This window comes from Ornithorhynchus anatinus, chromosome 2 (assembly GCF_004115215.2).
Source record: "Ornithorhynchus anatinus isolate Pmale09 chromosome 2, mOrnAna1.pri.v4, whole genome shotgun sequence".
In the NCBI taxonomy this organism is placed as follows: domain Eukaryota; kingdom Metazoa; phylum Chordata; class Mammalia; order Monotremata; family Ornithorhynchidae; genus Ornithorhynchus; species Ornithorhynchus anatinus.
In genome coordinates, this window is record NC_041729.1 from 27,231,323 (window position 1) to 27,495,001 (window position 263,679).

Genomic DNA, 263,679 nt, shown 5'->3' on the forward strand with positions numbered 1-263,679 from the left:
CAGCGAGACTGCCACGTTGCTTCCTGGAGCTTTTAATCAGTAGTGTTAACTGAGTGTTTGCTGGGTGAAAGCACTATCCTATGTAAACCCCACATGAGGCCGGGACAAGGACTGATCTGTTATATTTGTATCTACTCCAGTGCTTACCCCAGTGTTCGGCACATAGATAGCACTAAATCAACACCATAAGCAATTAAGGAAGAGCACCTGAGAGGAGGAAAGGGCAGTGGCTACTGGAAATATATCCCTCCAGCCTGGGAAACAGCTTGGCCGGGGCCAGTTCGACTCGGGTTACGGTACTGGGGGCTTGTAGATAAACCCGCCGTGTTTTCTTTGACCCCACCGGATAATAATGATAATTGTGGTATTTGTTAAGTGCTTACTATGTGCCAAGCACTGTTCTAAGCACTGGGGTAGATACAAACTAATCAAGTTGTCCCATATGAGGCTCACAGTCTTAATCCCCATTTTACAGATGAGGTAACCGAGGCACAGAGAAGTTAAGTGACATGCCCAAGGTGGTGGCGGAGCTTGGATTAGAACCCATGACCTCTGACTCCCAAGCCCGTGCTCTTTCCACTGAGCCACTCTGCTTCCCTTCCGAGGGACAAGGAAAGAAAGAATTGAGATACCTAACAATGAGAGATTCTGAAGAGACCCTGTCTGTCGCCTCCTCCTCATTCCTCCCCCAACATAAAGGAATTTTGACCGCTGTGAAGCCACGGGCCAAATCCAGAAACAGCTCCCTTTATCCTGAGGAGAGGGGAGGACTTGAGCTGGACCCAGAAGTGAGCAGAGGCTGCGTGGCTTCCAAGAGGACAATCACTAAAGGGATCAGGCATCAGGATTAAGGTGGGACAGGGTCAAAATGATCTAGTCAGCCTCGTCTCCTGCTTCAGCTTCAACTGAACACGGTTGTGTCCTGTGGAACTTAAAGAAACAAAAATTGGCTGAGATGGGCCTGCACATCTCCTAATAGGATGAGTTATGTCTCTGCTGATAGGAGGGACCCGTGTGGGAGATGAGGACAGGAAGATGGGATGGGAACGAGGCCTACCCGGGTCCCCGTGGTTTGTGGAGATGGGGCTCCGGTAAATGACCAGAGCCCTGACTTGGGAACTCTCCCGGGAGCCGGGGCCCGGATCGGGACCAGAGGTCGGGGCCAGAGTGGCGGGAACCCCTCCTCTGCACTCCCGAAGGCGGAGAACTCGTTGCCATCACAGTCCAGACAATGGGGCACAGCTGTGGCTAATAATAATCATGGTATTTGTTAAGCGCTTACTCTGTGCCAGGCACCGTTCTAAGTGCTGGTGGTGGGCCAATACATCCCTCCCCACTACGTCTTCCCTGCTCACCTCCTTTCCTTCCCTGACTTTGTGTCCCTTTCCAATCAGCTCATCTGGCTTATTTCTGCTGACCAACTCTCTAGTCACTTTGACCCTGCCCCTCCGGCCCCTCTCTGTCTTTTGCTCTCTCTGTCACTTCCTTTGTCTGACATACTTCTCTCTCTCTCTCTCACACACACACACTCCAGTCTCTCAGCCTCTTTCTTTTTAATTCTCCTTCTCTGCTTCTTTCCACTTCAGCTCACTCTTTGCCTGCTTTTTCTGCCTTTGGTCTACTCTGGGTTCCTGGCAGAGAATCCTGGCCCTGCCTCCTAGTCCACTTTGAGCTCCCTCAAACCTGAATCTGTGCTTTCGCAATCCCTCCTCCCTCTACCCTCCCCATTCCCCTTGCACTCAGGCATTCTTCCGTTCTCCTTTCACCCCATTCTCGCCCTCTTTCCACAGACCCACTGTTTTCTGGCCAAACTTCAACTTCTTCCCTTTTTGACACCAGTCTCATTTCTCCCACCCTCCGCACAGTAAGGGGGAAAATAATCTCAAAAATTAGGAAATCCTCTCTAGCTTTTTAGTGAACCTGTTTCCTATCTCTAATTAGTCAGTCAATCTTTACTGAGCCCCTTTTGTGTGCACAGAGTACTATCATATCTGGTCGGGGCAGAGTACAAAAGAGATAAAAGGCCCAATCTTTGCTCTCCAGGAACTTAAAATCCAATGAGCTGACAATCTAGGTTTGGCCCCAAACTCTTTCGTGTGAGTGGGTAGGGACGTCCATGGCCCCATATAAACGACATCGTTCCATATTTTATTGTCTTTTCCTATTTTCTGTAAAGGTCTCTTGGAGCCATAATCGTCCCATGTTTGAGGACACACTCCTAATGTAATTAATCATCTGCTTTGCTTTCAGCTAGCGTTCTCGTCTCCTTGTCCCGGTGCCCATCAAAGAGTGGGCAGACTGGCCGCAGTGAGAGGGAGAAAACTAGGGGCCCAGTGCCAAGCAGGGCAGCCGTGGCAGGAGAAGAAAATTATTATGGTAATAGCGGAGCCCACGTGGTCAGCTCCTGGCACCGGCTGCCCTCTCCAGCTTCCTAGCATTCTCCTCTCCACCAGTCTAGGGTTCACTTACGGACTCCGTGTCCAACAGTTAAGGCGGAAACTTCAGGGAACCAGCGGCCGCTGCTGTTTTCCTCCTCCTCTTGCTTCTGTTTGGATCCCTGAAAGTGTGAGAGTGTGCCTGGATGTGTATGTATGTTTGTGTGTGTGTACGCCCTTGCACGTCAATGGGGCTGAGTTTGCTTTCTGCGTGTTTCTGGCCTGAGAAAGAATATGTGTGTTTATTGTTTTGTGTGTGGGAATTAACTGATAACAGTTCCTATTGAGTCCCTTTTATATGCAGAGCATTATATGGACACCTAGGAGGTATCAGAAGTACCATCGATCAATCAGTTTTATTTATTGCATCTGTTGTGTTCAGAGCACCGTACTAGCAATACCATCCCTGTTGGCAAGAAAGTTTATAGTTTAATGGGGAGGTCAGTCACAGATGATAGTTAAGAGTACCTAAGCAAGTATAGAAATAACATGAGTGGATAAATAACGAGTGCATTCACAAGTAAGGAGTAGGATAAATGAACGAATAACTAGAGGGAAAGTTTGAGTGTAGAGGGAAAAAGTTCAGGATGCTAAATGGCACATACCTAAATGTTAATATGGAAGATCGGGGAAGAAAATCAATCCCGCATTTCTTCTCCGAGAGCCGGAATGCTGAGATGGATGGGCCACTGGTCTGAGCCAGGAATGACAGTGCTTGTGTTCAGATGTAAGCTGATACTTGGTGGCATGGCCGAGACGGAGAGGGGATTAATCAGGGACAAGGTGTTTTTTGGAAAGGCTTCGAAAGCAGCGAGGGATGTGGTTTGGTGAAGCTGAGGGCGGGAAGGTTGGAGGCAGTGTGGCTTAGTGGAAAAATCCCAGGACTGGTAGCCAGAGGACTTGTATTCTAATCATTTATTTATTCATTCATCCAATCTTATTTATTGAGCGCTTACTGTCTGCAGAGCACTGTACTAAGCCCTTGGGAGAGTACAATATAACCATTCATTCAATAGTATTTACTGAGTGCTTACTATGTGCCGAGCACTGGACTAAGCGCTCGGAATGGACAATTCAGCAACAGATAGAGACAATCCCTGCCCATTGATGGGTTTACAGTCTAATCGGGAGAGTCAGAAGGACAAAAAACAAGACAACTTAATCACGATAAATAGAATCAAGGGGATGTACACCTCATTATCAGAATAAATAGGGTAATAAAAATATATACAAATGAGCACAGGGCTGAGGGGAGGGGAAGGGAGAGGGGGAGGAGCAGAGGGAAAGGGGGGAAAGGGGGCTTAGCTGAGGGGAGGTGAAGGGGGAGCAGAGAGGGAGCAGAGGGAAAAGGGGAAGCTCAGTCTGGGAAGGTCTCTCGGAGGAGGTGAGCTCTCAGTAGGGCTTTGAAGAGGGGAAGAGAGTTAGTTTGGCAGAGGTGAAGAGGGAGTGCGTTCCAGGACAGCGGTAGGATGCGGGCCAGAGGTCAACGGCGGGATAGGTATGAACGGGGGACAGTGAGGAGGTGAGCGGCAGAGGAGTGGAGCGTGCGGGGTGGGTAGTAGAAAAAGAGAAGGGAGGAGAGGTAGGAGGGGGCAAGGTGATGGAGAGCCTTGAAGCCCAGAGTGAGGAGTTTTTGTTTCATGCGGAGGTTGATAGGCAACCAAAGGAGGTTTTTGAGGAGGGGAGTGACAAGCCCAGAGCGTTTCTGCAGGAAGATGATCCGGGCAGCGGAATGAAGAATAGACTGGAGCAGGAAGAGACAGGAGGAAGGGAGATCAGAGAGAAGGCTGACACAGTAATCCAGCCGGGATATTATGAGAGCTTGTACCAGCAGGGTAGCAGTTTGGGTGGAGAGGAAAGGGCGGATCTTGGCGATATTGTAAAGGTGAGACCGGCAGACGTCGGTGACGGATTGGATGTGTGGGGTAAATGAGAGAGCCGAGTCATTCATTCATTCATTCATTCAATAGTATTTATTGAGCGCTTACTATGTGCAGAACATTGTACTAAGCGCTTGGGATGAACAAGTCGGCAACAGATAGAGACAGTCCCTGCCGTTTGACGGGCTTACAGTCTAATCGGGGGAGATGGACAGACAAGAACAATGGCAATAAATAGAGTCAAGGATGACACCAAGGTTGTGGGCTTGAGACGGGAAGGATGGTGATACCGTCCACGGTGACAGGGAAGTCAGGAAGAGGACAGGGCTTGGGAGGGAAGATAAGGAGCTCAGTTTTGGACATGTTGAGTTTTAGGTGGCGGGCATAGCAGACACTTTCCCTGCCCACAATGAGCTTATAGTCTGGGGAGGGGGGAGATGGATATTAATATAAATAAATAAATGTACATAAGTGCTGTGAGGCTGGGAGGGGGAAGAACAAAGGGAGCAAGTCAGGGCGACGCAGAAGGGAGTGGGAGAAGAGGAAGGGAAGGCCTCTTGGGGGAGATGTGCCTTCAATTAGTCCTTGAAGGAGGAGAGAGAAATTGTCTTTTGGATTTGAGGAGGGATGTGGGTGAGAGGTTGGCAGCGAGGTAGACAAAACTGAGGCAGTGAGAAGGTTAACATTAGAGGAGCGAAGTGTGCAGGCTGAGCATAGTAGGAGAATAGTGAGATGAGGTAAGAGGGGGTGAAGTGATTGAGTGCTTTAAATCCAATGGTGAGGAGTTTTTGTTTGATGCAGAGGTGGTTGGGCAACCACTGGAGTTTCTTGAGGAGTGGGAAAACATGGCCTGAAAGCTTCTGTAGAAAAATGATCCGGGCAGCAGAGTGAAGTATGGACTGGAGTTGGGAGAGGCAGGAGGCTGGGAGGTCAGCAAGGAGGCTGATGCAGTAATCCAGGCAGAAATAGAAATAGAAATTCATCCAGGATAGGATGAATGATTGGGTTAATGCAGCAGCACGTTGGATGGAGAGGAAAGGATGGATTTCAGTGATGGCGTAAAGGTGGGACCGACAGGATTTAATGATGGATCGAATATGGGGGTTGAATGAGAGAGGGGAGTCGAGGATAATGCCAACCTTCCCGTGTGTGAAACAGAAGGGGTGGTGGTGATGCCCTTGGGGCAGTACGATACAATAGAGTTGTTAGACTCAATCCCTGCCCTCAAGGAGCTTTCAATCTAGTGGGGGAGACAGACCTAAAACAAATTCCAAACAGGGAAGCATGAGAGTATAATGATAAGTGCATAAGTGAAGTATAGCTGGGGCTATTGGTCGGAGGGCTCCTAAGGGGCAAGAAACAGTGGATGGAGACTATTGAAGACAGTGGTCCCGGAGTTTTGGTTTCTGTGTGGGCAAGGCATATTATATCATGCTCTCCAAAGAGCTTAGTACACCACTCTGCACATAGTAAGCACTCAATAAATATGATTGATGATTGGTTGACTGATGTGCCAGCCCATGGGGAAATATTGGAGGTACTAAAGGAAGGGAATGGTCAGTGTTGCAGAAAGAAGATTCTTGCCGCTGTATGTTGGCTAGACTGATGACATTGCTAAAATCCATCCTTTCCTCTCCATCCAAACCACTACTATGTTAATACAGTCACTCATCCTATCCTCCTGGATTACTGCATCAGTCTCCTCGCTGACCTCCCAACCTCCCGTCTCTCCCCACTCCAGTCCATACTTCACTCTGCTGCCCGGCTCATTTTTCTATAAAAACGTCATGACGCGTCACCCTGTTCCTCAAAAAACTCCAGGGGTTGCCCATCCACCTCCATATCAAACAAAAGCTTCTCACCATTGGCTTTAAAACACTCCCCCACCTCGCCCCCTCCTACCTCACCTTGCTACTATCCTTCTACCATGCAGTCCTCACACTTCGTTCTAGTGCTAACCTTCTCACTGTGCCTCAGTCTCTCCTCTTTCGCTGCTGACCCCTGCCCATGACCTGCCTCTGGCCTGGAACGCCCTCCTTCCTCAAATCCGGCAGATAATTATTCTCCCTGCCTTGGAAACCTTATTGAAGGCACATCTCCTCCAAGGGGCCTTCCCATACTAGTCCCCCCACCCCTTCCTCTTCTCCCACTCGCTTCTGCGTGGCCCTGACTTGCTCCCTTTGTTCTCCCCTCATCCCAACCCTACAGCGCTTATGTATCTGTAATTTATTTGTATTGCTGTCTGTTTTCCCCCTCTAGACTGTAAGCTCGTTGTGGACAGAAAGCTCGTTGTGGGCAGAGAATGTATCTCTTTATTGTTGCATTGTACTTTCCCAAGCACTTGGTACAGTGCTCTGTAAGTGCTCAATAAATACGATTGAATGAATAAACAAATGAATGAAGGGAGAGCCTAAAAAGCCATTTACAGTAATTCACTTGCGAGGGGATGCAGCGATTGTAAAGATGGAGCGGAAACGGGTAGATCCGTGAAGCACTAGAGAAGAAGAACCGACGTAGGGAAGCAGAGTGGCTTACCGGAAAGAGCAAGGGCCGGGGGGCAGAGGACCTGAGTTCAAATCCTAGCTCCGCCACCTGCCTGCTGGGTGAGCTTGGGCAAGTCATTTAAGTTCTCTGTGCCTCGGTTTTCTCAGCTGTTAAATGGGAACTCAATCCCCGTTCCCTCCTACTTAGACTGTGAGCCCCACGTGGGACCGGAACTGTATCTGTCCCGATTGATTTGTATGTGCCCCAGCGCTTAATACAGTGCTTGGCACGTAGTGAGTGCTTAACGTAGACCATGAAAACAAAACAAAGCAGAAATAAAAAACCCGGCGGGTCTTTAGGCGGACTGAATATAGGAGGCAAAGGACGGAGAGCGACGGACAATGACACCGTGATTGCCAGTTTTTTGGTGTGTCGAAAGTGACAGGAAACTTAGGGAAAAGAGAGGATTTGGGGGAGAATATGCAAATTCATCTTAGAGACAATAAATGAAGATTAGGGTAGTATCCCAGAGGCAGGAGAAATAGAGATTGCACAGTTGGTGAGAGGTCCCGGCCGTACACGTTATCCATACTGAGGGGGTAGTCGAAACCAAGTGAACTAATGTGAATGTAAAGTGAGACGAGCGGAGAGCCAATGTGTCTAACTGCCTCACTGGTGTGGAACAGTCTGACTGTTTATAGATGCCTTACTGAGTGTGAATGCCTGAGAGGGTGGGAGGGTATGTTTGGAGGTGTGAATGTCTCCCGAGGATGGGCCAATTGTTTCAATGGCTTCGGTCCCGTATCTCAGACAGGTCCACCAGCCTAACGAGCAGGTTCTCCGGGCCGCTGCGGCCATGTGGGGCGGCGGAAGGGGAAACCCTGGCTGGGGTTGGCAGCGTCGAAGGGGCAGGGGTAAACCGGGGGGCGTCTGACTGCTTCTGCAGGAAGAGGGACCCCCCCAGGAAGCTCCAAGGACAAGATGGTGTCGGGGGAAGTGGAGGCCAGGCGGTGGTTTTCTGTGGGCTCTGCTACCCTCTCCAGTGGAGAGAGGGCAGAGGTTTTAGGGTGAAGCTTCTACTCCTTAAAACACCCCCAGTCTCTGCCACTTGTCTGCTGGGTGACCTTGGGCAAATCACTTAAATTCGCTGTGCCTCAGTTACTTCTTCTGTAAAATGAGGATGGAGATTGTGAGTCCCACGTGGGACCACCTGATTACCTTGTATCTACCCCAGTGCTTGGCACATAGTAAGTGCTTAACAAATACCATCATCATCACCCCCAGACCAGTCAATCAATCAATCTGTCCATCCATCGTTGGTTGTGTCGCCTCTTAGCGCTGACCCTGGCGTGAGGGTGCCTGAGTGTGTAATGACCCCTGTGGATGTCTGAGTTACGAGTGTGGGCAGAGTGTGTTTTTTAGGGTGTGGGGGCTTACGTCGTACTGCGTCTTCGTGTAGGTGCTCGTCTTATGGACGTAGGGATTTGCCCATTAGAATACGTGACCTATAATCAGAGAAGCAGCGTGGCTCAGTGGCAAGAGCCCGGGTTTGGGAGTCAGAGGTCTTGGGTTCTAATCCCGGCTCCGCCGCTTGCCAGCTGTGTGACATTGGGCAAGTCACTTAACTTCTCTGTGCCTCAGTGACCTCATCTGTAAAATGGGGATTAAAACTGTGAGTCCCACGTGGGACAACCTGATCACCTTGTATCCCCCAGCGCTTAGAACAGTGCTTTGCGCATAATAAGCGCTTAACAAATACCATTATTATTATTAATCCCGGTTTTGCCACTTGTCTGCTGTGTGACTTTGGGCAAGTCGCTTAACTTCTCTGTGCCTCAGTCATCTCCTCTGTAAAACGGGGGTTAAGACTGTGAGCCCCACGTGGGGCAACCTGATCACCCCAGGGCTTGGCACAGAGTAAGCGCTTGAGAAATACCATCATTATAATCACCTTGCATCTACCTCAGTGCTTGGCACAGAGTAAGCGCTTAAGAAATACCATCATGATAATCACCTTGTATAATAATGTGGGTATTTGTTAGGCGCTTACTCTGTGCAGAGCACTGTTCTAAGCGCTGGGGGAGATACAGGGTCATCAGGTTGGCCCACATGAGGCTCACAGTTAATCCCCATTTTACAGATGAGGTCACTGAGGCCCAGAGAAGTGAAGTCACACAGCTGACAAGTGGCAGAGGCGGGATTCGAACCCATGACCTCTGACTCCCAAGCTCTTTCCACCAAGCCACGCTACCTCAGTGCTTGGCACACAGTCAGGGCTGAAGAAATACCATCCTTAGAATTTAAATATTGCCCTCAAAAGTGACAGGTAGGCCGTTACGTCAGTCTGTAGCTGACCAATGGGAGGGCAAGTTACGGAGTTTCCTCGGAGTCCCTCTCCGTCTCCAGGCAACCAGGGAGAGGCCCCCCCACCCCTCGGAAACTACAATTCCCAGAGTGCCTCGCTCGGCCCCGCCGAGGGGGAGGGGCTCTCCGCCGCGGCCAACCAGAGAAGCGGCCTGGAGGAAGGGGCGGGCCCAAGGGTCTGACGGGCGGCGGAAGGAGCCAATCGGCGGGAAGAAGGGAGCGTTAACGGTCCGGCGGGGGACGGAGGGGGATCCGACCAATGGGAGGGAAGAACGGCCGGGAGGGGGCGGGGGGAAGGGTGACGGACGGGCCCGGCAGCCACTTAGAGGGGCGCGGCGGGCGGAGAGGGGGGGTGGTGTCATGGCGGAGCAGCGCGGCCCGGTGGTGGTGGTGGTGGACGACGACGACAACGATGGCGTCGGGAGCGACAGCGAGGCGAAGGAGCGGCTCCTGAAGCGGCCCCGGCGGCGGAGGCGGCGGCTGGTCCTGGGCGCCGGGGAGGCCCCCGCCATCCCCGTCTATTCGGGGAAGGTGGGGACAGGACGCCGGGGCCCCGCTCCCCCGCCGTGGCCGCCAAACTCTCTCTCTTCCCCCCTTCAAAGCCCTGCTGAGAGCTCACCTCCTCCAGGAGGCCTGCCCAGACTGCGCCCTCCTGCCCCTCAGCACTCTGCTCATTTGTATCTATTATTTATCACCCTATTTTGCTAACGAGGTGTCCAGCCCCTTTCATTTGCATCTATTATTTTGTCACCCTATTTATTTTGCTAACGAGGTGTCCCTCTCCTTTCATTTGCATCTATTATTTTGTCACCCTATTTATTTTGCTAACGAGGTGTCCCTCTCCTTTCATTTGCATCTATTATTTATCACCCTACTTATTTTGCTAACGAGGTGTCCATCCCCTTTCATTTGCATCTATTATTTTTCACCCTATTTATTCTGCTAACGAGGTGACCATCCCCTTTCATTTGCATCTATTATTTTTCACCCTATTTATTTTGCTAACGAGGTGTCCAGCCCCTTTCATTTGCATCTATTATTTTGCACCCTATTTGCTAACAAGGTGTCCAGCCCCTTTCATTTGCATCTATTATTTATCACCCTATTTTGCTAACAAGGTGTCCATCCCCTTTCATTTGCATCTATTATTTATCAACCTATTTATTTTGCTAACAAAGTGTCCATACCCTTTCATTTGTATCTATTATTTGTCACCCTATTTGCTAACAAGGTGTCCATCCCCTTTCATTTGCGTCTATTATTTGTCACCCTATTTATTTTGCTAACAAGGTGTCCATCCCCTTTCATTTGTATCTATTATTTGTCACCCTATTTATTTTGCTAACAAGGTGTCCATCCCCTTTCATTTGCATCTATTATTTTTCACCCTATTTTGCTAACAAGGTGTCCAGCCCCTTTCATTTGTATCTATTATTTATCACCCTATTTATTTTGCTAACAAGGTGTCCATCTCCTTTCAATTGCATCTATTATTTTTCACCCCATTTATTTTGCTAACGAGGTGTCCAGCCCCTTTCATTTGTATCTATTATTTATTCCCCTCTTTATTTTGTGAATGAGGGGTCCATCCCCTTCATTCTATTGATCGTGATGATGTTGTCTTGTTTCTGTCCTTCTCCCCCCATTAATAATGTTGGTATTGGTTAAGCGCTTACTATGTGCAAAGCACTGTTCTAAGCGCTGGGGGAGATACAGGGTCAGCAGATTGTCCCACGTGAGGCTCACAGTCTTCATCCCCATTTTACGGATGAGGTCACCGCGGCACAGAGAAGTTAAGTGACTTGCCCACAGTCAACACAGCTGGCAAGTGGCAGAGACTGTGAGCCCGCCATGGGCAGGGATGGTCCTCTCTCTGTTGCCCAATTGTAATAGTAACAATAATAAGTGGTGGTATTTGCTAAGCGCTTCCTATGTGCCAAGCACTGTTCCAAGCGCTGGGGTGGATACGACGTAATTGGGGGTCCCCCGTGGGTCTCACAGTCTCCATCCCCATTTTGCAGATGAGGAAACTGAGGACCAGAGAAGTGACTTGCCCACAGTCACACAGCTGATAAGCGGCAGAGTCGGGATTAGAACTCACCACCTGTGACTCCCAATGGGGTGGGGGGGGCTCTTCCCGCTAAGATGCTCTGATTATAGGTCAGGCATTCTAATGGGCAATTCTTTGTAATTGTAATAATAATAATGTTGGTATTTGAGCACTTACTATGTGCAGAGCACTGTTCTAAGCACTGGGGGAGAGACAGGGTCATCAGGTTGTCCCACGTGAGGCTCACAGTCTTAATCCCCATTTTATGGATGAGGTCAGCGAGGCACAGAGAGGTGAAGTGACTTGCCCACAGTCCCACAGCTGACAAGTGGCCGAGCCGGGAGTCGAACGCATGACCTCTGACTCCCAAGCCCAGGCTCTTTCCACAGAGCCACACTGCTTCCCATACATTCCAGTTGTACATTCCAAGTGCTTAGTACAGTGTTCTGCACAGAGGAACCGCTCAATAAGTACTATTGAATGAATGAATGAATGAATGCCCTTCCGTGCCCCCGCAGGTCCACCGCAGCCTCCACCTCTTCGTCGAAGACCCGCAGTCGCTGCCCCGCTCCCCCGAGGTCGAAGGTGAAGCCTTCAGGAGGACGAACGCTTACTATGATAATCATACTAATGTTGGTATTTGTTAAGCGCTTACTATGTGCAGAGCACTGTTCTAAGCCCTGGGGGAGATAAAGGGTCATCAGATTGTCCCACGTGAGGCTCCCAGGCTTCATTCCCCATTTTACAGATGGAACAGAGGCACCGAGAGGTGAAGTGACTTGCCCACGGTCACACAGCTGGCAAGTGGCGGAGCCAGGATTCGAACCTGTGACCTCTGACTCCCAAGCCCGGGCTCTTTCCACTGAGCCATGCTGCTTCTCTTCGTATTATGTGCAGGCCACTGTACTAAGCGCTTGGAGTGTACAATTCAGCAACAGATAGAGACAGTCCCTGCCCAACAACGGCCTTACAGTCTAAACGATGACCCTGTATTCCCCCCTGCCCCCCAGCGCTTAGAACAGTGCTTGGCACATAGCGTTTAACAAATACCAACATTATTATTACAAGTAAGTTGCGTTGGACACAGGCCCCGCCCCACCTGGGGCCTCACAGTCTCCATCCTCATTTTAAATAATAATAATGGCATTTGTTAAGCACTTACTTTGTGCAAAGCACTGTTCTAAGTGCTGGGGGGGGCGGGATACAAGGTGATCAGGTTGTCCCACGTGGGGCTCACCGTCGTCATTCCCATTTGACAGGTGAGGGAACTGAGGCCCGGAGAAGTGACTTGCCCACAGTCGCACAGCTGACAAGGGGCAGAGCCGGGATTCGAACCCATGACCTTGTGACTGTGTCATGCTGCCCCTCCCGCCGAAATAATAATAATGATGGCATTTGTTAAGTGCTTACTATGTGCAGAGTGCTGTTCTAAGCGCTGAGGGGGGATACAGGGTGATCAGGTTGTCCCACGTGGTGCTCACAGTCTTCATCCCCATTTTACAGATGAGGTAAGTGAGGCCCGGAGAAGTGAAGTGACTTGCCCGAAGTCACACGGCTGACAAGCGGCAGAGCCGGGATTAGAACCCACGACCTCTGACTCCCGAGCCCGGGCCCTTTCCACTGAGCCACGTGTGGCTTCCCGTACAATCGCCGCGCCGTGATGGCCGTTTCTGGGAGGGCCCTTGATATTGCCCAGCTTCCCTTGCCCCAATCCTCCTCCTCTTCCCGCTCCAGCACTGCACTAGGCGCTCGGGTGAGTACCAGATAACGGAGGTAGTTGGTTGACACATTCCCTGCTCACAGCGAGCGTCCAGTCTAGTGTAAATGTCGTCGTCCTCCTCTTCCTTGTGCCTGACGCCTCTCTGCAGCCTTCCCCTCTAGGCTGTAGGCTCACTGTGGGCAGGGAATGCGTGTACTTTCCCAAGTGCTTCGTCCAGTGCTCTGCTCACAGAAAGCGCTCAGTAAATACCGCGACGGACTGCTTACTTTTCTCTCTCTCCCCACAGATCTGGATCCCAGGAGTCCGCGCCCTGAGACCCCTCTCACCCCAGACCTGGACCGCCAGAAGAAGCAGCTGCAGCAGGATGACGACAGCGAGGAGGAGGTGTTGATGTAAGACCGGATGAGCTGGGTCCCGGGAGCAGGAGGGATTTTGATGGGACGCAGCCACCCCGGTTGAGGATGAAGGGCAAGATTCCTGCTTCGGGGCCCTTAAGGAGCATTTTGGGGGCGTGGTGGTGCTCAGTCGATTGTATTTATTGAGCGCTTATCGTGTGCAGAGCACTGTACTACGCGGTTGGTAGAGTACAATTTGCAGAGCTGGTAGATTCGATCCCTGCCCGCAGTGAGTTTACAGTCTAGAGGATGAGTTTCCGGTCTAGAGCTACAGTCCACAGCCAAGTCCTGTGTGGCTTTTGATATCTCAGACCCCAACCTCCTCCTGCTCTTACCCCCCGTTTAGCGTTCGGGATGCTTCCCCTTCTCCGCCGCCCCAGCCCCGGCGAAGGAAGCAGGCGAGGGCTCAACAGAAGATACGGTAAATTCTGAGACATTCAAGGGGAATGCTAACTGTGTGTGGTTTTTTTCCTGCCCCCTCCTTGGAGCTGCAGTGAGGAAAAAGAAGCGACTTTCGATCCGGGAGGAGGGGATGAGGGGTAAAGGGGTACGGTGGGTAGTTTCTGGAAAGATTTCCCCCGACCTCTCCTGTCCCCTCGCAGGGAAGTGGACCGACGCCTGCAGGATCTCCGTTCCTGCCTGAGCCCCTCGCCTCGACACGGTCGCCGCCCGCTGCCGAACCTCGACGATGAGGTGATCTTGGTGGAGGGATCCCTCTCCGAGCCGGCGCCGACTTCCCGGCCGATCCTCCTCAAAGTGCGGTGCCGGGCCGACCTGTTCAGAGTCTCCATCCTTATGGTGAGGATGGAGGGCCCCAGGCAGACGACCTTCCTGGGAGCCGGGTCGGCGGGTCGGGAAGGCGACTTGATAATGAGCCTAGGAACCGGAGACGGAGAGCGAGCGAGAGACAAGACGGAGGGAGAGAGAACGGGTGGTGGTGGTTCTTTGGAATAATTTGAGAACCGGAGAAGCAGTGTGGCCTAATGAGAGAGCACGGGACTTGAAGTCAGGTGACCCGGCTTCTAGTCCCGGCTCTGCAACTCGTCTGTGACCGTGTGCGGACGTGGGCAAGTCACTTAACTTCTCTGTGCCTCAGTTGCCTCCTCTGTAAAATGGGGGGGGTTACACGTCTGTTCTTCCCTTAGATTGTGAGCCCTCTGTGGGAATTAGACTGTCCGATCTGACCCTCCTGTAATCTACTCCAGCGCGGGACACAGAGTAAGCACTTATCAGAGACTTCAGTTCTTATCATTAGACTCGATTTGTGGTGTCTCCTAGTCTGACCCCCTGCAAGGTGTGGTGGACCACTTGGCTTCGCAGTTAGGGGTCTCCTCAGCCCGGATCCTGCTGCTTCTCAGGGAGGCCGAGCTGCCCTCCAGTGCCACCCCCGAGACCCTGAGGCTCAGCGTGGCTGACATAATTGGTAAGGGGAGGGGGGGAGCAGGCGTGCAGAGAGACGGGTAGAAATATTGAGGGGACGTGAGGGAAGACATCCCCTCCGTCTCCTTTTCGCTTGGGGTGGCCGGCATTAGTTCAGGCGAGGGGGACTGTGAAAACAGACCTTTAATGGACTCACTTCACTTCTCTTTGCCTCAGTTCCCTCCTCTGTAAAATGGGGATTAAGACTGGGAGCCCTATGTGGGACAGGGACAGTGTCCAATCTGATTATCTCCCCACAACACTTACGTACCTACCTTTAAACTGTATATCATAAATTCTATTAATTGCCGTCTCCCCCTCTAGACTGTGAGCGCTTATGGGCAGAGAATGTATCCACTAGGTCAGTTGTTCCCTCCCAAGTGTTTAGTGCAGTGCTCTGCATAGAGTAAGCTCTCAATATGTCATTGCTTGAACGACTGATTAACTTGTATCCGCCCCCGGGGGTGGTTATAGTGCCCGGCACATAGTAAGTGCTTACCAAATCCCATCAAACAAACGGAGAAACCAGACCTGTCCTCTCCTTTCTGACTCCGTGTCCTTTGGTTTTCTCCTCCTCTTCCCCTCTCCTCCTCCTCTCCCCTCTAACCCTTCCCTCCACAGATTGTGTGGTGTTGCCAAAGACCCCTGAGCCTGCAGAAGAGTCAGATGTGGATGGGAAACTGAGGCTTCGGGTTCAAGGAAAAGAGAAGCATCAGCTGTTGGAGGTCACCATGTCTCGAGTAAGTAGATCGACTCTTTTGGATTTCCAACTCTTTCTCCCCCGACCCTGCTCTCTCTCTTTTCCCTCCTCTCGGAAGTCCTGGGTAAATGTTACGCCCTTCGCCCGAGGGATTATTCTACCTCCTTGTCTCGGCAGTTGAGGCCACTGTGTGCAGGATCAGGAGGATCGATCCCCCACTCTACCCCGAATGCAGTTGGCCCACTATGATTTACTCCCCTGCTCCCTTTAGCTTCCTCTTGGCTGCTGCTGCTTCTTGTCCTCCCGCCCCTGCTCCCCTCTCTCATCTGCCTGTCTTCCCCGACTGCCCTTTCGGTCCTCCCTCAGGCAATCTGCATTCCGAGAGGTCTGCCAAACCCGTCTCTAGTAGCTATTGGCAGAGCGACAGAATCCAGTGGTTCTGTAGAGGGGCCAAATTAAACCTTTCGTTTTGACCATCAGTGGTAGGCAGTCGGATGCTTTCCGGGTGCAGAGCACTGGACTTGAGCGTTGGATAAGTGACAGACCCGCTCCTGGAATTCTGGGTGCCGTTTTGGAAGGACGTAACGGACATGGAGAAGGTACAAAGAAGGGCGACTAAAATGATCAGAAACTTTGAGGGTAAACCGCAAAGATTAGGATTCTTGGGTCTGGAAAGAAGGAGGCTGAGAGGGAACACGGTTTGAAGGTAACACGATCCGGAATGAGGTGGTTGGAAGGCCACAGCTGGTCTCCCGATCCCTTGATGCCAGGATTGAAATGGCAGGTTCAAAACAAGCCAGGAGAAACACTACCCCTTGGCAAAATGGCTGTTAAACAGACGACCTTCTTTATTACAGAACGGGTGTAGGCTGAAAGCCACAGTAAATTCAAGGTGGGGATTTGGGTCAGTATGCGGATGAAGAGTTTGTAACAGGTTACTCTAGGGGAAAGTTGGAGGGTGTAGGTTGGTGCATCCTCAAACATTAGAATGCATGTCCAGGAAGACATCAGTTCTAGCATGGGCCAGGGAGTCGCAAAGACATGGGTTCTAATCCTGGCTTCTCTCCTTGTCTGCTGTGTGACCTTAGGGCAAGTCACTTCATTTCTCTATGCCTCAGGTGCCTCATCTGTTAAGTGGGGATGAAGACTTTGAGCCCCCATGTGGGACATGGACTTGTCCCACCTTATTAGCTTGTCTCCTCCAGCACCGAGTACAGTGCCCGACACGTAGCGCTTACTAAATACCATAAGATAAATAGTAATCCTTCAAGCATCCTGGGCTCGTTGTGGGCGGGGAAAGTATCTGTCTAATGCTCTGCACACAGTAAGTGCTCAGTACGATTGAACGAATGAATCCCGTAATCCCTAGCAGAGTCAGGATCCTGGACTGGGTGGACTAATGGTCTGAGCCATTAGTCTAATGGCTAATGGTCTGAGCCTGGACTGGGTGGACTAATGGTCTGAGACATTCCCCTTAATGTCCTCTTTCCCAGCACTCAGTACAGCGCTTGGCACACAGCAAGCAATTAATACATAATTAAGGGGAATAATAATAATAATACATAAGGGGAATTAGGGCCATCAAGGGGAAGCAGCGTGGCTCAGTGGAAAGAGCCCGGGCTTGGGAGTCAGAGGTCATGGGTTCAAATCCCTGCTCAGCCACTTGTTAGCTGTGTGACTTTGGGCAGGTCCCTTCACTTCTCTGGGCCTCAGTTACCCCATCTGTAAAATGGGGATTAAGACTGTGAGCCCCACATGGGACAACCTGATCCCCTTGTATCCTTCCCAGCACTTAGAACAGTGCTTTGCACATAGTAAGTGCTTAACGAATGCCATCATCGTTATCAAAGGAGGGAGGGGGACTAGCAGCCGAAACCTCGAGAAGAGCTGACATAATAAGAATACTGAAAACAGCATAAGACAAGGACAGATGCACAGGTGGAAACAACCAAAAAGAGAGGTTAAGCGTCTTGCCTAAGGTCACGCAGCAGGCTCGTGGTGGGGCTGGACCTCGAATCCAGGTCTTCTGACTCCCAATCTGCTTCTCTTTCCACTAGGTTACCCTTCCTCCCCTCACCACCACCACAATCTTCTTTCTCCCGTCCCTTTGACCCTTACCCCGCTAATACTATCCTCGTCCCCGTGGCTTCCCCAACTCTTTTTAATTCCTCACTGAGTCTGTGTCTTTGTTTCTTCTTCCAGGCCGCTCCCCTTGGGACACTAATGTCCCACTATGCCGAAGCCATGGGCCTTACGGGACGGGAACTCTCCTTCTTCTTTGACGGTGAAAAGTTGACACATCAGGGGACCCCGGCAGAGTTGGGCATGGAGCAAGGGGATCTGATAGAGGTGTGGGGGTGACGCCCGGATCCCTAAACAGCTCCTTCTACTCCCCTCAAGTTGCCGGGGGGCCGAGATTGGACGCCCACATCTTCCTCCTCAGCCCTCGGAAAGAACCCTCCGGTGGAGCTGGACGTTTAGGTGAGGTGTCACGTGGCCGTGACACTATCTTCCTCACCTCCTTGAGCTCTCCCCCCCCCCCCGCCGCGATAGCCCTTTCTCACACTGGGCCCGAGAGGTCGGTCTCAGGTGCTGCCGCTTTCCAAAAGAGAGAAATATTTATATGTAAGCCCTCAACCCTAGTCCTTCCCCATTTTCCTTTGCTTTCCTGTAAATGTGGTGATATCCCTCGTCCTGATTTGCACTGAACTTCTAGATTTTGGGAGGAAGCAGAGGAATAGGATGTGTGACCTGTCTCAGCTATTGTATAAAATTTTGATTTTTTAACAAGGAAGATAATAAACTCGGTGCAAACTGTATCCTGACTCGTTCCCCGGGGACCCCCTCATCATCGCTATTTGAGTCCCCTCGGGGGATGCTGTAGTTAAGCCTTGGGGAACAGGTAGTAGGAAGGGGATGTGGTTTGCAGTGGGAGACCTATTTCCATCATCATCTTCATTGTCGTCGGTGTTGAGCGTTTCCCCTCCGGAGCATCGTATTAGTTCCCCACTGCTCAGTAATTCAGTAAGCTGTTGTTGAGGGGATTCGTTAACTTAGATGTGTCGGCCAGAGGCATTAGGGGTCCACCTTTCACTGACCCGCAGACTTCACGGACTCTAGCCTGCAAGTTTGTTGTGGGCAGGGACTGTGTCTGTTATATTGTACCCTCACAAGTGCTCAGAATGGTGCTTGGCACTAGTAAGCGCGTAACAAATGCCATTTCATTCATTCATTCTCTGCCGATAGTAAGCACTGAATAAATTCGATCGGCTGACGGTGAGGCTCCCAAGCGCCCAGCTGAAACTCACACCGCAATTTCGCTCCCGGCTGGCTGAAGCTCGCTCGGGGCAATTCAGGTTTCCAGCCAGGGAGGGTCCCTTTGCTCCCAAGAAAGTAACTCTTGGAGGCTGAGCACCACTCAGGCACGCGTATTCATCTAATACTATCTTCACCCCAAGCACCTGGGGCCGCCTTGCGGCATTTTCAGAAAATGGTTGGGAGATTAGCTTGCTTTTTTTTTTTAATGGTATTTGTTAAGCGCCGATTATGTGCCCGGCACTCTTCTAAGCATTGGGGTAGATACAAAGTAATCAGGTTGGACATAGTCCATGTCCCACACGGGGCTCACAGTCTTAATCTCCATTTTACAGATGAGGTAACAGGCCCAGAGCAGTGAAGTGACTTGGCCAAGGTCACCCAGCAAGGAAGTGGCAGAGCTGGGATTAGAACCCAGGTCCTTCTGACACCCAGGCCCGGGCTCTATCCGCTAGGCCGTGCTGCTTCAAAACTGAGTTTCCTGATGATGACCGCCCCCAGCTCCTCCTTGACCCTGCTTCTTGTAGCTCCGGGCCCCCAGGACTCCTGGCTGGCCTCCTCTGAGGGGTCTACAAAAGCTTGGGGAAATCATTTCCTGTTGAAGTGATTTTGGGGATTCGTCTGTCAGGTAAGAAAACCCTCCCTGCCCTGCCCTGCCCTGCCCGTGCGACTTTCCATGCCACCCATTGCCCCATTATGGCACCCTGAACTCGCCTTTCCCCAAACCCCCTATCATCGCAATCCTCCCTTCCCCTGTGCCACACCGGCCTCCTCCAACCCCATAATAGCTGGGGTATTTGCTATTATTTGGCATTTTCAGCATAATCCTTATGGGCTGCAGGAGGACATTTGGGTAGAAGGCGATGACTGAAGGAGAGTTTAGGCATTATTCGAATGGAAAAATTGTGTTGTTTCCATTATTGCTAGTAAAATGGGGTACGGCTCATGGTATCTTATGGCCCGTGTTCCAATTATTGCAAGAATAATGGGTAGATTTATCGTTGGTTGTAGTTTCCTTTGGTCCAAATGATCCCTAAGTGTTAAGATATTGAAATTTATAGGTGAATCTATTAAGGATTAAGCATGTGAAACTACAGCCCATTCCAAAATGGGGTAATGAATGATCACCGTTTTGGGAATTGACGGGAAAAACTGGATGCATAAGAAGCTCTGTGAGCCCTGCGGCGATTCTGCTTCTGCGCGGGATGGGACTTGGCGTGAGGGGCCAATAAGGCATAAATGTTTTACTGCTCAGTGTGCTGACTGGCAGCTGCCTCACTGTGGAGGGGCTGGTAATATTTTAGGCTGCTGAGCAAAGTGAGTGAAGATGTTTTAAAAGAAAAGGCGGGGCAGTCTAGTGTATGGATCCCTATCTTTGTTAAGCTGCGTTGGCAATTCACTCCTTGGCGGGGGACGGGGGTTGGGGTGCGTGTGCGTTTAAGCATTCTCAGGAAAGAACTGTTTCAATTTTACCAATGGTGTCTAGGGGCCTGATCCAGCTGAGGACTTAACCTAACAAATTACATCAATCAATGGATGGCATTTATCGAGCACTTACTATACGTAGAGCACGGTACTAAGCATTTAGAGTTAGCAGGCACGTTTCCCTGATTGTTAGGTTTTCTGCCATCTGAGAGTTGTGATATACGGACGCTAACACACCAGACAGACCCGGAGAAGTGAGCATCGCTTAGCTGCTGCCCACCGAGCCGGGCTTCGGGCCGAACCGTGACGCGGAAATCGCAGAAAAGAGGGAGGACCCCGGCAGACCACCTGGTCCGGGGGGAGTGGACATCGGCAGTGTTGTGCATGAAGAGGACGACTTCAGGAATACAAGGACGTTTTGTATTCGTTGAGGGGACGGGATTTACTGACCGCGGGGTGTGATGCGAAGGATCAGGGGCTCTCTGTGGAATTTGTTTGTGAAGTGGCTGAATTGGTGTTGCTGACTGGCTGTGGGTCTGAGACTGATGGAGAGGAGTAGAATGATACAGTTTTAACAATTTTAAACAATCAAGGGGATAATTGGTGTCAGTTTAAGCCCAACTGCCATCTGAGCACAACCTGCTGGGCACCACCCGTTGGGGTACAACTCCACTACCCCAAAATATGCAGACACACCTCAGGAACGTCCCAGATCACCCGGATTTGCCTCAGAGGCGAGGAGGCCCACCTTCATGGGGGAACCAGGGAGGGGCAAGGAGTGTTGCAAGAATATAAAAGGGGTCCAGGGGACGGTGGACTTTCTCTGGCCCGGTCCCTGCATCAATGTGAAGGCCGGTTTGGAAACTGGACTGTCGGGTACCTCTGCTCGGGTCATCTCTTTCTTGGATTGGTAATTATAGCGGGGCGATGGGTGGGATCTTTCCCTTTTCTCTTTTCTTGCAGGACTGCCCACCCTCTCCCTCTCCCGGTGCGTTGCTGATGTGAGGCTGTTGTTGACAATATCCCCGTTCTGGCCAAAATCAGAGGTCTAACTTAAAAAATGGAAAATGGAAAGAGCACATTCCCCCGCTAGACTGTAAGCTCGTTGTGGGCAGGGATTGAACCTACCAATTCCGTTATATCGTATTTTGCTACATGCCTAGTACAAGTGCTCTGCACATGGTAAGTCCTCAATAAATGTGATCGATGGAGCCCGGACCTGGGAGTCGGAGCACCTGGGTTCTTATCCTGTCTCTGGTGCTTGCTGTGTGACCTTAGGCAAGTCGATTTGCTTTTCTGCGCCTGTTTTCTCACCTGTAAAATGGGGACTCAATACCGGTTCTCCCTTGTATTTAGACTGTAACCCCCATGTGGGCCAAGGCGCCTGACCTGATTATTATGTACCCACCCCAGTGTTTACTACAACTCTTGGTAGAGAATAAGTATTTAATACCATGATAATTATCATTAATATTTTAATGGTATTTACTAGGTGCAAGCACTGGGGCTCATACAAAACCATTAGGTTGGACACAATCCTTGTCCCACGTGGGGCTCACGGTCTTAATCCTCATTTTACAGGTAAGGAAGCTGAGGCACAGAGAAATGAATGAAGTGACTTGCCCCAGGTCGCCCAGCGGGCAAGTGGCGGAGTTAGAATTAGAACCTGGGTCCTTCTGCCTTTCAGGCCCGCCGCTCTATCCACTAGGCCACGCCGCCTCTCCGTAATGTAATGATAATATATTAAAGTAGGAAGCCAAGGTCCTTGCCCTCAAGGAGCAGTTTGAAGGCAACGATCAGCAGTTTCTGTTTGAGGTGGAGAAGGATGGGCAAGCGTTGTCTGTCTCCCCCGTTAAGACCGTGAGCCCGTCATTGGGCCGGGATTGTTGCTGAATTGTTCATTCCAAGCGCTTAGTCCAGTGCTCTGCACATAGTAAGTGCTCAATAAATACTATTCACTCATCCATTCAATAGTATTTATTGACATACTATTGAATGAATACTATTGGATGATTGAACATAGCACTGAATAAATGCCATCATCATTATTAATCCCGACTCCGCTGCTTGGCAGCTGTGTGACCTTGGCCATGTCCCTTCCCGGAGTAAGCGCTCAATAAATAGTATTGAACGAGTGAACAGAGTAAGTGCTGAATAAATGCCATTCTCATTATTAATCCTGACTCTGCCGCTCGTCAGCTGTGTGGCCTTGGCCAATAATAATAATGTTGGTATTTGTTAAGCGCTCACTATGTTCTAAGCGCTGGGGGGATACAAGGTGATCAGGTTGTCCCTCGTGGGGCTGACGATCTTTGTCCCCATTTTACAGATGAGAGCACTGAGGCCCAGAGAGGTGAAGTGAGTTGCCCAAAGTCACCTAGCTGACAAGTGGCGGAGCGGGGATTCGTGGCTCAGTAGAAAGAGCCCGGGCTTGGGAGTCAGAGGTCATGGGTTCTAATCCCGGCTCTGCCGCTTGTCGGCTGTGTGACTGTGGGCGAGTCACTTCACTTCTCTGGGCCTCAGTTCCCTCAACTGTCAAATGGGGATGAAGCCTGTGAGCCTCCCGTGGGCCAACCTGATTCTCCTGCATCTCCCCCAGCGCTTAGAACAGCGCTCTGCACAGAGGAAGCGCTTAACAAATACCACCATTGTTATTATTAGAACCCATGATGTGAGACTTCCCAGCCCGGGCTCTTGCCACTGAGCCCCGCTGCTTCTCAGCCAAGCCCCTTCACAGAGTAGATGCTCAATAAATTAATAATAATAATGTTGGTATTAAGTGCTTACTATGTGCTGAGCACTGTAGCACTGTTCTCAGCGCTGGGGTAGACACAGGGGAATCAGGATGTCCCACGTGGGGCTCACGGTCTTAATCCCCATTTTACAGATGAGGTAACTGAGGCACAGAGAAGTGAAGTGATTTGCCCACAGTCACACAGCTGACAAGTGGCAGCAGAGTAGAGCTGGGATTCGAACTCATGACCTCGGACTCCAAAACCCGGGCTCTTTCCACTGAGCCACAGTGCTTCTCTGAGACTGTAAGCCAGTCAAAGGGCAGGGACTGTATCTGTTAGCGATTTGTCCATTCCAAGCGCCTAGTACAGTGCTTTGCACATAGTGTGGCTCAGTGGCAAGTGCCCGGGCTTGGGAGTCAGAGGTCATGGGTTTGAATCCCGCCTCTGCCCCTTGTCAGCTGGGTGACCTCGGGCAAGTCACTTCACTTCTACGGGCCTCAGTTCCCTCATCTGTAAAACGGGGGTGAAGACTGTGAGCCCCACGTGGGACAACCTGATTCCCCTGTATCCCCCCCCCAGCGCTTAGAACGGTGCTTGGCACATAGTAAGCGTTTAACAAATACCAACATTTTTTTAAGCACTGAACAAATACCAACATTGGAGAAGCAGCGTGGCTCAGTGGAAAAAGCACGGGCTTTGGAGTCAGAGGTCACGGGTTCGAATCCCTGCTCTGCCACTTGTCAGCTGTGTGACCGTGGGCAAGTCACTTCCCTTCTCTGTGCCTCAGTGACCTCATCTGTACAATGGGGATGAAGACTGTGAGCCCCACGTGGGACAACCTGATTCCCCTGTGTCTCCCCCAGCGCTTAGAACAGTGCTCTGCACATAGTAAGCGCTTAACAAATACCAACGTTATTATTATAGTAATCCCAGCTCGGCCACTTGTCAGCTGTGTGACTGTGGGCAAGTCACTTAACTTCTCTGTGCCTCAGTGACCTCATCTGTAAAATGGGGATGAAGACTGGGAGCCCCACGTGGGACAACCTGACTCCCCCTGTGACTACCCCAGCGCTTAGAACAGTGCTCGGCACAGAGTAAGCGCTTAACAAATACCAACATTATTATTATTATTATAAATACTATTGGATCAACGAATGAATTCCGTTGAGTGAACGAATGAGTGTGGGGGGCGGAGGGAGGGGCGGCGCCGTTGCCATGGAGAGCCGTCGGGCGCGCCTATTGGCGGGCGGGTGGCGGGCGGCGGCCCGCTGATTGGAGCGGCGCCGGCGTCCGTCTCTGGGGGCGCGCGCGGGCGGCCCGGCGGGTCCCGCGGCGGCCACCGTAGGCGCCGGGTCACGTGTGCCGGCCCTCCGCGGGCGGCCCGGCGGGTCCCGCGGCGGCCACCGTAGGCGCCGGGTCACGTGGGCGGGCGGGCGGGCGGGGGCAGCATGGCGGCCGCGTAGCCGCCCGGCCGGAGACCATGTCCGGCCCGCGGGAGCCGGCCGACGCCGCGCCCTTCCTCAGCCAGGCGGACGACCCCGGGGAGCCCCCCGCCCAGCAGGAACGGGGCGCGGGGGGCCCGCGGCGCCTCCCCGGCCTGTCCGCCCCGCGCTCCGTCCTCATCGTGGCCGTCCTCTGTTACGTCAACCTCCTCAACTACATGGACAGGTTCACCGTGGCCGGTGAGGCCCCGTAAGCGCTGGGGGGGGGTGGGGGGGTGGATGCAAGGTGATCAGGTGGGCCCTCGTGGGGCTCACCGTCTCCATCCCCATTTTAATAATGCTAATGTTGGTGTTTGTTAAGCGCTGACTCTGTGCAGAGCACTGTTCTAAGCGCCGGGCGAGATGCAGGGTCCTCAGGTTGTGGCCCTTGACGCTCGTCGTCTTCGTCCCCATTTGCCAGATGAGGGAACTGAGGCCCAGTGAAGTGACTGGCCCACGGTGGCCCAGCTGACAAGTGGCGGAGCCGGGATTCGAACCCGTGACCGCGGACTCCCAAGCCCGGGCTCTTGAATCATAATACTGTTGGGATTTGTTAAGCGCTTACGATGGGCAGAGCACTGTTCCAAGCGCAGGGGGAGATACAGGGTCATCGGGTTGGCCCAAGTAAGGCTCGCAGTCTTCATCCCCCTTTTCCAGAGGAGGTCACCGAGGCCCAGAGAAGTGAAGTGACTGGCCCACAGTCACACCGCTGACAAGGGGCAGAGCCGGGATTCACACCCATGACCTCTGACTCCCAAGCCCGGGCTCTTTCCACTGAGCCACGCTGCTTCTCTAGCCATGCTAGACAACCTAATTCCCCTGTGTCTACCCCAGCGCTTAGAACAGTGCTCGGCACATAGTAAGCGCTTAACAAATACCAACATTATTATTATTATTATTATTATTATGCTGCATACTACTTGCCAAGCACCGTTCTAAGCGCTGGGGAGAATACAAGGTCATCAGGTCTTCCCCCTTGGGGCGCACCGTCTTCATCCCCATTTACTAGTTGAGGGAACTGAGGCCCAGAGAAGTGACTGGTCCAAAGTCACACAGCTGACAAGCGGCGGGCAGGGATTTGAACCCACGACCTCGGAGTCCCCAGCCCGGGCTCTTTCCACTGAGCCCCGCCGGGAACGTGGGTGCTTACCCTGAGCCAAGCGCTGGGGCAGATAAGGGGTGGGCCCGTGTGGGGCTCACAGTCTTCACCCCCCCCCCCATTTGACACCTGGGGGAACTGAGGCTCAGAGAAGTCAAGCCACCTGCCCATAGTCACACAGCTGACACGTGGCAGAGGTGGGATTAGAACCCATGACCTCTGACTCCTAAGCCCAGGCGCTTGCTACGGAGCCACGCTGCTTCCCCGGGGAGCCCGAGGGAACCCGCTTCAGCTTGGCCGGACCACCGCCTCCATCCCCTCCCCTCAGCACTGTGCATATTTGTATGTATTATTTATTACCATATTAATTTTGTTAATGAGGTGCGTCTCTCCTTGATTCTATTTATCGTGATGATGTTTTGTTATCTTTTGCTTCGCTGTCTACCCCGTCTAGACCGGGAGCCCGTCACTGGGCCGGGATGATCTCTGTCTGGTGCCGAATTGTACATCCCAAGGGCTTAGTACAGTGCTCTGCACATAGTAAGCGCTCAATAAATACTATTTAATGAATGAATGAAAGTCCGGCCGTCCCTGGCGTCTCCTGAGCGCTTGCTGGGCGCCGGGGCCTGTAGAGAAGCAGCGTGGCTCGGGTGGAAAGAGCCCGGGCTTAGGAGTCAGAGGTCATGGGTTCTAATCCCGGCTCCGCCACCTGTCAGCTGGGTGACTTGGGGCCAGTCACTTCACTTCTCGGTGCCTCAGTGACCTGATCTGTAAAATGGGGATTCAGACTGTGAGCCTCACCTGATTACCCTGTATCTACCCCTGCGCTTAGAACAGTGCCCAGCACGTAGTAAGCGCTTAACAAATACCAACATTATCGTTATTACTGAGCGCTGGGGAGAGGACGAGGATTATCCGGGAAATCCGGATGTGGCGGGGTTTGGGGCGGGGGGGGGGGGGGGTTGCCGTCGGCCTTGACCTCCGCCCCACCCTGCAACCCTCACAGGTGTGCTCCCCGATATTGAGCAGTTTTTCGGCATAGGCGACAGCAGCTCTGGCCTCATCCAGACAGGTGAGTAGTAGCGACCCTTGCCGCGGGCGAAGCACTGTGCTGAATGCCAGGAAGGCAGGCACACACGGGAATTTGACGGGGTCCCTTTCTGAGTATAAAACGGGGCGGAAGGGGACTGGCGGTAGGCACATGTGGGAAGTCTCCCCCTTTTAGACCGGGATCCCGTTGTTGGGCAGGGATTGTCTCTGTCTGTTGCCGAATTGTCCACTCCAAGTGCTTAGTACAGTGCTCTGCACACAGTAAGCGCTCAATAGATACGATTGAATGAATGAATGCAGTGAAACATTAAAAGCTCTGAGAAGCAGCGGGGCTTAGTGGCAAGAGCCCGGGCTCGGGAGTCACAGGACCTGGGTTCTAATCCCGGCTCCGCCACTCGTCTTCTGTGTGCCCTTGGGTGAGCCCCTTCACTTCTCTGGGCCTCCGTGACCTCATCTGTCAAATGGGGATTGAGACTGTGAGCCCCACGTGGGACAACTGATCATCTTGTATCTACCCCGGCGCTTAGAACGGTGCTTGGCACATAGTAAGCACTTAACAAATAATATCGTCATTATTAGCAGTATGAGACAATACAAGACAAGGACAGATGCACAAATCAAAACAAAAGCAGTAGGGTGTTGTAGGCAGGTGAGTAGGATTGAGGATGAGAAAGAGCGGGGAGACGTGGGGTGCGGGGAGAAGGTTAGAAGGTTCATGGTGACAGTGGAGGAAAATGATTTTTTCGAACCAGCCACAAAGCTGAGGATTTTCCCTTCCTGCCGTTGAATCCCTATTTTTTTTTCCTCCTGCTCATCAGGACCTTTTCTGCAGTGGTCTTTTGTTGTTTGGGGTTTTTTTGTTGTTGTTGTTGTTGGGGGGAAGCATCCGAGTGAACTAAGGAGGAGTTCAGGATGAGACTTGACTGTTTTCTCCCCGCCTTCAGTTTTTATCAGCAGTTACATGATTTTGGCGCCTGTGTTTGGCTACCTGGGAGATAGATACAACCGGAAATACATCATGTGTGGAGGGATAGCGTTCTGGTCACTGGTAACACTGGGCTCCTCGTTCATCCCTAAGGAGGTGAGTGGGGTGGGGAAATAAGGCTGAGGCCCCTTGGAGGTTGGGAATGACTGGGGGCGGGTGGGGGAGGGTGGAGGGCATTGAAGGTCAGGGGATGGGACGCCGTGGGGAACTTGCCGATTCCGGCGGGGAAATCGCTCCTTCATTTCCCGTGTCTCTTCCCCTAGAGATTTTGGCTCCTCCTCCTGACCCGGGGGCTGGTGGGGGTCGGGGAGGCCAGTTATTCCACCATCGCCCCCACCCTTATTGCCGACCTCTTCGTGGCCGATCAGCGGAGCCGCATGCTTAGTATCTTCTATTTTGCCATCCCTGTGGGGAGGTAAGCCACGGGAGGAGGTGAAGGGAGAGAGGGCCTGACCAGGGGAGGCTTCTGAATGGGGAAAGGGGACTGGAGAAGGCAGTGCGTGGAAGGCGCGCCGCCACGGGGGAGGTTAACTCGGCACGGTAATCACCGGGGAGCTGGAGGTCTGGACCCCCCGGTCATTCCCGATCCCTCCGAACGCCCTCCCCGCAGCGGTCTGGGCTACATCGCTGGCTCGAAGGTGAAAGACGTGGCCGAAGACTGGCACTGGGCGCTCAGGGTGAGCTCAGGGATGAGCCTGAGAGGAGGTGGGGGTGAGGAGGGGGGTCGCTTAGGCCAGGGTCAGCCCCTTCAATCTCCCCGGGGCCCTCAGGATGGTGGGGATGGAGGAGAAGCAGGCGTGAGGAGGTCTGAGTTCCCGCTCTTCCTTCGGTCCCGGGGTTGGGAGGCGGGATGAGGGTCGCGGTGCCGGCATCCCCGCCGTGCCCTGTACTGCGATGCCCGTAGGTGACCCCGGGCCTAGGGGCGGTGGCCGTGTTGCTGCTGTTCCTGGTGGTGCGGGAGCCGCCTCGGGGAGCCGTGGAGCGCCGCTCGGACGACCCCCCGCTCAGCCCCACGTCGTGGTGGGCCGACTTGCGGGCCTTGGGCCGGAAGTGAGTAGTGGGACTCGGGGCGGGTATAAATCCCCGTCCTGACTTTTCCTTCTTTGATTCCCTTCCCTCTCTAGGTTGTAAGCTCGTTGTGGGGGCGGGGAAGATGTCTCTTATAATGTAGTCTCCCAAGGGCTTAGTACAGTGCTCTGCAAACAGACAGTTACTCTCCCCACCTTCAGAGCCTTTTCGAGGGCACTTCTCCTCCAAGAGGCCTTCTCTGGCTAAGCCCTCATTTCCTTTTCTCCCAATCCCTCCTGTCACCCTGACTTACTCCCATTATTCAGTGCCACCCCCCGCCCAGCCCAGTAGCACTTAGGTACGTATCCATGATTTAAAAAATTGTATTAGTCCGTCTCCGCTTCTCGACTATCAGGTCAGGAATGTATCTGTTATATTGTACTCTCGTATTTATTGCAAGTGTGCTCAGTAATTGTGATTGTAAATGCTATGAAGGGTTGATTTTCCCCTCCCTCCCCCCTGCCTATTCTTGGTGGTGGGGCTGGGGGGTGGTTCAGAGGGATATAGGGCAAGTGGAAGGTGTTATCACTGATAAATCTGACCTCTTTTTTATGTTTGTTTGTTTGTTTTCCTCCCTTCCTCCAGTCCCAGCTTCGTGCTGTCTTCGCTTGGATTCACCGCCGTGGCCTTTGTCACGGGCTCTCTGGCACTGTGGGCCCCGGCCTTTCTTCTCCGATCCCGGGTGGTCTTGGGGGAGACCCCGCCCTGTCTTCCCGGGGATTCCTGCTCTTCCTCAGACAGGTACCGGGAAGGAGAAGGCAGGAACGGCCTGGGGTGGGGGGTGGCAGAGAGTGGCCTGAAGAGGAGAGTGCCCTTGGTTGGCAGGGGCACGAAAGGGGTCCAGAGAACTAGAAAAGGAAGATGATCGGAGATTTGGGTGTAATCTCAGGGGAGGACATCACTGCCGAAGCCTGCCTGAGGATTTCCCCCCCTTCTTTGGGTCCAGGAGAGGAGGTGTTGAGCACAGCGAAGAGCACAGAGGAGGCCAGAAATGCAGACTTGTATAAGTGCGATGAAATGCGTAGCCTAGCGAAGAGAACCCGGGCCCGGAAGTCAGAGGACCTGGGTTCTAATCCGCCACTTGTCTGCTGTGTGACCTTGGGCAAGTCGCTTCACTTCTCCGTGCCTCAGTTTCCTCATTGGTCAAATGGGGATTAAGTCCTACTCCCTCCTGTTTAGGCTGTGAGCTCCAGATGGGACAGAGATTGTCCAACTTAGAGTGCCTGGCACGCAGTGTGCGGTTAACAAGTGCTGCTATTATGATCGTTATTGTTATTATTGTTGTTATCATTATTATCATCACCATCGTCTACCCAGGGGCTTAGCGTAGGGCTTGGCATATAGTAAGTGCTTAATAAATACAACTTTTATTATTATAATTTATAATAATGATAATCATAAGAGGGCATGAATTGTACAAATTTTACCCCCTGAATTGTACAAAACCTTTGAGTGAATACAATAAAAGATGACGCAGTCCCTGCCCCCGAGAATCTTACAGTCTAATGGGAGGAGACAGGCAGATGCCATTATTTATAAAAAGAGAGAACAGGAGGAACAAAATTTCAACTGTTAGCAGCAGGAGCGTGGCAGGATGTATAGGAAAATAAGTACGAGATACGCACAGTGCTCAGGGCAGTTATTGGGTGGAGGAAATAAAGTGGGGAAGGCCTCCTGGAAGAGGTGGCTTTCCGGAGGGTTGGGCTCTGGCAGGTGTCGATGGGGCAGAGAGTTCCAGGGAGGAAGGAGGGCGTGAGTCGGTGTCGGAGCGGAGAGGGTCGAGAGGGAGGCACCGGAAGAAGCTGATCCTTCGCTAAGAGGAGTGAAGGGCGTGGGCTGGGCTGCAGGGGCTGAAGACTAAGCTCGCTATGAGCAGGGAATGTGTCCGTTACATTATTGTATCGTGCTCTCCCAAACGCTTAGTACAGTGCTCTGCACACAGTAAGCGCTCAATAAATACGATTGACTGACTGAATAGAGCTGATAAGTAAGAGCTGTGAAGCTGAAGATCAGGAGTTTGGCCTCATGTGGAGAGGACTAGGTAACCCTTCCTTGGTGCCCTCCCGACATCGAGCGTGATCTCGGTCTGTAGCGGCCGGTGGGCCCCGCCTCTTCCCCAGCGGTTGATCTCTCCCCCTCTCTCCGTCTGTCTCTCTCTTTCTCTCGGCCGCAGCCTGATCTTTGGCGTGATCACCTGCTTGACCGGTGTCCTGGGCGTGGCCTCGGGGGTGGAGATCAGCCGCCGGCTCCGCCGCTCCAACCCCCGGGCCGATCCCCTGGTTTGTGCCGCCGGCCTGCTGGGCTCGGCCCCCTTCCTCTTCCTGGCTCTCGCCTGCGCCCCCAGCAGCATCGTGGCTACGTATGTGAGTGTCCTTGGCTCTGCCCTCCCGGCGGTGTCCCGCCCTTCGTCTCTCTGCCCCGGTCTCCAGCCTCCCCCCTGGGTTAGGGGGATCTCGGTCCGTTCTCACAAGTGGAGGAGTCCATCCTCTCCCCGAAGCTTCGGTCCCGCGGTCCTGCAGCGGCCGGGCTCAGACTCCGGGAGAAGGATAGGGTGGAGGAGGAGGAAGAGGAGCTGCAGCTCTGGGGAAGCCGTGCGCATCTCCATTGCCGCTCAAGCCCGTTCTTCTTCCTCCAGGTTTTCATTTTCATCGGGGAGACGCTACTGTCCATGAACTGGGCCATCGTTGCTGACATCTTGCTGGTGAGCAGAGGACAGGCCCTCTTGCCCCTTCCGCGGGGGAACCCCTGACCCTTTGCGCCCCCCTCCTCCCCCTCGGTTCTCTTCTCCTCTCAGCGTTTGTCCTCTGGCCTCTTTTCTCAGTACGTGGTAATTCCTACCCGCCGCTCCACGGCGGAGGCCTTCCAGATCGTCCTCTCCCACCTGCTTGGCGATGCTGGGAGTCCCTACCTCATTGGCTTGGTGAGTGTTGCCCCGGACCCCCTACCCTTATCCAGGATCCCTTGCCCCAGAGGGCTGAGGGTGGGCAGAGTGAGAGGATGGAGCAGGGAGGAGGACCTACCCTTCAGCCACTTGCCTGCTGTGTGACCGTGGGCAAGTCCCTTCTCTGTGCCTTTGTTCCTTCATCTGAAAATGGAGATCCAGTGCCTGTTCTCCCTCCCCCTTAGTCTGTGAGCCCCACGTGAGACAGGGACTTTGTCCCACCTGATTCAACAGGTTAGTACAGTGCTTGGCCTGTAGTAAGCGCTTCACAAATTCCTCAGTCTTTATCATCACCTTCCAGCGAGGTCTGGAAGGTCTTTGTCCTGTGGGGGCGATTCCCAACTTGTGAGGACCTCCCGCGCTTCCCGCCCGGCCTCTCTGACCCCCCGGGCTGGCTTGGTCCGCTCCGTTTTCGGTTCCACCTGCCGTTTTTCCTTGTTTCCCCTGTACATCTCCTCGTGTGCATCTTCCCAGATTTCAGACCGGCTGCGTCGAGGCCGGCCCCCATCCTTTCTGTCCCAGTTCCGGGCGCTCCAGTTTTCCCTCATGCTCTGTGCCTTCGTTGGGGCCCTTGGGGGAGCAGCCTTCCTGGGCACTGCCATCTTCATCGAAGGGGATCGGAAGAGAGCCCAGCTCCACGTGCAAGGTGAGACACGCTCCCTCCCGCCCCGGCCCCTCGCCTGGCCAGCGGGGCCTGACCTTCCCGACGGCACTGCCTTCCTCGAGGGACCCCCCCCGATTGCCGTGTAAGGAGGATCCCAAGGGTTCCTCGTGAAAACCGCTTCTGGTCTGAGCCCCTCGTCCACCGGCCGCTCGCTCCCCGCGGGCCTCCCAGGAGGTCGTCCCCGGCTCTCCGCCCTCCCGCCTCCTCCCTGACCAGTTCTCCCCGTCTTCTGAACTCCCCAGGTCTCTTGCGGGACGCTCCGTCTCCGGACGAACGGATCGTGGTTCCCCAGCGAGGCCGCTCCACCAAGGTCCCGGTGTCGAGCGTGCTCATCTGAGCCCGGGGCCGGGCCCGGCCCGGGAATACCGGACGGAGCCCCCCTCGCGTCGCAGAGCTGGGGGCAGTGGGGCTCGGACCGATCGGTTCCCCGGCCTCCCCCTGTACCTGAGACCACCCGCCTCTTCCTCCTACCTGAGACCACCCGCCTCTTCCTCCCCACCTGGCTTCCTTCTGAACCTGCGAAGAGAGAAGCCCAGACTTCGGGGCCTCTGACCCAGAATGTGAAAGGGAGAGACAGCATCTCAGCACGTGTGGCTCAAGTGCTCATGCGCGCAAATGCACGTTCACACACACACACACTAAACAAACACACGGCCTGTGCGCTCGCTCAGGCCGTGTATGCCCACATACCCCTGCCAGAGTTGGGCGGTCTCGGGGGAAGCTGAGCAGGGTCTCCCGAGCCCTGTACGGATTTGAGGCGGGGGAGGAGCGAGGGAGTGGGAGTCCGTCATTTCCCACGCCGGTCAGGGGTCCTCCTCCCTCCTCAGACCCAGGGTTGGAGAGGGCTGGCGGATTAGGCCCCCTCTCCTGCCCCCGGGGCCGTGACCTGTCCCTTCTCTCTGGCCCCGGGTCCCCGGGGCCGGGGAGCAGGGCCGGGAGGTAGCTGAGGTGGGACTGCTGCTTTTTCCTTTGTCTAGCAGGCGGCCCCGGTGCTATTTGTATCTGAATAAACTTTTAACCAGACCCCACGTGTCTAACTGTGTCCTCTTCCCACTTTCCCCGGATTCCTGGGGGAGAGATTCCCGTCCCCACGGCTCTGGGGCACCAAGGCTGGCCACGGCGGCTTGGGATGGCTTTTCCTGGGGCCGAGGGGAGATAGGTGTGTGTGTGTGCGGGGACTCCCCAGGATGTCTCTAGGGTCCGGGCACTAGAATTTCCATGCAGGGGAACGAGTATTTTGGGCACTTCAGGGTATCTTAGGGTACGGCGCCAGTGGCTCCTGCTGCTGCTCAGCTGCTGCTTGTTGGGATCGCTAGAAAAACAAGGACTCTGGAAGGACAGAAACGCCAGGGAGAAGAGGAACTTCCCCTGTTGGGCCCTGGCCACTCCTCTGGAGTCTCTGTCAGAGGGCAGCCCCGAGATCCCGGAGCCCCGCGATCCGCCATTTGGGGGCGGTGATGACAGTGGTTTGGCTCCTTGGTGGTGGGGTAGGAAGAGGGGTTGTGTCAGGTGAAACAACCTCAGCGCTCTGGTTGCTAAAACTTGAATAGCAATTGTGGTCTTCGTTAAGCACGTAGTATATACCAAGCACCGTACTCAATGCCGGGGTAGATAAGAGATAATCAGGTTGGGCACCGTCCCTGGCCCAACCAGAGGCTCTCAGTCTAAGGGGGGATGGAGAATAGGCATCGAATCCCCATTTTACAGATGAGGAAACTGACATACAGAGAGATTAAATGCCTCGCCCGCGGTCACACAGCAGGCAAGTGGCAGAGCCGGGATTAGATTCCCAGGTCCTCTGACTTCCAGGCTTGAGCTCTTTCCCTTGGGCCAATCACTCAGTGGTATTTATCGAGTACCTTCTAGGTGGAAAGTACTGTACAGCAGGGCATGGGAAGTGCTAAAGTGCCATTAAAAAAATGACACCTTCCCTTCCCGCGACGAGTCCAAGTTAGTAAAACCCCCAGTCCAGATCCGTGAGGCGTTGGTTCCGATCCATTATCCAGGAGTGGATCGGTTCCCCCGCCTGTCCCCCCAATTAACCAGCTCCTTCCAGGGGCTGATTTTAAAAAAAATCAAATCTCACGGACTCCGGGGCCAGAGCCAGGCCTGGAGTTCCAATACAGGGCCTGACGTGGGTGTAATTTTTCCCTCCACTCACCCCACAAAAACTTATCTGGAAATCCTATATGTATTCAGGTCAGTAAAATGTTGAGTCACCCAACTTGCTCTCTTGTGCCTAGTAGGGGAAATAGGGCTCCTCCTCCCGCTCCTTCCCTTGTGAATCGAGAGTTCCCGTCTCCCACCCGACCCCCTACTAAAATGGACTTTTCCCTCAGTGGTTCGCCAAGCTGTCTTCCGTGGGAGTCGCCGCTAATTCTCTCGCCCTACGCCGGGTTTGGAACAGTGCGGCTTTCCCTGCCGTGAAGCCACTGGACTGGATGTCCCCACGAGGATCTGTGGCACGGAGGGCCTTGGCCCCTGGGGGCAAGGGAGTGTCTCCACCCGCCCGATCAGCGGGGAAACCGAGGTCCAGAGGGCAGCGGCAGAGATTGGGCATCTGGGCCATCTCTGAGGCGTCTCTCCGTCCACTCCTCCCGCCCTGTGGGAACGGGCCTGGTAAGTGGGGGGCCCGCCAAGGTGGGGGGTGGGGAGTGGGCGTGCGCAGCCGTGCGAGGAGCCTGATGACTTCCTGCCCCCGCCCGGGGCTCACCACAGCTTCCTGCCGCGGGCGCGGAGAAGAGCGGAGGAGAGGAGGGGACGGAGCCAACAGAACCAGGTATGGGGTGGGGGGGAGGGGGCTGTCGACCCTAAAATCTCGATTCCCCCAGGGACCTACATCCCCTACCCCCTCGCCCCCCCATGCCCAGACACTTTAGCTCCCCTGCTGCTTTGGCATTCCCGCAGGCCCCAGGCCTCAGGGCTCCCCGATCCATCTTCCATTAACTAGCAATTTACAGACCTCAGGGTCGCCTCTCCCACCCCAGCCGCCCTGGACCTCCCAGAGTCCATGAGTTCCTCACCCAACCCAAGACCTTGGGAATGTAGACACCAAGTAGGGGAAGGGAATCCCAAATCTAAGGCCTCCGGTTCCCCCTTAGACGACGATCTTATCCCCACTCCGCTTCCAACCCCCTCGACCCGGTCCATCAACACACGAAATCTAGGATGTGGTCAGAGGGTCCCGGGGGTAGACCCACCTCAAGCCCGTCTCCCCACATCTGGTCCCTTGCCCTCCCTCCCCTGGACCTCCCGGGCCCTGACTCTTGACCTCTTCCGCCCTCCCCAGGTCCCAGGGTCAGCCTTATCCCCCTGCTCCGACCCCCCTGACCCCACCATTTCGTCCCTGAATCCTCCAGCCCCTTCTGGTCCTTTCATCACCGTGCCCCCGCCACTGAGAAAGCACTTCCTGGCTCCTTCAATGATCTCTTCCCCTGATTCCCAGGATCAGAGGGGAGAAGACCGTGGAGGAACGAGTTGTTGGGAGATTATAACCTCGACCCTGACCCCTCTCTGTCTCTGCTCTGTTGCCGTCTCCCTGCAGCTGGCTGGGGAGGGGGGAGGGGAGTGGAAGGGTGGGCTCCCAGCAGCTCCGTGACTTTGTTTGGCTCCAGGCAGCCATGACCTCTGAGCTCTGGTCCCCGAGTGCTCCGGCACAGCTCGGAGGAGGATCTCAGACCGGGACGGAGAGAAATTGAGAGTGGGGAACTGGGCCGGAGAATGTCACTTCTAATAGGTCCAGGCTCCTGACCTCTTCCGGCAGATGGAGTCCATCTCTCTGAACCCTGGACTTGTCTGGCTCTTTCTCCTCCTCTTCCTGCTCCCAACTGTGATGGTTACTGCCCTGTGCTTGTGCTGCCGTGACCTTCCAGGTAAGAGCCCGATCTGTCCCTACGGAGACATCCCCCCACCACCATCCATCTCCACCACCAACTCCTTTCCAGAATCCCCCACCCCCACGCCAAATAGCTCCCTCCTCTACCCACGTGATGACTCTGGCCCTGATTTACCTCTTTCTGCTTCGGGTTTGGCCCTGGCTCCTGCCTGGCTGTCCCCATCGCTCCGCACCAGACACCTTTTCCCTCAGAGAAACTGACAGACCCCAGCCCAAGTCTCCCCGATGTTATCTAGGAGTTTCCTGGATCCTTTGGATAAGAGAGACCCTCTCCCTTCTGTTTCAGAGACTCCTATCTCTTTCCTGGGCTCCCCGTGAATACTCTCAGTCAGGCAGATCTCCAAGCCCTGTGACTTCCTCTGGCTTCCTTTTTTCTCAAGTGTCATTTTGCGTACATCTCCAGTGGCGGCTCATCCATCTCCACGTCAAACGCAGATTTCTGATCATTGACCCTAAGGCACTCAATCAGCTCTGTCCCTCTTACGCATTCTCACGCTTCACTCCCCTCAAGCCAACCTTCTTGCCGTGACTTGTTCCCTTCTCCCCCACCGACTGTCTTTCGCTCACACCCTCCCTTCGGCCTGGAGCTCCCTCCCCCCTTCACATCCGGCAGACCACTGCGCTCCCCATCTTCAAGGCCCTCGTGATATCACACCTCCTCCAGGAGGCCTTCCCTGATGAACCTCTCATCTCCCCACACTATATTTCACCTACTGCCCCTCCAGCACTTTCTCACTTAAGCCCCTGAGTTCTCACACCCTACCATAGGTAGCACTTATGTACAGATCTTTACACTCTACTGCTTCCTCCTACATTTGTTTATTTTAGCGTCCATCTCTCCCACTAGCGCATAAGCTCCTCGAGGGCAGGAGTCAGGAGTCCGCTAATCCTATTGCGCTCTCCCAACTGTATTACTCGGCCCAGAGTATGTGCTCAATAAGTATTATGGATTGACTGCTTGATTGACTTCCCTCCTCCCTCCGCAGACTCGCCCTCGGAGTCGGTTTCGAGAGTCCACACCAAGTGAGTTTCCCTCTCGTGCCCCTCTCGCCCCTCGTCTGCATGTTTCCTTCCCTTCCCCCAGCTTGTTCGTCTGTTTCCCGCCCCCAGCCCTTCTGCCACAGGGTGGGTGGGCGGAGGGCCGAAGGGGGTGCTGAGGGGAGGGAGAGAGAGAGTGTTAACTTCTTGTGGGCCGGGAACCCGCCGACCGATTTTCTCGTATTGTATTTCCCCGGTGCTTTGCGTACGATAAGTGCTCGGTGATTACGATTGATGGATTGATTGTAGATGGGGTTGGGGGTTGGTGGGAAGTTGAGCGGGCCATGGGATGAAGGACTGTGGGAGGTAGCTTGGCAGGGGAGGGGGAAGGCAATTCACCTCCCCTCCTCCCCCCTCCCCTGTCTTTCCCCTTCAGCTCCCAGAACAGCGGTGGTTTGGTCATCCTCAAACGCAGCCCATGTGAGTATAGAAGAACAGCCTCTCCCTCTTCCCCAGGAAATCATAGGAATAATGGTATTTGTTAAGCGCTTACCGAGTGCAGAGAACTATACTGAGCACTGGGGAAAAAGACTCCCGTGATTATTAAGACAAGGTCCCCGCCCCTGAGGGGCTCACCATCTGAGAATAGAAAGGAGGAGAGGGGACGGGGGACAGTAAAAACACAAAAACACTCTCAAAGATAAGGCGATGAAAACTGGGGTTCCTCTAATCACCTCCCCCCATATTAGTGGACTCCATTTCCCTGACTTCCTTTCCCTCCCACAGAGGTTTCCCTGGTTCTCCCGGGAGCGGGGCTAGGATCCAGCTTTGGGGCTTACCAGCCACCGAGCCCCCCGGGCCGGAGCCTGACCCTCGCTCCCACTGGCCGGTGGCCCCGGCACGCTCCTGGACAGGCTGTCCCGCGAGAGCCGAGAAGCCACAGCATCTATCAGTGATCCACCAGCCCTTGATTCCGTCATGTGGGGAGCGCTGAACCGAGGGCTGGACGTCGATCAGGACCGGGTCTCTGAAGTAATAATAATAATAATGATGATGGTATTTGTTAAGCGCTTACTGGGTGCCGAGCACTGTTGGTAGCATTGGGGTAGATTCAAGGTAATCAGGTTGTCCCACGGGGGGCTCACAGTCTTAATCCCCGTTTTACAGATGAGGTCACTGAGGCACAGAGAAGTAAGTGACTTGCCCAAAGTGGCACAGCTGACAAGTGATGGAGCGGGATTAGAACCCGTGACCTTCGACTCCCAAGCCCGTGCTCCTGTAGTAGTAATAGAGCAGCAGCCTAGGCTAGTGGCTAGAGCATCGGCCTGGGAGTCAGAAGGATCTGCGTTCTAATCTCTGCCACTTGTCTCCTGTGCGACCTTGGGTGAGTCGCTTCACTTCTCTGTGCCTCAGTTTCTTCATCTGTATAATGAGGATTAAGATTGTGAGCCCCATGTGGAACATGGACTGTGTCCAACCCGATTAGCTCGTATCTTCCTCAGCGCTTAGAACGGTGCTTGACACATAGTAAGTGCTTAACAAATACCGTTATCGTAATAGTGTAGACTCATTTTGGGCAGGGGATGTGTCTGTTTATTGTTATATTGTACTCTCCCAACCACTTAGTACAGTGCTCTGCACACAGTAAGTGCTCAATAAATACGATCGAATTGAATTGAATAGGAGAAACGGTGGTCTTTATTAAGTGTTTACCGCATACAGGAAGAAGACACAGATGGGAATTAGACCTGGTCCCCGGCAGAGGTTTCGTGGTTCAGAAAGGGGAAGGGCAGACCGACAGGGAAAAACCGATTGATTTAATAGTTGCATTCAATATGAGCTGAATATGGCTTTGAATTGATGATTCTGTGACTATTCATGTCACAGTGACAATGTCAAACTGCCTCCTTCCACCCCAACTCCTGGGAGAGGGCAGGGTTGTGGGTTGGGGAGAGAGGTATGGGAGGAAGTTCACCCGGACCTCTGTAGCTGCTGCTCCTGCACCCACACGGACCGCCACTGCTGTGGCTCACACACGCACAGGCCACTGACCAGATTCAGAGTCCTTCAAACATAGTTCTCACCACCCTCCGTCTTCTCCTCCTGGCATCGGGGCGCTGGGGGCTGTCCGCCCTCCTTGGAGGTCCAGCCTTCGCACTCTACTCAGATCCGACCCTCGTGGCTGCCAGACCCCCGGGCCCCGGCGGGGAGGGGATCATCCAGAGCCTAGGCCCTCAGCTAGGAGGGAGGGAGGTCTTGACCAGCTCTGTGTCTTCCTTCCCTCCGCTAGACAACCATTCTCCCTGGTCTGTGGTTTCCCATCCGCCCGTGAGCCATCCGGATCTGCTCCCGGTCCCGTGAGTATAACCTCTGACCCTGGCCCAAACCCAGCCGCTCCCCACTCGGGGGGTCTCTGGCACTCCATATTCCCCAGCCGCTTCCCTTTCTGAACCTACCTTTCACCCCCATATTTCTCATCCAGTGGCTCCCCTTGTGCCTCTTTTTCCCTGGCTTTCCCTCCCCGACCAAGTCGTTCGTCTTCTCCCGCTCCTCCATCCGACCCCACGTGCTCCTCTAAACTCCGCTAGCCAAATCCCGTGAGAATGATCCTCGACCTTTAACCCTCCAGGAGATCCCCGCAGAATCTGGTGGGGTCACACCAAAATCTCTCTGTTCAGCCGGAGCCGGACAATGGTGAGGGGAGGAGTGAAGAGGAGGGTGGGGGCTGGGGTCGGGGGTTGGGGCAGTGGATGGGTCATCAAATGGTGGATTGCGGTGGGAGAGATGGAGCAGAAGCGTCGGGGTTTAGGGTCCATTTCCAGGGACGTGGTTGGGATGGTCCTGGGAGGAGGTGCCGAGGTGGGGGAAGAGACTTGGAAATGCCTGGGAATACCCGGAGTTGACGGTAACTTTCTTTCCTTTCCTCTCCAGACAGCGTGCCCAGCTACGAGAACGAGAGTGCGTGATCCGCTAAGGACTTGGGGGGTGGGGACTCGGGGGGCGAGAGGGGGGCACTGCAGCAGAGAAGCAGGGGGTGGAGGAGAGTGTCAGTGTCCCACCAGTGTGAGAAGGTGGGCTGGGGCCTCCCTCTCCACGGGCGCTGCCAACACCATCTTTTTCTTCCCATCTCTCCAGGCCCCCTCACTGAGGCAAAGGAAAATAAGGATGAAGATGGATATCTGTGAGTGAGAGGGAAGAGAGAGGAAGGCAGAGGGGTCCAGAGGGGTGGGGAGGACCGAGTGAGGAGCAGGACGGTCGGGGAGAAGGGGCAGGAGGAGGGGGAAGTCAAAGGGGGAAGAGACAGGAGGAGGGGAGGTTGAAGGGAAGAAGGGGCAGGAGGAGGAGGCTGCGGTCTACGGGAGGAAGGTTGGCCAAACCAGAGCTCATCCAGTCCGGTCTTTGTCTCCGCAGCGAGGTGCTCCCAGAAGGCTCCCCGATCCCCATGCCCTCGCCCCCGCCCTCCCCTGTTCTCCCGTCCAGCGGCATGGGCCCCCGGGACAGCGCATCATCCAGTGAGTGTTGGGGCCCGAGTAGCAGGCCGGTCAGGGCTTGGGCTCCCGGCCTTTCTGGATTTGGGGGAGATCTTCCTGAGGGTGCCTCCTCTGAGGCTCGGGGCCTGGTTGTGTTTGGCAAGGGAGTTTCTGTGAGGGTGAATCCATCTCTTCCCTCTTCAGGGAGGAGGGATGGTTTGGAAGGAAGGTCTCCTCTGTCTTGATATCCTCCATCCCCGGGTCATCTCTCTGACTAAGCCCTCATTTTCCCTCCCCACCCTCCCCTCTGCATCATTTATGTACTTGTCTGTGTACCTCGTAAATACTTGGATACTCACCGCAGCCCCACGGGCACTTATGTCCACCTCCTTACCTGCTCCTATTTCCCTCATCTGTAATCTGTTTTAATGTCTGTCTCCTCCCGTAGACTGTAAGCTTCTTGTGGACAGGGATCCCGTCTACCAACTCAATTGAACCGTACTTTCCCAAGTGCTTCCCAAGCGTATCCTCGGAGTCAGAAGGACCTGGGTTCTAATCCCGGCTCCGCCACTCGTCCTCTGGGTGACCTTGGGCCTTCTCTGTGCCTCAGCTACTTATCCGTAAAATGGGGATTGAGACTGTGAGCCCCATGGGGGGCAGGGATTGGGTTCAACCCTATTTGCTTGCAGCCACCCAAGTGCTTAGTACAGTGCCCGACACATAGTAAGCGCTTAACAAATACCACAGTTGTTATTATTATTCTCTGTGCCTCTGTGCCTCCTCTGTCAAATGGGGATTAAGACTGTGGGCCCCGTGTGGGACATGGACTTTGTGCAACCTACTGATTTTGTACTACTCCGGTACTTAATACAGTGTCTGGCACATAGTAAAGCGCTAAATAAATGCTATTGATTGATCTGATTGATTGCTCTCTCCTCCAGTGGTGTCAGAGGAGTACGAGAATGTTCCTGAGACGCCAGGGGAATCTCTGGGTGAGCAACTTTCCATTCTGCCTCGTACTGCGCTCCTGCCTCCTTCCCCTCCCCTCTGAGCCCACCTCCCTTAGCTCTGACCTCCCCACGGACCCTCCTGGCCTTCTGCCTGACCCTGGCCCTTCCACCATTTCCCACCAGGCGGGAGTTCCGAGTATGTGAACGTCCCGGATGCCCAGGGGAAAGAGATCCCTTTAGTCCACAGTGAGTCCACCGGGAAAGGGGGAGCGATGGGAGTGGAGGGTGGAGAACCACGGGGGCGGGGTGGGGACGACCACGGGGAGGAGGGAGAATGTGGAAGGGAGCGTCGCAGGCTGGGACCGAATCTTTTGGAGTTGGGGTTGGGGTAGAAGGAGGAGGAGAACCAGGGGTGGGAGGTGAAGGTGTTGGACAGTGTGGTGGGATGGGAGGAAGCGGAGGGGCTGTAGCCGTGGCTCTGATTCCCCGTCTTTGGTCCCTGATAGTGGGTTTGAGTGACTGCGAGAGCGAGGAGGAGAGACCAGATTATGAGAACCTGCAGGAGAGAAATGAACCCCCCCGGGGTGAGCCCCTCCCCTGCCCCTACCATGCCCCCCCTTCATGGTTCCCCCTGTTTGACTCTGCCTTCATCTGCCTTCATGACCCTTCATCCCCACTGATAACCCCGGAGCACCCTCCCTCTTGAGGGGGGCTTCCCCATGAACTGCCTTCCTTTGCCGGTTCCCCCAGGCTCCCCCAGGTTGGTTTCCCCCTAAGGCCTCCGATTAACCCTTTCCTCATTGGCTCCCAGAAGGACAAAGACCCCTCCCACTGCTGGCTTTTCTCCCCAGAGGTCAGAAGCTGCCCCCTCATTCCCAATATCCGTCCGAGGGTGAGTGGGTGAGTTCCTTCCTCCTTGCCTCCCTCCCTCCTTTATTGCCCCTTCCCCACCTCACCCCTGGATCTGTTTCTTCAGGTTGAAACCTGACAGGCTCCAGCGACCATCCTCCCCCAACCAAACCGGGGCTCCGTGCCGGAGGCCAGCCTGAGACCAGCCCCAAACCAGTCCAAGGCCGGCCTGAGATCAGCCCGAGGCCGGCCCGAGGAGGCCAGCCTGAGACTCCCCCACCAACCAGGGCTTCTGCCCTCCTTCCTGAAAGCAGCCTGAGAATCAGCTCCCGAGGCTCCAGCCTCTTAACTTATTGCAGATTTGGCCAAGACTCTTGCTCCCCCAGCCCCTTAACGCCCCCCCTCCACCCTCGTCTGTCTCTCTCCCGAACCTCCATGGACTGACATTCTGCACCTTCGCCTGACATATCCTGAGAACTCTTCTGGCAAGGGAGAAGATCTCCCCTTCCCTCTTTGTAGCTGAATAAAGTCGGACACTTGCGGAGTGTTTCTGGCCCTGACTGCTGCCTACTGGGGGAGGAGTGAGAGGGGGGTAAACAGGCAGCACCCCATACCCAAACTTCCATGTCCCTACCCTTTCCTTGGGACACACTTGCACACCCACATCTCCTTTGTCGCTCAGCTCGGCTAGGGATCGGGGGAGGGGTACCTAATTATACCCCAGACACTGCCTACATCAAATAATAATTGTACCATTTGTTAAGTCCTTACTCTGTGCCAAGCACTGTGCTAAGTGCTGGGGTAATAATAATGATCGTAATAATGATGACGGCATTTAAGTGCTTACTATGAGCCCAAATGCTGGAATGGATACAAGCAAATGGGATTGGACACAGTCCCGGTCCCACGTCGGGCTCATAGTCTCAATCTTCGTTTTACGGATGAGGTAACTGAGGCACGGAGAAGTAAAGTGACTTGCCTAAGGTCACACAGGAGACATGAGGCAGAGCTGGGATTAGGACTCATGACCTTCTGACTCCCAGCCTGGGGCTCTATCCACTACGCCATGCTGCTTCTCTAGTAGATAGAAGAAAAAAGGTCAGAAAACATCCCTCGAGGGGCTAGCAGTCTAAGGAGGAGGAAGAATAGATACTTAATTCCCATTTTATAGATGAGGAAACTGAGAGGCAGAAGTAAAGTGACTTGCCCAAGGTCACGCAACAGGCATATAGGCATGCAACCCCTCCCCTTTTTCCTGAAGGCTGAGAGCGGGTGACAGGAAGAGGGGGAAGAAGGGGTGCCGAGGATAGTTTGCCGGGGCCAATGGCGGGGCGATGGGGTCAAGACGTGTGAGGTCGACGTGCCGAACCCCTGACCCCCAGCTTGTTCCCGTGGCTAACGTCACAGCCTCCGAACCCTAGGCCCAGGGCTGAGGCTGTGGCCGGATTTCTCTGAAGTTGGTGACTTGGACTTACTCTACCCATTTCACAGATAGGAGATGGGAAATGAGGACACTGGGTCGCAAAGCCAGATCTCGACTTGCCTGACCCCGAGGAGGCGGTAGGGCACTTGGGAGTCAGGAGAGCCCAGTTGTCTGAGCCGGCTCAAGAAGCCCATTCCCAGAGTAACAGCGTCGACGGTGGGACCCGGCTCTCCTCGGTCGGTCGGAGAGATCCAGTTAGGACGGGTCCAGCTGAGCTTCTGGGATATCTAGGAAGTTCTTAAACCGGTCGTACGGGTCGTTGCCATCCTCCGTTCCTGAGGCGGATCCCGAGGTAAGCGAGGAGGAGGAAGCAGATGGAGTCCCGGAAGAACAGGGAGTTATGATGATATTAGGAAGAAAACCTATGGTTCAGTGTTCCTTGCTGGCCTACTGGATACCTTCCCCCTCCGCCCCCCACCCCTATGGGGTGTCCAGGCTGGGGCAGGGACCAGTGAGGTCAAGGACTTTCCAATCTCTGGTCTTTCTAGGTGGTCAGCTCTCCTTCCTGCTCCTCATCCCTCCATCCATCCGCTCCTTGTCATTGTCATCTACAGTGGCCCCGCAGCAAGCCTAAGGCCGGCCAGGCCTCTTGCTCACTGGACGGATCTCCCTCAGACTACGTCATGGGGAGTGGAAATGGATTCCATCTTCTCTTCTAGGGATCCCCAGCCCCGGCTCCTTGAGCAGGTTGGTCTGAGATGACCTGTTTTTGACTGCTGCCGATCATTTGCATTGCAAAAGCTGGTTTATAATAATAATGTTGGTATTTGTTAAGCGCTTACTGCGTGCAGAGCACTGTTCTAAGCGCTGGGGTAGATACAGGGGAATCAGGTGAGGCTCACAGTCTGAATCCCCATTTTACAGATGAGGGAACTGAGGCGCAGAGAAGTGAAGTGACTTGTCCGCAGTCACACAGCTTGACCAAGGTCACATGGCTGGTTAGTGGCAGAGCAGGGAATAGAACCCACGACCTCTGACTCCCAAGCCCGTGCTCTTTCCACTGTGCCACGCTGCTTCCCTCACTCACCTCCTCTCCCTAGTTCTTTCTGTACCTAGGCTGGGTGGTGGCTTTTTTTTTTTATCCCATCGGGAGTGTGGATTGATATGAAACCAGCCAGGCAAATCATCCTGGCTGAAGCAGAGTGGCTTAGTGGAAAGAGCCCGGGCTTGGGAGTCAGGGGTCATGGGTTCTAATCCCTTCTCCTCCGCTTGTCAGCTGTGTGACTTTGGGCAAGTCACTTAGCTTCTTTGTGCCTCAGTTACCTCATCTGTAAAATGTGGATTAAGACTGTGAGCCCACATGGAACAATCTGATTACCTTGTATCTACCCCACTGCTTAGAACAGTGCTTGGCACATTGCCCTCATTATTATTATTATTATTATTATCCTGGCCTTATGGATTCTGGGCTCAAGTGAAGTCCAGCTAGCCAGAAAGAAAGGAAGTACTCTCTGGTCCCCGCACCGGTGCTCACTGTCACTGAGAACCTGGAAGGGGTGAGCAGGCCCGAATAAAACACTCTGGGTTGACAAAAATGAATGTGGGCTGGTAGATTTATTGAGCTTACTTCTTGAACTTACAAGATTCCTTTAGCTTAACTGGTCTCATACTAATTCATATGTAACAAGTTAGGAAGCAAAGCATAGTTCTGGGAGTCAAGAAGCCTGGGTCCTAATCCCGGTTTCACCACTTGTCTGCTGTGTGACCACGGCCAAATCCTTGAACGGCTCGGTGCCTCAGTTTTCTCGTGTGCAAAATGAGGATAACCTCTCAGGGTGGCAGCTGGAGAGTTTCCAGTACTCTACCAGTCTCGACTACGGAAGGGACAGTCAAGCGGAGGCAAAGTCATTCCATTCCTAGCTTAGCCAGTGGCTAGCGAGTGGAAGGCCATCTGCTACAAGGCAAAACTCACCTGTGCTGGGCAGCAGCGGGTATAGGAGAGAGTTGAGGGCGGAGACTCAGGTTTCTGCACGGAAGGAGGCAGTGGTAAACTTCTTCCGGATTTTTACCAAGAAAACTCTATGGATACACTACCAGAACGATTGCAGATGGAGTTGGGGCCTTCCGGGAGAGATGTATCCATGACGTCGCGATGAGTTGGACACGACTCGACAGCATAAGTCAACAAAATGAGGATACTATACCTCCCTCTCTGACCCCCTTATACTGTAAGCCCCTTGTGGGACAGGAATGGTGTCTGATCTAATTACCTTGTGTCTACACCATTGCTTAGTACAGTGTTTGGCCCATAGTAAGCACCTAACACATATCAATGTTATAATAATTATTATTATCAAGTGACCCACTGGGATAGAGAGATGGAATGGGCACTACGCTTTACATAACAGAGAGGAGTCATGGTTCTTGACCTTCGATAAGAGTGATGAAAATAAATCATATATAAAACATGCATGTACCTTGGCTGCTCCTTTGGGAGTGAGAGTGACGGAGAGCTGGCGGAGAATCAGAATACTGCTGCCCAACCAGAGAAACCTTCCAGGAGACAATTACTCTCCCTGACTTCAGAGCCTTGATGAAGGCATATCTCCTCCAAGAGGCCTTCCCTGCTATGCCCTCCTTTCCTCTTCTCCCTCTCCCTTCTGCATCACCCTGACTTGCTCCCTTCATTCATTCCCCCTTCCAACCCAACAGCATTTATACATATCTGTAATTTGTTTATTTCCATTAATGTCTGTCTCCCCCTCCAGACTGCAAGTTTATTGTGGGCAGGGAATGTGTCAGTTTATTCTTATGTTGTACTCTCCCAAGAGTTTAGCCCAGTGCTCTGCACACAGTAAGCTCTCAATAAGTACAATTAATTGATTGAATGAATGAATGAATGAGGAGGTGGGCTTTGAAAGAAAGGAAAAAGAAAGAAAATCATTCACTTAGCTCTTTTCCCTCTCTCCTCTCCGCCCTCTCTGTTCCCCCTTTTTTCTCATCTCTCTTTCTGTGTCCCTCTCTTTTTTTTTTTAACTTTATGAATCTCCTCATCTCTCCTCCCTTCCTCCCTCCTCCCCGCTTCCCCCACATCCGGTTTAGTCTCTGCCTCTGGGGAGCGGAAACACCCCCGGTAGGGGGTGGGGGAGGGGGGAGATGAAGGATAGATATGGAGACAGTCACCCACTATTGCCCTGGCCTGCCCTGCCCTGAGTGCCGGGGTCTTGGGAAGGGTAAAGTTTGCTTGGTAGGGCAAGTAAGCCTGAAGCTGGGGGGAAGGGCGGGGGTAGGATGGGATATCTGGGTTCCAGGAGAGGAGTGGGGTCCTGGTGTGGAAGTGGCCCGGGTCAGTCTGATGAGTTCGGGGAGGGTGGCACTAAGGGGGTGGGGACTGGCGGGATACAGTTGTTCGGAGGCCACTCTACGCCCTCACTTTCCCACCCCCACCCCGACTCCATCAGTGCTACCGCCTCCAAGGTGGGCACATAAATTTACCCTGGGACTTCTTTCTGGCTTCTGGGGGGAGATGGGTGCACATCACATAAAACTTGGGGTCAAAGGGGAGAGGGCAGAGGAGAGAGGAAAGAAGGCAGGGGTGGAATTGGACAAGTCTTGGGACTCCTGGTTTCTGGTGCAGGACTCAGCAAACCCTGCCATTTCCATGGGTCCTTCAATCTGATGTCCCCTGGCCTTTTCCGAAGGCGTTGCTGCCCCGTAAAGCTCCCCGAAAGGTGGTGGGGGCTCTCCTGGACTTATATGGCTAGGAGGGAGTGGGCTACTGGGCCAGTCTATACATGCCAAGGACTAGGCTTAGGGTGTGACTCTATTATTATTATTATCATTGTATGTGTTAGGCAAGTTCTAGGTGCCAGATACTGTTCTTAGCTCTGGGGTAGACACAAGGCAATCAGGTTGGACACAGTCCATGTCCCTCATGAGCATCACAGTCTTAGTTCCCATTTTACACATGAGGTGACTGAGGCACAGAGAAGCGAAGTGACTTGTCCAAGGTTACGTAGCAGACACTCTAGGCTTCAAGGCTGTCCATCACCTTGCCCCTTCCTACCTCTCCTCCCTTCTCCGTTTCTACCGCCCACCCCGCACGCTCCGCTCCTCTGCCACCCACCTCCTCGCCGTCCCTCGGTCTCGCCTATCCCGCCGTCGACCCCTGGGCCACGTCCTCCCGCGGTCCCGGAACGCCCTCCCTCCTCACCTCCGCCAAACGGATTCTCTTCCCCTCTTCAAAACCCTACTTAAAGCTCACCTCCTCCAAGAGGCCTTCCCACACTGAGCTCTCCTTTTCCCTCTGCTCCCTCTGCCCCTCTTCACCCCTCCGCAGCTAAACCCTCTTCTCCCCCCTTTCCCTCTGCTCCTCCCCCTCTCCCGTCCCACCCCCTTAGCACGGTACTCGTCCGCTCGACTGTATATATCTTCATCACCCTATTTATTTTGTTTAATGAGATGTACATCACCCTGATTCTATTTATTTGCTATTGTTTTAATGAGACGTTCTTCCCCTCGACTCTATTTATTGCCATTGTTCTCGTCTGTCCGTCTCCCCCGATTAGACTGTGAGCCCGTCAAAGGGCAGGGACTGTCTCTGTTACCGATTTGTACATTCCAAGTACTAAGTACAGTGCTCTGCACATAGTAAGCGCTCAATAAATACTATTGAATGAATGAATGAAAGGACTAAAAACCAGGTTCTACTTACTCCCACGTCAGTGCTCTTTCCACTAGATTACTTGCTTCTACTGGGGGAAGTAGGTCTGATTGTAAGTTTGGAAGAGGGCCTCCCCTCCTAGCCTAGCTTCATCAGGTAGCTGCTAACGGTAGGGCGGGGCTTATGGCCTCCCCTCAGCCCTAAATTGTGATGAGCAGTTTTGCAGTCACAAAGATTTGGGAACTGAGAACCTGATTGTCATGCTAGTGTTTTTTTATTTGTCTGTTTTTTGTTTTTAATGATATTTGTTAAGCACTTACTATATGTCAGGCACCGTAAGCACTGGGGTAGATACAAGGTAGACAGATTGGACACAGTCCATGTCCCACTTGGGGGTCACAGTCTTAATCCCCATTTAATAGATGAGGTAACTGAGGCCCAGAGAAGCTAAGCGACTTGCCCAAGGTCACCCAGAAGACAGACCCTCGTGCACTCTCTCTCCCCTGACAGTCATCTGGGTTCCTGCTGGGGCAGCCAAGTCTAAAAAGCCAGAAGGAAGACATTGCTGGGAGTCAGAAGATCCGGTTTCTAATCCAGGCTCTGCCACATGTCTGCTGTGTGACCTTGGGCAAGTCACTTTACTTCTCCGGGGCCTCAATTCCCTCATCTGTAAAATGCGGGATTAAACACCCATTCTCCCGCCTACTTAGACTGCGTGGTACAAGGACTATATCCACCCCGATAAACTTGGATCTATCCCAGCGCTTAGAACTGTGCTTGACATACAGTACGTGCTTAACAAATATAAAAATAATAGCAATAGTTATTGTTATTACAAATTGTGCGTTGAGGTTACTTTTTAAGCATGAAACTATAAATCCATCATCCAGTGAGCGATTGCCAGGGTAGCCATCTTGGTAATAATAATAATTTTGTTGAGCTCTTACTAATTGTTAAGCACTGTTCTAAACGCTTGGGAGATACAAGCTAATCAGGTTGGATACAGTCTCTGACCCTCGTAAGTCCCTGACCTTGCAGTCTAGGTGGGAGGAAGTAGGATTTAATCCCCATTTTATAGATGAGTAAACTGAGCCTCCCCACCTCGATTGGACTGTGAGCCCGACAGTGGGCAGGGATTTTCTCTATCTGTTGCCGAATTGTACGTTCCAAGTGCTTAGTACAGCGCTCTGCACATAGTAAGCGCTCAATAAATATTATTGAATGAATGAGAGACCACCCTTTTAGGGTCGCACCAGGAGAGTTTCCAGTACTCTAACAGACACGACTATGGGAGGGAAAGTCAAGCAGAGGCATACCCATTCCATTCCTAGCTTGGCCGGTGGCTGGTGAGTGGAAGGCCATCTGCTACAAGTCAAGACTCCCCCGTGCTGGGCAGTAGCGGCACGGGAGAGAATCAAGAGCCGAGACTCAAGTTTACTGCGCGGAAGGAGGCAACGGTAAACCACTTCAGTATTTTCACCAAGAAAACTCTATGGATCCACAACCAGAACAATCGCGGACGGAGGTGGGGCGTTCTAGGAGAGATGTGTCCATGGTGTCGCTGTGGGGCGGAGACGACTCGACGGCATAAGACAAGACAAACTGTGAGACACGGACAAGTAGTGACTTGCCTAATTTTAGTGGCCATGTTAGTTTTTAGTTAGTTTTCAGGACTCCTGCTGAGCTTGCCTATCTGGCAGAATTCCCTAACTGGTTTTCCAGTCAGAGACTTTGATCTTGTCTAGCAGAATCTCAGCAAACTGTCCCTCCGGCGCCCCTACCCCCATCCTCACCCTTCCCACCCCACACAGTGAAAGCGTCATCTCCTTGTGAGCAGGGATCCCGTCTACCGACTCTTGTACTGTGCTCTCCCAACCACTTGATACGGTACACGGCACACAGAAACCACTCAATGAAACAGCGTGACTTAGTGGAAAGAGCGCGGGTTTGGGCTGTGGCTTCTAATCCCGGCTCCGCCACTTGTCAGCTGTGTGACTTTGGGTAAGTCGCTTAACTTCTCTGTGTCTCAGTCACCTCATCTGTAAAATGGGGATTAAGACTGGGAGCCCCACGTGGGACAACCTGATTACGTTGTATCTCCCCCAGCGCTTAGAGTGGTGCTCTGTACATAGTAAGCGCTTAACAAATACCAACATTATTATTATCATTGTTGTATCTCCCCCGGTGCTTAGAACGGTGCTTGGCACAGAGTAAGCGCTTAACAAATACCGTCATTATTATTATTATTATTAATAATGAATTCTACCGAATGGTTCTATCGATTGATGCCTGCACACAAGGTGGAGGCTCCAACTCCAAGAATGTAAGAGGAGAGTTGATGTGTTTATGCGGGCTGCTGTAATTTGGAACCAAGCATAAGGGATTTTTAGACGACTGTCTGCTCACCTAATCCTGGATGGGACAGATTCTCTGGGCCACCCGCTCGCTGCTGTCCGTTCAGTGATCCTCACACAGACACAGACCCAGAACCTCCCCACACCCCCACCCAGGTCTTTGATAAGCTTCGGGATAGACAGGGGTCCTCGTGTATCTGACTCCACCCCAACTCCCTCTCTCCACTACCGGGGCTCCCCTGAGGAGGGATGGGAGAGGGAGCACTGTGGGTGTTCGTTGGAGGTGGGCCAGTTGCTGCAGATGTGTTAATTCACTCATTTGTACTTATTGAGTTCTTACAGTGTGCAGATCACTGTACTAAGCACTTGGGAGAGTACAAAATATCAATAGACACGTTCCCTACCCACAACGAACTTACAGTCGAGAAACAACGTGGCTCAGTGGAAAAAGCACGGGTTTAGGAGTTAGAGGTCGTGGGGTCTAATTCCGGCTCCGCCACTTGTCAGCTGTGGGACTTTGGGCAAGTTGCTTAACTTCTCTTGCCTCATTTCCCTCATCTGTAAAATGGGGATTAAGACTGTGAGCCCCATGAGGGACAACCTCCTTACCTTATATCTACCCCAGCGCTTAGAACAGTGCTTGGCACATAGTAAGCACATAACAAATGCCAGCATTATTATTATTAGAGGGGGAGACATATTAACGTAAATAAATGAATTACAGGTACAAACTTAAGTGCTATCGGGCTGGGAGCAGGGATGAATGAAGGGAGCGAGTCAGGGCCACGCAGAAGAGAGCGAGAAGAGAAAAAGAGGGCTTAGTCAGGGAAGGCCTCTTGGAGGAGATGTGCCTTCAATAAGGCTTTGAAGGTGGGGAGAGTTATTGTCAGATTTGAGGAGGAAGGGGGTTCCAGGCCAGAGGTAGGATGTGGGCGAGAGGTCGGTGGTGAGATAGATGAGATCGGGGTACAGTGAATAGGTTGGCATTAGAGGAGCAAAGTATGCGGGCTGAGGTGTAGTAGGAGAGTAGTGAGGTGAGATAGGAGGGAACAGCGTGATTGAATGCTTTAAAGCCAACGGTGAGGAGTTTCTATTTGATGTGGAGGTGGACGGGTGGTGGATTGGAGTTTCTCAATGAGCTCAGGAAGCTCTGCTTCCTCTGGGCTGGGCCAGGGCCTTCCTGGGGCACTAGAGTCTGAAACGGGACCTGGTAAGATGATATCTGGATGCCAAGTTGGGGCTTGAGGATGGACAGAGCTTCCCCTGATTCTGCTCCATTCTGAAAGAAAGGGCTCTCCGAGTGGAGCGGGGCTAGAGTATGGGTCATTTATGAACGATCAAGGAAAACACCTGAGTAAATATGGGGCCTAGAACAGCTCTCTCTGCAGAGATTGGCAGGAGGTGGAGTGGGTAAGAAAGCCACTGTCCAGTGACTGGAGCGGGGGACCGAAGTAGCAGTGTGGGAGTGGTGGTGAGGCTGGAATTCTTTCTCTGAGAAGGAGCCGAATAATCTTGCCTGAAAGGAAGAACCTTCTGGCAAAGAGGAGTCGAACAGTCGCGTGTATGGGAGCTGCAGGCTTCTGTGAGCGTCCCTTGGTCTCAAAGTAGATAATAACTGTGGTATTTGTTAAGCACTTCCTATGTGCCAGGAACTGTACTAAGCACTGGGTAGATACAAGGTAATTGAGTTGGACCCAGTTCCTGTTCTACATAGGGTTCATAGTCTTAATCCCCATTTTACAGATGAGGTACAGAGAAGTTAAGTGACTTGCCCGGATTCACTCAGCAGACACGTGGTGGAGTTGGGATTAGAACCCGGGCCCTCCTGAGTCCCAGGCCGGCGCTCTGTCCACTAGTCCACAAAATTGCCCCTTTTCCCTGAGGAGTGGGGAGGGAGAGGACTCTGCCTTAACGAGCAGTAGCCTATTTGTTTCTCTCCAGTTTGACAGAAAGATCTCTCACCCTCTGCCTGGCGGCCACCATCCCAATTGGCTCCGGCCCCGCCGGCTACCCCTGGTGCCCTGAGCTTACACCTCAGGGACCAGAGTCAAACCCTCCTGGTCACGGTCTTTTCCCACCAGACTCCCCATGTCAACCCTCAGGACGTTTTCTTCTGGGAACCAGAGGAGGAGGGCCATCCCAGGCCAGATCCAGCTCTGGCCCCTTCTTTGTCCTCCATGCTCCTCATTGCCCCGCAGGGCCGGCTAGCCAGAAGGTGGGCACGGCGGCTGGGGGCGGACAGGTGGAGAGTGGAGATGGAGGACAGTGGTGGGGCGGTGAGTCCTCGCTGATAGCCGAGAAAGGGAAACGGGTGACGGGAGTCCCCGGAATGAAACCGTAACCTGCGCTCGTACTGTGTTGCAAGAGGGCCGGGGACCGTCCGGCCACACGTCGGCCTTCTTAGCCACAGAGCTGCAATCACTGGGACCACAGGTCGGTGGGCGTGTGCCGGGGGATGGGACTCGGTCACACAGTGGCCTCTGCAGTCACACCCGCATCTTCAGATAAGCCGTCACCAGCAGTAGCATCACTTCCGAATGCTGTCTAGAGATCCGGGCACTGCCAGGATCTCTCCTGCCTCGTCTCTCTCTCTCCTTCCGGGGCCAACGGCAGAGGCCGGCTCTGTACCACTTCCCCGGACTGGTGACCCCGGACTCAGGAGCCTTGGTGCTCGAGGCAAAACCTTAGCCTGAGCCCTGCCGCAGACGTTGGCTGGCGAAACAGCATATTCGGCTCATGAACCCCCGGACAGCCGGTGGCTACCACTGGGGACTGTGGGAAGGGCACCCTCCCAGGCGTCCAAGCTTCCAAGCCAGGCAGTGTGCGTCTGGGCGGGAAGGTGCCAGGCGGGAGTGGCCCGGCTGGCCCGATTTCCATGGATTTCAATCAATCAGTGGCATTTACTGCATCTGGATCTGTGACCTTTAGACATTTGATATGCCCCACCCCCAATCCTCAACACTTAAGCACATATCCTAAAATTATATATTATGAATTATTTATTTATAGTAACGTCTGTCTCCCCTTCTGGACTGTAAGCTCGCTATGGGTGGGAAACGTCCACTAATTCTGTTGCGTTGTGCTCTCCCAAGTGCTTAGTACAGCGCTCTGCACATAGTAAGCGTTCAACAAACACCATCGATCGACCGATTTCAACCTGGGGGTCCCTGAGTTGTGGAATTCCTTTCTCTGCCCCCCTAAACCCGCCCCACCATCTCAGCTGCGGCCTCGTGTTCTTCCAAGACCCGCCCCCTCCCGTGGGGCCTAAGAGATCCTGCGAGTTCCCCCTCCCACATCCGTGTTGGCAGGTGGGCGTCCACCAAAGGTCAACCAGACAGACCCCTGAGTCCAGGAAGGAAGATCTCTGAGAGGTCAAAGCTTTCGGTGCAGGGTGCCTGCAGACTTGGTAGAAGGAAGGGGGCTACCCGGAAGGTGGGCTTCAGGAGAGGGACTCTTTTTGCCCGGGGTGAAGTGGAGGAAGGCCCGAGGCGCTCTGGGGTTGGGGGGGACGACACTCGATGTCAGGGAGGGAGGAGGCAGGTATCTGAGCGTGCTGGGGTTCTGGGAAAGGACAGAGAGTGAGTAGGTCTAGCTGTGGGAGTAAACCCTCAGCCGGGTTCTGAGGAGAAGGTGGTTGTTTTCTTGGTGTGAGTCATCTTCGCAGATGATGCGGCCTGCCCGCCCCCTCTACGAAGCCCGTGAGCCTCGCGCCTCGAGATTCAGCCTATGCCCTTCCCCTGCTAGGTCCCCAGGTCCCTGTCAGAGGCATCACCATTAGCAGTGCCTGCTCCCTCTCCTCCATGCTCCTCCCAAGAATTCAATCGAAGGATCGATCAGCAGTATTTTCCAAGCCCTGACTCTGTGTAGAGCACTTTACTAAGTGGTAGGGGAAAGCACACTAGAGTTAGACAATTCCTGCCCTCAGTCAATCAGTGGTATTTACTGAGTTCTTACTGTGTGCAGTTAAAAAAAAAATAACCCCCAAATCTCCACTGTACTAAGCACTTGGGAGAGTACAGTGCAACAGGATTGACTGGCACATTCCCTACCCACAGGGAGCTTACAGTCTAGAGGGAGAATTTAAGGAACTTATCCTCTAGTCTTGAATGGTAAAACAGGGCACCTGTCTTCGGGGGGTCTGGACTGGGCCTGGAGGACCAGCATTTTTTGGGTTTTTTTTTTTAACTGGTATTTTGTTAAGCACCTACTCTGTGCCAGGCACTGTACTAAGCAAACTAATCAGGTCGGACACAGTCCCTGTCCCACATGGGGCTCACAGTCTTAATTCCCATTTTACAGATGAGATAACTGAGGCCCAGAGAAGTGAAGTGACTTGCCCAAGGCCACCCAGCAGATAAGTGGCAGAGCTGAGATCCTTCTGACTTCCAGGCCGGTGCTCTACCCACTAGGCGACGCTGCTTCTCTAATGCATTTGCAGGAGGGCCAAGGTTCTTATGGGGCAAACGAGGCACGGGGTAGCCTCTTTAGCAACCCAGGGGCCGGCTCGGGACTGGATGAAGGATTGTTCCAGTGGTCAGAGAACAGTTAGGAGGGGCAGTGCCAGAGGACTGGACCTAGGAATGAAGAAGATGCGAAAACCTCTTTCTTGGTTTCTGCCTCAGTTTCTCTTTCTGTAAAAGCAGACAAATGACTTTGAGTAGTTCCCAGGCCAGGGGGTGGCAGGTTTGGTCTGAGGCACTTTGCTAGGTATAAGAGGGGTTCCTGGGTTTTTGTGGGCTATTGTACTGGGGACAGGAGTCAGAGAGTTCTGTCTTGTGTGAATTCTTTCTCAGAGTCAGTGGCTCGGATGCTCCCGTGAAGAGCACCGTTCCCGAGGAGGCGTGGCTAGCTGGCCCCTGGATTGCTAAAGAGGCCTTTTCCTCAGGGTGAGTTGAAGACCCCCAGAGATCTAGAGGCGGTCCAAGTGGCCCAATCCTATGGGAATGCCTGACTTCTCAGGGACTTTAGGCCAAAGTCCACCCCAGCGATGCCTGGTTGCAAACGGGTCAGGCAGAACTCCCGGATTTGGGTACTGAATTTCACCCGCTACTTCCCTCTCATAACAATAATAATAATGATGATGATGGTATTTGTTAAGTGCTTACTCTGTGCCGAGCACTGCTTTAAGCGTTGAGGTAGTTACAAAGTAATCAGTTTATCTCACGAGGGGCTCACAGTCTTAATCCCCATTTTACAGATGAGGTTCTGAGGCACAGAGAAATTAAGTGACTCGCCCAAAGTCACAGAGCTGACAAGTGGCGGAGCCGGGATTAGAACCCACGACCTCTGACTCCCAAGTGCGTGCTCTTTCCATTAAGGCACGCTGTTTGGGCTTCTGAGGATGCAGAGAAGCAGCATGGCCTAGTGGATAGTGCACTGGCCTGGGAGTCAGCAGGACCTGGATTCTAATCCCAGCTCTGCCACTTGCCTGCTGTGTGACCTTGGGCAAGCCACTTAACTTCTCTGGGGTTCAGTTACCTCATCTGTGAAATGGGGATTGAGACCGTGAGACTGTTTCCATCCTGATTAGCTTGTATCTATCCCAGCATTCATTCATTCAGTAGTATTTATTGAGCGCTTACTATGTGCAGAACACTGTACTAAGCGCTTAGAATGAACAAGTCGGCAACAGATAGAGACAGTCCCTGCCGTTTGACGGGCTTACGGTCTAATCGGGGGAGACGGACAGACAAGAACAATGGCAATAGAGTCGAGGGGAAGAACATCTAGTAAAAACAATGGCGACTAAATAGAATCAAGGCGATGTACAATCTGGCACATAGTAAGAGCTTAACAAATACCATAAAAAAAAAACTCTGTGGGGCAGGAGGAGGGGAATGGAAATTAAAACTGTACCTGAGAAGTCTGGAGGCTGCTGGGGACCCGGCTGTGCTCCGTTCTCTCCATTCCTGACCTCTCTCCTGGGATGGGATCCCAGGTTGCTGCTGTGGAGCTGAAGGTTGATCCCTATTTCTTCAGAGCTCTGAGGAAGAACGCTCCCCTTAAGGGAAGCAGCCCCAGGTGTGGGGAAACCAGGAGACTCCATTGCCCCTCCCTAGCTTTGACTCCGAGATCATTTTGGGAAATTTCCCCTTTCCCCCTGACCTCATAACAAGCAAGGGATGAGATGTATGGCCTTTTACACAGCAGGCAGGTTGGACAGAGGTGGGTGGCTCTGGGCTGGATGGAGGTGGGGCCAGCGGAGGTATGAGCTCAGACCCTGGGTCGGCTGGGCTCGGTCATTAGGCCGACGCCAGTCCTGGCTGCCGAAGTTCAGCCTGTGCTCCCGTCAGGGCTCCCCGGTGTGCCCTCTGGTGCCTCACACATGACCGGAATAGTGGATTTTGGTCATGGGCTGTGTTGAACCCTCCTCCTCGCAACGGGGGGGGGGGGGTAACTAGGAGCGTTGCGGGGAGCACTGGGGGGAGAGAGGACAGGGTTGGAGGTGGGAAGGGTGGTTGGTTGGCAGAGCTAGGGGTCAGATGGGCTGGCCTAAGCCATCTCCCTCTCCCCTGGAGGAGGACAGCAGTGCTGAACACTGTGCCCACGGATTCTAATCCCGGCTCTGCCGATTGTCTGCTGTGTGACCTCGGGCAAGTCACTTACCTTCTCTGGGCCTCGGTTACCTCATCTGTAAAATTCCCCATTCGAGACTGTGAGCCCCACATGGAACAGGGACTATGTCCAACCACATCTGCTTGAATCCACCCGAGATTAGTACAGTGCCTGACACATAATAAGTGCTTAACAAATGGCGTGGCGCAGTGGAAAGAGCACGGGCTTTGGAGTCAGGGCTCATGAGTTCGAATCCCAGCTCTGCCACTTGTCAGCTGTGTGACTGTGGGCAAGTCACTTAACTTCTCTGTGCCTCAGTTCCCTCATCTGTAAAATGGGGATTAAGACTGTGAGCCCCACGTGGGACAACCTGATTCCCCTGTGTTTACCCCAGCGCTTAGAACAGTGCTCTGCACATAGTAAGCGCTTAACAAATACCAACATTAACATTACCATTATTCTCATTATTATGATTATTGGACTACTTAGCACTCTTGTGTGCATGTGTTATTACTATTTGACTGCCTAGTTTTATTCTAATCATGTGTATCTTTCTTCTCTTTATGGCAGGGAAGGTGTCTACCACCTTTGTTATAGTGTACTCTCCCAAGCGCTTAGTACAGTGTTCAGCACCAAGTAAGCACTCAGTAAATGCAATTGATTTTCCCTATTATATCATTGTGAATTTGTGTCTGTTAATCTCCCCCATTAATTCATAAGCTACTCCAAGGCATGGATCATGACTCCTATTTCTTTTGTATGTTCCCAAGAACTCCTGTACAGTTCTCAATTTACACTGAGACTGCTCCTCTGAGTTGCTTCTGTCCTTAGCCAAGCTGCACTTCTATCCTCATTCACCCATACCATGCCATTCCCATTTTCTCATTTTTTCCACTAATCTTCTCATTTCATTTCAGGCCATATCAAAAATTCAACCCTCCAGTTAATATCCCCCACCCCCATCTGCCTCAAAGCAAAGACCAGGCCTTCATCCTCTAGCACAATTGACCTGCTTCCTCCCTCTGTAGCTCCCGACTACTTTCCCCATATTCCACCCGGGGCCTGGCTGACCTTGGAAGAAACTCTAGCTGAGGAGCCCAGAGTGCCCAGACCACCGGGAGGAGATTTCACAACCGGCTTCAGCCACTCTTCGCCCTCTTTTTAAAAGGCTTGGGGAACAGCTGGGCCTTAAGTATCCTCTTGCAAATGTCTCTCAGGGACTGAAGAGCAATCACTTTAACCAGTCACAGGTTGTCTACCCTTGAAATTTCTACAAAACCACCCGCGCTCTGCTATGATCTTAGCCCCGGCCATCTCGTGCCCTCGGCCAAACCTCCCTGAAGCATTTTGCCTACTCTCTGCTCACCAAGCAAACACTCTGGAGTTTCTTTCTTCTTCTCCTATATAATCAGGAAAAGGACTGTTCTTTTCTCTTTCCAAGCCTCATCGGCCAGCCAATCGTATTTATTGAGCGCTTTCTGTGTGCAGAGCACTGTACTAAGCTCCTGGGAGAGCGCGACATCACAATATATCAGTAAGATTCCCTGCCCACAACCAGCTTTGTCTTCTTTCACCACGTGTTCCCCTTTTGGTTATTCACAACACGTTCTGACACTTCTCTGGAAACCATATGATTTTAAAAAGCTTCTCAAAACGAGTTACTCCCCTCTCTCTACATCTGATGGATTGTGGATGTGTGTGTGTGTGTGGGTATGCGTTTGCGACGGGCACTGACCGCAGCTTTGGGTGGAGTGGTGGTAGAAGCTGCTTTTTGAGGAGTCTTTGGCTTTCTGAGAGTCATAAAGGTCTAGGGGAGACGACAGCATGTGAAGGGGATAGAGGAAAGTCAGGGGGTGTCGGGAAAATCCTCCGTCTCTTGGATCAATCAGTCACATTTGTTGAGCGCTTACTTCCGTGCATGTCTCGGGCATGTGCCCGTGAGACTTTCATGAAGAACTGTTATGGAGGCAGGAGAAGATGTGAGACTGCAGAGGAGGAGAGAGGTCAGAGCTGGTGAGGAAGATTTGGAAGTCAACCCTATGGCTGTGGTACTTGAAGCCGTGAAAGCAGATGAACCCCCCAAGGGGACCCAATCCACGTCCCCCAAGGGCCTCACAGTCTCAATCCCCATTTTACAGACGAGGTAATTGAAGCACGGAGAAGTTAAGTGACTTGCTAAGGATGAGTGGGATTAGAACTCAGGTCCTCTGACTCTCAGGCCCATGCTCTTTCCACTAGGCAACACTGCTTTTTTAATTATATAGTGAAAGCTAGTGGAAAGAGCATGGGCTTGGGAGGCAGAGGTAGTGGGTTCTAATCTTGGCTCCGCTACATGTCAGTTTTGTGACTTGGGGCAAGTCACTTCACTTCTCTGTGCCTCAGTTACCCCAACTGTAAAATGGGGATTAAGATTGTGAGCCCCACGTGGAACAAGCTGGTTACCTTGTATCTATCCCAGCACTTAGAACCGTGCCTGGCACATAGTAAATGCTTAACAAATACTGCCATTATTGACTGATGGATACATGTCTTCATGATTTGGTTTTCTACTTTTTTTTGGTCTCTCTCAGCACCATGGAGGGGGTCATGCCTAGAACAGCAAAATCTGGTCAGAATAATAAGTTGTATGCTGCCAATTATCATCCTCATATCAATTATATTTTCGGAATGCCTACCATGTGCAGGGCACTGTATTAAACGCTTGGGACAGTACGCTACAGCTAGTAGACATGATGAAGACCTTGGCTTGTGTGTAGGCTGGTAACGGCCCGGTGCAGGCTGGTGAGTTGCTTCAAGCTTTTTGTCAACCGGTCCTGATTCTGAAGCAGTCCTTAGTCATCTACTTGGTACCTCGGGTATGTGCCACTGGAGTTCAGTTATTAACAATCAGCAACGTTAGGATCACTGACTCAAAGACTTTCGATGAGGCTTGTAGGCAGACAACGGAAGCAGATTCTGACACTAGTTTTCACATTCCTTGTCACCCTCTCGGGAGGGCTGCAGTCTTTGCGTCTCGGTGGTCTCCTCAGGTTCGCCACATTCGCTTAGCAGTCTCCGGGGCTGGGATCCGTTGAAGACATCCCAGGTTCTCAAGTAAGGTCTCTGGAAATGATGTAGAGATCTTAGTGTGGCTCCCTGCCCTTCTGAATCTGTTCTGCTGCGAAGTTCATGTCTGCAGGCTGCGTTTTGATCTGAAGCCACACGGCACTCCAGGAAGTACGTAGATAAGAACGTCTTTCGGTAGTCGGTACAGAAGGATTCTGCTAAGGATGTTGCCGGCAAAGGACAGGCCCCAGGAGTCAGTTCTCACTTGCTCCTTGAAGAAGGTGATTAGGGTGGCATCTGTGAAATCCTGTAGCGTTTCCTCAGTGTGGAGGAAATTCTGAGGAGCCTTTGATGCACGAACTCCTCTCTTTGCTTGTAGATGTTTTCAGGGAATGCCATCAGATCCGGGGGCTTGACCAGTCTCTCTTCCAGTCTTCACCATCCCAAGTGCTACTATGCTGATCCAGGCACTTATCCTAATCCGCCTTGACTGCTGCATCTGCCTCCTCACTGACCAGCCTTCCTCTTGTCTCCCCTAATCCAGTCCATAATCACTCCATTGACTGGATCATTTTTCTAAAAAAAATTCCCCAATTTCCTCAAGAACCTCCAGTGGCTGCCCATCCTCCTCTGCATCAAACAGAAGCTCCTTACCATAACTTTAAAGCACGCAGCAAGCATTTCCCCTCTCAGTGATCTCCTATTATAGCCCAGCCCTCACACTTCACTCCTCTAATCAATCAACCAATAACAACCATATTGATTAAGCGCTTATTTTGTGCAGAGTACCGTATTAAGCTCTTGGGAGAGTACGATACACCAGACACATTCTCTGCCCACAGTGAGCTTACAGTCTAGAGGGAGAGACATTAATATAAAAAATAAATTACAGCTGTATACATAAGTGCGGTGGGCCCAGCGTGGGGTGGTGAGTAATGGGAATAAGTCAGGGTGACGCAAAAAGGTGTGGGAAAAGAGGAAATGAGGGCTTAGTCAGGGAAGGCCTCTTGGAGGAGATGTGCCTTCAGTAAGGCTTTGAAGGTGAGGATGAGTAACTGTCTGTTGGATATGAAAAGGAAGGGCGTTCCAGGCCAGAGGCAGGACGTGGGCGAGAGGTTGGCGGCGAGATAAACGAGATCGAGGTACAGCGAGTAGGTTGGCATTAGAGAAGTGAGGTGTGTGGGCTGGGTTAGTAGTAGGAGAGAAGCGAGTTGAGGTAAGAGGAGACAACGAGATTGAGCGCTTCCTCTAGCGCCAGTTTGCTCACTGTGCCCCAGTCTCTTCTGTCTTCCTGCCGACCCCTTTCCCATGTCTTCCTTTCCCCTCCATATATGCCAAACCACCACTCTCCCCATCTTCAGTTAAACCCTCTTTTCCCTTACTCCCTCTCCTTTCTGCGTAATCTATGCAATCATTCATAGAGAAGCAGCGTGGCTCAGTGGAAAGAGCATGGGCTTTGGAGTCAGAGGTCATGAGTTTGAATCCTAGTTCTGCCACTTGTTAACTGTGTGACTGTGGGCAAGTCACTTAACTTCTCTGTGCCTCAGTTACCTCATCTGTAAAATGGGGATTAAGACTGTGAGCCCCATGTGGGACAACCTGATTCCCCTGTGTCTACCCCAGCGCTTAGAACAGTACTCTGCACATAGTAAGCGCTCAACAAATACCAACATTATTATTATATTTGTTGAGCACTTACTGTGTGCCGAGCACTGTAGTATGTGCTTGGGAGAATACACTATCGCAGAGTTGGTAGACGTATTCTCCTAGTGATAGTGGCAGACCACCTGCGGAACTCTGAACGATTTTAGCTTTGGCAGTTCCATTTCAGATTGCCAAGTCCTCTTTCTCTGCTCTTCTATTCTGTTCATTTCCTTATCTTGATTCCTTTCGTCCTTTTGAACCATGATACGTTCTTGCCCTCACTCAAATCTCGGGCCTCCTTGTTCCTTCTGCTTGCTGCTGCAGTTAAAAAACAATGTCTGGGTTCACCTCACCTGGAACGTGGGGCATCCGACTCACAACCTGGAAGTCTGGAGTAAGAAATTTCTTCCTTGGGCTGGTGTTGTCCCAACATACACTTGGGACAGCCTACCTCACACCATTTGAAGACCAGTGAGTCGAACCCAGCTATAAATGGTTCAAGTTTGGGAGTTTAGAGGCGATTATCCAAGCCTGCCCCAAGCTTGACTGATTTTGGCAGGGTGCTGCCGGTTTGGCCCTGGGTGCCCAGGGGGGTTATCTTCCACCCAGGCAGAGCTCAGCAGCTCTGCCCCCAGGTGTTTCTTCCCATCCCCTGTATCTTCTTCCTCTTCCCACTTTATCTGCTTTCATTTCCTGCCCACATTCTTTCCCTCTATGCTTCGCGGTCTTTCCTTGCACTTACTGACCTTCCCTCTGCACAGATAATTCCTTCCCCAGCTGTCCATTCGGCAGATCTTCATCCGTCCCAGTTGCCTTCTTTGCTGCTGTTTTCTTCCCTCCCTCCCTTCCTTTCTCCTTTCCTCCTTCCCCTTCCTCCCTGCATCTTCTTCATTCACCTCTCTAGCCAAGATCAGGGAAAAAGGGGAAGAAGGTGGCACCTTTCTTATCTCCCTCTCCTCCTCTGGCCCACCTTGGGGGGTACTCAGTTGGCAAGCTCTGTGGGTGCCCTAGGCACTGCCTGGGAGCTGGAAGCAGGAGGCACACGTGGAGCAGCTGGCTTGGATTCCCTGCTAGTGGATCCCAGAGTCAAGGTGGAGATGTGTGCCAAGCACCGAGGGGAGAAGGAAATGGGCAGAGGCAGACTCTCTGAGATCTGAAGACTTGCTGAAGTCTGGGGCCGGGCACTCTGGGAAGCCCTAGCCTTCTTCCACTCTTCTGGCCTGGGCAGGTGAGTGGGATGCCAGGCACCTGGATTTCTCTTGGTTTCCCTCTGGGCACTTTCTCAGAGCCAGGGACTTTGTCTTACTATTCTCTTGTACAGTTACAATTTTCTTCTTTTACCCTTCAGGGCAAAATAAATACTACTCCACACAAGTGCCACCTTTTCATTATGAGTGTGGGCTTTAAAGAAGGCAGGGTCTTCCGGTGGGGGTGGGAAGGTAGGCAGGATGGGGTTTAGGAGTGGCTGGCGGGGGGCTTGGAAGAGCCAACGGACCCGAAAGCTCCGATCTGGGGTTTTACTGGTTCTACCAGGAAACTCTAAGGCCTTGTTGGAAGCCTGGGGTGAATGAGACCGAAAGCCCAGACCAAAGAACCGAGGGAGTGAAAACCCCGCTAGAAACCCTGGGGTGTGGCCTCTCCTCTTGCTAGTATAGGACCCTGGGCTTGGCCCCTCGGGGAAACCCAGGGGAAGACCAGAATGGAGTCTTCTTTCGCTTCCCTCTGGTCTTGTAGGTCTGAGGCCTTTCCCTCCCTGTCCAGGAAGCGGAGTCGGGGGAGCGAGGAGCAGGCGGTCGAGGTCCTCTCCAAGCAGAAAGGCCCCTTGGAGAACGGACAGTGGCGTTCTTGCCGCACCCAGCGGGAGGTATAGCTCTCTGTCTCTAGACTGTAAGCTTGCTGTGGGCAGGGAATGTGTCTGAGGCTCAGTGGAAAGAGCCTGGGCTTCGGAGTCAGAGGTCATGGGTTCGACTCCCGGCCCCGCCGCTTGTCAGCTGTGTGACCGTGGGCAAGTCACTTCACTTCTCTGTGCCTCAGTTCCCTCATCTGTAAAAGGGGGATTAACGGTGAGCCTCACGTGGGACAACCTGATGACCCTGTATCTACCCCAGCGCTTAGAACGGTGCTCTGCACATAGTAAGCGCTTAACAAATACCAACATTATTATTATTATACTCTACTCTCTCAATTGCTTAGCACGGTGCGCTGCACACAGTAAGCACTCAATAAATACGATTGACTGACCGACTCTGTCTCTCTGTGGGTCTCCGTCTCAGCCTCTCTCCCTCCTGCCACCGGGCCCAACATTGCCCAACCCTGCCTTGCGCTGCTCTCCATCCTCTGGGCTCGGAGGGAATCCCATCCTGAGGCGGCTGGGGGGACTTCCCACCCACAAGACATCTCCCAGTCCCAGCAGCTCTGCCTGGGCCCTGCCCGCTCCTCGTTCCCCGGGATCCTGCGGGAATTCTTCGGGAATAATGGGGGAATCCTGTGGGAATCCTGCTGTCCCATCTAGGAGCGCCCGCCCATCCCGGGACCACGCTGCCCGAGCCTGGGGCGCCACCTACAGGCTTGCAGGGAGAGCCGAAGCCGGGGTAGGCCACACACACACACACATATAATAATAATAATGATAATAATGATAATAATAGTATTTGTTAAGCGCTTACTATGTGCAGAGCACTGTTCTAAGCTCTGGGGTAGATACAGGGTAATCAGGTTAGCGCTTAGTACAGTGCTCTGCACATAGTAAGCTCTCAATAAATACTATTGAATGAATGAATGAAAGGTCGAACCACATGAGGCTCACAGACTTAATCCCCATTTTACAGATGAAGTAACTGAGGCACAGAGAATAATAATAATGTTGGCATTTGTTAAGCGCTTACTATGTGCCGAGCGCTGTTCTAAGCGCTGGGGTAGACACAGGGGAATCAGGTTGTCCCACGTGGGGCTCACAGTCTTCATCCCCATTTTACAGATGAGGTCACTGAGGCACCGAGAAGTGAAGTGACTTGCCCAGAGTCACGCAGCTGCCAAGTGGCAGAGGCGGGATTCGAACCCATGACCTCTGACTCCCAAGCCCGGGCTCTTTTCACTGAGCTACGCTGCTTCTCTCTCTATATGTATATATGCACGTATGTATATATACACATAAACATAGATATAGTATAGTATAAATATAGTATAGTATTTGTTAAGCACTTATTATGTGGCAGGCTCAGTAGAGAAAGCACAACGTGGCTCAGTGGAAAGAGCCCGGGCTTGGGAGTCAGAGGTCATGGGTTTGATTCCCGACTTTGCCACTTGTCAGCTGTGTTACTGTGGGCAGGTCCCTTAACTTCTCTGTGCCTCAGTTACTTCAACTGTAAAATGGGGATTAAGACTGTGAGCCTCACGTGGGACAACCTGATTCCCCTGTACTTACCCCAGCGCTTAGAACAGTGCTCTGCACATAGTAAGCGCTTCACAAATACCAACATTATTATTCTCTGTGCCTCAGTGACCTCATCTGTAAAATGGGGATTAAAACTGTGAGCCCCACGTGGGACATCCTGATCGCCTGGTATCCCCCAGCGCTTAGAACAGTGCACATAGTAAGCGCTTAACAAATACCCCCATTTATTTTATTTTACTAAGCACTGGGGCATATACACGATGATCAGGTTGGACACAGATAGAAAGCATTACATTTTCAGAAGGGGACAGGGTATTTTGCAGTTTCAGAAACAGAAATGCCACTCGAACGGGCACACGTGATAAAGCTGAGTGGAAACAGAAATGCCATCTGTCTGGGCACAACACGCTAGAACTGAAGGGTAAGGCCAGGCCCCCTCCAGTGAGGGTTGAGGAGCTCCTGAGCAGCTGGACGATATCAATCGGTGAGTGGGAATTGGGGCCGTGAGTTCCAGCTGGCGAGGAGACCAGCACATCCTGGGGAGGCTGGCCGACCGAGGGTGGCCTCACCCCGGCATCCAGTGCAGGGCCGAACTGAAAAATCGACAGTGGAGAGACCGTCAAAAACCACGGGAGCTCTGGAAAGTTTTGCTCCTTACGGATGAGACTGAGGAAATGGTTTCTAGTCCCAGTGTTTTCGTACATCGACTCCATACTGTGAGCCCGTCATTGGACAGGGACTGTCTCTATCCGTTGCCGAATCGTCCATTCCAAGCTCTTAGTACAGTGCTCTGCACATAGTAAGCGCTCAATAAATACTACGGGCGGTGTCCGGGAAGCTTTGAGAAGCAGCGGCTCTAGTTGTAAGACCACGGGCCTGGGATTCAGAAGGACCTGGGTTCTAATCCCAGATCTGCCACTTTGCTGTGTGATCTCGGGCAAGTCAGTTAATTTCTCTGTGCCTCAGTTTCTTCATCTGAAAAATGGAGGCTAAAACCGTGAACCCCATGTGGGTCACGGACAGTGTTCAGCCTGATTCTCCGGTATCTACTTTGGCCCTTAATACAGTGCTTGGCATATAGTAAATATTTAACAGATACCATTAACAACAAAACAACTTAAAACCTTCATTGGAAAGAGCATGGGTTTGGGAGTTGGAGGTCATGGGCCCTAATCCCAGCTCTGCCATTTGCCTCCTGTGTGACCTTGTGAAAGTCACTTAACTTCTCTGTGCCTCAGTTTCCTCTTCTGTAAGATAGGGAGAAGCAGCGTGGCTCAGTGGAGAGAGTCCGGGCTTGGGAGTCAGAGGTCATGGGTTCTAATCCTGGTTCTTCTTCTTGTCAGCTGTGTGACCTTGGGCAAGTCACTTTACATCTCTGTGCCTCAGTTACTTCATCTGTAAAATGGGGATTAAAACTGTGAGCGCCATAGGGGACAACCTGATCACTTTATATCCCCCCCAAGCACTTAGAACAGTGCTTTGCACATAGTAAGTGCTTAACAAATGCCATCATTATTATTATTATTATTAAATACCTGTTCTCCTGCCTACTCAGACTGTGTGCCCCCTGCAGACAGGGACTATATCCAGCCTGATTTTCATATCTCAACCCCAGCCCTTAATACAGTGTTTGTAAGTATTTAACAAATCCCCAGTTACTATTACTGATATTATTATTTTAATGTGTAGAAGGTGGCGAAGAAACCCAAGGACCACCGTATAGCTACAACATCCGTGAAGCTCAAGACCGTTTCTCACTTCTGTCGTTTTGCCGTCAGCGATGCAGAAATTAAAACTCCGGTCTACACCTCCAAACTGAGGGGGAGAAGATGGCTGGAATTCAATGTGGCTCATGCAAAGGGCCTGAGAGAAGCAGCGTGGCTCAGTGGAAAGAGCCCGGGCTTGGGAGTCAGAGGTCATGGGTTCGAATCCCGGCTCCGCCACTTGTCAGCTGTGTGACCGTGGGCAAGTCACTTAACTCCTCTGGGGCTCAGTTTCCTCATCTGCAAAATGGGGATGAAGACTGTGAGCCTCACGTGGGACAACCTGATTACCCTGTATCTCCCCCAGAGCTTAGAACAGTGCTCTGCACATAGTAAGCGCTTAACAAATACCAACATCAACACATATTCTGTGTCAAGCACTATACTAAGCTCTGCTGGAGATACAACCTAAGCAGGCTCGAGGCCTTCTTGTCCACGAGGGGCTGCCACAGCGACCCCATCCTACTGGCTTACTCCCACCCATGAGGAAAGGGGCTAGTGGGGAACCAGAGAAGGGACGGAGTCAGGACTCTGGACCCTGGGTAAATGGGGTCATCCAGGTGGGACAGGGAGAAACGCCCCTTTCCTCCAGGGACTCTAGGTCGGTGCCCAGATTAAGGCCCACGACCAGGAGACAACCTGCAGGAGGGGGAATTTTGAGCACCTCCAGCCCCATCCAACAGCTTCGGAAACCTTGGACCCATCCAGTCTGCCCGCCCAGGGCCGCTAGGCTTCTCGCTTCCACAGATGCACGGCTGGGGGTACCTGGGAGAGGTTTGAGGTTGAGGTGGACACGGGGCCTCATTCATCGAGTCAATCAATCAATCGATGGCAATTATTGAGCACTAACTCCACGTGGGGCACTGTGCTGAGCTCTTGGAAGAGTGCAATGCAACAGAGTTGGTAGACTCGTTCCCTGCCCACAACAAGAGAAGCAGTATGATCTAGTAGATAGAGCACCGACCTGGGAGTCAGAAGGACCTGGGTTCTAATTCTGACTCCACCACTTGTCTGTTTTGTGATCTTGGAAATTCACTTCACTTTTCTGTACTTCGGTTACCTCATCTGAAAATTGGGGAATAGCACTGTGATCCTTTTGTGAGACATGGACCGTGTCCAATCTGATTAGCTCGTACCTACATGAGTGTTGGTATTTGTTAAGCGCTTACTATGTGCCGAGCACTGTTCTAAGCGCTGGGGTAGATACAGGGTAATCAGGTTGTCCCACGTGGGGCTCACAGTCTTCATCCCCATTTTCTAGATGAGGTAACTGAGGCACAGAGAAGTTAAGTGACTTGCCCAGAATCACAGAGCTGACAAGTGGCGGAGCCGGGATTAGAACCCGTGACCTCTGACTCCCAAACCCGGGCTCTTTCCACTGAGCCACGCTGCTTAGCACAGTACCTGGCACAAAGTAAGGGTTTAACAAATACCATTACGAGACCCCAAAAAATGTTCGTGGTCTAGAGGGGGAGACAGACATTAATATAAATAAATAATTTGTAATATATAATTTATGGATGTGCACATATCAACTCTAAACCAACGCTAAAACACAATCAATAGCATTTACTGTGAACCTAATGTAGGCAGAGCCTTGAATTCAACAAGGGACACAAACAAAATTTACCAATAGGAGGGAAAAGTTCTCAAGAGTACAGATTATGTAAAAGGGAATGTAAAAAATGTGCAACTGGAATTAGCAAGAGCAAAAGTATTGGAACCGTGGTGGGGAGGACCTGGGGAGAATGAATTGGAACGGTCCACTACAGCTAGTCAGTCAATCAATGGTATCTGTTGAGAGCTTGCTGTGCATGGGGTGCTGTACTGGGTGCTTGGGGGCGTTTAATACAACAGAGTTGGTAGACATGTTCCTTACCCTCATTGTGCTTACAGTCTGGAGGGAGAGTTTACAGCCCAGATCCCTGCCTACCAGGAGTTGACAGAGACGCAACGTGACCTTGTGGAGAAAGAATTCTGATCTGAATTCTAATCTTGGCTCCACCACTCATCTGCTGCGAGACCTTGAACCAGGTCACTTAACTTTTCTGTGCCTCAGTGCCCTCATCTGTAAAATGGGGATTAAATCCTCCTACCTCCGATCAAGACTGTGAGCCCTGTGAGGGACCGGGACTGTGTCCAACCTGATGATCTTGTTTCCACCTACCCCAGCGCTTAGAACAGTGCTTGACACATAGTAAGCGCTTAACAAATGCCATAACCCCCCCCCAAAAAAACTAAACTAAGAATTAGGAAGTAGAAAGTATCAGAGACTTGGTGTAAATTATATGCTAAGCAAAGATGGACAGGCCGTGGAGTGTGCAGGCAACGCGAAATAGACTCTGCTGCTTCCCCTGCCAATAATTTATCTTAATGCCCGCCTCCTCCACTAGATTATACACTCTCTGTGGACAGGGATCATGTCTACTAATTTGAGAGTACTTTCCCAAGTGCTTAGTTTAGTGCTCTGCACATAACAAGTACTCAATAAATAACACTGATTGATCGATCAACACTTGAACCTCTCACCTAACAGACTGGATTCCAAGAAGCTGAAAATGTACCGGGCAGAGCCGGCGATGAAATGTTCTGGTCGGAAGATGGATGGTACAGGCTCGAGGTCGACTAGAATAATATGCTGCTTATGGGTGCCGAGGGAGCAACAGACGGGGACAAGTAGGATAAAAGGATCGGCAAAGCAACAGGCCGGAAGTAGCACTGACCAAACTGCCGGACAGACCCTGGAAAATACATCAACCCGAGCGGCTCGACAAACGGCAACCTCCAAGAGATATAGACAGAAAATACGAAGCAGCTCAGCAAATACTGTGGGCCTACCTACCGCCAGGGGAAAGAACACGGGCCTGGGAGTCAGCAGACCTGGGTTCTAATCCCGGCTCCACCACATACTTTGGGCTAGTCACTTCACTTCTCTGTGCCTCAGTTCCCTCTTCGGCACAACTGGGGGGTCAGCACCTATTCTCCCTTCTACTCAGACTGTGAGCCCCACGTGGGACCTGATTATCCTGTATCTACTCCAGTGCTTAGTTCAGGGCTTGGTACACAGCAAGCGCTTAACAAATGTCACTATTATTATTTTTATAATTATGAATGACCCATGAAAAATCAAGGCTGAAGCTCCCTTAGTCCTGGCTGTGTATAATTAGCAAATGCTGCAATGTAGGCAGAGAAGACTTCAAACAAATGGAAACAAACAGATAAGCAGAGGCAAAGAGCAGCTGACGGTGGTATTTTTGTTGAACTGAAGAACTAAGCTGGTGTTTGTTCAGCCTTGTGTCTATTTATGTCTATCATCCCCTGGTCTGCTTGATCCGACAACAAGGTCTTTTTGAGCATCCCCAGCGGGGGGGTGGAAATGGCTATGGGAACATGCTAGCAATTTGACAGGGTCCTTACCCTCAAGCGGCTTACAATTTAATAAGGTTGTGCTTTGCACCCGAGGTGCCCCAAAGAACCATCCAGTGCACTATAAGGGTTTTGGAATAATGAGAAGAAGAGTTCTCCAGCTGCTCACACTAATGAATAAGCCACAGCAATGAAATCGTCACTGGAGACTTGTACTCGTATTGGCTGGGGGGGGAATCAGAGAACCAGCTGAACAGAAAGAAATTAATCTACTGAGCATATGTTGGGATGTGGGAGAATGCCTTAAAGCAGAAACACATTTATAAATTAAGGAAGAGGAAAAGGTTGAATGACTCTGTATGAGGGGATGGAGAGCTTACAGATTGTTTACACATTCATCTTCTTCCCGAGGACCAAGTTTTAGAGGTGTTCTAACCCCTTGGGGATAGAGATCGTATCTGCCAACTCTAATAATAATAATTATGGTACTTGTTAAGCCCTTCCTATGTGCCAAGCACTCTTCTAAGTGCTGGGGTAGATACAAGTTAATCAGGTTGGATACTGTCCACGCCTCACATGGGCCTCTCCACCTTATTCCCCATTTTATAGATGAGCTCTCTGAGGCACAGAGAGGTGAAGTGACTTGGCCCAGGTCACTCAGCAGACTAGTGGTGGAGCCGGGATTAGAACCCAGGTCCTTCTGACTCCCAGGCCCGTACTCTATCCACTAAGCCACTCTGCGTCTCAATTGTCTTGTACTCTCCCAGGTGCTCAGTACAGTGCTCTGCATCACAGTAAGTGCTCAATAAATACCAATGATTGTGCCTTATCACCTGCTGCTCCTTTGAGGCCTATCCCTGGGGCCCGAGCAGACAGGGGGAGCTGATGGTAGTCTAGTCCTCAGAGGAGAGGCAGTTAATTAGTAGCTTCATAGCCAAGAGAATAGGGTCAGGTTCAGGGGTTAAGCGAGACTGGCTCAGTCAGAGGAAGGCGGCTATTGGCAGCTGTCGGCAGCTGGCTCCCGCCCCGTGGGACTGAGAGCTCTCAGCAGCAGATCCCTGGGATTTGATGATAGGCTTCTCCGCTTTAATGAGAGCTTGATTTTCTTTTGATCCCAGACCAAGGACACTCTGAAGGTTTCCATGCCAGAGAAGCAGGGAGGACTAAATGGAGAGACACGGGCCGGGGAGTGAGAGGACATGGGTTCTGATCCCAGATCCGCCACTTACCTACTGGGTGACCTTGACTGCTTTGTGCCTCAGTTTGCTCATCTGTTAAATGGGGATTCAATACCTGTCCTCCCTCCTACTGAGACTGTGTGAGACCATGCCAGACCTGATCATCTTGTAACTCCCCCGGTGTTTACAACAGTGCTCAGTGCACAGTAAGTGCTTAACAAATACCAACCTTATTATTATTGTTATTAGTATTATCAGACAAGATGAGACGAGCCAACCAATGGGGAGAAAGGTCAGCTGAAAATGCAGACGGCTTGATTTAAACCACTTCCTACCCTGGCTTGTTCAAGCAGCCAGAGCCTGAAACACTCAGAGGGTCATAGAGCCCAGCACAGTGGATTACCTGACTTGTGACCTAGGTCACGGGGCAAGACGCGATAAGATAAGAGGGACAGGGCCATGAGGACTTTGTCTGATACCCATCTTTTTCACTCCAGTTTCCTCATCTGCTTCAAAACTGTTTGTTTACTCTGCGTTTAGCTCAACTTTGCTCTCTGGGAACTTTGACTCACGGGAGTTATCGGGGACTTGGGAAATGTGCCCAAATGGGCTTAAAAAGATGAGCATTTGGGTCCAAGTGCATGAGAATTTAAAATAGGAAATAATTTCGCCAGTTTCCCTCTCTGTCTTCCTCTCTGGGTCGGTCGATCGGTGGTATTTAATGAGCGCTTACTCTGTGCAGAACACCGGACTCTGTCTCCATTTGGCACCCCGATCCCTACTCTTCTTCTCCAACCAGTGAAAGTCCATCTTTCTGAGTGGCAACCACCTAGTGGAATCAAATGCTCATGGGTGAATGGCAAAACAGATTTCTGGGACCATGGGAAGCCTGGCAGGCCAAGTAATTAGCATTCTGTCAGTCTCAGTGGGACAGAAATTTTGAGAGAAGGAGATTGAGATCACAAAGTCTGCTTAGATGTGGTCTTTATTTGAGCAGAGCTGGGTGCCGAGTTGGGTCTCTGGGTCTCATCATTCTGCCTCTTTGTCTCTGTATCTCTGTTTGTCCTGGTCGGTGGCAAGCATGCCGCCTTCCTGGCCCCCCAACAGCCCTTCTCCCTCTCCCTCGTCCCTCTAAAGCTCTGGCCCATCACCCCAGCCTTTCTATTTATTTTTCCAGGAAGGCTGTTGTGGAAGTGGATCCAGGAGCCTTAATTAAATCTGTGTTCATTTGCATAATTAGTTTGGATTGCTGAGATGACTTTTCACTTTCTGCTTCATCACTCACTGCATCTCAGCTTGGAGAAAGGATGGAGGTCGTGCAGGGGCAAGGAAGTCTGTGTGTGCCTGTGCGTGTGTGCAAACAATTCTTGAAATACATCCAAATTCTTTTTGTCAACTGGTATCCCACCCCCCACCCCCCATCTCTAACCTCAACCAGGTCATTCAAGCAATCAATCTCAATCAATCAATGATATTTATTGAGTGCTTACTAAGTGCAGAGCACTGTACTAAAGGCTTGGAGAGTACCATACAACGGAGTTAGCCAAGTTCCCTGCCCATAACGAGCTCAATCAATCAATCAATTAATAGTATTTACTGAGCCCTTCTTGAGTTCAGAGCACTGTACTGAGTGATTGGAAGAGTATACCATAAGGTCATCTAATGCCCTTAAACAATTTTTAAATTTTAACCAATTATGCAGACTATACGAAGCATTTAGGGGAGTACAATATAAGGTACAATTTTTAACAATTTTAATATTTAGCTACTTACGTATACTAGTGCAGGCCCAAAGCCTTCCTAGCTACACCCAAGATGTGGCAGGCCAGAGGTCAATCTGTCTACATCTCCATCCTTCCCTCGCCCAAATCCTCTGAGCTCCATCCTTCCATCCAGCAGGGCTTCTCGGGAAGGGGCTATGGGGCACTGTTTTTGAAGTGGAATTGGGAGTGGATGACAAAGACGCAGGAACGGGGGAAGACGGAGGGAGCGGCCATTTTTGAGGATGTGGGTGCAGGCTTGAAGATGCAGGGAATTACTCTACATTCAATCTGAATTTACATGGCCTTGTAGCTCCATCTGATCCATGAGCCTCCCAAATCACTCTCCCTTATTGAAAACATGGATCTCTTTTATAGGCTCAATGCTGGGCAAAGAAGGGTGGAAATCAGACTGGAAGGAGGGGATTTGGTTATTAATGCTGCGGGAAGATAAAGGAGCTGATATGGATTGCTAGACTAAATGATCACCCTTGGTTCAGCCTCCAGGACAAGCCCCCGGCAGACCCAACACCCGCCTCCCTTCTCCACACTGCCTCCATTCCTCCGCCCTCAGCAGGAGAGAGTAGCAGAGTGATGACCTGCACCCTGAAGCTCCCTATCTTTCCCCGTCTCTCTGAGCGGTGCCTCGCACTCATGCTTCAGGCTGAAGCTGTGGCCTAGGGGGTCATAGCGCAATCTGGGACCTTCCCTCAGGAAGAGTCTAAGCTCAGATTCCACTTGGGCTTCTCCCTGCAGGGCTCAGGGCCTCAACCCTGAGGACGAGAAGCAGGCAGGTTCCTCCCGCCACCACTCACGCTAATAGTCACTGTAGTCATGGTATTGGTTACTCACCCCCAGCGAGTTGAGGGTGGAGGTGGGGGAGTCTCCCCAACTGAGGACTGAAGAAAACGACCAGGATATTATCTGCCTCACCCCCGGGGGGGGCCTCCTATGGAGAGAGAGGACTGGGAAGGATTTGCGGAAGGCAGGCAGGCTGGAGGGCTGATGCTTACAGTATCAGTAAGTTTGAGGCACATTAAAAAAGTACCTGAAACTTGAAAAGCAGCCATTGCTCCCGTCACCCCTGTGAAGCAGAGGCCTACGGGAGAAAGGGGAGTCAGACAGCTTGCAAGTGGGAGTTCCCAGCCTCTCTAATCTCAGGCCTCTGACAAGATCTGAGAGTTTCCAATCATGGCTGGAAAGACCCAAAATAATGGCGCTATTAGCTGTTTGTAGACGGTATGTTCCTTGAGAGAGGGATCGTGGATACCAACTCTATTGTATTGTACTCTCCCAAGCACTTAGTACAGTGCTTGGGATGAGGTGAGTGCTCGAAAAATACCCTTTGGCTGATTTGATTGGGGGTCCCATGTTAACCTCATGCTTAGCACTGTGGCTGGCACATAGTAAGTACTTAACAAATATTACAATCACTATCATTATGAAACCTGCCCCGTGCCATTCGCCATCTCTCCTAAAATCCCTGCCCTTTTTCACCCCTGTGCTGAAAATGAAAAGATGACACCAAGCCTCCCTCTTGCCTACCAGCCCCCTCCAATGAAAAACTCGGTGAGATATCAGTTTTTTTAACCCTTTCCTTTATTTTATAGCAATTGTCATTGATAATAGAAGTAAATAACACATTTAAAAACCTCCTTCTCACAAGTCCAAGAATTCCAAAGTATTAGTATTCACAAACACGTTTGGGTGGTGATGGTGGCTGTTCTAAGAGGTTATGGAGCTGAGAGACAGCGTTTCATCTTGAGGGGATTTCTTGGAATCCCGTCCCCAGAGTACAGTGCAAGAACAGAGTATATACACCCGACCAATTTCACAACGCGAGATGTCACAACACAGCCAAAGAGGTGCAGTGGTTGGTTCTTTCCCCCGGGACTGGGAGGAGGGAAGAAAAGCCAGCGTCCCATGACCACCGTTCCATCTTCCCGCCACAGAGACCGCCGCCACTGCAGCTGTCCGGGCTGGCTTGAGGAGGCCTCGCCCTTGAGACGGAGAACACTCTCTTATGGTCTCAGGCTCTGGAGAGCCGGTCAGCGATCCGACCGCGTCCCCACACGGCTCAGGGCACCTGGGGACGTTTCCTCCCCAGGGTGGCAGGGCTCAGCACCAAGCAGCCCATTTCGGTGCACCTGCCGGAGCCGCATGAGGAGGGGAACCGCAGAGCCGGGGCTGCAGCCAAGTGGGGGGCTTCTAGGGACGCTTCCTCAGGCTGGGCCTGCTCAGGAAGCCCTGAGAGGGGGCGGAGAGGGGGATGACGCAGGGGGAGGGAACCAAGAGACAGGAACCACGACTACAGACTCTGCAGGAAATTAGCAGGGGCTGGATGGGGAAAGAGAGAGGGAAGGGGCCTTTGGTGGATTTGCACGGTCAATGAGTAACACGTGAATTAAACAAAAGGATGCAAATAAGCATCTCTCAAGACTCTCTCTGAACCGGAGCAGTGGCAGTGGCGGGGACGAGAGGGAAAGTCGTATGCAGACCTCACGGTCGAGGATGAGGGAACTAGGCAGGATAACCTATTCTACGGCGGCCTCCATGCCGGAGACCTTTTGGACAACTCCTAGGAAGAGCCATAATCGCATTTTTTTTTTCATTTTCCCCAACTGCCTCAACAGTGAGGGTGGGCCCGACGGGGCCGTCCCTGCCGGCTCACCGTGCTGGCGAGACAGGGCCGGGCTTCAGCCCCCAGGATTCAAGCCTTCCTTGAGCGGTCCACCTGTCCTGAGGTTCCCCGCTAGACGGGGATGGTGTCTACTGGCTGTAATCTCCCAAGTGCTTAGACCAGGGCCCTGCACATAGCAAGTGCTCAATAAACAGCACTTAATAAATACAATTATTATTACCATTGACTGAGAGGGCCCTGCAGGCAGTTCACTTTCCTGTCATCTCCTTACACCTGACATCCCTATGCTGGCTACCTCCTGTGAAACGGCTCCTGGAGCCAGAGGGGTTTGGCAAATGCGGGTGTTTCGAAAGAAAGAAGGAGGAGTGAAGTGGGGGAGAAAAAGTGAGAGATCACACCATCTGAGGAGGGAGAGTTTTCCTTCCTGGAGGTTTAAAACATAACCACCTGAAGGCTAAAATGGAATTAGATGAAACTAATCCCAGCCCTGGGGGAACATGACACTGCACCTTTACAACAGACAAGAAATCACTTTTTTTTTCCAAGTCTTCACTTCTACATAGGTTTTTTTTTGAATTTTTTTTTGCGCTATATATTTTGCTTTTGTTTCTTCAACAGTGACATAAACTGAGGTAACATCTGTGACAAAAACCTCTCCTAAGGGGAAGTAGGTCGAAACTCGACAGCCAAACGACAAGGAGAAACCCGAACGGATACCAACCCCGAGAATCCTTTAAAAAGGGGAGAAAATGGGAGAAGAGGGAAAAGAAAGAAAAGTCTCTACTTCATCGTCTCGTTATCTACATTATTGCACGATAGATCAAGGACATTGAAGGGCCTAAGGCAAAAAGGAGAAATCGCGACTGGAAAGTCTAAGTTTGGGCAAAGTCTACATCTAAAAGGTGAGGGCCCTGGTAGGGCCAGGAACCCAGCAGTACGACACTGAGGAAGGACAACTATAGGCCGTGGGGGACCCCCGGGGTGCTCAGGAAGCCTAAAGAGGCGGATGCCCCGAGGCCGGGGGCTGGGGGGGGAAGGCAGGGCCCAGGGTGGCCTGGGTGGGAGATGGGAGGCTGCTACTTATCTGGCATCTTGGGATTCTGATGCCAGCGGTCGGGGAGGGCTGGGGAGTCAGGTTCTCAAAGGTTCTTGGGGCCAAGTGCTGGAGTGGGAAGGGGGGAGGTGGACCTCATGAAGCGGCCTGGGTCCTGTTTAAAAATGGCCCTCCCGGGCTCCCGTGCCTCGTGCGGCTACTGTCCGCTCTCAGCCGGCGGCTGGGCAGGTCCCGGGAATTCCGGTGGCGGGGCGTGTGTGTGTGAGGGACTCCCTTCCCCCCCACCCAAACCCCATGAGCACTTGAGGGATGGTGGAATTCACCTGGTGTGCCTCCCTCCTCTTTCCCACACTCCCGTTCCCTGCTACCACCGCCGCGTCTGGGCAGAATGAGAACAAGGACAGCTAGGTTTGTAAACTGCTGCGGGGTGTCAAGAGACAGCACGATAGCCCTTTGTGCAGATGGCAGGAACCCAGAATCAACACCCCCGTCGGGGGGGGAGGGGGGTACAGCCTCAGGGCCCTGCCCCGCCCCGGGGCACCAACGCCCGTCCCCGGAAGTCATGGGGTGAGGCTGCTCCCTGAATCACCCCGTGTCCAGGGCGGAGGAGCTGCTCGCTGAAGAGTGGGTAGGAGAGGGAGTCCAGAAACGCAGCCCTGAGTCACTGAGACAGTTAGGCTGAAGCTTCTGTGAGCTTGACCCTGGGTCCCTGATCGGGGGCGAGGAGCAGAGTGGGGACGTGCATGCCCTTGGTTGAGATCTAGGGGCGGGAGGATGCAGAGAGGGCCCCCGAAGCACACACAGATTCTCATCACCCGGGAAACCCGTCCCCGGCGGACCTGACAGCCGCCAACTCCGGCGTCCGCGTTGGTTCCTTCAGCGCCCCCTGCTCCTCCCCTGGGAGGCCGAGGAGGCCGGTGGGGCCCCGAGACTCGGCGAGGGAGGGTGATGACTGAGGTGACGGTTTGGGGGTCTGCCCGGCGGGACCGAGGAGCGCAGCCCAGGTGGATTCAGCCAGCCAAGGAGGCTCATCTGCTGGAAAGTTATTGCCAAGAAGGCTCTCCTAGGCCCCGGGAGCCTCAGCAGAGCTGGGGGGGGGGGGTGGTGGCAGATTGGGGACCCTGGCGGTCACCTGGCTCAGTCGACCCCTCTAGCAAAGGCATCTCTGGGGCCGCTAACTCAACGTCATCCGTCCTGGCCCACCGGCTAAGCCCCTGCTGGGCAGTTTTCATTGGGATTCCCTGAGGGGTTCGCGGAAGTTAGAGATTGCCCCGGCCAGTCCGTCCTCACCACCAGCCGAAAGAGGAGACGCCGGCCTTCCTCGGAGTTCGGAAAGGCGTCGTTCAGGCCGACAGAAGACCCCCCACCCCCCCGCCACCAAGAAACACACACACAAACACACACACACACTGAATCAGTGCTAGACTTGTCACACCATTACACGCCACACCTCTACTCACACGCAATAAGTCGTAATAATGGGTTAAATGACACCCTCTTGAAACCAGACAGCGACGGTGAACGAAATGGAGCTTTGGATTGGCTTAGCCTAGCACCCTCAGCCCACCTCTGAGCCTCAGCGACCTCAGCCCCTCCCGTCACGGTGTGGGGAGGGGCCCGCCTGCTGCTTGGGACGAGGAGGCTCGCCTTCCAGAACTCGGGGCCGCCGTTGCACCCGGCACCAGGAGAGGCTGCTGACCTTTGGCATCTGCCGGCTGGCGGGGGCCAGGCCCGGGAAGGATGGGCGGGGACGGGGCGGGGAAGGGGCAGGCTCATGGAGAACCTTCCTCCTTGGAATCGGCGGACGGGTTCCCAGCACAAGTCCTGGGGTCTGCAGAACCCGTCGAGGGGAGGGCACATCCCCACCAGGCCCTGGAGGGTCAGGATCAGGATTGATCCTGGCAGAATTGGTGAAGAAACAGCTGCTGCCAAGGAAGTGGAGTCCAGTCTCCCCTCTCTCCTGGTCCAGAATGGACCCACGGGTTCTCTCGGCCCACCCTTGGCGGGGCTTTGGGGGCCAGCCCCTGTTCTTGGACCAAGCCCTGATAGAGCAGCTGCTTCTGGGCAGGGAGTCGGGGCCAGCTGGGGCCCATGAGGGTCTAAAGGAAAACGCTTCAAGAGATCGACTCTGCAAAAATCCCGTTGCTGGGGTTTCCTTGGGGAGGGAGCTTCAGCCTGTCGACCCAGCGACCTGCTGCCCAGCACTTCCTCCTCGGGGGCGGGGGAGAAGCACGCTGGACACTGAGCTGGCCCCTCCCCCCCCAACCCCTCTCCGGCTCCCTGCACGGCCCCTGGCCACAAACGGCCCAGCCCTTCCCTGGGTGTTGACATGTTTTTATCAATGAAGAAGGCCCAGATTCCAGGGAAGAAACCCAGTGGAGGCAGCGAGGGGCTCCATCCTCCTGAACTCTTGCTTCCCCGGCCACCTCGACCCTCCCTCTAGGCGTAGGTCGATCCCGCGGGAAACTCTCACACTGGCCTGCAGTCAGTAGACTTCAGACCAGGAGAGGCTCGGGGCCAACCCAGAATCCAGCCCTAAAGCACGCTGGCCTCTCCGCCATGCAGTCTGAGCATCTCGAGCTCCAAAAGATTAGGACCAATGACATGGAACTGGGCTTCTATTCTAGAGTTCAGGGGGCCCTCAAGGGGCCCTGAGGGGCGGGGGGTTCCGTCCCTGCTATTCTGACTGGCTGCACGCAGCTCACGGCCTCCATCTGCCTCTGGGGCATCTCCCCCGGGCCAGAGAAAATTCGCTCCTTTCTGGATCTTGGCCGGAAAGGACCACTATGACTTTCCGCCTCTTGGATCCACCTTCCTCTATAACAGTCTTTCTTGTCCCTGAGGGAGAGCTGCCTTGCCCTGGCCCAGGGGGCACTTGCTGAGGGGAAACCCTCACCATCCACTCTTCCTCACATCTGTCTGTGCTAACCACAGTAGTGGCTTGGGCAAGAGCAGCTCCAGCTCTTATGGTTTCCTTAAGTTTGGCCCAGCTAGATCCCAGCTAGACACCGAGCTAGGTCCCTCCCATCAATTCCAGGGCCTTTCCTCAGGGTGCCACCTCCACCCCAGACTTTCCCCTTTCCACCAGTTATCTTGACTCTGCCTCCAGCAGATGAGTGCAGACGTCAGACAAACTCCTCCCATCCCGCCCGATCCTCGACACGAGGCCTTTCCCGGCCCCAACCCTGATCCAGCTGCACTCTCCCGAGACCGGCGCACCCCAGGAGGAGCTGGGCGGAGACACGACCCACAGAACGAAGACCCAGGCTCGGCCGGAGGGCCGGGATCACAGGTTAAAGATCTGCCCTTGACGATGGGCTCCTCTCCCATCGCACAACCCCCTCTTCTAGGGTTCCCCGCTGACCCTCCTGGTGGGAGGGGCAGCATACGGGGGCGGGGTTGGGATGGATCAAGGAAACATGAGGTGGGCCAGGCGGCTTGATATGCAGACACGTGTGTACATGCGCACGCACACTCACACCCGCACACACGCGCGCACACGCAAACCTGCACACAGAAACACGCACATACACACACACACACACACGTTTTGCTACATTTTGTAGGTACCTAGGTCAGCCTGCAATGGTGGCTGGACCCTCCTGCAGCTCACCTAAGAGCCCTGGATCGAGTTTAAGCCTTTACCTAAGTTGCTGGCCTCTTCCAGCTTCTGCGCCGGAGGGCCGGAAGAGTGAGGGGAAGGGAGGCGACTCAGAGCAAACCATGGACCAAGGACTACCAAGGCTGTGGCCCTCCATTCCAGATGCTGGGCCTCTCTTCTCTGGGCTCTCCTTCATCCCATAGCGGCTACCGCCCAACCAACCCTTTCCATCTTTCATCTTTTCTAACCCCAAGTCCTACTTGCAGAAGGTTGAACTGATGCTTTTTCAGAGAGGCTGGGCAGTGACCCCAGCATCCTTAAAGATTCCCGCTTCCCACCACTGACCACAGAACCACGGGGTCCTGGACTGCAGAAGACAGGGGCGGGAAGCTTCCTTCGTCTTCTCTGCCCACGAGCCTCTGCCGCCCCGGCTGCACATCGCTGGCCTATCCCAGGGGGCCGGGGGGAGGCTGCCTACATGGCAAGGAGAAGGAAGTAACGGGCTGGAGATGGGGTGGGCAACGGAGGGGGTGGGGAAGCCTGGTGTGAGAGGCGGAGGTCGAGTGCTAGGGAGAAAGAAGGGAGAGGAAGAGGAAGAAGGGGCAGAGGAGGAGAAGGGGAAGAGAAGGAGGGGAGGAAGAAGGGGAGAAGGCTTAGGAAAAGGAAGAGAAGGAAGGGGGAGGTGGAGGAGCAGGAAGGGGTGGGAAGCCTGTGGGTGAGTGAGGAGGGAAAGATGGGATCTGGAAGATATTCAGTGTAGTCGGTCTGTCAGTAGGATGATGGTTAGGAGGGCTGATGGACTTCACCCCATCTTCCTCCTGGTTGAAGTATTTCCCTGGCAGGGGAACCACGCAGTCTGGAGTTCAGACACCTATGAGATACCCACATCTGTCTCCACCGTCAGCCCTAGCTCCCAGACAGTCCAGCCACACTGTGAGTTGGGGGAAGCAGCCCCCGGGATCTCCTGCATCCCCCTACTCAACTGTCGTCCCTGTCGCCACTGCTGCTGCCCGGAACCCCGGGCCCAGACCCCCAGCCAGCCTTTTCTCTTGGCCTCTCAGAGATCCCGACCCCTTAATAAGGATAAAGGTCCACTCGCAACCGGGTATTTGGTTAAATGATCCAGCTTCCCTAGCGGCTCCTCCAGCCCTGTCACCGACCACTGGCTCTCCCTGTGGGGTCGGGGAGGAAGGAGGAGGAGGAGGAGGAGGAGAAGGAGGAGGAGGAGACTGAAATCAGGAGCCCGGGGAAACAAGCGCTGGCATAGAGTTGGGGAGAGCTGGGCTCTGGCTCCCTGTTCCCGGCACCGGCCGCTCCGGTGCCACTGGCCACCTCGGGGGCCACCCTGGGTTGCGGATGAGGGTCTTGCCCCCGGGGTGCCCGGCCCCGCCCGGGGAGTTTGACAACCTTAGGGATCCTGCCTTCTCAGTCTCCTTCGATCTCGGTAGAGTTCTCACTGGGTCATTACTCCTGTTGTGACCACGTCTGGCAGAAAGGGAGGTTTCCTTCTGGGGTTGGGGAGCCAGGGGCCGGAGCTACTCTATCCCGAGGTGCCCGCCTCCCCCCTTCCCCACCCCCTGCCGGCCCCTGGCCCGGCGGCGGTGCGGGGCGAGGGGAGCCGAGCCCTTCCTCGGGGAGGGGTCCTCTAGGACCGCCTCTCCCCGGCCTCCCCACCCGGCCCCGGTCCCCGGGGGCGGGGCTAGACGCATATCTCTATTGCTGTGGCCAAGACCATCTGGCCCTTGCCCTTGTCCTGGCGGCCGTCCGTCCTGCCGGGAGGCCCCGGGGACGGCAGGCTGGAGTCGGCGGAGGAGAGGCAGGGCCCGCCTCCGCTCTCGGTCAGGACGGTCCGCTTCAGAGGGGCGGGGGTGCAGGAGGTGGGGGTCTCGTGGCGGAGGGGCCCGGCCGAGAGCTTGTCCCCGGCGGGCCGGCGGCCGCGGCAGGAGGGCCGGCGGCGGGCTTCCGTCACCAGCTCGTACTTGATGAAGTGGAAGGCCTCCTTGACCGGGCAGCGCTTCTCCGGGTCCAGGGCCAGCAGGCGCTGGAACATGCGCAGGGCGTGGTCCGTGAAGCGGCGCCACTGGGAGGGCAGCCCCGCCAGGCGCCCCCTCTGCCACCGCACGAACTCCTCGAAGAAGGCGTCCGTGGCCGAAGCGGCCTCCCAGGGGAAGTTGCCCGTCAGCACGCAGAAGATGAGGACGCCGAAGGCCCACACGTCGATGCTGGTGTCCACGGCCAGGCCCTCGGCCCGCCCCGCCCGGCACACCTCGGGCGCCGTGTACGGGATGGTGCCGCTGACCCGCTTGACCCGGCAGCCCGCCTTGCGGGTCATGCCGAAGTCGGCCAGCTTGACCCGGCGGCAGTCGCGGTCGAAGAGCAGCACGTTCTCCGGCTTGATGTCCCGGTGCACCAGGTGCTTGCTGTGCATGTAGTCCAGGGCCAGGCCCAGTTGCTGCACGCAGCGCTTCACCATGTCCTCGGGCAGCCCCACCTGGACCGGCCGGAGGAGGGGGGCGGGGTGGGGGGAGAGATGCGGAGACAGAGAGACAGAGATAGAGAGAGAGGCAGAGGGAGATGGAGAGAAAGACAAAGGATCAGAGGGGGGCCCCCTGATCCCGCTGCCCCGACCCACCCTCCCACTGTGCAGCCTGTCTGCTCCGCTGGAGCCCTGCCTCCATCTGGGACCACTGACTTGCCGGTCCCTCCCCGCCTTCCTGAGGACCGCCTCCTCCGGGAGGCCTTCCCCGAAGACTCGTCTACCTTCCTGGCTTCGCCCCCCGCCCATAACCCAACTCATCCCCGCGGGGTTCATCCACTCGTCTGTTCTTTTTAACTGAAATTTCTGGCTTCTGGTTTGCATCATTTAGCCAGGCAGGCTCTTGCTCTTTGACCAGCTGTCTGTCTGGCCGTTTGTGTCCGTTTGTCTTCCCCCAGGGGACTGGGGGCTCCTGGAAGCCCGAGATTGAGTTCTATACTTTCGTTCCGTTTCCAAGCATCCAGCACGTAGCGGGTGCTCAATGAATACTGCGATAATGAGGATATCCATGAGGAGGATCAGGTCAGATGGAGCCCTCCATTCAATCCCTTTCCTGGGGTGCCTGAAGCAGAGCCCTAAAACTCTAGGCAGAAGCAATAGGTGCAGAGCCCAAGAAGGTCCGGTGCAGGGCCGGACTAATGCTCAACAAGGGGGATCGAGGCCCTAACAATACTGATAATTTTGGTAATTGTTCAGTTTTTGGTACTATGTGCCAAAATAGGTAATAATAATAATAATAATGTTGGTATTTGTTAAGCGCTTACTATGTGCCGAGCACTGTTCTAAGCGCTGGGGTAAACACAGGGGAATCAGGTTGTCCCACGTGGGGCTCACACTTAATCCCCATTTTACAGATGAGGGAACTGAGGCACAGAGAAGTTAAGTGACTTGCCCACAGTCACACAGCTGACAAGTGGCAGAGCTGGGTACAAGACGATGGGGTTGGACACAATTGCTGCTCCACATGGGGTTCGCTGTTTAAGGGCAGGGAGAGCAGGAAGCGAAACCTCATTTTACAGATGAGGAAACGGAAGTCCTGAAAAGCTAAGGGACTTGCTTAAGGTCACACACAGCAGGCAGTGCCAGCATGAGAACCCAGGTCCCCTGACTCCCAGGCCCGTGATCTTTCCACAAGATTGCGTTGTTTCTCAAGAGGCCTTCCCTCTTGCCTAACACTTCTCGACAGAGCTGGCTTCCTCCGGCCTCGGCTCTAGGGGAGAGGCCGGCCCGGCCCTCTCTGTCCCTCCACCGCAGCAGGGGGCCCAGGGCCCTGCAGTTAGTGGCGGGAGAAGAAGAGTGGCAGTACCTGAGGTGGGATGATGTCAAAGAGGTCACCCCCGGGCGCGTACTCCTGTGCAAAGACGTAGCAGTCCTCCGTCTCAAAGACGACATCGAAGACCTTGATGATGAAGGGGCTGGAGGAAAGGGTGTTGGTGATGCTGAATTCCCGCAGGAAGTTCTTCAGCTTGGTCTTGCTCTTGTTGACAAACTTCAGTGCCATCTTGGTACCTGGTGGAGAAAAGAGGCTTCAGGGGCTTGTCCTGCCGCTCCCTCCCATCTGCCCCTCTTGGCTCTGGGCCTTCAGCCCGGTATCTGATGAGAAATGAGAGGAGTCGCTGCCCTGGCTACGCCAGAAGGGTTCGAGCCTGACATGAGGAAGTGAACGTGGAAAAGTGTGGAGGCCCCTTCCTTGGAGATCTCTAAGAAGAGGTCAGATGTCCCTCTTTTGCGAATGGTTTAGAGGAAGCTTTCCTGGAGGCAGGGGGACGGGGCAGATGAGCTCAGTACGGCTCACCTAGTCCTAACAGTACCCTGGAAAATGCAAACGGTCAATTAGATCTGGGTGTCACATTCAGGACTCTCTCTGACCATTACACAGCATTATTCCGATTCCCCTGGTCGTAAAATGATTCTATCACTCACGAAGCGGCTTGAGAGCCCATTTCAAATGACACTCTCAGAGTAAAGCCACCTATTTTCACTGTGATGAATGGATACTGGGGAGATGCTGATGAAGGGTGTTTCTATGCAAAAACAGAAACGCTCAATTGAATACACACCAATTTCTCGGTGTCCACAGGGACTCACGCACACCCCAAATCGTGTGCTTATACACATAATGCTATGTCCAAGCATTCCCTCAAGCCTGTGCCAAGAGCTTAATACAGTGCTCTGCACACAGTAAGTGCTCGGTAAATATAATTGATTGATTGATTGAGTCCTGCTACATATGGCCGCATCCTGATGCACATAATGATAATAATTATGGTATTAAGTGTTAAGCACTTACTATGTGCAAAGCACTGTTCTAAGCGCTGGGGTTCATACGAGGTAATCGGGTTGTCCCACGTGGGGCTCACAGTCTTAATCCCCATTTTACAGATGAAGGAACTGAGGCACAGAGAAGTTAAGTGACTTGCCCAAAGTCACACAGCTGATCAGTGGTGGAGCCGGGATTAGAACCCATGACCTCTGACTCCCAAGCCCGTGCTCTTTCCACTAAGCCATGCTGTTTCACGCTGCATGCACCCACATTCGTGGGCTTGTACACATATATCCCTGGGTATATGCACACACCTACACCCATGGACTTGTATGCACTTGCACGCACCCATGTCCATGGACTTGTACACCTATAATCCTAGATACATGCAAGCACTCACCCCCTTGGACTTAGACATGCAGGTACACATCATATATCCCTGTGGATATGCACAGAACCACACCCTTGGGCTTGTATATCTATCCACATCTCTCTTCCCATGCATGGCCGTGTGCACCGAGGGGTTCCCACTCCCATATTCTCTCTGGGGAGCTTGGCTAAGAAAGTGGGGAGGAGCGTTTTCAGGCGTCCCCATCCCCGGGTCAAGGCCACCAGCCGGTAGCCTTGGGAAGTTGGGCAGAGCTGGGGAATCGGACACATTTCCCTCAGCTCAAGACTTGGGCCGGCAGCCCAGGAAGGTGGCGGCCTGAATGCAGATACCCGGAGCCTCCGGTCCCAGCAGCAGCGAGATGGCGAGAGCCGGCACTGGCAGGTGGCTCACAATGAGCCCATTCAGCCGGACCGTCGCCGCCCTGATTGCTTCTTCCTGCTAGGATGGCTCCGGGTGGAAGGGGAGAGGCGGGGAAGGGGCCTGGGCGGAGACGAGGGTTTGGAAATTCACATCCATTCTGAGCCCTCTGACTCCAGGCAATCGCTGGGCTTTTGCCTCGGTTATCTGTTTTCACGATTATCTTCATTTCCTTAAAGAAGGTCCGGAGGGGAGCCCCGGAGTACAAGATTCAAGGAGTACAAAACGGGGCCCGGGAGGAAGGGTGAGAGGAGTGTGGGGCTCGTTTAGTTTGGAGGTGAGGGGGTGAGGAGCTGACCAGGTTAAGAGTCTGAAGGGTGACTATGCAGAAATAGCGGCCATCTCCACTGAGAATAAAACCAGACAAAATATCTTTAAACCTCGGCACGAGGGTTGATGGGAGATAACACAGAGAACTTTCTGTTAGTGAGGGCATTAACCCTGGATGGGTGGGGTTTTTTTCAGTGGTATTCGTTAGGGCGCTTAGTATGTGCCAGGCGCAAGGTAATACAAGGTAATCAGGCTGGGCACAGTCCCTGTGCCACCTGGGGCTCACAGTCTCAATCCCCATTTTACAGAGGAGGGAACTGAGGCCCGAGAAGTGAGGTGACTTGCCCGATGCCACACAGCAGACAAGTGGCAGAGCTGGGATTAGAAGCCAGGTCCTTCTGACTCCCAGACCTGTGGTCTATCTAGTAGGACACACTGCATCCCCTGGATTGCCCAGGGCCAACGAGGAAGATTTCCACTTTGGGTCCAGAGGCGGGGGATGGACAAGCTGTCTTTTGGAAGGGGCTGCCGATCCTGCCTGATTGCAATTCTCGGGCGGGAGGCAGCGGGGGGTGGGAGGGGAGAAGTGAGGGAACTCTGAGGACCAGACCCCACGTCCTTCTCCCAAGCACCCCTGAGGCCTCTGATCTCCATCAGCAGATGCCCGGATCCCTCCGGGGGTACCCGAGCAAGAAACTGGCTTTCTGGGGACTGGCCAATTGGACGAGCAAGGGGATATAAGCTGGGGGGCACATAACCAGGGGTGCCCCCTCCCCTCGGTGGCCAGCCTCTCCACGTAGAAGGGTCATTCCCCACCCGGACACATCTGCTCCCGGCCCACCGAATCCCCCAATTTCTTTCCCATCCCAGCCCCCCACCTTGCCCGCCGACCTCCCCGGAGGAGCCCCAAGGACCCCGACTGAGGGCCGGACCCCCTCCCCGTTCCCGTCCAGGGGTTACCTGTGCTCTTGTGGGAGACGAGATCCACCTTTCCGTAAGTGCCCTTGCCGAGCTCCCGGATCAGGTCGTAGTGTTTGTGGATGTCGGTGCTGGCGAGGGTTCGGATGGTGAGGGACTGCATGTCCTCGGTGATGAGGGGCACGCCGCAACATGCCAGCTTGCGTGTGGGCTCCTGCTCGATGGAGCCGGCACTCATCTTTTCGCTGGGTGGGGAAAGAGCGCAGAGTAGGGTTAGGGTGCCGCTGGGTGGGCTCCCGTTTGCCTGGGGGTCGTGGGGCGGGTAAGGGTCCTTGGGTTCTGCGCTCTGGGGAGGGGGAGTGAGAGGCCTGCATACCCTCATAGTAATAACACTAATTGTGGTGTTTGTTAAGCGCTAACTACATGCCAAGCACTGTATTAAGCGCTGAGGTGGATACATGATAATCGGGTCGGACACGGTCCCTGTCTCATACAAAGCTCACAGTCACAATCCCCATTTTCAGATGAGGGAACTGAGGCCCAGAGAAATAAAGCGACTTGCCCAAGATCACACAGAAGACAAGCGATGGAGCCGGCATTAGAACCCAGGTCCTTCTGACTCCCAAGCCTGTGCTCTAGCCACCTGTCCCTCGCCTGGGCCACAGGGAAGACTGACCCTGGGGGTCTTCCACTCTTGTTCACTGGGTCCCATCTCCCTCTCGGCCCCAACCTCTCACCTGATCTACAAACCCTCGTTTCCTCTTGCCCCCAGGACAATTTTTCATGGTATTTGTTAAGTATTTACTATGTGCCAGACACTGTATTAAGTGCTGGGGGTAGATATTAGAGAAGGAGCGTGGCTCAGTGGAAAGAGCCCGGGCTTGGGAGTCAGAGGTCATGGGTTCGAATCCCAACTCTGCCACCTGTCAGCTTTGTGACTTTGGGCAAGTCACTTCACTTCTCTGTGCCTCACTTGTCTCATCTGGAAAATGGCGATTAAGACGGTGAGCCTCACGTGGGAAAACCTGATTACCCCGTATCTACCCCAGCGCTTATTACAGTGTTCTGCACATAGTAAGCGCTTAACAAATACCAACATTATTATATAAGCTAATCGGTTGGACACAGTCCATGTCCCACAGGGGGCTCACGGTCTTAATCTCCATTTTACGGATGAGGGAACTGAGGCGCAGATAAGTGAAGCGACTTGTCCGGGGTCACAGAGCGGACGAGCGGAGGAGCCGGGATTAAAACCCAGGTCTTTCTGACTCCCAGGCCCTTACTCTATCCACTAGACCCTCCCGCCTGCTGCCAATAAAAATGGAGATGGATGCCTAGGGAAGGGAGGCCTCGTCAGAAAGGAATCTGGGAAGCAGAGAGGAGCCCCAGGGGCCATCCCCAAATGAGATAAATTTTCTGGAGGGCTGTAGGAGCCTCCATGACCTTCCCATCCGAGCTGAATTTCTCCCTCACTCTGCCATTACCCTGCTCTGTCAGGGCAGCGCGGGACCTGGCGGGGAAGGGGAGAGGGGCTAGGGAAGGGGCTCCACCCCGGGCCCATCACCCCACTACTGGTCCTTTGGGGTGGAGAGTAGGGAATGGGGCTTTAGAGAAGCAGCGTGGGCTCAGTGGAAAGAGCACGGGCTTTGGAGTCAGAGGTCATGGGTTCGTATCCCAGCTCGGCCACTTGTCAGCCGTGTGACTTTGGGCAAGTCACTTCACTTCTCGGTGCCTCAGTCACCTTATCTGTAAAATGGGGATTAAGACTGTGAGCCCCACGTGGGACAACCTGATTGTCCCGTGTCTACCCCAGTGCTTAGAACAGTGCTTGGCACATAGTAAGCGCTTAACAAATACCAACATTATTATTGTCTGGGCAAATAAAAGCCACTAGGGGGCAACAGGTCTCTTCCTCCTTCCTTCATCAAGGTCCAGACGAAGGAAGGTCCAGCTCCAGCTCTGGCCATCGGCCATCGCTCTCTGGGAAACTCCATTCTCTCCAGAGAAGGGGAGAGTCAGGGCTCGCGTTTTGCCGTTTTTTCCAGACCGATTCTCTTCCTTCCACGGCCAGGAAGGGAATCCTTTCGGATGCCAGCGCAAAGACCGAGAAGGAGCGTGGCCTAGCGGACGGAGCACGGGCCAGGGAGTCGGAAGGACCTGGTTCCCAATCCTGGCTCTGCCGTCTGTTGGCTGTGTGACCTTGGGCTAGCCACTTAACTTCTCCATGCCTCGGTTTCCTCATCTGCAAAAAGGGGATGGCTCAGTGGAACGAGCACGGGCTTGGGAGTCAGAGGTCATGGGTTCGAATCCTTGATCTTCCACTTGTCAGCTGTGTGACTGTGGGCAAGTCACTTAACTTCTCTGTGCCTCAGTTCCCTCATCTGTAAAATGGGGATTAAGACTGTGAGCCTCACGTGGGACAACCTGATTACCCTGTATCTACCCCAGCGCTTAGAACAGTGCTCTGCACACAGTAAGCACTTAACAAATACCAACATTATTATTATCATTACTCAGGCTGTGAGCCTCTTGTGGGACCCGATTACCTCGAATCTACCCCAAAGTTTAGAACGGTGCTTTACACATAGTCAATGCGTAACAAATACCACGATTACTATTATTAGAATTCAAATGACCTTGACATTTGGAGAAATGACAGAGGTTGTCTGGGCCAGGTAGTTCTGGAGATCCTGCCCACCTCTGGCATTCTGGGGTCCCTGGAACGGGTCAAACTGGAGATTTTGGAAGAGTTGGTAAGCCATGACCCATCCGGGCAAATCTATACCTGACCATCAGCGTAGTCATTCCTGAAGACAGGGGAATGGGGCTCGGGGTAAGTCTCAAGTCTGTGATTCTTTAAGAGAGGGGACTAGGGAGGAGAAACTAATCTCACTAGCTCTGGGCTAGAATAGCTAAGGAGGTTCTACTCTCACATTGGCCCTCATTGTGGATGCAAAACTCCCAAGGAGTTCAGCATAGCCTAGCAGAAACAGCAGGGGGCTGGGAGTCAGGACACCTTGATTCTGTTTAGTTGCCATTGCTTTTACGAGATGTTCTTCCCCTTGACTCTATTTATTGCCATAGTTCTTGTCTGTCTGTCTCCCCCCATTAGACCGTAAGCCCGTCAAACGGCAGGGACTGTCTCTATCTGTTGCCGACTTGTTCATTCCAAGCGCTTAGTACAGTGCTCTGCACATAGTAAGCGCTCAATAAATACGATTGAATGAATGAATGAATGAACCTGGGTTCCCATCCTGGATCTGCCGCTTGCCTGCTGGATGATTCTGAAAAAGCCATTTAACTAACCTCTCTGTGCCAGGCACTGTTCTAAGACCTGGGGTAGATACAAGGCAATCAGGCTGGATACAGTCCATGTCCAACATAGGGCTCACAGTCTTAATCCTCATTTTACAGATGAGATAACTGAGGGACAGAGAAGTTAAGCGAGTTGCCCAAGGCCACACAGCAGACAAGCGGTGAGTCGGGATTAGAACCTTCTGTCTCCCAGGCCCACGCTCTACATAGAGAAGCAGCGTGGCTCAGTGGAAAGAGCCTGGGCTTGGGAGTCAGAGGTCAGAGATTCGAATCCCGACTCTTTCATTCATTCATTCAATAGTATTTATTGAGCGCTTACTATGTGCAGAGCACTGTACTAAGCGCTTGGGATGAACAAGTCGGCAACAGATAGAGACAGTCCCTGCCGTTTGACGGGCTTACGGTCTAATCGGGGGAGACGGACAGACAAGAACAATGGCACTAAACAGCGTCAAGGGGAAGAACATCTCGTAGAAACAATGGCAACTAAATAGAATCGAGGCGATGTACAATTCATTAACAAAATAAATAGGGTAACGAAAATATATACAGTCGAGCGGACGAGTACAGTGCCGTGGGGATGGGAAGGGAGAGGTGGAGGAGCAGAGGGAAAAGGGGAAAATGAGGCTTTAGCTGCGGAGAGGTAAAGGGGGGATGGCAGAGGGAGTAGAGGGGGAAGAGGAGCTCAGTCTGGGAACGCCTCTTGGAGGAGGTGATTTTTAAGTAAGGTTTTGAAGAGGGAAAGAGAATCAGTTTGGCGGAGGTGAGGAGGGAGGGCGTTCCAGGACCGCGGGAGGACGTGACCCGGGGGTCGACGGCGGGATGGGCGAGACCGAGGGACGGCGAGGAGGTGGGCGGCAGAGGAGCGGAGCGTGCGGGGTGGGCGGTAGAAAGAGAGAAGGGAGGAGAGGTAGGAAGGGGCAAGGTGATGGAGAGCCTTGAAGCCTAGAGTGAGACTCTGCCACTTGTCAGCTGTGTGACTGTGGGCAAGTCACTTCACTTTTCTGTGCCTCAGTGACCTCATCTGTAAAACGGGGATGAAGCCTGTGAGCCTCACGTGGGACAACCTGATGACCTTGTATCTGTTCCAGCGCTTAGAACAGTGCTCTGCCCGTAGTAAGCGCTTAACAAATACCAACATTATGATTATTATTATATCCCTTGGGCCACGCTGCTTCCCTGGGAACCCCGTGTGGGACAGGAACTGTGTCCAGTCTGATTCTTTTGTATCTACCCCAGCGCTTGGCATATAGTAAGCACTAAATGCCATTATTATTTTTACAAACTTAGGAACGATAGCAAGATGTGTAACAGGTGCATCACACATAGGCACTCTCTTTGCTTATTAACATCATCTCTCTTCTTAAGTCTGGACTTCATTTCCTTCCCTCTACTGAGATCAAACTCAGCAAGGTCTTCAAAGACCTCCTCCAGGCTCTATCTACAGGACTTTACTCTTCCCTCAATCTCTTTCACTTCTTTGACAAATCATTCATTCATTCAATCATTCAATAGTATTTATTGAGCGCTCACTATGTGCAGAGCTCTGTACTAAGTGCCTGGAATGGACAATTCGGCAACAGATGGAGACAGTCCCTGCCCACTGACGGGCTCACAGTCTAATCGGGGGAGACAGAACACAAAAACAATAGCAATAAATAGAATCCAGGGGATGTATGTCTCATAACAAAATAAATAGGGTAAGCCTTTGACACTGTTGATCTCAGTGGAAAAAGCACAGGTTTGGGAGTCAGAGGTGATGGGTTCGAATCCCAGCCCTGCCACTTGTCAGCTGTGTGACTGTGGGCAAGTCACTTGACTTCTCTGTGCCTCAGTTACCTCATCTGTAAAATGGGGATGAAGACTGTGAGCCTCACGTGGGACAACCTGATTACCCTGTATCTACTCCAGCACTTAGAACAGTGCTCTGCCCATAGTGAGCGCTTAACAAATACCAACATTATTATTATTATTGATCCCTCCTTCCTCCCAGAAACTCTCTCAGGCTTCGGCTTCCCTGACCCTATACTCTCTTGGTTTGCCTCCTACTTCTGTGGCTGCTCCTTTTCACTTTTGGTCACTGGCACTTTGTCCATTCTACACTCTTTAACTGCTTGTGGCCAGAAGTCTTTGGTCCTGGGTCCTCTCCTTCTCTTGCTCCACGCTGACTGTCTTGAGGAATTCACCTGCTTACATGGTTTCAGCCACCATCTCTACTTCACTTTGCTACTCTCTACTACAACCCTGCCCGCCCACTTTGCTCTTCTAATGCCAACTTTCTCACTGTACCTCCATCTTGTCTATCTTGCCACCCACCTCTCACCTATGTCTTGCCTCTGGCCTGGAAAGCCCTCTCTCTCTATATCGGACAGACAATTACTCTCCACCCCCATTCAAAGCTTTATTGAAGGCGTATCACCAAGAAGTTTTTCCTAAGCCCTCCTTTCCTCTTCTCCCACTCTCTTCTGTGTCGCCCTTTCTCCCTTTGTTCACCCCCTCCCAGCTCCACAGCACTTAAATACACTTCTGTAATTTTTTTATATTAATGTCTGTCTCTTTCTCTAGACTTTAAGCTCACTGTGGGCAGGGAATGTGTTTATTGTTATAGTGGACTCTTCCAAGCACTCAGTAGAGTGCTCAGCACACAGTACGTGCTCAATAAATACTAATGACTGACTAGCTCTTTTCCCCGGAAGGATTTACTCCCACGTTTAGTAGCGTGCTTGGCACGTAGTAAGCACTTCTTACCAAATACCACAGTTAGAGCCACTGTCTCTAGAAAGAGCTCAGAAGTATTTGGGATCTCTTCTGTCCTTAAACTCCTCTCCTCGAGGGTAGAGGCCATATTTCGTTCTGCTTTTGGAACTCCCCCGGAGCCCTGGAAGGCGGGGAGGGCTCAGCGCTGACACATTTTTCAAACCCAACTGGAACCGGGGAGATGCTGACTCACTCTGAACAGCTGCTCTCCAGGGTACACGGGGCGGCCCTTGGGTCCTCAGCTGGGTCGGCCCGGTGGCCTCCCCCAAGTCGCCTGTCCTTTCCGACCCCTGAGACTGAACCATCCGGGGATGCTCCCGAGGGGTAGAGGTCAGGCTGTGGCCTGAGGCAGACTGGACCATGACCTTTAATTCACTAATCAATCATTCGGTAGTATTTATTGAGTGCTTTCTTTGTGCAGAGCGCTATACTGAGCGCTTGTGAGAGTACAACAGAGTTGGTAGACATGTTCCCCGCCCACAACAAATAATCTCTGCACACTGATATTGTTCTGTACCCCAAGATTCAGGTGAGACCTGACCAGTTCTAGCTGCAGGTGTATAGCCAGGGAGTAGATAATATTAATAATACAAATTGTGGTATTTGTTAAGCGCTTACTATACGCCAAGCACTGTTCTAAGTGCTGGGGTAGATACGAGGTAATCAGGTTGGACACGGTCCCTGTCCCACATGGGGCTCATAGTCTTAATCCCCATTTTACAGATGAGGATTACAGGTACATTAAGGGATTTGCCCAGGGTCACACAGCAGACATGTGGCAGAGCAGGGATTAGAACCCACATTCTCTGACTCCCAGGCCTGTGTTCTTTCTACTAGGCCACGCTGAGAGGAGGAGTGCTTTGTCATCTGTATACCTGGTCTCCCACATGCAGGGACAGGATGGAATGGAGTGGGGAGGGGGAGACAGAGGCAGAGTGGTGTGCAAACCATAGAATCACAGGACTAATAATAAATGGTGGTATTTGTTAAGCGCTTACTATGTGCAAAGCACTGTTCTAAGCGCTGGTGGATACAAGGAGATCAGGTTGTCCCACGTGGGGCTCACGGTTTTAATCTCCATTTTACAGATGAGGTAACTGAGGCACAGAGAAGTTAAGTGACTTGCCCAAAGTCACACAGCTGGCAAGCGGCAGAGCCGGGATTCGAACCCGTGAACTGACTCCTAAGCCCGGGCTCTTTCCACTAATATTGTGGTATATGTTAAGGCCTTACTATGTGCTAACCACTGAACCAAGAGTTGGGGTTGATACAAGATCATCAGATTGGGCTCAGTCTAGGAGAAGGGAGAACAAGTATTTCATCCCTATTTTACAGATGTGGAAACTGAAGAAGTGAAGTGACTTGCCAAAGGTCACGCAGCAGGCAAGAGGTGGAACCAGGATTAGAACCCAAGTCCCCTGACTCCCAGACCTATATTCCTTCCACTAGGCAACACTGCCCTTGCATCAACTCAATCTGGATAACCTTCACCTCAAATACCTCCAAGGAAGGAGAGTCCACCACTTCACCTCTCCTAGAGCCAATCCCAGTGTTTCTGATCTCTGGGAAATTTCTTAACCTAAATTTATCTTACTGTAGTTTAAACCCCTTCCCCTTGGGGGACGTGCAGATGGAAGGCAGCAGGTGACCGGCCTCGAGAGTTAATCCTGTGGAGATTTAACATGGATGAAATGGCTCCTCGGTCTGTTTTACTCGGGCCCAGGTTTTCTTGCATCCGGTGGGTAGGCCCTCTCCTTCACGGCCCCTCAGAACCACTGACTAATGGCTCTCCAAGACTGTCAGTCAATTCCTCCAGCTCTGCGGGCCTTGCTGATCTGGACATATTCTGCTTTTTAGGTCATTTCCCACTAGTTGAATCTCTAATGTAGCTTGACTTTCTCTTCACTCAAGTGGCCACTGTTCTGGTTTTCCATAAATCCGTCTCTACTCGGTTACAGCTATGCTACTGGATGCCTCTCTGTAAGGTGTTCTGATTTTAGTCATTCAATCAATCATATTTATCGAGCGTTTACTGCGTGCAGGTCGCTGTACTAAACTTTTGGGAGAGTACATTCTCCGACCACAACGGGCTAAGCACCCAGGCTCCCTCTACCTCTCGGCCCTTCTGGTGGAATTCCATAGTTCAGATGGAGGAAAGGCTAGATTGTGAATTCTTTGAGAGCAGGGATTATGACTATTAACTCTATTGTCCTCTCCCAAAAACTAGTACAGTGCTTGACTCACTGATTGATTGCAAAGTTCTGGGGCAAATAATGCACGCACATAGGGGGAGGGGGTGTGTGGAATCAGGGGTCCCCCTGGAGAAATGGCCTAGATTTGGGTGGTTCAATTGATGCCATTATATCACATTGCATGCCTGGAAAATACCCTTGGATTTATACCCCTTTTATCACCCCCACCCTCAGCCCCACGGCACTTATGTCCACATCCGTAATTTATTTTAATGTCTGTCTCCCCCTCTAGACTACAAGTTTCTTCAATAGTATTTATTGAGCGCTTACTATGTGCAGAGCACTGTACTAAGCGCTTGGAATGAACAAGTCGGCAACAGATAGAGACAGTCCCTGCCATTTGACGGGCTTACGGTCTAATCGGGGGAGACGGACAGACGAGAACAATAGCGATAAATAGAGTCAAGGGGAAGAACATCTCGTAGAAACAATGGCAACTAAATAGAATCAAGGCAATGTACAATTCATTAACAAAATAAATAGGGTAATGGAAATATATACAGTTGAGCGGACGAGTACAGTGCTGTGGGGATGGGAAGGGAGAGGTGGAGGAGCAGAGGGAAAGGGGGAAAAAGAGGGTTTAGCTGAGCAGGGAACATCTCCACTGAATCTGTTGTACTGTACTATCCCAAGCACTTAGTACAAAGCTCTGCACACAGTAAATGTTCAGTAAATACAACTGATAGGTAGATTGATTTATTGATTAGTTAGGGGCATCCTCCCCAAAACCAGACAGGGAGACTCAAATGACGTCACACATACCACACCAAGCACCTACGACAACGTAATGATGTCAAAGCTGTTATTTTAAGGAACTAAGCTGATTTCATGAACGCATCAGAGCGCTTCTCCAGTGGACTCCGGAGCCTTTATGCTCCCCTCCCAGGTCGCCGTGGAGTCTGCAGCAGTGTCTCAATCCTAGAACTTCTCGGCAGGAGCTGAGGTGGTGGGAAGCTTAGCGCCAAGAATTTAATCCAGTCCCTTTTAGTATCGGTCAAAAGACAGCCAGCTGAAGTCTGGCTGTACTGTATAACTGTCAGATGCTGGTGGGCTGTAAGGCCCTCGACGGCAGGGATCATGTCTGCTAATTCTATAGCCCTCTCCCAAGCGCTCAGTACAATGCTCTACACTTTGTAGACGCTTAATAGATCCGATTGATTGGCCACATGAAGCATCATGTTTGTGACGGCATGGCCCAGGAAGGTCGTCTACCTCTTCTTCATCCTCCTGTTGGGTTTTCTGCCTGGTGGGAATCCCCAACACTAAAATGCAGTGGGCAGAGCCATGGATGGAGTTTGGAAGGTTTACTTAAAAACAGAGGTAAATACTTACTGCTTACTATGGGCCAAGCGATGTATTACATGATGGAGTAGATATGAGATAATTGGGTCAGACACAACCCTGGTCCCGGGGAATACTAGCTTTGCAGGTGGTAAAGCCCTCCAGCAGTCAACCTACCCACGCACCCCCCAGGATTTTATCTCCAGTCTGTTCTGTTTTCAAAAAAATGGTTTTTGTTAAGTGCTTACTATGTTCCAGGCACTGTTCTAAGTGCTGGAATAGACACAAGCTAATCAGGTTGGACACAGACCAACTCCCACATGGGGCTCCCAGTCTTAATCCCCATTTTACCGATGGGGTAACTGAGGCACAGAGAAGTGAAGTGACTTGCTCACTCACGGTCACACAGCAGACAAGCGGCAGAGCCGCAATTTGAACGCAGGTCCTTCTGACTCCCAGGCCTGTGCTCTATCGCACTAGGCCACGTTGTTTCTCTAAGTATCACCCAAAAATCCTGATATTCAGAACCCTAGTGTCTCAGACCAGGGCAGGTGATCCAAGACCTGTCTCTGGAGCAGCGCTGGGATGGCAGGTCCTCTTGGCGGGGTCTCCAGAAAATGGCTGGACAGGCTGGGTCCTCATCTTCCTGAGAGCCCTCAAGCCTCTCAGGAAGAAGCAGCGTGGCTCAGTGGAAAGTGCCCGGGCTTGGGAGTCAGAGATCATGGGTTCGAATTCTGGCTCTGCCACTTGTCAGCTGTGTGACTGTGGGTAAGTCACTTAACTTCTCTGTGCCTCAGTTCCCTCATCTGTAAAATGGGGATTAAGACTGTGAGCCTCACGTGGGACAACCTGATGACCCTGTATCTACCCCAGAGCTTAGAACAGTGCTCTGCACATAGTAAGCACTTAACAAATACCAACATTATTATTATTATTAAGTCCAGCTGCAGCCCAGCAGCCGGCTCCGGGCCCTCTTACCCCTCAGGGCTCCAGGCTCTCTTCCGGGGAAGCGGATCTGGCCTCCTCAGTTCCCCCAGGTGCTAACAGTGGTTGTCCTGCGTTTCAGGTCTTTAGATCACAGAGGTGAAACATTGTCATTCGTATCTGTATTGTTCTCTGACACAAAGGGCAGTCAGCTCTCACACACACATCCATCCATCCAGAGGTGATGACAAGAACAGCTATTGTGAAGAGGGTGCTTTAAAAAGAATGTTCCAAACCTCTGCCTTTTGGAAATCTTACTTTTTAAACCTGCCCTTCTTGAAGTTCAGGGGAAGGCACTTGATCTCACCCTTGTCCCAGATATGATTTAGAAGTGTTTTTCTTTCTCTTCTTCCTGACTTGGGCTTCTACATTCATCTTGTATCTACTCCTGTGCTTAGTACTGGGCTTTTTAAAAAAATGGTATAATCATGATGGTATTTGTTAAGTGCTTACTATGTGCCAAGCACTGTTCCAAGCGCCGGAGAAAATCGGGTTGGAAACAGACCCCGTCCCATGTGGGGCTCACAGTCTCCAATCCCCATTTTACAGATGAGGGAACTGAGGCCCAGAGAAGTGAAGTGACTTGCCTAAGGTCACACAACAGACAAGCGACAGAGCCGCGATTAGAACCCATGACTTTCTGACTCCCAGGCCCATGTTCTTTTCACTGCGCCATGCTGGTATCTGTTAAGCACTTACTAGGGGCCAGGCACTGTACTAACTGCTGGGGTAGTTACAAGCTAATCAGATTGGACACAGTCCATGACCCACATGGGGCTCACAGTCTTCATCCCCATTTTACAGATGAAGTAACAGGGCACAGAGAAGTTAAGTGACTTGGCCAGGGTCACCTAGCACGTGGTGGAAGCAGAATCAGAACCCAGGTCCTCTTATTTCTAGGCCCTTGCTCTTTCCACTAGATCATGTTGCTTTCCAATCGTTCGGGAGCAGGAGAGAGAGGAAGGATACTGACACTGGCCTGAGTGGGCGGTGCTTCTGCTGGTTTGGGCCTGGCAGCAGAAACAGATGTACAAGAGCAAATGAGGGTCTTGGATACTAACTGGATGCCAGATAAGGAACCCTGCCCCGGCTCTGCTCAGTGCCCCCTACAGCGGGCTCACTCTGGGTCTTGGGACAGGCACATTGGCAGAGGGTGACTGTGGGGAAGGGCGGCCGAGCTTTGCCCACACTTGAGAATAAATTTGGTCTCTGGGGCCGGCAGGTTGGCACGGTTCTCTGGCACCTGCTTCACGGTGGGGCAGTGAGCCAAGGGGAGGCTCGAGTTTTCTTTCCTCCTCGGGAGCTCTGGACGCAGGAGTCACTGTCTTCCCATTTTCACAGTTCCTCGGCTGCTGTACTGAACCTTCCCACTCAGGGAAAGAGATGTGGCATTTTCCCTGGAAAAATACCGATGCCACATGGCATATTCTCTCTCACTCTCTCCCTGGCACAGCTCTGGCCTCAACCACAACCCGGTGACTGGGCTGCAGGGAGTCCCCAAATCCTTGCAGCTCCTTGAGGATATTCATTCATTCATTCATTCATATTTATTGAGCGCTTACTGCACTTGGGAAAGTACAATACAGCAATAAAGAGAGACAATCCCTCCCCATAACGAGCAGCGTGATTTAGTGGATAGAGCGTGGGCCTGGGAGTTAGAAGGATCTGGGTTCAAATTCCAGCTCTGCCATTTGTCAGCAGGGAAAATGCTTAAGGAAGCAGCGTGGCTCAGTGGAAAGAGCACAGTCTGGGGAGTCAGAGGTCATGGGCTCTAATCCTGGCTCTGCCACTTGTCAGCTGTGTGACTTTGGGCAAGTCACTTAACTTCTCTGGGCCTCAGTTACCTCATCTGTAAAATGGGGATTAAGACTGTGAGCCCCACATAGGACATCCTGATCACCTTGTATCCCCCCAAGCGCTTAGAACAGTGCTTTGCACATATGCAAATAAATGCCATCATTATTATTTGTCTGCTATGTAACCCTGGGCAAAACACTTCACTTCTCTGTGCCTCAGTTATCTGTAAAAATTGGGATATAAAAAATATAATGAACAACTAACAATGATTTCTTTTAAGGTGCTGATTGTGGCACCAATGAGTTAGACTGGATTTCTGCTGTCTCCCCCACTGCTTCTCTTCCTCCTCCATAAGTGTGAACCCCATGTGGGACATGGATGGTATACAACCTGATGACTCTGTATCTACCCCAGCGCTTAGAACAGTGACTGGCACCAAATACCATAATAAAGGGTCTACCGGCCACCTTTTCTGAGCTCCCTAACCCTCAAAGGAATGAGAGGAAAGAAATGAAATCTTGAAGCCTTCTTCCCTGAGTTACAGGGCACCTCTGAGAAGGCTCAACGAGGAGAGAGCTAGAGTCCTTTCCTCTTGGTCCCCATGATTTCTTTCTTCTGTTTTTTTTTGTTTTGTTTATAGTATTAGTTAACCACTTACTATAATAATAATAATAATAACTGTGGTACCTGATAAGCACTTACTATATTTCGGGGACTGTTCGAAGCACTGAGGTAGATAAGAGTTCATCAGGTCGGATACAATCCCTGTCCCACATGTGGCTCACAGTCTTAATCCCCATTTTACAGATGAGGTAACTGAGGCAAAGATAAGTGAAGTGACTTGCCCAAGGTCACACAGCAGACAAGTGCCAGAGCTGGGATTAGAACCTAGGTTTTTCTGATTCCCAAACCTGTGTTCTACCCCCTGGGCAGGACTTCACCTTGGGCTGGGCTACCCCTTGGTTTGGGCCTCTGCCTGGAGTAGTATTTCAACCAGGAAGGGCTAGATTAGAAAAGCAGCTTTTGGGGGGTGGAAACAATGAGGGAGTTTGGGGGAACCTGCACTGCCCTGTGAAACTAAATCCTTTGTGCCACTGAAAACTTTGGGCCCCCAGGAAGCAGCAGGGCCTAATGGAGAGAGCTTGAGCCTAAGAGTCTGTGGACCTGGGTTCTAATTCTGACTCCACCGCTTGTCTGTTGAGTAATCTTGATCAAGTCATTTCACTTCTTTGTGCCTCAGTTCCCTCATCTGTAAAATGGGGCCTAATACCTATTCTACTTCCTCTTTAGACTGTGAGCCCCATGTGGGCCAGGAATTGTGTCTTATCTGATTATCTTGTATCTACCCCAGCACTCAATACAGTGCCCAGCACATAATAAGTACACAATGAACACTACTATTATTATTAGGATCCAAAAGATGAGTGTGATCTAGACCCAGAATATATGGGTTAGCGCTTTGGTTTCTTCTCTCAGAATGGAAGATCCCTGAGGCATCTTCTCTCCTAACACAAGGCCAGACACATCAGGCTACATGGAGGAGGAAGGCAAGCAGTAAGGGAAAGAGCAGAAATTCAGTCTAACTCATTGGTGCCACAACCAGCCTCATCAAAAAGTTGTGCGAATGTGAATTTTTACACATACTTGGACATTCTCTCTCCACCTGAAATTCAGGTCTCTGATCTGTGTGTCCTACAAACCAGCACACTCAGGAGATTCAGGAAATGGGCCAACCTATTAGAGGCTTTTTCAGGCAATTCTGAATTCCCCCTACCACCTTCGACTCCCCTTCTTTTCTTAATTTCTGTTTACAGAATGGAGTGAGCCCCTTTTCAATCTCAATCCGGGGTCACCACCGGAAACAGTAGTGGCAGATCCTGCCCCCAAAAGTGAGGCCATGATGATGTGGGCTCCCATTTTTCACTCCCCAGCCCCGGCAGCGAAGTAGTAACGGGATTTACTAAGCGTTTTCTGTGCGTAGAGCTCTGTACTAGTCACTGGGAATCGGACACGGTTCTCTGCTCTCAGAGGGCTCACAATCTAAGACTATAAGTGGGGAAAGGGAAGCGGAGACTGGCACGGAATGAAAGATGAAACAATTAAACATTGACGAAACATAAAAGACAAGGAAAAGTACTGAAGTCCCGCCCTGCCCTTGAAGCCTTCCTGACTAAGCAGTGCTCTTCTTTCAATGTTTCTCTTGTCAAGCCTGATGAGCCAAGACACCTGTTCCCCTAAGAGCCCTCCCCATTTCATAATCATTGAAAGTCAGCCTGACAGCACCACTGAACTTGCTTGTGAGGCTATGTTAACCACCCTCTGACCCCAGAGTTTTTTAAAAAATGATTAGGGTATTTCTTAAGCCCTGCCCCAAGCGCTGAGGTAAATACAAGATAATCAGGTTGGACACATGGCCTCGGTCCCACACAGGCTCATAATATACGAAGTAGCAAGGGCAAGGATCTTATGAGAAGCAGCATGGCTCAGTGGAAAGAGCATGGGCTTGGGAGTCAGAGGTCATGAGTTCTAATCCTGGCTCTGTTACTTGTCAGCTGTGTGACTTTGGGCAAGTCACTTCACTTTTCTGGGGCTCAGTTACCTCATCTGTAAAATGGGGATTAAGACTATGAGCCCCATGTGGGACAACCTGGTTACCTTGTACTCTCCCCCCCCCCCCCCGATGTCAGTGTTTAGAACAGTGCTTGGCATAGAGTAAGCACTTAACAAATGCCATCATTATTATTATTATCCCATTTCTCCGATGAGGAAATTGAGGTATGAAGAGGTTAAGTGATTTGGAAGCAGGCCAGTGGTAGTTTTGGGATTAGAACCCAAACTTCCTAATTACCAATCCATGCTTCACGGAAGCAGTGTGCCTAGTGGAAAGAGAGTGGGCTTGGGAGTCAGAGGATACGGGTTCCAATTCTGGTTTAGCTACTTGTCTGCTGGGTGACCTTGACCAACTCATTTCACTTCTCTGGGCCTCCATTCCCTCATTTGCGAAACGGGATTCAATACCTGTGCTCCTCTCTACTTTTCGTGAGCCCCTTGAGGGACCTGATTATCCTATGTCTACCCCAGCACTTTATGTAGTGGCTGGAACATAGTAAACACTAATGAATACCATTATTATGATTATTCTTATTCCATTTGAGTTCAGCCTCCCACCCTGTCTTTCACAGGACAGTTTCAGTTTTTGGGTAAGGTTTTCCTGCTCTTTGTATTTTATTTTCGTTCATATTGACTCCTAACCATTTACCTTGCTCCACCTTCATTGACTACTGTGAATACTCCACCCCCTTCCTCATTCTATTCTCAGAGGTATTTATAGATAGCTATTATGCCTCCCTGCAGCTGTCTCTCTCAAAGGCTGGATACGGGCTCAGTTCCTTTCACCTCTTCTCACAGACCTTTCCAAAGTTTCGATCATTTTGTCTCAACTTTTCTAGAGTCTCACCTTGTTGTCCAGGCCCTGGGTGGCAAGAGAGGGTCAAAGGCAGGTAAAGCAAAGAACAAACAAGAGGTTGGGAAACCGGGGAGAAGGAAGGGGAGGGAGAAGGAAATTTGAGAGGTAACAGATGTGGGTTGAGGAGTTGATTTTTTAAAAAATGGAATTTGTTAAGTGCTTACCTTGTGGCAGGCACTGGAATAAGTACTGGGACTCAAAATCTTAATCCCCTTGATACAGGTGAGTTAACTGAGGCACAGGGGAGTTACGTGACTTGCCCAAGGTCACATAGCAGATAAGTGGCAGAACAGGGATTGGAACCCAGATCCTCTGACTCTCAGACCCAGTCTCTTTCCAATAGGCCACTATACTAAGCAAAAAACACCACAATTATTATGATAAACAACAGTAATGATAATGATGATGATGATGAAATTCAGGGTGGCAGAAGCTTGCCATGGTGTGGGAGATCAGAGGGCACTGGGCAGTCCTGCATTAACATATGCCATCTCCACCCCTGCTCAGTTGGATGGAGGCTGCTGGTAGACACATCACTTCCTGTGTTCACCCCCACCTTGAAGTGGCCAAAAATAACATTTGGTATTTGGCATTTGTTAAGTGCTTACCACATGTCAAATCCTCAATCACCTTGCCCCTTCCTACCGTATCTTGCTGCTCTTCTGCTACAACCCAGCCAGCACACATTGCTCCTCTAATGCCAAACTATTCACTGTACCTCAATCTTGTCTTGTCTAACCTCCCTCCAAGGCAATCACTCTCCCACCTTCAAAGCTTTATTGAAGGCACATCTCCTCCAGGGAGCCTCCTAAGCCTTCATCTCCTCTTCTCCCACTCCCTTCTGCATATCAACCTTGCGGATTTGCACCCTTTATTCACCTCTTCCTCAGCCACATAAAACTTATGTACACATCCACAATTTAGTTGCATTCTCCCAGTGCTTAGTACAGTGCTCTGCACACAGTAAGTGCTCAATAAATACAATTGATTGATTGATACTAAGTGCTGGGATAGATACAAGATGATCAGGGACTCACAGACTAAGGAGGAGGGAGAACAGGTACGGCATCCCCATCTTGAGGATGAGGGAACTGAGGCACAAAGAAGTTAAGTGACTCACCCAAATCACACAGCAGACTAATGGCAGAGCAGGGATTAGAACCCAGGTCAACCCAGGAAGTGCTAGGGCAACCAGAGTTCAGGCTCTCAGGAATGGGGATCCCCTGGGACACTGCCTGTGCCCACATAAGGCCCACATCTGACACAGCTGCCCTCTTTTTCTGTCCTGTTTCAGCTGCTGATAATGAAGGCTGCTCTCCTGCTATCACGGTTGAAGTAGGACAATAAAATCTCCACTAAATTATTTGGAAAATACTAAGGTACAATCAACCTTGCCAATGAAGACAAAGTATTTTCATGTCCCCAAAGGAAGCTCCTAACACAGGCATAAAGACAAATGATTATCAGCATCTATTATGACTCATCCATACGACACTCCAGGCTAGTGGGCCTGTGGCTATTTTCAAAGCGGAGGAAATTCTTGTTCTCTCACCTTATAATAATGACTTTGGCATCTATTAAGTGCTCACTAAGCTCTGGGGTGGATGCAAGATAATCGCACATTCCAAGAGGGAGGGAGAGCAGGTTTCTTATCTCCATTTTATAGATGAGGAAACTGAGGCCCACTGAGGTTGTGACTTGCCCAGAGTCATACAGAAGGTCAGTGGCAAATCTGGGATTATAAACCAGTTCCCCAGGTTTCCAGTCTTGTCTCTCTGAAGTAGACTCTATGAATGTTGATAGGAGACATCTATCAACCAAACCTGAGCCCAACGGCAGTAACCTCTTGACCCTGGTGGTGGGAGGTAATGAATAGGACAGGTGGCCTCAGGGCCCAGGGACTAGTCAAATGGCTGTGATGTAGAAACCACACCTACTTTGAGGCGTTGTCCTGTATATGTAAAACAAAGACTATTGCGGCTCTCGAACTCCTTGTCCCACACCCCTCACCCTAATTACAAGAGGGAGTCTTCTTTGTTCTTGAAAGCACAGCCTAGTGACATTTCTCCATCAGTATCATCATTTTGGAATAGAAAAGTATTAATTACCACAAAAATACAATTGTCAATTTTATGGTGCTTCCAGTGACAATGTATGGATCTGAGAGCTGGACAGTGAAAAAACGGGATAGAAAGAGCATCAGTTCTTTTGAAATGTGGTGATGGAGAAGGCTTTTGCGAATACCATGCCTGAAAAACAAATGGATTTTGGAGCAAATTAAGCCAAAGCAGTCTATGGAAGGCCAAATGACTCGACTTAGATTATTATATTTTGGGCACATAATCAGGAGGACTAATTCCCTGGAGAATCCACTAATGCTAGGAAAAGTCCAAGGAAAACGTGGAAAAGTCAGACCAGCAGCTAGATGGATAGAGACCATAACAATGATAATGGCAGAACCTACGGGTTATAGGAGAAGACAGGACACGCTGGAGAAAATATATCCATAGAGTCTCTATGAATCGGAAACGACTCGATGGCACTTGATGATAATGATATTTGGAAAGAGCACAGGACTGGGAGCCAGAGGACCTGGGTTGTAATTTCAGCTTTGCTAATTACCTGCTGTGTGACGTTGGGCAAGTCAATTCTCTGTGCCTCAGTTTTATGGATAAATGTCCATTTTACAGATGAGTAAACTGAGGCACAGAGAAGTCACATTTTCCTTCCTATTTAGATTGTGAGCCCCATGTGAAACAAGGACTGCATCCAAGGTGATTGACTTGCATCCCAGTGCTTAGAACAGTGCTTGACACATAGTAAGTGCTTAACCAGTACCATCATTATCACTATCATGGACTGTGGCCCCTCAGGCTAAAAAAGGGGACGCCACCTGGATCACATCTGGACCAGAAAAGGCACTCATTCCTTCAATGCAATCCTACTTACTGAGCGCTTGCTGTGTTCAGAGCACTGCACTAAGCACTTGGGAGAGTGAAATATAACAATAAACAGACACATTCCCTGCCCAAAACGTGCTCAGAACCGCCCCACCCCAGCATCTCAGAGGTGGGGTTCGCGTGAAGGAAGTTCTTTGTGCCAGAACTGCAGTCGTTCTGGCTGGGTCCCATGAGTAATGAAGTCATCACCATTCACAAAGGGCAGAAACCAAACCAGCCTCTTACCAGCAAATGGTTCTTTTGTAGCAAGAGCTGGTCCCCCCACCCCCCATCCTCTTTTTTACTTTTGCTATTTAAGCGCTTGCTATGTGCCAGGCACTGTATTAAGCGCTGTGGTAGATACAAGTCAATCAGGCTGGACACAGTCCATAACCCACACGGAGCTCACAGTCAATCCCCATTTTACTCAGAGAACTCATTTTGCTCAGAGAAGCAAAGTGAGTTGCCCAAGGTCACACAGCAGAAAAGTAGCAGAGCCAGCATCAAAACTCAGCCAGATCCTTCTGAATCCCAGGGCCATGCTCTTTCCACTAGGCCACGCTGCTTCTCAGAGGAGTCCTCTCCTTTGGGACTCCTGTAGCAAGGTGGCTCTCCAGAAGGTTTGCCCAAGACCAAGTTCCACTCCCCGACTCTTCATCATCGGCTTTAAAGCAGGCAATCACCTTGCCACCTCCTACCTCACCTCACTACTCTCCTACTACAACTCAGCCTGCACACTTCGCTCCTCTACTGCCTTCCAGTTATCGCCCTATCTCCCTACTACCCTTCCTTTCCAAGATCCTAGAACGAGTCGTCTACACTCGCTGCTTAGAATTCCTTAACTCCCATTCTCTCCTGGACCCCCTCCGATCTGGCTTCCGTCCCCTCCACTCTACCGAGACCGCTCTCTCTAAGGTCACCCATGACCTCCTTCTTGCCAAATCCAATGGCTCCTACTCTATTCTGTTCCTCCTTGACCTCTCAGCTGCCTTTGACACTGTCGACCATCCCCTTCTCCTCCATAACTTATCTCACCTTGGCTTCATGGACTCCGTCCTCTCCCGGTTCTCCTCTTATCTCTCTGGCCGCTCATTCTCGGTCTCCTTCGCAGGCTCCTCCTCCCCTTCCCATCCTCAAACTGTTGGGTTTCCTCAAGGGTCAGTTCCTGGCCCTCTTGTGTTCTCCATATACACTCACTCCCTCAGTGAACTCATCCGCTCTCACGGCTTCAACTATCATCTCTATGCAGATGACAGACAGATCTACATCTCTGTCCCTGTCCTCTCCCCCTCCCTTCGGGCTAGTATCTCCTCCTGCCTCCAAGAAGTCTCTACCTGGATGTCTGCCCGCCACCTAAAACTCAACATGACCAAAACTGAGCTCCTCATCTTCCCTCCCAAGCCCTGTCCTCTCCCTGACTTCCCTATCACTGTGGATGGTACGACCATCCTCCCCGTCTCTCAGGCCCGCAACCTCGGTGTCATCTTTGACTCGGCTCTCTCGTTCACCCCACACATCATCCGATCCGTCACCAAAACCTGCTGGTCTCACCTTTATAATATCGCCAAGATCCGCCCTTTCCTCTTCACCCAAACGGCTATTTTACTGTTACGGGCCCTCGTAATATCCCGGCTAGATTACTGTGTCAGCTCTCTGATCTCCCTTCCTCCTCTCTCTCCCAGCTCCAGTCTATTCTTCACTCCGCTGCCCGGCTCATCTTCCTGCAGAAACGCTCTGGGCATGTCACTCCGCTTCTTAAAAACCTCCAGTGGTTGCCTATCAACCTCCGCACAAAACAAAAACTTCTCACTGTAGGCTTCAAGGCTCTCCATCACCTTGCCCCCTCCTGCCTCTCCTCCCTTCTCTCTTTCCACTGCCCACCCCGCACGCTCCGCTCCTCTGCCGCCCACCTCCTCACCGTCCCTCAGTCTCGCCTATCTCGTCGTCGACCCCTGGGCCACGTCCTCCCGCGGTCCTGGAACACCCTCCCTCCTCACATCCGCCAAACCAATTCTCTTCCCCTCTTCAAAACCCTACTTAGAGCTCACCTCCTCCAAGAGGCCTTCCCAGACTGAGCTCCCCTTTTCCCTCTGCTCCCTCTATCCCCCCTTCACCTCTCCTCAGCTAAGCCCTCTTTTCTCCCCTTTCCCTCTGCTCCTCCCCCTCTCCCTTCCCATCCCCTCAGCACTGTACTCGTCCACTCGACTGTATATATTTTCATTACCCTATTTATTTGGTTAATGAGATGTACATCACCTTGATTCTATTTATGTGCTATTGTTTTAATGAGATGTTCATCCCCTTGATTCTATTTATTGCCATTGTTCTTGTCTGTCCGTCTCCCCCGATTAGACCGTAAGCCTGTCAAAGGGCAGGGACTGTCTCTATCTGTTACTGATTTGTACATTCCAGGCGCTTAGTACAGTGCTCTGCACATAGTAAGCGCTCAATAAATACTATTGAATGAATGAATGAACCTTCTCACTGTACCTCGATCTCGTCTCGCTTGCCGCCGACCTCTCGCCCACGTCCTGCCTCTGGCTTGGAACGCCTTCCCTCTTCAAATCCAACAGACAATTACTCTCCCCGCCTTCAAAGCCTTATAGAAGGCAATTCTCCTCGGAGAGGCCTTCCCTAACTAAGCCCTCTTCGTTTTCTTCAACTCCCTCCCTTGAGTCGCCCTGACTTGCTTCTTTCATTCATCCTCCCTCCCAACCCCACAGCACTTCTGTATATGTGTGTATTTTGTTTGTTTATATTGGTGTTTGTCTCCCCCACTACACTGTGAGGTCATTTTGAGTAGGGAATGTTTCTCTTGTATTGTGTTGTACTCCCCCAAGTGCTTAGTACAGTGCTCTGCACACAGTAAGCGCTCAATAAATACATCTGATTGACTGGTGAGGGTCCCCAGGAGGTACAGCTCCATCTTCTTCTCCTCCCACAACAGGCCTACAGGGGTTGGGCCAATTCCAGGCAGCAGGGCCCTTGGCTCATCTCTACCCCCAAAATAAAAGCTCTGGACCAGGGAGGGGAAGGAGAGTTGTGTAATCCCCTCTCCATTCACCATTCACTAGTTACCCCCATCACCCAGAGGACCATGGTAGCTTGGGCAACTGCTTTTTTTTTTCCACTTTTGGACACTGCTTTTGCCTACATCATCATAATAATTATTATGGTATTTGTCAAGTGCTTACTATGTCCTGGGGTGTATACAAGCAAATCGGGTTGGACAGTCCCTGTCCCCTGTGGGGCTGACAATCTCAATCCCCATTTTACAGATGAGGTAACTGAGGTTCAGAGAAGTGAATAATAATAATAGTATTCGTTAAGCGCTACGTGCCAAACACTGTTCTAAGCACTGGGGGAGATACAAGATAATTGGATTGTCCCACATGGGCCTAACAGTCTTTATCCCCTTTTTAACAGATGAGGTAACTGAGGCACAAAGAAGTTAAGTGAAGTGACTTGTCCAAATTCCCACAGCAGACAAGTGGCAGAGTCAGAATTAGAACCCATGACCTTCTGACTCCCAGACCCGTGCTCTAGCCACTGGGCCAGAGAAGTCCATCCGACCGAACGCTTTTCGGCCGGCCGAGGGTGTGACCCTGCTCCAGGAGAGGACCAGACTAAGCCCCCCTTTTTCTCAGCTTCCCCTCCCCTCCCTCATCACCCTGACTGGCTCCCTTTGCTCTACACTCCTGCCCCGCCCCACAGCACTTGTGTATATGTGTACATATCTATAATTCTATTTACTTATATTAATGCCTATTGACTTGTTTTGATGTGTATATATCAATAATTCTATTTATATTGAGGCTACCTATGCCTGTTAACTTGTTTTGATGTCTGTCTCACCCCTTCTAGACTGTGAGCTCGGTGTGGGCAGGGATTGCCTCTCTCTGTTGCTGAATTATACTTTCCAAGTGCTTAAATACAGTGCTCTGTACACAGTAAGCACTCAATAAACACGATCGAATGAATGAAAGGACCGGGAAGGAGGCACGCAGGAGCCTAGCACGCTCCAGGAGTGCTAAGTGGGAGTGATTTATTCCCTCGGATTCCCAGGCAACAGGCCCCTAACAGCAACAAGCCCGGTGGACCCGGGCTCTGCCAATAAGTAATTGGCAACTCATTAGCAGTTCATTGAGAATAGGGGGGCCATCACGTGGGCAGCCCCAGCTTCGAGGAGGGGGAGCCCGCCGGTGATTTTTTAGGGAGCAAAACCACCCTCGCCGACATCCGCCGGATTGGAGCATTGTATCAGGCTGGATTTAAGGTTCGGATTGTCTCCCACCCCTCAAACCTGCGTTGGCACCACCCAGAATTACCTCCCATTACCATTTCCATCCCTCCCTCTCTTCCGAAGTAGGCCAGGAAACAATCAATCGATGGTGTGTATTGAGCGCTTCTGACGTGCAGAGCCTTAGAGCCCACGTAGGGCTGCAAGAACATTTAGCCTCCCCTCTATAAAAAATAAAATTTAGAGAAAGGAGACCCGGGTTTATTCTGCTGGCTCTGATTGGTTCTGGGACACTAGCTAAATTTGTATGGTTCTATTAAGTGATAAACACAGTATGTGTGCAGAGCACTGTACTAAGTGCTAAGAGCACGACAGAACTAGCAGATACATTCTCTGCCCACAACGACAGGTGGAGTTTATACTCAAAAGGTCTGGGGTTTGAGTCTGACCTTCTAGACTGAGCACTTAGTACAGTACAGCAGAGGCACACAATAAGGGCTCAATAAATACCCTCTAGACTATAATAATAATGGTATTTGTTAAGCGCTTACCATGTGCAAAGCACTGTTCTAAGCGGTGGAGAGGATACAAGGTGATCAGGTTGTCCGACGTGGGGCTCACAGTCTTAATCCCCATTTTACAGATGAGGTAACTGAGGCTCAGAGAAGTTAAGTGACTTGCCCAAAGCTGTCAAGGGGGCGAGCCGGAATTTGAACGCATGACCTCTGACTCCCCAGCCTGTGCTCTTTCCACTGAGCCACGCTGCTTCTCTGCTCATCGTAAACCCCTCTAATGCCTCTGTTTTATCGTACTCTCCCAAGCACTTAGCACAGTACTCTGCACACAGAAAAGGCTCAACAAATATGATTGATTGATTGATTGAAATGCCATTAATTAACTCTGCCTTCTGGACAGCAGCGTGGCCTAGTGGATAGAGTACGAGCCTGGGAGTCAGAAGGCCATGAGTTCTCATCCCGGTTCCACCACTTGTCTGCTGTGTGATCTGGGGCAAGTCACCAAATCCTGCCCGTCTCACCTTCACAACAATGCCAAGATCCTCCCTTTCCTCTCCATCCAAACCACTTACTACGTTAGTACAATCACTCATCCTATCCCTACTGGATTACTGCATCGGTCTCCTATCTGATCTCCCCACCTTCTGTCTCTCCCCACTTCAGTCCATATTTCACTCTGCTTTCCGGATTATCTTCCTACAGAAACGCTCTGAGCATGACACACCCCCATCAATAATCTCCAGTGGTTGCCTTTCAACCGCCATATCAAGCAAAAATTCCTCACTATTGGCTTCAAAGCTGTCCATCCCCTTGCCCCCTCCTTCCTCACCTCTCTTCTCTTCTTCTCCATCCCAGCCCGCACACTCTGCTCCTCTGCTGCTAACCTTCTCACTGTTCCTCGTTCTCGCTTGTCTGGCTATCGACCTCTGGCCCACGTCCTACCTCTGGCCTGGAACGCCCTCCCTCCTCAAATCTGCCAAACAATCGCTCTTCCCCCCTTCGAAGTACTGAAGACTCACCTCCTCCAAGAGGCCTTCCCAGACTAAGCCCCCCTTTTCCTCAGCTCCCCCTCCCCTCTGCATGACCTCGACTCGTTCCCTTTGCTCTACTCCCTGTCCCACTGCACTTATATATCAAAAATTCTATTTATTTATATTGATGCCTGTTTACTTGTTTTGATGTCTGTCTCCACCCCTGCCCCCACCCCAGACTGTAAGTCCAGTGTGGGCAGGGATTGTCTGTCTTTATTGCTATATTGTACTTTCCAAGAGCTCAGTACAGTGCTCTGCACAGAGTAAGCACTCAATAAGTACGATTGGAAGGATGAATGAATGAATGAACTTCACTTCTCTGGGTTTCAGTTCCCTCATCTGTAAAATGGGGATAGGGACTGGGAGTCCCACACGTGGGTCGGGGACTGTGTCCAACCTGATTTGCTTTCATCTACCCCAGTGTTTAGTACAGTGCCTGGCACATAGTAAGCTCTTAACAAATGGTATAATTATTATGAATTATTATTATCATGCCCCTCCACCTTGTTTCACTAGTCTCCTCCGGCAGGCTATTAGCCTGGGGCAGCTACTCCCTCCGTCGAATGTGCTCGAGGCTGATACCCCTGATGAAGGTCAACGGGAGAGGCTAAGGCTGAGCCAGGAGCCGGGGGCACAGGGCTAATCCGATCAGGGCCTCAAAGAACACGAGCTCTTGAAACCAGGGCTGCCACTAAAATGATTGCCTTCCTGTCAAGACTAGGGAAGTAAAGAGTCTGATATTTCAGCTGTTTTAGTTTCCTGGGAGAGATTAATCCAAAATAAAATCCAGACTCCGGCACATTATTTCACACGCGAGTGTTAATTAAGGTGTTTGCACTTTTATAGAAGCAGGTGAAGGGGTTATTTTAAATGTGAATATTTCCTTTCCCCCTCTGGGTTGTCACTCCTCCCCATCTTCCTGAGAGAAGCCGGCACCATGACGGTTCAGCTGCTCAAATGTGGCATCTTCCCTCTGTTGCCTGCACCTTTTGTTAAGGGATTGTTGGGGGTGGACGCTGGGGACAGGAGGCTGAGGGGAGAATTCACCTGGGCCTGAGGTTCCAAATTCAGGTTTCAGTTTTCTATCGATGAAATCTCCCCAGTTTCCTCATCTATAAAATGGGGATTCAACACCTGTCCTCCCCTTTAAGACCATGGGACAGGGATTGTGTCCTACCTGGTAGTGGATGGAGCATGGGCCTGAGACTCAGAAGGCTATGGGTTCTAATTCCGGCCCCACCACTTGTCTGCTATGTGACCTCGGGCAAGTCACTTCACTTCTCTGGGTCTCAGTTGCCTCATCTGTAAAATGGGGATTGAGACTGTGAGCCCCATGTGGGACAGGGACTGTTCAACTTGATATGCTTGTAACCACCCCAGTGTTTAGTTCAGTGCCTGGCACATAGTAAGTGCTTAACAAATTTGATCACTGTTATTGTTACTCCATACACGGTATGGTACGTGGCACAAATACCACAATTATGATTATTATCATTTGTCAGAAAAAAATTTGGGTTTTCTTTTGTTTTTGGTGGCAAGGGGATGGTTGATGAAAATTTCAGAGAAAACCAAAGAGGATTAAACATTAGCTAATGAAATAAAACTTCACCTGCTCCCAAATGCACCACGCACTGTACCAAGCACTGTACTAAGCACTGTACTAAGCTAATCAGGTTGGACACAGTCCTTGGCATTGCTTTAATCCCCATTTTATAGATGAGGTGACTAAGACACAGAGGATTTAAATCACACAACAGACAAGTGACGGAGCTGGGATTAGAACTCAGGTCCTCGGACACCCAGGCCTATGCTCTTTCCCCTAGGCCATTGGACTAATATCTGTGGTATTTGTTACGTGCTTACAGTGTGTCAGGTGCTCTTCTCAGCACTGGGGTAGATACAAGATAAACAGATTGGACACAGTCCCTGTTCCATTTAGGGCTCACAATCTTAATCCTCATTATACAGATGAGGCAACTATCCACTAGGCCACACTGCTTGTCAAGCCCTGGTAGCAGCACCCCTGAACAATGCCCTGCTAATGGTTTTTCAGACCGAATAAGACCAACCAGACACAAAGGGCCCATCTAATTGAAAGAGGCAACCTAAATGCATTTATCTGCATCGATTCCCTAGGTGGCCTCTGCGCAGGAAGAACCAGGGACTAGAAGAATTATTTTCTTTTGACTATTTAACATTCAGTAAGCAATATTCAGATAGCTTGCAAAATAATATAAGTTCCTAGGGCATAAGCACCCTGTCAACTTCCCTGCTTTGTTTAATGTCCAGCACCATGCCAAATGGAGGCTTCTTTGAAACACTGTTTAATGACTTTGGAGCCCACTGCTCAAGCATTTTTTGCCTTAGACATGAAGCAGTCATTTTCAAGAGCCGGTTGCCCAGTTGTTTGCCTCTCCCCCTGGGCGGGTGGTGATGAAGGGATGGCGAATGGGGTGACCCGGCCAACCGAGCCTTCAACGGATATTTACAAGCTATTTGAGAACCCGGCCCTGCTTGAGCCTAGTCTTAGAGAGCGGAATGTGCCTTCCTGTCTCATTCTTACTGCTGCCAGAGATATTGTTGGAACTCTACTCAGTTCTTTCCTGCCCATGTGTTACTAATCACACCTGAGACTATGAAAACTGAAAACATATTGCAAACCTAATTAGCTCCTTAACAGAAGCATCGTTTTTTATTTTTGCTTGACGCCCAACTAGGGGAGTAAAAATCACCCTGGTAGATGGTTTCAACCAGCCTCAAGGATCGGCGCTCGCTCAGCTAGGGCAAGTCATGACTGTTTTCTAATGGTGATTCTCCAGGCTGTGAGGAAAGAATAAAGGCTCTGCACGCAGTAAGCACTCAGCAACTACCAGGAGAAGCAGCGTAGCCTAGTGGATAGAGCACAGGCCCGGGAGTCAAAAGGAGCAGGGTTCTAATCCTGGCTCCGTCACCTGTCTGCTGTGTGACCTTGGGCAAGTCACTTCACGGTGCTTCAGTTACTTCATCTATAAAATGGGGATTAAGAGTGTGAGCCTCATGTGGGACATGGACTGTGTCTAACCTGACTGGCTTTTATCTACTCCATCACTTAGTACAATGCCTGGCATATAATGAGCCCTTAACAAATACATTCATAATAATAATAATTATAAGGCTTGCTTGCTCAAGAGTGGAGTTGGTTGGAGCTCAGTGAGAGGCCTGGACAGGACTTCAATCCATCAATAGTATTTGCTGAGGGCTTACTTTATCCAGAGCACTATATTAAGTGGTTGGAATAGTACGATAGAATTAATAGACAAGATCCTTATCTATTCACACTCCAGAGGCTGGTGAGCCTGGCCCACCTCAGCATGCCCCTGCTGACCATTCTGGGGTTATGAGAGCCAATCAACTGGGGCAGGAATTCTAGCCAAAGCACAGTAGAGTTTTTTTTAATGGTATTTGTTAAGCACGTACTATGTGCCAGGCACTGTACTAAACACTGGTGTAGATGATAATAAGAATAATGATAATAACATTTAAGTGCTTACTATGTGCCAGGTACTGTACTAAGCAGAGTTGTAGATAATAATAATAATGGTACTTGTTAAGCGCTATTGGCATTGTACTAAGCGCTGGAATGGATATAAGGAAATGGATTAGACACAGTCCCTGTGCCACATGGGGCTCATAGTCTTAATCCCCATTTTACAGATGAGGTAACGGAGGCCCAGAGAAGTGAATTAACTTGCCCAAGCTCACACAGAAGACAAGTGGTGGATCCAGGATTAGAACCAAGGTCCTTCTGATTCCCAGGTCTGCGCTCTATCCAGTAGGGCACACTGATTCTCCTGGTCTTCTGGGTGAATGGGGCTGGACATAGTCTTGGGGTCAATTTTGCTTAGTGCGGGACTTCCCCACCCCCTGCAAATGTTCCTCTTTCTCCCATCCTCTTCTTTTTTTCTCCCTCTGCTCCAGCCCTGTATTAGATTTCCCCTAAAATGGAGTTGTTGGCACAATACATTTGTTTGTAAAATACCTCACCTCCCCAAAGCTGTATCTGTTTCCGTGATTACCAAATCCCAGGCTTATTTTTGATGATTGCTTCTTTGGTAAGGGACCAGGACTTGTCCTGTCTCAGACACGGCTGTGGCTCCCCAGAAATTTTTCTCTAGAACTCCTTGTCCTTGGACTCTACCAGGTTAGAGGCCTCGTCCCAAGGCACCGCCTCCCCTAGTCTAGAACAGTGCAGAGACATGGTCATCATTCCCCCAGATGACATCTGTTGGGTCTTTTTTCCGCACAAAACCTCTTCCTGTCTTCCCCCTTCCCTCCCCCATGCCTCACCTTGGAGTGAGATCTGCTTGGCCTAGGGTCAGTTCTGCTTCACCGTCCTCCCTGCCTCATTCTCTATTTCCCCTCAGTGCCATTCTGAACCCCACCCCGCTCCCAGGTCTCGTCCACAGTCATTCTTCTCCCTGGCATTTTGCTCCTCCCTGACGATGCCTTCGACTTCAGCCGGCAACCTTGCTCGCTGGCCCCCTCTGTTATACTTAGTGTAGTGCTCTGCACACTGTAAGCGCTCAAGAGATATATTTGATTGATTTCCTGGGAGCTCCTCTACAGCCTTCCTATGACCTTCAGACCTGCCAGTAACACCCTAGGCCAGCTGCCCCTCTCCATCTGCCACACTGGCTCCCTTTCTTCCCTCCTGATCCGGTTCACATCCTTTTCTGCCACCAAACCTTTCCCTCACTAGGCGAAGGAGGTGTAGATTCACATCCAATCCTAACTCAACCAGGAGCCTCAATCCACGGTACATACCCCCGTTTCGATTTCTGTGGAATGGTGGGCTTGGCACTCTTCTGTCTTGTCTCAGATCTCGGAGGGCAGAAATCCTACTTCCTTCATGTTGTACAGTTACATCTTTACCAGCAAATGTGTCAGTTTCCAGTATCCCCCCCCCGACACACACACACTACATCCATAGATTGTATGTCTAACTCCCACCTTGTATTCGTTAACTTACCCAGTGCTTAGTACAATACTCTGCCCACAATAAGCCCTTAATGACTTACTATCATTACTATTAGTACTTGGCCTCGCTCTGTGGCTCAGTCCAAGGAATAGTGATGATGTATTGCACCAAGACAATAACTGAAGTGTACCCAGCTACCAGCCCTAAGGACTACTGCTTGCCCCAAAGGGTTACTTCGAGGAGGAAGATGACGATTGCATGTAATTCACCTCCATCCAGAAATGGACAAGAGGCAGTGGATTTAAACTGTGGCCGTGGATTTTGAAGGAAGGAGCAGGTTGTCTCTTCTGGACAGAGGGGGCTGTTCGACGCTGGTTGGGCAATAGGTTATGGAGGATAGTTTGCCTAATCTATTTGTATAAATTAAATATGTCAATTATCTATCTTGTCTCTGATCAGCCTGGAGGCAAATGGAAGAACCAGATGACCTTTTGAGAATCCTTCCAAATCCATAATGTTATTATTCTGTTGACAAAATACAAAATAAGCAATGAGTTGCCAAGAGAAGCAGTGTGGCTTGGTGGAAAGAGCATGGGCCTGGAAGTCAGAGGACCTGGGTACTATTGATGGCTCCACCCTTCTCCTGCTATGTGACCCTGGGTAAGTCACTTAACTTCTCTGTGCCTCAGTTTCCTCAGCTGTAAAATGGAAATTTAAACTCTACTCCTACCTATTTAGACTTAGTGAAGCAGCAAGTCGTAGTGGATAGAGCATAAGACCGGGAGTCAGAAGGTCATGGGTCCTAATCCTGGCTCCGTCACTTGTCTGCTGTGTGACCTTGGGCAAGTTACTTCACTTCTCTGTGCCTCAGTTACCTCATTTGTAAAATGGGGATTGAGACTGTGAGCCCCACATGGGTCAGGGACCCGATATGCCTGCCCAGTGCTTAGTAAAATGCCTGGCACATAGTAGGTGCTTAACAAATACCATAATTATTATTGTTATTATTTTTATTGTGAGGCACATGTGGGATAGAGACTGTGTCTAACCTGATTATCCTGTATCTTTCCCAGTGTTTAGTACAGTGTTTGACACACAGTAAGCACTAACAAGTACCATAATTATTAATTATTAACCAAGCTAAATACTGATGGATTCAGAAATGTGGTTGACTAGGCAACTGGCTGTTTACATCACAATATAATCTCAGATTTGCCATTAGACAGAGGGGACTCACACAAACTGGTCTATTTTCAGCAGATAACCCTTGCTTACCGATATGGGCTAGTTAAAGGTTTAAGGCTCATTTTAGCTGCCTCAATTTGCCAGACAAATATATATATACATATATCCAAATATATGTATATGAGTATATACACACACACACAAGGCAAGAGGGTTTTTCAGGGGGAGCAACATGGCCTAGTGGAAAACAGCATGGGCCTGGGAGTCAGAGGACCTGGGTTCTAATTTTGTATCCACCATATCCCTGCTGTGTGATCTTAGGTGAGTTGCTTAACTTCTCAGTGCTTTAGTTCCCTCATCTGCAAAATGGGGATTCAATACTTGTTCTCCTTTCAAAGTGTGCGACCCATGTGGGATCTGCTTGTCTTGTATCGACCCAAATGCTTGGTACAATACTTTGCACATAGTATGTCCTTAACAAATACCTTCTTATTATCATTACTATTATTACTACTACTACTACTACTAATTACTATTATTATTATTACTGTCAGAAGTATCAAAAATCCCTTCAGCACATGTAGGAGCCAAAGCCATTTGTCGCTAACTGCAGTCGCCCCTCCCCACACCAGTGAAGGACAAGAAGCTGCCATTGGGTTAGTAAATAAGTAACAGGGTCATAGACAGTGGTGCAAGGTGGCTTTTAAAGTCATGTAAGAGCAATGACACATTACTTCATGTACACACACACACACACTCTTATATGGAGATAGAGACACAGAGAGAGAGAAAGTGCCAGCCTCCTCCAGGAGTATTCTGGATTCTCTGTAGCATCTATCAAAAGAGAATCAGCAGCAAGACATCATCTGTGTCACCGTACTAAAGATGACTCCTGCCCTTCCCTTTTTGTTCCCTACTAATCCTTCTTGTTGTGCCCAACCTTCCGCTAGGCAATAGCCATGATTCTGTTGAGCAGTAGGTTGACATATGTAATTTTGGCTAATGTACTACAAAGCCTGACTTGGGCTATTTTTCTAAAGGTGTAGCTTTAATCTTCCACAATAAAATGCGATAGTGTGAAGCATCCAAAAAAGTCAAGCTCAGTTAACATAGCATGACATGAGATTAGATGGCATACTTGTGCTGCTTCAGCTCAAAGAATTAATGTGTATTTACAAAACAAAAAAATAGACATTTTCATGTAAATGATAGAATTTGTTAAGCGGTTACTATGTGTCAAGCACTATTCTAAGGGCTGGGGTAGATACAGTCTACTCAGGTTGGACACAGTCCCTGTCCCACAGGGGGCTCACAGTCTCATTCCCCATTTTAAGATGAGGGAACTGAGGCACAGAGAAGTGAAGTGACTTGCCCAAGGTCACACGGCAGACAGGTGTGGAGCCAGACAGGTGTGGAGTCGGGATTAGAAGCCAGGTTCTGACCCGCTGGCCCGTGCTCTATCCACTAAGCCATGCTGCTTCTCTAAAAGTGTCTGTAAAGTGTCATGGCTGCATATTTCTGGTTGGTCATGCACTGCACGATTTGCACGGATCGATGGATTGATGCCTAGAGCTGCCCACTTCCCTGAAATCCTTCATTTCCCACAGGGCCTGCCTCTGGTGCTTCCCTCAGCCCTCCATGGGCTCAGCTGCAAAGGGAGGGGAGTAGGAACTGTATGACAATGACAGACTGAAAACATCTAGTCTGTACCTAGCAGAATGAGCACAGGCCTTAGAGTCAGAGGGGCTGGGTTCTAATTCTGGCTCCACCACTTGTTGTTGTGGGACCCTGGACAAGTCACTTAACTTCTCTGGGCTCCAGTTTCCTCATCTGTAAAATGGAGATTCGATAGCTGTTCCAATTTAGACTGTCAGCCCCAAATGGGGTTAGGACTGGGGTCCAACTTGATTATCTTGTTACCTACCCCAGGACTTAGAACAGTGCTTGGCACAGAGTAAGTGTTTAACCGATACCATAAATAAATTAAATGATTTAGAATTCGAGGGGGTTGGATGGGGGCTGGGTGAAAATTGGTTAGATCAGGAGCAGGTGGATGAGGGAGAGTTTGAGGAGAACACTAAGGGATGGAATTCCTATGTCACGGGGGAAGTGGGAAAGAGGGGAAGAGAGAAGAGCATACAGATGACGGAACAGAAACTCCGCACAAGGTTCACAGAGGAGGGTGGATATCTCATGACAGAGTGCAGAGCAGTCCCCTCTGAACCAGGAGGTAAGATCAATTCACCGTCTTACTTTAGGGATGTGAGTTACCGAGAGGTTGATTCGTTTATTATGTTTTATCGTTATAATAAACTTGTAATGTTGGATTAAGGATAGTCTGGTCCTTGTCCAGGGATTTGATAAGGCTAGCCCTGCAAACTAGCCCTGATGTGGGCAAGTAAAAATGGGAATGAAGACGGAAAACACAACAGAACTGTATTTCGTTAATCTACTGATATGATCTCGGAGGGCCCCTGGGGAGGATGGGGTAGACTGGAGAAAGTTTGACGAGCCAGTTAAAAAAAGATCGTTTAAACCTGTCTGCAGGGCTGTTCTGGGGGAGTCTGCGGCCCTGTGATACTATCACTCTGTGTCACTAATTTTGGTTTCGATCACCATCTATCTGCCTTGGCTGGCTTGTGAGTAGACCAAAAGGGTCCTTGCTGATAAGACCATGTTAAAAGAAGGAGAGAGCAGGTGTCAGGGCACTTTGGTATCGACCCAGCTTCTCTCATCTCCAGTGGAAGAAGGCAGAAAAGATTCCAAGGGGGATTTCTGGGAGGCTTAAATAGCTTTGGAAAAATCTTATTGGGGTCTGACAGCTTCAACCTGACCCAGAACTCCCATCTATTTTTATAGGCTTTTCAGCCCCAGAGCAAAAATAAACAGCCCATTAAAAAAGAAAAAGAAAAGAGTCTTGAAAAGTAGCAGCGTTGCCATAACCATTCTGACAGCTTTACCATAAAGCGGATTTATAAAAATGAATATTGGGTTTAATTAACTGATGAGGAGTAGGGAGTCCCCACCCAACACTGCTCCCCGTCAATGACCTGCAGGGAAGATTTTTATACCATAAGCTCCTTGTGGGCAGGAAATGTATCTGTTTATTGTTATATTGTACTCTCCCAAGCGCTTAGTACAGTGCTCTGCACATAAGTGCTCAATAAATACAATTGAATAAATACCATTGAATCTAGTCAACAATGGATTAGGCCATGATGTGGGTGGGACTTCCTGGTTTGACCATGGAGTTTCTTTCTCCCTTCCTCAGTTTCCTATTTCCAGTCCCCCCTGCAGGATTTCAGCAGACTACTACAGACTGTGAATAGAACCAGGGCCCATGCATATAATCTAATCTCAGCCCAGTCACTTGTCTGCTGTGTGGCCTTGGGTAAGCCACTTAACTTCTCTGTGCCTCAGTTACCTCATCTGTAAAATGGGGATTAAGACTGTGAGCCCCACGTGGGACAACCTGATTACCTTGTATCTACCTCTGTGCTTAGAACAGTGTTTGGCACGTAGTAAGTGTTTATTTAACAAATGCCATAACTATTATTGTTTAATATAAGCTTTCTGTCGGGTAGGGATCATGACTACCTACTCTATTATATTATATTCTCCCAGGCATTTAGTATAATGTTCTGCACACAGTAAGCACTCAATAGATACCATTGATTGATTGGTTTGGCAGGAAACAGGGTAAATGTAAGCATCCCCCCTTTAGGTGAAATGCAATTAAATCACTTCTCATTTAAGAATGAGTGTTGTGCGACCTGAAGTCTGAGGATTTGACACTCTCTTCATTAGTTTTTTGGAGGCATTACTTTCATAGACATACTGCATTCTATCTGGTATCTCTCAGTTCCCAACAGGATGGAGACTTATAAGGTCCCAGGTAAAGACTGATGATGAGAATGCCTCTTTCCCTTTTTTTTATGGTTTTTGCTAAGCACTTATTTTGTGTCAGGCACTGTACTAAGCGCTGGGGCAGATACAGGTTTATCAGGTTGGGCACAGTCCATGGCCCACACATGGAGCTCCCAGTCTTAATCCTCATTTTACAGATGAGCTAACTGAGGCACAGAGAATTGAAGTGACTTGCCCAAGCAAATAGGTGGCAGAGCTGGGATTTTGGTCTGGGAAAACCTTTATAACTGGAAGCGACCTCAAGTTGTCTGGCCCAGCCACCTACTTCTAGGCAGGAGAATGCCCAATTCTTCGAGGACTGATGGCTTGTCACTTGATTTTTCTTCTTTTTGTAAAGATTTCTCACTCATACACTCTTGTTGCCTATATGAGTTTCCCTATCTATAAAATTTTTGCACAAAAGTGAATGAGGCATTTTCAGAGCACATCATTCCCTTACAGTTGGAGAATTGTTTTACAGTCAGAAACAGAGAGGGACCACTGTCCTCTTTGGATCAGGGTGTGCAGAAGCCAGGTCCCCGTAAGCATGGAGTTCCTCCACCATTGGGGGGCTCTGGGATTGGAGAGGTGTCCTGCCTGATATCTAGGGTGCACGCACTTCCTCCCTTCCTGCCATCCCCGAGGGAGAAGTCCTCACTTCAGGCTCCCCACACAGGATTTTGGGGGTGCACTGAAACCCTAGATAACATTTAGGCTATTGAGAAGGTTATGAGGGTTTGGATGAAAGACGGCCCTGCCTGGACCCTCCAGGAGCCTGGGATTAATCCCTCCCAGCAGTGAACTGCAATTTTTCTTGAATTATTTTTGCTAAATCAACCCTGTGTCCTCCCCTCCCCTTGTATCACTCAATCAGTGGTATTTATTGAGCACTTACTATGTGCAGACCAATGCTAGGAAAAGCCCGGGGAAAACTTGGAAAGGCAGACCAGCAGCTAGGTGGATAGAAACCATAACAACGATAACGGAAGAACCGTTAGCAAGGTTACGGATTATGGCAGAAGACAGGGCGTTCTGGAGAAAATATACCCACAGAGTTGCTATGAATCAGAAATGACTTGCCGGCACTTGATAATAACACTGTGTGCAGAACACTGTGCTGAGCGCTGGGGAGAGTACAAAACAACAGAATTAGCAGATGCAGTCCCTGCCCATAATGAGCTTACAATTTACAGTCCAGACAGACTGGATCTCAGCCAATACCCTTGTAGCCTTCTCCGGTGTTTAGAATAGTGCTCTGTTTGCTGTAAACTTTTAAAATATGGCTACGTAGGGTGGCCATTCATCCGGTTTTCAACTGGTCTGTCCCGAGTCTGCTATTGCTAGGGCACCAGGTGACTTCAAGTCTGATTTGTTTTTAGAAGCTCAGCTTCCTTCCGTCTGGGCTTCCTGCTACGGAATCCCGAGGCAGGGGAATGGCCTCCATATCTACAGAGACGTGGGAGGGGAAACTGATGGGCCTGGAGAAATGGAGGGGGTCGGGGACCACCCCGCTCTGTATTTGGCCACTCTTCTACAGAGAACCTTTTAGTGGGTATCCGTGTGATGCCTTAAGGTCACATTATTTACATAGGGTAATACGTGTAACATACAAGCAGAGAAGGGGGTAGCTGGGATTCCTTAGTGCTGCCGGTAGCCTCCCTACCACGACTATTACTGACACCCTAATCCAGCATTGTCCGACTCCTCCTCCTCCAGTACCTGGGTTTGTTCCAGGTGGATTCACAGTTTTCTTTAGAAATGTGCAAAACTGCCCTGAAATTCAACTCCTGGGTCCAGTTCTTGCTTCACAATGTAAGAGGAATGCGAAGTGTTGGACAGGGCTTGGGGAGGAGTAACAAAGAAGGCTGAAGGGATGGAAGGATGAAAATAACTGGAATTATTTAGTTTGGAGAAGAGAAGGCAGCTGGGAAGACAATGCATTATTAAAGCTTATGAAGGGGGAGCACGCAGGGCATGGAGGGTGACCGTTGTCCACTGAAGCCAGAACCAACGGAACTCGGTTTCAATCACACGAGGGATTTAGCTTAGCTAGAAGAATTTCCTAACAAAGGGAATATTGTTAAACACTGGAACAAGTTGCTGAGAGAGGTTGTAGAATCACCTCTGGATGTCTTAGAGAAACAGCAGATTCCTATTATGGCGGTTTGAGGGGACGACCCATAAGCAGGGGGATGGTGAACTAAAGGATTTCTCAAGATTCCTTCCAGACCTTTTAGTTGAGGGTTCTAAAGCCAGGATGGAGACTCCAGTGACTGAGTGGTCCTAGAATTGGGGGGAAGTGGCATGGCCTAGCAGAAGGAGCATGGGCTTGGGAGTCAAAGGATCTGGATTCTGATCCCGGCTCCTATGTCTGCTGTGTGACCTTGGGTAAGTCACATCATTTCTCTGTGCCTCAGTTACCTCATCTGTAAAATGGGGATTAAAACTGTAAGCCCTATGTGGGACATGGACTGTGTCTGATCTGATCTACTTGTGTCTGTCCCGGAGCTTAGTAGAGTGACTGGGACATAGTAAGTGCTTAACAAATACCATAAAAAAAAAGAATGTAGCCTTTGGTGACTGTGAGGTTCTAGAGTCAGGATGGAGTCTCTGGTGAGTAAATGGTTCTAGAGTCAGGGTGGAACCTCTGGTGAGTAAATGATTCTAGAGTCAGGGTGGAGCCTCTGGTGAGTAAATATACCACAGCACAGCCTGGGATTTTCACTTTGGATTCTGAAACCACATGGCAGCTAGCGTGGACAAGCCTTGCCCTCCCTTTAGAATTCCTGATACAGTCACGTAACAGCTCATTACCTGATTTAAAACTTCAGACTATTTGTTCTTCCCACTGTCTCTCCTGCTATATTTTACATTGTGTTGGCTGGAGTGAGTTCTCTTTGATCGATGTCACTTGGGCTGGAGTCCCATTTTGGCTGTCCTTTTTTTTTTTAAAGGCGGCAGGCTCGCCTGTCATCTCCCCATCGGCGGGCTTCTTTTCATCTGTTTTTTTTTTTTTGAGCCCTATAGACCTTCTGAGCCCAGATAAGCTACTACTAAGCAGCCCCCATGATGAGCGTGGCTGCTCAATGTCTAATTTTCCCCATGCATTAGACTTGGTTTGGATACATACAGTTCCTCCGGGATGGGGCAGCCCAACCTGCCCCGGAGAGGAGATGAGGGGGGGACCAGAGAGATTTCTGGACAGACCAATAGCGGAAGGGTCCTCCAGAAATCACTATCATCCATACCATCAGTACAACATTAAATACTGAGGGTCTACAGTGGGCAGAGCACTGTAGTAGGTGCTTAGGGGAGCACACAAGGAAGAATAAGGAAGAATAGGGAAGATCCCTGCTCTGCCGTGAAGGAGCAGCAGAGTTTGGCCTCCTGTCCCTGACTGTCCAACGACTCAGCCGTCGTGAGCAGATGTTTATTTCTTCTCACAAAGATCTCCAGAAGTGGAAAGCTCTGTATTTTGAGTCAAGAGCTCAGACGCTTTCTCTCGATGCTTCTTGGCAACCAGCACTCTGGAGACGGCCGCCATTTGTGCCTCTGGTAGATGCTGGCATCTCACTTTGAGATGACCTTTACCCCCTTCCTCTGCTTGAGGCCCTTTGGGGATGGGGCTGGAGGGAGGTGAGAAGGCAGAGGTGAGAAGGGTCTGGTGCATGGGAGTGAGGGGGATTGAGAAACAACAGCTCTGGCCCTTCTGTTCCAATGTCTCTCAGCGAAGGGGCTCTTGGAAATGGAGGCATCCAGCAGTGGCCACTGTTTCCGGGCGAGTGGCTACCATACCTCCCGTTTCTGAAGGCTTTCCCTCTACTCATTCCCTTTCTCCAGTCTGGGGCCCAGGACCAGGCTGGAATCGGAAGCTGAGACCTCCCCGCCCCCTTGTTTGAGAGGCCGGTTGGCCTTCCCCCTTTCTAGGCCTTGGTTTCTCCAGCTGTCAGATAGAGAGAATAGCTTCTCCCAAAAAAGTGCTAGGAGCTACACAGGCCCTAGGTGCTGCATTGACTCAAGATGTGATTGGAACGAGGTGATTATACACCCAGTTTGGGCTCTGCTACCAATGGGCAGAAAAAAAATCCACCTTGGAAACCCAATCCCTTTCCCCTCATACCCAAACCCTTTCCCCCCTAGACTCTGAGCTCGTTGTGGGCAGGGAATGAGTCTGTTTATTATTGTATGTACTCTCTCAAGTGCTTAGCACAGTGTTCTGCACAGAGTAATCACTCAGTAAATGTGATTGTCTGACTGGCCTTTCACTCTTCTTTGGCAATCAGGTTTTTCTTTCCCAAGCAAGTATTCTTACCCAATTTCCTGCAGGGGTGGCAGAGATTTAATTCTCCAGACTGTGAAGACTCCCCTCATCCGGGGGGCTGTTTGTTCTTCTACCCTACAAATCAATCCCCCCTGGAATGTGCTCAGCTTCCTCATCACACAGCAAATACTCTTCTTCCCATCTCTTGATTACTTCACTTTAGGGATCATCCAGCCTGAATACTTCCTACCCCTTTGCTCCCCCGACTCCCTCTTGCTTCACCCACTGACACAATTCCCAGAGTGCAGGCAAGAGGAGCAGAGACAAACTCAAACTCTCTTTTCCAGGTGCCAATTTCTGAGGCTCTCCCTTGCACTGAACAGTTTGGCCACTTGTCTGGGCAGCTTGGCAACAAGAAGAGTCTCTTTTTTCTGTCAGAAAATTCCCTCTCTTCATTAATTGTGGTGCTGTGCCACTTCTGAAGTAATTTACATTTATGGCTTAACTAGTTGTTCAAATGGAAATCTTAATAAATGCCAAGAATTTGCATATTTTGTTGATTATATGTGATCTGAAGTCCTGAAATCCATTCCAAGGCTTTCCCATCATTTGCTTGTAAAACACAGCCTTGATTTTATTCCAGGAACTTTTAAAGAAAAAAAGAATGGCATAGACCACACTCAGCAATGTTACCCCACTGGATTTTGAATCAACTGTCCAGAAATCCCAAGCCTTTTGATTTTCCCACTCAACCCAGGTCAGGTGGTCCATGGGAGATTTTATGAAACCAGCAGGATGCACGAACCTCAGTTTGGCTCCCTTGGTTTCAGTCTTGCCTCTTTCTCTCTCAGAACAGTCATGTGGGTGACAAGGAGCCAGTCACAAGGGGAAGGCAGAGATGGGAACTGAGTAAATGAGAGGAAACAACAAACTTCCAGGGACTTCTGGTTTTCACACACCCCTGCCATCCACCAATATAGCTCCCAAGTAACTTACAGACTCCTAAATGTCACAGCTAAGGGAAACAAACAATAATTATCTTATCACTCGTACAAATAAAGGAAACCAAATTTAAAAAAAAAACCCATAGCCCTGCCATTCTCTATCACGGTAAACCACCCGCGATACTGTATGCCTGTCTAGCAGCTGCATCTTAGGAAGGGCATAATAGAGCTAGAGAAGGTAAAGAGAAGAGTAGCCAAAATGATTGGAAAGAAGGAGGCACTTCCTTACGAGCACGACAGAACAGATTGGAACTTCACACTGGAAAGACAAAGGCTGAGAGGGTCTTGATGGAAGTCTACAAAATAAATGAAGGCTGAGGTCGGAACGAACACTGAATTACTGTTCACCAAATCCCACAAAATCAGAACGAGGGGAGCCTGAAGGTGGTAGGTTTAAGGCAAACAAAAGGAAATTCTTCTTCACACAGAAAGTGGGAAGCGATTGGAATTTATGATGATGGGTACTGTGCGGGCTGAGAATATCAATGGATTCAAAAAGGCTTTGGAGAAATTCTCCGGATGTGAGATCCACAGTGAGGCATTTAGGATATCAGAGAGTTGGAAGAAGGTCAGCTATCCCATGCAAAGCTGTATGGAATTCATCCATCCAGCCATTCCACTTGTTACTCTCTGTATCGTAGCGGTGACTGAGATCTAGGGTGCTCCAGAAAGTCACTAGAGCGTAGGTCTACTTCCAATTTAGGGTTTGGTCTTCCAGATGACACTGCCTACAGCAAGAAGTCTCCTTGAGGAGACTTTCCCTTCTGTTTTATTCCCTTAAGTCCTAAGGATACACATGATGTCACATGGTTATGACGGGTGTGTAGGGTGACTTGATGTGGTCATGCAGAAGCACGTTGACTTGGAATGATCCTAGAGTATTTCCCTGGGGAGGGGGGTGGCGGTGGGGATCCTGGCCCCACTCTTTGCTCCAGAGCCTTGGCATTTCACCACCAGGTCCTTGTGAACTCTGGCTGCCATACCTAAGCATGAAACTCAATAGCAGAGACCAGGGAGGAGGGGCCGAAAAACTGGGCGAAGCAGCATCTAGGCTTGAATGGGTCCCAGACACGGGATGGACTAACTTAAAACTGGAACGTCCACTGTAAAACCAGATGACGGGGCACCCTAGACCATTCCCTAAGGCACTGAAGGTCGACCATGCCAGGCTCCGGAGTCGGTCGTTCCCGGGTAGGTTGTGCACCTATCCACCTGCACGTCAAAAGACTCCTTACCATCGGCTTGCAAGCACTCCATCGCCTTGCCCCCTTCTGCCTTATCTGGCTGATTTTCTATTACAACTCAGCCTGCACACTTCACTCTTCTAATGCCAACCTAATCACTGTACCACCATCTCGTCTATCTTGCTGCCAACCAATCGCCCATGCCCTGCCTCTGGCCTGGAACTCCCTCCCTCTTCATACCCGCCAGACAATCCCCGCCTTCAAAGCCTCCTTAGAAGCCCATCTCCTCCGACCAGCCAACCCCAACTAAGCCCTCCTTTCCTCTTCGCCCACTCTCTTTTGCGTTGCACTTGCACTCGCAGCCTTTATTCATCCTCTCTCAGCCCCACAGCACTTATGTGCAAATCCATCATTTATTTATTTGTATTAAAGGCTGTCTCCCTGTAAGCTCATTGAGGGCAGGGAATGTGTCTCCCTTCCTTAACTTCTATTTTTAACCACTCAATCTCCAAGGGCTCCTTCCCCTCTGCCTTCAAACACGCCCACGTCTCCCCCATCCTAAAAAAACCCGCTCTTGACCCCACTTCCCCCTCCAGTTATCGTCCTATCTCCCTACTACCCTTCCTTTCCAAAATCTTAGAACGAGTCGTCTACAATCGATGCCTAGAATTCCTTAACTCCCATTCTCTCCTAGACCCCCTCCAATCTGGCTTCCGTCCCCTCCACTCTACCGAGACTGCTCTCTCTAAGGTCACCCATGACCTCCTTCTTGCCAAATCCAATGGCTCCTACTCCATTCTGATCCTCCTTGACCTCTCTGCTGCCTTTGACACTGTCGACCATCCCCTCCTCCTCCATACCTTATCTCACCTTGGCTTCACGGACTCTGTCCTCTCCTGGTTCTCCTCTTACCTCTCTGGCCGATCATTCTCGGTCTCCTACGCTGGAGCCTCCTCCCCCTCCCATCCTTTAACTGTTGGAGTTCCTCAAGGGTCAGTTCTTGGCCCTCTTCTGTTCTCCATTTACACTCACTCCCTCGGTGAACTCATCCGCTCTCACGGCTTTGACTACCATCTCTACGCAGATGACACGCAGATCTACATCTCCGCCCCTGTCCTCTCCCCCTCCCTTCAGGCTCGCATCTCCTCCTGCCTCCGGGACGTCTCCACCTGGATGTCGGCCCGCCACCTAAAACTCAACATGAGCAAGACTGAGCTCCTCATCTTCCCTCCCAAGCCCGGTCCGCTCCCAGACTTCTCCGTCACCGTGGATGGCACGACCATCCTTCCCGTCCCGCAGGCCCGCAATCTCGGTGTCATCCTTGACTCGTCCCTCTCGTTCACCCCACACATCCTATCCGTTACCAAGACCTGCCGGTTTCACCTCTACAATATCGCCAAGATCCGCCCTTTCCTCTCCACCCAAACGGCTACCTTACTATTACGGGCTCTCGTTATATCCCGGCTAGACTACTGTGTCGGCCTTCTCTCTGACCTCCCTTCCTCCTCTCTCGCCCCGCTCCAGTCTATTCTTCACTCCGCTGCCCGGCTCATCTTCCCGCAGAAACGATCTGGGCATGTCACTCCCCTTCTTAAACAACTCCAGTGGTTGCCTATCGACCTCCGCTCCAAACAAAAACTCCTCACTCTAGGCTTCAAGGCTCTCCGTCACCTTGCCCCTTCCTACCTCTCCTCCCTTCTCTCTTTCTCCCGCCCACCCCGCACGCTCCGCTCCTCTGCCGCCCACCTCCTCGCCGTCCCTCGGTCTCGCCTATCCCGCCGTCGACCCCTGGGTCACGTCCTCCCGCGGTCCTGGAACGCCCTCCCTCCTCACCTCCGCCAAACTGATTCTCTTTCCCTCTTCAAAACCTTACTTAAAAATCACCTCCTCCAAGAGGCATTCCCAGACTGAGCTCCTCTTCCCCCTCTACTCCCTCTGCCATCCCCCCTTTACGTCTCCGCAGCTAAAGCCTCATTTTCCCCTTTTCCTTCTGCTCCTCCACCTCTCCCTTCCCATCCCCACAGCACTGTACTCGTCCGCTCAACTGTATATATTTTCGTTACCCTATTTATTTTGTTAATGAATTGTACATCGCCTTGATTCTATTTAGTTGCCATTGTTTTTATGAGATGTTCTTCCCCTTGACGCTGTTTAGTGCCATTGTTCTTGTCTGTCCGTCTCCCCCGATTAGACTGTAAGCCCGTCAAACGGCAGGGACTGTCTCTATCTGTTGCCGACTTGTTCATCCCAAGCGCTTAGTACAGTGCTCTGCACATAGTAAGCGCTCAATAAATACTATTGAATGAATGAATGAATGAATGAATGAATGTGTCTACCAACTTTGTTATATTGTACTCTTCCAAGCTCGGAGTAGAGTGCCCCGCCCAGAGTGAACGTTCAATAAAAACGACTGGTTGATTGTATGGCAAGGGTTGGCAGGACTCTCAGGAGAGACGCTCCACCACAAAGGCAACTGCCGCTATTGCCTTCCAACAGTGCTTTGCACATAGTAAGAGCTTAACAAATGCCATATCTCCCACAGGTACCTCCTGGGGGCTCTTCTGCAACAGGTCCTGGGTCCCCTGCCAATGGCAAGAGGGCTCCCCTTTGCCCCCGCAGGCCCCAACCAGTTGCCCCTCATTTCTCTTTCACCTCAGCAGAGGCAGCCCTCAGGAATCTCACTCCGGTTCCCCCAAGCTGTGGGACCCGAGGCAACGGCCCCGGTTGGGCGGACCCTGGCAAGGCCCCGAGGATGGATTCAGACCCCGGTCGGCCCGGCCCTGTGTTTGGGCCAGGAGCCATAGTTGTCGGTGGCTGTGGGAGGTTCCCTCCAACCCTTTCCTTGCTAGTTATAAAAGCAAACTGCAGCAAAGAGTCTGCCAGGGACAACAGAAGGATGCTTAGAGTCCTGCGGAGAAGTTAATAGCTCACCGATCCAATTGTGGCAGAACTGGGGTGGGGGGGGTGAGAGGGGAGGCGAGGAGGACTGGCTAATGCAGTCTGGAAAACAGCTAAGTTCCCAAGAGTCCCAAGCTCCAGGGACAGAAACCTAGGTTGTGTGGGTGTCTTGCAGCCTGGAGGTTCCGGGTCTACCTAGGGGGGCTTCAGATAAGGACAAGATTTGCTTGCCTAGGTTGAGGGACACTCCCTAAAGTGGGAGACCAAACCTTTGCTTATCTGATGACGCATATTATCTGAGTGCCTAGTCCCCAAGAGCTACTGAAAGGGGTGAGGCGGTGAGGGTTCAGTGGTGTTTGCTCCAGTGCCACAAGTCCCACGGGGATTTTCTGCTCTATGGCCATGGTCAGCAGCTGCTACTACGGCCATCCATTTTCCAGTTTCCCCTAATGACTACAGGAAGAAGAAGTGAGAGCATATGGAAGGTTCAACACCACCCAGAGAAGCAGTGTGGCCTAGTAGAAAGAGCACGGGTCCTGGAGTCACAGGACCCTGGTTCCAATTCCGGCCCTGCCGCTTACCTGCTGTGACCTCGGGCAAGCCATTTCGCTTCGCTCCGTGCCTCAGTTCTCTCATCTGCAAAATGGGAATTCAAAACCTGTTCTCCCTTCTACTTTGAATGTAAGCCCCATGTGAGACCTGATTATCTTGTATCTACTCCAGTACTCAGGACAGTGCTTGGCCTAGAGTAAGCACTTAACAAATACCACAATTGCTATTGTTCTTGTCTGTCCGTCTCCCCCGATTAGACTGTAAGCCCATCAAAGGGCAGGGACTGTCTCTATCTGTCACCAATTTGTACATTCCAAGCGCTTAGTACAGTGCTCTGCACATAGTAAGCGCTCAATAAATATTATTGAATGAATGAATGAATTATTATTATTATCCATCACCTCTATGACAAAAACAAAGCATGCGATTGTCCTGCCTACACTTCCTCTCCCTCAACTCTTTATGTTTCAAATGAGGTGGCCAGTCCACTGTTGAGAGAGAGGCAACGGTGCTTTTGGACCAGACGCTTGATATCCAAGTTGCCCTACTTAAGATGCAGTGGTCATCCTGGATGAGCAAAGGGCTAGAAAAAGTGCCCTACCTACTCGATTTTCATGGGCACCGTGTGGAAGAAATTGTCTCTCAGTGACACTCACAGGTGGTGGAATAAGCAGCAGCATCCTTGAACACAAAGGACAGCTATATATAGACACCCATCTTTATATATGTTTGAGCACACATACACTACCCAGCTCATAACTGAAGACACAGGATGGCTGGTGGATAGAGATTTCGGTCAGGGCAGCCTGGTTCCGGAGTTATAAGGCTGCAGGGCAGGATTTGGAGAAAAAAAGGGTGGCATTCCAAGATAAAATTGGAAATTTGCTGGCCAATCCTAGAGGGTTTGATATTTTCCCAGAAACAACAGAAAGACACACGATAAAGGAGAGCTATGGCTACCGTGACTCTGCCTGTTTCCCGTACTTCTCCTGGAACAGGGAGTGAAGTTGGGCAGGAGCAGGAGAATGGAAGAAGACAAAGGAGGCCCCGGGAGTGACGGGAGTGGAGAGTAGAGGGTGGCTGGAGGGACTCCCCCCATCCCTTAAGGAGGAAGGGTGGGAGGGGTTGGGGGAGTATGAGAGAGACAGAGGGACAGGGAAAGGGGGGGGGGAGAGAGAGAAAGGGGAGGGAGGGGAAGAAGAGAAAGACACGGTTGTGAGAGAAGGGGGTGGGAGAGAGAGAGAAAGGTGAGGAGGAGAAAGACACAGGTGGGAAACAGCGTAGCTGGAAGGGAGAGTGGATTTAGAAGCAGAGTGTGTTCTCCACTAGCCAGAAGAACAATTTCCCTCCGCAAGCGACCACAGCGGTATCTGGGGGGTGGACAGAGGATACAGTGGACCTGCGGAGCTGCAATCTTTAGATTTCCTGAGTTTCATCTTAAGGAAGCTAGGAGGGCAAGGTGTTGAAAGAGCCTTAGTTCTAGGGACTGCCGGATGGGGGAGGTGTCGTGTCTGCCTTGCACATGTATTCCCGGCATCAGTAACAAAGCACGGTGATGAAGGGACGTTAATGAAGTCCCTCTCGCTCATCACTTTCTGCGAAACGGAGCTATGGCAACTGCGATTCGGATCCAAGTAAACAATGAAAAGCCGGATGCTTCTTTGAGAACCTTGCAGGTGAGCCCCTTCCTCAGGAGAAGACTAACAACCGCATGGTATGTCCACCGTCATCACCACCGAGGGTATTCGCTTAGTGCTCACTATGTGCAGAGCACTGGGCTAAACGCCTGGGAGAGTGCAATACGACAGACAGGTTCCCCACCCGCCGCGAGCTTCCAGTCTAGCACATATGTCCAACTCCATAAGTGCAACGGCGGGAGTCTTGAGAGAGATCGGCGCTCTCTAGCTCTGAAGACTTTACTGCTCCATATTCGCTTCCCCAACACATCTCCTTGTTTAGAAATGGCATACGGATATCCTTCTTATGTGACATTTCTAATTCATATTGATTCATATTTCTAATTCATAATCGATTGCTTTGTTTACCCATTTCGTACAATAGTTCCAATACCTAACGTACACAAGGTGTAATAAAAAGTAAATTCCATTCAGCTCTCAGAACTCTACTCCAAGCGAAGTGAAGTGACGCTCGGCAGCCCCTGACAGATCCCCTCGCCCCAGGCTTGTCAGAGTCGTGCCGAGTCCTCGCCCTTACCCGAGTAAGAGAAGGGAGGCAAAGACCACCATGGGTTTCCAGCCATCGGTTTGATCTCATCCACCTAACAGCACCCACTCCAGAAGATAATTCTCGGGAAGAATTTTGCAGTGCCGGCTCACAGAGTCTTTGGGCCAGGATGAGTTGCCCTGAAATGGCTTCTCTTCCTTCTTTCACCTCCAAATCATTGAAGAGCTACTGTATGAGAGCCAACGGCATGTGTACACAAACGATTTACATTTCTGAGTGCTACACCATCCGTAAACAGTGCAAAAAGCAGCAGCTACTGCCATTTAGGTTTGGAAATACACATTTTCGGAGAAATTCCCAAGGCTCGGGAAGACAGCATTTTAAACAGAGGCACATACACCCTGTCAAGAGGGCAGCACATCGATTTATGGATTTCAGGAGCAACCGTGAGAAATGGAAAACCCCTCATTCTAAGATCTGTCCTTTTCAATGACAAATACTCCACCACGGAACGGAAGGAAACTTCACCCGTGGAAGCGATCTAGACACCTGAATTCCTGGCTTCTGTCGCCTCCCGGCCCCGCAGAGCCCTCGCAGATTTGATTCTCTTTGATTTTACCCATTATTTTACTACCCTGAATCGCGTCTGTGTGTGGTATCGGTGCTTTTTTCAGGCACGAATGAGTGAGTGATGAAAGGGCAGGCAGATGGAAATCAAACTTTTCTCATTTATTTTGCAAGGCGGATCTGGAAAGAGGAATGTGTATCTAGTCTGCTCTTCCCCCCCTCAACCCCCCAGCTTCTGCTAGTAGGGTGGGGGTGGGGAAGGTGAGACGGGGAAGGGGAGGGATGAAGAGAGAGGAGGGAAGAGGCGGCAGAGGGTTCAGTTGGTCGACTGGCCGGGCAGGTGGAGGGAGGAGACGGGAAGCTTGGCCTTGTGGAAAGAGCACAGGCCTGGGAGTAGGAGGACCTGAGTTCTAATCTTCGTTTTAACACATGGCTGCCTCGTGACCTTGGACGAATCACTTAACTTTTCTTATCTGCAAGATGGGGATTCAATATCCGTTGTCCCCCCTACTTAAAACCGTGAGTCCCGAGTGGGACCCGATCACCTTGTATCTACCCCACACAGTACGGCGTTTGATGTACAGTAAGCACTTAAATACCACAATGAATGAGTATTCTTCTATTTCCAGCTCCGCCCCTTGCTTGCCGTGTGACCTTGGGCAAGTCACTTTAACTTCTCTGTGCCTCAGCGACTTCACCCGTCAGATGAGGATTGAATCCCCCGTCCCTCAGTTTACACCGCGGGACCCCCCGCGGGCCAGGCCCTGCGCCTCGGGATCTCCCCGGCGCTTAGTTCAGTGCCTGGCAGCAGGTAAGCGCTTCACAAGTCCCATTAAAAAAGAAAACAAAAACACACGGAAGCCAAACCGTCTCCGAGCCTCTCACCCGACCCAACCCCGGCCGTCGGGGCTGCTTTGGGCCAGACGCCCAGATCCCAAGGGGGGACCCTCACCCTCACAACGCGCCCTACACCAGCAACAACAACAGCAGCAAGAATAACAGCAGCAGCAGCAGCAGCCAGGGAGGTTTTTAAAATTAGGTTAGGAGAGGGGAGGGGGAAGATGGGGAGAAGGGGGTCCCTTTCCCCAGGGGCATCTCCTCGCCGTCGATAAGGGGGGGGTCTGTCCGGCTCCCATCCCCGGACAGGTCCGTCTCCAGGGCCAAATCGCGCCCCCTCCTCGAGTGCCCTCCCCTCCCCGGGCCCAGCCAGGAACCTGCACCGGAGGGAGGGGCGCCGGACCCCGGTGCCCTCGTCCCCCCCGGCAGCGGGGCCGGGCTCCGGGCAGGACCGGCCCGGCCACGGGCAGGAGGAGGATGGAGGATGGAGGATGGAGGAGGAGGAGGAGGAGGAGGAGGAGAGGGGAAGGAGGAGGCGGTGGCTCTGGGTTCTGAGACACAAAGGAGACGTCCTTCAGCCGAGCCCGGGCTCCATGGCCGGGCCAGAAATGCGAGGGGAGGGGGCAGGGGGTGGGGGGCAGGGGGCAGGGGAGGACAAGGGAGGACAGGGGAGGACAAGGGAGGACAGGGCACCGGAGGGCACCGAGCAGAGCTGGCGGGGCCGCCCCCCGCCCCTCCCCATCTGCGGGCGCGGGCACCTGCGGGCACAGCCAGGCCGATGCATGCACACGGACGGACGGACGGATGGACGGAGGGAGGGAGGGAGGGAGGGACGGACGGAGGGACGGACGGACGGACGGAAGGACGGACGGAGGGATGGACGGTGGGTGGGAGCAGGACTGGGCCGGACGGGGCAGGTGCACCCCGGCGGGGGAAGGGAGGGGAGGGAAAGGGAAGCTGTTTAGGACAGGGGTGCGAGGTGCGGGTCTTACCTGGGCCGGGGCTGCGGGGCTGCGGGGTCCGGGCGGGGACAGGTGCCCCGGCGGGCGGGGCCGCAGGTCCTGGGGGGGGGGCGGGGAGGCCGCGGGGAGGGGGCTCCTCAGCGCTGGGCGACGACGAGGAGGAGGAGGAGGGGGAGGACGGGGAGGACGAGGAGGAGGGGGCCGGGCGACCCCAGCCCCGCCGGCAGCCCCACCCCCACCCCCGGTGCCCAAGCCGGGCGGGGCCGGGGCCGGTGCCCGCTCAGCCCCATTGTGGCATCCCTGCGCCCCGCTGCTCCCGGTGCTTCCCGGTGCTTCCCGGTGGTCCCGGTGCTCCGGCTCCCCGGGCCCGCTTTGTTGTGGCGGCGGGGCTGTGCTGTCCGCGGCCGGGCAGGGGCGGGGGGCGGGCCTGGGGGGGGCGGGGGGCGGGCCGAGGAGGGGCGGGGCCTCGTTCTCCCCTCCGCCCCCCCCCCAGGCTCCACCTCCCGGTCCCGCCGCACGCGGGGTGATCATCGTGAAGATGATGGCATTTGTTAATAATAATCATCATAATCAATCAATAAAAATGTAGGTGTGTGTTAAGCGCTTACTATGTGCACAGCACCGTTCTAAGCGCTGGGGTACGTACAGGGGAATCAGGTTGTCCCACGTGAGGCTCCCAGTCTTAATCCCCATTTTCCAGATGAGATAACTGAGGCACAGAGAAGTTAAGCGACTTGCCCACAGTCACACAGCTGACAAGGGGCAGAGCCGGGAGTCGAACCCATGACCTCTGACTCCCAAGCCCAGGCTCTTTCCACTGAGCCACGCTGCTTCCCTTGAGGGTGGTATTTGTTAAGCGCTTACTAGGTGCCAAGCACCGTTCTAAGCGCTGGGGGAGATGGAGGGGAATGAGGTTGTCCCACGTGGGGCTCACAGTCTTCATCCCCATTTTGCAGATGAGGGAAGTGAGGCAGAGAGAAGTTAAGCGACTTGCTCACAGTCACACAGCTGACAAGCAGCAGAGCTGGGATTAGTTAAGCGCTTACTCTGGGCCAAGCACCGTTTTAAGCTCTGGGGGGATAGACGGTCATCAGGTTGTCCCACGAGGGGCTCCCAGGCTTCACCCCCTTTTCCAGAGGAGGGGACTGAGGCCCAGAGAAGTGAAGTGACTTGCCCCCAGTCTCACAGCTGGCAAGGGGCGGAGGCGGGATTAGAACCCACGACCTCTGACCCCCCAGCACGGGCTGTTGCCACTGAGTCACGGTGCTTGTCCTTGCTGCTGGGTCCTCCTCACCGCCCGCTGCCCCCCGGCCCAAATTCTCCCCACACGCTTTCTAGGTCAGATCGAAGCCTGGGATGGACGGGGGCACGGACAAGGGCACAGACCGGCAGAGGGGCGACGGCTGTCCCGACTCCAGCCTTCTACTCACAAAATCCTCCACAAGCCATCGAATCCAGCCCGTCCCTCCCCCTCGGAGCAGAAGCTCTTCTGGGCCGATCAATCAATCAACAGTATTTTTCAATCTTTGTGGTACTGGTTAAATGCTCACTATGCGCCAAGCGCTGTTCTAAGCACTGGGGTGGATACAAAGTAATAATAATGATGGCACCTGTTAAGCGCTTACTATGTGCAAAGCACTCTTCTAACAATAATAATAATAATAATGTTGGTATTTGTTAAGCGCTTACTATGTGCCGAGCACTGTTCTAAGCGCTGGGGTAGACATAGGGGAATCAGGTTGTCCCACGTGGGGCTCACAGTCTTCACTCCCATTTTACAGATGAGGGAACTGAGGCACAGAGAAGTGAAGTGACTTGCCCAAAGTCTCACAGCTGACAAGGCGGCTGAGCTGGGATTTGAACCCATGACCTCTAGACTCCCAAGCCCGTGCCCTTTCCAATGAGCCACGTAATCAGGTCGTCCCACAGAGTACAGGGCTCTGCACACAGTCAGCGCTCGATAAGTACTGTCGATTAACTGGCTGACAGGGGGTTCACAGTCTAAGACGAAAGGAGATTATCTCTAGCGGTCTTTCCTGAGAAATTCCTCTCAGCTAACCTGAGTCCTTCTTGCTGCAGCTTGGCCCCGTGACTGGATATATTGTGGTTTGATACTGTGGGAAGTAGCAAGGTCCCAGTAGAATGAACACAGGCTTGGCAGTCAGCTGACCTGGGTTCTAATCCTGACTCTGCCACTCATGATGATGGGCAAGTCACTTCACTGCTCTGTGCTTCATTCAGTTTCCTCATCTGCAAAATGGGGATTCAGTACCCGTTCTCCCTCCTATTTACCCTGTGAGCCCCATGTGGGACCTGGTTATCTTGTATCTACCCCAATACTTAGTATACAGTGCTTGTCATGTAGTAAGTGATTAATAAATACTTTATTATTATTATTATTATTAATGATAACTTACCTTGTCTGGTGTGTCCAAGGCAGATAGATCTGAGAGGGTAATTGGAAGCCAGTTGAGCCCGGAGCATCCTCAGACATATCCGAGTCATGTGTTTGCTCCTGTTCAGCAGTCTGGCTGAACTGGGTTAAATGGAGCCGGGCCGGAGAACAGAAGTAGTGATGCCCCCAAAGCCCAGATTCTGGGCCCTGGAGGGATGCTGAGGAGCTCGCAGGCAGTTAAAGTATCTCTTACTACTCAGGCCGGGTTATTGAAACAAGAGCACTTCTCTCAGTTCTAATTTCCAGCCTTGAGTTCTGTCTTCAAGTAGTCCTGCCTAGACCTAATAATAATAATAATAATAACTGTGGTATTTATTAAGCATTTTTCATGGGTCAAGCACCATTCTAAGCACTGGGATGGATACAAGATAACCTGGGCCCGCAAGGGGCTTATAGACTAAGTAGGAGGGAGAAAATGTATTGAATCCCCATTTTGAAGATGAGGGAAACTGAGGCCCTGAGAAGTTAAGTGACTTGCTCAAGGTCACACAGTAGACAGGTGGCAGGTCTTCTGACACCCAGGCCGGTGCCCTCTCCGTTAGGCCACACTGCTTCCTAGTTGGGGCAGACCCTCTCTCCCCTGTGCAGGCCGTAGGGCAGTGTCCAGATTGAATTTGGGAATTCCTGCTTTAGGATTGCCTCTTTCCCCCACCTCTTCTTCCTCTCTCTTTTTCCCATCCGCTCCATTCCCCTTTATTCCCTGGCTGCAGGGTTTCTTAATCATTTAGGTGATGCTGATCAACATTTAGGAGAAAGGACTCAGTATGGAGGGATGAACAAAGGGGGGATTGTGATGATAGGTTATTTGTTGGGAGCAGGAAGGGAGGAGGAGGGTAGAACAACAAAGAGGAGAGGATAGCTGGGAAAGTGTGACGGGAGGAGTGGGAAGGGGCCAAGACAAGGTACACAGACTCCACCAATCTCTCCTCCTCCAGCATCCGCATGACAGACCAGAAGTGGCGATATGAGCTTGGGCGGGGGGAGGGGGAAAAAGGAGGCATCACTCGTTGATCTCAAAAAACTTAGATGGATTTCCCTCTTTTCTCATCTCTTCCAGTATTTTACTTTCCATTTTCCCCCTTCTTTCCAGGTCTTGTCTCATTTTCTCGTGATGCCCAGCTCATATGGTTCAATTAAAAGCGCCTGATCTCCTGGTCAGTTTAGTGGCTCGAAATGATGGAGTCCGCTGACCTGGATCCCCCAGTGACTATCTACTTGGCTCTAGTCCAGAGAACAATGGAAAGAACTCAGAGATCTGACCAACGCAACCAAGTTCCTTCGGCTACCGCCCTGGGTCGGCGCCATCCTCTGTACCAAAGTAGCACCTCTCTGCTCTCCTACTACAACCCCACACAACCCCACCTGCACACTTCACTCTTTCATTCAATCGTATTTATTGAGCACTTAGTGCGTGCAGAGCACTCTACTCGTCCAATGCCAACCTACTCACTGGACCTCCGCCTCTTCTATCTTGCCGCCAGCCTCTTGCCCACGTCCTGCCTCTGGCCTGGAAGGCCTTCCCTCCTCAAATCCGACCGACAATTCCTCTCCCCTCCTTTCAAAGCCTTACTGAAGACACATCTCCTCCAAGAGGCCTTCCCTGACTAAGCCCTCCTTTCCTCTTCTCCCCCTCCCTTCTGTGTGGCTCTGACTTGCTCCCTTCATTCATCCCGGCTCCCAGCCTCACTGCGCTTAAAAACCTATCTGTAATTCATTTATTTATGTTAACGTCTGTCTCCCTCTCTAGACTCGTGGTGGGCAGGGAATGTGTCTGTTATATTGTTCTCTTGTACTCTCCCAAGAGCTTAGGACAGTGCTCCGCACACAGTAAGCGCTCAATAAATACGACTGACTGATTGATGACTGATTGATTAGCAAGCGGGCAGGTCTTGTGGCCCGTGCGGGTCACGATCCTAGCCCCACAGGCTGTGGCAGCGGGAGTTAGCAGTGTGCACGTGGCCTCCGGTGCCCGCTGGTCCGGTGGCTAAGTTAGTACATCAGACCGCCAGCAAGAGTCAGACCCAAGCGAGTTCAGATGTGGTTGCTAAGGCAGCTGTTGGGAGTTGCTGGGAGGGAGGATGGTGAAGCTACACTGAGGTGAAGAGTTGAAATTCTTCATATTGCCATATTAAGCATCCTTCCCATTTCAGATTAACCCTCAAGTGGCTAGACAGTTCTTATGGCAGATTCTCTTGCTTAAACCAGTTCTAACCAGTCTTTAAACAATCAGGAAACCCAACCACCCTCCTTCCCTCAAGATCTAAATGTTTCAAAGGCTGATTTCCAAGACTACTCTTTAGGTTCAGCTCGTTCCTGCTCTACCAGGGACCTGCACAGGGAATTTTGAGTCTAGGCAGGGTTATTCTCTCTCTCTTTCCCCCAGTAACATTTCTATTTACGATTACTGCCCAGCTTGGAAACATTGGAGGAAGGTGAGTGTTCGGAACAGGAGCGTGACTTTCATCTCTCCCTTTTCATAGCGGTGTGGCCCAGTGAAAAAAACACGGGATTGGAAGTCAGGAGACCTGGCTTCTAATTCTGGCTTCCAAACCTGCCTACTGTGTGATATTGGGCATGTCCCTTAACTTCTTGTTGCCTCAGGTTAAATACCTGTTCTCCCTCCCCTTTAGGTTGTGAAGCCCATGTGGGGCAGGGACTGTCTCTTAGATGATGTATTTATCTGCCCAACACTTACCACAGCGCTTGGTACATAAGTGTTTAACAATTATTATTATTATTACAGCAGGGAAAAGGTGATGCTGATAGTACCCTTTCTATCAGCCAAAAAATTGTATTTACTGAGCACTTTTTGTGTACTAAGTGCTTGCAAGAAAACAGTATAACAGGTATGGTAGACATGCTTCCTGCTCACAATGAGCTTACAGTCTAGATTCCAGAAATTACAGAAAGAGGAGTAAGAGTGAAAGGAGGAGGGTAAATTTGCCTGAAGGGGATGGCTACTGTTGCCTCCAGGATAATCAGGTCCCACATGGGGCTCACAGTCTAAGTAGGAGGGAGTCTAAGTAGGAGGGAGAACGGGTATTAAATCTTCATTTTGCATATGAGGGAGTTGAGGCCCGGAGAAGTTAGGTGACTTGCCCAAGGTGTCACAGCAGGCAAGTGGCAGAGGTGGAATTATAACCCACGTCCTCTGACCACCAGGCTCATGTTGAACCCAGCTTTATACACATACACCAGGGAAAAGGGGGGCAAAGTGGACTGGAAATGGAGGTACTCCTTTCTCTAAAGCCTCTAGTACTCAGCATGGCTTGGGGAAGCAGTTTGGCTCAGTGGAAAAGAGCCTGGGCTTTGGAGTCAGAGGTCATGAGTTCGACTCCCGGCTCTGCCACTTGTCAGCTGTGTGACTGTGGGCAGGTCACTTAACCTCTCTGTGCCTCAGTTCCCTCATCTGTAAAATGGGGACTAACTGTGAGCCTCACGTGGGACAACCTGATGACCCTGTATCTCCCCCAGCACTTAGAAAAGTGCTCTGCACATAGTAAGTGCTTAACAAATACCAGCATTATTATTCTTATTATTATTAGTCTTTGATGTTATCGGGGGGGCCTCATGGCCTCAGCCCAGTGGCCTCGGGGACCAGTGGGATGGAGTGAGGAGACAGGCTCTCCTTCCCTCTCAAAGGCCCTTGAGAGCCTCCTGGACTTACACAGATAAGCACTGGACCTTGTCAGGAAATAAATGACACTTGGGGGTAGATCCAAGCAGTTCATTTAGAGCAATTTAAGTAAATCTTAAAGTTCATTCAGTTTAGCATTTTCTTCCTCCACTTGTGGAGTAATTGTGGTTGCCATTTTATGGAATAGAGCCAGTTATACTGTGGACCTGGGTGGACCCAGGCTAGGAAGATCAATCAATCGATCAAATGGTCTTTATTGAGTGCTTACTGTAGGCTGAGCACTCTACTAGGCTCTCGGGAGAGAACGGTACGTAGAGTGGATACTCACGATCCCTGTCCACAGGGAGCTTAGAGGTCTAGAGGTGGAAGGATGGAATGAAGAGGGGATAGGATCATCTTTGATGGAGGGTGGGGAATATTCCCGCTAATTCTGCTGTAATGTGCTCTGTCGAGAGCTTAGTACAGTGCTCTGCACACAGTAAGTGCTTGAAAAATACCATTGATTTGATTGATTGATTGATTGATTGAGGGACCGAGAAACGGGAACCCCAGGTCCGAAATGGCTTAATGAGACCATCTGGTGTACCGACAGGTCAAGTCAGAGGAACTTGAGAGGGCCTGATTGAAGAAATCACCTTTTTGAAACAGACTTACTCCTGTCAATCATAGACAAGAATAAATAATCTGATTCTTGTTGAGGATGAGGAGCCTGCTTTTGAGGGAGGACTTAGCCCACCTCCATGACCAAAAGCTCCTGAGAAGCAGCGTGGCCTAGCAAAATCCTAGAACGAGTTGTCTACAATCACTGTTTAGAATTCTTTAACTCCCATTCTCTCCTGGACCCCCTCCAATCTGGCTTCCGTCCCCTCCACTCTACCGAGACTGCTCTCTCTAAGGTCACCCATGACCTCCTTCTTGCCAAATCCAATGGCTCCTACTCCATTCTGATCCTCCTTGACCTCTCTGCTGCCTTTGACACTGTCGACCATCCCCTCCTCCTCCATACCTTATCTCACCTTGGCTTCACGGACTCCGTTCTCTCCCGGTTCTCCTCGTATCTCTCTGGCCGGTCCTTCTCGGTCTTCTTCGCTGGTGCCTCCTCCCCCTCCCATCCTTTAACTGTTGGAGTTCCTCAAGGGTCAGTTCTTGGCCCTCTTCTGTTCTCCATTTACACTCACTCCCTCGGAGAACTCATTCACTCTCGCGGCTTTGACTACCATCTCTATGCAGATGACACGCAGGTCTACATCTCCACCCCTGTCCTCTCCCCCTCCCTTCGGGCTCGCATCTCCTCCTGCCCCCCGGGACGTCTCCACCTGGATGTCGGCCCGCCACCTAAAACTCAACATGAGCAAGACCGAGCTCCTCATCTCCCTCCCAAACCCGGTCCTCTCCCAGACTTCCCTATCACCGTGGATGGCACGACCGTCCTTCCCGTCTCTCGGGCCCGCGATCTCGATGTCATCCTCGACTCGTCTCTCTCGTTCACCCCACGCATCCTATCCGTTACCGAGACCTGCCGGTTTCACCTTTACAATATCGCCAAGATCCACCCTTTCCTCTCCACCCTAACGGCTACCTTACTGCTACGGGCTCTCGTTATATCCCGGCTAGACTACCGTGTCGGCCTTCTCTCTGATCTCCCTTCCTCCTCTCTCGCCCCGCTCCAGTCTATTCTTCACTCCGCTGCCCGGCTCATCTTCCTGCAGAAACGATCTGGGCATGTCACTCCCCTTCTTAAACACCTCCAGTGGTTGCCTATCAACCTCCGCTCCAAACAAAAACTCCTCACTCTAGGCTTCGAGGCTCTACGTCACCTGGCCCCTTCCTACCTCTCCTCCCTTCTCTCTTTCTACCGCCCACCCCGCACGCTCCGCTCCTCCACCGCCCACCTCCTCGCCGTCCCTCGGTCTCGCCTATCCCGCCGTCGACCCCTGGGCCACGTCCTCCCGCGATCCCGGAATGCCCTCCCTCTTCACCTCCGCCAAACTGATTCTCTTCCCCTCTTCAAAACCCTACTTAAAACTCATCTCCTCCAAGAGGCCTTCCCAGACTGAGCTCCCCTTCTCCCTCTACTCCCTCTACCACCCCCTCACCTCTCCGCAGCTTAACCCTCTTTTCCCCCCATCTCCCTCTGCTCCTCCCCCTCTCCCTTCCCGTCCCCTCAGCACTGTACTCGTCTGCTCAACTGTATATATTTTCTTTACCCTATTTATTTTGTTAATGAATTGTACATTGCCTTGATTCTATTTAGTTGCCACTGTTTTTACGAGATGTTCAGCCGTCAAACGGCAGGGACTGTCTCTATCTGCTGCCAACTTGTTCATCCCAAGCGCTTAGTACAGTGCTCTGCACATAGTAAGCGCTCAATAAATACTATTGAATGAATGAAAGTGCGTGGGCTTCGGAGTCAAAAGACCGGGGTTCTAATCTTGGCTTTGACTCTGCCTGACCTTGGGCAAATCACTTAACAAATACCAGAATTAGCTAGCAAGTGCTTACTTTGGGCCAGACGCTACTAAGCGCTACTAAGGGGTAGATACAAGTTAGGTTGGATGCAGTCCTTGTCCCTCTTGGGCCTCGCAGTTTAGAAGAGAGCAAGAACAGGTTGGAAATCATCATTTTACCATTGACATTCCTGTCACTTCTCTGTGCCTGTTTCCTCATCTGTAAAATGGGGTTTCAATCCCTGTTCTCTCTTAGACTGTGAGCCTCATGTGGGACAGGGATTGTGTCCAACCTGAGAAACCTGTATCTACCCCAGTGCTTAAAACAGTGCTTGACACATAGGAAGCACTTAACAAATGAATATCATAATAACGGCACAACCATCCTTCCCATCTCTCAAGCCTGCAACCTTGTTGTCATCCTTGACTCCGCTCTCTCCTTCACCCCACGTATCCAATCTGTCACCAATGCCTGCCGGTCTCACCTTCATAACATTGCCAACATCTGCCCTTTCCTCTCCATCTGAAACATTATCACGTTAGTACAATCACTCATCCTAATCCTACTGGATTACTGCATTAGCCTCCTTTCTGACCTCCCAACCTCCTGCTTCTCCCCACTTCAGTCCATACTTCACTCTGCTGCCCGGATTATCTTTCTGCAGAAACGTTCTCAGGTATGTCACCCACTCCTCAAAAATCTCCAGTGGTTGCCTATCAACCTCCATATCAAGCGAAAACTCTTCACTATTGGCTTCAAAGCTCTCCATCACCTTGCCCCCTGTTACCTCACCTCCTTTCTCTCCTTCTAAATCCTAGCCTGCACACTCTGCTCCTCTGGTGCTAACCTTCTCACTGGGCTTCCTAATCGCCTGTCCCACCGTTGATCCCTGGCCCACGTCCTACCACTGGCCTGGAACGCCCTTCCTCCTCAGATCTGCCAAACAACCACACTTCCTCCCTTCAGAGTTCTACTCACCTCCTCCAAAAGGCCTTCCCAGACTAACCCCCCCTTTTCCTCAGTTCCCCCTTCCCTCCGTGTCACCCCGACTAGCTCCCTTTGCTCTACCCTCCCCCCACCCACAGCACTTATGTATATATGGTTGTAACTAATTCTATTTGTCTTTATTATTGCCTGTTTACTTGTCTTGATATGTCTATATCTATAATTCTATTTATTTATACCTATGCCTGTTTACTTGTTTTGATGTCTGTCTTTCCACTTCTAGACTGTAAGCCCAGTGTGGGCAGGGATTGTCTTTCTTTATTGCTGAATTGTATTTACCAAGTGCTTTGTAGAGTGCTCTGCACACAGTAAGTGCTCAATAAATACGATTGAATGAATTAAATGAATGAATGACTTCGTTAACAGACGTTAAAGCAGTTAACGAGAAGACTCGAGAAGAAAAGAGTGCATTTTTTCTTTGTTTCATAGTAATGTTTAATAGAACTTGTTTATGTACTGTACTGATCAATCGATAGTATTTATTGAGTCTGTGCTCTGTGCTAAGCACTCTACTAAGCACTTGGGAGAATACAGTAGTAGACACAACCTTTCATTCATTCATTCAATAGTATTTATTGAGTGCTTACTATGTGCAGAGCACTGTACTAAGCGCTTGGGATGAACAAGTCGGCCACAGATAGAGACAGTCCCTGCCATTTGACGGGCTTACGGTCTAATCGGGGGAGATGGACAGACAAGAACAATGGCAATAAATAGAGTCAAGGGGAAGAACATCTCGTAAAAACAATGGCAACTAAATAGAATCGAGGCGATGTACAATTCATTAACAAAATAAATAGGATAATGAAAATATATACAGTTGAGCGGACGAATACAGTGCTGTGGGGATGGGAAGGGAGAGGTGGAGGAGCAGAGGGAAAAGGGGAAAAAGAGGGTTTAGCTGCGGAGAGGTAAAGGGGGGGTGGCAGAGGGAGTAGAGGGAGAAGAGGAGCTCAGTCTGGGAAGGCCTCTTGGAGGAGGTGAGTTTTAAGTAGGGTTTTGAAGAGGGAAAGAGAATCAGTTTGGCGGAGGTGAGGAGGCAGGGCGTTCCGGGACCGCGGGAGGACGTGACCCAGGGGTCGACGGCAGGACAGGCGAGACCGAGGGACGGCGAGGAGGTGGGCGGCAGAGAAGCGGAGCGTGCGGGGTGGGTGGTAGAAAGAGAGAAGGGAGGAGAGGTAGGAAGGGGCAAGGTGACGGAGAGCCTCGAAGCCCAGAGTGAGGAGTTTTTGTTTGGAGCGGAGGTCGATAGGCAACCACTGGAGTTGTTTAAGAAGGGGAGTGACAGGCCCAGATCGTTTCTGCAGGAAGATGAGCCGGGCAGCGGAGTGAAGAATAGACCGGAGCGGGGCGAGAGAGGAGGAAGGGAGATCAGAGAGAAGTCTGACACAGTAGTCTAGCCGGGATATAGCGAGAGCCCGTAACAGTAAGGTAGCCGTTTGGGTGGAGAGGACAGGGTGGATCTTGGCGATATTGTAGATGTGAAACCGGCAGGTCTTGGTAACGGATAGGATGTGTGGGGTGAACGAGAGAGACCTGCTCCCTGCTCCCAAGAGTTTATAATCTTATGGGGAAGGTAGGAACGAAAATAGATTATAGGTAGGGGGGAAGCAACAGGGTTTACAGATAATTACAAAGGTGCAATGGGGTACAAAAAAATGCCCCATCTGTCCAATGACACAGTCTATTGTATTTTTAGTTTTAAATCCCTGACTTTCCTACAGTTCTTAATCAAAATTCTTAAAAACCAAAAAATCCCCGCGCGAACTGTGGTTAGTTGACCTATCATGACCTTGTGGTTAGACCTGAGTTCTAGTCCTGGCTCCTCCCCTTGTCTGCTGTGTGACCTTGGGCAAGTCACTTCACTTTTCTGTGCCTCAGTTACCATATCTGTAAAATGGGGGTGGAGACTGTCAGCCCCATGTAATCCATCCTGATTAACTTGTATCTACTCCGGCACTTAGTACAGTGCCTGGCACATAGTAAGTGCTTATCATATACTATTATTATTAATGATAATAATCTCTAATTTCCTGGGAGAGGATTTAGAAAGCACTGAAATAAGAGAGTTCGATCCAGCCATCAATTCACAGATAGTGTACCTGAACCCCAAATTTTTCAATGTGAGAAATGTGTCTAGACACTGGATGATGGAGGCATTTATTTTTGTCATTCAGATGTTCTGTCTGGGGATGCTCTACTAAGATGAGTAGAAGACTAAGTAAGAATCCTGAATTTCCGAAAAACATCGTGACGTTACAGTTCCAAGGGAGGTCCTGGGGTGTTCAGGCCTGGTACAGAATGAGAAAACCCCAAAGGGAGTTTTTAGTGAGTGATTTCTTAGCTCTAAATCCTGGGTTAAGTTACCGACTAAAATGAAAGTTGTCATCCCGCCATTACCACCACCTCCACCGCCATCTAGCTTGGAGGGCTGGGAACATGTGTACCAACACTTTTATGCTGTACTCTCCTAAGCGCTTAGAACAGTGTTCTGCATACAGTAAACACTCAATAAATACCAATCAATCAATTTACTGAGGGCTTACTGTGTGCAGGGCACTGTATTAATTGCTTGGGAGAGTACAACACAACAATATAACAGACACATTCCCTGCCCACAGTGAGCTTACAGTCTTGAGGAGGAGATTGCCATTAATATAAACAAATAAGTTACAGATATGGACATGTGGGGCTGGAAGGGGGATGAATAAAGGGAGCAAGTCAGGGCGATGCAGAAGGGAGTGGAAGAAAAGGAAAAGAGGGCTTAGTTAGGGAAGGCCTCTTGGAGAAGATGTGCCTTCAGTAAGGCTTTGAAGGGGGCGAGAATGTTTGTCTGTCGGATACGAAAAGGGAGGGCCTTCCAGGCCAGAGGCAGGATGTGGGCGAGAGGCTGGCGGCGAGATAGATGAGTTTGAGGTACAGTGAGTAGGTTGGCATTAGAGGAGTGAAGAGTGCGGGCTGGGTTGTAGTAGGAGAGTAGCGAGGTGAGGTAGGAGGGGGTGAGGTGATTGATTGCTTTCAAGCTGATGGTGAGGAGTTTCCGTTTGAGGCGGAGGTGTTTCTGTTTATGACGGTGCCCGAGTCCCACCTGCAGGGGAATGGGATGACTGCTGGATGTGGGATGGAATGGGATGACTGCTGGGGGGCGTGAGGGAGACATGCTTTCATGCCTCCAGAATGCAAGAAGTTGGGGGTGCTACAGGAAGATGGAACTGCACACAGCCACAGTTTTCTCCTCCCAGAAGCCCACCCCTGATTCCTATCCTCTAACCCCATCCCGCTTCCGCCCAGACAAAGTCGTCAGCCCCTGGGTGCCAGGATGGGGCTTGGGAGCAAGTTTGGGACCCTGGATTCTGAAGCTGTCGGGCATCATAAAGGATGGGGATGCCCTATAAATCCCAACAGTCCCCACCCTGGATCCCCCACTACTCCCGGCAGGTAGTAAGAGTTGTTTCTCCCACACCCCCCTAGATCCCGTAAATCCTCTTCCACCCTGCCAGTCCGAAAAAACCGACACCTACCACACGTGTGTGAGCAGAACACCTGGTCCGAAGAAGGATAAAAGACCGCGTGGCTCGGGGAGTTGGTGGCCAGAGGGGTAACCGGCAGCTTTAAGGTTTTTGGGGGGCTCCTGCCAAACTGGGTGCCCTATCCAGAAGGGCAGAAGGCTGAGAGAGAGCAGGGTCAGGCACACAGGGGAGGCCCAGGCTTCTGGGGCTTGGAGCTCGTGCATCAATTTTAGTTTGAGTCCGCCTGCTCCACGCTTTGGCAGGAGCATTTATAATATAATAATAATTATGGTATTTGTTAAACACTTACTGTGTGCCAGGCACTGTACTAAGCACTGGTGTGGATAAAAGCAAATCGGGTTGGACACAGTCCCTGTCCCACAGGGGGCTCACATTCTCAATCCCCATTTTACAAATGAGGGAACTGAGGCACAGAGAAGTGAAGTGACTTGCCTAAGGTCACACAGCAGATAAGTGGCGGAGCCGGGATTAGAACCCATGATCTTCAAGTGCCTGCCCAACCCCTAGCGGGGCAGGGTGCAATATTAGTTTGGCCCCTGCGACCCAGAAGGGAGGGTAGTAGGGAAGTGTAGTGGGGGTTCAGTAGATTGCCCGATTCCCCTCTGAAAGGGACTATTTCATCCTCCTACACCAACGTTCCCTTCTCTACTCTTTGGTATTGCGATTCATCGGCTCGGTAGTAGTAATTTGTCTTGTCTTATGCCTTCGAGTCGTCTCCGACACGTAGCGACGCCATGGACACATCTCTCCTAGGATGCCCCACCTCCATCTGCAATCATTCTGGTAGTGGATCCATAGAGTTTTCTTGGTAAAAATCTGGGAGCGGTTTACCGTTGCTTCCTTCCGTGCAGTCAACTTGAGTCTCCGCCCTCGACTCTCTTCTATACCGCTGCTGCCCAGTACGGGGGAGGTTTGACTGTATCAGACTGCCTTCCACTGGCTAGCCAGCGCCCAAGCTAGGAAAGGAATGGCTAGGCCTCTGCGTGACTCTCCCTCCAGTAGTCAGGACCGGTAGAGAACTGGAAACTCTCCAGGTGCGACCTTGAGAGGGTGGTCATAGTAATAGTAGCGATGAATGAATGAATGAATGAATTATGGCATTTGTCAAGCACTTTCTATGAGTCAAGCACTGTTTTAAACACTGGGGTGGAGACAAGTTTATCAGGTTGTGAGCCTTATGTGGGACAACCTGATTACCCTGTATCTACCCCAGCACTTAGAACAGTGCTCGGCACATAGTAAGCGCTTAACAAATACCAACATTAGGTTGGTCACAGCCCCTGTCCCACCTGGGGCTCACAGTCTATGTAGGAGGGAGAACGGGCATCGAATCCCCATTTTAGGCGAGGAAACTGAGGCACAGAGAAGCTAAATGACTTGCCCAAGGTCACACAGCAAGCAGTCGGTACAGCTGGGAATAGAACATTTCCATCATGTATTTATTTATATTAATGACTGCCTCCCCGCCCAGACTGTAAGCTCGTTGTGGACTGGGAATGTGTCTGTTTATTGTTGTATTGTACTTTCCCAAGTGAGAGGGAGAGGGGAACAGCAACGTCTAAAGGAGAGCTGCCTGAGGATGGTTTTTATTCATTTTTTTTGTTCAGTCAATCATATTTATTGAGTGCTTACTGTGTGCAGAGCACTGTCCTAAGCACTTGGGAGAGTACAGCATGACAATTTAAAAGACACATTCCCTGCCCACAACATGTTTATCGTCTAAAAGCGGGGAGAGTGACATCAATACAAATAAATAAATTAGATATGTACATAAGTGCTGTGGGGCCGGGAGGGGGCTGGGAGGGGGAAAGAACAAAGGTTGGCCACAGTTCATGTCCCCCATGGGGCTCACTGTTCAATCCCCATTTTACAGATGAGGTAACAGAGGCACAGAGAAATGAAGTGACTTGCCTCAGGTCACACACAGCAGACAAATGGGTGGAATGGCCTGTAGTAAGCACTTAGGAAGAACAAAACAACCAAGTGAGACATTCCTGAGTTGAAATTTCAGGAGGGTGTTGACTGGTTGGATTCATTCCTTCAATTCAGTCGTATTTATTGAACGCTTACTGTGTGCACAGCCCCTACTAAGCGCTTGAGAGAGTACAATACAGCATCAAACAGACACATTCACATTCCCTGCCCACAACGAGCTCACAGTCTAGAGCTGGGGTCTGATGGATTTGTGGAGGGAAGGAGGGCTGGGCCAAACCAATGAATGGGATGGGAGAGGAAGCCCGAAGTGCAGGTGGTCGACCCAGGACAGAGAAGCAGCCCCCGGGGCTCAGCTGGGTCCCAGCTACTCTTCCTTAGAGAGCTTCTGTTACCATATTCATTCAATCGTATTTATTGAGCGCTTACTGTGCGCAGAGCACTGTACTATTCACTTGGGGGAATACAATATTACAATAAACAGACACATTTTCTATCCACTACAGCTTCCCACTCAGAACATAATTGGTCAATTTTCCTTGGCAAAAACCAAGCCTGGAAATGGGTCTAGCAGCACCCTGAGCCAGCACCTCTAGACAGATGGCAAATTCCACCACGCGCTTCTCTACTAAAGACAGTGCTTTTTCAGCTTGGTGCTTCCCAAAGTACGGGCCCTGGGAGTCTTTGATGGGGATTGTTTTTGGACTCCAGGAGTCAGAGAAGCAGCGAGGGCCAGTGGATAGAACATGGGCCTGGAAGTCAGAAGGACCTGGGTTCTAATTCTGACCACCATTTGCCTGCTGTGTGGCCTTGGGCAAGTTTTCACTTCGCTGTGCCTCAATGACATCCTCTGTAAAATGGGGATTGAGATTATGAGCCCCGTGGGACAGGGACTATGTCCAACCCAATTATCTTGAATCTACCCCAGTGCTTAGTACAGTGTCTGGAACAGTTAGTGCTTAACAAATACCATAAAAAGTACACATATACACACACACAAAACTCCTTCCCCTCAAAGTGGAAATGGTAGCATGAAGGTGTGAGCACTCACTCTGCGTATCCCCAAAAGGGGCAAATAATTAGCTATTTGATAATAATAATAATAATGATAATGGTACTTACTAAGTGCTTACTATGTGCCAAGCACCGTTCTAAGCACTGGTGTAGATCAGTGTTAATCAGGTTGGAAAGAGTCTCTGTCCCACTTGGAGATCATAGTCTTTATCCCCATTTGACAGATGAGGTAACTGAGGCCCAGAGAAGTGAAGTGACTTGCCCAAGGTCATACAGCATACAAGCAGTGGAGGTGGGGTTAGAACCCAGGTCCTTCTGACTCCCAGGCCCGTGCTCTCTGCCCTAAGCCGCGCTGCTTCTGACCCAATCACATCCAAGTCTCTAAAACCTCATGGTCCTGGGTCTCAGAAATTCGGTATCACTGAAGGCGCCTCCTTCTCCCTCCCACTGGGGCCCACCTACAATCCCTCCCAGCCTACGACTGTCAGGACCATCTTCTTACTCAGCTGCCAGCTTGACGCAGGCACCAGCTCAGCTGCCTGGAATATCAGTCATATCTTCTTAGTAACCCTGCCGGAAGTCTGGAGTCCGCTAAATAAATCTGACTATAAATACAATCCGGGAACAACAGCGGAGTGCTACCGGAGTGTGAGGATTTTTCGTTTTAGAACAGCACGCACGGATCCCCGTCCGCCCGTCCGCCCGTCCGCAGGCTTTGATTTGGCAGATTCTGGCCAAGCCTCCAGGCGCAGCCCTGAGTTGGCCGGGGTGGGCCTGGAGCACGGATGAAGCGCCCTGTGTTCAGACCAGCATTTGCTTGGAACAGTTTTGCCACGGATGTCTGTGAGCTGTACTCCTAGCGAAGGCTTGCCTCCCTCCGGCACGCTTGGCCCCGGAATACTCCTCGAACAAGAAGAGACAGCACAGACACGTGTCCCGCTCAGAGGACCAAAGGGAACGAGTGTGTAGACCCCAAGTGACACAAAGGGCCTAAAACTTCCAGATCCACAGTCTACTACTATCGCTAGTACTAGCTCCACTAATGAAAATAATATTCATTCATTCAATAGTACATATTGAGCGCTTACTATGTGCAGAGCACTGTACTAAGCGCTTGGAATGTATATTTCGGCAACAGAGACAATCCCTGTCCAATGACGGGCTTACAGTCTAAACGGGGGAGACAGACAGCAAAGCAAAACAGAACGAAGCGAAAGACAGCATTATCAAGATAAATAGAATCAAGGAGATATACACCTCATTAACAAAATAAGTAGGGTAATAAATAATATATACAAATGAGCACAGTGCTGAGGGGAGGGGAAGGGGGAACAGCAGAGGGTGGGGGGGAGGGGAGGGCAGGGGGTCAGTCTGGGAAGGCCTTCTGGAGGAGATGAGCTCTCAGTAGGGCTTTGAAGAGGGGAAGAGAATTAGGTATTTGTTATGTGCTTACTAGGTGTCAAGCATTGTTCTAAGCAGTGGGTTAATCGACTTGGACATAGTTGTAATATTAATAATAGTAACAAAATTGAGGTATTTGTTAAGCGCTTATTTGGTGTCAAGCATTCTTCTAACCTGGGGTGGATAGAAGGTAATCAGATTGGAGGTAGTCCCTGTTCTATATTGGGCTCCTTATTTTGCAGATGAGGAAACTGAGACACAGAGAAGTTAAATGCCTGGCCCAAGGTCACAACCAGCAGACAAGGGGCAGAGCCGGGATCAGAGCTCAGGTCCTTAGACCTGTCCTCGTTCCTCTAGGCCACATTCCTTCTAATGTTTACTCTCCCCGCCTTCAAAGCCTTACTGAAGGCATATCTCCTGCCGCCCACCTCCTCACTGTCCCCCGTTCTAGCCTATCCCACAGTCCACCTCTGGCCCAAGTCCTCCCGCTGTCCTGGAATACCCTCCCTCCTCACTTCTGCCAAACTAACTGTCTTCCCCTCTTCAAAGCCCTATTGAGAGCTCACCTCTTCCAAGAGGCCTTCCCAGACTGAGCTTCCCCTTTTCCCTCTGCTCCCTCTGCTGCCTCTCTGCCCCCCTTCCCCTCCCCTCAGCTAAGCCCCCTTTCTCCCCCTTTCCCTCTGCTCCTCCCCCTCTCCCTTCCCCTCCCCTCAGCACTGTGCTCCTCCGCTCATTTGTATATATTTTATTACCTTATTTATTTTGTTAATGAGATGTACACCCCCTTGATTCTATTTATTGCTATTGTTTTTGTCTGTCTCCCCCGATCAGACTGTAAGCCCGTCAATGGGCAGGGATTGTCTCTATCTTTTGCCGAATTGTACATTCCAAGTGCTTAGTACAGTGCTCTGCACATAGTAAGCACTCAATAAATACTATCGAATGAATGAACGAATCTCCTCCAACAGGCCTTCTCTGACCAAGTCCCCCTTTCCTCTTCTCTCATTCCCTTCTGCTTGGCACTGACTTGCTCCCATTGTTCATCCCCTCCTCCCAGCCCCACAGCACTTATGTACACACCTTTAATTTATTTATTAACACTGATGTCTACCTTTCCCTCTCTAGACTGTAAACTCATTGTGGGCAGGGAATGTGAATGTATCTGTTTATTGTTTTTATTCTTTTACTCTTCCAAATGCTTAGTACAGTCCTCTGCACACAGTGAGTGCTCAATAAACATGAGTGAATGTATGAATGAATAATTATTCTTTCATCTTGGAGTGGGGGAAAAGGGGAGCGGGAGGGAAAAGGGAGTTAGGTAAAGGTGTCAAAGTCTTCACCTGAGCATGTGCAGTGATAGGTCTTCTCACTGTACCCGGCCCTCCCCCCAGGTGAGACAGTCAGTCTGAGATCATCGGGGAGGGAGCTGAATGAGCCTCAGAGATGAATTTGGTATTCACGACATTTTCTGGGATTAGGCCGATTTTAAAATAATGACAAAATGGTACTAAGTTGGAAGTATCTACGCAAATACTCCGCCTCCCCTTCTCCCGCGTGCTAATTCTGTTCTCCTTCTCCACTAGGCTGTGAGCCCCATGTGAGATAGGGACTGTGCCTGACCTGATTATCCTGCGTCTACTCCAGTGCTTAGTACAGTGCTTGGCACATACTATGTGCTTAACCAATGCTGCAGGTCACAATTCGCAAATAAGAACTCAAGGTATTGGAAATTTTCAAAGAGGACATGATTTTGATTCTGTTAGTGGACAGACCTAAACTGTTAGGTAGCTGCACTTTAAAACACAAATGCCCTGCTGGGTTAAATCAGTGCTCCAGGCAACTTGGGATTCTCTTGGACAGTGTCACTCAGAGGATGTTCAGAAAATCAGTCCGCTAGAAGGCCGTAAGCTCGTCGTGGGCGGGGAACGTGCGTACAACTCCGTTCTATTTTACTAATCCCAGTGCTTAGTACAGTGCTCTGCCTGCAGTAAGGGCTCAACAAATACGATTGACTGATTGATGTGTGTCAAAGAAGGCAACTGATAGGGATGTTAGGTGGTCCATTCCTAACCTCCCCATTAAGAACACTGAGAGCCGCTGGACTAGATCCGAAAACTACCTCCGTGAATAGAGAGCAGGAAGTTGGACTCAGACACCTTAGGACTAATGCGATTGGAATTTTAGGTTCTCCCAACCTAGAAGAGTGGTTGGGAGAAAGGGGAGGTGATGAGCTGACAGAGGAACCAAAGATGTTGGGCCGAAAAGGGAAAGGGGAAAGAGCGAGGGGGAGAGGGCAACAGCAACCGCTAAAGGAAAGTTGCCTCTGGGTGGTTTTTGTTAATTTTTTCATTCATTCAATCATATTTATTGAGCGCTTACTGTGTGCAGAGCACTATTCTAAGCACTGGGGAGAGTACAATATAACAGTAAACCGACACATTCCCTGCCCACAACGAGCTTACAGTCTAGAGGGAAGAGCTTTCAATCTAGAACAAGGAACGCATTCTAAAGATTAAAATAGTCATTCCCATCTCTAGATCTTACTCCCTCCCCGTTAGACCTCTGAGTTTAGAGGGCAAGGATTGAAGGGAGCCCTCTCCTAGAGTGCAGTGCTGGTTCCAGTAGGCTGTGCTGGTCTCATTCCTGTTTCCAGCTCATGGTATAGTGGAGAGAACATGGGCCCGGGAGTCAGAAGGTCATAAATTCTAATCCCAGCGCCACAATTTCCTTGACTGCTGTGTGACCTTGGAAAAGACACTTCACTTCTCTAGGTCTAAGTTCCCTCATCGGTAAAATGAAGATTGAGACTGTGAGAACCTTCTGGGATAGGAACTCTGTCCAACCCGATTTGCTTGTATCCACCCCAGTGCTTAGTACAATGCCTGGCACATAGTAAGAGCCTAACAAATGCCATAATTATTGTTATTATAATCAAGAGTCTGCCAGAAACTAGAGGACCGTGCTTAGTACAGGGCTCTGTTCACAATAAGCTTTCAATAAATGCAATTGATTGATTGATTGACCCTCAGTTGATTGACCCAAAAGCATCCCAAGGCAGGGGGGCTGGGAGGTTGAAGGAATTAGGCCTGGGTGAAAAAGACCTTAGCTAGGGCTTGGCAAACCAATTAAGCAGGTAAGTTCACTGCAAGGAAGTTAACTTTTAAAAGTTAATGAATTTAGCTAATTGAGTGAATCTCGGGACATGAATCCATTTCCAGAGATCTGTACTGCCCTAGGGACCAGAGGCCATTTCAGCAATCTTTTTTTATGGCATTTGTTTAGTGCTTACCATGTGCCAAGCACTGTACTAAGTGCCGGGGGTAGATACAAGATATTAGGATTGGACACAGTCCCTGTCCCAGATGGGGTTCACAGTCTTAATCCCCATTTTACAGATGAGGTAACCAAGGTACAGGGCAGTGAAACGACTTGCCCAAGATCATACAGAAGACAAGTGGTGGAGATGGAAATAGAAACCAGGTCCTTATGACGTCCAGGCCTGTGCTCTATCCATTAGGCTAGGCTGCTTCTCTCGGCACTCCTGAGAGTCAAGGAAACCCTTTGAGGGGGCAGACTAAGATGGGGAAATCTCAGGAGGCCTGGTGGACTAGTCTGTGAGTTGGGGGGAAAGGAGAAGCCCTCTACATGGGATGTGGGATGTTGGCCAGAATGAGACTTGTAACTAACAGGGCATAGGGTAAGCAGAGCAGGCTTGCTGCCCCTCCCAACCCCATTGCACTTATGTATATACCTGTCATTTTATTTATTTCTACTTAAGTCTTTCTCCTCACCTGTAGACTGTGAGCTCGTTGTACGCAGGGAATGTCACTGTTTATTGTTGTATTGTACTTTCCCAAGTGTTTGGTACAGAGTTCTGCACACAGTAAGCACTCAATAAATATGATTGAATGAATGAATGAACGAATGAGAAGCAATGTGCATCTTTCCCTTGGCCCCTGAATTGCTCGAAGAGCAGCTTGGACCCATGCAGTCCCAACTCCCCTCTCCCACTTCAGCCCTGGTGAAGACAGATCACACTGCAGTCTCCGGTCATCACCCACTAAGTCCCTGGCACAAGCTGGCTTCCCCACCTGCTGCTCCTCCCCCAGGGCTTTAAGCCCAGTGACCCGGCTCCGGGCAGTGATTGTCAATCATTCCTTCCGCTCCGCTCTCCGGGCTGCTTGCCATTAGTTGGCTGCTGGAATGCCATACCAACATGCAGCCTGTGACAGCCAGTCATCGCTCCCTGCCTGGCTCGGGGACAGTTTCCTGCCTATATGGTTGGCAGCCGGGGCCTTTTTCAACTTTTTACTAAAATTGGGCGGCTGGCCCTGCTTGGAGGGTGGTGTGGTACAAAGGCTAAAAATATCTCGGGAAGTGCGTGCTTCTATTGCCTGGGAGACGGGCCTGGAGGGGCGGGAGACACCTGTTTGGGCAGACAGTGTGCGGAGAGAGTGGCGTGGGCTTGGGGCAGAAGGGCTGATGCCCAGGGCCGTGCCAACAGGCAGGCCAGATTCTAGGGGAACCTTGCGGGGCGGGGAGGGGGCGGTCGTGCAAATAATAATAATGATGGTATTTGTTAGAATGCTGTTCTAAACTCTGGGATGGATGCAAGTTAATTAGGTAGGACGCAGTCCCTGTCCCATGGTGGGGACTCACAATCTAAGTAAAGAAATGTAAAGATGGTGCAGCATTGTCTTTAGTCTTTCAGTGGCTCCCTACCATCCCTGCCTTAAACTCTCTCCACCAACACCACAGTCCCGTTGCAAATGTAATAATGATAATAAGTAAGCAGTGAGAAACAGCATGGCCTAGTCCATAGAGCACGGGCCTGGGAATCAGAAGGACCTGGGTTCTAAATCCGCGTCTGCTACTTGTTACCTGTGTGACCGTGGGCAAGTCACTTCACTTCTCTGGAACTCAGGTACCTTATCTTTTAAATGGGGATTCATGCTGTGAGCCCCATGTGGGACATGGACTGTGTCCCACCCGATTAGCTCGTCAGTCAGTCAATCATATTTATTGAGTGCTTACTGTGTGCAGAGCACTGTACTAAGTACTTGGGAGAGAACAATATAACAGACACAATCCCTGCCCACAATAGGCTTACAGTCTAGAGGGAGTACAGCGCCTGACCCAGAGTATTACCAAATACTATAAAAACAACCATTAAAAAAGCAAGCCTCTTCTACTTTTTGTTCTTCCTGCCCTCCTCCTCTTCTTCTTCCTCATCTTTCCTCTGGCCCAGTTGGGCTCTGCTTAAGTGCCCCCAGACTCAACTGCAGCTCTGTCCCCAGGGTCCAACTTTTCTGCCCAAGTTAATCTGCCTTGGCTTCCTATCTAGCAGTGTTCCCTTGGGAGGAGATGCTCCCTTCCCTGTGCCTAGGACAGGTCTCTAAGAGAGGCCCCTCCCCACTGTCCCACTTCCCCCAAATAGGGAGCACCAAGCTCAGGAGAGGATAAAAGGGAACCACCAGCTCTAAGAAAAGAGACACCGGATTGCCATACCAACATGCAGCCTGTGACAAGCAAATCACTGCTCCCTGCCTGGCTCAGGGAGTTTCCTGCCTGTATGGTTGGCAGCTGAGATCTTTTTAAACTTTTTACTAAAATTAGGCGCCACTCCAGTCAGCCCACCCCAGCCCAGCCCGGCCCACTCCAGCCAATCCTATTCCACTCCAGCCTACTGTTGTAGGAAGCAAATTGAGGAGAGCGAATCCAACAGTCAGTGGTGATCCAGTGGCTCAGTCATTCATTCGGATTTATTGAGCACTTACTGTGTGCCGAGCACTGTACTCAGCGCTCGGGAGGGTACACTATAACAATAAACAGACACACTCCCTGCCAACAACGAGCTTACAGTCTGGAGGGGGAGACAGACAAGAGCATAAATAAATAACAGATATGTACGTAAGTCCCGTGGGGCTGGGAAGGGGGAGAAGTCACTTCCGAGCAGAAGGGAAATTCTGTGGGGAGGGGAAGTTTGTGAAGGGTGGGCGGTGGAGGCTGTTGGAGGTTGAGCTGGTTCTGCGGCCAGCCCAAGGTCACTGCACAGCCTGAACACTGGCAAGGGGCTTGGAGCTGTGAGATACAGGTCAATCTATATCCAGGCAGTTTCAATCAATCAATCGATCAGTGATATTTATTGAACATTTATTGTGTGCAGCACACTGTTCTAAGCACTTGGGGAAGTACAATACACTGGAGTTGGTAGGCACGATCCCCACCCACAAGGAATTTACAGTCTACAGGGAGAGACAGACATTAAACTAAATTACAAATAAGGGAAATAATCAAGTATAAGAATATTGCATAAGTGCAGTGGGGGGGAATACACAGTCAAGTGCGTAGATGACACAGAGGGGAGGGTGGAGAGGGCTTAGCTGGGGAAGGCATCTTGAAGGAGATGTGATTTTTAGGAGGAGAGAAGGTGGGGAGAGTAGTGGACCAGATTTTTATGGTATTTGTTAAGCACTTACTATGTACCAGGCACTGTACTAAGCGCTGGGGTAGACACTGGCTAATCAGGTTGGACAAGTTCACTTCCCACGTGAAGCTCACAGTCTTAGTTCCCATTTTACAGTCTCCTTGATGACCTCTCTGCCTCCTTTCTCTCCCCACTCCAGTCCATACTCCATTCTGCTGCCCTAATCGTTTTCCTTCAAAAACGTTCAGACGGTGTTTCCCCACGCCTCCAGAAACTCCAGGAGTTGCCCATCCACCTCCGCAGCAAACAAAAACTCCTCACCACTGGCTTTAAAGCACTTAATCTCCTTGCCTCCTCTTACCTCACCTCGTTACTATCCTACTACAACCCAGCTCACACACTTGGTTCCTCTAATGCTAACCTTCTCGCTATAACTCCATCTCGTCTACCTTGCCGCCAACCTCTCGCCCAAATCCTACCTCTGGCCCAGAATGCCCTCCCTCCTCATATCAGTCAGAGAATTACTCTCCCCCACTTCAAAGCCTTACTGAAGGCACATCTCCTCCAAGAGGCCTTCCTTCACTATGCCCTGCTCTCTTCTTCTCCCATTCCCTTCTGCATCGCTCTTATTTGCTCCTTAATTCATTCTCCCTCCCATCTCCCAGCAGGGAAGCAGCGTGGCTCAGTGGAAAGAGCCTGGGCTTCGGAGTCAGAGGTCATGGGTTCGACTCCCGGCTTTGCCACATGTCAGCTGTGTGACTGTGGGCAAGTCACTTCACTTCTCTGTGCCTCGGTTACCTCATCTGTAAAATGGGGATTAACTGTTAGCCTCACGTGGGACAACCTGATTACCCTGTATCTACCCCAGCGCTTAGAACAGTGCTCTGCACATAGTAAGCGCTTAACAAATACCAACATTATTATATATCTGTAATTTATTTATATATATTAATAACTGTCTCCCCCTCTAGACTGTGAGCTCATTGTGGGCAGGTAATGTGTCTGTTTGTTGTTATACTGTACTCTCCCAAGCGCTTAATACAGTGCTTTGCACACAGTAAGTGCTCAATAAACATGATTGAATGAATGAATGGACTGTTGGATATGAAGGGAGAGGGACTTCTTGGCCAGAGGGAGGACGTGGACAAGGGGTGCCCTCCCTACTTTATGGAATAGGCAGCCCAGCCTGAGCCCGGGAGACAGAATAGATTAGTGAGAGCTTGGCACCCCTGTTTCGGTGCTCATCTGGCCGGGGGTGGGGCAGCAGTTCTAAGCAAGCGGGTTATATTCCTGTGGGCCACGGGGACAGTCCCGTTTCCATTTGGAAGTGACACTGGCCCACTAATAAATCCCATTTATGTCTGACAACCTATATTCAGTGCGCTGTTAATTGGTAGTCTGTTACAAAAAAAAATTTAAAAATTCTCCTCCAGCCAGAGCAGGAGTTGGAAGACGGTGTTGAATGCGAGATCGTACCTACGTGCGGATCTGTAGAGCCATGGGGTTCTGCCAATCCGACACCCGCTGTGTGCAACAGAATCCTTGGTCATGCTGATGGGATTGCTATTTGTAGTGCCGGATGCTGCCTGAATCTACCCCTTGGCATCCCCGTCTTTCAGTAGCCTCTGATTGAGGACAACCATCCTCTGACGGGAATTCAAAACACTGCCACCTGAACATCCCCCAAAACAATTTTCGAACCGTTGACCTGTCCACAGCTCCCTAACCACCTCCACAGAAAGCCACTCTTCTCAGCATCAACCAGGGAACTCCTGGCCAGTGGCTTTAAGGCCCTTATATTTTTATGGTATTTGTTAAGCACTTTCTATGAGCCAGGCACTGTAGTGTAAGTGTACAGCAACTTAGTACAGTGCTGGGCACATAATAAGCACCTAACAATTGTCATTATTACTATTATTATTGTCATTATTGTGTCTTTTAAGCGCTATGTGCCGCTCTTTGTGGGCAGGGAATATGTCTGTTGTTAAATTGTACTCTTCCAAGTGCACGTAGTAAGCGCTTAACAAATATCAACACGATTATCCATCTATTTATTATCCCACTCCCCTCCCATCCAACCTCGATCTTCCCCCGATCCCCGCCACGCTCTCTCCAGAGGGGTCTCACCTTCTCCCACCCCCCAAGACCCACTGAGAAAAGGGGACCCGTGGCTCGGTCCTTAAGTGTACTGTAAGTGTACTGGGGAAAACACTGGCTAATCAGGTTGGACACAGTCCAGGTCCCCCCTGGAGCTCACAGTTTTAATCCCCATTATGCGGATGAGGTAACTGAGGCACTGAGAAGTTAAGTGACTCATCCAAGGTCACACAAGAAACGAGTGGCAGAGCCGGGATTAAAACCCAGGTCTTCTGACTTCCAAGCCCGATGTTTTAACCATTCAATCTGTCATTAAATCCTTTCAGTTTTACCTTCTCAACATCACTGAAGTCTGCCCTTTCCTTTCCACCCTGTTACTATGCTGAGCCAAGCACTTACCCTAACCCATCGTGACTGCTGCATCTGCCTCCTTGCTGACCTCCCTGCCTTCTCTCTCCCCACTCCAGTCTATATTTCATTCTTCTGCCCAGATCATTTTTCTAAAAAAATGTTCAGTCTATGTTTCCCCATTCCTCCAATACCAGCAATTGCCCATCCATATCTGCATCAAACAGAAACTCCTTATCATACTCCTTACTATTGGCTTTAAAACACTCAATCACCTTGTTTCCTCCTATCTTATCTAGCTGATTTCCTTCTACCACCCAGCATGCTCACTTCACTCTTCTAATGCCAACCTCCTCACTGTACCTCCATCTCGTCTATCTCACCGCCGGCCCCTCGCCCACATCCTGCCTTGGGCCTGGAACTCCCTCCCCCTTCGTATCTGGCAGATGATCACTCTCCCCACTTTCAAAGCCTTATTAAAAGCACTTTTCCAAGAGGCCTTTCCTGACTAAGCTCTCATCTTCCCCACTCTCTCTCCCTTCTGCATTGGATTTGTACACTTTAAGCACCTGATAGTCATCTCACCCTCAGCCCCGAAACAATTATCTACAGATCCATAATTTATTTTAATGTCTATCAGCCCCTCTAGTCTGTAAACTCCTTGTGGGCAGTGGCCATAACTACCAAATCTGTTACATTTCACTTTCCCAAATACTTGGCACAGTGCTCTGCACACAGTCAGTACTCAATAAATACGATCGATTGAATGATAGTAATAATGATGATGGTATTTGTTTGGTGGTTACTATGTGTCAGACACTGTTCTAAGCACTGGGGTAGGTACCAGTTATTTAGATTGGACCCAGGCCCTGTCCCACATGGGTCTCACAGTCTTAATCCTCATTTTCCAGATGAGGTAACTGAGGCCCAGAGAAGTGAAGTGACCTGGCCAAGATCACATAGCAGACAAATAATGGAGGTGGGATTAGAACCCAGGCCCTTCTGACTCTCAGGCCTGGGCTCTATCCACTAGGCCACAGTGCTTCCAATGATTGACTGATCTTTTACTCAAAAAACCTGGGTATAAGCAGACTTAAACCTACTCTTTAGCCAAAGTGCTTAGTACTGTGCTCTGCACACATTAAGTGCTCAATAAATATGATTGAATGAATGAACAGCCCCTCCAACTGCCATTCCCATTCCCATTCATTCATTCATTCAATAGTATTTATTGAGCGCTTACTATGTGCAGAGCACTGTACTAGGCACTTGGAATGAACAAGTCGGCAACAGATAGAGACAGTCCCTGCCGTTTGACGGGCTTACAGTCTAATCACGCATTGGTCCAGGAGGCCCCATGAAACAGTTGGGGTGGGATGTAGAGCTGAGGTCAAAGAGCCGAACCAGAGGAGCCTGAGGGAAGCAGCTTGGCACAGACTTGGGAGTCAGAAGGTCATGGGTTCTAATCCCGGCTCCTCCACTTTTCCGCTGCGTGACCTTGGACAAGTCACTTCATTTCTCTGTGCCTCAGTTACCTCATCTGTAAAATGGGGATTGAGACTGTGAGCCCCACGTGGGACAGGGACTGCATCCAACTCGATTTGCTTGTATCCACCCCAGCGCTTAGTACAGTGCCTGGCACAGAATAATTGCTTAACAAATACCATAATCATTATTATTATTACAGGGACCCCGGCTCTGCCAGCTTCCACCCAGCCCCCAGAAACTCCTCCAAGCATCTTGCTCCTGTTCTTCTGCCCCTGCCCTCATCCATCCTCCCCACTACAGTAGATTCTGCCCCTGCCCCCATCCATCCTCCCCATGCAGTAGATTCCACAGGATCTGTATTTTCCGAGTCAATATAACCATTAGACTGTAAGCCCGTCACTGGGCAGGGATTGTCTCTATCTGTTGCCGAACTGTATATTCCAAGCGCTCAGTACGGTGCTCTGCACATAGTAAGCGCTCAATAAATACTATTGAATGAATGAATGAAATAAATAAATGCCCCTCCTTATTAGATTGAAGATCCAAGGGCAGAAATGGCCTCTCCTCAAAGTCGGAGTATCCACGTTCTGAAGTAGCCCCTGTTGCCGAGGAGCTCGGGAACTGCCAGGCCTGGTGGAGAGGGCTGCCGAGGGGAAGGCCGGCGCCTTCGCAGCTCTTCCACCTCTGGGGTGGGGAAACATCTGCTCCACTCTTTCTCCAAACCCTGTGGGGGGATGAAGGGGGACAGGGTCCCTATTCCGAGCTGTCCCCATGGGTCTGACCCCGGTCCCGCAGGTCAGGAGGGAAGGAGAGGGACCGAAGATGGGCGGCAGGTCTTCTCTCGCCAGGCTGAGCGGCTCTTCGATCCCCTGTAAGCTGAGGCGACGGCTCCCTCTAATGTTCATCCTGCCCATTTACGTCCTCACCAGGCAGGCCCAAAGCCAGCGCCAGCCTCCTATTCCGGTCGATGGGGCGGTTGGAAAACCAGTGCTTGGGTTAGTAAACAAAAGGCCTCCGAGACCAGGTTAAGAACCGCGCGAATCTGATGCCTTGCCCACCGCCTGGGCTAGAGAAGGCCCGGCCGAGCTTCCTCCCCGCTCGGCTTTGCCTATCCCCTTCCACCCCGCTCCCTTCAAGGCCGTCGGTTCCGTCCCCGTCCCCCGCCTCACGCCTGTACCCTCCATCCCGTGGGGTCGTTCTTCTGTGCCCCCCTGCCGGGACCGGGTACCTGGCTTTGGGCCCCTTTCCCGAGCCTGAGGCTGATTAGAGTTCCTGCATTCAGCCCGCAACAAAGGACTGGCGCTGGACACAAGTCAGGGACCGCTGACGTCAGGCCACAGAGAGAGAGACAGATGCCACCCGGTTCGCTTTAGACCACGTAGCCTAAGAGGAGCGAGATCTGTCATCCCGGCTGCCTGGCTCTCTCCCAAACCCGACACTTCAAAACCTCCTTCTGCAGAAGGTGGTGACAGGACCTCTTCACGAGGCACTTTCTGCCCGTCGGGACGCGGGGAGGAGAGGGCGTTCTCCTCCCGGTTGCCGTCGGCACCTTCCGAAAGGCCGGAAGAAGGGTCCCCCGACTCAGGGGCCAAGCTGCGTAAACCTCCTCCGTGTTCCCGAACCGTTCCTCCCTGGTCCGGCAACGTACTTGGGGCCCCAGGGACGGGTTCCAGAGAGGAAGAACTACCTAGAGATTCTGGAAGAGTAGAGAATGCACTAAAATCACGAAATCTTGAATCTGCCTGGCCCTTTTATTTTCCTAAAGCACTTTCACCTCTCATTTTGGTGCTTACATCATCCCTGTGAGATAAAGGCAGGCATTTTGCAGAGGAGGAAATTGAGTCCCAGCCAGGTTAAAAGACTTGTCCATGGTCACTCAAGCAGGTCAGTGGCAGAACTGGAACTAGAACTTGCTCATCCTGATTCCCGGCCCAGATTCTTTCCGGGTTCTCCCACAGGACTGGCAGATGGATCTCTCAACCTGGTGTGAGGAGCCAGGTCTTTCCAGCTCCGTAGGGAAGCTGTACCACGTGGGTCTGGGAGTCCTAAGGACCTGGGTTCTAGTCCTGACTCTGCCACTTGTCTGCTGTGTGACTTTGGGCAAGTCACTTCACTCCTCTGGGCCTCAGGAACCTCATCTGTCAAATGGGGATTAAGACAGTTAGTTCCATGTGAGACAGGGACTGTGTCCAACCTGATGAGCTTGTATCCACCCCAGCGCTTAGAACGGTGCTTGAGTAAGTGTTTAACAAGTACCATCATTATTATTATAAGATAATAGTGTCACTTCTCTCTGCCTCATTTGTCCCCTGGTGCATTTGTCACCCGGGGGTGGAAGTGGGGAAGGACCCCAGCAGTTATCTTTCATTTAAGGCCCTCCTAAAATCCCACCTCCTCCAGCAAGCCTTTCTTGATTAAGTTTCCAGCAACCAGCAACCATGAGAAGCAGCGTGGCCTAATGGGGAGAGCATGAGCCGGGGAGTCATTAGGACCTGGGTTCGAATACCAGCTCCTCCATTTGTCATCTCTGTGACCTTGGGCAAGTCACTTCACTTCTCTGTGCCTCAGTTACCTCATCTATAAAATGGAGATTAAGACTGTGAGCCCACGTGGGACACGGACTGTATCCAACCGGACTAACGTACCCACCCCAGCACTGAGGATAGTGCCTGGCACATAGTAAGGGCTTAACACATACCATAAAAAAGCCAAAAGAACTTGAACCATGTAAATCCATCAGCCGACTCCAGCACTTATGACTTAGATGACGAGAAGCAGTGTGGTGTAGTGGAAAGAGCATGGGCTTGGGAATCAGAGGAGCTGGGTTCTAACTCCAGCTCTGCCACTTGTCTGTTGTGTGACCTTGAGTAAGTCATTTCACTTCTCTGTGCCCCAGTTTCCTCATATGCAAAATGGGGATTCAGTACCTGTTCTCTTTCCTTCTTAGACTGTGAGCCACACACTGTACCCAGTTATCTTCTATCCACTTCTTAGTACAGTGCTTGGCACATAGTAAGTGCTTAACAAAACCCCCCACTATTATTATTATTCATTCATTCATTCATTCATCCATTCAATCATATTTATTGAGCACTGACTGTGTGCAGAGCACTGTACTAAACACTTGGGAGAGTACAATACAACAATAAACAGACACTCTACCCACCTGCAATGAGCTTATGAGAAGCAGTGTTGGCTCAGTGGAAAGAGCAAGGGCTTGGGAGTCAGACAGAGGTCATGGGTTCTAATTCCAGATCCGCCACTTGTCAGCTATGTGACTTTGGGCAAGCCACTTAACTTCTTTGTGCCTCAGTTACCTCATCTGTAAAATGGGGATTAAGACTGTGAACCTCACGTGGGACAACCTGATGACCTTGTAGCCCCCCCTAGTGCTTAGAACAGTGCTTGGCACATAGTAAGTGCTTCACAAATGCCATTACTATTATTATTATTATCCTCAGCAAACTTGCATATATATGTATATATATGTTCCACTATACATTCAACTATTTATTTTGACTACCTCCTGAAAAATATTTGTGTTTACCTCCCTCTTTTTTTTATGGTATTTATTAAGCTCTTACTATGTGTCAAAGACTGTTCTAAATGTTGGGGTAGGTATATTAGCTCTTTGAGGGGAGAGGAGCTGTTATTTATTCTGTGCTTCTCTAGCCCCTAGTACAGAGAACTGCACCAAGAGGTTTCTCAAAAAATGCTAATATTAAATGTTCCAGTTCATGAGGCGTCCAATCAATCAAACAACAATATCTCCTGAGCAGTTACCGTGTGCCCAGCACTGTACTAAACATTTGGGAAAGAATAAGTGCCCAGTCTCTTCTCCACAAGTCAGTCAATCAATCAAGCAATCAAGTATGAGCAGAATGTCAAAAGTCCACATTAACCTCCTGCTCTCAATCGGTAGGATCGCAACGATCACAACCAGAAGCAGCATGGCCTAGTGATTGGACCCTGGGCCTGGGAGTCAGAAAGACCTGGATTCCAATCCCAGCTCTGCCACTTGTTGTCTGTGTGAGCTTGGGAAAGTCACTTTACCTCTCTGGGCCTTAGTTACTTAATCTGTAAAATGGGGATTAAGACTGTGAGCCCTTTGTGGGACAAGAACTGTGACCGACCCAATTTGCTTTGATCTACCCCAGCACTTAGTACAGTTTCTGGCACGTGGTAAGCGCTCAACAAATACCATTACGACAACGACATCACAACAACAACCAGATAACCTAGCTCTGAGCACATACTCTTGCTTTTATCTGTTCTATTCTGTGTCCACCCCCCCCCCCCCCCCCGCACTAACCCAGCTTCCTGCAAAAACAAGGAACACTGAGAAACCAACCTGTTAGAACTGGGTCACGGGGAAACAGGTTTCTATCAGGAAGATTTGTTAGCCGCTGGGCCTCAAGACAGCCTTCGCTGGAGGAAATAAAGCAGCATCTCTTCACCAGCTGCCCAGAAGCAGCCCAGCCAGTCCAGACAAGACTTGGCTGAGTTATCAGAAAGAGGCACAGTCTCTTTAAGAAGGACAGGGTCCCCAGCCGGGTTGCAGGGGATAAAAACATTGGTCCCCTACGAGGGTAATGAGAGAGTGTGTGTAAAGTGCTTTGAGCTCTCCAGGAGGAAAGATGCGAGGTAAACACTGAGTGGTTACCATCAGCCTAACGGGCATGGGCAATCAACTTCCCCGGTGGCTCTGCGGGAGGCTCTTTCAGTCCAACTTGATGAAAGTCGCCTAAAATAAAACCAGGTGGGAGCCATTTTTCACACCAGACTTGGCAACCAGAAAAGGCACAATGCAGAGCAATTGTCAGACCCTTATTTCCAGGGACTCCCCATGGGCCAGAGCAAAATTTATTTCAGGTCTTTGAGCACTGGAACCCCCTAAGGCCTGGTGTGTCCCCATCGACATCAGAACTGCTGATTCATGGCCTCCTTGGGGCCCTTCAGATGGTCTTGGGGGCTGCCAAAAGAGTTGTGTGTCTTGAGGTGGTCCCCCTGTTTGGAAAGAGGAGCCCCCGTTGGTCATCTGGGCTCAGAGAATTGGGACGATCCCTCTGCCGGCCTGACCTCTGGTCGAGGTAGGTGCAGTAGGATTATGGAAAGATTTATCCCTCATTTCAGAGCCCAACTCAGTCTCTCAGGGAACTAATGGGAGATAGTGCACAGCAGATAATTGCAAATACCCCAAAAGTAAACTGGCACTAAAAGATCTGTAAATAATGCATGGGGGGAAGAGAATTACGACACTGCCTATCCTGATCTGCAAGATAATGGGAAGAACCGCAAAGCAAAGCTGTATGGAGTAATGTGCCAATAACCCACAGCAAGGTCATTCCTAATAATGCAAGGCAAGATCCTATCTTATGGGACAGGGGACGCAGGGAGGCCACCGAGCACTGTTGGCATTTTGGAAGAGGGCATGGAGATGCCACTGATCTTTTCCAGCCTCTAAGTGCCCTTGTTTGCCCGTCTGAAAATGGAAGCAGTTGCATTACTTAGAGTGACATAATGCCTGAATTCTAGATGGAATACCAGAAGGCTGGTCATCTTATTTAATTGCAAACTAGGTTACCTCACAGTCATATGTCTTCCCATTCAGTGTCCAAGCTCAATTAATCAATCAGAGGATAGATGGTATTTGTTGAGCACTTGCTGTGTGCCGAGCACTGTACTAGGCGCTTGGGAGTTAAAGTACAATTGAGTTGGTAGACCTGTTTCCTGCCTACAAGGAATTTTTACGGCCTAGAGGAGGAGCTTACAGCCTTAAGTGGGTTTAAAGCCCTCCAGTGTTTTGGGATTTCCATATCCTCAGTCTCAGAGTGCTGTGGGATCTAACCTGATCATTCCCAAGGGTGGATGTGGCCTTCCAAACATTTAAAGTGAGCAAGAGAAGCTGAGGCCAGTTCAAGGGATGCTGACCAGCTTGGTCAGGGTAGCTCCAGTGTTGGAGCATTTGAAGCTTTTTCTAAGATTGCCTGCAGCAAATCTACATCTCTGCTCCTGTCCTCTCCCCTTCCTTCAGGCTCGATTCTCCTCCTGCCTCCACGACGTCTCTAGAAGCAGCGTGGCTCAGTGGAAAGAGCACGGGCTTTGGAGTCAGAGTTCATGGGTTCGAATCCCAGCTCGGCCACTTGTCAGCTGTGTGACTTTGGGCAAGTCACTTAACTTCTCTGTGCCTCAGTTACCTCATCTGTAAAATGGGGATTAAGACTGTGAGCCCCACGTGGGACAACCTGACTCCCCTGTGACTACCCCAGCACTTAGAACAGTGCTCGGCACATAGTAAGCGCTTAACAAATACCAACATTATTATTATTATTATTACCTGGATGTCTGCCCGCCACTTAAAACTCAACATGTCCAAAACTGAGCTCCTTATCTTCCCTCCCAAGCCCTGTCCTCTTCCTGACTACCCTATCACTGTGGATGATACGACCATCCTTCCCGTCTCTCAGGCCCGCAACCTCGGTGTCATCTTTGACTCGTCTCTCTCGTTCACCCCACACATCCGATCCGTCACCGAGACCTGCCGGTCTTACTTTTATAATATCGCCAAGATCCGCCCTTTCCTCTCCACCCAAATGGCTATCTTACTGTTACAGGCTCTCATAATATCCCGGCTAGATTACTGTGTCAGCCTGCTCTCTGATCTCCCTTCCTCCTCTCTCTCCCCACTCCAGTCTATTCTTCACTCCGCTGCCCGGCTCATCTTCCTGCAGAAACACTCTGGGCCTGTCACTCCCCTTCTTAAAAACCTCCAGTGGTTGCCTATCAACCGCCGCACAAAACAAAAACTTCTCACTCTAGGCTTCAAGGCTCTCCATCACCTTGCCCCCTCCTACCTCTCCTCCCTTCTCTCTTTCCACTGCCCACCCCGTACGCTCCGCTCCTCTGCCGCCCACCTCCTTGCCGTCCCCCGTTCTCGCCTATCCCGCCATCGACCCCGGGGCCACGTCCTCCCGTGGTCCTGGAACGCCCTCCCTCCTCACCTCCACCAAACTAATTCTCTTCCCCTCTTCAAAATGCTACTCAAAGCTCACCTCCTCCAAGAGGCCTTCCCAGACTAAGCTCCCCTTTTCCCTCTGCTCTCTCTACCCCCCTTCACCTCTCCTCAGCTAAGCCCTCTCTTCTCCCCTTTCTCTCTGCTCCTTCCCCCCCCCCCCCAGCACTGTACTCATCCGCTCAACCATATGTATTTTCATTACCCTATTTATTTTGTTAATGAGATGTACATCACCTTGATTCTATTTATTTGCTATTGTTTTAATGAGATGTTCATCGCCTTGATTCTATTTATTGCTATTGTTCTTGTCTGTCCGTCTTCCCCGATTAGACTGTAAGCCCGTCAATGGGCAGGGACTGTCTCTAGATGTTGCCGATTTGTACATTCCAAGCGCTTAGTACAGTGCTGTGCACATAGTAAGCGCTCAATAAATACTATTGAATGAATGAATGGATGAAGCTTTTTCTAAGATTGCCTGCAGCGGGATGCAAAATTTGGGACCGTCCCTGCTAAAGCAGGATGAATGTGTGGGCTGTTTGCACATAGGCGGTGAGTAAAAGTTTCCCTTCAAAGGTCAACTGATTAATGGTATTTACTGAGCAGCTGCTGACTGCAGAGCAATCTACTAAGTTCTTAGAGGAGTTCATCAGAAGAAAGCATGGTTTCCTCACCCTCAAAGAACTTACACACTAATGGAGAAGATGGACCGACGTAGACTAAGTACAAATAGCGGGAGCAGGAGAAAGAACAAAGATCAAACAGGCAAAAGTACGAACAAACTAAACAACAAGAATAGGAATCTGTGTCAGGGGAACGTTATTTCTGGTTCATGAGTTGCTAAATAGAAGCCAGGATCAATGCAGGGCTGCATCCACTTCCTCATAGAGGGGTCGGCGGCTCAACCAGACTGCAGACAGTGTAGGATTTGTGATTTTAAGGACTCACCATCAGGAGACAGAGGATAAGCTTGTATCACCCTTGTCACCGCTTGAATCGGGCCCAGCCCAGTAGAGCGAGTGGCTTTTGAGATCCCTCCGAAACCTTCGGTGAACCTCAGGTCTATTCACTCCTCGCTTTTTCCCCAGTAAGTCGGAGGCAGAAGAAAGGGCCTAGGATAATCATAATCTTAATAATTATGGTATTTGTTAAGTGCTTACTATGTGCCAGGCACTGTTCTAAGCACTGGGGTAGATACAAGGTAGTCAGGTTGTCCCACGTACGGCTCACTATCTCATTTTACAGATGAGGAAACGGAGGCCCAGAGAAGTGAAGCGACTTGCCCAAGGTCACAGGGCAGACAAGAGGCAGAGCTGGGATCAGAAGCCATGACCTTCTGATTCCTATTGGGTCACACTGGGTAATAAAATCAACACAATGACAACAATTAAAGTAATAATAATCATAAAATGGATGTGTTTACTGTGTGCCAACCACTATACTAAGCACTGGAATAGATACAAATTAATCAGGATGGACATGGTCCCTGTCCCACATGGGGCTCACAGACTAAGGGAGTAGGATTTAATCCATATTTTACTGTTGAGATGACTGAGGTACAGAAAAGTTAAGTGATTTGCCTAAGGTCACACGGCAGACGTGTGGAGGATCGTGAATTAGAACGGAGGCTCTCTGACTCTTAGGCCCGTGCTCTTTCCACTAGGCCACACTGCTTCCTCCTCCCCGTCCCATCCTCTAGCTGTGGGGGTGTCTCAAGGGTCAGTTCTTGGTTCCCTTCTATTCTCCAACTACACTCACTCCCTTGGTGAACTCATTCACTCCCGTGGCTTCAACTATCATCTCTACGTGGATGATACCCAAATCTGTATCTCCTCCCCTGTTCTCTTCCCCCCCCCGCCCAGGCTCGCATCTCCTCCTGTCTTCAGAACATCTCTACCTGGATGTCCTTCCGCCCCCTAAAACTCAACATGTCCAAGACAGAGCTCCTTACCTCCCCTCCAAAACCCTGTCCTCTCCCTGACTTTCCCTTCACTGTGGATGACACAACCATCCTTTTTGACTCGCAAACCCGCAACCTTGGTGTCATTATTGACTCCGCTCTCTCTTTCACCCCACATATCCAATCTGTCACCAAAACCTGCCGGTCTCACCTTCAGAACATCGCCAAGATCTGCCCTTTCCTCTCCATCCAAACCGCTACCACATTATTCATTCATTCATTCAATAGTATTTATTGAGCGCTTACTATGTGCAGAGCACTGTACTAAGTGCTTGGTACAGTCACTCATTCTAACCCGACTGGATTACTGCATCGGCCTCCTTTCTGACCTCCCAACCTCCTGTCTCTCCCCACTTCAGTCTATACTTTACTCTGCTGCCCGGATTATCTTTCTACAGAAGCTGTCTGGGCATGTCACCCTCCTCCTCAAAAGTCTCCAGTGATTGCTTATCGACCTCTGTATCAAACAAAAACTCCTCACTCTTGGCTTTAAAGCTCTCCATCACCCTGCCCCTTCTTGCCTCATCTTGCTTCTCTCCTTCTACCTCCCACCCCGCACACTCCGCTCTCTGGTGCTAACCTTCTCACTGTGCCTCACTCTCGCCTGTCCTGCACATGTGACCCCTGGCACATGTCCTACCTCTGGCACGGAATGCCCTTCTTCCTCAAATCCGCCAAGCAATCACACTTCCCCCCTTCAAAGCCCTACTGAGGGCTCACCTCCTCCAAGAGGCTTTCCCAGACTAAGGCCCCCTTTTCCTCAGCTCCCCCACCCCTCCGTGTCGCCTCGGCTAGCTCCCTTTGCTCTACCCCCCCCCCCCCACAGCACTTATGTATTTATGTACATATCTATAATTCTATTTATTTACATTGATGCCTCTTTACTTGTTTTGATGTCTGTCTCCCCCCTTCTAGACTGTAAGCCCTGTGTGGGCAGGGATTGTCTCTCTTTATTGCTGAATTGTATTTTCCAAGCTCTTAGTACAGTGCTATGTACACAGTAAGCACTCAGAAAATATGACTGAATGAATGAATGCATGAATGAATGCTCCTCATTGGCTAGATTGACTTCAATCACCCTTCACAGCCCAGCTGGTGACAGCAGGCCTCTAGTCTAATTTTAAGTTTCTGTGCCTCCCAGGTGAGAATGTGGTACTTTTTTTTTTTTTTTTACTGAGCACAGCGCTATGTCGCTCAGGAAGTCTTTTTATTGTGTGGAAGTTAGCCTGGGTGAGAAAAACAACTCAGAATCAAAATGGTCCTCCCAGAGCCTGAAGATAGAAGGCCGCAGCACCGGGAGAGGAATTTACCAAGTCCCAGCAAACATCTCATGCCTCACAGCTGAGTATTTCTTCCTACGCAGGCCCAGGAGCCTGACCCCAGGGAAACTCTTCTTCTCTGGCCCCGTGGACGCACTGGAACGTGCCAGCCTTCGGTAGATGCTTGGTCCTTTGGAGATAATCTTTGTCCCTTGAATTGCTTTTACCCTAAACCCACTTGCCCACTCACTGTCACCTCGAGCAAAACTGTCCTCCGGGAGGGAGAGAGACAGATGGGTGAGAACCAGCTTCCCACCACATGCTAGTCAGCTGCCACCCTCAGCTACCTGGGAGCAGAGCCAGGCCCCCATTGGAGTCCAAGTTTGAAGTTTTCAGCCGGGGGTGGCGAGGAAGGGCCTACATGAGAATGGAGGGTTGTTGCCTCCTTTCCACCCCTGCTCCCCATGGCTTGGAGGGACACCTGAGGAAGGGAGTAGAAAGGACGGTCTTGAGGAAGCCCTCTGGAACCTGGCAGAGAGTCTGCAGTTGACAGAGGTCCTCAAATCCAGTGCCCGATCACCTGAAGAGATGCAATTCTCCGATTCCCTGTGCTGGAGCTTCCCTGGAAAGCCCTTAGTCCTCTGGACCACTTGCTGTGACGCACAGAAATCCCTGGCACGAACCGTAAGAGGCAGGCAGATGGGCAGCAGATGAATAACATTCCCGATTAGAAGGGAAAAGTTAGGGGGTAGATGGTACACCCAGAACCAGGAGGTTGGAAGCCAAGGGGACAACGGCCACCCTGTTCACCCAAGCATCCTCTGGTGCCGCTGGAAGAGACAAAAATCCTTCCTTCCTTCATTCAGTTGTATTTATTGAGCATTTACTTTGGGCAAGGCACTGTACAGCGCTTGGGAGAGTACAAAGTAACAGTAGACAGACACATTGCCCGCTCACAGCGAGCTTACTGTCTTAGCTGAAGAGATCATTGGTTTCATCCCGTAGGATAGGATGTGCGTTATCCTGTTGTGGTGTCATGAGTAGGTCAGAGCCAGGGATATAGAACCTATTGGGACCTGTAGCAAGGTAGCCCCATCACCTTAAGCATCAGGGCCCTATTTGTGGGGTAATTAGGGCTCTAGGCAGAGGCAATCAATCCACAGTATTTATTAAAGGCCTACTCTGTGCGGAGCAGTGTACTCAGCTCTGGAGAGAATACAGTAGATATAGAAGACACGATCCCTTCCCTCAAAGAACTTACGATCTAGTGGGGAGGACGACAGCCCAAAATGAATTGCGGGTAGGAGAAAGAAAGAAAGGAGAAAGATGGATAATGTGGACGAGTTAAGTGGTTTATTAGTGGAGTATGTAAGTCGATATGTACAGAAACGCTACTGCTGATTGTGAGTGCGTAAGTGCGGAGGTGGTGTAAAAGGCTGAGGTGGTAATTGGGAAGCTTTGACATGGGGAGAAGAAAAATAATTGGTACAGGTGGATGAGCTATACTAGCTATACCCACCACACTTAATGGGGCCTATTCAGAAGGGAGATGTGCACACCCTTCCCGAACTATTTTTAGAGTGTTAGATGGTGCCCAGCTGTGCCGCATGCTAAAAAAAGCACCGGAGAGAGAGTGCATGTCTGGGAGGGACGGAGGGAGGGAGTAAAGCAGGGTGGGGAGGGAAGAGAGGCTTAAGAGCGTGTGTCAGCGTCCTCATCTCTGTGTCAGCACCCTCATCCTGGGCTAAGGACACTCGGGGATGACGCTGCATCAGGTCCCCAGCACTGATAGAATATCACTAACCCCACCTTCAAAGCCTTATTAAGACATATCTCCTCCAAGAGGCCTTTTCCGACTAAGCCGTGAGCAGAGCCCGGGCCCGGGAATCAGAAGGTCACCTGTTCTACTCCCGACTCTGCTGCTTGACTGCTGTTTGACCTTGGGCAAGTCACCTCATTTCTCTGTGCCTCAGTTGCCTCATCTGTAAAGTGGGGATTGAGACTGTGAGTCCCTTGTGGGAAAGAGACTGTCCAACCTGATTCGCTTGTATCCACCCCAGCACTTAATGCCTGACACATAGTTAGCGCTTAACAAATACCACAGTTACTGTTATTATTATTATTCCTCTACTCCCTCTCCCTTCTGTGTCACCTTTGCACTTGAATTTGCGCCCTTTCGTCACCCCACCCTCATCCCCACAGGACTTATGTCCATAGTTGTAATTTATTTATTTATATGAATATTTATATTAATGTCTGCCTCACCCTCTAGACTATAAGATCCTTGCAGGCAGGAAACATGTCTACCAACTCTGTTATACTGTGCTTTCCCGAGCTCTTAGTACATTTGCTCTGCACACAGTAAACTCTCAGTAAATTTGATTGATTGATTAGCTAGTGGTCAGAAGGGACAGCTGTCTGGACTCATGACTTGTTAGAGGCTTGGAAGAGTTAATTTAAAGCCTCTCTATTTCTCCTAGCCCCAAGCTCCTAGGGACAAGTCGGGGGCCAGTCTTAAAAGCTTCTGGACTCAAATTAGATCAGGTCAGTCCTGCTCCAGGAGTAGCCTTCTAGGAAGTATCCCAGTGACTCCACCTGCTTATACCTGAGGGCAGTTTAGCTTCCATTCAGTAATCCTCCTTCTAGAATGTAAGAGCCTTTCGTTCATTCATTCAATCATATTTATTGAGCTCTTACTGTGCGCAGAGCACTGTACTAAGCACTTGGGAAGTGCAATTCGGCAACAGACAGAGACAATCCCTACCCAACAACGGGCTCACAATCTAGAAGGGGGAGACAGACAGCAAAACAAAACAGGTAGACAGGCATCCCTACCATCGAAATAGATAAATAGAACCATAGATAAATGCACATCATTAATAAAATAAATAGAGCAATAAATATGTACAAATATATACAAGTGCTGTGGGGAGGGGAAGGGGGTAGAGCAGAGGGAAGGCAGGGATCATGTCTCCCAATTCCACTGTATCTGTATTGTTCTGAATCACTGGATGCTCTGTGCAAAGTAAGTACTCAATAAATGATACTACTAATAATAATTATGGTACTTGTTAAGCGTTTACTGTGTGTCAAGCACTATTCTAAGTGCTGAGGTAGATACAGGGTAATCAGGTTGTCCCACATAATAATAATAATAATAATAATGTTGATATTTGTTAAGTGTTTACTATGTGCAGAGCACTGTTCTAAGTGCTGGGGTAGACACAGGTAATCAGATTGCCCCACATGAGGCTCACAGTCTTAATCCCCATTTTACAGATGGGGTAACTGAGGCCCAGAGAAGTTAAGTGGCTTGCCCAAAGTCACACAGCTAACAAGCGGCAGAGCCGGGATTTGAACCAATGAGCTCTGACTCCCAAGCCCGTGCTCTTTCTAGGGACATCTACACCCATCAAGCGGCCAGGACACTTTGTGGCTGGAGATATGGAGGAAGGCCCCGACGCTTCGGTTTGAGCTGGAGACCAATAATGGATTAGCTTTCAAGCTGAAAAATCTCCAGATCCGAATTCTTCCGTTATGTGTGAGCAATGCCTCTAGAATGTAAGCTTGTTGTGGGTAGGGAACATGTCTGCTGACTCTGTTGTGTTGTACTCTCTCAAGTGTGAAGTACTGTGCTCAGCACATAGAAAGCGCTCAATAAATACCACTGATTGTTATATAGGTGTATATATAGGGCCTGTGTGCATGAACGTGAGTTTGTAGGTGAGAATGCTGCATTTATGCAATTTTTTACATATCGTATAAATGTAGGGATGCAAGTTTAATAATAATGTTGGTATTTGTTAAACGCTTACTATGTGCAGAACACTGTTCTAAGTGCTGGGGTAGATACAAGGTAATCAGCTTGTCCCACAAGGGGCTCACAGTCTTCATCCCCACTTTACAGATGAGGTAACTGAGGCACAGAGAAGTTAAGTGACTTGCCCACAGTCACACAGCTGACAAGTGGCGGAGCCGGGATTCACACACACACACACACACACACACACACACACACACATCCATCTATGTTTAGAGAGGACATGGTTAATAAGGCCACCAAGTGAGAGAGATCTCAATCCCCAACATCCTTGTTCATCAGTATAACTATCATTTTCAGCAATATTTATTGAGCACCTTCTGTGTGAAATTCATTGTTTAAAACATTGGGGAACGTGCCAAAATAATATAAGACATGGTCCCTACCTTCAAGCGGCTAACAGTATAATGGAGAAACAAAACAGAAATAAATAGATGAACAGTTAAAAGAAATGAGACTAGATATAAATAGTAGACACAAGGGAATACATCAATCCATACCAAAAAATAGATAGGTACATAAGAATGCCGAGGTGGCAGAGAGGAAGGCATGATTAAGAAAGGGGAGTTAAACAGGATTATTCAGGGAAAGCTTCATCGAGGAGGTGATTTTTTAGACAGGTTTTGAAGGAGGAGAGGTTTGGTGAATCAAGAGCCAAAGGATGGCTAATCGCTTGAGAGAATACAATATAACAGAGTTGAAAAAAAAAGATCCCTGTCTGCAAGGAGCTTTCAGTCTAGAGCCTCTATTTAAAGTGAAATGAATGCTAGGTGATAGTCAGATCTGCTAAAGCACATCTGCTTTTTCCTTCAGCTTCTTCCTCCCCTCACTCCCCAGACTCAGAAGTATATTTAAGGAAAGACTGGAAAGTTAATTTTGGTGAAATGAATGATGTAATATATAATTTGATTGAGTCCCACCATCTCCCTTCGTGGCTTGCTTATAAAGGAAATAATATTGTGGTTACTAAGTACTCTAAATTCATTCTAGATGTAAATGTCAATTAGCAGCTTCACTCTTTAGTGTCAACAACCTCAAGTGGCCCTTTAAGCACGACCCAGCCAAGGACCAGGTGAGTTCACATGGCCCCTCAGTGCCGGGAAGGCTCCATTTCTTGATCTAGTTTCCTGGAAACTATGAAAGTGGATTCTCAATAGCTTTCTCAGTGTTGGTTGTTCCTGGAGGCTGCAACTTAAAATAAGAGATGTTCCTGACCCAGGCTAGGACAATTAGTCCCACCTCTAGCTCAACTTGGGCTTCCCCAAGAGTAGAGTAGCAGTGCTGCCTAATGGATAGAGCAAGGGCCTGGGAGTTAGAAGGACCTGGGTTCTAATCCTGGCTCTTCCAGTTGTCTGCTGTGTGACCTCAGGCAAGTCGCTTTACTTCTCTGGGCTTCAGTTACCTCATCTGTAAAATGGGGATTAAGACTGTGAGCCCTTTGTGGGCCAGGGACTGTGTCCAGCCTGATTAGCTTGTTTCTACCCTAGCACATAGAACAGTCCTTGACACCTAATAAATGCTTAACAAATATTATTATTATTGTTCCCAGTGGTAGTGATGAAGTTTGGTCAGGCTGATCTTCCCAAGAATGACCTGAGTTCTAACTCCAGCTCCATCACTTTTCTGCTGTGTGACCTTGGGCAAGTCAGATAACTTCGCTGTGTCTCAGTTACCTCATCCGTAAAATGGGGGTTAAGATTGTGAACACCCTGTGGGACATGAACTGTGTCTGACCCAAATAGTTTGTATCCATGCTAGTGCTTAGTACAGTGCCCGGCACAAAATAAGTGCTTGACAATTACCATTAAAAAAGAAATGCACCGATGTTTCTAGAAGCATCTGATCTGTGGTCGGGAGACTGCACCGCCAGGGGGAAACGTGTGTGCATAATCTTAACTCCGTATTCAATTTATAGGAAGAGTGTGAGCAGTCAGAAAATGGGATGGGAGGATGTTTTGAGTAGGAAGAAAAATGCCCAACCATGGTAGGTGAGAGAGAGATTAAGGGGGAAGCTAGAGGAGGGGGAACAGATGGGTGAATTGTCGGAAATTTAAACTGTAGCTCCAAAGTTTCGTTAAAAATAAATTCTAGTGACTCAGGTACTGGTCTACAGAAGGAGTCTGGACTAGTGGAAAGGGCAAGAGCCTCAGATTCCGGGGACTTGAGTTCTAATTCCTGCCGGGTCACCTTAGACAAGACACTTCACTTATCTGTGCCTCAGTTCTTTCATTTGTAAAATGGAGATTAAATATCCGCTCTTCCTCCCCCTTACACTTTTGAGACCCAGGTGGGACTGGGACCGGTCAGCATATCTACACTAACGTTAGTAGGGACCTTGGCCCAGAGTAAGATCTTAACAAAAACCACAATTATTAGAGGGCCGAACATTTTTCTCTGGCTCTTTCCCATAGGATTAGCCGGGGGCCAGACCAGATGGCTTCCTGAGTCCTTCCTCTCATCGTACTCGGGGCTTAACGTTTTCAGTGTAGGAGTCACAAACTTTTGCACCCCCACGGTCATCCGCCACCATTTGGCGAGTGACCCCGTGAATGCAGGAACCTGGGGCCCTTCCCCTGCCATCTCTCTCTGACCTGGATGGAGCTTCCTGAGGGGGAGAGGCAAAGTGCAGCAAGGACCTAGAAAGCAACGATTTTCCAAGAGGATGCATGAGGTGTGGAGGTGGAGGCCTGCAGCCTCCTCCTCGGGGCAGATGGTGCTGGCTGAAGTGCCTTTTCTCCTCCTCCCCTGACAGTTGCCTGTGACCATGGTATCTTTAGCCTCGGCACCTGCTCGGGGATGCCGGATGATTTCCGTCTCCGGAGGGGGCTTGGGCGAGAGCACATTCCTCCCAGCTCAGGCCCCCCACCCAGCTCTTAAAGGACCAGCTTGCCCTTCCACGGGGAAGGAAGCCCCCCCCGCCCCTTCCCAACCAAATGGGATCACAAGACCAGGGACTGGGCAGGGGTGGAGGATGTGGACCTGTTATAGTGTAATAATAATAATGTTGGTATTTGTTAAGCGCTTACTATGTGCAGAGCACTGTTCTAAGCGCTGGGGTAGATACGGGGTAATCAGATTGTCCCACGTGAGGCTCACAGTCTTAATCCCCATTTTACAGATGAGGTCACTGAGGCACCGAGAAGTGAAGTGACTTGCCCACAGTCACACAGCTGACAAGTGGCAGAACCGGGATTCAAACCCATGACCTCTGACTCCCAAACCTGGGCTCTTTCCACTGAGCCACGCTGCTTCTCTAAACTCTCCCAAGTGCTTAGTACAGTGCTCTGCACACAGTAAGTGCTCAATAAATATGATTGACTGACTGACCGACCTGAGGATTCAGCACGACTCACACAGGGAACTTCAAGGTCATGAGGTGGAGGGAGCTGGATGGTGCACTAGGGATAGCATTGAAATTTATTATGTCCTTTGTGAAAAGCATTGTGCTAAACATTGGGGGTAGACAGAAGGTCAGCAGACTAGACAGCTCTTCTGGGCTGTAACTTAGTTGTGGGCAGGGAATATGTCTGTTTATTGTTGCACTGGGATCTCCCAAGTGCTTAGTACAGTGTGCTGCTTAAAGTAAGTGCTCAGTAAATAGCACTGAACGAATAGATATGGTTTCTGCCCCATGTGGGGCTCACAGTCTCAATCCATGGAGGTAAACAGTTGGATAACAGCAGAGAACAATAAGTTACAAAATCAACAATCCATAGTAAGCAGGGGAAAGAGTTCTTGGGGTGAGGAGGGGGGCGGCACTCAGGCTTGGTCATTCATTCATTCAATAGTATTTATTGAGCGCTTCCTATGTGCAGGACCCTGAACTAAGCACTTGGAAGGTAAAATTCGGCAACAGATAGAGACAATCCCTGCCCAATAACGGGCTCACAGTCTAACTAGACAAGGAGTCTCAGGGCGGTAGCCCAGGGCTGGTTGATGAAGCAATGGAAATGAGGAAAGTAACGGGATTATGAGGTGTGGGCCCAGGTGGGCTCTGAGAAGAGAGAAAACCCACCATAGCTCCTCTATGGAGAATCTGATTGCAAAGTCGATAGATCAGAGGTCTGGGAGTCAGAAGGACCTGGTTTCTAATTCCAGCTCTGTCACTCGTCTGCTGTGTGACCTTGGACAAGTTACTTAGCTTCTCTGCGCCCACTTTTCTCAACTGTAAAATGGGGATTAAAACTGTGAACCCCATGTGAGACATGGACTGTGTCCAACCTGATTATCTTTCATCTTCCCTAGTGCTTTAGTACAGTGTCTGGCACATAACGAGTGCTTAAGAAATACCATAAAAAAATTAGACTTATGGAGAACGAAGGAGAGGAATTTCACATATCCAGTACCTACTGCAGGTCATCGGGATGGATACCCACATGAATCAATCCATCAGTGCTATTTATTGAACACCGACTAGGTACAGGGTACTGTACTAAGCGCTTAATGGTGGCCGGCATTCCCTTTGCCCTTTCCCAGGGAGGGATAAGGAAAGCCAGCTGCTCCCCTCGTCGCTTCAAGGATGCCATGCTGTCAGAAGTTAACCTGGAAGCAGCAGGTGGGACCAATTGCTGGGAGGCAGCTGGGAATTCCTCAGAAGCCCTGCTTGGGAGGAGAGAAAAACCTGCAAATCTCTTTCAGTTTAGATGAACCAAAGACTCAGAGCTGATCAAAATATGAGTCAACTACAGTGCCTCAGTTGAAAAAGCCCCTGTGATGTGTGTGGGGGAGGGTGTTGATGGGAGTAGGTTGTACGAGAGCCAGAAAGCAATCATGGCCTGTTTTGTATTAATTCAGATCCTCAGGAGAGGCTCGCGTCCAGTTTGGAGCATCGTAAAATGAATTGTAGAAAGAGTGGAGGGGGTGCAAAGAAGAGTGATGAAACTCAAAGGGATGGAAAGTGGGTCATGTGGGAAGAGATGAAAGCCTTTGGAAAAGGAGAGGTTAAGATGTGACTCCAAAATCTGCCCTCTAGGGCAGGGACTGTCTTTGCTTCTAGCAAGTGTTCCCAAGCGTCTTGCACAGTAGGTGTCCTCTAAAGACGGGGCGGATGATGTTGGCTTCAAGCATATGAAGGATTTTTATGTGGAAGTGCTGACAGGGTGTTTTCAATGACCACAGAGAGCTGTACTTGAGGAAATGAGTTTAAAACCCATTTGTGCCTCCAAACCATTGAGTTGGGTAAATGTTGCTGAGTTACATTTCGCCCTGCTGCCTTTTTGAAGAGGAAGGTGGAGGGGTTTAAAAGGGAGAAGTGGCTGTAGGTCTGTCCGTGGTGCCTCCCACCTAGGTCTGGGCCTGGAAGTCGGCAGTGATAATAACTGTGGCATTTTTAAAGCACTTACTCTGTGCCAAACACTGCATTAGACATTGGGGCAGATGTAAGAGGAGCAGATTGAATGCAGTCCCTGTCCCCCAGTCTAAGGGAGAGTGAACAGGAGGTGAGTTCCCACCTTACAGATGAGAAAACTGAGACACGAAGAAAGTGACCTGCCCAAGACCTCACAGCATGAAGTAGCAGGGTCTGGTTTAGGACCCAGGCCTTCTGGCTCCCAGGACAGAAATCTTTCCACTAGGCTGTAGCTCTCTTTAGTCTGTAAGCTTGTTATGGGCAGGGAATGCGTTGGCTAATTCTGTTGTACTCTCCCAAGTGCTTAGTGCAATGCTCTGCATATAAGTGCTCAAAATAAATGTCACTGATTGATAGGTGAGCTGGGTCTTTATGCCCCAGGCTCTACTCTGTCCAGCAGTTTGGGGTTGATGGGGTGCCTGGACAGTTGACTAAGTCCTCAGCAGGCTCGGTGGTGGCTATTAGCTGACTCAGTTGGGAGCACAGCCTTTTCCAGCACCACTGTCCAAGGTGGAGTCATCACCGGCTGGGTGAGATCGAGCTCACAGTTTTATTTTACTCATCCCCCGCTCTACACCTCTACAGTGAGCATTATGCTTCTGAACGGTCACCTGGGAGAAAAGTTTATTTTTTTAGGTGTCAAATACAAGTAGAATGTTAGCACCTTCTATCAGAATTACTCCCAAATCTGTACCAAAAGGGTATGTCGGTACCACTTTACCCCAGAGTTCTTTATATATTTCATATGTTGTATTTGCCATATACTACAACAAAAAACTGTATATGAAGTATGTAGCTAAGCAGTTCAGGAATCCTCAGGTCTGCCAGAACCCAGATGTTCTCATTCTACATTTGGGTTTTAATAATAATAATAATAATGATGATAATAATAATGTTGATATTTGCTAAGTGCTTACTATACGCAGAATACTGTTCTAAGCGCTGGGGGAGATACCTTGTAATCAGGTTGTCCCACATGAGGTTCACAGTCTTAATCCCCCTTTTACAGATGAGGGAACTGAGGCACAGAGAAGTTGAATGACTTGCCCACAGTCACACAGCTGACAAGTGGCAGAGCCGGAATTCGAACCCATGACCTCTGCCTCCCAAGCCCGGGTTCTTTCCACTGAGCCACGCTGCTTCTCTATTTTAGATTTATATTTATATTCTCTCTGTTTTAGAAGACAGAGGCCAAACTAGGGATTGTTCTTTCGGCACTGTGAGGCCGCCTGAATATGGTGTGATTTGGTGGCAGACGAATTGTGTGTATGAGTGCGTGAGCTCTCACAACCTTTGTGGTATTGGACGTAATGAGTAACACAGTGCAACTCGTGCATTCTAGGAGAGCTAGGTGTAATCCACAGGAGTGGATATTTAAGATTTCGTTTCAAATGTCTCTCTAGGGTCTCTCTAGACTGAAAGCTCATTGTGGGGAGGGAATGGGCCTACCAATTCTGTTATCTCACACTCTCCCAAGTACTTGTACAGTTCTCTGCAGCCAGTAAAGTGCTCAAAAATATGATGATTGACTGCTACTCTGGCTTTAGGTCTGGCCTCAGCCCCACTGTTTTCCTCCTTCTCATTCTTTTCCTTGACCAGCACTTTATGCATGCTGGTTTTTTTTTCCTCTTGGGTAGAGATTTCTTAGAGTAAAGTTGATTTAATTTTTGAAGGAACATCTAAGATTCCCAGAGGTGGGTATTTTCTAGCTAACTTCCAACTTCTGGAGTAGGTTTCTTTCTCCCTCCTGCAATCTCTTGCACTGTCTCTGTCCTTTACAATGTGTCTAGCCCGAGCCGCTGTGCAGCTAATGAGCAGCCCCTGGGCTCCACCCCAGAGAATTCCACTGTTAAACGGCAGCTGAAAGTCTGAAATGGGGAAGTCTGAAAGTCCCTTGGGGAGCGCCGAGCAGAGGTGGGGCCAAGGAAACCTCAGGCCTCGTTTTCATTTTCAGTGGAATTGTCGGTGAGGTATTTTGAAAGTTAATTTATAAATTTCCCCCGCCTAGAGGCTGAGGGCTGGACCAGATGACCCCTTGAGGTCTGTTCCAACAGTGATTCAATTCTGAAGGACTCGGTGCAAAATTCCTCTGTGCTTTGCTCCTCCCCTCATCCCGGTATAAAGAGCTCTCCATTTGTGGGTTTCTTCTGTCTCAGAAAACTGATGACTCAGCAGTGGATAGAGGACTTTTTCAAGTGCCGGCTGGCGTGTGGGAGGATTTCAGAAACTCCACGACGTAATGGATTTCATGATGAACCGACTACTTTGCAAATAACATTTAGGTCAAAGCATCAGCCGATACCAAGAACACTTCCACAAAGCCCACGATACTCATAAAGAAAGTTGTCTGCCTTTTTTTTAATGGCAATTAAGCACTTATTACATGTCAGACACTTTCTAAGCGCTGGGGTAGATACAAAGTAATCAGATTGGACACAGTCCCCGTCCCACATGGGGCTCACAGATTTAATCCCCATTTTACAGATGAGGTAACTGAGACACCGAAGTTAAAGTGATTTGTCCAAGGTCACGCAACAGACAAGTGGTGGAGCTGGGATTGGAACCCCAGGTCCTTCTGACTGCTAGGCCTATGCTCCTACCAGTAGGTCATGCTCCTTCTCCAAACAGCCCCCTCAATTAATGCTGTCTCCAAGCCGCACTTCAGGAACTTGGTTTCCATTCACCCACAAGCCGGTGTCCTGTTAGCTGCAGTGATTTGGTGGTCCTCAGGTGAGATGGCTCCTCCCTGGAAGGCTCAGTCCATTAGCCGACCTGGGCTGGATTAATTCTGCCCCAGAGAGTTGAAGACTTAAAGTTAGCCAAGCCGAGAAGAACACCTGGTGATTCCTTGCTTGGCTCGAAGAGAAAGAGAGCTAAGGGTCTGCGGCCCAGTGTGGCCTAGTGGTTAGAGCATGGGCCTGGGAGTCAGAAGGATCTGGGTACTATTTCCAGCCCTGCACTTATCTGTTGTGTGATCTTGGACGGCTCATGTGTAAAGTGGGGATTAAGACGAAGCCCTGTGTGGGGCAGGGACCGTGTCCAACCCCATTACACTGTATCTAACACAGCGCCTAGTATAGTGCCTGGCTCATAGCAAGTGCTTAACAAATACCACACTCACTGTCATTATTATTATTAGGGGAAGAATCCTTGAATCCTGCTAGCTCCTTCCATGGCTTTATATAGTCTTTAAAGATCCTGGCTTGGGTATGAGGGCAGATCCGCTTGGCAGCCCCATCATCAGAAAGTCCTTCCTCTATAATTTTGATTCCCAGCTTCAGTCACGGCGGGAGAGGTGGGAGTTATTCTCAACATTTGGGAGACGTTCTGGACGTTGCAGAAGAGGAGGAGTGAGGCACCGTATTGGCACCATAGTGAGGTACCATTTCATCCTTAACTATATATCTTCATTACCCTATTTATTTTGTTAATGAGGTGTACATCACCCTGATTCTATTTATCTGCTATTGTTTTAATGAGATGCTCTTCCCCTCGATTCTATGTATTGCCATTGTCCTTGTCTGTCCGTCTCCCCCGATTAGACTGTAAGCCCGTCAAAGGGCAGGGACTGTCTCTATCTGTTACCCATTTGTACATTCCAAGCGCTTAGTCCAGTGCTGTGCACATAGTAAGCGCTCAATAAATACTATTGAATGAATCCTTAACCTGGTGGTTTGGGTGGGTGGCCCTCCACCGGTACCTTTGCTCTGACTTGTCCAGATCCACAGGTGAATGGCAAAACGACTGGGAGGTGTCGTGGTAAGAACAGAAGTGGAAACTGAAGAGCTGGGACCATCACATCCAGAATCCTCCTCATCATCATCTTATTTACTTAAGTTGTTCAGAGCACTAATAATAATGTTGGTATTTCTTAAGCACTTACTAAGTGCCGAGCACTGTTCTAAACACCGGAGTAGATACAGGATAATCAGGTTGCCCCACGTGAGGCTCACATTCTTCATCCCCATTTTACCGATGAGGTAACTGAGGCACCGAGAAGTTAAGTGACTTGCCCAAAGTCACACAGCTGACAGGCTGACAGGTGGCAGAGTCGGAATTAGAACCCATGACCTGTGACTCCTAAGCCTGTGCTCTTTCCACCGAGCCACGCTGCTTCTCAAGTCTCTAACTTCTGGCTCTGAGAGTGACTTGGGCACTCCAGCCTCTAAAGAGGTCCACCTGGGAAACAGTATGGCCTAGTGGAAAAAGCACGGGCCTGGGAGTAAGAGGACCTGGATTCTAATTCTGGCTCTGTCACTTTCCTGTTGTGGGACCTCGAGTGAGTTAATAACCACAATTATGTATTTATTAAGTGCTTACTTTGTGCCAAGCCCTGTACTAAATGCTGGGGTAGATTCAACATAACCAAATACTTCTTTGTACCTCGGGTTCCTCGTCTGTAAAATGGGGATTCAGTTCCTGTTCTCCTTCCTACTTAGTGGGCTCAGTGAGAGATAGAGTCAGTGCCTGCCCTGATTATCTTGTATCTATCTCGTCTAAATCAGCGGTGTTGGTGGGTTCTGCTTTGTCAGTCTTCTGGGACAGGATTCACCACTGTGACTGGGCAGAAGCGACCCAGACTGGCCCTTTCTCAATTGGAACCCACTTCCACCACCTGAGGGCCAAAAACTCAGCATCTTTCAGAAGGATGAGGGAGGTGACTCGAGAGGACGAGGGGCTTGAGTAATGTTTGCTCCGTCCACCCCTTCCCTTTTTGTAGCACGCCACCTCGTTTTCTTCCGCACGACACGTACTTCCCTCGTATGTAACCATCCGGAGTGCCAGAGCCGGCCAGGTCCCCCGCCACCTGAAGTCAGGAAAAGGCAGCTGCCTATTTTCACACCTTTTAGCCACACCATATGGCATCTTTTTCTCATTAATTTGGGGGAATCAGGAAGGGAGTCACATGGGGTCTCTGCCAGGTGCTGCTTTGGAAAGAGATGGAGTGTTCTCTGTTTCACAGATAACGATTTCCTAAATAGGGGAGATGGGACACTTTAATTGCCCCACCTGCTCAGGGTGCTCCCCAGGACACCACTTAGTATCAGTCTTATTATTATTATTATGTGTTTATTATGTGTCAAGCACTGTTCTAGGCGCTGGGGTAGATAAGAAGTTAGGGTCAGACACAGTCCCTGTCCTACTTGGGACTCCAGGTACTGAATCCCCATGTTACAGATGAGGTAACTGAGTCCCAGAGAAGTGAAGTGACTTGCCCAAGGTCACACAGCAGTCAAGTGGCAGAAATAGGGTTAGAACCCATGTCCTCTGACTCCCAGGCCTATGCTCTTTCCACAAGGCCTTGGTGCTTCTTCTTCTGAGTCCCATGAAGCTGGGGTTGGAAGGCAAAGTCAAAGAGGCAGGCACAGGTCCCACCTCCCCTTCTTCCTCAGGCACCACGTCTCCTAAATCCAAAGTAAAGTCCTCGGAGAAACCCCGGGGCTGGCTGGTTGCGGAGAAGGCAGGAGGAGCTGCATAGAGCCGGACTGCAGCTTCACCCTTTGGGAAAAGTGCAGGGAGATGGACCCTTCCGGCTGAAAGAAGTGACTCTTCACTCCAGGTGCGGAGACACCTCCAACCCGCAATTTAGCAGCCAAAGAGCCTTGATCGCACTCCCCTTTATGTCTAGAAGAACTTAGCAAGGTGACTCCAGATCAAGGAAGAGAAAGACCTCCCAGATTGTCTCTGACCAGGCTTGCGACTTGCTGGGAGGGTATCTCTCTCCAGGCCAATGGTCTAGGGTTTCTGGCAGGGTGGCTTGAAGTCCACCACAATAATAATAATAATGTTGGTATTTGTTAAGCGCTTACTATGTGCAGAGCACTGTTCTAAGTGCTGGGGTAGATACAGGGTCATCAGGTTGTCCCACGTGAGGCTCACAGTCTTCATCCCCATTTTACAGATGAGGGAACTGAGGCACAGAGAAGCGAAGTGACTTGCCCACAGTCACACAGCTGACAAGTGGCAGAGCTGGAATTCAAACCCATGACCTCTGACTCCCAAGCCCGGGCTCTTTCCACTGAGCCATGCTGCTTCTCATGATTTGCTCATATCCACCCCAGTGGTTAGTTCAGTGCCTGGCACATAGTAAGTGCTTAATAAATACCATTTTTATTATTATCGTTACTCTAACCTAGCCACCCCCCCGGGACAGGGGAGTGCTCTAGAGATGCTCAGGGAACAGCCCAACTGCTTCTTAGATAAGGTGCCAAACTCCAGCCTGACCATCCTCAATAAATAAATTCTGTTGCCGAGTTGTACATTCCAAGCGCTTAGAACAGTGCTCTGCACATAGTAGATTCTCAACAAACACGATTGAATGAAATATGATTGTCTGAATGAATAATGGCCACACAGTAATAATAATAACTGTGGTATTTGTTAAGCGCTTACTATGTCAAACACTGTACTAAACGCTAGGGCAGATGCAAAATAATCAGGTCCCATGTGGGGGCTCATAGTTTAAGCAAAAGAGGAGAGATAGGAAGAATATTCTACCCCATTTCAATGAGGGATCTGAGGCACAGAGAAGTTAAGTGATTTACCCAAGGTCACACAACAGACACTTGGTGGAGTCAGAATTAGAACTCAGGTCTTCTGACTCCCAGGCCCAGTCTCTTTCCACTAGGTCATGCTGCTTTACACCTTGTCAGAGCCAACTGCACAGAGGTACTGCTGCTCCAACAGTGTGGGAACAATGACCTCCTCCAAGCAGTGGGAATTGTAATCCTAAGAAACCCAACTTCTGTACTGCGGGAAGTGAACACGGATTAGAGATACTGAACTGTCAACGGTCTCCCTAGGACTGTACAAACCCTTGCCAAATTATGTGGTAATTTCAGTGTAATTTAGTTGTTTTAAAATAGAACAGTTTAGGGTCATAAGTCTGAAATTGTGAATCTGAGGCTAGCTCTGATAGTCTCTAAAACCGAAAACCTTTCCCCATGCTACCTGAGTATGAGACAGTGTCCAAATAAGTGAATAATTAGGGAAATTTAAGGTTTAAAATAGATAGGTGACCTTGGTGGTTTCAAGATAATAGGGAGGCAACATGACCCAGGGGAAAGATCTTGGGATTACTTACCAGGAGACCTGGGTTTGAGACACGGGTTCTAGTCCCAGCTCTGCCAGAGCTTGCTCTTTGAGTTCGGGTAAGTCACTTAACTTTCTGTATCTCAGTTTCCTCATCTGTGAAATGGGATAAAATACTCTTCCTAACTCTCTCTACTTTCCCTTCTAAACTGTAAGCCCCTTGTGGGCAGGGAATATGTCTACTAACTCTGTTGTACTGTCCCAAGTGCTTAGTACAATGTTCTCTACACAGTAAGTGCTCAATAAATACCACCAATAGATTGATTAAATCATAAGCCCCATGTAGGGCAGAGATTATGTCTGGTCTGATTACAATTTATCTACCCCAGTCTCTAGCCTAGTGCTTGGCACATAAACCATGCGGCTTTACAAAGAGCATGACCTGGCGGATGAAACACAGGCTTGGGAATCAGAGGGACCTGGGTTCTAATCCCCGCTCTGCCACTTGTCTGCTGTGTGACCCTGGCCAAGTCACTTATCTTCTCCATGTCTCAGTTAGGTCATCTGTAAAATGGGGATTAAGACTGAGTCCTATGTGGGTCAGGGACTGTGTCCAGTCTGATTAGCTTGTATCTACCCCAGCGCTTAGAACAGTGCTTGATGAATAATAAGCACTTAATAAATACTACTATTAATATTAGAGTAAGCATTTAATAAATACCTTAACTGACAACACTGCTGGCAGTGAGATTAGCCGATGGGTAAATGTGATTGACAATTCTTCCACGTAGTGCTTTTTGTACATTTAGTGCCTGGGCCAGGGGTTCAAGCAAGGTCTGATGCGTGCATAGAGCACAGGCCTGGGAGTCAGAAGGTCGTGGGTTCTAATAGAGAAGCGGCGTGGCTCAGTGGAAAGAGCCTGGGTTTCGGAGTCAGAGGTCATGGGTTCCACTCCCGGCTCTGCCGCTTGTCAGCTGTGTGACTGTGGGCAAGTTACTTAACTTCTCTGTGCCTCAGTTACCTCATCTGTAAAATGGGGATTAACCGTGAGCCTTACGTTTGACGGTCTGATTACCCTGTATCTTCCCCAGCGCTTAGAAGAGTGCTCTACACATAGTAAGCGCTTAACAAATACCAATATTATTATTAATCCCGGCTCTGCCACTTGTCTCCTGTGTGACCTTGGGCAAGTCACTTCACTCCTCTGGGCCTGAGTTATCACATCTCTAAATTGGGGATTAAGACCATGAGCCCCACGTGGGACAACCTGATTACCTTGTATCTACCCCAGTGCTTGGCACATAGTAAACATTTATATACCATAATTCTTATTCTTACTATGAGTCTAGTTTAAATGAGGCAGGAGTCAAGTTTAAATGTCGGCTGCATTTTTTTGCTCCTCCCCTATTGAGAGAGAGCAAGGTACTCTTGACTGTGATTGCCAAAACTCCTGGGGCTGCCGAACTGCACTGCTCTCTCTTTAACAAGTAAGTAACATATTCCAGGCCATCTATTTGCCTCGAACTTAGAATATGCATTGCACAACTTGTTTCATTTGTGGTTGTTCAATTCAACACCAGATTTCCTCCTTCCTTTTCTTATAGTATTTTTTTTTCAGTGCTTACTAATTACCAGGCACTGTATTAAGAGTGAATAGTTGGGTTGGATGCAATCCCTGTCCCGCATTGGACTTACAGTCTTTAGCTCCATTTTACAGATGAAGTAACTGAGGTGCAGAGAAATGAAGTGACTTGCCAGTGGTCGCACAGCAGACAAGTGACGGAGCAGGATTAGAAGCACGGTCCTCTGACTCCCAGGCCCGTTCTCTAGCCACTAGGCCGTGCTCCTTCTCACTGCTTTTCACTCAAACTTCTTCTGATTCAATCTTCTTTTTGGTCTCACTCTTTTGTTAGATTCAAAAGATGTTTCACTAGGGTCCATTTCTCTGTTCTCTTTTTCCCAAGCACCTAATGTAAAACGCTTCACCGAGTGAGCTCTCATTAAATACTACTTCTGTTTCTGAATACATTTCTCACCTCATCTTTGGGGTCCTGAGCTAACACTTTGATTTCCATCCCAGACCTGACCTTGCGTGCGTGCACAGTGTTCCGCTGTGGGGGAACCAAGCATATTTTCAAGGGCACGAGAAGTCGTGTGGAAGACCAGAGCAGGGATTCGGAGAGGAAGTAAAAGACCCAAGAAGATATCCCCTAGTGGATAGGGAGCACAGGCCTGGGAGTCAGAAGGACCTTGGTTCTAATAGTCTGCTGTGTGACCTTGGGCAAGTCACTTCACTTTTCTGTGCCTCAGTTCCCTCATCTATAAAATGGGGATTGAGACTGTGAGCCCCACGTGGGACTGGGACTGTGTCTAACTCGATTTGCTTGTATCCACTCCATCGCTTAGTACAGTGCCTGGTACATAATAAGCGCTTAATAAATACCACAATTATTATTATTAACTCTTGTCTGCTGTGTGACCTCGGGCAAGTCATTTAACTTCTCTGTGCCTGTTACCTCATCCGGAAAATGGGGATTAAGACTGTGAATCCCATGTGGGCCAGGGACCGTGTCCAACACGATTAGTTTGTATCTACCCCAGGGCTTAGAACAATGCCTGGCACATTGTAAGTACTTGACAAATACCGTAAAAAAACATACAAAAAGCAAATGAGATGGAGAGCCAAAGGAGTGATTTGGGTCAAAGCAGAGCTGTGGAAATCTTTGCATGTGAGATGCAGGGCTGAAGGAGCATGAGAGCAGTGGGATGATGTCATCACACAGACAGAGAAAGGTCATTTTGACAGTGGCAAGCTGAATGGGGTTAAGCGGGAGGATCAGTCAAGAAAAGAGAGCAATAATTATGGCAAATAAGACCCAAACACTTAAGTGGTCAAAGTCACAATGGTCCAGGGTGAGGACCCCAGAGAGATAATTAGTTGGGTTAGGTCTGCCAGCCATCAGGGAGGGGAGGGGGTCGGTCAGACTCAGGCCAAGATTTCCATTTGGCCATCTGGCCCAGAGTGTGAGGTGCTGGTGCCCCATTCTCAGAGGTTCTGATGGAGGGGAGTGGCAAGCCAAGGAAGGAGGAAGGATCTCTGAGGGAAGGTGGCTGTCTGGAAGGCAGGGCTGCCCTGTGGTGTTTTATTTTTTACGGTATTTAAGTACTTAATATGTGCCAAGCACCAAAATTAAGTGCTGGGGTAGATACAAGCTAATCAGGTTGGACACTGTCCAAGTCCAACATGGGGCTCACAGCCTTAACCCCCATTTACAGATGAGGTAACTGAGGCACAGAGAAGAGAAGGGATTACCCAGGGTCACACAGAAGGCAAGTGGCACAGCTGGGATTAGAACCCAGGTCCTTCTGACTCCCAGGCCTGTGCTCTACCCAGTAGGCCACCCTGCTTCTTATTCTAGGTGGAGGCTGAGGAGGAGAGAGAAGCAGCTCTGGGAAGCTGCCAGGCCCAGGCTTAGAAGGAGGCAGGCCTTCGGGAAGGTGAGTTGAGCGTGCTCTAACAAAGAAGTGACGAGCCAGGGAGCCAACCACCCTCACCAGCCTCCAGGGGCAGCAGGAAGAGCCCCAAGCGCAGAAGGGAATCCAAATGTCGAGTTTTATTTTTGGTTTTGGGTCTCCAAGCCCCAGCTGCCTGTCTCCCAAGCCACCGTGCAGTTCTGGCAGGCCGTACACAGTCGCCATAAGGCTCTGCCACCTCACCGGGTGGGGAGGGGCTTCGTGCCAGGCACAGAGTCGGCTCAGGCCAGGGATCCTGTTTTGTAGCTGTGGACTCCATTTTTCTCCCCTCCCTTCACCCCGCCTTCCTCCTGTCCTCCACAGCCTTTGGGCCCGAGGCCCGTGAGCGTTTTCTGTCATTCGCACCCCTTTCCTGTGGAACAGGATGTGCTGTCCTTAAGAAGGTGCGAGGTCTTTCAGTACCACTGTCAAGTCAGTGACAGTCAGGCCTAGAGTCCAATCCCCATCATCCCACCACCAATCCCTGTTCTCCACTCAATGGCCACTGGTCTCTGGAGCAGTGGGGGAAGTGTCACTTTCTTCTGATTCCTATCTCTCCCCGCCTGGGCTCTTCCGAGCTCATCGTCAAATGGAGCAGTGAGAGAGAACCAAACGGTAAACCACTGTGGCCACAGCCCAAGGTCTGACCGCATCTGCAAGTCAGCGCTTACACAGAGGATGCCGCAAGGACAGGCAACAACAAGCTCCACCTCATGCCCATCTGGGCTTTAGGCTTCTCCCGGTGTGGGGAAAACACAAGTGGTTGGGGGTAAATGCTAGGCAGCACCCAAACAAAACTGTCGACTCACCTCCGAGTCCAGCTTATGAACCTCCTGCTGTTAGATCGCCCATGTAAAGGAAAGGAACCCCAAATCACCTCATTCCCAGATTTCCCCAACACCCTTTTTCCTTATTTTGTCTGGCAGCAGCAAAGAACTGTTCTTCCGGTTAGCCTACCCTTTCCAGTCTGTCTAGGGCTGGGAAAAGTAGGGTAACTGAAAGAACAGATCCATACAGAGCCCTCATTCTCTGACCTGTCCTCCTGCCCCGACTATCTGCCCCTTAATCGCTCCATGGGAGTCCTCAGCTGGTAGCTGCAGCTTTGCCTTCCAGACTGTAATGGGCAGACTGGACAATGGATGTGTCTACCCATTCTCTTGTCTTGTACTTTCCCCAGCACTTACTGCAGTGATCTGCACACAGCAAGCGCTCAATAAATGCCACTGATTGGTTATTGCAGTACTAGATTAATCTCTGTTCCAGCCTTGGACTGACAGGATGCCCAGGAGTACTCCAAAGACTGGGAAAGTGTTGTTGGGAAAGTGTTGAATGTCAGTCCAGATGTGGGATCTGGCCTAGGCTCTATAGACATTTTAAAGGCTAGTAATTCCATATATATGATATAATAATACCGATTGCAGTATCTGTTAAGCTCTTACTATTTGCCAAACGTTGGGGTGGACTTAATATAATGGGTTCGGGTCCGGTCTCTTTCCCACGTGGGATTCATAGTCTAAGGGAGAGGGGCAACAGGTATTTAATCCCTATTTTATAGATGAGGAACTAAGACACAGAAGAGTTAAGCAACTTGCCCAAGACCACATAGCAGGGAAGTGGAGGAACTGGGATTACAATTTGGGTCTTCTGACTCCCAATCCTGTGGTCTTTCCAATAAACCTTGCTGTTTCTCGTTGCTTCTCAGTATATCTAATGTGTAAAGTGCTTGTTGTGGGCAGGGAATCTGTCCACCAACTCTGTTGTGCTGTACTCTCCTAAGCGATTCGTACAGTGTTCCACACACACTGTAAATACTCAAATACCATTGATTGCTTGCTTTCAGTGCACCATTTTTTCTGGACATTATTTAAATGTTTTGAAATTATTGCTTGCCAGACACCCTTCTACCTCTGTGCTGTCCAGGGTGAATGCCAGAATTAATGTAGTGGGGTTGTTTCTATCTCAAACCTTCTTTTTTCTTTCTGTTTCTAAGTTATTAGAAGATCTTGCTGCTGTTGACTAACTCTGTTCATTCTGAACACCTGAAAATGCCCAGGCTCAAACCTTCAAGCTCCGGGGATCGGCTTCTTATCATTTGGGAGTATTTAAGTGTTTACATGTGCCAAATATTGGGGTACCAGATAATCGGGCCTTATCAGGCCCTGAAGCACAGGGACACTGAAGAGGAGACCAAAGTTGAGACCTAGGGAGGAAACCTTTATCCCTGATGTGAAAGTAAGCATGTGCTCAGGAATTCACGCATAAGGATGCATAGTGTTCACCCAGAGGGCAGTAGAAATTAAGCAGAGTGTTGCAGTGGAAAGACCTTGGCCTGGAAGTCAGAGAACCTGGGTTCTAATCCTGGCTCTGTTCTCTCTATGTGACCTTGGACAAGTCACTAAATTGCTCAGTGCTTCAGTTTCCTCATCTATAGATTGGGGATTTTACACTTGTCCTCTCTCCCACTTAGATTGTGAGACCCATAAGGAGCAGAGACTGTGTCCGACCTGTATTATATTCTATTTACCCCAGCGGTTGGTATAGTGCTTGGTACATAGTGAAGGCTATACAAATACCAAGAAAACAAGAGTTCCAGTTCAGGAGAAGGAACTCACTTTATTATCCTCCTTGGCTGTTCTAGCCGGGGAAGAAGAGCAATCCTTTTCACATGTGTCCCTCCAGTAACTGCCAACACTAGTCTTGGAGGACTTTCCTGGCATCCAAGGCAATATATCCCACTTGTCTGCTCTTAGCTGGCTCCCTGGGAAAGATGACTGGACATTTCCAGAAGTTTCAGCCGAAAGGGGTACACTCTCCGAGAAGGTTCAGTACATGTTCTTTTTGGCTCCTCATAAGGACGTTTAGGGGAGCTGAGCAGAACCTTGGGGATCGGGCCGCTGATGATAACTGCAGCTGGGGTGACCCTTCTGCCCCCGCTGGGGTCATCTTGAGTTCAGTCACACTAATAATGCTTTGGCTTTCCAGAGCACTTTTCCTCCAAAGAGCTCAAAGTGCCTCTGCATCTCTTTGTTTTAACCGGATACCTCCCCTGGGGATTGCCCAGTTAAGGAAAGGGAAGCATTATCCCCACTTTACAGGTGGCGAAACAGGCCCAAAGAGGTTTAATGACTTTCATGAGATCTCACCGTGCCCAAACAGATGAGAAGCCAGGGCCCCTGACTAGCAAGGCAGAGGTCTCTCTCTATCCGCTCATTGGCACTGTTGGGATTTTAGTGGGAAAGGTGACACGTGAACGGGAGAATGATTGTTCAGCTGGACTTCACCGAGGGCCGTGTTTCTCTTGGAATGAGGGCCCAGGGCCCAGAGAACAGCTCGGCTGGGGCTCTAGCTCTGTTCCCCAGCCTGATCCTCGGACCTTTGATTTTGCTAGCATGCAAAGCTCATTTGCTGCGGGGGAAATGTATTCAGCTTCATGACTTCCCTCCCTCCGCTCCCACAAAAACCTGAAGGGCCCCCACAACCTGGATTTGTCTAAGGGTAGTGGAGCCTGGCTTCTCACCTACTTCACAGTCTGGAGGTGGGGCAATCACCATTATTTAGTGGTGAGCAGTGTATGGTGATTTGTTTGGGGTTTAGTCCCGTGTTCTGCACACAGTAAGTGCTCAATAAATACCACTGATTATACTTGTTAAGGTACCCCTGGACCTCCTACCAGACATCTCTTCCCTCCATCACTAACAATAATAATAATAATAATGATGTTGGTATTTGTTAAGCTCTTACTATGTGCAGAGCACTGTTCTAAGCACTGGGGTAGATACAGGGTCATCAGGTTGTCCACGTGAGGCTCACAGTCTTAATCCCCATTTGACAGATGAGGGAACTGAGGCACAGAGAAGTGAAGTGACTTGCCCACAGCCACACAGCCGACAAGTGGCAGAGCCGGGATTCGAACCGATGACCACTGACTCCCAAGCCCGACCTCTTTCCACTGAGCCAAGCTGCTTCTAGCCAGAGAGCAGTTCTGTGGAGCCCAGGGACCAACTCTTTCAGGATGGAGGAACAGTTGGGGAATAACGAAAGGTCCCCATCACCACAGCAATCACCTCAGGGATGGCTGCCGTGGTCCCACCTCCAACCTCCCAACCAGAAGGGGAGTCAGTAGAGGCTCCAGTGAGATCTCAACCCACACAAGATCCCGAAGATCAGAAGTTTGGGGGATAGGGAGTCAGTTTAATTCTACTTTGTCCTCTAAGACCTTGCCAATTTGGAAAACCAGACTATCCTCTAGTCTTTCAAAGCCCAAGGGTGCTATCCCCAACAAACGCTCAGTGACCATCGGACTCCAAGGAATGGTTCCTGCCCGTCAACTGAACTTTTAACTGTCTGCAAATGGGGCCGCCCAGCCACTTCTGCCTCAGTTGCCAAAGCTGTACATGTGTCAAAATGAAAAAGCATGGCCTAGTGGAAAGACCACGGGCTTGGAAGTCAAAGGCCCTAGGTTCTAATCCCAACTCTGCCAACTGCTAGCTGTGTGACTTTGGGCAAGTCACTTCTCCCTGCCTAAGTTTCCTCAACTGTAAAATGGGGATTAACTTCTACTTCCTCCTATTTAGGAAGCAGCTTGGCCTAGAGGTTAGAGGATGGGCGTGGGAGTCAGAGGACATGGGTTCCACTCCCGGCTTCCCCATCTGTCTCCTGTGTGACCTTGGGCAAGTTAGTTAATTTCTCTATGGCTTAGTTACCTCATCTGTAAAATGGGGATTAAGACCGTGAGCCCCATGTGGGACAGTGACTGTGTCCAACCTGATTACCTCATATCTACCCCATCACTTGGAACAGTGCTTGGCACAACGTAAGTGCTTAACAAATACCTTAATTATTGTTATTGTTAAGTCCCATGCAGGACAAAGACATTGTTCAAACTGACTTACATCTACCCCAGCATTTATAACAGTGTTTGACACGTAGTAAGTAGATACCATAAATAAATGGAAGAGCCTGAATCAGCACTACTGAGGTCAGGGAGTCTCTGGTGGGTGACATAGACCTGGGCAAGCCTAGAGGAAGTATGGGAAGACCCTGCTGGAGATCTTTTCTGCAGAAGGAAGTGTATTAGGATTCCAATGGGATGGGCAGGTTGAAGGACTCCACCTTTAAAGAGGTCATGAATGAGGATCTAGGGGGTTCATTAATTCACTCAATTTTATTTATTAAACGCTTACTGTGTGCAGATCACTGTACTAAGTGCTTGGGAAAGTACAATACAACAATAAACGGTGACATTCCCTGCCCACAACGAGCTCAGATTCTAGCGCGGGGGAGGCAGACGTCAATACAAATAAACAAAATTACAGATATGTACGTAAGTGCTGTGGGACTTGGAAGGGGGGAAGAGCAAAGGAAGTAAGTCAGGGTAATGCAGAGGGAGCGGGAGATGAGAAAAAGTGGGGTTTAGACTGGGAAGCCCTCTTGGAGGAGATGTGGAGAGGGTTGAGTGTGGCGTGATTGGGGGAAAAGGGATTTTGTTGTCTGGGAGCTGGCGGAGTTCCCACTGACACATATGGTGGAAAAGCACTTGGGAAGGGGCTGTCAAACGGGTGATCTCCTGGCTTGTTCCAAAACACTGATGTTTCATATTATCACCACCCACCAATGTACAGACTGACGTCTGTGTGAGTGAGATAGAGAGAAAGAGGGCGAGTGTGTGTGTGTATGTGTGTATAAGGAGGTGGTGGGATGAGTTGGGGGCGATGTAGATAGGGGGATGTTGGGAGAGGAGGAGAGGAAGAGCTAGCCTCTTCTACATTCTGGGGCATCCCATCTATTCACACTCCCCTCTCTGAAACCAGTACCTGGCAAAAGACACACCGTCTTTCTGGGTCTGGGTACGGATCGGGTTGGGGAGGAGGAAGAGCTGATGCCGAACAGGGAACAAGTCTGGCTCTATGGCTGTAGATTCCGATGCACAGATTTTCCAGGAATAGGTGTGGAGAAGGAGAAGACACCAGGAAAAGAGCTGTGTGGGGGGAGGGTGGAATCGAGTCCTACTGGATGACGTCCTCTGGCATGCCTCAAGCAATGCAAATGACAAGAAAGGAGCAACGTTGTGGAGCCTGGGCCTGCAGCCTTCCAGACTTACTCTTAAGAGCACACGAAAGTGCGTGCGCAGAAGCTTGGACACCGTCGCTGATGCATGGGCCCAGCTCGATCCTACCTAGACATAAATAGTCCAACACACCCCAACTAAGGAAAGAGCTACTGTTTAAGCTGACATGTCATGCGATTAAGCCCACAGACATATCCCTCCCCTCCCCGCCAGCACCTTGCCTCTGTATATGGATGCAGACAGACAGACAGACATCCTACTGGAAAACTTGAACTTCTTGAGGTTATTTTCCATAGGTTTACATCCTGGCTGTGTCTTTGCTGACTGGGAGTCCCTCCGCTGCTCTGAGTTTCAAGCGGCCTCTACCTGTTTCTCCACAGTTTCCTTAGGCACCTAGAAATGGGGCTCACCTGGGCCCTGGCAACCCAGCTCCCCACCTTCTTTACCCACTGGCACTGACCTTTTGAGTTGCAGAGGCTGCAGCTCCTCCTTCTGAAAACAGACGAAGCAGAAGGACTCCATCTCGTCAGTCCCGCAGCTGGTGCGCCAGGGCGGGGGCAGGTCGAGGATGGGGCAGGCCGGACACATGACCGCATCGTCCCCAGCCTCGCCAGGGCCCCGGCACCCGAACGAAGCCAGAGTCGGCAAACCGTCCGGCTCCTGCCCCAGCGGCTGGCTGCTCTCCTCCTGGGCTTTCTCCCCCAGATTGCCCGTCGCTCCTGCAAGTGGAAGAGCTCGTGGCTCCTCCTGCAGCTCCGGTGACCCGTTCCCTTCCTTCCCCGATCCCTGCCCTGAGGAGGGCTGGGGGAACAGAAGCAGGACAGAGACGTGTCACCCCACCCTCCACACCTGGAGTTCAAAGGGGTTCCCAAGCAGGAAGTTCAGGAGCCCAGGGTAGACGACGTCCTAAGGAGCAGGGAGTGATCGCCGGTTCCTCTGTCCGGAGGTCCGCCGTCAAACGAGCTTCGTTTGCCACAACGGAGAGCAGCCTCCAGCAGGCAGAGAGAAGGGACACTTAGCTGAAGGAGGAAGCAGGAAATCCTGAGGCTGAGGCCTGCCTCCAGGCACCCTGGAGCTTCCTAGGAGTGCGCTAGAACCCAGCTCCCTGGGCACCCGTGTCTCGTGCCCCTGGGGGCGGCCTAGTCCAAGCAGCCGCCGGTCTTCAGGTGCCGTCTCCAAGGAGCCGGGAGACCTCAGAGCCGGAGAGGACACAGCCCCAGCGTGGACCTCCCGGTGACCAGCAGCAGGGCCGGCCGTTCCGTGGACTCGCTAGCGGAAACGGCGTCTGGGAAAGTTTGCTCTTTCTGCTCTCAGCATCTCCTCGGCGACGCGTCAGCGGCGGCTGCTCTCCGGTTCCATCCCTGTCCAGAGGAGCAGGTTGGCAACGAGGAGAGAAGGGGGGCGGATCTGGAGCTCAGTCCGAACCTCCTGGCGAGCGTGGAACCCGGAGTCTGGGTGTGATGCCACCGGGGTTCACTCTCTCCGAGTAAAGTTCTGGACCTTGGGAGCCCTGGTTTGGTCAGGCTGGGAGCCGCCAGTTTGCTCTGACAGATAAGCTACTGTGAGGGTATTAATAGCTCAAGATTCACGCTGAGAGGCTGGAAGTTAACTCTTTTGCTGCCAGTCCACTTTCTGCCAACGACCAGGAGATGACGCGCTGGAAGTTGGTCCTTCGGCCGGGCGCTTTCCCGGGGTGGGAGGCAGAGGGCAGTGAAACCCAAGGCAGCAGCCCGGCTTCAGCCCAGCCTCCCCAGGCGAGAATGACCTCATGTAACTCCATCCCAGCCCACGGCGGCCAGCCCTTCCCTTCACGTCCCTGGTCGGAAATGGGCTGAGGCACGAGGGTGCATTAGAGTTCCACCTATCATCGGGGTCAAAGATGGAAGCCTGTCCTGCGTCCACTTACAGATTGTGTTCTGCGGCCGTTCCGGCCTCGGTCCGGCCTCCGGGAGGGAGGGAGGTTGTGGGATGGGGGTCACTACGGTTACTGAACGGTTATTGGTTTCCAATCTCCCCTCAAACTTCTGCTAGAGTTTGTCCTAGCCCCCTGAGGCCGCTCTATCGGAAGGTTAGGGGCATCGGTTTGGGTGAGTCGATAATAACTGTGGCTTTGTTAAGCACTTACTCCATGCCAAGCGCTGTACTAGATACAAGACCATTAGGTCAGAACCGGTCCCTGCCCCACATGATGCTCACAGCCTAAATAAGAAGGAGAACAGGTGTTCCATCCACATTTTACGGAGGAGGGAACCGAGGCACAGAGAAGCGATTTGCCCAAGGTCAAAGAGTAGGCAAATGATGAAACTGAGATTAAAACCCAATCCTTTGACTTCCAGGCCTGTGCTCTTTCCACTAAGCCATGTTGCTTCCCTACAGTTTTTATTCTGGTGATTGTTTTTTTGCCCCAGGATTAGAGAGGCTACTCTGTCCTTTGAAGTCAGGAGCAGCTGACTGGGGACCTGCCAATGGTCAGTTAGGACCCCAGGGTTTGTTTGCCTTGTCCCTAGTGGAAGACATGTCCTGGCACTGGGTCTGCAGCTATCCTGGATCCACCTAGCTGGAATAACAGCTGGTCAGTGCAGCCTGACAAGGAGGGGAGGGTGGGAGTGAGAGATAGGGAACTCTGGAGGAAACGGAATGAGCACTGGGCATTTGGCCTCTTAATGATATGCAAAATAACTTGGTACCCACTTCTCTATTCATTTACTCCATCAGCCACTCTTTCGCTGCTGAGTTTATTGGTTTATTTATTCCACTTATTTCTTCACTTTTTACTTGCTTTGTCACCACTTGCGGCTATGTATTTCCCTCTCGTTCCCATTATACGTATACTCTCCGTTTCTGCCTCTCTTTTCCTTGAGATTGAAAGCACCTTGTGGCCAGGGATTTTGTCTTTTGTTTTTAGTATATGCTTCCAAGTACCTCATTCAGTGCTCTGTCCACTGTAGGTGCTCCATAAATCATAATAATAATGATAATAATTATGGTACTTGTTAAGCGCATACTATGTACCAAGCAGGGTTCTAAGTGCTGGAGTAGATTCAAGTTATTCAGGTGGGACGCAGCCGCTGTCCCCGATGGAGCTCACGCTCTTAAACCACATTTTACAGATGAGGTAACTGAGGCAAAGAGAAGTTAAGTGATTTGCCCAAGGTCACACAGCAGACACGTGGTGGAGTCCTACGTTCCGTCCATTAAGCCATGCTCATGAGGATGGCCAAAAAAGTTCTAAATGATTATTTTGGAGTTAATAACTTAATAGGACTGCATCTCTGACTGCATTCAAGGCTGAGATTGGTCCACACCTAGAAGACCACCCAGCTTTACTCCTTCTCTCTATACTTTTGACACTCCTTTTTGCTCCTGCTTTGAAGGGGATGAGCTGATAATAATAATAATGTTGGTATTTGTTAAGCACTTACTATTTGCAGAGCACTGTTCTAAGCGCTGGGGTAGATACAGGGTAATCAGGTTGTCCCACCTGAGGCTCACAGTTAATCCCCATTTTACAGATGAGGCAACTGAGGCACAGAGAAGTGAAGTGACTTGCCCACAGTCACACAGCTGACAAGTGGCAGAGCCGGCATCGAACCCATGACCTCTGACTCCCAAGCCCGGGCTCTTTCCACTGAGCCATGCTGCTGATAAGAGAGGAAGAATCCCTGCTTAGTCCCTGTGGCATATCTCCTCTTGTGTCAAACCCACTGATATCCCAGGGATAATAGTGGTAATAATACTTGTGGTATTTAAGTGCTTACTATGTGCTAAGCACTGAACTAAGCGCTGAGGTAGATAGAAGATAATCAGGTCAGAGCTAAGTCAGCAGAGACCTGAAGGAACGGGGATAATGGGTTTAAAGAGGAAAAAGCCTGAAGCTCTGGATGGTGATTCAGAGTTGGAAGGGGAGGGTTGGCCGAATTAGTCATTCGTATTTACTGAGCACTTACTTTGTGCGGAGCACTGTCCTAAGCACTTGGGAAAGTACAAAACAACAATATAGCAGGCACATTCCCCACCCACAATGAGCTTACAGTCTAGAGGGGGAGACAGTTATTAATATAAATAAATTACAGATATGTACATAAGTGTTGAAGGGCAGGGATGGGGGTTGTCTGATTTAAAAGTCATGTTCCATAAAGGCTATGACCTAAGGTGATTTTGTGTCAGGCCTCTTGCGGTCACTGCTCCCACGAGCACTAGGAACTATCAAATTTACCCGAAATGCCAAAGAAAGAAAATATGCTCTGAGCTCTCAGTACTTGATGCTGGACAAATGCATTAGGACAGTACCTTTTCTTGGGGCCAGGAGGGAGGGTGCGCCCAGAGGACAAGTGCCAAAAATTGCATACTTTTTGCGGGCCACTTGGAAGGTCCGCAAACGAACGATAGAGACCAGTGACCTGCCAGCCACCAAAAGAACAAATGACTCCTTGATTGCGTTTATTCAGGCCCCTGAGCTGGCCCCCTTTCTCTCATCTCAGCTGGCCTCAGGTCACCCCGTCCCTTGGGAGGAGTTGATTGAAAGGGCAGTTCAGAATGGCCGGCAGCATCCTGAAGGCCAAATCCAATCCCACAGTCAGACCAGGGGACCCATCAAACTTCCTGGATTTTAGAGGTTGGGAACTCATCCTCTGACTCTGGCAGCCACCTGTTTTCATGGCAATATCCAAACAGTGGATGAGCACAGTCTCCGGCTGAAGGCCTTTGCTCTGAATGAGGAACACAAGATCCCGGGCAAAAGGGAGTTGCTCGAGAGGGATTTACAGTGGAGGACAGGGCTGGAAGGAACCCCAGAGCTGGAGCAGGGGACAGAAAGTGGGTAAAATCTCAGAAGATAAAATAACCCGTGCCAAGGATCCAAAGGATGTTCGTGCCCTGAGGAGGCTGGGCTAATGTGTTGCCTAGTTAGTGGAGTCCTTGGGACGTAGTAAGTGCTTAACAAATAGCACAATTATTATGATTATTATTGTTTGGAAACCTCTGCTGCAGTTAAATCAATCAATCAATCAGTGTGCAGAGCACTGTACTAAGCACTTGGAAGAGTCCAATATTGAGTTCTGTTTACTTGTATTGATGTCCGTCTCCTCCCCTCTAGACTGTGAGCTCATTGTGGGCAGGGATTGTTGTATTGCTGAATTGTACTTTCCCAAGCACTTAGTACAGTCCTCTGTCATGGTAAGCGCTCAATAAATACGATTGAATGAATGAACAGAATTAGCGGACGTTCCCTGCCCGTAACAAGCTTATAGTTAAATGACTCGGCTCAAACTTGGACCTGATCTGACAGCAGGCGAGGGAGTGAGATGAGATAGGGAAGAGGGTAAATAGGGCCTGGAGATGCAGGAAAAAGCTTGTTGGCAAACTGTGGGTAGCGAAGAGCCATTTGCCCATTTATCCGAAGGAGGAAACCATTTATGGGGAAGACTAGAGTTTGGCATGTGGTCTGTTCTAGTGGTCTGTCCTTGGGTTCATGGGCCCAAGTGGGTTTTCCCAAGGACAGCACCCTTTTTGAATGAATCCAGTCCAGATTCTACCCCGACTCAGTCTCTGCCAAAGTCCATCCATTAAAGCTGCTTGGTCACTGGACTAATGGAGTTTCAAATCAAGATATCCCCTTACCTCATGATTTTCCACTTGTGATCATTTGGCAGTCTCTGCAATATGGTTATGAGGCTATTTATGTCATCATTTTTTTCCTCTTCTAACACTATGGCTATTCAGTTCAGGTGGTGGCCAGAGATTTTCCCATTCTGAGGGGTCTCTGACTGTCCATTTTGATGTGGTGAGGGAGGAGCAAGAACCCCCTGTATTTAAGATCTAATGTTCCCTCTGTAGGATTGGAATAGGTAGAAAACCACTGCAAACCATAGTAGGAAGGTAATTTGGTCCAGTGAGCATATTGAGATTTTTATAATGTTATTTGTTAAGCACTTACTACGTGCCAGGCACCATACTAAGCACTGGGACCAATGCAAGCTAAACAGGTAGGACATAATCCATCTCCCACCTGGGGCTCACAGTCCTAATCCCCATTTTACATATGAGGTAACTGAGGTACAGAGAAGTTAAATGACTTGCCTAAGGCCACACAGCAAAGTGGCAGAGCTGTGATTACAACCCAGGTTCTTCTGACCCCCAGGCCAGTGCTCTATCAACTAGGCCATGCTGCTTCTCCTCTGTTTATTTCTGATGGGAAATGAATCAATCAATTATGCAATTTATTGAGTGCTTTCTTTGGGTAAAGCATTACATTAAGCCCTTGGGCATTGGTGGACATAATCCCTGTCTTCAAGGAGCTTACGGTCAAATGAGGGAGAGAGACGTTTGGGAAGGTATAAGTTACAGGGGGACTTGATCCCTTGTTTCATGCCCCATTGAGTTGTGAAGTGGGATTTTTCTTTTTGAGTTCTGGAAGTGATGTCACGGAATCTAGGAGTGGGAGAACATCACAGCAAGATGCCTCTGGGGGCTCATGCTGCCTTATAAGAGGGTAAGGGTGTCCAGATTTTGCTGGGATGGGATCAGATGTTAGTATTCATCCTTATTTAGGGGAGGAAGAGTCCTGAGATGTGAAATCCTTGAGTGTGGATGACATCTGCTGGATCTTGTTGGGGTTTTGTTCCATTTCAGGTAGTAGTCCCAATCAATCATGCTACTTATTGAAGACTATTTGGTAGGCAGCCTAGAGCACCAAGTAGTCTGAATGAAGATGCCCCATAATGTTACCCAGAAGTGGTATTCATTTATTCAGTTGTATTTATTGAGCACTCACTGTGTGCAGAGTACTGAACTAAGCATTTGGAAAGTACAATACAACAATAAACAGTGACATTTCCTCCCCGCAATGAGCTTACAGTGTAGAGTAGGGGAGACAGACATCAGTACAAACAAATAAAATTACAGATATGTCCATAAGTGCTGGGGGGGCTGGGAGGGGAGAATAGCAAAGGGAGCAAGTCAAGATGACACAGAAGGGAGTAGGAGATGAGGAAAAGTGGGGCTTAGTCTGGGAAGGCGCCGGTTTGAATCATAAAATCTGAATACATTTCGGAGCAGGTTATAGCAGATCAACATTTTCTTCATATTTAATTCACATTAAGATTGAAACCGGAGTAAGGTTTGGGTGGGGTTTGGGTCAATATCAATAAGATTGAAACTGAGTTGGCTTAGACCTAGGGCAAGACAGATGGGTTAGCATTAGGTGAGGTTAAACTATGACCGACGGGGCATCAGTGTGGTGCATTTTTGCCAGAAACCAGCCAAACACCTCTCCAAATTTGTGCCAGATCGATTGCTGGGTTTGGAGAAGAATACTCTCATTCTAATAATAACTGTGGTAAGCTCTGGGGTGGGTACAAGCAAATCGGGTTGGACCCAGTTCCTGGTCCCACATGGGGGTCACAGTCTTATTCCCCATTTTACAGATGAGGTAACCGAGGCGCAGAGAAGTGAAGTGACTTGCCCATGGTCACACAGCAGACAAGTGGCGGAGCCGGTATTAGAACCCGTGTCCTTCTGACACTCAGGCCCTTGCTCGAGACCACACTTCCCCCAGTTAGGCCTGGGTCTCATTCTATATGCAGTGGAAATTAGAAGAATGTGGGAATAAGGAGGCCACTGGACAGAACCCCTCGGGTTGGTTTTAACAGTTGAAGTGACTAATGAAAGCAGCAGCAAGGAACCAGAACTAACAGGAAGCCGGCAGCTTGGAGCAGGGCAGCTCCTAAAAAACCCAAAGTGGCATGAATTCACCTCGGGAGTTGTGCACAGGCTCACAGACATTGAGCTGAACAAATCTGGCTGACCTTTAAAAAATCAGGCTGATAGACCTGTTACTCAAATGAGTGCATAAGCACAGAGACTTTGGGAAATAGAAGAGTAGGTGAATATCGATAACTATTTTGGGGAGTCACCCTTTTAGTTGGACATCAACTGTATTGAATGTTTACTCTGCACAGAGCACTGTAATAAGCACTTGGGACAGGAGAAGAGAGTTAAGTGAAACAATCCCTGCCATCAAGGAGTTTACTTTCTAGCAGGGAGGAGGATCCTAAAGTAATCACAGCTAGGAGGAGAGAGGGGAGGAAGAAGTGGGGTGAGTATGAAAGTGTTAGGGGTTGAAAAGTCAATTTTTTAATGGTATTTGTTAAGCACTTATTATGTGTCAGGCAGTGTTCTAAGCAATAGAGTAGATACAAGGTAATCAGGTTGGACATACTCCATGTCCCACATGGCGCTCACAGTCTTAATTGCCATTTTACAGATGAGGTAACTGAGGCACATAAAGGTTGAGCAGCTTACTCAAAGTCACACAACAGAGAAGTGGCAGAGCTAGGATGAGAACTCAGGTCCTTCAGACTCCCAGGCCCGTGCTCTACCCATCAAGCCACGCTGCTTCCCAATTGCATGTCTGGTGGTCCTTTTGTAGATACTACTGAGGGTGAATTTTTTTTAAATGCTATTTGCTAAGTGCTTACTATGTTCCAGACACTGTAGTAAGCGCTAAGCTAATCAGTTTGGGCACAGTCCCTGTGCCAAATTGGGTTCACAGTCATTTTACAGATGAGGTAACTAATAATAATTAGTTATTAATAATAATAATAATAATAACGTCGGTATTTGTTAAGTACTTACTATGTGCAGAGCACCGTTCTAAGTGCTGGGGTAGATACAGGGTAATCAGGTTGTCCCACGTGGGGCTCACAGTCTTCATCCCCATTTTACAGATGAGGTAACTGAGGCACGGCAAAGTTAAGTGACTTGCCCAAGTTCTCCCAGCAGACAAGTGGCAGAGCTGGGATTAGAATCCAGATCCTTCTGACCTCTAGGCCAGTGCTCTATCCACTAGACTATGCTGCTTCTCATAATTTCACCCCCAAGTGCATGGATGGGTGGTACAGTCCTGGCCACAGTGGGCACCCAAAAAGATTGTGTTGTTATTCTTAATGGTTGGCATGTCTGCACCGTTTCCTCTTTTTTTCCTTTACACACTTTTTTTAGGAAGCTTTTGCTCAAAGAGAGCCACTCTTTTGTTGATGATAATGAACCATGCAGAGCTTGTCCTCGGAAACTGACTCCCAGATTTCTGCTGGAAGGCAGCATTGCCTTAGACTTGGTGGATGGTACGTAGGTGATGAAGAAGTAAGGGAAATAAGGTAGGGGAGTTTCCCATTTTCTAAAATTTACCTCCTTCCTTGCAGTGCCACATCCCAAGGCCAACTTTCCCAAAGTGGGGAAGCAGCCTGGTCTGATGGATAGGGTACGGGCCTGGGAGTCAGAAGGACCTGGGTTCTAATCCCGGTTCCTCCACTTGTCTGCTGTGGGACTTTGGGCAAATCACTTTACTTCTCCGGGCCTCGGTTCCCTATCGGCAAAATGGGGATTAAGACTGTGAGCTCCATGTGGGACAGGGACTGTGTCCAACCTGATTAGCTTGTATCTACTCCAGCTCTTAGTACAGTGGCTAATACGTAGTAAGAACTTAACGAATGCCCCCCCAAAAGGTATTTAAAGCCTGAATAATTGCCTCAGTTGTCCTTTTCCCTTTGATAGAAGGGATTTGGCTCAACAGTACCCTCTGCTGCCCAGTCATGAATCCAAGACCTCTGATGGTTGGAATTAAACTCTTCCTCCTTCTCCGGACAAACGTTGTCAGTAAACGTTTGGAGCCTCGCACGTAACGTGACCGGGAGAAGGCCAGAACTACACTTAGGCTTCCTCCCGGCAGGAAGGAGCTGTGAGTCGGTGAGCCCGGACTAGCTCCTCATCGCTTCTCTCTCCAGTCCTCCTGGGGTCGTTATTTGAGGGTTTAAATTATTTATAATGACTTTTATTTTGCTTTTTAAAAATGCATCTCTCCAATCGAGTTCTGGATCTAATGGGAGAAATCAATAGGTTTTAATTCCTAGTGGCCGTGAAGCTCTCACCTTCATGTTGCTGAGCACACTTGGCCTGCTGGGCTGGCGGCAGTGGCTGTGGATTCGGGAAGGGGATCTTTGAAAAGGAGCAGTGTGGCCTAGTGGAAAGAGTGCGGGCCTGGGAATCAGGAAACCTGGCTTTTGACCTTGGCTCCGCCCTTTGCTTGCTTTGGGATCTTGGGTAAGACACTTAACTCCTGGGTGCCTCAATCTCCTCATCTATACAATGGGGATGAAATACCTGTTCCCCCCTCCCCATTAGACTGTGAGCCCCACAAGAGACAAGGACTGTGTATGACCTGATTATCTTGTATCTACTTCAGTGCTTAGTAAAGTGCCTGGCATATAGGAAGTGTTTAACCAATAACACTATTCTTCTTTTCCTTCTTCTCCTTCTCTTTCTTGTCCTCCTTTTTCTCCTTCTTCTTTTCCAGAAGTTGTTCTCTTTACAATAGAATAGGGAGAAATCCTCATTAGACGTTAAGTTTCTCAAGGCCAGGACCTTCGGTGTCCTTTACTTCCATCCACTGTATGCTTCCAACCACGATGTGTTTATGCTCTGCCCCCAGTAGGTGCTCGATCAATATCGTCGGTGGCGGTAATGATGATGATGATGATGATGCATTTTCCCAGCTCTCAGAAAGCACCCTTAATTTGCCCTTCTCCTACTCTGTGGCCTTGACTGAGCCAGTTCATTCCTCGTGATCTGAACAGAAACCACTCGGGCCTCCCCGGGGATGAGAGGAGGGGGAAGAAGTGTTCCGGAGAACAAGCCCAAATGGCGAGGCAGAGAGCGATTTGGAGGCACCCATGGAAGCCGAGTGGGTTTCATTCGGCCCCGCTAGGTCACTGTGTGCACTTTGCTCTTAAAGGAGTCGTTAGCGGGGCGGCGTTCCAGGCTGGTCTCTTCTGGGTAAAGCCCAATCAACTGTTTTCCCAAGTGGAATGAGCCCAGTTGATACATTAAGGCCTTAGGAGGGCCACCTTTAGACTGGGAGTCCCCACAAGGGACAGGGACTGTGTCTAATTCCCACCTGAACATTCTTTCCCAGCGCTGCGCACACGGTAAGCGCTTAAGTACTCTAACTACTAGAGGGCAGGGAGCCGATACTGGGGAGGGTGAAGGGATGGGGGTAGATATTTGTCTATTGATAGCAAACGATCATATTGTGCAAACCAGTTCTTATAATAATAATAATTATAATAACAATAGCTCAGGGTCGCAGCTGGAAAGTTTCCAGTACTCTTACCAGTCTTGACTATGGGAGGGAGAGTCAAGCAGAAGCATATCCATTCCATTCCTAGCTTGGGCAGTGGCTAGCGAGAGGAAGGCAGTCTTCTACAAGTCAAAACAGCCCTGTGCTGAGCAGCAGCATCAGGGGAGAGAGTCGAAGGCGGAGACTCGAGTTTACTGAGCGGAAGGAGGCAGTGGTCAACCACTTCCGTATTTTCACCAAGATAATTATATGGATACACTGCCAGAAGAATTGCAGATGGAGGTGGGGCATTCTGAGAGTGATGTGCCCTTGGGATCGCTATGGGTCGGAGATGACTCGACGGCATAAAAGAAAGTACTTGTTAAGCACTTATGATGTTCCAAGGGCTGCTCTAAGCACGGTGGAAGATATCAATTAACCAGGTTGGACACAGTCCCTGTCCCACATGGGGGCTCCCACTCTTCATTCTCATTTGGCAGAAGAGGTAACTGAGGCACAGAGAAGTGAAGCGACTTGCCCAAGGTCACACAGCAGACACGTGGCGGAGCCGGGATTAGAACCCAGGTCCTTCTGACTCGCAGACCCATGCTCTATCCACTAAGCCACACCCCTTCTCTATCTTCTTTATTATTATTCTCTCTCCAGCCTGGGCCCTTGTCGTAATGGGCCTGCGGTTCCGGGAGCGACGATCAGTCGTCAGTCTAGGGCCGGTGGCCGCAGAGTGGCCCTCCCGGAACTGTGTGTCTGTTGTGTAGTGACAGAAGGGAAAATCTATGGTTCTCCTTAAGGACAGACAGTGAGGCAAGGTGTATTCGTCAAGCATCAGTCTTTCCAGGCATAGATAGGATCTTACCGGCAGTGGTGTCATCTTCAAAAACAAAGGACATCTTTATCTATCAGTTGTCTATCTCTTTATCTCTATCCATCTAATCTACTTAGCCTAACATACTGCTCTATATCATAAATGGTATTTATCGAGTGCTTACTATCGATCAATTTTTATTTATTGAGCGCTTACTAAGTGCAGAGCGCTGTACTAAGCACTTGGGGGAGTACAGGACAACAGAGTTGGCAGACACGTTCCCTGCCCATAATGAGCTTACAGTCTAGAGGCAAGAGAAATAGATCAGGAACAGTCCCCTGTCCCATCTGGGACACTAAATCGACCCTATCCTCGTTTTGCAGATGTAACGACCCGTGCCGTCGAGTTGCCCAGATTCCGGAAAAGGAAGCAGACCATGCCAGTCAGGCTTAGTGAGATCTATATAAAAGTGGTTTTCTTGGGGAGGTTACTTACGGGACGGCCCTGGGTGGCGGCGGCAGGGCACAGGAGCCACACCACGTCCCGCATGACATCACTACAAAAGCAAAACAGCTTAGATAAGGTGTTTACCAGCTCGATCTGCGCATGTCCAGGGCACATACCATAATCACGAAAACACAGCCTCGTCCTTGAAACTCTGGCGGGTCAGAGCCGGGGCACAACATCCCCTGCAGCAGATGAGACAACTGAGGCCCAGAGAGGGTCTATAGGCAGGTAGGCCTTACCCTACACCAATAGCACCATTAGCTGGTGATTGCTAATCCACTGGCTGATCCCACAGCCCTTGAGCAGTGTTTCTCCTCTTTCTTCTGCCTTTTAATTTCATCTTCTACAGGGACCAAACTCCTCCTTGCTTGGCTTTTGGTTCCACCTGTCCCCAAAACTGCCCTTTGGGTCAGGATGCCTTGTTCAGTTGTGTCTGGAGAAGATGTGGCCTAGTGGATAGAGTAAGGGCCTAGGAGTCAGAAGGGTCTGAGTTCTTATAATAATGTTGGTATTTGTTAAGCGCTTACTATGTGCAGAGCACTGTTGTAAGCTCTGGGGTAGACACAGGGGAATCAGGTTGTTCCACATGGGGCTCACAATCTTAATCCCCATTTTACAGATGAGGTAACTGAGGCACAGAGAAGTGAAGTGACTTGCCCACAGTCACACAGCTGACAAGTGGCAGATCCGGGATTCGAACCCATGACCTCAGACTCCAAAGCCCGTGCTTAGCTGCCGCTTCTTATCCCAGCTTCAGCGATTTTCTTCTGTGTGACCTTGGAAAAATCACTTAACTTCTCTTTGCCTCTGTTATCTCGTCTGTAAAATGGAGATTAAGAATGTGAGCCTTATGTGGGACGCAGGCTGCATCCAACCTGAATGGCTGGTATTTAAACACCATCTAGCAGATTGCCTGGCACATAATAAGTGCTAAGCAAAAACCATTAAAAAAGGCTGCCTATGTAATCCGAATAAAGCTGTACAAAATGCCTTCCAAACTGACCTTGGGAAGGGGTAACCCATCATCCCCATAATAATGTTGGTATTTGTTAAGCGCTTTCTATGTGCAGAGCACTGTTCTAAGCGCTGGGGTAGGCACAGGGGAATCAGGTTGTCCCACTTGGGGCTCACAGTCTTCATCCCCATTTTACAGATGAGGTAACTGAGGCACAGAGAAGTGAAGTGACTTGCCCACAGTCACACAGCTGACAAGTGGCAGATCGGGGATTCGAACCCATGACCTCTGACTCCAAAGCCCAGGCTCTTTCCATTGAACCACGCTGCTTCTCATCTAATGAGAGGCTGGGTTCTGGGGATGGATGCCACACTGAAAGTGGAAAAGGCAGGGAGAGAAGCAGCGTGGCTCAGTGGAAAGAGCATGGGCTTGGGAGTCAGAGGTCATGGGTTCAAATCTCGGCTCTGCCACTTAGCTGTGTGACTGTGGGCAAGTCACAACGTCTCTGGGCCTCAGTTACCTCATCTGTAAAATGGGGATTAAGACTGTGAGTCTCACGTCGGACAACCTGATTGCCCTGTATCTACCACAACGCATAGAACATTGCTCTGTACACTGTAAGCGCTTAACAAATACCAACATTATTATTACTATTGTTAGAAAGAAATAATAATTGTAGCATTTTTTTTAAGTGATTACTGTGTGCCGAGCATAGTATTAAGCACTAGGGTAGATACAAGATAATACAAGATAATCAGGCAGACTCAGTTCCTCGTGGGACTCACAGTCTGAAGGGAAAGGAGAACAGTATTTAATCCCCATTCGACACAAGGAAACTGAGTCACTCAGAAGTTAAGGGTCTAATCCAAGGTCACCCAATGGGCAAGTGGCAGAGACAAGATCAGAATCTAATTTCCCTGACTTCTGTGCCCCTCTTTCCAGAGAAGCAGCGTGGCCTAGTGGAAAGAGCACAGACCTGGGAGTCAGAGGACTTGGGTTCTAATCCCGGCTCTTCCACTTGTCTGCTGTATGACCTTGGGCAAGTCATTTCATATCTCTCTGCCTCAGTTTCCTCATCTGTCAAATGGGGAGTAAATCCTACTCCCTCCTATCTAGACTGTGAGCCCCATGCGGTACAGGGAATGTGTCTAAACCTGATAGCCTTGTATCTATTCCAGCATTTAGAACAGAGCTTGGCACGTAGCAAGCACTTGACAAATGCCATAATAATAATAATTATTATTAGGCTATGTAACGGAAGGAAATAACAGAATGCCTGTGGGATCTGAGGAATGGATCTACATTTTGCACTCTCTCTGTCTTCCAACTCCCCTCTTCTTTGGATTGGCATCCTAGTAACAGATGAGCCAATTCCATTCCAGTAAATTATATGATATCACCTATACTCTGAACTATTTCTCCTTTTGTTTCTGCCTCCAAGGAGTTTGCATTTACAGTAGTTGTCCCCTAGGATATCCAATAACATTTCTAGAGAGACTAGTACTGTGCCATCCACAGGTTGGGAAATTGAAGTTCAGAGTGGTTAGCCATTTCTGTCACGCTTGAACTCCTATTTCCTGTTTTGAACCCGGAGGGGAGCTGGCAAGTGGGAGTTACATGACACTTGATTGCTACTTGCTCACCTGAGATCCTGCAGAAGGTCCAAATACCTGGGATTTAGGTCAGGGTTCCTCTGGGTTCTGACAGGATGGCCCTAGTTCATCCTGCGCAAGGATGACATGCAAATTCGTGAAGCGTTCCATATTTTTATATTTTTATTACCCTATTTATTTTGTTAATGAAGTGTACATCCCCTTGATTCTATTTATCGTGATTACGTTGTGTTGCTTTTGTCCATCTGTCTCCCCGGATTAGACTGTGAGCCCATCATTGGGCAGGGATTGTCTCTGTCTGTTGCCAAATTGTACATTCCAAGCGCTTAGTACAGTGCTCTGCACATAGTAAGGGCTCAATAAATACTATTCAGTGAATGAATCCTTGAACTCAGAAACAAATTCCCAAAGTGGCGAGGAGGGGCTGGGCCCCAAGGATCAGGAGATCAAGAGATCTGTTGGAGGTGGGATCTGTGGCTAACCAGTCCAGACCTGGATCCAGTGGGTGAAGCCAGAAAAATACTGGTCCCAGGGCTGCAGGAAGGGGAAACAGTGTAAGAACACAAGGCTCTAGACTGTGATCTCATTTGGGGCAGGGAATGTGTCTGTTATATTGTTATATAGTACTCTTCCAAGCATTTAATAAAGTGCTCTGCACACAATAAGCTCATGAAAAGCAGCATGGCCTAGTGGAAAGAGCACAGGCTTGAAAGTCAGAGGACGTGGGTTCTAATCCCAGATCTGCCTTATGTCTGCTGTGTGACCTTGAGCAAGTCCCTTAGTTTATCTCTGCCTCGGTTACGTCATCTGTAAAATGGGGATTAAGACTGTGAGCCCCACGTGGGACGGGGACTGTGTCCGACCTTATTATCTTGAATCTAGCCCAGTGCTTAGAACAGTGCTTGGCACCTAGTAAGCACTGAACACATGTAACAATTATTATGATGATTATTGATCAATAAATATGATTGATAGGAAATCCCATTACCGAATCAGACATCCAACAGAGGTTACGGGATGCTCAGAGGAACTGCATGATGACTGCTCTTATTTAATGGTTAAGGATGTGTCACTTTACGTCCCTGACTTCCCTTCTGGCATCACATCCATGCCGCTCTGGATCACTCATCCATGAATTTATCCCAATCTTTCTTGAACCTGCCAGTTGGTAACAGTATGGCTCTCTGGGAATCAGCTAGGTTGAATTGGCAGGGTGGAGGCATTTTGAAAAGTGAATTTCGGGGTCACAGTTCCAAAAGGGAAGCAGATGGAAAGTGAAGAGGATCAGGGCTCCTTCTTCCTCCAGAAGAGTTTGCCTGAATGACTAGACCAGACTCTTCGTTCTCTAATCCCATTCTTATCCTAGAGAATCGCCATTGCCCTGAATCGGAAAGCAGGCTGGAGAACCTACTTCTGCAGACCTAGGGACAGCATGGCCTCATGGAAGGAGCAAAGGACTGGCAGTCAGGGCTAAACATGGGTTCTAATCCTGGCTATGCCACTTGCCTGCTGTGGGACCTTGAGCAAGATACTTAACTTCTCTTGCTTCAACTACCATCTCTTGGAGGACGATTCCCAAATCTACATCTCCAGCCCCGACCCCTCTCTTTCTCTGCAGTCTTATATTTCCTCCTCCCTTCAGAGCATTTCTACCTAGATGTCCCACTGACTCCTCAAACTAAGACTGTTCAAAACAGAACACCATATCTTTCCACTCAAACCCTGTCTTCTCCAGTCTTTCCCATCACTGAGGATGATACACTATCTCTCTCTCCCTCTCTCTCTTTCTCTCTCCCAAGCCCATAATTTTGGCATTGTCCTCAACTCATCTCTCTCATTCAGCCCACATAGTCAATCTGTCAGTTTTACCTTCATAACATTGCTAAAATTCACCCTCTCCTCTCCATCCAAACTGCTATTACACTGATCCATTCACTTACCCTCTACCATCTTGATTACTGCATCTACCTCCTTGCCTTCTGTCTCTCTCCACTCCAGTCCATACTTCACTCTGCTGCATGGATTATTTTTCTTAAAAAAAGTTCAGTCCATTTCTCCCCCACTCCTGAAGAACCTCTAGTGGTTGTCCCAGCCATCTCTGCATCCAGCAGAAATTCCTTAACATTGGCTTTAAAGCAGTCAATCAGCTCGCCCCCTCCTACCTCACCTCACTGATCTCCTACTACAGCCCAGCCCACACACTTCTCTCTTCTTCTCACTGCCATCTCACTGCCATGCCCTTTCCCACGTTCTCCCGCTAGCCTGGAACTCCCTCCCCTTCCATATTCGTCAGACTACCACATTCCTCAACTTCAAAGTCTGACTAAGATCACATCTCCTCCAAAAGGTTTTCCCCAAATAAGCCCCCTTTTCCCTGGTTCTCTCTGCATCATCTATGCACTTGGATCTGTGACCTTTGGTCGTTTGATATCTGTCTCCCCTCTCAGCCCCGCAGCACTTGTTTACGTATTTTTAAATTATGTACTATACATTTTTTATTTTAATATCTATCTCCCCCCAGCAACAGTAAACTCACTGTGGGTAGAAAGTTGTCTACCACTGGTATTGTTCTCTCCCGAGTGCTTAGTACAGGGCTTTGCATATAGTAAGTGCTCAGTAAATACCATTGATGATGAGGAGCCTCAGTTTCCTGAACTATAAAATGGGGATTCAATACCGGTTCTCTCTTCTTCTTAGCCTGTGAGCTCATGTGAGGCAAGGGCCTTGTCTGACCTGATTATATCTACCCCAGCGCTTAGCAGAGGGCTTAGCATATAGTAAGTGCTTAACAAATGCCTCAGGGATCCTTATTAGTTGGCTGCCTTCAGATGGCGGCCATGCTGGCTTTTTAGGCTCTCCCTCCGGTAAGAGCGAGGAAGATGAAGAATGATTTCCTGAAGCTCTGTTTCCTCCTGAGACGGTATTTTGGCTAGTCTATCGTGAACTGTCCCCTCCCTGCAGAGCTTATTCGTGTCCAGCCATTACCCAGCAATTCATTAAGTGCTTTTTCAACTTGGCAATTCCCCACTGCACATGAGTTATTGTTTATCTGCAGCTCCCCTCCCCACACCCATCTCTAAGGCAACTGGGCCTTGCTGTTTCCAGCAGGCAGGACTCAGTGATCTTATCCTTCATGTGATGTTTTAAACAGCCCCAGGTCCTACAGCCAAACAAACATTCCATGACAGTTCTGCTATTTGCCCAGGAAGGGAGGGAGGGAAGGAGGAGATAGTTGGTTCTGGGTTCTGGCTCCTCGTCTATACCTCCACTCTTCATTTAGAAGAAATCCTCTCTCTGGCCTGGATCTCCCTCCCCCTCCATATATGTCAGACCACCCCTCTCCCCACCCTCAAAGCCTTATTTAAGTTGCACCTCCTCCAAGAGGGCTTCCCCGATGAAGCTCTCTTTTCCCTGGCTCCCGTCTGTATCACCTCTCTACTGCCTACTTCCTGTCTATTTGTTTTGTTTTGCTGCCTGTCTCCCTGTTTTAGACTGTGAGCCCATGGCTGGGGAGGGATTGTCTCTATCTGTTGCCGAATTGTACATTCCAAACACTTAGTGCAGTGTTCTGTACACAGTAAATGTTCAATAAGTACGAGTGAATGAAAGAATGAATCTATATGCATTTGGATCTGTAGCTTTTGGCACTTGGTATTCACCCCACCCTCAGCCCCACAGCACTTATGTACGTATCTGTAATATAATTTACATTATCAATCAATCAGTGATTTTTTTTCAGTGCTTCGTGCAGAGCACTGTACTAAGCATTTGGGAGAGTACAGCACAACAGAGTTAGCAGACACGTTCCCATTAATGTCCATCTCTGTCTCTAGATTGTAAGCTCCTTGTGGGCACGGAACATATCTACCAACTCCATAGTATTGTACTCTTCCAGGTTAGTAAGGGGGCCTGCACGCTCTAAGCGTTCAATAAATACCACTGATTGATTAATTCAGGCTACTGATTAATTAAGGCTACTGATGGTCCGATCTCACCCACATCTGTGGATGTGACTGAAAGGACTGTGTGACCCATCCGCCCTGACACGTTGTTTGCCCTTCAAGACGGTCACTGATTTCCCCGCCTCTGGGATTGCCCCACAAAATAAATCTTCACCACACATGGTCCTCTGATCAGCCCGATCATATTTAGAGCAACTTGACAATTAGTCAGTGGTATTTACTGAGTACTTACTATGTGTAGAGCACTGTGCTAAGCGCTTGAGCACTGTACTCAGAACTTTTCTAACCCCTACCCCATCAGTGAGAGCTGAGCATTCATAAAAAATGGCTGTTTAAACATCTAGGGTAGCTGAGCACGTTTGCTGTCTCATCAGTGATCCAGTGACCAGTATTCCGAGCCATCTATCAATCAAGAAATCAATAGTATTTACTGAGCACTTACAGGGTGTAAAGCACTGTGCTAAGTACTTGGGAAAGTACAATATAGGAGAGTTGGTAGACATGTTCCTTGCCCACAAAGAGCTTACAGTCCAGACCTAGACCTACTTGCCTAGGTCTTCGATAAAGGCTATGGAGGTGGGGTATCCGACTTAGGTAGGACAGTGAGCTGCTTTTCCGGCAGCAGGGATAGTTTATGCAGAGCCATCCACACTGTCTCATCTAGTGTCCCTTCCACCAGCCGCCGGCAATCCGAGGCGGCCGATTCGGAGTAGGGGTGCAGCCTGTTAGCGGTAGGACAGCCTATCTCTGTGGGCCTTTGCAGGAGGAGAGGTTGCTGGGCCCTTATCAACATTTTGTTCAGCGTTGTTCAGTGTCAGAGGGGAAGGCGAGGTGATCCAAGTGTCCCAGCTTCTGTCCTGGTGGGATAGGGTGGGGGAGGGGGCGGTGACGTCTGCATTCCTGTAACGGTGAGGTTTTCCCCGGGAAGGAGCCGAAATGTGAAATTCTCGGGCAGAACTGAAGGCCTGGCCCAGGAATGGGGGTGTTGAGGAGGGGTGACTGGGGAGCAGGTATCCTTAGGGGAGGGTGGGGTGAGCGCTGGTGATGGGGTGAGCAAGAGAGAGGCGGGTCCACGTGGACGGGGCCACCGGCTCCTCCGCAGTGGCCTCTGTCAACACCTTCACCACGTCCTGCCCCTGAACAAAGGTAAGCTACAAAGCACCCGCGCCTTGGCCGTTCACCGCACTACGGGTTATGAGGAAAGAAGGGCAACACGATGCAACTGAGCCAGGGTATGGCTACCTCTGGCCTAGACATTCACTTCAGTGGGCCTGGGGAAGTTGGTGTGCTTAATAGAAATCTTCACGTGGGTCTGAGAACTTGCCTTGATCATAATGTGGCTGCCTGTATGGTTTTACTCTGATTTTAACAATCTGTGCCCTTTCCGCTGCAGATAGAACACTGGAAACCTCTAATCTGTGCCCTTTAGGAAGCGTTTATGTCCAGTATTTTTATTTTTGATTCCTGTCCTCCCTCCTCCAAGTCTCCTGTAATTTATTTCAATATGTGGCTTCCCTTCTGGACTGTAAGGTCCTTATGAGCAGAGATCAGATCTGCCAAATCTTTTGTACTCTACTCTCCCAAGTGTTTAGTACAGTGCTCTGCACACACTAAGTGCTGGGAAACGGCGCGACGGAGTGGATAGAGCTTGGGGCTGGAAATCAGGACCTAGGTTTTAATTCTGGGTCCACTACTTGTCTGCAGTGTGATCGTGGGCAAATCACTTGACTTCTCTATGCCTCAGTTACTTCACCTAAAAAATGAGGTAAAATGTGAGCCCTGTGTGGAACATGGACTGTGTCCCTCCTGGTTAGCTTGTATAAACCCCAGCATTTAGTACAGTGCCTGGCACACAGTAAGCACTTAACAGATACCATTAAAAAAGTGTTTAGTACAGTGCTCTGCACACAGTAAGCACTCAATAAATACCATTGATTGATTGACTGAGCTCCATGCCTTAGAAGTAGTGGCTGGATTCACAGGGAACCAGAAAGGATATGCAGTGTCTCAGAGACAAGTTGAGGGGGTTAGGAGTCCTCCAAGAGAATCGTTTCTAGGTTCAGGTGAACTCCATGTACTTAGCTAACGTGAGCACGGTCCTGGGAGTCAGAAGAACCTGGGTTCTTATCCCTCCTCTGCTGCTTGTCTGCTGTGTGACTTTGGGCAAGTCACTTCACTTCTCTGGGGCTCAGTTATCTCATCTGTAATATGGGGATTAAGATTGTGAGCTCCATGGGGGAAAGGGACTGTGACCAACCTGATTACTTTATATCTACTTCAGTGTTTAGAACCGTGCTTGGCACAGAGTAAGCCCTTAACAAGTACCATAATTTTTTTTATTTTTTATGCAGAGAGGCACACGTGTGATACTTACTTCAGGCTGTTTGTCCAAACGTAACGACTGTGTCTCTGCGTCGGGTCTTTTAGGGTGTCGTCAGTGGCCACCCTCGTTAAACCCCAACCTCATTCAGAAAGAAGCAGTGGCCAGCCTCCTTCTAGAGCAAATAATCTTTGTCAATCAACCATATTTATTAACTGCTTACTGTGTGCAGAGCACTGTACTAAGTGCTTGGGAGAGTAGAATACACAGAGTTGGTAGACCTGTTTCCTGCCCACAGTGAGTTTTGAATCTAGAGTTATTTGAACTTGTTCTTACTTGACCTTATTTGAACATGATTTTGAACTGAATTTGTCCTGATTTGAATTTGCCTCTACTTCTGCAAATGCTCTCCTTCTCTCCTTTAGCCAATCCTACTCTCATTTCTCTGGAATCTTCCTTTCTAGACCAGTTTCCTTGTTTTCACCCTTCACTGTTACTCCTCAGGCTCCATCACGTGACGAGTCTTCTTCCAAGGTAAAACCAACGCCTTAAGTTGCAGCCTAGACTGAATCAAGAGCAAATACAGAGGTGTAGAGTTTCAGATGCCTTTCATGACCCCCAGCATAAAAAAAGGTCATTTCCTCCATTATATCCTAGCTGGGGCTCATGATCAGCTGCAGAAGGGAATCCTGGACAGAAGAGAGTTCAGGAATCCCCAATTTAGGGTTGCTGGTACCTTCTGGGGAGCTTTCTGCTACGGTTCCTTAATGAGACATCAGGAGTAACCGGGACCCAACCGAAGGAAGGTGAAACTGTCAACAACCCAGCAGCATAGCCTAGTGGATAGAGCAAGGACCTGGGTTCTAATCCCGCCTCTGCCACATCTGCTGTGTGAATTTGGATGTCACTTCACTTCTCTGTGCCTCAGTTACCTCACCTGCAAAATGGGGATTAAGAATGTGAGCCCCAAGTAGGACAGGAGCTGTGTCCAACCTGATCAACTTGCTCTACCCCAGTGTTTAGAACAGTGCTTGGCACATAGTAAGCACTTAACAAGGACCTTTGGTAGTATTATTATTGTTAATATCATGAGCCTGGGAGTCAGAGGACCTGGGTTCTGATCCTGGCTCTGCCATTTGCCTGCTGTGTGATCTTAGACTAGTCATTTCTCCATGCCTTGGTTATCTCATCTGCACAGTGGGGATTAAATCCTAGTTAGGCTGTGAACCCCATATGGGAGAGGGACTGTGCCCAGCCTGATTTTTTGGGTCTACCTTGGTGCTTTGTGCAGGGCTTCGCCCATAATGAACCCTTAACAAATATCAAAAACACAATTATGATCATCAGCTTTAATCAAGGGTAACCTAAATGAACCAAAACACAGGAACTTCTCCTCGGGTTTTCCCTCTACCTCCCAGGTATTCTAGGTTTTGGTAGACTGTTGTTGTTTCTTCCAAGACCAGGCACATATGGGGCTCTTGGTTCTGGAAGATCCAAGCAATGACACCACTAAGTCTGGTGAAGGGAAAACACATGACAGCCGCCAAGGACATCATGAGGAACAGGAAAGGAGAGTGAGGTTACCCCATCACCAGTTTTATCTTTTTTTATGGTATTTGTTAAGCGCTTACTATATGCCAAGCACTGTACTAAGCGCTGGGGTAGGTACAAGATAATCAGGTTGTCCGTCAGCCAGATGATCGTATTTATTAAGTGCTTTCTGTGTGCAGAGCACTGTATAAACAGCTTGGGAGAGTACAGTGTAACAATAAACAGACACATTCCCTGCCCATAGTGAGCTTACAGTCTAGAGGGGGAGGCAGAAACAAACGTAAGTTTTGTGGGGCTGAGATGGGGGATGAATAAGGGTGGCAAGTCAGAGCGACGCAGAGGGAGTGGGAGAAGAGGAAAGAAGGGCTTCATCGGGGAAGGCCTCTTGGAGGAGGTGTGCCTTCAGTAAGGCTTTGATGTGGGGGAGAGTTATTGTCTGTCAGAAATGAGGAGGGAGGGCATTCCAGGCCAGAGGCAGGACATGGGCCAGGGGGTCAGTGGAGAGATAGACTAGTTCAAGGTACAGTGAGAAGGTTAACGTGAGAGGAGTGAAGTGTGTGGACTGGGTTGTAATAGGAGAGTAGTGAGGTGAGGTAGGAATGGGCAAGATGATTAAGTGCTTTAAAGCCAACGGTGAGGAGTTTCTGTTTGATGTGGAGGTAGATGGGCAACTTCTGGAGTTTCCTAAGGAATGGAGAAACGTGGCCTGAATGTTTTTGTATTTCTTTTTCTTTTTTCTTTTTCTCTCTCTCTCTTTCTTTCTATCTTTTTCTCTCTCTCTCTCTTTCTCTCTCTCTCTCTCTTTCTTTCTCTCTCTCTCTCTCTTTCTTTCTTTCTTTCTTTCTTTCTTTCTTTCTTTCTTTCTTTCTTTCTTTCCTTCTTTCCTTCTTTCTTTCTCTCTCTCTCTTTCTTTCTTTCTTTCTTTCTTTCTTTCTTTCTTTCTTTCTTTCTTCTTTCTTTCTTTCTTTCTTTCTTTCTTTCTTTCTTTCTTTCTTGTCTTTCTTTCTCTCTCTCTCTCTCTCTTCTCTTTCTTTCTTTCTTTCTTTCTTTCTTTCTTTCTTTCTTTCTTTCTTCTTTCTTTCTTTCTTTCTTCTTCTCTCTCTCCTTCCTTCCTTCCTTCCTTCCTTCCTTCCTTCCTTCCTTCCTTCCTTCCTTCCTTCCTTCCTTCCTTCCTTCCTTCCTTCCTTCCTTCCTTCCTTCCTTCCTTCCTTCCTTCCTTCCTTCCTTCCTTCTTTCTTTCTTTCTTTCTTTCTTTCTTTCTTTCTTTCTTTCTTTCTTTCTCTCTTTCTCTCTTTCTCTCTTTCTCCCTTTCTCTCTTTCTCTCTTTCTTTCTTTCGATCCAGGCAGCAGAGTGAAGTATGGAATGGACTTGGGAGAGACAGGAGACAGGGAGGTCAACAAAGAGGCTGTTACAGTAATCCAGGTGGGATAACATGAGTGATTGGATTAACATGGCAACAGGATGGAAAGGAAAGGCAGGATTCCCTGTCCCACATGGGGCTCATAGTCTTAGTCCCCATTTTACAGATGAGGAAACTGAGGTCCAGAAAAAATGAAGTGATTTGTCCAAGGTCTCAGCAGACATGTTGCAGAGCTGGGATTAGAACCCATGGTCTTCTGACTCCCAGGCCCATGCTCTATCCAGCAGGCCACACTACTTTACTCTCTCTCTCTCTCTCTCGGTCTCTTTGTGTGGCTCTGTCCCTCTCCCGGGAATCAAGATGAGAGGTAATGAGCCCTTAAGACCCAGACTGCCCCCACTTGGGTGTTCCTCTTTGTTTACAAGAAGGAAGGGATAGGAACAGCGAGTCACCCTTCTTGCGGGGACCAGGGAGCCGATTTGGGGACAAAGGGAGAAAGAACAAAGGGAAACAGCATAGCCTAGTCTATAGAACTTGAGCCAGAGAGTCAGAAGGACCTGAGTTCTAATCCCGGCTCTGCCACTTGCCTGTTGTATGTCACTTTGGTCCAGTTACTTCACTTCTCTGCGCCTCAGTAACCTCATCTGTAAAATGGGACTGTGAGCCCCTTGTGGGACATGGACTGTGTCCAGTGATTTCCTTGAATCTACCCCAGCGCTTAGAACAGTGCCTGACACAAGCACTTAACTAATACCTTTAAAAAAAAAAGAGCAGAGGGAGCCCGCAGGCAGCTATGCCGGCGGCCCGGAAGGTCGTTGCCAGCTGGATGAGGCCCAGGAGCCCCCTCTTGGAGGTAGCTGCTTCAGAGAAAACGTTAACAAGATGACTCATCCCGAAGGTTGGAGCCCGTGAGCCACCCCAACAGACGCCTGATGGTGGGAGCCGAATGTTCCCCGACACTCTCTCTGGAAACGACTACGCACCGTTGGAGGCCGGCTGCCTCTCGAGTGAACCCAATGGGGGCTTCACGGTCCCCTCCCCCCAGGGACCCTGTGAGCCTGTAGGGCAGAACTGCTGACCCTAGCCCAAAGTGCTTCTCCTTCAGCTCCCCTTTTCCTCCGCAGGGCAGAGAGATCCTCGACTGGCAGGAAATTGGCTGAATTTCCTTACCCTTTCCCCTCTTCTGAGAACAGCGTCCTTCCTTGCCTCCATCCCTGGGTTTCGACGATCCCTGGCACGTTTCCGATCTCCCGGGAGGCAGCGGGTAGGGAGGGACAGGGAGAAGGGCTGTGTGGGAAGAGGCGGGGAGAGGAGGCTGGGGAAGAGGGAAAAGGCGATGGGGGCTACTGCCCTGGACTGGGACCAACCTGCCCCTTTCTAGGCTGGAAGCCCAAGCAGAACAAAAATGTTAAAAATTTATGTTTCAGCTAATGGAACGATTTGGGATCGAGCTGAGGGACCGAAAGCTAAGCAGAAATAGAAAAGAACAACCCCAAATGGTGACTGTTGAGCTCACGGGAGAGGTTTCGTGAGTTCTGGGGAGACTTGTGGGCGTCGATGAGTCCAAGGCTTCCAGTTCCACAAGCGGAGGGGATGTGATTTGTCTGTCTGTAGCCTTCTCCGTCCCAGGGAAAACAGAGGGCTGAAAGTTGGCTCTTTTACTCAGAAGATTAAACTGCAACTTCTCCTGGCTTTTCCCAGCCAGTCCCTAATGATTCTGGGCTCCCACACCAGGGAAGTCACCGAGGGGGTACAGAACAGGGCCGCTCCTCTCCCCAACACTGAGAGACCTCAGCCAGGAAGTGAAGCCCACCCCCAGGTGAGCTAAACAGATTTCTTGAGGTATTGAAGGGGACTCCCAGAGGGCATCATAGGGTCATGAAATCCTCTGGTTTAAAGAGGTTTTATTTGATCTGAAAGCATTTTCACCAGATCGCAAAATTTGCATTGGCCGCATCCGTATTCACCAAGACCACCTGCTTTCCCCTTCTAGTCAGTGCATTCCCATTTCACTCTTTTAATGCCAACCTACTCACTGGACCTCGATTCTCATCTTTCTCGCCACCGACATCTCACCCACATCCCGCTTCTGGCCTGGGACGCCCTCCCTCTTCGTATCTGACATTCGATCACTCTTCCCACCTTCAGTGCCTTATTGAAAGCACATCTTCTCCAAGGGACCTTCCCTAAGTCCTCTTTTCCTCTTTTCCCACTCCCTTTTGCGTCACCCTGACTTGCTCCCTTCTTTCACCACCACGCCTCCGGCCCCACAGCCCTTAGGTACGTATTTATAGATTTATTTATATTAATGACTGTGTCCCCCTTTAGACTGTAAGATCACTGTGGGCAGGGAATGTGTCTGTTATATTGTGTTGTGCTCTCCCAATGCTTAGTACGGTGCTTTGCACACAGTCAGCGCTCAACATATACGACTGATTGATTGACTGATTGATTCTCCAGCCTTCCGTTTCCATTATATCATTAGAATCAGAGGTCACAGTCCACGATCAATCAGTAGTGTTTATTGAATGCCTACTGAAAGCGGAACACTGTATTGAGCGTTTGGGAGTGTACAGTTGGATAAGTGGACATGACCGCCACTCTCCAAGAACTTGCAGTCTAGTAGGGGAGATAGACATTAAAATAATTTACAGACCGATTGACTGAGATAGGAGGAAGACAGACTAGGGGATAGGTATTTGAATGAGGGCTTAAGTAATGGGATATTGTAAAATATATATACATAAAGTACTTTGGGGGGTTGTGAGTACTTCAGGGCTTAAGGGGTGTAAAAGTGCTGATGTGAGAGTTAAGGAATCAGAGGTGAGAACTTTAGAAATTAATCGGGGAAGGCCTCCAGAGGGAGATATGATTTCAGATGGGCTTTGAAGTTGGGGAAAGGCTTGGTCTGACGGATATGAAAGGAGAGGGAGTTCCAGGCAGTGGGGAGGGTTTGAGCAAGTAGGCAGCAGTGGGCGAAAAAAGAAAGAGGCACAATGAGTAGGTTAGTTTGAAAAGAATAAAGAGGGCAAGCTGTGGTGAAATGGGAGAAGCAGCTCGACTTGGTGGGAAGAGCACAGGGCTAGGACTAGGACTATTCATTCAGTAGTATTTATTGAGCGCTTACTATGTGCAGAGCACTGTACTAAGCGCTTGGAATGAACAAGTCGGCAACAGATAGAACTAGGACTAGGATAGGATAGGACTAGGAGATTCTGGTCTCAGCTCCGCCATTTGCCAATATGTGGCAGCAGGTCTTCTCCTCCTACTTCATCTCACCAATCTCCTATTATAACCCAGCCCGCTCACTGTGCCCTGACCCCATCTATCTTGCCATAGACCCCTTTTCCATCTCCTTTCTTTGGCCTGGAACTCCCTCCCTGGCCACATACAATAGAATATTGCTCTCCCCACCTTCAGAACCTCATTAAGGTCACATCTCCTCCAAGAGGCCTTCACTGATTAAGCTCTCTTTCCCTAGCTTCCTCTCCCTCCTGTGTCTCCTATGCCCTTATATAATAATAATAATGTCGGTATTTGTTAAGCACTTACTATGTGCAGAGCACTGTTCTAAGCGCTGGGGTAGATAGAGGGTAATCAGGGTGTCCCACGTGAGGTTCACAGTTAATCCCCATTTTACAGATGAGGTAACTGAGGCACAGAGAAGTAAGTGGCAGAGCTGGAATTCGAACCCATGACCTCTGACTCCCAAGCCCCAGCTCTTTCCACTGAGCCACGTTTATATCTGTACCCTTCAGACACTTGGCAGGCACCTAGCTCTCAGCCCCTCAGCACTTATATACATATCCAAAATTTGTTAATTTATACTAATGTCTGTCTCCAGTTCTAGACCGTAAGCTCGTTGAGGGCAGGGAACGGGACTACCAACTCTCCCAAATTATACTCTCCCAAGTGCTTAGTTCAGTGCTCTGCACATGTTTAGAGATCAATGAATATGTTTGGTTGATTGATTGACTGTGGGCAAGTCACAACTTTTGTTTGCCTCGGATTTCTCATCTGTAAAATGGGGTGGGGGAAATAACTTATTCTCTCTCCCTTTTAGATTGTGTACCCTGTGTGGGCAAGGGCCCTGTCTGATTTGGTTACCTTGTTTCTATCCCAACCCCTAGCATACTGCTTGGTGCCTGTTAAGCACTTAATAAATATCATCAGTGTCATTATTATTAGTATTATTTTTGGAAGAGGGTTAGGTAGGAGGTAGAGAGTTGATATCTAAAACTAACTGTCAGGAATTTATGCTTGATGCGGAGAGGGATGAGTAGCCATTGGATGTTTTTTAGTAGTGGAGAGAAATAATGATAATAGTAATCTTGTAAGCCCGTCAAACGGCAGGGACTGTCTCTATCTGTTGGCGACTTGTTCATTCCAAGCGCTTAGTACAGTGCTCTGCACATAGTAAGCGCTCAATAAATATGATTGAATGAAATGAATAATCATTCATTCATTCATTTATTCATTCAATCGTATTTATTGAGCGCTTACTGTGTGCAGAGCACTGTACCAAGCGCTTGGAAAGTACAATTTGGCAACAGAGACAATCCCTACCCAACAACGGGCTCACAGTCTAGAAGGGGGAAGATGGACAACAAAACAAAGCGAAACAAGTAGACAGGCATCAATAGCATCAATAATGATGGTATCTGTTGAGCACTTACTATGTGCCAGGAGCATACTAAGCACTCAGGTAGGTACAAGCAAGTTGAGTTGGTTACAGTCCACGTCCCATGTGGAGTTCACAGTCTCAATTTCCATTTTACAGATGAGGTAACTGAGGCACAGAGAAGTAAAGTGACTTGCCCAAGGTCTCACAGCAAAGTGGCAGAGCCAGGATTCAAACTCATGACTTACTGACTCCCAAGCCAGTGCTCTATCCACTACCCCATTCTGCTTCTCAAAAAATGATCTTGGCAGCAGAGTGAAGAATGGACTGGGGAAGGGAGAGACTGGAGGCGGGGAGATCGGTGAGGAGGCTCATGCAATAGTCAAATCTGCATAAGACACATACCTGGACCACCATGATGGCTGTTGGGATGGAGAGGAATAACAGTAATAGTAAATGTAATATTTGTTAAACACTTATTGTGTGTTGTGCCGTAATAAATGCAGGGGTAGATAATTAGGTCCCACGTGGGGCTCACGATCTAAGTAGGAAGGAGAATAGATGTTGATTTCCCATTTTTCATACGAGGGAACCGAGGCACAGAGAAATTTAAGTGACTTGCCCAAGGTCATGCAGCAGACAAGTGGTAGAGTCCACATTAGAACCCAGGTCATCTGACTCCTGGGCCCGTGTTCTTTCCACTGGGCCACGCTGCAGAATCTCTCTGTGTACATCAACCCTCTTGAGCAAAAACTCATTTGGCTGCCCTGGGGCCACAGCAGGGCCCTCCTAAGGGGGAATCTTTGGGACCACCAAGGGAATTCATGATGAGACAGGCAGGGGCCCAGGTGCTTTGAGACTTCAACATCCATACGGATGTACCCGACGACTCCTCTGCCGCCCGCCTGCTATCCCTCCTCGACTCCGCCGACCTCCTCCTCCACCATACCGCGCCCACTCACCGACTCGGTCACACCCTCGATCTCGTCATCTCCTACCGCTGCACTATCTCCTCCCTCACCGACTCTGAAATCCCTCTCTCTGACCATAACCTTCTCACCTGCCTCATCTCTCACACTCCCTCCCCCTGCAAATCTTCGCTACTGCCCCACAGAGACCTCCGCTCTCTCGATCCCATCCGTCTTTCCAATAGCATCTCTCCTCACCTTGCCGCCCTGTCCTCTCTTCCCACTCTCGACGATCGGGTCTCCGCTCTCAACTCCACCCTCTACTCATCTCGACTCTCTCGCCCCCCTTTCCCTCCGCCGCTCTCGCTCCACTAACCCACGGCCCTGGATCACCTCCTCCGTCCGCCTCCTACGCTCCTATGCTCGAGCTGCCGAGCGCTGCTGGCGAAAGTCCGAGCACCAAGCCGACCTCACACACTTCAAATTTATCCTTTCCTGCCTTAACTCTGCCCTCTCCTCCGCCAGGCAAAGCTTCTTCTCCTCCCTCATCGACACCCATGCCCGTCACCCCCGCCGACTGTTCCGGGCCTTTAACTCTCTCCTTAGGCCCCCTGTTCCTCCCCCTCCCCCATCTCTCACCCCCAATGATCTGGCCACCTATTTCCTCACGAAAATCAACACGATCAGGTCTGAGCTCCCCAAAGTCACCCCTCCGCCTCTCCCCTCCCCCCCCACCGACCCCCTCCCCTACTTTCCCATCCTTCCCTGCAGTATCCTCAGAGGAGATCTCTTCCCTCCTCGCAAGTGCCACCCCCTCCACCTGCGCCTCGGACCCCATTCCCTCTCACCTTATTAAAACCATCGCCCCTGCCCTCCTACCTTCCTTAACTTCTATTTTTAACCACTCAATCTCCAAGGGCTCCTTCCCCTCTGCCTTCAAACATGCCCACGTCTCCCCCATCCTAAAAAAACCCGCTCTTGACCCCATTTCCCCCTCCAGTTATCGCCCTATCTCCCCACTACCCTTCCTTTCCAAAATCCTAGAACGAGTCGGCTACAATCGATGCTTAGAATTCCTTAACTCCCATTCTCTCCTAGACCCCCTCCGATCTGGCTTCCGTCCCCTCCACTCTACCGAGACTGCTCTCTCTAAGGTCACCCGTGACCTCCTTCTTGCCAAATCCAATGGCTCCTACTCCATTCTGATCCTCCTTGACCTCTCTGCTGCCTTTGACACTGTCGACCATCCCCTCCTCCTCCATACCTTATCTCACCTTGGCTTCACGGACTCTGTCCTCTCCTGGTTCTCCTCTTACCTCTCTGGCCGATCATTCTCGGTCTCCTTCGCTGGAGCCTCCTCCCCCTCCCATCCTTTAACTGTTGGAGTTCCTCAAGGGTCAGTTCTTGGCCCTCTTCTGTTCTCCATTTACACTCACTCCCTCGGTGAACTCATCCGCTCTCACGGCTTCGACTACCATCTCTACGCAGATGACACGCAGATCTACATCTCCGCCCCTGTCCTCTCCCCCTCCCTTCAGGCTTGCATCTCCTCCCGCCTCCGGGACGTCTCCGCCTGGATGTCGGCCCGCCACCTAAAACTCAACATGAGCAAGACCGAGCTCCTCATCTTCCCTCCCAAACCCGGTCCTCTCCCAGACTTCCCTATCACCGTGGATGGCGCGACCATCCTTCCCGTCTCTCGGGCCCGCGATCTTGGTGTCATCCTTGACTCGTCTCTCTCGTTCACCCCACACATCCTATCCGTTACCGAGACCTGCCGGTTTCACCTCTACGATATCGCCAAGATCCGCCCTTTCCTCTCCACCCAGACGGCTACCTTACTGTTACGGGCTCTCGTTATATCCCGGCTAGACTACTGTGTCAGCCTTCTCTCTGACCTCCCTTCCTCCTCTCTCGCCCCGCTCCGGTCTATTCTTCACTCCGCTGCCCGGCTCATCTTCCTGCAGAAACGATCTGGGCCTGTCACTCCCCTTCTTAAACAACTCCAGTGGTTGCCTATCAACCTCCGCTCCAAACAAAAACTCACTCTAGGCTTCGAGGCTCTCCATCACCTTGCCCCTTCCTACCTCTCCTCCCTTCTCTCTTTCTCCCGCCCACCCCGCACGCTCCGCTCCTCTGCCGCCCACCTCCTCGCCGTCCCTCGGCCTCGCCTATCCCGCCGTCGACCCCCGGGTCACGTCCTCCCGCGGTCCCGGAACGCCCTCCCTCCTCACCTCCACCAAACTGATTCTCTTTCCCTCTTCAAAACCCTACTTAAAACTCACCTCCTCCAAGAGGCCTTCCCAGACTGAGCTCCTCTTCTCCCTCTACTCCCTCTGCCATCCCCCCTTTACCTCTCCGCAGCTTAACCCCCTTTTTCCCCTTTTCCCTCTGCTCCTCCACCTCTCCCTTCCCATCCCCACAGCACTGTACTCGTCCGCTCGACTGTATATATTTTCGTTACCCTATTTATTTTGTTAATGAATTGTACATCGCCTCGATTCTATTTAGTTGCCATTGTTTTTACGAGATGTTCTTCCCCTTGACTCTATTTATTGCCATCGTTCTCGTCTGTCCGTCTCCCCCGATTAGACCGTAAGCCCGTCAAATGGCAGGGACCGTCTCTATCTGTTGCCGACTTGTTCATCCCAAGCGCTTAGTACAGTGCTCTGCACATAGTAAGCGCTCAATAAATACTATTGAATGAATGAATGAATGAATGATTGCAACCATGGCCTCATCAGATCTGCTTCCTGAAGCCCTTGGGAGGTAGGATAATATTCACCCCCACATCAAATCCATCACCAATACCTGCCCGTCTCACCTTTACAATATCGCCAAGATCCGCCCTTTCCTCTCCATCCAAACGACTATCGTGCCGGTACAAGCTCTCATAATATCCTGGCTGGATTGTTGTGTCAGCCTCCTCTCGGATCTCCCTTCCTCCTGGCTCTCCCCGCTCCAGTCTATTCTTCATTCCGCTGCCCGGATCATCTTTCTACAGAAACGCTCTGGGCCTGTCATTCCCCTCATCAAAAACCTCCAGTGGTTGCCTATCACCCTCCACATGAAACAAAAACTCCTCACTCTTAGCTACAAGGCTCTCCATCACCTTGCCCTCTCCTACCTCACCTCCCTTCTCTCTTTCTACTGCCCACCCCGCACTCTCCGCTCCTCTGCCGCTCATCTCCTTACAGTCCCCCGTTAACGCCTATCCCGCCGTCGACCCCTGGCCCACGTCTTCCTGCTGTCCTGGAACACCCTCCCTCCTCACCTTCGCCAAACTAACTCTCTTCCCCTTTTCAGAGCCCTACTGAGAGCTCACCTCCTCCAGGAGGCCTTCCCAGACTGAGCCCCCCTTCCTTCTGCTCTCCCTTCCCTCCCCCACCCTCTGCTCTTCCCCATTCCCCTCCCCTCAGCACCGTGCTCATTTGTATATATTATTTATTACCCTATTTATTTTGTTAATGAGATGTGTCTCTCATCGATTCTATTTATCTTGATGATGTTGTCTTGTTTTTGTTTTGTTCTGTTTTGCTCTGCTGTCTGTCTCCCCCGATTAGACTGTGAGTCCTTCACTGGACAGGGATTGTCTCTATCTGTTGCCGAATTGTACATTCCAAGTGCTTAGTACAGTGGTCTGCACATACGTAGCCTCAATAAATACTATTGAAAGAATGATAATCCCAGGCTCTCCTGAGGGTTCTAAACTGTTCAGGAAGTCCAGGGATCCTGAGTGTTTGGACCATTCAGAAGGGACTGAATTTCAGTCGCTGGGTCAGTCAGTCGCATTTATTGAACATTTCCTGTGTGCAGAGCACTGAACTAAGCAGTTGGAAGAGTACAGTATAACAATAAGCAGACACATCCCCTGCCCAGAACAAGCTTTCAGCAAGGGGCTTCCCAGCCAGTGGCTACCCCAGGGAGGAAGACTGGCCGGAGAGCTCGAGGACTTTCTTGGCCTGGCCCTCTTCCAAGCTTGCTTCTTCGGCAGAAATCCTCACCTGAAGGGGTGGGGAATGACCTTCCCTTTTCACGATCAGTGTCCGATGGGTCGAAAGACTCATTATCCTCTGCCCGTTGTGGACTGGAAATGTGTCCACCAACTCTTATATTGTACTCTCCCAAGCGTTTAAGTATATTAATCTGCTCACAGTAAGTGCTCAGTTAATACCATCGATCGGTTGATTATCCTTTCTCCTTCCCGGACTGGGGGAGGCGGGTGGACAAGTTGCCATTTGAGATACGAGAGCCACATTTCTAAGTCTGGTGGAGAGCTACAACCTTACGATGAACCAGCCCCCCTGCCAGCTGGACTCGCAGTTCATCTGGAGTGTTAGTTCGCCAGAGCCAAAGCCGTGACCCCCCCCCCGGGGAAGCTGTATCCTGGGTCCGCCCATCCCCAAATCCCTGTTTCCATGGAGCAAGCTTGATGCAGGGGGGAGCGGCAGCCTCTAGTAGTGCTCCGAGGAACGGCCTTCGTGAGATCTTGGCCTCTACCCACCAATCGTTCACTTTGGAGGAAGCCACCCCAAAGGGCAGAGGTGGAAAGAGGCTAGGTTGGTCTCTGCCTATTCTGAGCTGCCCTGGAATGGCTTTTTAGGGCGAGTTCTTCGGTCTCGAGTATTCCTTCTGCACTAAGTCAGTCTTCTGCTATGGCTTCGTATCTGCGCCACAAATATCTCGCCACTCTCTTGCCTCCCCCGACTCTTGGAGAGCTAATCTTATTCCCTCACCTTTCGGGTAGGAGGTTATTTGGTTCCTATGGAAACTTGACTGGTTCTTCTCTCAAGAGCTCCCACAATGGTTGCTGGGGGGCTGGGGCTTGCAGTCAGCCATTCTTCTGCTTTCCCTCCTTGGCAATCAAGGCGGGGACTTGGCCAGGGGAGACTTCTAGGGACCCTAGAGGGGATGAAAGACACAGAGGGCGGGAGTGATGATGCTGAGAGAAAGGTTGCTTCCCTCCCTAATTGGATCCCGTCCCATCCTGGTGGTCCGGGAGAAATATCTGTTCTTTGGGGGCTCCTAACTACGGGCCCCTAAAATAGAGGTCTGACCCCCATGTTCGTTCATTCATGCATTCATTCAATCGTATTTATTGAATGTTTACTGTGTGCAGAGCAATGTTCTAAGCACTTGGAAGGTATAATTCATCAATAAAGAGAGACAATCCCTGCTCACAACAGGCATCGGTAGCATCATTACAAATAAATAGAATTATAGATATATGCACATCAAAACAAGTAAAAGGGCATTAATATAAATATAATTATAGATACCTATATACACAAGTGCTGTGGGGTGAGGGGTAGAGCAGAGGGAGCAAGTTGGGGCAATGGGGAGGGGGAGCTGAGGAAAAAGGGGACTTAGTCTGGGAAGGCCTCTTGGAGGAGTTGTGCCTTCAGTAGGGCTTTGAAGGGGGGAGTGTGATTGTTTGGCGGATTTGAGAAGGGAGGGCGTTCCAGGCCAGAGGTAGGAAGTGGGCCAGGGGTCCATGGTGGGACAGGAGAGAATGAGACACATTGAGAAGGTTAGTATCAGAAGAGCGAAGTGTACGGGCTGGGATGTAGAAGGAGAAAAGGGAGGTGAGGTAGGAGGGCACAAGGTGATGTAGAACGTTGAGGCCAATAGTGAGGAGTTTTTGCTTCATATGGAGGTTGTTAGACAACCATTGAAGATTTGTGAGGACTGGGATGACATGCCCATAACCTTTCTGTAGAAAGATAATCTGGGCAGCGGAGTGAAGTGACCAGGTGAAAGCAGTGTGGCATTGCGCTCCCCTTCTCGATCCTGGGGACATTGTGCTCCCCTTCTCGGCCCCAAGGACATTGTGTCCTCGGGGGACATTGTGTCCCCCTGCTCGGGCCCGGGGACATTGTGCTCCCCAACCGCTCCCCCACTCCGCCCGAGGCGGCCATTTTACGAAGCCCCCACTCTGCCTGAGGCGGCCATTTTGGGAAGGCCTCACTCCCTCTTCCCTCTTGAGGTGATTCATCTCTCCCGCCCCCGCCCCGGGCGACGACGTCCTTGTTCTCACCATGTTACCTTACCTTAGCCGCCGCCTACGGCCGCCACCCACCCCGGACAACCTCAGGGCCCCCCCGCCGCCACAGGGTTATTTGGTCATGAGCTCTGGGACTCTCTCGGCCGCTGGCCGCTTGACTTTGAGTCTGATCGGGTAGGGTCGGCTCGTCCCCCGACCCTGGTCATCGCCTGCTTATTAACACTATTGTAGTGTGCCTTACTGTAGCATGTTGCTATATTTGCGATCTCGCTTTTTATTGTTTATTGTCGTCAGATTTTGAATTTGATCAGGTCACCCCTTAATCGAGTCTACCCCCGACCCTGGTCATCACCCCTTTTATTAACACGACTATATTGTATCATACTGTATCATGTTGCTATATTAGCACCACTGTATTGAATACTATTGAAAGAGTACGGGCTTTGGAGTCAGAGGTCAAGGGTTCGAATCCCAGCTCGGCCACTTGTCAGCTGTGTGACTGTGGGCAAGTCACTTAACTTCTCGGTGCCTCAGTTACCTCATCTGTAAAATGGGGATTAAGACTGTGAGCCCCACGTGGGACAACCTGATTCCCCTGTGGCTACCCCAGAGCTTAGAACAGTGCTCGGCACATAGTAAGCGCTTAACAAATACCAACATTATTATTATTATCATTAAAGCTTGCAGTGGCCATTTGGTGAGACAGTGAAGCCCGGGGGACTGCTAAAACTTCAACGCAAACCCCCTCTGGCCAAGTTACCATTTACATTCTAGCCTTAAACTCACTTGTCTGGGTCAGGAGAGTCTGGCTCTTTCTCTGCCCGTTTCTTTCCCTCAGAAGTTTCTAAGCCAGACTCTGAAGGGTTTTCTCTTTGCTCCCATTCCTGCTCATCTCTTCCATAACAGGAGTGGGTGACAGGAAATGTCACCTCAGGGCTGATGGTCCAATAGGGGTTAGTTTTCACCGCTGGCATAGCGGATAGGGCACGGGCCTGGAAATCAGAAGATCACGGTTCCTAATCCCAGCTCCGCCACTTGCTTGTTGTGAGACCTTGGGTAAGTCGCTTCACTTCTCTGGGCCTCAGTTACCTCATCTGTAAAATAGGGATTGAGACTGCGAGCCCCACGTGGGACGGGGACTGTGTCGAACCTGATTTGCTTGTATCCACCCCAGAGCTTAGCACGGTGCCTGGAACTTACTGACAACTTAACCATTACCACAGTTCTTATTATTACAACTATCACTGTGGAGAGTAGGCGTCGAAAAAGAGACAGATCTTTCCGGTGGAGAGAACAAGCAGGACTGCTAATCACCTTTATCTCCCGTATCTTGCCACCGACCTCTTGCCCATGCCTTCCCTCTGGTCTAGAGCTGCCTCCCCTTTCATATGAGACAGACCACTGCTCTCTCCACCTTCAAATCCTTACTCAAATTACATCTCCTCCAAGGGGTCTTGGCCACCTAAGCCCTCATCTCCCTTACTCCCTCTCCCTCTAGCCTGTAAGTTTGTTGTGAGCAGGGAATGTGTCTGTTATTTTGTTATACTGTCCTCTCCCAAGTGCTTACTACAGTGCTCTGCACATAGTAAGCACTCAATAAATACAATTGACTGACTGACTTGGATCCATACCTTTCAAGCATTTGATTCACCCCACCCTCATCCCCACAGTACTTATGCCCGCAACTATAACTGATTTTATTGTTTGTCTCCCCGTTCTAGACTGTGAACTTTTTGTGGGCAGGGAACATGTCTACCAACTCTGTTGTACTGTACTCTCCCGAGAGCTTAGTACAGCGCTCTGCACACATTAAGTGCGCAGTAAATACCACCGATGGATTGATCGATCGGGTTCAAGGTGGGCAGACCGGCTTTGAAGAGAAAACCCAGTGGTTGGATCTTTTCAGCCCTGCTTGGAGGGCATCAGGTCGGGCTGGAGAAGTAGCGTGAACAAGGCTGACAATCCGGCCTAGGCAGCTGTAGGGGCAGAGACACGACTTCGCTTCGGCAAATGGAAACCTATGTGGGAAATGACCTCTGTCCCTCTAATCAGATTGGCACCTGTGTGCTGGATTCAATCCCTGCTGCCTGGATATCAAAGAGTTGGAATATGATAGTAACCCTGCTATATTTATTCTCTCCCAGGACTTAGTACAGTGCTCTGCACACAGTAAGTGCTTAATAAATATGATTGATTACACTCTAAATTTCTAATTCATATTAATGTCTGTCTCCCCCTCTAGACCATAACCTCGTTATGGGCAGGGAACATCTTAGTACAGCATTCTGCACCCAATAAGCACTCAATAAATACGATTGATTGATTTATCTCTCCTGCCACAGATGCAGGTCAGGTGTTCTGTCTGCCTGGCGCTCACTGTAAGAGGAAATGGATTTGGGTTGATTTTCAGCCCTCAGTCAAATGGATGTCCCAAGGTTTCTGCCTAGCTCCCAGGAGTCCCTCACTGCAGAGGGACTGAAGAAAGTCGTTCTTCCTGCAGAATCCCTCAGTGTTTTTTTAAAAAAGTGGGCATTGTAGGGATAACTAGGAGTCCAAATTGATACTGGGCAATGCAAGTTTTCACTCATCCGGCAAAAATCTTAAGAGCAAAGCCTTCTGTCAACCTTTGGTTTTTTCCTCCCCACTAGCAGAGCGATCAGAGGTATTTATGGCATGCTTCATTTTTTATGGTATCTGTTAAGAGCTTACTATGTGCCAGGCACTCTCCTGAGCATTGGGATAGCTTATATCTAATCCAATCAATCTAGCCTGGCACAGTCCATGTCCCACATGGGGCTCAGAGTCTTTATCCTCATTTTACTGATGAGGTAACAGGTTCAGAGAAGTTAAGCGGCTTCTCCGAGGTCACACAACAGATAAGCAGAGGAGCCAGGATTAGAACCCAGGTCCTCTGACTCCCAAGCCCATACTCTATCCATTAGGCCTTGATGCTTAATGTGTGCAGAGCACTCTACTAAGCGCTTGGGAGAGTGCAGTTCAATGGTGATGGCAGATGTGTTCCCCACCCACATGAGCAGCCATGGAGAGAAGTACGGTCAGAAGCCAGTTGGAGAGTCAAGAAATAGACCAGGAGTCATCTAAACTGCTAGGCACAGGAAATTCAAATTTCACGATCTTCACGTCTTGAATGCATCTTCCTGCATATATTTCTGGTCCTCTCACCAAATCCTACCTTGAACCCAACTCACACTTGTGACTTTTCTAGTCTTCGAGTCTGAATCCCTTCCTCTTTCTCGTTTGGATGCACTTTCCAAAAAAAAAAAGGCCTGTGAAACCTCAATTCATTCATTCATTTATTCAATAGTATTTACTGAGTGCTTACTATGTGCAGAGCACTGTACTAAGCGCTTGGAATGTACAAATCAGCAACAGATAGAGACAGTCCCTGCCCACTGACGGGCTTACAGTCTGGCTTTTAACTGAGGGACCATTGTGTGTAGAACACTGTAATGATGATGGTATTTGTTAAGCGCTTACTATGTGCAAAGCGCTGTTCTAAGTGCTGGGGGGATAAAAGGTGATCAGGTTGTCCCACATGGGGCTCACAGTCTTAATCCCCATTTTACAGATGAGGTAACTGAGGCCCAGAGAAGTGAAGTGACTTCCCCAAAGTCACACAGCTGACAAACGGCAGAACTGGGATTAGAACCCGTGACCTCTGACTCCCAAGCCCGGGCTCTTTCCACTGAGCTATGCTGCTTCTCTACAGAGTGTTTGGGAGAGTGCAACCCAACAGAGATAGTAGATGTGTTCTCTGCCCACAGGCAGCTTAAATGACTCAGCGTAGCTCAGTGGAAAGAGCCCGGGCTTGGGAGTCACTGGTCATGGGTTTGAATCCCAGCTCTGCCACTTGTCAGCTGTGTGTCTGTGGGCAAGTCACTTCACTTCTCTGTGCCTCAGTTACCTCATCTGCAAAATGGGGATTAAGACCGTGAGCCTCGCGTGGGACAACCTGATGACCCTGTATCTCCCCCAGCGCTTAGAACAGTGCTCGGCACAGAGTAAGCGCTTAACTAACACCAACATTATTATGACTCAGGTGGAGAGCTCGTGACTCAGAGATAGAGATGGGTCAAGCCCCGACAAGTGTGTAGAGCTATTCCTGGGAAAGAGTATTACAGAGTTCATGATTCCTGGCTCGCTTCCAAATGGTTTCTGCTTGAGCCTTCTTTTCTAAGAAGCTTTAGGGTCAGCCTACCCCACCCCGTAGTGCACTCTGTCTTCTGTGAACTAAAAATCACAGAATCTGCTCGAGGGCTCCTTGCCCGCTGCGCTGTTTATATCAGCCACTTAAGAGTTTTGCAAGCCATTAGATCACAGAATGATCTCAAACGCTAGTTAATGGTCGGACTGAAGAAGCCAGTCTGTGTCCCAGTCCTTTCTGGGAAATCTTTCCCCCGCTGGGCCTCTGTGACGGGGGCCCCGTTGAGTACAGCATGCTCTGTGGAGGAATGGGAGAGATGACTCTCTCGGGATATGGTTCATCCACGGAGCTTCCATTAGGCATCTATTAATATCTGGAGCGCTTTGCTTGGGGTTCAGCTGATATGCCTCAAGGGAGGATGAGGGGGCGAGTGTGTGTGTGTGCACGTGTGTGTGTGTAAGGCAGGATCATACATGGAGGCAAGGAGACGTACAGTTGTGTCCGCAGTTTTCCCCAGCCCAACCGCCATGGAGCTGGGCGCTTTGGCAGAGTCCTGAGGAAATCGATCAATCGATTAATGGCATTTACCGAGTGCTTACTGCGTGCACGGTGGTACGCTAAGTGCTTGGGAGAGTACAACAGAGTTGGTAGACACATTTCCTGCCCACAGCGAACTCACAGTCTAGAGGGAGCTCACAGTCAGTCTGTCAGACTGAGCACTGTACTAAGCGCTTAAGAGAGTACGGTATGACAATATAATAGACACATGCCCTGTTCACGATGAGCTTACGGTCTGGAGGGCAAGAAGAATGCTACAGATCTACTCAGCAGGCCCTGTGGTCAGGAATGCCCTTTTCGGTATCAGTCTTGCAGATAAGATCCAAAAGAATTAATCAGACTATAAACTTTCTTACAAGCCCACACAACCTTTACCCCATTTTTTTTTTACACTCTTCCAAGTTGTAGTGATGGCATGTGGGTAACCTGGAATTCCGTGCCAGTTTTTTTGGACCCTGAGCTCGAGTTTCCTCTTGACAACATTTCTGTCCTATCCTTATCATCTGCCCTTCCCCTAACTGTAATTTATTTTAATATCTGTCTCCCAAACTAGGTTGTGAACTCCTTGACCAACTCCATTGTACTGTCCTCTCTTAAGTACTTAGTTTAGTGCCCTCGAGACTGTAATCTCGTTACGGGCAGGGAACGTGTCTGAGAATTCTGTTCTGTTGTGCTCTCCCAAGCGCTTAGTACAGTATTATGCATGTAGTAAGCGTTCGATAAGTGGCACTGGTTGATTGATTGATTGGCCTGTAAGAACTCAATAAATGCTACTGCTGACTGAGTGATCTGGGGTGACATGATAAACCCATCCTTCAAGTTTTAGTGAGTGGCAAACCCTCTCCACTTCCTGCCCTCCTCTCTTGGCGCAGGTGTAAATCAGGGTGACGGGTGACAGGACAAAGGAGTAGTACTGTGCCGATTCAGAAGGTGAGAAGCCGCGTGTCTCAGTGGGTGGAGCACGGGCTCGGGAGTCAGGAGGACGTGGGTTTTAATCCTGGCTCTTCCGTATGTCTGCTGTGTGACCTTTGGCAAGTCACTTCACTTTTCTGGGCCTCATTTCCCTCATCTGTAAAATGGGGATGAAGACTGTGAGTCCCAAATGGGACATGGACTGTGTCCAACCTGATTAGTCTGTACCTACCCCAGCGCTTAGCATAGTGCCTGGCACATAGAAAGCGCGCAACAAATACCATTAGGTATTTGGAAGTACAAAACAAGCAAGTGACATATTTCCTGCCTGCAAGGAGCTTGCATTCTAAAGGTGAAGAGAGGCATAATAGTATTTGCAAACAGAGTAATCAAAATAAATCATTCAGTGCCCAATTTTCACACTATTTTTTATGGTATCTGTTAATCGCTTATTATGTGTCAAATACCGTTCTAAGGTATTTGTTAGGTGCTTTCTATGTGCCAGACCCTGTATTAAGAACTAGGATAAATACAAGTTAATCAGGTTGGATTCGATCCATCTCCCACATGGAGCTGACAGTCTTAATCCCCATTTTACAGATGAGGTAACTGAGGTTTACCTAAGGTCACCCTACAGACTAGTGGCGATCCAGGATTAGACATGTAGTCATAAGTGTTGAGGATAAGGATGAGAATGAGGATGGGTATGGCTCAGTGGAAAGTGCCTGGGCTTGGAGGTCATGGGTTCGAATCCCTGCTCCAGCACCTGTCAACTCTGTGACTGTGGGCAGGTTCCTTACCTTCCCTGTGCCTCCTTTACCTCATCTGTAAAATGGGGATTAACTGTGAGCCTCATATGGGACAACCTGATTACCCTGTACCTACCCCAGCGCTTAGAACAGTGCACTGCACATAGTAAGCGCTTAACAAATACCAACATTATTATAATTATTATCAGTGTTAGAGATGACTGATTTAGGATGCTGAGAACTACCTGAGGGCAGGGATTGTGTCTACCAACTTGATTGTACTCTCAAAAGCGATCAGTACATGCTCTGCACCCAGTAAGTGCTCCATAAAAATCTTGATTCATTGATAATCAGGGCAACCATGATGGAGGAGGTGGGATTTGAGGAGGGTTTTGAATCGAGGGAGAGCCGCCATCTCCGGTTTGGTGAGTGAGGGAGTTCCAAGCCAGCAAAATGGCATGGAAGAATGTAAAATAATTTCTAGACTGTAAGGAAATGTGACAGGCCACTCTGTTGAGACCTCCTTTCTTCTTCTCCGGCTCCCTTCTGCATCACCCTGAGTTGCTCCCTTTATTCATCCGCCCCTCCCAGCCCCACAGCACTTATATACATTTCTATAATTTATTTATTTATATTAATATGTCTCCCCCTCTAGGCTGTGTCTGCTTAGTGTTATATTGTATTCTCCCAAGTACTTTGTACAGTGCTCTGCACAGAGAAGCGCTCAAAAAATACGGTTATATTGTACTCTAAGTGCTTAGTACAATGCTATGCATATAGTAGGTGCTCAGTAAACACAGTTGATTGATCAAGAGGACAAAGCTGGGAGAGTTGAGAGGTTCAGATGGCTTGGGAAGAAGAAGCTCATTGTGGGCAGGGACTAACTCTGTTTCACTGTACTCTCTCAATCGCTCAGTACTCTGCACGTAGTAAGCGCTCAATAAATATGACTGATTGGTTGATTGAAAATACAAATGGGGAGAAGGGACCAGTGACAGAACCATAAGGAGAGGCTTGAAGCTGTGTCTTTCACGGCCTGGTAACGGGATCCTTGAGGATGACTGCCCTGGTCCCTAGCCTTGTCCCCTGCTATCTCGATGCCTGCCAAGAAACTGCTGGACAGTCCTGCTGGGTGGTCCCTGAGCCAGCCCCCTAAATCATCCACGACTCACCTCTGATCAGTCAACCCATCGATCAGTCGGTGGTATTTATTGAGCGTTCCAGGAGCAATCAGTGTCAGGGGTGTTTATTGAGTGCTTACCAAGTGCAGAGCACTGTATTAAGTGCTTGGGAGAGTAATCAATCAATCAATCAATCAATCAGTCAATCAAAAGTATTTATTGAGCACCTATGTGCAGAGCACTATACTAAGACTTTGGGAGAATAGAATGCAACAGAATTAGTCACGTTTCCTGCCCATAACGGATGTACAGTCTAGAGGGGAGACAGACGTTAACATCAATAAAAAGTAATATATAATTTAAAGATACGTACGTAAGTGCTGTGGAGTTGGGGGAAGGGGCACATATCAAGTGTCCGAAAGTCGCAGATTGAAGGGCTTTGAATCAATCAATCGATCAGGAGTATTACTGGGCGCTTACTATGTGCAGAGTGCTGTGCTAAGGGCTTGGAGAGTACAATACAACAGAGTAGAGAGACACGTTCCCTGCCCACAACGGACACGCTCCCGAGTCTGCTGGGTAGAGGAGCTCCGAGGCTCAGCCTGAGTCACAAGGAGGCAGGGGAGAGGAGAGGAGAGAACCAGGAAGCGCAAGCACCCCCTTCTCGTCCTACTTACCTCCCACACTCCGCTCTCGTTCCAGCTCCCTTCCTACACAAAGAACATAAAGGCTTTTTGTCAGGATAGGCGAAATGAAAAGATAGCCCCAGCGTGAGCTTTCAAAGGGACTGAAGTTGAGGCCGACGTACGTTCCGGATCACCACACTCCTCACGGTCCCTGACGTCAGGGCTAGACCTGCCTATCTTGGCAAGACTGGCTTTTTTTTAATGGTGTTTGTTAAGCAAACACCAGGTACTGTACTAAGTACTGGGGTAGGTACAAGCTAATCAGATTGGACACCATCCATGTCCCGCATGGGGCCATGGAACTGACAGTCTTTTTTGTTTTTTAATCTCTTTTGGTATTCGTTAAGGACTTACTATGTGCCAGGCACTGTATTATGTGCAGGGGTCAGGTACGAGCTTATCGGTTTGGACCCAGTCCATGTCCCACACGGGGCTCACAGTCTTAATCCTCATTTTACAGACGATGGAACTGAGGCACTGCGAAGTGAAATGACTTGCCCAAGCTCACCCAGCCGACACGTGGCGGAGCCGGCATTAGAACCCAGGTCCTTCTGACTCCCAGGCCCATCCTCTATCCACTAGGCCATGCCGCTTCTCTATTGTATTGAGAAGATACGCTCCCAAATGTTGACTCCAATGCTTTGCACACAATAAGCACTCAATAGAGAAGCAGCATGGCACAGGCCTGGGAGTCAGAAGGTCATGGGTTCTAATCCCGGCTCAGTCTCCTGTCCGTTGTGTGACCTTGGGCAAGTCACTTCACTTGCCTGGGCCTCAGTTACCTCATCTGTAAAATGGGGATCGAGATTGTGAGCCCCACATGGGACAGGGACTGTGTCCAACCCGATTTACTTGTATTCACCCCAGAGCTTAATACAGTGCCTGGCACATAGTAAACGCTTAACAAATACCATAGTAGTAATAATAAATACCATTGATTGACTGATCTTGGAACGGCAGTCCCAATCCAGCCCCAGATCATTCAGGTCCCAGAGGAAGCTGAAAAGATCGTATTTGTTCATCCAGGACAACTGCCTCAGGGGGTCTCTGACATTCATCATTATTATTGCTATTATCAATAAAAATAAGAACAATAAGAATTTGCTATGTGCCATGAACTATACTAAGCACTGGGCAGATACAAGATAATCAGGTTGGACACAGAGCCTGTTCCACGGGGGCTCACGCTCTAGATAGGAAGGAGGAAGATTTAATCATCATTTTACATATAAGGTAACTGAGGCACAGCAAAGTTAAGGGACATGCCCACGGTAACAGCACAAACAGGTGGCAGAGCTGGGATTAGAACCCAGGTCTTCTGACTCCAGAACCCGGGTTCATTCTACTAGGCCACGCTGCTTCCCAAGAAAGAAGGGAAACTCTCCCTTGCCACTTTTTTCCTCCCCAGAATATTCCAGTCCAACTCACCCACCCATCTGACCTCATATTTGAACAGATGGGAAAGCTTAAGGGTACTATCGACTCTGTCAGAATCCTGACTGGGATAATAATAATAATAATAATAATAATAATGTTGGTATTTGTTAAGCGCTTACTCTGTGCAGAGCACGGTTCTAAGCACTGGGGTAGATACAGGGTAATCAGGTTGTCCCACGTGAGGCTCACAGTCTTCATCCCCATTTTCCAGATGAGGTAACTGAGGCACAAATAAGTTAAATGACTTGCCCACAGTCACACAGCTGACAAGTGGCAGAGCCTGGATTCGAACCCATGACCTCTGACTCCCAAGCCCGGGCTCTTTCCACTGAGCCACGCTGCTTCTCTTAGGATATTTAGAATGAACATTGGTTCACGTGCTAGAGTTCTTCATACACTAAATGCTGTGACAAGTTTATTGGCCGAATTGGGAATATCAAATATTTTATGTATGCCCTTCTCGGTAGCTTACTAAAATTTGTTAGGCGGTCATCATGTCTAAATAATAACCCATGTCTGTTCTAGAAGATGCCTATTTTGGAAGCTCTGAATGAAAATGGCATAGGAGAAGACCTTCAGAGTGTTTCCTTTCCCCATCTGCCTCCATCGCCAGGCTGCTTTGGGAAGCAGAGTGGCCTAGTGAAAAGAGTACACATCTGGGAATCAGAGGACCTGGGTTCTAATCCTAACTCTTAATTTAATATAATTTAAAGATACGTACCTAAGTGCTGTGGAGTTGGAGTATTATTTTAAGTGCTGTACATAAGTGTACATAAGTGCTGTGGAGTATTATTGGGCGCTTACTATGTGCAGAGTCCTGTGCTAAGGCTTGGAGAGTACAATACAACAGAATAGGGAGACAGGGCTGCTCTAACAGCACAGGACTGTTCTAGAAGATGCCTATTTTGGAAGCTCTGAATGAAAATGCCATAGGAGAAGACCTTCACAGTGTTTCCTTTCCCCTCACTCACTTGCCTGCTGTGAGATGTTGGACAATCACTTAACTACTCTGTGCCGTCTGCAAAATGGGGATTTAATATTCCTCTTCCTCCTACTCAGACTGTGAGCCCCATGTGGGACAGGGTCTGTGTCAATCAGTCAATCAATAAATCAAAGACATTTATGGAGTATTTACTGTGTGCAGAACACTGTATTAAATGCTTGGGAGAGTACAACAGAGTTGGTGGACACAATCCCTGCCCAGAGGATCTAGAGGTGGAGACCGCTACCTTATTTTGATGTAAATAAATAAATTACAGATAGGGGAAATGGCAGAGTAAATGATTGGATTATTTTGTATCTCTCCCGGTCCCTGGTACAGTTCTTGCCATACAGTAAGCATTAGTAAATACCACAGTTATTATTACTATTATTCCCAAGCACCTCCTTTTTTAATGGTATTTGTTATGCGCTCACTAAGCGCCGGCCACTGTACTAAACTCTGGGGTAGATACAGTCCTAATCCCATTTTACAGAGGAGGTAAATGAGGCACAGAGAAGTTAAGTGACCTCCCCGAGATCACACAGCAGACGAGTGGCGGAGCGTGGATTAGAACCCAGGTCCTTCTGACTCCTAGGCCCGTGCTCTAGCCAGTTTGGCCACGCCGCTTCTCCTCTCCAACTGTGACCTCTCTCCTTGAACCACCCTTTGCTAGCCCAGCCCTCCCGGCTCCCGAAACACTGTGGGACAAAGTCCCCCAAGATAGCACAGGCAGGAAATGCTATCCGAGCTGGGGACGAAGCTGGAAGAACCGATCTGGGAATGAAAGCATTTAGAGTTATTGATCGTGCCGGTCGGTTCCTGCAGTTCATTCCGTCGTATTTCACAGAACGGATTTCCCTACCGGGGATATCATTCACCGTTAACCCTTCACTGACTTAGAAGAGGTTTACCAAACTGAAATTTTAAAACAATCCCTCCAGGCAGACTTTCCCCTGAAAGTTTGAGCCGGAAAGCGGGTCACAACCCACTTCCGATATCGGCAGTCGGCGTATGGCACGTTTGTTAAGAGCATGAGGAGACACAAGAGGGTGCTCCATCCTGTCTAAAACCACGCCTGCTTCAGAGACCCATATCGTCATGTTGCGGAGCAAAGAGAAAGGACTCATCTCCCGTTAGCCAAACCTCACCCTATTAAAAAAAGCAGGCAGGTGCAGGGCGCAAGAAAATCTGGAGGTGGGAGAGCTCTAGGGAGACGAAAGCCACAGCAAACTGAAGCAACTCTAATAATACCTTAAGATTGCAATTTTCCGAAGAGGGGTTCATAATACCTTTAGGCAGGTCATCTCATTAGATCTTACGAAGATATTACGAGATGGACATTGACCCTAAAGGAGGTGGGGAAAAATGAAGTCCTGGAGAGGTTAAGGTCTTGTCCCATGCCAGACATCGATGGGAGAATGGGAGAATGAGGCACTGTGATGACAACTCTGTGGCCTCCGCCAGGGAGCCTGTAGTAGAGAGGCAGCGTGGCCCAGTGGGCAGAAACCGGGCCTAGGACTCAGAAGGTCGTGGGTTCTAATCCTGACTCCGCCACTTGTCTGTTGTGACCTTGGGCACTTCACTTGTCTGTGCCTCAGTTACCTCATCCGTGAAATGGGGATTGAGGCTGGGAGTCCCACATGGGATAGGGACTGTGTCCAACTCGATTTGCTTGTATCCACCCCAGCGCTTAGTACAGTGCCTGGCACATGGTAAGCATTTAACAAATACCATCATCTTTTTTTTTTTTTAGTGAGGTGAACAGCTTCATGGGAAGAAAAGAGCCCTCCTAGCCCTGGGCTTCAGCCGTATTCCCGGTAATATCTGGGAGTGGAGGAAATAAAAGCAGGTTGCATGCTAGGCACGATCCCTCCCCTAAGGAGAACCACTCGGAGACACCTAACCCATGGCCTTATCTGGGCTCCGGCTGTCACCCTGGTGACAGGCTGGCGAGAGGCTGGTCGACATGAAATCCACTCTTACTATCCCCACAGGAGAAGCAGTGTGGCCTAATGGATAGAGTATGGGTTTGGGAGTCAGAAGGACCTGGGTTCTAATCCCATCTCTGCCACTTATCTGCTGTGTGACTGTGGGCAGGCCACTTCACTTCTCTGTGCCTCAGTTCCCTCATCTGTAAAACGAGGATTGAGAATGTGAGCCCCATGTGGGACATGAACCGTGTACAACCTGATTAGCTTGAATCTACCCCAGTGCCGAGTAGTCCCTGGCACACAATGCTTAACAAATACTATTTTTTTAAAAACAGATTCTGTGGACTTCTGTTGGGTGGGATTATGTGATATTATTTGCAGATGTGGTCATAATAACAATAATAATAATAATAAATAATAATAATAATGGTGGCATTTGTTGAGCACCTATTATATGCCAAGCCCTGTGCTGAGTGCTGGTGTAAATACAAGATAATCAAGTCCCATGAGGCTCACAGTTTAAGCAGGAGGGGAACACGTATTGAATTCCCATTCTGCAGATGCGGCAGCTGAGGCAAAGAGAAGTGAAGTGACTTGTCCAAGATCACACAGCGGACAAGCGGCGGAGTCAGGACTAGAGCCCAGGTCCTCTGACTCCCAGGCTCGTGCTCTTTCCACTAGGCCACACTGCTTCCCAAAGCCCCCCGACAACGCTACGCCCCAGCTGAAAACTGGAGGGTTAGTCGCTGAGGCCTGACCTCCATGGTGCACTATCGTCAAGAAGGGAGTGGCTCTGAGCAAGAGCTTCAGATGGAAAGAGAGACAAGGAGGAAAATAGAAAACAAACCACGCATCGCAAATATTCGATACAGCACAAGGGACAACCTTTCTGTTTGCCCATTGCAGCCGGGACTGTGGATTCCTGAACTGACCACACACACACACTCTTAGGGGAACTTCCCCAACTTTAGTATCTCCTTTGAATATGAAAGACAACTATTTAGCTACAAAAAGGAATACTGTAATGTGTCTGCAAAGCTCTTTGGAAATCATATCTCCGCCTGAAGATCTTCCCAAACAATATCTAAACTCGCTAGTTTCTATCCCCACAACTACCTTTTCATCACTTCTGCACCACCTTAGCACTTCTAATCTCAGGACGTAATTGTGTACGTATCATTTTACATTCCTCATTACTTAAGCACTAACTCACATATATATCCCCGTTTCCTTCTTCTTCCTTTTTGTAAATTATTTTAGTGTCTGACCCCCTGCCTAGTCTGTAAACTCCTGGAGGGTAGGAATCTTGTCTACAAATTCTAATTTACCCTCCCAAGCTTAGTACAGGGCTCTGCAGATAGTAGCTGCTCTTTGTGTACTACTGATTGCATCATTACGTCCTTCCTCTTTGCACTTACTGAACTTAGCCTGAGGAACAGTGCCTTGCAGTGCTTTGGGCCCTAAACTGACACTAGTGGAACTGATAAAAATGGTTAAATTGCTTAAATTGTTTGAACTTATTTGCAGGTCCAGAAAGACTTCCTACTCTCCAAAGAAAACCGTGTCCCCATTCCCTGAATGTGGAGGCAGTTGGGAGCTGAAGCTATATATGGTTATCTGCGTGTGGCCGCTCATAACTCTATCCTCCCCTGGGGCTCCATTTGCCCCCGTTCCCACGGGGGATAAAGAGGATCCCCCTGGGGAAGAAATTGTGGAAGCTTCCTGCGGTCCAACCTATTCCTCAGCTGCTGATTCCGCTATGTCCATGAAGTGGCCCGTTGAGGTTGAGGTAAATGTATGGTGGCCAGTGATGGCACTTTCAATCAATGTCATTGAGGGTTTATTGCGTGAAGAGCACTGTACTGAGCACTCAGGAGAATACAACATAGAGTTGGTAGACACACTACGAACACACAACGAGCTTTTCCAATGGGGCCACAGGAGTTGTCGGGCACTTGGGGTGATGTACCGATGTTGGACGGAAGACCTCTCGGTCCGGAGACATTATATTCCCCTGCTCTCCTCCCAGCTCCATCCCCGAACACAGGCAACACAGGCACCCCTTCTGAGCCATAGCCTTGGGTGGCAGGAACCGAGGAGGAGAGAGGTTGGGTGCTCAAAATGAAAATACTGGACATAAAGGCAACTGTTGCCTTATCCAGCTGATCAAACCAGCTGAAAGTCAGTCTGTTCTTTAGGTAAAGAGGAAGCTACCGAGTGGGTGGAGAAGAAGGGGAAGGAGAATGCGTGGGTGTGAGCAGCTTCTGGCTTTTTTGGACCTGCAAATGCCCCCCCAGATGCCATCTCCCTCACCAACCCCTTCCACCATTTCTCTGCTTTAGACTCAACTAAGCTGTAAGGAAGGACGGGAGTCAGTAGAAACTGGTCAAGATGAAGAGAAGCAGGAAGTGGGATCAGAGAATGCTGGGGAGAAACAAACAATTTCTTATCTGTTAAGGCCCAGAGAAAATAGGAAGGACAGCTAAAAGAGGAAAATGTGGTCAGAGTGAGAACGAGAGTGGAAGAAATAAGGTGGAAAAGACTTGCATCAGCTCATTTGAGGCTGGACACCATCGCTGTTCGTTGAATGGTTTACATGAGTCAAAGACGAAGCTGTGGTATTGAGAAGAATCATGGTCTAGTGGATAGAGCTTGGAACTGGATTCTAATCCCCATCTACCACTTGTCTGCTGTGTGACCTCAAGTGAGTTGCTTAATATGTGTGCGCCACACTTACTTCATCTGAAAAATGGGCATTAAAACTGTAAGCCCCATGTGGGACGGGACTGCGTCAAACCTGACTACCTTGTATCTACCCCAGCACTTATTACAGTGCCTGGCACGTAGTAAGAGCTTAAAAATACCATAACAAATAGTGTATCCAGAAATTACTCAAGTCTCTCAATCAATCATATTTATTGAGCACTTACTGAGTGCTGAGCACTGTACTAAATGCTTGGAAGAGTACAGTATACAGAATTGGTAAACAGGGTGGAAATCAAAGCCTTCTATGTTATATTCAGCAGCCAGGGAAAGAGGAGTACATTTTCTTCCTCTCCTGCAACAGAACTCCATCCTCCCCTGCCTCCCAGGGGGCTTTTCACCATATTGGCTAGGAGTCCGTTCTTTTTCCTTTCAAAAATCATTCCAAAACACCTTGGTAGGAGACAGAGGGAAGGACCACCCTGTGGCTTGGCTAATAGAAGGATTCTCAGGACACTCGGGAGAAGGAGGATACTCATTCAACATAGCCAGCATTTCTTAGGCTTTATGGAATGTCAAACAATAATGAAAATGGAGTTTTTGCGAGACTTGTAAGCGCATCATGGGCAGGGAACGACAATTCTGTGGTATTCTGCTCTCCCAAGTGCTTAGTACAGTGCTCTGCACATAGTAAGCCCTCAATAAATACCTCTGATTGATTGACTGACTGAAGACATCGGTTGCAAGTGAAGAAATAAAGGCTAGCAAGTACTGTGACGATATCAGTAGATGGGGGCCAGCCAGAATGTCTGGAGGAAGGCAGAATTTGGAATTGCAACCCAGAATCTGTAAACTAGAGAAGCAGCGTGGCTTAGTGGAAAGAGCCTGGGCTTGGGAGTCAGGGGTCATGAGTTCGAATCCCACCTCTGCCACTTAGCTGTGTGACTGTGGGCAAGTCACTTAACTTCTCTGTGCCTCAGTTACCTCATCTGTAAAATGGGGATTAACTGTGAGCCTCACGTGGAACAACCTGATGACCCTGTATCTACCCCAGCGCTTAGAACAGTGCTCTGCACATAGTAAGCGCTTAACAAATACCAACATTATTATTAAGCTTGAACAGGAGTCTGCAACCTTTTTCCTTTTAAATACATATATATGGTATTTTTTACGTGCCAGGCAATGTAGTAAACACTGAGGTAGATGCAAGCTAATCAGATTGGACACAGTCCATGTCCCACATGGGGATCACAGTCTTAATCCTCATTTTTCAGATGAGGGAACTGAGGCACAGAGGAGTGAGGTGACTTGCCTAAGGTCACTCAGCAGACAAGTGATGGAACTGGGATTAGAACTCAGGTCCTTTGACTCCCAGGCCATTGCTTTTTCTACTAGGCCATGCTGCTTCCCTTGTTGATTGGGCTCAGGCGTCAGTCAACAATATTTGTTGAGCACCAACTGTATGCAGGAAAATGTACTAAATCCTTGGGCAAGTACACCAGAAGAAAGCATGCATTCCCTGCCCTCTCTGTAGAACAGTGCCTGGCATTTACCAAGCGCTTAACAAATGCCATAAAAAGTACCTTAGAACCTAATGATGGAGGTAGACAGACAGAATGTTTTTTTTACAAATAGTGGGTGTAGGAAGAAGAACAACTCTACAAATGTAGAAGTGTGGCCAGACAAAAAAATAATAGTTGAGGGTAAATTAACATTAATCAGAAGAGTTTTTCTTTGTTTTGTTGTCCGTCTCCCTCTTCTAGACTGTGAACCCGTTGTTGGGTAGGGATTGTCTCTATCTGTTGCCGAATTGTACTTTCCAAGAGCTTAGTACAGTCATCTGCACACGGTAAGCGCTCAATATATACGACTGAATGAATGAATAAATGAATGAAAGAATCATAAGTGCTCAGGGCAGTGCTAAGGTAGGTGGTTTTTTTATGATACTTGTTGAGCACTTACTATGCGCCAGGTACCGTTCTAAACGGTGGGGTTGATACAAGACAATCAGTTTGGATGCAGTCCATGTTCCAGATGGGGCTCCCAGTCTTAATCCCCATTTTACAGAGGAGGCAACCGAGGCCTAGAGAACTTAAATAACTTGTCCAAGGTCGCACAGCAGACAAGTGGTGGAGCTGGAACTAGAACCCAGGTCCTTCTGACTCCCAGACCCGTGCTTTATCCACTAGGCAATGTTGCTTTCTTTGGGCAGGGACCATGACCTGCGAGAGTGGAGGTTAGTCAGGGAATACTTCCAGGAGGAGGTGAGATTTCAGGAGAGCCTTGAAGGGGGGAAGAACTACGGAGTGGCCGATTTGAATAATAATAATGTTGGTATTTGTTAATAATAATAATAATAATGTTGGTATTTGTTAAGTGCTTACTATGTGCAGGGCACTGTTCTGAGCGCTGGGGTAGACAAAGGGGAATCAGGTTGTCCCACATGGGGCTCACAGTCTTAATCCCCATTTTCCAGATGAAGTAACTGAGGCACAGAGAAGTGAAGTGACTTGCCCACAGTCACACAGCTGACAAGCGGCAGAGCTGGGAGTCAAACTGATGACCTCTGACTCCAAAGCCCATGCTCTTTCCACTGAGCCACACTGTGTTAAGCGCTTACTATGTGCAGGGCACTGTTCTAAGCGCTGGGGGAGATATAGGTTGTCCCACGGGGGGATCACAGTCTTCATCCCCATTTTACAGATGAGGTAACTGAGGCACAGAGAAGTGAAGTGACTTGCCCACAGTCACACAGCTGACAAGTGGCAGAGCCGGCATTCGAACCCATGACTTCTGACTCCCAAGCCCGGGCTCTTTCCACTGAGCCACGCTGCTTCCTTGAAGAGGGAACAACTTCCAGGCAGGAGGAAAGCAGCCTTGTTCTACCACATTTGAGCCATTCCTTGGCTTTTCTTACTCTGTCGCGTCGTCTCCGACCCATAGCGACGCCTTGGACACATCTCTCCCACAGCGCCCCACCTCCATCTGCAATCGTTCTGGTAGTGGATCCTCAGAGTTTTCTTGGTAAACTTGAGTCTCCACCCTCGACTCTCTCCTGTGTGGTTGCTGCCCAGCATGGGTGAGTTTTGACTTGTAGCAGATTGCCTTCCACTCACTAGCCACTGCCCAAGCTAGGAATGGAATGGATATGCCTGTGCTTGACTCTCCCTCCTGTAGTTGAGACTGGTAGAGGACTGGAAACTCTCCAAGTGCCACCCGGAGAGCGGGGAGCCGTTCCAGTCGGGGCAAAATGGATCCTATTGTTTAAAGACCTCAATTTTTGCTCTTATCACTGCCCATGCCTTTCCAAGACAGTAGTGCGTACATTTACCGAGAGCATGGTTTTTGAGATTCGTAACCCAAGATTTTGCTTCGCTTTGGATAAAATAAAACCACCCTATCCGGCATCTTGCCAAAAAGTGGAGTGAGAGAGGTTATAGATGCTTGGGGTGGTGGCGATTCAGCCCCCAAAACAAAGAAGCTTCTTAGCAACCAGGAGAATTGGGACCATGACAACATTGGTCATTCCCCGTAACCATAGTAACTCCTCCAGGGGTATCATGGAGTTACCTTCCCTTAGCCATTTTTTCTGCTGTCTTGCAGTATCTTGTATTGATTTGATTCCATTTCTATTTTAGGGTTTTTTAAGGGCATTTTTCTTGCCCCCAATCCCTATTTGTCCTTTCCACTGGACTGTAAGCTTCTTGAAGGCTGGGATCACATCTACTGACTCTGCTGTACTCTCCTAAGTGCTCAGTACAGTGCTCTGCACCCAGGAGAGGTTCAATAAAGGGAAACAGTGTGGCCTCGTGGAAAATGCACAGGCCTGGGAGTCAGAGGATCTGGGTTCTAATTCCGGTTCCACCGCTTGTCTTCGGTGTGACCTAAGGGTTTAACACATACCATAAAAATTGCCATTAATTGTTTGACTAATTTGGTACTCAGATACCCAGCGTGTCCCATAATGCCAGCCTCAACAGCAATTATATGATCAGTAGCCTGGCCGATGTTTTTGGCGAGGATAATTCTTACTACAACCCAGCTGGCATACTTCCCTCCTCTAATGCCAACCTACTCACTATACCTCAGTCTTCTCTATCTGGCAGCTGACCTCTCACCCACCTGCTGCCTCTGGCCTGGAATGCCCTCCCTCTTCATATCCAACAGACTCTCCCCACTTTCAAAACCTTACTGAAGACACATTTCCTCCAAGGAGCCTTCCCCGACTGAACCCTCATTTCCTTTCCTCCTACTCCCTTCTGCGTCACCCTCTCACTTGGATTTGCACCCTTGATCCACCCTTCCCTCAACCCCACGGCACTTACGTACATATCCGTAACTTATTATGTTGGTATTTGTTAAGCGCTTACTATGTGCAGAGCACTGTTCTAAGCGCTGGGGTAGACACAGGGGAATCAGGTTGTCCCACGTGGGGCTCACAGTTTTAATCCTCATTTTACAGATGAGGTAACTGAGGCACAGAGAAGTTAAGTGACTTGCCCACAGTCACACAGTTGACTTATTAGTTTATATTAATGTCTCTCCCCACCCCCAGCTTGGAGTAAACTCACTGTGGGCAGGGAACCCGCTCTATCGTTCCCTCTCAAGCGCTTAGAACAATGCTCTGCACACAGTAAGCACTCCATAAATATGATCGATTGATTAAGGTAGAGGGAATGCCATCATCCGTAGGTCGCGTGCTTGAGCAGCTGCAGTGGCTTGTCCTGAGCTGTCTACCCCCTCTCTCCCAGATCTGCTGGAGCCTACAGCTTGCATCATGATTGGGCCGTTTGGAGTTCGGGATGCAGTCTGTGATTGTGGATCTGATTATCTCCGCGTGCCCCCTGCAGTAGAAAATATCTAGATGCACTCGCCCACCTTTTAGAAGCAGCATGGCCTAGGGAAAAGAGCACAGGCCTGGGATTCAGGGTCAGTCAGTCGTATTTATTGAGAGCTTACCATTGTAGAACACTGTACTAAGCACTTGGGAGAGTGTAGTATAAAAGACACTTCCCTGCCCACGAGGAACTTCCAGTCTAGAGGGAGAGGACCTGGAGACCTCAGGGGACTTGGGTTCTAATCCCAGTTCTGCCCCTTGCCTACTATAGGAGTTTGGACAAGTCATGCAATTTCCTTGGGCCTCAGTTTCCTAATCTGTAAAATGGGGAGGTTCAATATCTATTCTCCCTCCCCCCGTACTGGGATCCTCCATGTGAGACAGTGCTTTGCCCAACCCGATTACCTTGTATCTACTTCAGTGCTTAGGGCAGAGTTGGCACATAGTAAGCACTTTACAAAGACCACAACTGTTATTACTGTGAAATGCAGTACTCACTTCCACTGTAAAAAAAATCATATTTTTTTACACTTACGCGGGGTTAGTCTTAGGTAGATTGAATAGGAGTGTACGTAAATCCCTAGATGTAAATCCCTTCGATCTGCTCAGATAAAGACGGCCAAATCTCTGCATTTACATGGCATTTACTACCCCCTGGTTTACTATTACACTCCCCACAAGGTTGACCCAAACCTCACAGGGAGGTGAAATAGCCAGGAGCATGAGAATACCTACTGGATATTTTTTATAAGAGTATTTGTTAAGCACTTGGTGCAAGGCTCTGTTTTACTAAGCACTGGGGGTAGACAAAAGCTAGGCAAATTGGACACAGTCCGCGTCCTCCATGGGGCTCAGTCTTAATCCCCATTTTATGGATAAGGGAAGTGAGACACAGGAAAGTGAAGTGACTTGCCCAAAGTCACACAGCAGACAAGTGGTACAGTCAGAATTAGAACCCAGGTCCTTCTGACTCCCATGGTCTATCCCCTGGGCCATGCTGCTTCTCTTCATGAGATTTCTCACCTAGTTCATTCGCATATTGGGCTAGCTCAGCAGGAAACCTATATGTAGCTTGTTCAAATAATATTAATAATAGTAGTAATACTTATTAAGCACTTACTAGGGGACAGGCACTGTATTAAGTGCTGGGGTAGATACAAGATAACCAGGTTGGGCTCACAGTCTAAGTAAGAGGGAGTAGAATTTAATCTCCAACTTATAGATGAGGAAACTGAGGCACAGAGAAGTGACTAGGAGTTGCAAAGTGGCAGGGCCTTCAGTGCGTTGGAGGGACGAGGATCATTAGCGGGGAGAAAGCTGATGGGTGACTCTGACAAGTCACTCTCAGAGTTTGACTGATGAAGCGGGCCCTAAAATAGTATGGAAATGCTTTGGAAACATCTCAGGATTTCTGAGATTTATTGCCTAGTTCTCAGTCGTGCTCTGATGCTATTTGCTGACTGTATCGAAGCTCTAGAGGCCTAGTTATACAGTATCCTTCTGGGTACATGAGCTGATGACTGACGTGAAAAGGAGAAAGGGGAGAAGCAGCATGGCTTAGTGGATAGAGCCCACTCCTAGAGTTTAGAAGGGCCTGGTTCTTGTCCCAACTCTACCACTTGTCTCCTGTGTGACAATGGGCAAGTGACTTTACTTCTCTGTTCCTCAGTCACTTCATCTGTAAAACGGGGATTAAGACTGTGAGCCCCATGTGCGTCCAAACTGATTAGCTTTCATCTCTCCCAGACACTGTAAAAACTTAACAAACACCAAAAAACAAACACATGAGGAAAGGATTTGGGACAGGTGTTTTGAAGCAGCGTGGTTCAGTGGACAGAGCACGGGCCTAGGAGTCGCGGGTCATGGGTTCTAATCCCTGCTCCGCCACCTGTCAGCTGTGTGACTTTGGGCAATTCACTTCACTTCTCGGTGCCTCAGTTACCTCATCTGTAAAATGGGGGGTTAATAATAATGTTGGTATTTGTTAAGCGCTTACTATGTGCAGAGCACTGTTCTAAGCGCTGGGGTAAACACAGGGGAATCAGGTTGTCCCAAGACTGTGAGCCTCATGTGGGGCAACCTGATTACCCTCTATCTACCCCAGTGCTTAGAACAGTGCTCGGCACATAGTAAGCACTTAACAAATACCAATATTATTATTATTTGCAGTGAAGAGGAGACAAACATCAGCGGATAGAGCAGGAAACCATGAAAGAGCCAAGATGTACTTAAGTGACAGAGTTTAATTTTTTCCGAAAACAGCTTTCACAACTGGTGTGCAAACGAGCCCTTGGACAGTCTATAGTTTTTGAGAACTTTGTGAGGGAGTTCTGGACTGTAATCTTAAAGGGATGGGCAGGAGGGTGCTGTATGAAGAATCTGGAATTGTAGAAAGTGTCTTATCCACCCCAGCGATGAAGGAAAGGTGGCCCCCTAGATTTCAGGTTTCTAGAGGGCAGGAATCGTACCTAATCTCTTGAACTCTCAAATGCTTAGTACAGTGCTCTCCACACAGTAAGCACTCAACGAATACCATTGACTGATTGAGAGGTGCCTGAAATTTTTCAATGAAACCTAAGGAGTCTTCAAATGTATGAAGATAATCAGCTTCTCCATAGTCTCCCTTTGTCTCGATTCTGTTTTCTTACACAGATACAATGATCGCCTGACTTTTAAAAACTGGTTATGTTCATAGGTGTGCACTGTATGAAGAGATGGCGGGAAATGGCCTCCATTCTCAACCCAGGTCTTGAGCAAGATTTGAAAGTTTCCATCCGGGACCGAACTCCAAATAGTGGTTTCTGACCTTCTAGCTCTTTGAAGCGTGTCCCCTCCTTTGTACCCAAACCCCGATGAAAGTCCTTCCTCCGTGCTTGGATGAAAGGCTGGCACCCATTTATGGACTTTTTTTTTGGTCTTACAGTGTATGTTAAGTATGTTAAGTGCTTACTCTATGCCAAGCACTGTAGTAAACTCTGGGGTAGGTACGAGATAAACAGATTGGACACGGTACATGTCCTACGTGGGGCTCAAAGTCTGAATCCCCATTTTACAGAGAAGGTAACAGGCACAGAGAAGTGAAGCGACTTGCCCAAGGTCACACAGCAGAAAAATAATGGAGCCGGGATTGGAACCCGGTTCCTTTTGAGCCTAAACAGTTGCCATTAGCACACTTAGTCCTGGATTTATGATTTTTTTGACCTGTTACTTTGAAAGAAGACTTGGAGAGAAAAAAGCAAAAATCAAAATATTACCATGGAGACCAGGGTGGCTTGTTTTAGAATGGATGAATTCAGCAGTGTCCGAAAAAGCTTCCAGTTGTTGCGGTAGCCGGCAAACTTTGCTACAAACCTTCGACTTCTGCCAAAGATAAAAAATTTCAGTCTTGTATCCGGAGGACTTTTTTTATAAGGTCTCTCGTTCAACACAAAGTATAGCTGTATTCCAGAGGGGCAATTCTTGTCACAGTTGTGCTTGTGGCAATTCTAAGCCTTGGGAGAAAAACGATTAAAGTGATATAGTGAACTTGTCAATAGGCCTGTGACTCGGTCTGAAACCTCTATCTGATGAGTGAAGAAATACACACTAAAGAAGTTTGAATTTGCACAGCTGTGCGAAAGAAACGTTTTCCGTCTCTACAGAAGACACACAAAAGCAACAAAAATCCTGCTCTGTCACATTCTGAGAGATTTTTGTCACCGTGTGCCAAGAGAATCACTGATGCAACCATCCAACCAGAATAGCCTTCCAGGACCCATCCCTATTATTATTATTCTATCGTTAAGTGCTTGCTATGTTCCAGACACTGTACTAAGTGCTGGTGTAGATACAAGCTTGTACATAATAGCCGTCCCACTTGGGGCTCACAATCTAAGTCAGAGGGAGATGAGGGATTGAATTGAATCCCCATTTTACAGATGACCTCTGATTTGGAAGCAGTGTGGCTCAGTGGAAAGAGCCCGAGCTTGGGGGTCAGAGGTCATGGGTTCGAATCCCAGCTCCGCCACTTGTCAGCTGTGTGACTGTGGGCAACTCACTTAACTTCTCTGGGCCTAAATTCCCTCATCTGTAAAATGGGGATTAACTGTGAGCCTCACGTGGGACAACTTGATTACCCTGTATCTACCTCAGCCTTTAGAACAGTGGTCTGCACATAGTAAGTGCTTAACAAATACCAGCATTATCTTCAGATGATTAAGGAAAACCAACATATTTGCCTTCCTTAGATTTACAGCTTGGTGGAAAGGTGAGGCTCAAATGCAACAGCAGAATTTTTAGGGAACGTTCAATTAGCTTCTCAATTCCCAGAAGAAAGGCTGTCAGACCTATTCTGGCGGAAGGCCAGAGGCAGCAGGCGGGCCCTTGTTCTCCCCTCCTCTCAGAGAGTTGAGCTGCTTTTTCACATGGTCACTAGGCCAGGGGACCCATCTTCACCACCCTTGACCCTGTCAGTCCCAGGACCTCGATCCCACCCTGCCTTGCCCACCTCGGTGGAGAAGACAGAAGCAGCGGCTATATTCTTTCCGGGTATAATGCTCTGTAGCCCGGAAGCACTTAAAAAAGACTAAATAAATAAATATATTGTGGTATTTGTTAAGCGCTTACTATGTGCAAAGCACTGTTCTAAGCGCTGGGGGATACAAGGTGATCAGTTTGTCCCACGTGGGGCTCACAGTTTTAAATCCCCATTTGACAGATGAGGTAACTGAGGCACAGAGAAGTTAAGTGACTTGCCCAAGGTCACACAGCTGACCAGCGGCGGAGCCGGGATCAGAACCCGTGATCTCTGACTCCCAAGCCCGCGCTCTTTCCACTGAGCCACGCTGCTTCACTGTAGTGTGAAATTTGTTATTGTGGAATTTGTCAAGCGCTTACTATATGCCAGGCGCTGTGTTAACCGCTGCGGTGGACGCAAGCAAATCTTGGTGGACTCAGTCCCACTCTCAATCCCCATTTTATAGACGAGGTAACTGAGGCACAGAGAAGTGAAGTCACTTGCCAGAGGTCACACAGCAGAGAAGTGGCGGGGCCGGGATTAGAACCCATGACTCTATGACTCCCAGGCCTCTACGACTACTACCACTACTACTACTAATGATGGTATTTGTTAAGCGCTTACTATGTGCCAAGCACCGTTCTAAGCGCTGGGGGAGATACAAGGTAATCGGGTTGTCCCACGTGGGGCTCACGGTCTTAATCCCCATTTTCCAGATGAGGTAACGGAGGCACGGAGAAGTGAAGTGACTTGCCCAAAGGCACACAGCTGGCAGGTGGCAGAGCGGGATTAGAACCCACGACTTCTGATTCCCTAGCCCTTGCTCTTTCCACTGAGCCGCGCTGCTTCTCTACTACTAATTCAGCGTGCCGCCTCCACAGAATGTAGAAAGTTGGGAAGGCCTCAGCAATGACCGTTACTGTTCATGACAGTTCCCCAGATTGAGCTGCCATAACCCCCAAATCCTACTCTTCTAACCACGGTACCCTACAGATTTTATTTTATTTTTTTACATTTACCCCTGCCCTCCTCCTTATTCATTCATTCATACATTCAGTAGTATTTATCGAGCGCTTATTACGCGCAGAGCACTGGACTCAGCGCTTGGAATGGACAAGCTGCTTGAGAAGCAGCATGGCTCAGTGGAAAGAGCACGGGCTTGGGAGTCAGAGGCCGTGGGTTCGAATCCCGGCTCTGCCGCTTGCCAGCTGTGTGACTGTGGGCAATTCACTTTACTTCTCTGTGCCTCAGTTACCTCATCTGTAAAATGGGGATGAAGACTGTGAGCCCCAAGTGGGACAACCTGATGACCCTCTATCTACCCCAGCGTTTAGAACAGTGCTCTGTCATGAGTTCAAATCCTGGCTCTGCCACTTGTCAGCTGTGTGACTGTGGGCAAGTCACTTAACTTCTCTGTGCCTCAGTTCCCTCATCTGTAAAATGGGGATTGAGACTGTGAGCCCCACGTGGGACAACCTGATTCCCCTGTGTCTACCCCAGCGCTTAGAACAGTGCTCGGCACATAGTAAGCGCTTAATAAATACCAACATTATTATATAGTAAGCGCTTAACAAATACCAATTTTTTTTTAAAAAGGACAATTCGGCAACAGATAGAGACAATCCCTGCCCAGTGACGGGTTTACGTGTTTTTGGATTCTTAATGATTTGTTTTTTTCTTTTATGACAGTCACCATTCCCCCCTGCCCTTTCATTCTTATAGTGTAAGCCACCTTGAAGGCCAAGGAGCTTGTTTAAATCTCAGTCCTTAGTACAGTGCTTTGCACACAGCAATTGCCTAATAAAATATGATTATTAGTTCTCTTAGATTCATGCCACTATAATGTTGATTGTTTGGATCATTAGCATGTTCATCTTTTTAAAATGGGAGAAAGGCTTCCCCTGCCTACCTTCCCTCCCATCAGGATGCCTGTCAGCCTTTCCTCCCCAGCCGGCAGGGTGAGGCCTTCTCAACCTTAGAGAAGCAGCGTGGTGCCACGTGCCTACTGCGTGGCCCTGGGCAAGTCACTTTACTTCTCTGTGACTCAGTTGCCTCATCTGTAAAATAGGGATTCAACCCTTGTTCTTCCTCCTACTTAGATTGTGAGCCCTGCGTGGGACGGAGACTGTCTGACCTGATTACCATGTGCCTTCCCCAGCACTCAGAATGTTCCTTGACATATAAAAAGCACTTAACAAATATCACTATTATTATTATTCCTACTTAGACTGTGAGCCCCATGTAGGAGCTGATTATCTTGTATCTACCCCAGTACTTGGCAGAGAGTAAGTGCTTAATGAATACTGTTGTAATTGTTATTATTATTAGAGTCAGAGGACCTGGGTTCTAATCCTGACTCCACCACTTGTCTGCTGGGTGACCTCGGGCAAGTCACCTAACTTTTGTGTGTCTCGGTTACCTCATCTGTAAAATGGGGATCAAGACGGTGGGCCCCATGTGGGACGTGAACGGTGTCCAACCTGATTAGCTTATATCTACCCCAGCATTTAGGAACAGGTAGTAAGCACTTAACAAATACCATTGAAAAAATGATCTGGGCAGCAGAGTGAAGTATGGAGTGGAAAGAGGAGAGGCTGGAGGCAGAGAGGTCAAGCAAAGAGACTGATGCAGTAGTTGAGACGGTATACGACAAGGGCTTGGCTCACCTATGTCGTTGTCTCTTAAGATAGTTATTGTTTTTATAGTTTCATCTTTCCTTATGTATCTGTCACCAGCCCCCCCTTTCCAGCACTATTCTTTGATCATGAGTCCCTCGGGGGCCCAGGACCTGGTTTAATTCGCATCAGTGTATTTTTCCCCTATGCTTAGAGTAACGCTTTTAGCATAATAGGGGCTCAATAAATTCTAGTTCTACTATTAGTCAATCAGTAATATTTACTGAGGGTTTGCT

The 263,679-nt window shown here is 50.0% G+C and overlaps 4 protein-coding genes and 2 non-coding genes across 8 annotated transcripts; 5 read left to right on the plus strand and 1 right to left on the minus strand.

Annotated features, from left to right (window-relative positions):
* The first annotated feature begins 9,504 nt into the window (after window positions 1–9,504).
* LOC100088449 (nuclear factor of activated T cells 2 interacting protein) lies at window positions 9,505–19,138 on the plus strand. Of its 2 annotated transcripts, XR_003756875.2 has the most exons (9): window positions 9,505–9,694; window positions 11,732–11,798; window positions 13,220–13,325; window positions 13,675–13,749; window positions 13,931–14,126; window positions 14,607–14,751; window positions 15,369–15,487; window positions 17,650–17,928; window positions 19,098–19,138. XR_003756875.2 is itself a non-coding variant. In XM_007660418.3 (8 exons), the coding sequence occupies exons 1-8, from the start codon at window positions 9,524–9,526 to the stop codon at window positions 17,806–17,808; spliced, it is 1,038 nt and encodes a 345-aa protein (XP_007658608.2). In that variant the 5' UTR covers window positions 9,505–9,523; the 3' UTR covers window positions 17,809–18,266. The 2 variants fall into 2 exon arrangements, 1 of the variants encoding a protein (XP_007658608.2); XM_007660418.3 differs by lacking the exon at window positions 19,098–19,138 and having other exon boundaries at window positions 17,650–18,266.
* A 5,218-nt stretch (window positions 19,139–24,356) lies between these two features.
* SPNS1 (sphingolipid transporter 1 (putative)) lies at window positions 24,357–33,233 on the plus strand. The gene is made up of 12 exons (XM_029057925.1): window positions 24,357–24,604; window positions 26,509–26,574; window positions 27,497–27,633; window positions 27,801–27,952; window positions 28,148–28,214; window positions 28,442–28,587; window positions 29,191–29,346; window positions 30,779–30,968; window positions 31,241–31,306; window positions 31,427–31,525; window positions 32,021–32,192; window positions 32,453–33,233. Exons 1-12 carry the CDS (start codon window positions 24,403–24,405, stop codon window positions 32,545–32,547), a joined length of 1,548 nt encoding a protein of 515 aa, XP_028913758.1. The 5' UTR covers window positions 24,357–24,402; the 3' UTR covers window positions 32,548–33,233.
* A 771-nt stretch (window positions 33,234–34,004) lies between these two features.
* Window positions 34,005–42,899, plus strand: LAT (linker for activation of T cells). 2 transcript variants are annotated; one of them, XM_029057927.1, is made up of 14 exons: window positions 34,005–34,829; window positions 34,929–34,989; window positions 35,947–36,082; window positions 37,092–37,128; window positions 37,520–37,563; window positions 39,374–39,440; window positions 39,713–39,777; window positions 40,015–40,041; window positions 40,219–40,264; window positions 40,495–40,595; window positions 41,495–41,545; window positions 41,687–41,749; window positions 42,010–42,087; window positions 42,480–42,899. In XM_029057927.1, exons 3-14 carry the CDS (start codon window positions 35,974–35,976, stop codon window positions 42,482–42,484), a joined length of 693 nt encoding a protein of 230 aa, XP_028913760.1. In that variant the 5' UTR covers window positions 34,005–34,829; window positions 34,929–34,989; window positions 35,947–35,973; the 3' UTR covers window positions 42,485–42,899. The 2 variants fall into 2 exon arrangements, with proteins under 2 accessions (XP_028913760.1, XP_028913762.1); XM_029057929.1 differs by having other exon boundaries at window positions 35,974–36,082.
* Window positions 42,900–45,599: 2,700 nt separating this feature from the next.
* On the plus strand, window positions 45,600–45,737 carry LOC114809766. Its single transcript, XR_003757544.1, has one exon. It is a non-coding gene; the product is annotated as a small nucleolar RNA SNORA7 (small nucleolar RNA).
* Window positions 45,738–49,673: 3,936 nt separating this feature from the next.
* On the plus strand, window positions 49,674–49,811 carry LOC114809877. Its single transcript, XR_003757649.1, has one exon. It is a non-coding gene; the product is annotated as a small nucleolar RNA SNORA7 (small nucleolar RNA).
* Window positions 49,812–81,445: 31,634 nt separating this feature from the next.
* On the minus strand, window positions 81,446–202,058 carry SBK1 (SH3 domain binding kinase 1). Its single transcript, XM_029048576.2, has 4 exons — window positions 200,915–202,058; window positions 87,631–87,833; window positions 84,636–84,838; window positions 81,446–83,284 (listed from the first exon to the last, which is right to left on the minus strand). Exons 1-4 carry the CDS (start codon window positions 201,040–201,042, stop codon window positions 82,493–82,495), a joined length of 1,326 nt encoding a protein of 441 aa, XP_028904409.1. The 5' UTR covers window positions 201,043–202,058; the 3' UTR covers window positions 81,446–82,492.
* Between the last annotated feature and the right edge of the window lie 61,621 nt (window positions 202,059–263,679).

What these genes read in the sequence shown, in the direction of transcription:
- LOC100088449 (XM_007660418.3), top strand. Translation starts at nt 9,524, where the DNA reads ATGGCGGAGCAGCGCGGCCCGGTGGTGGTGGTGGTGGACGACGACGAC. An exon ending in TCCCCGTCTATTCGGGGAAG is followed by an intron (nt 9,695 to 11,731) that starts GTGGGGACAGGA and finishes GTGCCCCCGCAG; the next exon opens with GTCCACCGCAGCCTCCACCT. An exon ending in TGGAGGTCACCATGTCTCGA is followed by an intron (nt 15,488 to 17,649) that starts GTAAGTAGATCG and finishes TTCTTCTTCCAG; the next exon opens with GCCGCTCCCCTTGGGACACT.
- SPNS1 (XM_029057925.1), top strand. Translation starts at nt 24,403, where the DNA reads ATGTCCGGCCCGCGGGAGCCGGCCGACGCCGCGCCCTTCCTCAGCCAG. An exon ending in TTGCGGGCCTTGGGCCGGAA is followed by an intron (nt 28,588 to 29,190) that starts GTGAGTAGTGGG and finishes CCCTTCCTCCAG; the next exon opens with TCCCAGCTTCGTGCTGTCTT. An exon ending in GCAGCATCGTGGCTACGTAT is followed by an intron (nt 30,969 to 31,240) that starts GTGAGTGTCCTT and finishes TTCTTCCTCCAG; the next exon opens with GTTTTCATTTTCATCGGGGA.
- LAT (XM_029057927.1), top strand. Translation starts at nt 35,974, where the DNA reads ATGGAGTCCATCTCTCTGAACCCTGGACTTGTCTGGCTCTTTCTCCTC. An exon ending in GTTTCGAGAGTCCACACCAA is followed by an intron (nt 37,129 to 37,519) that starts GTGAGTTTCCCT and finishes TTTCCCCTTCAG; the next exon opens with CTCCCAGAACAGCGGTGGTT. An exon ending in AAGGATGAAGATGGATATCT is followed by an intron (nt 40,265 to 40,494) that starts GTGAGTGAGAGG and finishes TTGTCTCCGCAG; the next exon opens with CGAGGTGCTCCCAGAAGGCT.
- SBK1 (XM_029048576.2), bottom strand. Translation starts at nt 201,042, where the DNA reads ATGTGTCCGGCCTGCCCCATCCTCGACCTGCCCCCGCCCTGGCGCACC. An exon ending in CAGCCTCTGCAACTCAAAAG is followed by an intron (nt 87,834 to 200,914) that starts GTCAGTGCCAGT and finishes TTCCCCACCCAG; the next exon opens with CGAAAAGATGAGTGCCGGCT. An exon ending in CGTCTCCCACAAGAGCACAG is followed by an intron (nt 84,839 to 87,630) that starts GTAACCCCTGGA and finishes TTTCTCCACCAG; the next exon opens with GTACCAAGATGGCACTGAAG.